At 49.8% G+C, this 279,014-nt stretch overlaps 6 protein-coding genes, 3 long non-coding RNA genes and 1 other non-coding gene across 27 annotated transcripts; 4 read left to right on the top strand and 6 right to left on the bottom strand.

The window, feature by feature from the left end:
* Positions 1-11,277: 11,277 nt before the first annotated feature.
* Positions 11,278-20,576, bottom strand: Srsf3 (serine and arginine rich splicing factor 3). Its single transcript, XM_006983093.4, has 6 exons — positions 20,410-20,576; positions 16,613-16,820; positions 15,280-15,414; positions 13,105-13,143; positions 12,806-12,892; positions 11,278-12,703 (listed from the first exon to the last, which is right to left on the bottom strand). The coding sequence occupies exons 2-6, from the start codon at positions 16,816-16,818 to the stop codon at positions 12,676-12,678; spliced, it is 495 nt and encodes a 164-aa protein (XP_006983155.1). The 5' UTR covers positions 16,819-16,820; positions 20,410-20,576; the 3' UTR covers positions 11,278-12,675.
* A 24,174-nt stretch (positions 20,577-44,750) lies between these two features.
* Stk38 (serine/threonine kinase 38) lies at positions 44,751-78,626 on the top strand. 4 transcript variants are annotated; one of them, XM_016001656.3, is made up of 14 exons: positions 44,751-45,004; positions 50,204-50,336; positions 55,684-55,735; positions 57,086-57,208; positions 58,601-58,684; positions 63,247-63,370; positions 65,748-65,902; positions 66,353-66,455; positions 68,737-68,798; positions 72,279-72,396; positions 73,473-73,596; positions 73,758-73,853; positions 75,970-76,064; positions 76,750-78,626. In XM_016001656.3, the coding sequence occupies exons 2-14, from the start codon at positions 50,206-50,208 to the stop codon at positions 76,878-76,880; spliced, it is 1,398 nt and encodes a 465-aa protein (XP_015857142.1). In that variant the 5' UTR covers positions 44,751-45,004; positions 50,204-50,205; the 3' UTR covers positions 76,881-78,626. The 4 variants fall into 4 exon arrangements, with proteins under 4 accessions (XP_015857142.1, XP_015857143.1, XP_076414512.1 ...); XM_016001657.3 differs by having other exon boundaries at positions 44,771-45,004; positions 50,201-50,336; XM_076558397.1 differs by lacking the exon at positions 44,751-45,004 and adding an exon at positions 46,006-46,237 and having other exon boundaries at positions 50,201-50,336.
* A 6,602-nt stretch (positions 78,627-85,228) lies between these two features.
* Positions 85,229-105,977, bottom strand: Kctd20 (potassium channel tetramerization domain containing 20). 6 transcript variants are annotated; one of them, XM_076558398.1, is made up of 9 exons: positions 105,846-105,976; positions 104,914-104,987; positions 98,347-98,525; positions 94,516-94,789; positions 93,240-93,342; positions 92,789-92,909; positions 91,907-92,104; positions 89,596-89,706; positions 85,229-88,223 (listed from the first exon to the last, which is right to left on the bottom strand). In XM_076558398.1, the coding sequence occupies exons 3-9, from the start codon at positions 98,504-98,506 to the stop codon at positions 87,931-87,933; spliced, it is 1,260 nt and encodes a 419-aa protein (XP_076414513.1). In that variant the 5' UTR covers positions 98,507-98,525; positions 104,914-104,987; positions 105,846-105,976; the 3' UTR covers positions 85,229-87,930. The 6 variants fall into 6 exon arrangements, with proteins under 6 accessions (XP_076414513.1, XP_076414514.1, XP_076414518.1 ...); XM_076558399.1 differs by lacking the exon at positions 104,914-104,987 and having other exon boundaries at positions 105,846-105,977; XM_076558403.1 differs by lacking the exon at positions 98,347-98,525 and having other exon boundaries at positions 105,846-105,969.
* A 12,365-nt stretch (positions 105,978-118,342) lies between these two features.
* On the top strand, positions 118,343-123,084 carry LOC107401968 (peroxisomal testis enriched protein 1). Its single transcript, XR_006066763.2, has 3 exons — positions 118,343-118,357; positions 118,978-119,102; positions 121,882-123,084. It is a non-coding gene; the product is annotated as a peroxisomal testis enriched protein 1 (transcript).
* A 31,792-nt stretch (positions 123,085-154,876) lies between these two features.
* On the top strand, positions 154,877-169,724 carry Bnip5 (BCL2 interacting protein 5). 4 transcript variants are annotated; one of them, XM_042265746.2, is made up of 12 exons: positions 154,877-155,216; positions 160,434-161,044; positions 161,805-161,924; positions 162,479-162,543; positions 162,740-162,983; positions 164,479-164,613; positions 165,209-165,270; positions 165,457-165,706; positions 166,299-166,424; positions 166,977-167,041; positions 168,474-168,797; positions 169,596-169,724. In XM_042265746.2, exons 1-12 carry the CDS (start codon positions 155,152-155,154, stop codon positions 169,629-169,631), a joined length of 2,103 nt encoding a protein of 700 aa, XP_042121680.2. In that variant the 5' UTR covers positions 154,877-155,151; the 3' UTR covers positions 169,632-169,724. The 4 variants fall into 4 exon arrangements, with proteins under 4 accessions (XP_042121680.2, XP_042121679.2, XP_042121678.2 ...); XM_042265745.2 differs by lacking the exon at positions 154,877-155,216 and adding an exon at positions 160,119-160,272 and having other exon boundaries at positions 162,479-162,591; XM_042265744.2 differs by lacking the exon at positions 154,877-155,216 and adding an exon at positions 160,119-160,323.
* Positions 164,161-165,298, bottom strand: LOC143270026 (uncharacterized). Its single transcript, XR_013046877.1, has 2 exons — positions 165,146-165,298; positions 164,161-164,837 (listed from the first exon to the last, which is right to left on the bottom strand). It is a non-coding gene; the product is annotated as an uncharacterized LOC143270026 (long non-coding RNA).
* On the bottom strand, positions 167,960-169,786 carry LOC143270025 (uncharacterized). The gene is made up of 3 exons (XR_013046876.1): positions 169,660-169,786; positions 168,398-168,548; positions 167,960-168,123 (listed from the first exon to the last, which is right to left on the bottom strand). It is a non-coding gene; the product is annotated as an uncharacterized LOC143270025 (long non-coding RNA).
* A 5,389-nt stretch (positions 169,787-175,175) lies between these two features.
* On the bottom strand, positions 175,176-213,217 carry Pnpla1 (patatin like domain 1, omega-hydroxyceramide transacylase). The gene is made up of 10 exons (XM_042265747.2): positions 212,695-213,217; positions 189,622-189,854; positions 187,335-187,400; positions 186,205-186,414; positions 185,325-185,385; positions 182,017-182,697; positions 180,101-180,182; positions 178,290-178,412; positions 176,812-176,917; positions 175,176-175,653 (listed from the first exon to the last, which is right to left on the bottom strand). Exons 1-10 carry the CDS (start codon positions 212,897-212,899, stop codon positions 175,630-175,632), a joined length of 1,791 nt encoding a protein of 596 aa, XP_042121681.2. The 5' UTR covers positions 212,900-213,217; the 3' UTR covers positions 175,176-175,629.
* A 15,209-nt stretch (positions 213,218-228,426) lies between these two features.
* Positions 228,427-273,865, bottom strand: Brpf3 (bromodomain and PHD finger containing 3). Of its 7 annotated transcripts, none has more exons than XM_076558392.1 (13): positions 273,638-273,865; positions 260,151-261,618; positions 257,084-257,240; positions 253,932-254,063; positions 251,402-251,530; positions 250,819-251,131; positions 249,928-250,218; positions 247,097-247,603; positions 244,608-244,701; positions 240,038-240,135; positions 237,064-237,161; positions 231,302-231,456; positions 228,427-230,514 (listed from the first exon to the last, which is right to left on the bottom strand). In XM_076558392.1, the coding sequence occupies exons 1-13, from the start codon at positions 273,810-273,812 to the stop codon at positions 230,331-230,333; spliced, it is 3,801 nt and encodes a 1,266-aa protein (XP_076414507.1). In that variant the 5' UTR covers positions 273,813-273,865; the 3' UTR covers positions 228,427-230,330. The 7 variants fall into 7 exon arrangements, with proteins under 7 accessions (XP_076414507.1, XP_076414509.1, XP_076414510.1 ...); XM_076558394.1 differs by lacking the exon at positions 273,638-273,865 and adding an exon at positions 267,158-267,390; XM_076558395.1 differs by lacking the exon at positions 273,638-273,865 and adding an exon at positions 265,906-266,143.
* LOC121824858 (uncharacterized) lies at positions 269,074-277,092 on the top strand. The gene is made up of 3 exons (XR_006066848.2): positions 269,074-271,362; positions 271,446-271,616; positions 274,633-277,092. It is a non-coding gene; the product is annotated as an uncharacterized LOC121824858 (long non-coding RNA).
* The last annotated feature ends 1,922 nt before the right edge of the window (positions 277,093-279,014 follow it).

The following is a 279,014-nucleotide window of genomic DNA, read 5'->3' as shown; positions in this document are numbered from 1 at the left end:
GTGCACCACCACCACCACCACCACCACCACCACCACCACCACCAGGCTCAAGATTTTCTGGTTATGTGTGTGTATGCCACATGTGTGGGTGCCCTCAAAGGCCGTAAGAAGGTGTCAGCTCCCCTGCAGCTGGAGTTACAGGCAGTTGTGAACCTTCTGACATGGACACTGGGAACGGAACTCAGGTCCCTTGCAAGTGGAAGAAGCATTCTTAACCGCTGAGCCATCTCCCTAAGCCTTTCTTGTTCTTTATTCTGTTCGCTTTTCTTAAACCTTGAACTTCTGATCCTCCTGCCTCTACCTCCCAAGTACTGGGATTACAAGTGTGTGCCATGCTGCCTGGTTTTAAGTGGTGCTAGTGGTGAACCTAAGGCCTCATGCATGCTCAGCTAGCTCTCTGCCAACCGAGCCACATCCCCAGCACTTGCTGCCATTTTGGAAGCACGTTGAGTGGTAAGGAGTTGGGGACCAGGTCACCGCATGCAGTCTCGAGGGTGTTGGCGGAGAGTTCATTGAGTGTTAATGATGTTGCGGTGACTTCATTTTGTGGCTCAGCTGTATTCCCTAGAACATACACTCGAGGCTGTGGACTGCAGGCATCCTGAGTTGGTGTGGCTGCTGGACCGACCGGTGCGTCCTCAGCTCACCTTCACAGGCTTAGCAGGGGTACCAAGTCTTTCACCTCCTGAGCCATGTGCCCTAAGAAAAGGCTGAAGGGAAGCCTTCTCGGAGCCCTCCTACCTCAAACTGCCCCTGACACTCAAGGCCATCTTCTCACGTGGGCAAGGCAGCATGGGCCCTGCAACCTCAGCACCTGGGAGGCTCAGCTGGAAGGATTTTGAGTTCAAAGCCTGCCTGGGCTACAGTAATGAGATCCTGTCTCAAAGAGAAGAGTGAAATAAATAAATATAAACAGCCAGACATGACGGCTCATGCTTAGACTCTAGCAGTCAGGGGGCAGAGGCAGAAGGATCTCTGCCAAGTTCAAGGCCAGCCCAGTTTACATAGAAAGTTCAGGCTAGGGCCTGGAGAGAGGGCTCAGCGGTTAAAAGCTCTGACTGCTCTTCCAGAGAACTTGCCAGCTCACAACTGTCTGTAACTCCAGGATCCAACACCCTCACAGAGACATACATGCCGGCAAAATACCAATGCACATAAAACAAAAACAGCCAGGCAGTGGTGGTGCATACCTTTAATCCCAGCACTTGGAAGGCAGAGGCAGGTGGATCTCTGTGAGTTCGAGGACAGCCTGGGCTACAGAGTGAGTTCCAGGAAAGTCAGGGCTACACAGAGAAACCCTGTATTGGAAAAAAAAAAAGAAAAGAAAAAACTTCTGTGTATCTAGCTAGGTAGTGGTAGTGCACCCCTTTAATTCCAGCACTTGGGAGACAGAGGTAGGAGGGTCTCTGTGAGTTTGAGGCCAGCCTGATCTACAGAGTGAAAGCCAGGACAGTTAGAGCTACATAGAGAGACCCTGTCTCAAACAAATGAAGGAAGGAAGGTGTGTGTGTGTGTGTGTGTGTGTGTGTGTGTGTGTGTGTGCGCGCACACGCATACAGAGAGGTCAGAGAATTTTTGATATAACATTCAAACCATTTTTTGTTCTTTCAAAACATGGTTATTTACTCATTGAAAAATGATCATTTCTGGAGCTGGAGAGATGGCTCAGAGGTTAAGAGCACTGGATGCTCTTACAGAGGTCCTGAGTTCAATTCCCAGCAACCACATGGTGGCTCCCAACCATCAATAGTGGGTTCTGGTGCCCTCTTCTGACACACAGGCATACTGTATACATAATAGATAGATAGATAGATAGATAGATAGATAGATAGATAGATAGATAGATAGATAGATCTTTAAAAAAAAGAAAAATGATAATTTCTTAACAAATTCTACATAGTAAATTCTAGGCCAACTTGGGTGACAAGGACTCCTTTCTCAATACGTGAATGGGTCTCAGGGAACTCGGGCTACCAGATGTGACACCAGATCTTTACCAACTGAGCCATCATCCACCTGGCCCCAGTTTAAGAGAATATCCCAAGCTTGACCAAATACTAACTAGTATGTTCCAAATCTCTTGAGGAACCAACGCCTACCATGTAGCCTGACACAGCCTGTGAATCATCACATGGGACACTTCCCTGTCCCCAGAACTGCCCCTCACAAAGCATCATTCTCCCCCTGGAAACCCTGAACCTTAGGAACGGCTGGTTGGGGAAGAAACTTCACAGCCCAAGATATCTCCTTATCAAGTCCACATCTGGCCTGAAGCGCCAGCCAAGACCGACACATCACCATCTGCTCCAGGGCAGCATGGAGAAGGAACAGGTGTGATATCTCACACAGGTGCGTGCCACCTCAGCCTGACTGTCCCTGCCCACAGGACCCTCAGGACCAGCAGATCTGACCATACCCTGGCACAGGAGGTAAGGTGAGGATGCCACTTGTGTGGGCCCCTGAAGGGACCACATCAAAGGGATGACATGGCTGTCACGGTGCCAGGGTTGGCTGAATGTGACTTTTTTGCATTTTGCAGGATGTAGATCTGGGGACACAGCTTGTCCACGGTTCACTGACTATGTACAATTTTAACGTGGGGTTATATTTAGTACCAGAAAAATGTGTGTTGCAGAAAACAATGGCGGTACCTGCTGGGAACCCCAAAACAGTCAGTCAAAAACAGGAAAAGCAAAGACCAGAAAACAAAGGAAAAACAAAACACCCTTGAAAGTGAGAGGAAATACCCAGAATGCTAGTTCTTCGGTTCTGGCAGGTGGAAGGACAGTCCCAACCCAGAATTCCCAGGGAAGCCAAAGCGAGGGGGCTGAGACCCCACCTCCCCAGAGGGCTGCACAGCCTCCCTATTTCCAGGACTTAGGACAGGACAATGAAGCAGGGTGTTGGTTGTCAGTGGGATGACCAAGGACCCCACAGGGAATATGTTGTCATGAGCTTTCAGGGTGTGTAGAGACCCCCAAGGTATGCCTCGAGGCTCCTCTGTCCCTGACTCCAGAACACTGGGCCTGGACTCAGAAGCTGTTTCAAATGACCTAGAGAAGGCACCCCCTCTTTCGGGAATGCACTTTCCCCATTTGAAAACTGAAGATGTGATGTCACCAGACACCCTTTAAACACACAGGGAGAAACGTCCCAGAATAAATTACACAGAGTGAATGAAACCCACAGGAAAAATGGATGAGCCCAGCTCCCGGGCACGTTGTTGTCCATACTGATTTTCCTTTTATGGCCAGGTGGGTGACCTTGGAACGAAAAGTAATTAATGAGGGTGCGGTACAGTGGGCAAAGGGGAACGCCGAGCTTGCCAACTGCTGGGCTTCCTCCGTGCCCGGTGCCTCCCTTGTCGCCTCGTGGCTTTGTCCCAACAAGCCTGGGAGAGCTGTGGCTCCACTTCACAGCTGGGGGGTGGGGGTTGAGCAAGAGAACCCACAAATGCGCAACACAAACATGGTGGCCCACACCCGGAATCCTAGCACCTGGGAGGCAGAGATAGGAGGGTTGCTTTGAGATGGGGGCCGGCCTGGGCCACATAGTAAATTCTAGGCCAGCCTGGGCTACAGTCTTTCTCTTTCAAAAAAACAACAAAAAATGTTTTGCATGTTGTAGTCTTCTTTCTCCTATTCAGTAGCTAGAGAGTCATTTCCTTCCTTCTTTTTTTTTTTTTTTTTTTTTGGTTTTTCAAGACAGGGTTTCCCTCTGTTGCCCTGGCTGTCCTGGATCTTTCTCTGTAGACCAGGCTGGCCTGGAACTCAGAGATCCGCCTGCCTCTGCCTCCTTGAGTGCTGGGATTAAAGGTGTGCGCCACCACTGCAGGGCTTCTAAAGTCATTTTCTAAGAGGAAGAAAGGAAGGAGGAGGAGGGAGGAACAGCCAAGTGTGGCAGCACACATCTTTTTTAAAAATTCCTTTTATGTGCACTGGTGTTTTGCCTACATGTACATCTGTGGGAGGGTACCAGAACTGGAGTCACAAACAGGAGTGAGCCAACGTGTGGGTGCTGGGAATTGAACCCGGCTCCTCTGAAAGAGCAGTCAGGATTACAGTGAGTCACTGCCTCAGAGGGCATAGGCTGGAGAGACGGCTCAGTGGTTAAGAGCACTGGCTGTTCTCCCGGAGGACCTGGGTTTGATTTCCAGCACCCATATGGTGGCTCACAACAGTAACTCCAGCTCTAGGGGACACAACACCCTCTTTTGGCCTCTGTGGGCACTGGTCACCCACATGGTACAAAGGCATACATGCAGGCAAAATACCCATTCACATAAAATCATAAAAATAATAAATCTATTTTTATGTAATATGCTGTCTTAGTTATTGCTGTGAAGGGACACCATGACCATGGCAACTCTTAGAAAGAAAACATTTAATTGTGGCGGCAGCTTACAGTTTCAGAGGTTCAGTCCATTATCCTGGCAGGGAGCATGCAGGCAGACATGGTACTGGAGCTGAGTGTGCTAGGCAACAGGAAGTCAACTGATTCACTGGGCAGTATCCTGAGTATGTGAAACTTTAAAGCCCACCCCCATAGTGGCACACTTCCTCCAACAAGGCCACACCTCCTAATAGTGCCACTCCCTGTGAGATTATGGGGGCCAAATACGTTCAAACTACCACATATGCTTAAAAAAAAAACAACCCAGGTGTTGGTGGCACACACCTTTAACTCCAGCACTTGGGAGGCAGAGGCAGGTGGATCTCTGAGTTTGAGGCCAGCCTGGTCTATAGGGCAAGTTCCAGGACAGCAGGGGCTACACTGAGAAACCCTGTCTCAGGAAACCAAAGACAATTTCTAGGAGTCCTGCGGTCTGCACACGGAGGGTCTCTTTCAAAGAACAGATGCAGACGGGGAGTGACATTTGTGAGATGCTAGGGGTGGCCAGCCCACCTGTTCCACTGCGCCTCAGCGGCAACACCTGTTGGCCAGGAGTCGCTGCCAACAAGGGCCAGGCCTGGCAATGCTGCAGCAGCCCTGTGGCGGGCTCCACCCTGACGCTAACTCCCATGATGGGGTAAGGCTGTGTGGGCCCGCCCTGGGGAATGGGCAGACAGGTCTGTGGTGGTCTGAACCTCTGCAGGAGTCTCACCTGTGACAGGAGTCCCAACCTAGCCACGGGAGCAGGAGTGGTAAAAGCAGAGGGTGAGAAAGCAGCCTTGGGGCTGGCACAGGCACAGAGCGCGGGCTCAATCAGACCTGTGTTGACTCCTGGAGAGAGCATTGTTTACCATCCGTCTGAAGCTTTATCGGCCAGGGTGGCTGGCAGGCCGCCAGCTCCCTCTCACCGGGAAGGGTTGGTTGGCTAGGAAACTGTCCAAGCAGAGAGAGGGGGCCCCAACTGGGCTGCACACACACATAAATAACCTTTTTATTTCTATTGTTTACTTTTTTTTTTTTTTTTTTTTTGGTTTTTCGAGACAGGGTTTCTCTGTGTAGCTTTGCGCCTTTCCTGGGACTCACTTGGTAGTCCAGGCTGGCCTTGAACTCACAGAGATCCGCCTGACTCTGCCTCCCGACTGCTGGGATGAAAGGCGTGCGCCACCACCACCCGGCTATTCATTTATTCTTTATTTTTATCTGTTTTTCTTGAGACAGGGTTTCTCTGTGTAGCCCTGGCTGCCCTGGAACTCACTCTGTAGCCCAGGCTGGCCTCGAACTCACAGAGATCCACCTGCCTCTGCCTCTGCCTCCTGAGGGCTGAGGTGAAGGGAGAGCACCACCCCACCCAGCTTGTCTCTCTACTTTGGAAGTTGGAAAATCAAGGTCTCTATCCATCCCTAAGGTCTCTTCACTCACTATACCCTGAGCAAAGCCACGGGGCTGTGAATCCGTCGGTTTCCACCAAGCACTTCTGTGTGCTTCTGAACTCGGCTTTTTTTTTAGGTTCTGGAGCAGAGACACGGAGGTCACACTCTTCCACACACAGAGTCTCAGCCCTGAGCCTTAGGGTCAGCATCTGACATGGACCCACCTCAGTCCGTCAGGGAGGCTCCAGAATCCTGATGGGAACAACGGTAAAATGCTGGATCCCAAGGAATGCCCACTCCACTGACTCCTGCCAACGCCATTGCTGTCAATGTTGACTCAGCTCTGCGCCACAGATGCACGGCCTCAGGCAAAGGATTTGGCCCCAGGATTCTCGGCAGGGCAGTACTGCCTCCTAGTGGGCAGCTGGGCACTGACTCTTCAGCGGTTTGTGAACCTGTCAATAGGTTCTGGGGCAGAGCTAGCTTTGGGGAAAGGGTGCCCATGTTAACTGCCCGCCATGGTGGGAATGATTGCCCTCCGTGGCACTGAATCCATTGAGCATGAAATATTAAGGCTTGGAAAAGCTTGGACGGGATCACAGCTATCCCGTCAGGGGAGGAGCAGGTGGGCGGGCCACCCTGTTGCATGTTCTAGTATGGGACTTATTTGCATGTTAGCTGTGAGGACCTGTGTGTGCCCCTGAAAACACTGGCTGTACCATCTTACAGTGCAGCACGTGTGCCCTGCCATGTCTTACTTCCTGGAGCTCCGGTCCCCTCCCTAGCCACAATTAACACCAGTCTGTGCATCTCCACTGCAACTTCCCTGTATGGAATGCTTTGAGCATCTATGCCCTCTCATCATTAATTTTATAAACTGATTATTTATTAAGTTAAGGCTTCACATACTGATTCTCGTGCCCCTCCCTCCCAAGTGCTGAGGATCAAACCTAGCGAGGCTCTAGAGCATGCTAGACAAAATGCTGTCGCTGAGCTACACACACACCTACATTTCACACTCACAGTTCAGTGCTGGGTGTACAAACACCTGGGGCTAGTGTAAGAGCTCCAAGTGAGTATGGCTAGGCACTCAAGGCCCTGGACTGGTGCCCTTTCAGTAATGTAGTGGTTTATGTTACCCTCACAAGGCCCTTGGGTTCCAATTCCAAACATGACTTTTACCACAGAACAGTGAAGGATTGATATTTACAAAAAAAAAAAAAAAAAAAAAAAAGTATAGACATGCAAAGTACTCTATCAATTGAAGTCCAGCCTCATCCCCTTGGACTTTTTTTTTTTTTTTTTTTTTTGTAAATATCAATTCTTTACTACTTTGTCATAGTCATTTCTGTAGCCAGTTTAGGCCAATCTGGAATACATGACACTCTTTAAAAAAATTAGTAAACTGGGGTGGGGGAGTGAATCTTATAGCGGATACCCTTTACTCTGTTTTCCAAGTAGCTTGCACTAACCCTCCTCCCCGCAAGGTTCTTTATGAGAAAAAGCACACACAGGATCTATCTCAGCATTTCAGTTTCCTGCCCTTCTGGCTGTTGGCCATTTCTCCTGGAAACCCTGCCAGGGGTCCCCAGCACCAGCAAGGGAACTACCGAGTGTGGAAGGCATGAGAGCCTTTTCTATTGACTGCTAGAACCCTTGGGAGTCACACACGAGCTCTAGAAAAACCACCAGGGAAAGGTCCAGGAGCAACAAAGAGCTGGGTACCATGGTTACAGGTTCACACCCATAACCCAGCAGTGACGTTCACACAGGACTGTCCAGGCCAGGCCAGCATGGGCTACAGTGACACCCTCAGAAATACAGGGGCTGACAAACGGCACCTGCTGCTCCACCAGATCACAGATGCCTGTAATTCTGCTCTAAGGAGTCAGGTGCCCCCTTCTGGCCTCGATGGGCACCTGCACTCATACATGAAAACACCCATTCAAGATACTATAGAAAGGATGAAGTGTGCCCTGTCCCTGGCACAAATCCAAGCTGCAGCCCTTTGGATTCCTGGTAGCTTCATTTGATAGCCAACTGCCCCCCACAAGTGATGGAAGGGGAGGGCTCAGGCTTGCTACCACTGGCTACATTTGCTAGGCCCCCCAAATCCATTTCAAAGAGCCAGCTAACTGTCCTTCACGTGTATTTCCCAACTGCCAATCTCTGCAACTTGGGAAGATCCTCTTAAAAACCTAACATTCGCCGGGCGTTGGTGGCGCACGCCTTTAATCCCAGCACTCGGGAGGCAGAGGCAGGCGGATCTCTGTGAGTTCGAGGCCAGCCTGGGCTACCAAGTGAGTTCCAGGAAAGGCGCAAAGCTACACAGAGAAACCCTGTCTCGAAAAACAAAACAAAAAAAAAAAAAAAAAAACCTAACATTCTCTCAGGCCAAAAATAATCTCTCCTGACCTTGAACTGATTTGATTCTGGGCAACCTTGTGCACCTCCTACATAACTAGGATTCTGATGCCCTGACAGCCAGCTTCACAAGAGCACTTAGCACACACAAGCAACTGTGTACTAAGCAAGTGTCAGTCTATGTGGTGTGCTAACTTCCACTGTGGAGGTCCAAGTAGGGTGCTGGTACGGTAAGATTTTATTTGCAGCTTGGTGGTGGTGGTGCAGCTAATCTCAAGAGGCCAGCCTGGTCTACAAAGTGAGTTCCAGGACAGCCAGGGCTACACAGAGAACCCCTGTCTCAAAAAAAAGAAAAGCAAAAAACAAAAAAAAAAGTTTTTATTTGCAAGACTCAACTCAAGTTCAGGGATGGCCTGGTTTCTCTTCATACAATTAAGTGTAAAAAATGAAAATCTGCGGGCAGTGGTGGCGCATGCCTTTAAGCCCAGCACTCAGGAGGCAGAGGCAGGCGACTCTCTGTGAGTTCAAGGCCAGCCTGGTCTACAAAGAGTTCCAGGAAAGGTGCAAAGCTACACAGAGAAACCCTGTCTCAAAAAAAAAAAAACTTAAAAAAAAAATGAAAATCTGCTAGGAGGGGGTGGAACACGCCCTAAATCCCAGGACTTGGGAGGCAGAGATAAACTTTCCAAAAAACAAACAAAAAACCCAAACCCAAGATACTTGATCATATCCACAAAACTGTTAACCACCTGCCATGTGCATGGCACGCAGCACCCATGGGGAACACTGGATCCTCTGCAGCTGGAAATGTGGGTGCTGGGAAGGCACTACTCTTCCGCCTAAGCCATCTCTCCAGCCCTTCTATTAACTAAAAGGATGATATTACTTAAGAACACAGATACTTCTTTTCCTGACATGTGTTACTTCACAAAAAAGACTTGTCCAAACTACTAAGATGTAGTGGAATGGCTTTGTAACCAGGGCTGCCAAGGTTCAGGACTTCTCCCTCCTGACAGTTACCACCAGAGATCCATCCAATCTGCCAGGAAGCTGCTCCAAGCTTGCAGCCAGTGTTCACCTATTACAAATGACATCCTATGGAGTGATTTCATTATTTCTAGCCCATTTCAATCAAATGCCAGCTTAGTTAAGTGATGCTTCCAACTTGGGCAACACTTCACAGTATATTCACCTTCCTGGCTTTCCCAGGAAAGCCGGACAAAAAAACCATTATTGTCACTCGAGACTGTTGCCAAGGATGCCAGCAAGACCCAAACCAAATGTTCTGGAGACTAGGGATGTCTCTGTATGCTCCATTCTACCCAACACTGGTCATCAAAAACCCACCCAACTCAGCTCCAGTTCCTGGACGTTAAAAATATTTGCAGAAGTGTTTGCTTCCTCCCACATATGTGTGCACCTTGTTCATGTCTGGTAAAGAACAGGGAATCCGATCCCTTGAAATGGATAGCAAGGAGCTGTCGGTGCTAGAAATCAAGCTTCAGTCCAGTGTGAGAGCAGCCAATGCTTTTCCTTCAACTTCCTGAGCATGAATTGGTGTTTCGCTTGCACGTGTCTCTGAGGGAATCAGATCCCCTGGAACTGGCATTACTAGTTGTAAACTGCCATGTGGGTGCTAGGAATTGAACCTGGGTCCTCTAGGAACACAGCCACTGTTAATAACCACTAAGCCATCTATCTCTCCGTTCAGTCTTGGGTCTGTGCTCTTCTTCCTCCCTCCCACCAGTGTTGAGGTTCTGGGGCCCCACAACTTGTTTGTACAGTGCTGTAGATGGAGCCGGGCTCTGTGTACACTAGAAAAGAAATCTTACCAACCTGTATTTCCACACAAAGAAATATGAAGTCTTGGTCTCCAAGTTGAAGGCCACATCAAAACAACCTCCCAATCACATTCCTCTTGAGTTACAAGCCTTTTGGGGAGCCAATGAGAAGGCTTACTCAATGGGTGCATGGTTAAGCAGCACAGTACCTGTCTCTACCTGTGTGAATCCTGGGTTCAGCACCCAGCCTCCTTTTAGTAAAGGTATGGGCTTAGAAGCAGGATGGCTCACCTGCAATGGGCCTTTGCTGATATTAAATGATAAACCTAAACACTACGTACTTAGAATTCAACCAAGGAAATACTGCATATACAAAACCCAAGTAGACTATCCCAGCATGGTTCAAGAGCCCCTTCTCAGGATCAAGGTCACAGTGTATCAGGTATGCAATAAACACTGTATAAGACAGGGCAAGTACTGGTGTAATAATGTAAAATAAGATTCAATGTTAACCGGACTGTTAAAATAAAAATATACTCCAACCCAGTTTTTTGTCAGTGTCTTTAATCATAAAAAAATCTTTATGCCCCTTCCCCAAAGAAAAACCAGGAGGCAACAGTCTGGCAGTATAAAAATAGACAACTGGAAGAGATCCAACAACTAAATCCCACCTGGGATTCTGAAAAGAAAAGCATTTAGACAAGGCACTAAACCCGTGATTTGTAGAGAACTCTGATGTTTATTACCTGTAACTCTTCCATTAACAGTGCTAGGCCACTCTAGAAAATCGGGTACCAAAATGGTACACCAAGGTCACCTACATCACACTTAAGTATGTACATCGGAGGTAACCCACAATGAAGTGAGAAACCCACAAGTCCCAATTCTCACTAAGTACTAATAATAAACTCTAGTGACCACCTATAGCCATAACTTAGTATTACACTGAGTGTGATCAAGATTGGCTAACGTGACCTACTTTTACAGAACTTACAAGAGCATTTCCAAATAGCCACAATGTAAATGTCAGTTCAATTTTAAATCTCCACATTCTGTATTTTCTATAAGCCAAACTTGTGCCAGGGCTTCCAGTTCAGTGATCTAATTAATGATCAATAACCAGTTAGGCTAATGCCAATGAGGAGTAAACTACTCATTCTACCATGAAGGACAAAGGGTCCAATTTCCTAACATGTTAACAGAAGTCTGAATTTAAAAGTATCTTCTTTGAACATGGACACTTCTTTCAAAGGCTCATATTGGAACTTTCTGGACACAATTCTCTCGTTTCTTACTAAGATTTATTGTTGAAAGCTAACAGTTTTTTGTTTTTGTGGTTTTTTTGAGGGAGGACTTAGAGATAAAAACAAAGTCAGTACAGTAAATCCAAAAACTATCTCAAAAGAGCACATTTAAGAGAACTTAAGCCACAAGACTGTTGCATTATGATTTAATCTAATTGCACACACAAAAAAAATCTGAAACCACAACTCCTCCAGATTTCTAAGAGAAAGGGGATACATGCCTCCATATTCAACTGTGCATCGTTACATTGAACCATATGGTGGATTTTACATCATGATGGATCAGTTTGGAATCCCATGCAAGACCTCAAGTTATAAAATGAAATCCACGTTTTAAACTTTGTTGAAATGTTTTCATGCTGAAGATCAAAGCCACTTTTTACGGGCAACTTAAAGAGTTACAACACACCACACTGGTGCTATTTTAAAATGTCAGTCAGTGTCATGATCCTGAACTGGCTTCAACTCCTAAAGAATGTCTAACTCTTAGGTAACAACCAAAGGGAAAAAATTTTTTATTCACTAATCCAGTGCCTCTCAGTTAAGTTTCTTACAAAGAAAGAACTGGGTAACCAAACTGCTTTCCCAGGGATAAGAACAATGTTAACAGTGGGTTCAACTGACCACTACACAATTATGCTAGTATTTTATTAATCCAAAAGCACTTTACAAGAAAATATAAGTATGGCTTCCAATAGGAATGTTATACTTGGACTTGATACCAAGCTCACAGATCTGAGTGTGCAAGGAAAAACAGGCTTTCAAGTTAAACAACAATTTGTAACCAAAACTTTAATCCCAAGGATTCTCACAAACATATTACAAATGACAGCATGAAAAAGATATCCTGCACAGTAACTCAAAAGTTCAGCTCTACAATGTACCCTTAAACTGGTAGGACACTGCTAACTTAAAGCCTTCCATTTCAAATAAAATGTTACAAACAGCTTTTTGTCCATCTATAGCAATCGGTAAGGAACCTCTTTGCAAACCTTTAGAGTGCAGTTCCCACCCTTTACCTGTTGGCTTGTGTTCACAGCAGCTTTTAAAGACTGCCTATCATTCCCCCACAGCTCCACTCATATCCCAGCTACTAGAGAAACTACAGCTTTTTCCATTTCTGCCAGCTCTTTCTATATCATTAGCACATCACACTTTAACTGGGCATTGTCTAAGTTTATTTCAGTCTATGAAAAACTAAAGTTCAAAGCAAATTCAATCTTGCTTAAGGGAACATTGTAAAGTAACACTTTTTGATATTACATGCCTCCTAGGATCCATTTGGAACCACAGAGAATTACATCGTGTGTGTCACCGTTCCAAGAGACAAAACAAATTTGAACAGCTAAAACATCTTAAAAATGCACCAAGCTTATGAAGTCTCAAACAAACTTGAATTTCCTGTACATACTCCTGTCAAATGAAGTTCTTTCCTGTACATCACTTCTTTTGCAAACTGGTCTTCTACTTCCTTTCATTTGACCTAGATCGGCTAAAAAATAGAAATGCAAAATTTTAAACATTAATATCTTGTTAGTTCATAGTACAAAAAAGATCATATATGCTTATCTTCAATAGCCATTAGTGAACTTACCTACGAGACCTAGAGAAGGATCGAGACGGCTTATGATTTCTCTCACGAGACAGAGACCTTTCTCTTCTCCTATCTCTAGAAAGTGACCTAAAGCCAACAGAAAGCACAATAGCCAATGATGTTAGACATTTGCCTTATAAAAGAAAGGTCGGCTCATTCTAACTTAACATTGACTATATAAGCTACCCAAAACACTGCTGTTATTAAAAAGTTATCTAAATCTCATTAAACAAGTACTTTGGGAAACAACTTAGAGGTATCAGAAGCTGCGGTTTCTGAGAACGAGGCACGACATTTACCTGCTCCGGCTTCGAGAGAAGCTTCTCCTTCTTGGAGATCTAAAAGCAGAAACAGCAAAATTAGGCTAATTGTCAATCAGTATATATGGCGTGAGGCATTTCCCAACTTTTCAATCTCACTGTTGGGCCCAGTGAATGTGCCGAAGAACTGGCACTCATCGTCCAAAAATAAAAAAAGAAAAGAAAAAAAAGGCATAGAAGGATTAAGGAACAAAAAGCAAGTGAAAGCAGGTATTCCAACCATGGATTTAACAAAGAATGCTTCACAGCAGATCTGTCCAATGCAAAACTTCATGTCAAACTAACTCACTACCCAAACACCACACCAAATGTAGTCCCACAAGTAGTTCCAAAAAATAGTACCGTAAACCAGTATTTGGAACCCATGCAAACCTTTAAGTCCATAACAAGACTTAAGTACCAGGTGGATAGTGTCATTTTTGTGAAAACGCGGTAGGTGTAACATCGATGCCATTTAGTGCTACATTAGAACTGCATTTGTGACGTCACATTTAAGAGTGTGTTTAGGCTCATCAAAATTACCATAGCTTGGCCCACACTTCACCCCCAAAATTTTTAAATTTTGAAAACTGTTAGTAAAACCATTTAAAGGTGATAGGATTTAACAAATTTTTGCTAGGAAGAAAAGCTAAAATCTGTTAGAGATATTAAAATTTTAGTTTGGCATCTCACACATGCACATAAGTTCACTTGAAGGTCTAGTCACATTATGAGTTCCCTATCACCCTTAAAAGTTGTTTCAAGCAATATATTGTACGTTACCATTCAATTATGCACAGCCAGCCTTTGATCCAGAAAAAAGAATTACTTTAAGCCGCTTACTCCTTATTTTTAACCAGCAGTAAACTGTATAAGCAGGAAAAACTTACTAGTTTTGGGTTTCAACAAGCTAGAAATGGTGAGGTGAGGCTGCCGGACTGACGGCCAGGAAGAATTTGCTGAAAAGGTTTTGCCAGATGTTGCGTTGGATTTAGTTGGTTGGCGAAGGGGGTGTTGTGGATTTTTCCTGCTTTTTTGTTAGCCGAAGGCTGCTGCTGTAGTTGTTGTGAAGACATTTGGTAAATAAACAGCTGAGCTGATTGGCCAGGAATGTGTGGGCGGTCGAGGTGGCTGCTGCCGATTTGGTTAAGGTTGGAGAGAAGGCTGAGAGAAAACAGCATGCTCGGGAACCAAAGGGCGGTGCAACCTGACGACTGGCCAGCCTGGGTCATGTGAAACGACACCAGCCAAGCTGAATGGGGCGCGCTGGTCACATGACGCTGAAAGGGCTAGTTGACTGGCTAATGCAGATTCAGAGGGTGGTGAGAAGAGACATGATGGTGACTCTGTAACGGGGTTCATTTTTATTAATAGATGGACCAAAAAGCACAAAAAAAATGAAAAACAAGCCATCAGTACAACCATCTATTAGCTAACAAATACTCTTTATTATGATGGGCAACAGTGTGTTGTTTTTCAAAACAGCAAAAGGGGCAAGATTTTGCACTCCTATCTCCTAGGACCTCACTCACCTGTGAGAGGTAAATTCAGTCCTACAGAAACTATTTTGGAGGCTTGATTTGAGGAGATGAGGAGTTTGCATCCAGGCAATACTGCCTGGTCCAAGAATGATGCCATTTCAATCATTTAAAAAAAAAAACTGAATTCTCTCCTATTGGGGATTCAAGAACGGATGACTGGGAATACTTTTTAGCCCCCTTTATTGGTTAGTGACTTAAGTTTGTTTCAGAAAGATTTCTACTTTACCAGTTGTAACATTAAAACAGCTGCCTGTTTTGATAAATATTACAATTGTGCTAGTAGAAAACACATTTGTGAAGAGCTAGTTGAATGTAATGTTGATCAATATGGAGTCAAGAAATGGAAAAAGGCCTAAATTGAAGTAAAGGGAAGACTTGGAAAAAGATGCAACTAGAAGATGAACTAGAAGACAGATCCAAGATAGAAGTTACTAACTACCAACATGAATATACACCTACAGACAAAAGCCAACACTCAGCACAACTCACATACCCCGAGCTACACCCAGCAATTGTTTCGTAGAAACCTCGATGTTCACAGTTAAAACCCACCAACAAACTTAGGCAGAAATACCTGCTCCTACTAGCTACTCCATTACACCAATGCCTCTCTAAAACGTGCTCTCTCAAGTACCTTCGCCGAGGTGGAGGACTCCTCCTGCGGTAATCATCTCGAGGGCGACGACCCCAGGAGGGAGGTGGGCCACGATTCCGACTTCTTTTTTCACCATTCGAAAGTTCCACTCTTACACGGCAGCCACATAGTGTTCTAAGGAGAGAAGGGTCACCAATCACAAAACTGCTCATGGCAGGCAGTGGTCCAGGGAGTCCATCTCGACCACTCCCCATTTCACCCAAACCACTGAAGTCCAATGGAACCTAATTTGACACTTTCATGAGTTCCCTGGCCCTGTTTGGTCTAAGTTCTTAAATTTTCTAAAAAATAATTTACCAAATGGAATTTTTTAAAAGCAAGAAAACAATTTTGTTACTTATGAATTAGTCTGGCTGGGTATGTAGGCATATATAGACATCTTTAATTCCAGCACCAGGGAGGTGGATCTCTGTGAGCCTAGATAACAAAATGAGACCTTGGTCTTAAATTATAAATCTTTTAAAAATTATACTAAGCTATGGAACCCTGTTTCACAAAATATAAGGGCCTGCACCACCCCTATGCCTGGTGCCCAAGGAGGTCGGAAGACATCGGATACACAGAAACTGGAGTTACAAACGGTTACGAACTATCACATGACTGCTGGAAACTGAGCCCAGGTCCTCTGCTCCTAACCACTGGGCTATCTCTAGCTACAGTCCCTGAACCACTCTTGATTGAGCTCAGTAATAACTGTTAGCTGTAACTATGTATTTCTCGTGTATTTCTACTGTGACTTGTTCCCTTGAATTTTTCATTTTCCCATACACTTCTCTACAGGCTTTAAGATAAGCTACAATTATTTTGGCTGCTTCATATTACCCCCTCTATTATTACAAACAACTGGCATACAAGAAATTCCACCTAATAACAGAAAAAAGCCAAATATGGTTGATTACCTTTCCCTTCATTTGTCCAGAGCCATCACAAGGAATGAAGCCAACGTGACCCCACCAAACTTTCACTGTACTTGTAGGAACAAACAATCTATAACTTCATTCAGAGCTACCGTGAGTCCCTTTGTCCCTTTTTCCCAGGCCCTGGGCCTATCAAGACAGAAAAGTATCCTTGCCTTCACTTGCTATGTAAGCAAGTGAAGCTTTGAGCTCCTAACTGCCAAGTGCTGGGATCACTTTTGGGTATAATAAGCCACATCTGGCTCAAAGCAGGAATGTTGGGGCACAACCGTTTGACAGCCAGCTAGCAGGGCTGCAATTACCAGCGAACAGCTGCATCTAAAACACAAAACAGCCCCACGTCCTAGGAAACTGAAACACTAAAAACCAGGTGAACTAATTGTCATGAACATTACCTTCCATCAAGCTCTCGGACAGCATCAGCGGCATCTCGGGGATCCTCAAATTCAACGAACGCAAAGCCAGGAGGGTTTCGAGCAACCCACACACTTCGGAGTGGTCCATAATAGCCAAAAGCACGTTCTAATTCAGTCTTGTTCCCATTGTTTCCAAGATTACCTACATACACCTTACAATCTAATGGACAGGAATCACGATGCATTTCTGTAACAACAGAATAATACCAATAATATTAATTTATCCAAGCAATGTAGTTAAAAACAAATCCTAGGTAATTTAAAAAGAGCCTCAAAGTATAGATTATTGGTATTTTGTCTAGCTTGTTCAAGCTTCTGGGTTCTAGTCTAGCACATATAACTTTTACTTAAAAAAAATAAAATAAAAAAGCACGGGGGGGGGGGGGGGGGGGCGAGGCAGGGGCAGCCTACATATAAATCCCAAACCAATCCATGTGTGGCGACATGCTTTTAATCCCAATACTCAAGCAGAGTGTAGTGTAGGTGGATCTAAGCTTGAGGTTAACCTGGTCTACACATGGGAGGGTCAAGCCAGACAGGGCTACATAATAAATATATATTCTAGTCCTAGGAAGGAAGGTGGATCTGAATCAGATATTAGCCTTTTTTTTAAAGGCCACCTTGGAACTGAGAAAACACCGAAGGATCAATTAACACAATACGGACTGTGAATTGGGAACTAACAACTGTTAATTCTACAACTGTTAGTTTTTAAAGACAGGGTATCTATCTCTCTCAACCCAGGCTGGCCTTGAACTCCTGTGCCAGACTCCATCAGCCCTGCATATAATATACAGAATGAGGGAGGCCTGATTAACTTCAAATTAAATTCAACAACCAGTAGAATATGGGGTGACAGTGCTCACAGATGGAGCTAGGCATTCAAGATCAGCTTCCACTCTGACACAGAAAACCATTTTAAAACATTAAAAAAAAAATGGTGTCTGTCTTTAGTCAGGCCATCTGTGAGCTTGAGGCCAAGCATCCTCTACAGAGTCCCAGGACATCCAGGGCTACAGAGAGAAACCTTGTCTCAAAAAATAAAACATAATCCACACATGTCAGATTTCAGTCTCTCCCCTCTAAAGCAAGGCAACCATCTTAGCCATTTTCCATTGTTTCCTCTCGTCATCACACAATGAATGGTTAACCAGGAAGAAATTACAGCAGAAAATAGAGAGATGGATATACCTCATTATTCAACCGCAGCCATTCCATTAAGTTTAGATAAACTACCACATCTGGACTAAGTTGAGCTACAGGACACTGTGGGAAAACTGGGAAATCATCTTTCTGACCTTCACTGTGGTACATATATACTACCTCCAAACACAAAATAGACAGGGTTTCTCTGTTTAACAGCCCTTGCTGCCCTGGAACTGGCTTTGTAGACCATGCTGGCCTCCAACTCAGAGATCCAACTGTCTGCTTTCCTGTACTGGGATAAAAGATGTGTGCCATCAATGTCCAGCACTAAAATGTTTTTTATTTTTATTTTAAAAAAAAAGATTTATTTATTTATTTGTGCTTGCAGTGTTCTGCCAGCATATATGCCTGCAGGCCAGAAGAGGGCGCCAGATCTCATTATAGATGGTTGTGAGCCACCATGTGGATGCTGGGAATTGAACTCAGGACCTCTGAAAGAGCAGCCAGTGCTCTTAACCTCTTAGCCATCTCTCCAGCCCTAAAATGTTTTTTAAAAGGCTTCCTTTACATGGTACTTGTAATCCTAGTCTTAAAAGGTAGTCATTAAGATCACCAGTTTTGAGGTTAGGCAGGGCTACAGCTGAAGATCCGGTCACAACCAAAAGCTTCCAAGATATATTGCCACAAAACCTCCTTTACTACCAGAACAAGACTATTATCACCTCAAAAGACTCTGGCCTGGAACTCAGATCCGCCTGTCTGCCTCCTGAGTGCTGGGATTAAAGACGTGCGCCACCTCGCTAGACTTTTAACTCTTTTAACTCGAGGATTTAAAGGTGTGCACCACCACACCTGGCTCCGTGTGGTTCCCACCCCGCCCCCAAACATCCCAAGTCTGGACATATTTAGGGAGCCTAGAATGCATCTAAAACTTAACCCCTAGCACCACACACACAGCCTGTACAGCTCACTGCTGCACTAGTCACAATAGTGAAAGTTGTGCCAATCTAAAGTTACCAGAAATAGACACGTAAAATATAATACAGCAGTCAGAAATACTGACAAATACTATTAAGTGTAAAAAATCTTGAAAATATTCTAAAACCGGAAAAGGACATTACAATTCTCAGAATGTGAAACACCCCAAGTGGAAAATCCAGATTAGTGAGTGACTGCCAGGAAGCTAGTTGTTGAAACTGAAAAATAGTATTTTATAGTTTAAGTGCATCAAGACATTTAAGTGTTGAGAGACAAGTGTAGTTTGAGCTCATGCATGTCCAACAATAAGGCTGAGGACTCCCGAGAGACTGGGAGAATTCCAGGACAGTCGGAGCCACATAAAAAAGAAAACCAGGAGCTGAAGCATACAGAGCCTGGGCTGCATGAGACCCTGTCTCCAAAAAAAAAAAAAAAAAAAAAAGGCAAAATTATCCGGGCGGTGGTGTCGCACGCCTTTAATCCCAGCACTCAGGAGGAGGCAGAAGAGGCAAAGGGTTTGAGTTCCAGGACAGCCAGGGCTACAGAGAATTGTCTTAGGGAAAAACAAAACATACAAGCAAAACATCTTGGAACCAGACAAAGATACCACAAGGCCGTGAATGTTTTAAAAGCTACCACAGCCAGGCGCGCATACCTGTGACTCACTAGGCCAGGAGAATGAGTTATGAGGTCAGGCTGGTAGAGAGACCCATCTTTATAGAAAAAGAGAAGCCACGTTCAAAAATAAATCTTGAGGTCCGCGAGGATAACACACCTGCCGGGTGCTTGCTTATCAGCACACACAATGCCCCAAGAACAATCCCCGGCATACCCCCAAAATTGTGTCTTAAAAAAAAAAAAAAACCCGAAAAAGACACTGATTATACAAGAATGCACAGCAAACCTTAGGACACGCTTCCAGTAAGCCTTCAATTTCACTTCCGAAATTAATTCATTTCCAACGTCTCGCCTACTATAAAGGTGACGATTATCTAACTAAAAATTCCAGTCCAGGCACATCCTATTTTGTCGTGACCCCACCCTGCGCCCAAGACTCAGTTGAGAGGCCGAGCCATTCTGCGAAAATTAAGAAAGGTTTTCACACCTGTTAGCAGCCAAAGCAGGTCCAAGAACAAAAGCCAACTCAACTTGAACGGGGACTTCCATTAGGGAAGAAATAAGATCTAACCACATCCAAGTTTTACAGCGAAAAACTAAATCATCACTAAGTAAATGAGACTGAAGAGGGCTTCAGTACCTAAAGGCCTGGTCTTGATGCGTGACTTAGAAAATTAAAAATAAAAAATCTGAGACCCCATCCCAAGAAAACCAGGAGCAAAAAAAAAAGGCGCCATCAGGCTCGAGGCCGCGACGTGCACAATGTGGCCCGAGACCCCTCGCGTCGGGACCCCAGCCCGGAGGGACCGCTCTCCTCGGCTCCCCGCCCTGGAAATGAGAAAGCTGCGGGACTCAGAGGCCTGGGAGCCCCTCCGACCCGGCCGGTGTCCCCGCCGCCGCCGCCCGGGACCGAACGTCACAAAATGGCGGCGGCGCCCCTTTGTCTCAACCTGGCGCCGCCATTGCGCCCGGCCCCACCTCGGCTCCGTGACAAACTCCCGCTCCCCCCTTCCTTCCGGTCGCCGGCCTCTTACCGAGATCCCGGGTTCACGCAGCCGAAGCTCAAATCCCAACACTCCGACAGGCCCACCCGCGCCCTTCGGGAACCTGCTTCCGCAGATGCGCTCCGTCCCCTGGCGTCCACGAAATGGCGGACCACCGCCTTCCCCTCGACCCTATTTATAGCGCCCGTCTGCGGCACGTGACCCGGCCCTCCCGCCCAATCAGAGGCGGCGGAGGCCGTGACGCAAGGCGGCGAGAAACCGCGGTTACTGGGGGCGCGCGCCGGCCCGTGCCGCCGGGTGGGCGGAGCCGCGCGGTGGCGCGGGCTCGTCGCCGCCGCCGCCGCCGCCGCCGCGTGCCCGCCGGTCCCCGGAGGTGCCGCGCTCGGCCTCGGCCATTCTTCCCCGCCCCCTCCCGTCCCCCAAACCCCCCAACTCTACCCCCAGACCCTTCCTTCCTCCCTTCCTCACTTCCGCCTAGGCTGCGGCTGGATTAGAAACAGCCTGGGCACCGCCGCCATTATTCCCAAGCGACGGCGTTTGCAGCTTGCAGGCGCGGGTCAGGGTCAAGTGTGCATGCTTGGCCCCTCCTCGTTGATGCATTGACTTAAGGAGCCTTGAGAGTAACGTTCTCAAGGTCACCGAGCGGTGGGCGACCTACCTGGTACCCCACGGTGGCCGCACCCGGCCCCTACACAGGCACCAGTCTGCAAAGTTTGCCCAACTCTTTGTTTTCCCGCCTCGCCCAAACCGCGCGCGGCAAATGAGACTTGGGGAGGCCGCCTGGAAGGGTGAGGGGGGAGGAGAGAGCAACGGTCACCAGGATCACTTTCACACGTGGAAAGGAAAGATGGTGGTATAAGGTGACTTGAAGCTCTGAGCACACTGCTCCTGCCATGCTGATGCCCGCCGGGGCGCCTGCAGCCTTTGGGACGGCTTTGCTGTCGCGGGCAGGCCCCCTGCATCTCCCTGGGCCTCTGCACACTGCCCCAGGAATAGCTCCTGAATTACCATCCATCACCTGCCTTGACCAGCCGCAGAGTCTGTCTCCAGCCCCCAAACGGATCCTCGGCCCAGCTCCGCTCAGGAATAGTCTGGTTTATTGCAGAAATTTAGTTATTTCTGCTTCCCCAAAAAATAAAAATTCCAGACACATAGCTCTCCTCCTCAGTTCCCTGCACTGGTAAAGAGGTGGAGTCATATACACCACAAGGAAGGCGGTGTGGTGCGGTGCCGTGCGGGATACAAGTTGTTAAACGCGTTTGTGTCGGGACCTTTAGCTGTAGAGCTACAAAGGGTTTCTCTGTGTAGCTTTGCGCCTCTCCTGGAACTCACTTGGTAGCCCAGGCTGGCCTCGAACTCACAGAGATCCACCTGGCTCTGCCTCCCGAGTGCTGGGATTAAAGGCGTGCGCCACCACCGCCCGGCCAAACATTTTTATTCATAAACCAAGCGAGGTAGGTAATGGCCACCTCTAATGCAGCCCCAGCTCCCAACAGACTAGCTTTTTTTTTTTTTTTTTAAACCATCTGCGACATCTCCCTGGTCCAAATATTGGTTTTGTTGTTGTTTTGAGGTTTTTTTTGGTTTTTGTATTGGTTTTGGGGGGATTTTTTTTTTTTTTTTTGGTATTTTGAGAAAGAGTTTTCCCATGCTATCCTGGAACTCACTATGTGGATCAGTCTGGCCTCAAACCTGGAGATCCACCTGCCTCTCAAGTGCTGGGATTAAAGGTGTGCCCACCATGCCCAGCAAGCACTTATTGTTCTCTTTGTGTCTGAGACAGGGTCTCTCTGAAGCGCACCCTGGCCCAGCACTCACTCTATCCAAGGTGTCAAATGTGTTGGAACTGTCCCATGACTTTACAAATGTGCTGGATGGCATTCATAGCTCTCCTAGACCCATGCAGACTTTGGGATGCAGGTTTGACACACCTGACTACAGTCCAGGATCAAGTTCAAGGCAAAACTGTGCTTCCCGCAGGGATTCGGGACAGGAGCCAGCTCAGCTCCACCTTGACCCTATCTCATCCACTCCTAAAAAAAAAAAAAAGCCAGTGCTGGGGATGTCATTCAGTAGCAGGGGCTTGACTCTAGCATGTGCAGGGTGCTGGATTCTATCTCCAGCATTGCCAAAAGTAAGATAAGCCCCAAGAATGATGGCCAGGCGCTAGTTATTATACACAGATTTAATTTATTGTTTTTTTTTCAAGACAGGGTTTCTCTGTGTATCCCTGGCTGTCGTGGAACTTGCCCTGTAGACCAGACTGGCCTCCAACTCAGGGATTCACCTGCCTTTTCCTCCCAAACGCGGAGATTAAAGTCAGGTGCCACCATGCCCAACAAGATTTAAGTTTTGTTTTGTTTGTTTTTTCGAGACAGATTCTCTGTGTAGCTTTGGATCCTGTCCTGGGACTCGCTCTGTAGCCCAGGCTGGCCCCGAACTCACAGAGATCCGCCTGGCTCTGCCTCCCATGTGCTAGGATTAAAGGCGTGCGCCACCACCGCCCCGGCTAAGATTTAATATTTTAAAATTGTGATTGACTTTAAGTTTCAGTAAAGCAAAACCTAATAGTTCACTTTATGAACCATACTACTGCTTCCTTGGCTACTTGATTCAGAGTATCTACCCTGAGGGTTAGCTCTAGAAGGAACTATTTACAAAAGTGTAGGGCCGAGTTAAGGGAACTAAGGACCGACCAGCAGGGCACCCCCAGAGACAGCTCTGGGCCCTCTGGCACAAAGGCAGCAGCAGGGCTACCCAGAGGAACCAGAAGAGGGACTCACTGGCAGCCCGGGTTTCTGCGTAGAGGAACCAGACTGCATTCTTTCTGCAGTGCTCACACCCAAGCGAGGCCCAGGGCTCTCCCCGTGAACTCCGTGCCCAGCTCTTCCCAGTCCCATCTACATGGAGACTTCTTCTCACTACACCATGGAAGCCTGAGGGCGTGAGAGCTGGGTGATGCAATCAAGCCTAAAGTCAGCCTCCCAGGACAAAAAACACAGGGGAGCAGACTGGGGAATTGATCTAGGGCTGTACTGTCTTATGCAATAGCCATTAAGCACCTGTAGCTGATAGCTGTTTGGTCTCCATTGAGGTGTGCTGTAAATGTAAAGAGAAAGGGGGTGGGGGGGAGACAGCATTGGATTTTTGAAGGCAGGAAGAATAAAAAAAGAATGCAAGATGTCTTAATAATTACATTGACTCCTCATTTGAGTAAAAGGGTTGGGGGGGTGTTTTGTTGTTACTGTTGTGGTTTGAGGGGTTTCAATTTAATTTTACTTATTTATTTTTCCCCCTGAACAGGGTTTCACTATGTAGCTCAGGCTGTCTTAGAACTCACTGTGTAGACCAGGCTGATCTCAAAGGCACAAAGATCCACCTGCCTCTGCCTCCAGTACTGGGATTAAAAGGTGTGTGCCCCTATGCCTGGGTTTGGTTTGGTTTTATTTCTTGTTTTTGGAAATAGGTTCTTTTCATATAGCCTGTCTGGGCTACGTGACACCCACCTTCTGGGTCTTTCTTTGTCCTCTCCACGAGTTCTCCATGGAGTGGGTTCACAGAGCAGGAGAGCCTATGCTAAGGACATGGATTCACCCTCTCCCTAGCTTCCAAGATATCTTGACATCCTCCTGAGGATCTTTCCACACCAGCGGCAGCGGGCAGTCCAGTGACAGAGGCTCTCACATGACCCTACATGGACAACAGAAGCCTGAACAACAGCTCCCAGCCAGCCAGCCACCAGCTTGCAATTTCCTGCATTTGTTGGAACTGCTTTTTTTTTTTTTTTTAATGAATTTGCTTTTTATGTGTGGATGTTTTGCTTATATGTCTGTGCAACACACATGTGCTTGACGCCTGTTGAAGCCAGAAGAAGGAACTGGAGCTCCTGGAAGGTACAGCTGCCTTCTGGGTGCTGGAAGTTGAACTTGAGAGCAGCCAGTGCTCTTAACCCCTGAGCCATCTCTCCAGCACCTGATCTTTTTTTCTCTTCCATATCTTTGCGGGAGGATTTAGATGAGGTCCTGCTGCACAGCCAGGCTGGCTAGAACTTGAAACAACCCTCTTGCCTCAGCCCAGAAAGGCCAAGGTTACAGACGTGAACCACCACACACAGCTCAGTCGTTTTCTTTTTCTTCAGCATTGAAGTTTTTATTCATGTGAATCATTAAAAATGGGCATCTATACCAGTGTCAAACGAGGGTGGGAGAGGAAGGCAGGGTAGACAAGGAGAAGGAATTCCTGTCTGTTGGTAATAAAGCTCCAGGTTCATCCCATCATGGATTTCATAATCTCCCAGAGACACGTGGTCCTTAAAAATCGTGTACCACTTTTTAAGAACGATCTTATTCCAGCGGGTGCCAGTTGGGCCGCTCTCAGTTTCTTCAAGTCCCAGAGGGTGTCATCCGTGTTGCACTTGACGCGGACTTTCTTTCCTAGACGGTCGTTGCAAACCACCTCAATCGTTGTGGCTGGAGCTCTAATCCCCTTGAATTTATCAACAACAACACAACTTGTAGCTCAAATGTGAGCCCTGGACCAATTTAAGGCTAGAAACAGGAAACAGACATGATATAACGGAAACACCCGCCCTTAGGTGCTTCCAGGTTCCGGGCTAGCTAGCCTTTTTCATTTGTATTTTTTAAATTACTTTTTAATTTCCAATCTTTATTTTACGTGCAAAGGTGTTTTGCCTACATTTATGGCTGTGCACCAGGTGTGGGCCTGGTGCCTGCTGAGGCCAGGAGTCATCAGGTCCCCTGGAACTGGGGTTACAGAAAGCTGTGAACCACCACCTGGGTACTTGGAACTGAACCCAGGTCCTCTATAAAAGCAGCCAGTGCTCTTAACTACTGAGCCATCTTTCCGGCCCTTTCTTTGTAGTGTGTGTGTGTGTGTGTGTGTGTGTGTGTGTGTGTGTGTGTGAAAAGTTGAAATTTATTAAAATACTTAAGTGTGGATTAGGCATTGGTGAGAAAGAAGTGATCAGGTGAAAAAAACAATATACACTCAAAAGCGTGGTGAGAGTTTCTCAGCTAAGATTCAATCTTATTTAAAAACATATATTCTTTTCACTGGGAGGTAGGTGATTGCATACACTTTTGATCCTAGCACCTGGGAGGCAGAGACAGGCAGATCTCTGAGTTTAAAGCCAGCCTGGTCTACAGAGCAAGTTCCAGGACAGCCAGGACTATACAAGAAAAAAGGGTTTTTTTTTTTTTTTTTTGGCAGGCATGGTGGTACACGTCTTTGATCCCATCAAGGGCAGGAAGATATCTGTGAGTCTGAGGTCAGCCTGGTCTAACATTGCAAGGTCCAGGGTTGCCATCAAGCACATGTGTGTGACACAGACATATAAGCAAAACATCCAACAGGAAAAAACAAATTCATTTAAAAAAAAAAATCAGGGCTGGAGAGATGGCTCAGAGGTTAAGAGCACTGGCTGTTCTTCCAGAGGTCCTGAGTTCAATTCCCAGCATCCACATGGAGGTTCACAACCATCTGCAATGAGATCTGGCGCCCTCTTCTGTATACATAATAAATAAATAAATCTTAAAAAAAAAAAAAAAAAGTTTAAGCTCCTGCTGTCCATGCAGGAGTCTGAGATGGTCATGTGAGAGCCTGTCTCATAGGAGACCCTGTCTCGAAACAAACAAAAACCCAACCAAACCACAAGTCTACCCATCACTACAGTCCACCTTCAGGACATTTCATCTCGTGGAACTAAAACTCCATGAGCATTAGGCAGCCGCTCCCGCCCCTCCCCCCACTCCCCCCCCCCCCCCCCCCCCCCCGCCCTGCAGTCCTAGACAAGCGGTCTCTATGATTTTGACTACGTAAAGTACCTCATATTTGTGGAGTCCTTCAATGTCTGTCTTTATGTGACCACCTCATTTAGTGTAGTATAGAGTCTGATAGTCCATCTATGCTGTAGCACACACACTGTATACATTTTTTGTTGTTTTGTTTGTTTCTCAAGACAGGGTTTCTCTGTGTTGTTTTGGTGCCTGTCCTGGATCTCTCTCTGTAGACCAGGCTGGCCTTGGACTCACAGAGATTCACTCACAGAGATCCACTCACAGAGATCCACCTGGCTCTGCCTCCCGAGTGCTGGGATTAAACGCTTGGGCCACCACTGCCCAGCTACATGGTTTTCTTTTTCTTTTTTGGTTTTTCGAGACAGGGTTTCTCTGTGTAACTTTGTGCCTTTCCTGGAACTCACTCTGTAGCCCAGGCTGGCCTCGAACTCACAGAGATCCGCCTGGCTCTGCCTCCTGAGTGCCGGGATTAAAGGCATGCACCACCACTGAGTTTTCTTAAGCAGTGGTTTTGGAACCAATTTACAGACTGGACAATCATTGATTGAGGATGTATTTATTAGGTACTTTCTCCAGACACTGAGATGGGTTGGGGGAATAAGATGTAAGTCAAAACATCTTATTCCCTCAGCGTTGGGGCCCTACTCACAGAGAGGGAGAAAGGAAAGGGTCATATGGCTCAAGGGGGTTGGAAACCACGCCTTAGAGAACAGAGAGGAAGCTAGGCTAGCGACACACCTGTAATCTCAGCACTTGGGGAAGTGAGGCCAGAGGACCAGGAGGGCAAGGCCAGCATCAGCTACAAACTAACTTTCAGGACAGCCTGGGCTACATGAGACCCTACCTCAAAATCAAACCAGTAAACAAACAGTGTTGGTGGGCTGGAGAGATGACTCAGTGGACCTGAATTTGGTTCCCAGCACCCACATCAGGTGGCTCACAATCACCTGTAACTCTAAGGCCTGGGCATCCAATGTCCTTTCTGGCTTCTCTGGGCACATGGGGCAGACCCATACATGTAGCACGAATTCTAAGTGATCGTAATAGTAAAAACCCAGAGCCAGATATCCAGGTAAATGCTAAAAGAACAGAGACAAAGGATCAAGCCACAGCCACCTCTCACCTCACCAACTCCTCAGCCAAGAAGGCTGATCTCCTGTCTCAACCTTCCTAGTCCTGGGATTCAAGGTGTGTGATCCCTAGTACTGGGATTAAAGGCATGAGATCCCAAATGCTGGGATTAAAGGTGTGTGCCACCACTGCCTGGCCTCTATGGCTAACTAGTGACTGGCTCTGCCCTGTGATCTTCAGGCAAGCTTTGTTTGTTAGATCATACACAAAATATCACCACACTCACACAAGAATAAAAATACAAAGTTTGGTGGGTTTTTGTTTTGTTTTATTTTGTTTTTTTGAGATGGTCTCAGTACATAGCCCTCCCTGGCTGTCCTGGAACCCACTATCCGGACCAGGCTGGCCTGGAACTCACAGAGATCTGCCTGTCTCTGCCTCCAGAGTACTGGGATTCAAGGCGTGCGCCACCACACTCAACCATAAATTAAAAGTATTCTTTAGGGGCTGGAGAGATGGCTCAGTGGTTAAAAGCATTGGCTATTCTTCCAGAGGTCCTGAGTTCAATTCCCAGCAACCACATGGTGGCTCACAATCATCTGTAATGAGGTCTGGCGCCCTCTTCTGGCCTGCAGGCAGAATGCTGTATACATAACAAGTGAATCTTTGGGGGGGGAAGTATTTTTTAAAGTGTTGGGCCCTTGACACTTTAAAAGAAAAGTAACATGTGGAGGGAATTTGTTTTTGTTTTTTGAGAGAAGAGTTCTAACCTGGGCCACATAGTGAGACATGACTTTAAAAAAGGAAGGAAGGGAGGGGGGTAGGGAGGGGAGAAAGAAGGAGAGAGGGGAAGAGGAAGAAACTTAAGAACATGAGGGCCAAGCACAACGTCCACTGAGTGGTCGTTCAATACACGATTGCTGTGGTTAATGATCTTTGTAAAAAGTCATGTCCCCCCTCCCCATTACAATCCAGTTTTTAAATTAAGGCGTTATAATTAGACGTTGATACGAGGCCAGCAGCAGTGGCACACGCCTTGAATCCCAGCACTCGGGAAGCAGAGGCAGATGGATCTCTGTGAGTTCGAGGCCAGCCTGGTCTACATAGTGAGTTCCAGGGCAGCCAGGGCTATGTAGAGAGACCCTGTCTTGAAAGACAGAGAAGAGGAAGTCAGTATGTAGAAAAGGTTTTTCGTCAGTTTGTTTATGACATCCCTCAGCAGCTCTCCCTAGAGTCCAATTATTTTGGTTTCCCTGAAGCTCTCTCTCCAGAGAGCAGATGTGTAAGAATAAGCAAGAATAAGCGGAGACCCAAGGCAGCAGCTGGAAGGTGCAGCAGCTGGAAGGTGCAGCGCTGGAGAGCGCCCTCCGCAGGGACCTCCAGAGCCAGCTCTGCGATGCCGGCCGGCGCAGTCCGGAGAAGGCGGTTAACCACTCGGAAGTCTTCCAGGCCGCTTTCTCAAGACAAGGACAGGCAGGTTTCCAAGGCGCTCCACCCTGGCAGGGTCAAGTTCTCTGTCGTCCCTCTGGTTCTCCTTGTTCTGCCTGGTCCTGAGGGCTGGTGTGAAAGCCGCAGGCCACTGGGAGGCAGCAGCATCTGCAGCAGGAAGCACTTCTCTCTTCAGCTCTCACACCCGCTCACCTCCTCCTGGGGATTGAGACTCTGAAAAGGGAGGTAGCATTTTAAACAAAAAACAAGGGCCTAAGTATCCCAGGTTGGCCTCAAACTCAGTAGGTAGCTGAGAACAACCTTGAACTTGTCATCCTCCTGCCTCAGTCTCCTGAGTGCTGGGCTACAGGCCTGCGTCACCAATCCATCCAGCAAGGAGGTGTCCCTTCCTTCCTTCCTTCCTTCCTTCCTTCCTTCCTTCCTTCCTTCCTTCCTTCCTTCCTTCCTTCCTTCCTTCCTTCCTTCTTTCCTTCTTTCTTTCTCTCTTTCTTCTTTTAGAGAAGGTGTCTCACTGTGTATCCCTGGCTGTCCTGAACTCACAGAGAACCACCTGCCTCTGCCTTTGTGCTGAAATTAAAGGAGTGAGCCTTAATTAAGAAGTATCCTTAATTTACAATTGAACAAGGTAATCTTTCTCAAACCTGTGACTTCCTCCCTCCCAGTTATCCGTGGGCTTTTGCTGGGGAAGATTTTTGCTGCTTTATTTACACAGGAAATAAGAAATGGGAATCTGAGGGATGAGAAAGGTTGGAAGACAAGACAGCAGGAGGTAATTAGGCTAATTAGTTCAGGGGCCCGAGTGGGCGGTTTTCCATGGGTTGCTAGCCACATCTAGGCAGAAGTGTGTGTCTTATTTTGTTAATATGGCAGGCGACTCACATGCTTCCCACTCCAATAGAATGTCCATGTTTCACTCCGACATTGCTCTTTGTAAGGCTGAAGAGGACACGGGCCTCTGCTTCTGCCTTCTGGCAAAAGGAAAATTACTTTTTTTTTCTATTACCCCTATTTGTCTGCCTCCTCGGGGCAACCGTGTAGTTTTAGGTTTTTCTGTTGTCGCCAAACCCACTTTCCCAAGCTTCTTGGTGTCCCTGGAGCAGGAGGATCACAGGCTGGCTGAATTCAGGCCCTAGGATCAGGGAGAGACCCTGCCTCAGGAACAGGCAGAGATGGAGGAGGACACCCAATGCTCTCTTCTGGCTCCACTGACACACACAGGAGACACATACGCACACACAGATAAATATATCTTAGTTGTTTTTCAGATTTAGGCCTGCAGTTTTAATTGTGTGGATGATATATCTGTGGATAGATATGTTGTGCACGTGAGTGCATGTACCTGAAGAGGCCAGAGGAGTTGGTTCTCCCAGGAGCTGGAGTTACTGGTGGTTGTGAGGTACCTGACGTCGGCGCTGGGAATTGAACCGGCGTCCTCTGGAGGAGCAGCACATGCTCTTAACCGCTGAGCCACCTCTCCAGCCCCCATACATAAAGATCTTAAAACCAGGGTCAGGAAAATGGCTCAGTGGTGGAGTGTTTGCCTATCATGTACGAGTCCCCAGGTTCAATCTCCAGTAGAGGGGGCTGGACACTCGGAAACGGCTGCCTATTTTTGGAGGCCCTGGTGTGTGGGATCCGACCCAGGGCCTCAGTCACCTGCAGCGGAGGTCTTGCTGCATCTGTCATTTCCAAAGACGACATCTGGCAGCATCTGGAAGGCTATCCAGAAAATGATGACCCACGATGGAACGGAAGGGAGCATTCTGGGTCCCTCTGACATTTGCATCCCAGGAGCTCTCAGCACACTGCAGCCTGACCTGCAGAGCAGGTGACATTCTGGAGCAGAAAGCCACCTCCCCCGTGTCTTGCCACCATAGACGTCCCAAGGCATGTGGTACAACCCAGGGGATAGCCTGGAGGTATAGAATGACCCCATCGCAGCTAATTGCAATCTGTGATAATTGCTACCTGGGCAAGCAGAGGCCTCTGGCCTGTGCAGACTGATCTGCTGGGTGGAGAAGGGTAAATTAAAGATAACTAGGTGTTTGTCAGGTAGGAAGAAAATCCAGTCCCTGGGCTAGCAATTACCAGCTGAGCCATCCAGAGCCTTTTACAAAACATGGTCACAAGGACGATGAGGAAACAAAGTACTTGAAGGGCAAGGGGTCAGTCAGTGACCACACACACTCACCTGGGCGAGCAAATAGAAGAGGACTCCATTAGCTAACAAGGAGGTTCTGACTCTGTCTAGAACAGCTGGAGGCTGGGACATTGGGAAGGGATTAAAAGCGGGGTGTGGCCGCACCTACTTTTGATCCCAGCACTGGGGAGGCAGAGGCAGGCAGATCTGTGAGTTCAAGGGCAGCCTGGTCTACAGAGAGATTCCCAGGCCAGCCAGAGAGATCTTGTCTGAAGAAACTAAGAAGAAAAAGGGAGAGCTGTAGGACTAAAGACGGGAAGGGGCTGTGACCAGAGGAGAAAGGGTGGGGCGGCAGCTGGGGAAAGAGTCTCTTAAGCCTGGAGCCCCTGAAGGGTCATAAACACTGACACAAGAAAGGAGGGACTGTGGGAAATCCAGAGAGGACGGAGCCTCTGAAGACCCGGGAGACCAGAAACCGAAGCCGAAGCGGGGGATGGGAAGTTGGCCTCCGTGGGGGAGGGACGCGTAAGTGGATGCAGGCTGGCGTCTGCACACAGATGGCGGGAGGTGAGGGGATGCTCTCTGGCTCCGACTGTACTCAGTGGGAGGTGAGAGGATAACTATTGGGTAAGATGCAGAGGAGCTGGATGGGTAAGGAAGGCTGGCGAAAACCGAAGAAGGTAAACTGAGGCGCAGTCCCGAGAGTGGCTCCAAGTGACAGGTTCCAGGAGGACATTTGTCCATCGGGTGTTTCATCGCAGCCAGTTCATGAAGAGTGACTGATGGGGGCAGGGTCTAGAGTGCAGAGGAGATGCTGGCTGAACAACAATTTGGGAAAACGACCCCATGATGGAGAGGTGCAAGGTAGGAAGCAGAGCAGGAGAACATTATATCAAGGATGGAGAGCTGGCCAGGGCCGACGCCTGACGCCTGTAATCCCAGCACTCGGAAGGTGAAGGCTGGGAACAGAAGTTAGAGGTTATCCTTAAGTACACAGTGTATTGACACCAGCCTGGACCCCATGAGAACCTATCTAAAAATTTTTTTGAAAGTGTGTGTGTGTGTGTGTGTGTGTGTGTGTGTGTGTGTGTGTGTGTGTGTAAGTGTGTGTGTGTAAGTGTGTGTGTGTGTGTGAGTGTGTGTGCTTGCTCTTGCAGAGAACCTGGGTTCAGTTTCCAGCATCCGTATGGTGGCTCCCAATTGCCTGTAACTCCAGTTCAAGGATCTGGCGCCCTCATCTGGTCACTGAGGGCACTGCATGCACTTGGTACACGGACATAAATGCAGACAAAACAGCCATATGCATCAAGTAAAATAAAGGTTAACTATATATATGCAAGAGCATCCACCTTGATCCCCAGCCACAGAGCCTTTCTCCCGTGAGTCTCTTCTATCACTGGTTCCTTGTGCGTCTTTTCTTTTGCATATGCCAACAAACCCAACAACAATCTCCTGTTGAAAACAGCACCTCAAAAGTTAAAAAGAAAAAGACCAGCTGACCACTCAGCCCCCATTTGGGAGGCTGAAGCAGAATTTCCAAGGGTGAGGTCAGCCTGAGCTACATAATGAGGTCCAGAACAGAATAAGAACACATCAAGACCTCGCTCCAAAAACAGAGGGGGAGGGGAGGGAGAGAGAAAGTGTGAGCTCTGGAAGGGGGGCCAGTGCTTCTGACCAATGAGCCATCCCTACACACACACACGCACACGCACACGCACACTCACATTCACACACTAGTTTAAAATGTTACAGTTATTTATAAATTTTGTGTATGTGTGTGTTTGTACAGGTACACACAGAGTTGAAGACCAACTTGCAGGAGCCCTTCAAGAAAACTTGCAGTTTTCTCCTTCACCGTGTGAAACCCAGGGATTGAACTCAGGTCACTGAGTTTCACAACAAGCACCCATATCCACTGAGCCATTTCACCAGCCCTATTTTAGCTTTTTAAATTGTGTGTGTGTGTGTGTGTGTGTGTGTGCGCGCGCGTGCTCGCTCGCATGCCTGTCTGTGGAGGCCAAAGGGGCTCAGGTCTCTCATTTTACTATGTGGGTCCCAGAGATTGAGTTTAGGTCCTCAGGCTTGGATGCAGACACCTTTACAGGCTGAATCATCTTGCCAACCTTTTTTTTTTTTTTTAAATAGGGTCCCATGGAGCCCAGGCTGGCCTTAAACTATCCAAGGATGACCTTGAACTCCTAATCTTCCTCTCAAGAGCTGGAGTTACAGTCTTGTACCAGCATGTCTGCCTAGGGTACTCCTAAACACTTGCATTGTTTACTATTTTGAATTTTGTACCGCATCAAAGTGCTATTTAATAAATAAACCCCCCAGCAGAGGCAAAGCATCAGCCATGAGTTCCAGACCAACACGGGCTTTAGAGTGGATTAAAAAAAAAAAAAAAAAAAAAAAAACAAACATGTTGCCTGTGTGTAAATACATTTTTTAAAAGCTTTAAATGAATCATTTTGCAAGGTTCATTTGTAATGCAAGCAGCCACTCCCTCGTTTGCTTTGGAAATGTTGACATTTGCGTCCTGGATTTGCTTAAACCCTGAAAGACCAACAGCTGCAAACCACACCCTGAACGTTTAAGTTTGTCACTGACAAAACCAGCCAAGCGAGTGTGATGTTATAAAATAAAACCACAAAGGTAGTCCAGAGAGGCTGAGCCGCCCGGCGGGTGTGTGTGTGTGTGTGTGTGTGTGTGTGTGTGTGTGTGTGTCACCAGGCGCCCCTACCTGCAGGGAAGGGACCGTGGAGAATGCATTATCTCCTTTCTTCATAAACCAGGAACCTAGCACCCAAAACTGGACCGTCCCTAAGAAAAGATTATGCCATTTTTTTAAAGGGGGAGATTAGGGGCTGGAGACTTGACTCAGGGGTTCGGAGTGCTTACTGTGTGAAGAGGACCCCAATCAATACCCTGAACCCACATCAGGTGGTTCACAAACCCGTTACTCCAGTTCCAGGGGATCCAGTGCTCTCTGGCCTCCTCCCCAGGCGCCTGCACGAACAGGAAACACATAAACTATTGCAAGTACACACGACTACATATAAAAATCAATTTAAAAAAGGACATAAGTCTCTTTATCCAGTTTTGCTTCCGTTTGAATACAGATGCACAAAGTACTAATCCAATTGCTAACCCCATGGAAGGGGAGGCAAGGGGTGAGGTATGAGCCTGGGCTTGGTCACACACTTCTTACCCCAGCACCTAGGCAGTGAAGGCAGGACCATCAGGAGTCCAAAGCCAACCTCCATACATAGTGAGCTGGAGGCCATCCCGGGCTACATGAAGTCGGGCTACTGAAATAAAACAAAATAAAAACGAACAACAAAATAGTGTGGTGGGGGCACATTGGGCAAAAGAAGTAGGAGTATTGATTTTACTTTGAAACTTTAATAATCATTGATCTATTATTTAAACAGAACAAAAGCTTTAAGAGGAGAGATGGGGGCTAGCCTGGGGTTCAGCTGTTCAGTTCCTGCCTGACATGGGCAATGGATCTGTGTCCTAGCCTAGCACTGAAGAGAGACAGAAACAGAGATGAGCAGAGAGAGAGAGAGAGAGAGAGAGAGAGAGAGAGAGAGAGAGAGAGAGAGAGAGAGAGCGCCCAAAGGCCATCTATATGATTTATAATTTTTTTCTTTTGTTTTTCGAGACAGGGTTTCTCTGTGTAGCCTTGTCTACTCTGGAACTCACTCTGTAGACCAGGCTGGTCTCAAACTCACAGATCTGTCTACTTCTGCCTCCCTAGTGCTGAGATTAAAGGAGTGCACCACCATTGGCCAGCAGTGTAGCACTTGTCTTTAACCCCAGAATTGAGAGGCGGAGACGGGTGGATCTCTGTGAGTTCTAGGCCAGCTAGTGCTATATGCCTAGTGAGGCCCCCATCTAAAGGAATAAATATACAAACAGAATGGAAGGTGATTCTTCAGTTCATTTTTCAAATTCAGGAGATGATGATGTGCAGACGGGCTTTTTCTTGTTCACCTTGTGAGAAACAGACCTTCACTCTGCAATAACAAGTTCAATTTTTAAAAAAAGGCAAAAATAGTTGGCATGGCATTTTGGTGCAAGCTTTATTATTTTTATTTATTTACTTTTATGTATAGGAGTGTCTCCAAAGGTATTTATGTGCACCACATGTGTGCAGTTCCTGCAGAGGCCAGCAGGTGGTGTTGGATCCCTTGAAACTGGCAGCAGATGGCTGTGAACTGCCCAGGTAGTGCTGGGAATGGAATGGAGAGTCTCTGCAAGAGCAGTATGTGCTCCTACCTGTTAGCCATCCCTCCTGCCTCAAGAAGGTGGTTTTAAAAGTCCTCAGTGGTAAGAAATTTCTCTTTCCCCATAGGCTGGTACCACAGAGGGCTCCAATTTTTGCACTTTTTAGCATAACCTCCCACCTCCAATTACATATATTGGTTCAGGACCCAGAGCTTCATTTATGGAATATCTCAGGGCTTGAGATCCCCTCCTTTTCTGACTATGAGCTCAGTCCCATAGCCGACTACCTGCGACTTTCCAACTTTGAGAGCTCTGAGATGAGCAGGCGTCAGCTGCCAACTGGGGGAGAGAGAGGCCTAGATCCTCCAGCTTACGGTGACTCTCTGGCTCATTTCAGTGTGAGGTGCACTTACAGTTCCTCAAAGATCGGGCTCTTGAAGCCACACGAGGTCGAGCAGCTGACCTATTGGCCCTGATCTGTCTCCACAGCCCACATCCTGACCATGGTCATGCTTGCTGGAGCACACATTTAGGGACATTTTTAAAAATAACTTGTTTTATTTTTTTTTTTTTTTTTTTTTTTTTTTTTTGGTTTTTCGAGACAGGGTTTCTCTGTGTAGCTTTGCGCCTTTCCTGGAGCTCACTTGGTAGCCCAGGCTGGCCTCGAACTCACAGAGATCCGCCTGGCTCTGCCTCCCGAGTGCTGGGATTAAAGGCGTGCGCCACCAACGCCCGGCTAACTTGTTTTATTTTTAAATTATGTGTTTAAGTGTGTTTGTCTATGTGTAGGTATGGACACACAAGTGCAGGTGCCCACAGAGGCCAGAAGATGGCGTTGGATGCCCTGGAGTCGAAGTTACAGACGGTGGTAAGCTGCTGCAATGTGGATGCTGGGAACCAAACTTGGGTCCTCTGTCAGAGCAGTACTTGCTCTTACCCACTGGGCTCCCTCTTTCAGGAAAGTGTTAACTGGTGCTCCACACACCCTCTCAAATGAATTTTGGAAAGTCCTGTGCACTATGTGAACCCTGATGGACAGTCATAGGACCATTATCGGTTCTGAGGTGTCCTGTGATAATGAAACTCACATGACTTTCCTCAGCCCACGGCTTTGCTTCACTTATAGATGTGGATTGCATGGGCCCAAACAACTCCGTTTATAGGGAATGTACGAATTATTTGTCAGTTGGCAGTTAAAATAGTTCTTGGGTCTCTAAAAATCTGGGAAGATTTAGAAGTAACCCCCACGGAGCTGGAGAGGTTCATGATTCACACAGCTCTCCACCCTGCTCCATTTGAAAGTCTCTGCCCCCTCCTTGTCTCCCTGGGAGGTTCACAACCAAACAGTGAGGTCAGTGGACATCCTACCCCTTTTGTTTCTGGCTTCCAGACTTTTTCTTTTTTTCTTTTTCTTTTCTTTTTTTTTCTTTTTTTCTTTTTTTTTTTTTTTTTTTTTTTTTTTTTTTTGTTGTTGTTCCTGGGAACATGTTTTCTCCCTCTTTTTTGTTCAGAAACTAGAGTTCTTTTTCTCTCTTCACTCTGAGCCTTGCAGGCTACCTATGCTGGCATAGTTCCGCCTTCCTGACTATTTATTTATTTATTTATTTATTTATTTATTTATTTATTTATTTGGTTTTTTTAAAGACAGACTTTCTCTGTGTAGTCCTGGAACTTGCTATACAGACTAGAATGGCCTTGAACTCAGAGATCCACCTGCCTCTGCCTCCTGAGTGCTGGGATAAAAGGCGTGTACCGGGTTGGGGATGTAGCTCAGTGGTAGGGCGCTTGCTAAAGTGCAAGGCCCTGGGTTCATCCTCAGCTCCAGTTTAAAAAAAAAAAAATCGTGTACCACCACCACTCAGCAAATTTATTTATTTTAGAGACAAGGTTTCACTGTGCAGCCCTGGTTAGCCTGGAACTCACTGTGTAGACCAGCCTGGCTTTGAACTCACAGAGATCCACCCACCTCTGTGTCTGGGTGCTGGGATTAAAGGGTATATCCGTCTGGTGTGCCACCCCACCTGGGCCTGGTATCTTGATTTACAACGGCTGGACTGGGATAGCAGATGTCACCTGGGTGGTGATGTCCCTTGGACCAGCCGCACTTATGTTACTTTCTGACATTCTCACCCTCGGTCCCCAGGGAAACACTGACTCATTGTCAAGAGTGGTCACCTGGAAATAATTACTTTAAGAACTGTACCTCTTAAGATTTTTCCAGTTCTCCTCACCTCATCATTAGTCACGCAGCTTAAAGAAGAGAAAATCTCAGCCGGGTGGTGGTGGTAGCGCACGCCTTTAATTCCAGCACTCAGGAGGCAGACAGGTCTCTGTGAGGTCAAGGCCAGCCTGGTCTACAGAGTGAGTTCCAGGAAAGGCGCAAAGCTACACAGAGAAACCCCGTCTTGAAAAAACCAAAAATAAATAAATAGATAGATAGATCAAATCTCTGAGCAGGAAGGAACGCAGGAGCCGAGGAAGCTGTCTTTGCAGCAGAGCTATAAGTCTGAAACCAAGAAATAACGTAAAAAGCTATTTTTGTCTTTCTTATTCTCTTTGTCTCTTTGCTTTGAGGTTTTTCAAGTTTCGAGTTTTGTTAGCAGTGAGGGGACAGAGGCACAGCTCCATGTCACCCTCAGTCTTTTGAGGATTTCCTTGAAATATATATATATATATATATATATATATATATATATATACATTTATACACACACACACACACACACACACACACACACGTACACATACACGTGCATGGGTGTTTTGCTTGAATGTATGTTTGTGCACAACAAGTGTGCATTGCCCTCTAAAGTCAGAGGCCAGGCCGGGCAATGGTGGTGCACACCTTTAATCCCAGTACTCGGGAGGCAGAGGCAGGCGGATCTCTGTGAGTTCAAGGCCAGCCTGGTCTACAGAGTGAGTTCCAGGACAGCCAGGACTGTTACAAAGAGAAACCCTGTCTCAAAAAATAAAAAATAAAAAAAGAAAAGAAAAATAAAGTCAGAGGCCAGAATCCCCTGGAACTGGAGTTACAGATGGCTGTGAGCCTCGGTGTGGGTGCTGGGAACTGAACCCAGGACGTCTGGAGAAGTCAGTGCTCTTAACTGCTGAGACATCTCTCCAGCACTCTCCCTCCCTTATTTTGAGATGTAGCCCTGGCTGGCTAGATCTCACTGGGCAGGCTTCATCAGGCCTGGGGAGTAGTTTAGAAACCTGGCAGTCTACTTGGTTTGGTCTATGTACATCACTCTTACCACTCTTTGAAAAACTCACCCAGCAGCCTAAGAGCTTCACCTGTGCATCACACACACACACACACACACACACACACACACACACACACACACACCCCAGATCCCCACCTGCATCAGGCTGCAGTACACCCCTCTTTGAACAGTGGGATAAGCTTTCCCTCCTTTTCATGACTGTCAAATTCAGTTTCTATTCAAATGTATTCCCAACACATCCTGGTTCAGGGTGTGTGTATGTAATCCAGTCGGAACTGGTTTTGGATTCATGCCCAGTAAGGCAAAATTATCTCATCAAGTGACTATAGGGAGAACTCTCTATTTACCTTGTAATGTCTAACACACTGGGGGGCATAGGATCCCAATGAGCTGCATTATGGGAAGGGGCTTGTGCAATAGAAAGATGATTATATGACCAAAGTTATCAGTCAAAACAGAGACCCGCCCTCACTACACCCCCATAATCAGGCTCTGCTTCAGTGAACCTCACAAAAGAGAAGCCTGACAGTAACTGTGGCCCCTGCTGCTGTAGTGTGGATGGTCTGTTCTGTCCCTTTGCTTTAAGGGGCTCCCTTCTTGCCGCACTAGCAAATCCATGTACGACACCAAGAACTTGGAAACCCTCAATTCTGACCTCAACTACCAGTGACACGACCATACTGGCCCTGAACTAACTCTACGTCCTCAGTTCTGGGGTTCTAGGCAGGAGCCACCATGTCTGGTTTCGTGTTCCCTTAGCCTTTTGGGGACCTCAATTCAGGAAAATCCAGGATTCATGGCTTTGACATTGAAAAGAATTTCAGGGCTAGATTGTATAGAGCAGTTGACGTTTAATAATAGAAAAAGTGCCAGGCGGTGGTGGTGCACGCCTTTAATCTCAGTCCTCCAGAGGCTGAGGCAGGTAGATCTCTGTGAGTTCAAGGCTAGCCTGGTGGTCTACACAGTGAGTTCTGTCAGAAGATCTGAGTTCGATTTCCAGCACCCATGTCTGGTGGCTCACAGATGCCTGGACTCCTGCTCCAGTAGATCTAATGCCCTCTGTTATCCTACATGGGCACCTGCACACAGGTGGTATACACATGTGCACTCACAGAGACACATATATACACATAGATCAAAATAAATATAAAATAGAAACTCAACAAAGTACACCTGAAAGCATGGATGTGTTGGTTTCTCAAGAAGACTTGCAATTCACATTATTTATTTATTTAATTTAGTTTTTTGAGACAGGGTCTCTCTCTCTCTGTGTAGCCTTGGCTGTCCTGAAACTCACTCTGTGGACCATGCTGGCCTAGAACTCACAGAGATCCTCCTGCCTCTGTCTCCCAAGTGCTGAGATTAAGGGCACATGCACCACCACCGCCTGGCACCCTTGAAAAACACTTTTAATAGAATTTAAGCGTGAGGGTTAAGAGAAAAAGAGACACTGGAGGAAAGTGTGAGACAAGCCCTCATGCGGGCGTGGGCTCCTCGAGGTGGGGGAGGGGTGTCGACGTGGCTGGTCTCAGTGTTAGCCATACATGTCATTCAAGCCGAATCGAGTGCAGGCACTGACATTAGTGTACCAGGCGCGGCAGTGGCGGGAGCGTTGTGTGGAAGTTGTCACGTAAGTTACGTTACGACCTTTCCATAGGCCTAAGCACCCCCTTCTGTTCCCCTCCCCCTAATAAACTCTTATAGTGGGCTTGTTGTAACCAGTGGCTTTTCCCGTATGGTAAACAGTGCCTCTTAATGAATAACACTGGCTCCAAAAAAAACAAAAACAAAGAACAAAACAATAACAAAAAAGAAAAGCAATGCTACCCCCCATAAGGGGTTAAAAACAACCAAAGTGTTGAGATGCTGCGTCTGTCTGCAGTGGCGCAGGTGGAAGGGGCGGGGCAGGGAACGGCTGTTACTATTACAGTTCTTCTAGGTCACACGGTCTCTTTTGCAAGACTGTACATGTAGTATTTGCTAAGAATAAAAACTAAATGAAAATGTTATACGGGCCTGGGGTAGTTTGAATGCAATTGGCCCCCCCAAGCTCATGGGGAGTGGCACTTTTAGGAGGTGTGGCTTTGTTGGCGTGGGTGTGGCCTTGTTAGAGGAAGCGTGTCACTGTGGGGGCGGGCTTTGAGGTTTCCTATGCTCCGGATCCTGCCCAGTGTGTCAGTCGACTTCCTGTTGCCTGCAAGATGTAGCACTCTCAGCTCTGGCGCCACGTCTGCCTGCACGCCGCCATGCTCCCCATGGACGATAATGGACTGACCCTCTATAAGCGAGCCCCAGTTAAATGTTTCCTTTATGAGCTGCTGAGGTCATGGTGTCTCTTCATAGCAACAAAAACCCCTAAGCCCCTGTGCACGCATGAGAACCTGAGTTCAAATCCCCAGTACCCACATAAAAGCCAGGCATGCTAGCACAAGTCTGCAAGCCCAGCACTGGTGGAGACAGACAAATGGCTGCAGGCTGCTGGCCAGCCAGCCTAGCCCATCAGTGAGCTCCAGGTAGTGAAGAGACCTGGCTCAAAAACTTAGGTGGAGAGTGACAGAGGAAGACATGCCTGCCATCACCATCTGTTCTCTCCTCTCACGAGGGAAAGAGCAGGGGGGTGTGGGATCATACATATGTACACGTACATGCACATACACACACACACACATACATGCATCATACCCACATATGCACCTCCTTAACTGTGGCCTTGGTAGAGGACTAGGGTCGCTAACCCTTCTTGCTGCTCCAAGGTGAGGCTTGCATCAGCATGGTCAGCATCTTCCAGGGACTCTGAGAAAGGCAGGACCTGGGTTCTACCAGACCCTGGAACTGGCAAACAAACCCATGCTGGTCAAGCAGTCTACCTCTGAACTACATAACCCAAGGCCTAGAATGTGCTTCTTTCTTTTTTTTAGAAAAAAATTATTTTATCTTTAATAATTATGTACACATATATGTGGTGTGTGTGTGTGTGTGTGTGTGTGTGTGTGAGATAGGGTATGTGCATGTGAATGTAGGTGCCTGTGGACGATCTGCTGAGGTTACAGGCAGTTATGAGATATCCAATATAGATGCTGGGGACCAAAGTTGGGTCTCTTGCACAAGCAATGTGTACTCTTAACCACTAAGCTCTTATCCAGCTGTTTTGTTTTTTATTTTTTGCACACTTATTTTAATTTATGTGTACAGGTGTTCTGCTTGTGCACTACGTATGTGCAGTGCCAGAGGAGGCAAAAGGAGAACACTGGATCAGATCTCCTGCAGACTGGAGTTACAGATGGTTGGGAGCCATCATGTGTGTGCTAGGAACTGAACTTGGGTCCTCTTGCAAGAGCAGGGTATGCTCTTAACTGCTGAGCCCTCTCTCCAGCCCCGTCTGCGTTCTTGAACCAGTCTTAGGGAATTATTTGCATTCACACTAGAGTCAGAGACACTAGACCATCCCACACCTAGCTCCGTTCCTGGTCTGTTATGGGAAGGACATTCAGAGTCAGCTGATCGAGTTGCCTCTGTGGGCGGGGCCCCAGGGCCAGGGGCTATGGAGTCTGTCCTTATGAGTGGGTGAGGCAATCATATGTCAGTCTGACAAGGAAGCAGGGGATGGTTGCAGGACAAAGAATGACTTAGGACAACATTGAAAGATGACAAGAAAGCAGGCCACGGGGTTAGAAACTGAGGGGAGGAAAAGTGGTACCCAAGAACCCCGAGGCCCATGGGCATGAGGAGTGAGTTCCTTCTTAGGGGATGAGGAGTGTGTTCCTGCTTAGGGGATGAGGAGTGTGTTCCTTCTTAGGGGATGAGGAGTGTGTTCCTTCTTAGGGGATGAGGAGTGTGTTCCTGCTTAGGGGATGAGGAGTGAGTTCCTACTCTAAGGGATGAGGAGTGAGTTCCTACTCTAAGGGATGAGGAGTGAGTTCCTTCATTAGGGGTGAGGAATGATGGAAATAAAAGCCTGCACCACCTCTCCCTGCTTTGGAAATTCATTTTCAAAAGATCTAAACGAGTCATTTGTGGTAACCCACACCAGTAATCTCAGGACTTGGCAGGCTGAGGCAGGAGGATTTCAAGAGTTCAAGGTTCATCCTCAGCATCACACTGAGTTTGGTGTTTGCCTGAGCTATATAAGACTGTCTCAAAAAAAAAAAAATTAAGAGGCCAAAAAATGAAGTAGGAAGATAAGTAATATTTCAATACAATTTAAAAAATCAAAAAGGGAGCTGGAAAGATCACTCAGCTGTTAAAAGTGCAGAGGACCCTGGTCCAGTCCCCAGCACCCACATGGCAGCTAATGAACTTTCTGTAACTCCATTTCCAGAGGATCGGACACCCTCTTGCCCTCTGACGGCACTGCGTGTGTGTGGTGTACACATAGACGGTCATACAGGCAAAACACCCACACTCATAAAATGAAAACCACTGGGTCGGCACTGCATGTGTGTGGTATACACATAGACAGTCATACAGGCAAAACACCCACACTCATAAAATGAAAACCACCGGAGCTGCAACAACACGTTAGCCATTGTCCCAGGTTTCTTTGGGACCTGAAACACATACCTGCAAGTCAGGGGACAAGTCGCAGAGTTGGCTTTCCTGTTTCACCATGTGGGTTATGGGGATCGTGTTGCAGAATATTTGTTTACACTGTGAAGGTGTGTCTTTGCCAAGGTGTCTTCTGATTGGTTTAATAAAGAGCTGAACGACCAATAGCTAGTCAGGAAGAGGTTAGGTGGACCTTCCAGGGGACAGAGAGGATTCTGGGAAGAAGAAAGGCAAAGACTCAAGGAGACAGAACAAGCAGGATGTGCAGGAGAGCTAACAGCCACGAGCCATGTGGCAGCACGTAGATGAATAGAAATGAGTTAATGTAACGTATAAGAGCTAGTTAGAAACAAGCCTAACCTATAGGCTGAGCTTTCATAATTAGTAAGAAGTCTCCGTCTCTGTGTTATTATTTTGGAATTGACAGGACAGAGAAAGATTCCTTACAGGATTGAGTTTTGGGCATCTTGCTTGGCACCAGGCAACTTATTTATTTGTTTAGCCATCTTGCAGGCCCTTGTTTTATTATTATTATTATTATTTTGGTTTTTCAAGACAGGATTTCTATGTGTGACCTTGGCTGTCCTGGAACTTGCTCTGTAGACCAGGCTGGCCTCATTATTATTATTATTATTATTATTATTATTATTATTATTATTTTGAAGCAAGGTCTTACTATGTAGCCCAGGCTGGCCAAACCCACAGAGATCCACCTGTCTCTGCCTCCAAAGCATGGTTATTAAAGAGGTGCACTGCCATGCCAATGGTTCTATTTATTTATGTGTGTGGGTGTTTTGCCGGCATGTATGTCTAGGAGTCACGTGTGTGCCTGGTGCCCTCAGAGGCCAGAAGAGGGCCATAGGTCCCCTGGGACTGAAGTTATGGAAGTCACAGATCATTGTGAGCTGCTACATGGGTTCTAGGTCCCTGGAAGAGCTGCCAGTGCTCTTGCTCATGGAGCCATCCATCTCTTCTCTCCTGACCTGTTTTTGTTTTCAGACTAATGGAAACTTGGCTTTGAAGATGACACAGTCAAGCCTTTTTCAGACCATGAAGGAAACAAAGTCTGGGATTTCATGCTTGAAGAAAACCAAATCCTATGGTCTCACCAGTTAGGAAAGGGTGAAGAGGAACACTTAGCACAAAAACGTTCAGGGAATGAGTAACACAAGGAACATTCTTCTCTTGCTCCCAGAGGACCCCTTTGCCGGGAGGCTGGGACCTTGGGTCAGTCATTGTTTCCAGGAGTTTAAAAGTTTCCAATCAAGGGCGTCGTGCTCAGTTCTCTGGGAATGAACTAGCGCCTTTAAGGTAAGTTCTGTGCACAACGGAGAGGTCTAACGTGTGAGAGCTCATCTGACCCCAGGCAAAGCACGTTAATCCTTTACAATAATGAAAAATAGGTAAGGCCAAGGGTTCCAACAGACCATGGCTACAATGATCGGAAGTCAGGGAGGGTGGGGAAAACTCTGATTAAATTTCAGAGAACTACAGACACCCTCACGGGAGTGCATGCCAAACGTTAAATCCCAGTCACGCTAGTTGATTGCATTGGTTTAGTTGATAAAGGGCCAAAGTCAATTTCCGGGTGTTGAGACGGGTGTCTTATGTAAGACGTAGAGGGAAGCTGGGTGGGGGCTGGCCTTTACGGAACTTTAGTGTTTTCATTTGGTAACTTCTGGTGAGTCTATAATTATTTCAAAAGAAAAAGTAAGAAACAAAACAAAGGCGAACTAGCCCAGCCCAAGCCACCTCGGAGCACGCCCCACATTGCACTCATCAGGTCTCCCTAAGCCTCCTCGGCTGGGCGCAGCCGGGTGGGGTAGGGGGTGAAGATGTGGGCGGGGCGCCGCCGCGCACGCGCAGTCCCGCCGCCCGGGGAGCGCCACGGGCGGGTGGCGCATGCGCAGTCCCGGCCGCGGCGGCCCCTGGCCACAGACTGAGGGGTACCGGGGAGCCTTGGCCCCTCCGCGCCGCCGTCTTTTCCGGCAGTTGGGCTTCTTCCTGTTGTCCTCTCCCGTCGCGGCTCGGCGGCCGCGCTCCCTCGGAGTCCCCGGCGCGTCGCCGTCGCTCTCGGGGCCGCCTGCACGTCGCGTCTGCGCCGTCGCCGCCGCCGCCGGCCCCGCGCCCCGCTCCTCCCGGGTCGGGTGAGTGTCTCGCGGCGGGCGCCCCCCGTCTCCCTCCGCGGCGCGCCGCCCGGGCCGTCCGCTTCGGTGCGCTCCGGGGCTCCCCTTCCCGCCGCCGCGTCCTCCCGGCCTCCTCAGCCTCGGGGCGGCGGCGTTCTCTCTGCTGTCCCCGGAGCCCCCACCCCTCGTCCGTCCCCTCTTCGGTCCCCACTCGGCGTGCAGCCCGGACCGGCAGCCGCTTCCCCGCTCCCTCCCTCCCTCGTCGCCAGCCTTGTGGGCCGGCTGCCCCCCGGCCCGTCCCCTCTGGGACCTCGGTCAGCACCGCTCTTCACCTTGGCCTCCCCGCTGGGATGCCAGGACCCGAGGGTGTCTGAAGTTGGAGAGCGCCCCTGGGTAGTAGGTGGGTGTGGGACCTCGGAGGCTGCCCCCCCCGAGTTCGCGGTCAGTACTGGGGGTGCCGGGCTTCCCCGTCACCCTGAGATCACCGCCGATGGCCTGAGGGCTGTTGAGAAGGGCCGTGGAGAGGAACGGAGCTGGAGGACAGGAAAAGGTGGCCGAGGAGCCGGAGGAAAAGAGTGCCGGGAAGCGCCAAGCTAACGGCGGCCAGCGGGCGCCCTGCAAAGGACCCCAGGACACAGAAGACTCTTGGTCTTTTTCAGAAGGGATAGGAAGGTCAGGGTGAGGTAGACCTCTGCTTCCTCTTCCCTCAGCTCACCTTGGCTGGGACTTAGCCAGGACATGCGGTTTCCCTAAACAAAAAACCACCATCGCTGCAAGAGCCGCTCTCGGGGCCCCACCCCAAACATCAGACACCAGCTTCCTCCTAACAGGACAGCTCTGCCCTCCGAGCCTGCCTGCCACATCTGCCCCATCCAGCGCTCCATCACCAGGAGTGGACTCCACAGACGGAGGCCTTTGTTTGTTTGGAGACAGGGTCGCTCTGGCTGGCTTGGAGTTTGCTGTGTCGACCAAGGTGGACCCGAATTCATAGAGATCCACCTGGCTCTCGTCCTGAGAGCTGGGATTAAAGGCGTGCGCCACCACACCCTGCTCCCCAGGCAAACTCCGAAGGTTCTAGGTGCACAGTTGCACAGTTTGAGGGACAGAGTAAAACTCGTATGCCTGGTGTTTGCTTTCGTATCGTTCAGAAGAGATTCCATTTTGTGACTCTTAAGGAGCAGTCTTGGCGCCTGCTTGGATCTCCAGTGAAAGATAGATCTTCCAGTCACAAAGAAAGACAATGTCGCTGAAATGGTATTTGTAGAGATGGCAGTACCGTTGTAGAGTCAACTAGGCGGGCATAACTAACTCCATAGTTCATAATAAAAGAGTGGTTCTCATTTGACCTCATTGAGTTCACAGTCCTGAGTCCTGAGTTTTATGGGGAGTGTGTGCTCTGTTAATTAGAAAACAATAACCTTCTCAGACTCCTTGCCCACCTTTCCCTAACTTTGCAGAGTTGAAGAAGAATGGAGTAAACAGGACAGGGACCGCAGTGGCTTGTGGGTCAGGGCAGAAGGCTAGAATTACGGCAAGCAGGAGGGGAAGGCCCGGCCTCCTAAGAAGCACTTGGCTGACCAGTAAACCCGTGAACTGATAGTGAGCGATATTAATCATATCTTTTGATTAAAGGTTATTAGAACTAGGCTAAACCTTTTCTAAGTGGAGGAAGAGAAGGGTTTGAGCAAAGGTCCAAAGGGCCAGGTGTGGTGGGTGCATCACTGGGGAGAAAGGCTGATCTCTGAGCTCGAGGCCACCTTGGTCTACATAGTGAGCTCAAAGGGGAGGGGAGGGTAGTCCTTAGCATTGCATTAGATACTGGGTGGAAAATAAAAAGGTTTTTGTTGGCCTAATACATTTGTCGTCTTTGAGTGCACATAATACCCAATTGACTCGTTCTCCCTTTTCCCCCCTTTTTTGGAATAGGGTTTCACTATGTAGCTCTGATATCATGGAACTCACTATGTAGACCAGGCTGGCCTAGAACTCACAGAAATCTGCCTGCCTTGGCCCCCCAAGTGCTGGGATTAAAGGCTTGTGTGATTACACTCAGCTTCCTGTGGAGCATTTTATTTATTTGTTTTTTGTTTTTTTTGAGACAGGGTTTCTCTGTGTAGCTCTGACTGTCCTGGAACTCACTCTGTAGACCAGGCTGCCATCGAGCTCAGAGATCCACCTGGCTCTGCCTTTCCCGATTGCTGGGATTAAAGGCTTGCACCACCACTGCCTGTTGCCCCGTTTTTATATACCAATCTGTAAATGTTCTCTTCCTGCAACTGTGTTGACAACTAAAAATCATTAGGTTGCTCAACTTAGACTTACTAATTACTCATTGTGTGGAAGGCATTGTCTGCCTGCAAGTCTGTCTGCTTTCTTTTCTAACATTCAGCTGTATTTTAGTTGTTAAAATGTAACTGCCTGAGGGCTCAGAGGTAGTGGTCCATGCCTATAATCCCAGCACTTGGGAGGCAGAGGCAGGCTGATCTCTGTGAGTTCTGGTCTACACGGAGAGTTCCAGGACAGCCAGGACTAACACAGAGAGACCCTGTCTGGAAAAAACAAAAACAAAACAAGAAAAATGTAACTGCCTGTAGAGCTGAGTGTGGTAGTTCATGCTTGGAATTCTAGCACTTGAGAAACTGAAGTAGGAGGATTGCCATGAGTTCAAGGCCAGCCTGGTTTACCAAATGTAACTCTCTCCTTCCTGTATGTGCGCATACACACACACACACACACACACCCCACATACCCAGTAACTGTCTATGTAGACTCTCTAGAAAACTTTAGACAACTCTCACCTTATTTTTAAATTTTATTTATTTTGTGTATATGTGGGGTGGGGTGGATAGAGACTTGAGGTGGTTTCCTGTGGCAAGTGTGTGGAGGTCAGAGGACAACTTGTGGGAGTTGGTTCTCTGTGGCAACCATGTGGATCGAGGCATTAAACTCATATCTTCATACTTGGTAGCAAGCACTTTTACCTGATGCCATTCTACTACCCTGTTTTTTGTTTTTTGTTTAAATGTCTGGTTTTAAGTATTGTCTCCAAACATACTTCGGGAGTGCATGTGGTTTTCATTGAGGGTGGAGAGTGTACAAGCTGACAAATAAGAAACCACACCCAAGCTTCAGAAACCAGAGGGTTCTGTTTTTTTTTTTTTTTCCCTTTGAGACGGGTTTTCTCTGTGTTACTCTGGCTGTCCTGGAACTCACTTGGTAGCCCAGGTTGGCCTCCAATTCACAGAGATCTTCCAGCCTCTGCCTCCTGAGTGCTGGGATTAAATGTATGCACTACTACTGTCCCGCCAGGGGCTTTTCATACTTTCAGTCAGTTCTTTTTTTTTTTTTTTTTTTTTTTGGTTTTTCGAGACAGGGTTTCTCTGTGTAGCTTTGCGCCTTTCCTGGAACTCACTTGGTTGCCCAGGCTGGCCTCGAACTCACAAAGATCCGCCTGCCTCTGCCTCCCGAGTGCTGGGATTAAAGGCGTGCGCCACCAACGCCCGGCCAGTCAGTTCTATTATATATTTATTCTTGGTATTTCTAGTTTTCTTTTGTTATTAAAATGTTTCATTGGCTAGGTGGTGGCGGCTCTTATATGCCTTTAATCCCAGCACTTGGGAGGCAGAAGCAGGTGGATCTCTGAGTTTGAGGCCAGCCTGTTCCAGGACAGCCAGAGGTACACAGAGAAACCCTGTCTTAAAAAACAAAACAAAAGTTTTATTGAAGCTGGGTATTGATGGCACATGCCTTTAGTCCCAGCACTTGGGAGGCAGAGGTAGGTTGAAGCCAGCCTGGTCTACAGAGTGAGTACTAGGAGAGCTAGGGCTCCACACAGAGAGCCCTGTCTAAGAAAAAAAATTCATTGAACCAACTTATGTAGGAATCTTTTGTCTTCTTTTTCTAAGATGTATGAATCTTTATGAATTATTTTAATATAGTTTCCTAGTTGGCAAAGAATGGAACCTTGTATAATTGTGTGTGTGTGTGTGTGTGTGTGTGTGTGTGTGTGTGTGTGTGTGTACACGTATTTACACTCTTCATTTGCTTTGAGATAGAATGTCTGTTAGTTTGTTTTGTTTTGTTTTGATACAAGCAAAAATCATCTAAGAAGAGGGAACTTGAGTTGAGAAAATGCTCCTATTAAGAGTGGTCTATGGGCAAACCAGTGGGACATTCTTGAATGATGATTGATGTGGAAAGGTCCAGTTCACTGTAGGCAGTGCCATCCCTGGGCAGTAGTTCTGGGGTTTATAAGAAAGCAGCCTAAGTAAGTCAGTAAGTAAGAGAGCAAGCCAGTAAGCAGCATTCATTCATGGCTTCTGCTTCAGTTCTTGCTTCCAAGTTCCGCCTTGAGTTCTTGCCATAGCTTCACTCAATGGACTGTGACCTGGACTATGTAAGCCAAACAAACCCTCTGTTCTCCAAGTTGCTTTTGTTCATGGTCTTTATCAGAGCAATAGAGATAACTTAAGACAGGGTGTTGTGCCAGTGCCTCCTGAGTACTGGGTTACAGGAATATCACACCATACCTGGTGACTTAGTTTTGTTTCCGGCTACTGTGATAGAACACCCTGACAGGAACAACTTGAGGAGAAAGGGTTTGTTTGGCTCACAGTTCAGGGTTACAGTCCTTCATTGTGGAAGTCTGGGAAGCAGCTGTTCACGTCACACCCACAGTCAAGGCCGGAGAGCAGTGAACTAATGCTGTCTGCTAGTGCTCAGCTCCTTTGTCAATCTTAAAAAATGAGGTGTTTGTATGTGGAGTGGACGGACATGTGTACATGTACCCGGGTATAGACCTGAAGAGGGGGTTAGAGTCCCTAGAGCTGGAGTAACAGGTGGTTCTGAGCTGTCTGACATGAGTCAGGCTGGGAACTGAACTCTGGTCCTCTGTGTGAACCAGTTCTCCAGCTGCTGAGTTCTCCAGCTGTCTGCTGCCGCTCACCGTGGGGAGTTGGTTCCACATCAGCACAATCAAGAAAATTCCCACAGACATGTTCTTAGGCCAGCCTAATCTAGACAGTCTCACTGAGATTCCCTCTCCAGGTGACTCTGTGTTAGGTATTAACCACGCCTGATTGTTTGCCTGACTTGTTTCATATTATGTTTGTTCTCCAGAAAGATTATACCAGTTTATATTTTGACCAGGGACAGGGGAGTGCTTCATCGCTGGATTCTAACTGGAAGATGCATAGTAATACCTCTCTTTTCTTCTAGCAGCCATGGCAATGACAGGTTCAACACCTTGCTCATCCATGAGTAATCATACGAAGGAAAGGGTGACAATGACCAAAGTGACACTGGAGAATTTTTATAGCAACCTGATTGCTCAACATGAAGAACGAGAAATGAGGTAAAGAATTCTGTTGGAAAACATGGTATTTGGGGCTGTGGATGTTTCTCAGTGGTAGAGTGCCTACCTGTTGTATACAAGGCAAAAACAAAACAAAGATGAAGAACTGGTGGTTACATGTTATAGCATGTGTTGTACACAAAAGGAGGTCAGGGTAGCAGCAGCCATGTTATATTGCCCATCTACTGCAGTGGAGTGGCAGTGTGACAGATTTCCAGATCCTTTCTAGAGATGGCTCAGAGGTTAACATTGACTTCTCTTCCAGAGGTCCTGAGTTCAATTCCCAGCATCCACATGGTGGCTCACAACCATCTATAATGAGATCTAGTGCCCTTTTCTGGCATGCAGGCATACATGCAGGCAGAATACTATGTACATAATCAATCAGTCAATCAATCAATCAGTCAGGCTTAAAAAAATAAAGCTGTATCTACTGGTCAATAACTCAGAAGTCTGTTGCATTATAAAAAGAAATAATTTGGTCATATCACTTAGATTCATCATTAAAGCAGGGTGATTTAGTAAACTCCTTGGGAGTTGAATCCTGCCTTAGGAGTAGCAGCTGTATAAGGCTGGAACTAGTTTCTAAGGTCTTTCTGCTTGACAGCTCACTCACTAGCAAGGTGGGGATGATGCTGTTTGTCTTGAAGGATTAGTCTAACATGTGAGCACTTGCCATTCTAAAGACTTAGTTAATAGTGATGGTGATAGCTGTTTTGTTTTATTGTAAAAAACAAATACCCCAAAACCTATTAGGTGTTACTATGTAGCCCTGGCTATCCTGGAACTTACTATGTAGACTAGGTTGGGCTCAAACTCACAGAGATCCACCTGCCTCTGCTTCTGCCTCCTGAGTGCTGGGATTAAAGGCGTACACCACCACCCTCAGCTTTGCCTCCCAATTTAAAATATTGTCTTGACTTCAGAAGTTCATTTTAATTTAATTTAATTTTTTGAGACAGGGTTTCTCTGAGTAGCCCTAGCTTTCCTGGAACTCACTCTGTAGACCAGGCTGACCTCGAACTCAGAGATCCACCTGCCTTCTGAGTGCTGGGAGTAAAGGTGTGCGCCTTCACTGCCTGGAGCCTGTTTTTGAGTCATACAGACATTCTCTGTTCTGGGACTTTTGTAGGCTTAGCCTCTCCGATTTAGTTCCGTGACCCATAAGAAATGAATGTGTGACTAGGGGTTTGTACATGCTGTGGCCTGTGGTGGAAATCAAAGGACAGCTTTCGGGACTCAGTGCTTTCTTTTCATCTTCACATGGACTCTGGGCTCAAGTTCAGGTTGTCCATCTTTTACAGCAGACACCCTACCCACTGAGCCATCTTGTCCTCCCCTCAGAGTGCTTTTTGTTAGGTGAAATGTGAGGTGTCACTTTTTTCTTTTGGATTTACAGTTATTTCCTCTATAAGATTGTTTTGGACACTGTAAGTTCTTCACAGTTTCTTATAAATGTAGTCAGCTTGTCAGCCTATCTAGAAAATGCAGTGGCTATAATTGGAATTATATTGAATCTGTAGGTCAGTTTGGGATGATTAACGTTGTAACAATGCTGAAACTTCCGGTATACTGACATCACATGTTTCTTCACTTTATAAGTCTCCTTTAGAGGCTAGGCAGATGGCTAAGGGTTCAAGAGCACTTGTTGCTCTTGCAGAGGACCGGTGTGCAGTTCTCAGCACCAATATGGGGGCTAACCATCTAAAACTTCAGTTTCAAAGGGTCCAGCTCCCTTTTCAGGTCTTCATGGGCACTGCATGCACACAGTGCACAGACGTTTGTGCAGGCAAAACACCCATGAACATCACATAAAATAAATCTTACTTATTTATCTATCTATCTATCTATCTATCTATCTATCTATCTATCTATCCATCCATCCATTTATTCGTTCATTCATTCATTCATTCATTCATTCATTCATTCATTCATTCATTCATTTTAAGACAAGCTCTCTATGTAGTCCTGGCTGTCCTGGAACTCTCTCTGTAGACCAGGCTGGTCTTGAACTCACAATTCACCTACCTCTGCCTCCTAAGTGCTGGGATTAAAGGTTTGCACCAGTACCTGGTTTATTTTATTTTTTTTAGCCTTGGCTTGCCTCTTGCCAACCCTGTCTCAGCTTCCAGAGTGCTGATATTATAGGCATGAGCTATCACATCCGGCTAAGGTTTTACTTTAAACAAAAGACTTACTGCAGGGAGAGATATGTCGAAACTCTGGAGATAAAAGAACAAAAAAACTCATTTGGGAATTGCTTCTTGTATACAAGTAAAATAGGAGAAATTTGAGCCAATTCATGGAAATACTATGGCAAGGTAGCTTGAGAACAGTTCATTTTCTGGGCATAGTGGCCACTTGGGAGATTGAGGTAAGAGGATCAGGAACTCAAGGACAGCCTCGCCTAAATGCTGAGGCTGTCTGGGCTGTACGCCACCCTGTCTTAAGATACCAACAACGCAAGAGCTAGCCCTCAAGTGTAGTGTGTCACACCGTGCTCCAGTGTGCTTCCTAGTTTCCTGGGTGCCCCGGCAGACCGAGCGCGTTCTGTAGACCCTGTAGGGTGTTTGCCTTCTTTAGCCCTTAGCCTCTAGTCTGCGTCTCTAGAACAGTGGCCTCTCCGGTGTACACCCAGAGTACTCAGTAAGTATTGATAATTACCTAGTCATGAAAAAGAATGGTTTGGGTAATTTATAGCCGTCAAATTAAAACCAAGGAAACAGACATTTCCTCTGACAAAATATTGTGTATTTTTTTCTTCCTGAAGACTGTTGTGGATTAACTAAAACCACAGACCTAATTTATTGCATAATAATGGTTGTCCTTGCCCTGAAGTGAAGGTGTGTACTTCACTAAGAGTGCACACATCCCACGATGACTTTCACAGGTCGTCTCACCCAGGACCTGGCAGTGTAGGTCAGTGGTTCAGCACTTGTTCAGTGTGTGCAAGGCTTGCAGTTCAACCCCAGGACTGAAAGAGAAGAGGAGGAAGAACAAAAGGAAGAGGAAAAGTGGAGAGAAGAGCAGCAACTGTTTTTTTGTTTTGTCTCAAAAGACAGGGTTTCTCTGTGTAGCCTTGGTTGTCCTGGAACTTGCATGTAGACCTCTGCCTTCCGAGTGCTGGAGTTAAAGGCGTGTGCCACCACTGCCTGGCTTCTCTTAGGTTTTCTTAACTCTGCAGTGTTTGTGTGATCGGAAATTCGGTAGAATATGGATGATGATTAGTGACCCAGGGTCAGTTTTATTTAAATCCCAGGATGGGGAGTCCAGCCCTTCTAATGGTCTCCACTGACTACGTGTCAGTCAAACTAGAGTAGAGGACCAAAGGACTAATAGGGTGAATTTTTCAACAATGTGTACTATTAACTTTTAGGGTTTTTCTTAGGCATTTCTCATTGATGATCACAGAGATATAATTGTGTTATTTTTGTATTATTTGTCTTGTTTTTATCTGTCTCAACAGAAATCTCAAATGTATTTGTTCAGCTCTTGTAGAGTTAACCAGCCCTCTTGTATCTCAAGAGGATTACCTTTGAATTTGAATTGTATTACCTTTGAATGGGGCTATGCCAGGAAGAGAGCCTAGTTAGGTATAAAGGGAGCAAGTTACAAGTAGTCGTCATGAATGTATCCGCACACTGTTGTGTGTTTGAGCTCTTTAAGAAGTACCGGAAAGGTGTTGGAGAGTTAAGTGGTTAAGAGCACTGACTGCTCTTATAGAGGACCTGGGTGTGGTTCCTAGCATCCACACAGTGGTTCATAACCATCTGTTATCTTCCAGGGACCTGGCATTTTCTTTTGATCTCTGTGGGCACCAGGCACGTATGTGGTGCACAAACATACATGCAGGCCAAACACTTAACACTCATACACATAAAATAAATCTAAAAATTTTCATAATACCTTAAAGAGATTATCTGTGTATAAAGCACTATTTATATTGGAGATATGTGCTCCCTCCCTTCAAGAAGTGTGCAGTCTCCTACAGGAGTGAGCACACGTGAATACCTGGAGTGCATGGGCGACGTGTCTGGGATGTAGTTGAGCTGGTCTCTGCCCGGGAAAGTGGTCTGGTCTCTTCCGGAGTTCTGGCTGGAACACTGCGCTTGAGGGAAGAATGACTCACATGAAGGGTGAGGAAACTCACTAACCTGGCACTGCCACGTGTTAGTCCTTTGCCTATAACCTCTCTGAACTCGCAGTTGTCTTCAGAAAAACATCTAGTCTTCATGTAATGTCTGAAGTGCTGCATCAGCTACTGTAGACTGTATGCTCTTACGTACATTTAAAAAAAAATAAATTGAATGCAGATGGCTGTTTTGTTTGCATGCATGTCTGTGTACCACTTGCCATTGGATGTCTGGTGCCTGCAAGGTCAGAGGAGGACGTCATATCCCCGGGAACTGGACTGACAGACAGTTGTGAACTGCAGTGCTGGGAACTGAACCTGGGTCTTGTATAAGAGCAGTCAGTGATCTTAACCGCTGAGCCCTACTCCAGCCCTGCTCTCTGCTTCTGTTCTGTGCACGTCACCTGCTTGTCTGAATTACTGGGGAGGTGGAGGGTCCAGCCTGTGTACTTTCCTTTCTCTCGCTGATGAATGGGGGCTCTGTAGAGTTGGTTATAGGGAAATTTTACTTGACTAGTTCAGTTTTATCAACTCACTATGAGGCTGTAGTTGAAAAAAATCTTTGGGTGGATCCTGGGGTAGAACAAGATGTCCTGACCTCTTGATACCTAAAAGAAGAAGAAAATAATTCTTAATTCTTAGATGCATATTCTCTCTCTGTCTCTGTCTGTGTGTGTGTGTGTGTGTGTGTGTGTGTGTGTGTGTGTGTGTGTTTCTTAAATTTGAGATAACAGTCTTTAAGCTCAGGCTGGTCTTGAACTTACTGTGAGCTGCGGCTGGCTCTGAACTCCTGATCTTCCTGCTCTCACCTCCTAAGTGCTGGTGTTACATGTGGGTGCTACCCTGCCTGACTTCTTTAGTATCTTATATAGTCTTTTTTAAAAATGTAGATTGCAGGGCAGTGGTGGCGCACGCCTTTAATCCCAGCACTCAGAAGGCAGACGCAGGTGGATCTCTGTGAGTTCAAGGCCAGCCTGGGCTACAGAGTGAGATCCAGGACAGCCAGGGCTACACAGAGAAACCTTCTCTCAAAAAACCAAACCAATCCAAAACAAAACAAAAAAAAGGAAAATTGTATTTCATGACCTTTTTACCTAAATGAATACTTTCTTTTTCTTTTCCTAAATGAATACTTGCAAGTGGCTAACAATCATGTTCATACAGGCTTGTCAGAATAAAATAGTAGTTTATATATATATATATTGTTTCTTTCAGACAAAAGAAGTTAGAAAAAGTGATGGAAGAAGAAGGGCTAAAGGATGAAGAGGTAATTTACATGGGAGTTCTGTCTTGGGCCCCAGTGTGAAAGGTTGTGCTTTCTCCATCCAGTTAGCTTTGGTGCCAGAGAAGCGTTTGGCTCAGTGACAGGAATTTGAGAGATGGCATGCTTTTGGACTTAGTTATTATGTATGCAGAGGAAGAAGTTAATTACTCAGGGGAGGGAGGTATCTCTACTCACAGTTACGATAATTAATTAGCCTTAGAATTCTAAGAAAAGATGAAATTAGCAAAACTAAATTAAAATTTAAAAGAACAAGGTGAGCATTCTTACAAAGTTCATGTCTGTAATCCCAGAACTTGGAAATTGAGGCAGGAGGATCACTGAAAGACAGGCCAACCTGCACTAAGTTCCGTAAATGAATGAGTGAATGAATGAATGAATTTACTGAAAAGGCTCCATAGCAGTAAAGTCCATTTCTGATGTCATTATCAAAGCAACATATTATCTCAAATCAGCCTGTCTGTACACTGCCCACATACATGAGGCAAAAATACACCCAATAAGGCATGATGAGGGGCTGGGGAGATGGCTCAGAGGTTAAGAGCACCGACTGCTCTTCCAGAGGGCCTGAGTTCAATTCCCAGCACCCACATGGTGGCTCACAACCATCTATAATGAGATCTGGCACCCTCTTCTGTATACATAATAAATAAATAAATAAATCTTAAAAAAAAAAAAAAAAGAGCACTGACTGTTCTTCCAGGTCCTGAGTTCAATTCCCAGTAACTACTTCGTGGCTCGCCACCATCTGTAATGAGGTCTGGCGCCCTCTTCTGGCCTGCAGGCAGACATGCAGGCAGAACACTGTATACATAATAAATTAAAAAACAAAAAAGAACCTTAAAACAAAACAAAACAAACAAACAAACAAAACAAAACAAAACAAAAAAACAGGGATGTTGTAGGTAACCAAACAGCACTGGAAATGCCTTCAGAGATCCGAGTGACACAATCCAGAACAGTGATAGCAAATGCCCAACACATGCAGGAAAAGCAGATGACGAACAGTGGTGTGCACAGGTCCCTGAGGAGCCAGAAAACACATTTAACCTAAGAAAGGGCCCAAGGAAAGTAAGTTGTCTCTCTTCATTAGAACTACAACAGTGGACTGCTGAATGGTGGAGTCGAAGTTCTCAGACCCCCTTCAGTGTGGCTTGTGTCTGATGGCCAGTGAAGGGAGGAGGACCCGTGAAGGAGGCGTGTGTGATGGGGTCGTGTGTGAGAAGATTATGCATAGACGAGTGTGGCCCTGCTCCCAGCTGCAGAAGGCAGATAGGATTTGGTTTCAGAGTTCCAGAATTTCAATTTCCTTCCTTTCCTTTGTTTAAACATTAGAAACGACTCAGGAGATCAGCACATGCTCGGAAGGAAACAGAGTTTCTTCGATTAAAGAGAACAAGGCTTGGATTGGAAGATTTTGAGTCTTTAAAAGTCATAGGCCGAGGAGCATTTGGTGAGGTAAAAAAAATCCCAGAGCATCACAGCTGCCGACTTCGTAGGAGCTCCCACTTGTGGACACAGCTTGAAATACACAAATATGTGGGGTTCAGTGTGCAGGTGTGCAGGGCACCGCCCCCACCCCCCATTCATTGTCTCAGACCACTTCTCTGTCTTGTCAGAGATGACATTGGCTCTTTGGTTTTTTATTTTTAGATTTTTTTTTTGAGGCAGGGTTTCTGTCCTGGAACTCACTCTGTAGACTAGGCTGGCCTGGAACTCACAGAGATCTGCCTGGCTTTGCTTCTCGAGAAGGCATGTGCCACCAACACCTAGCTGGTACTTTATTTTCTTTTTTTGAACTGAGTCACAGTATGTAGCCAAAGTTAGCATCAACTATATGATCCCCCTGCCTTGGGCCCCAGAGTATTGGGGTTACAGGCATGTACCACTGTGCTTAGTTAGATCCTGATGTTAGGATCCTTGAAGAATACCAGTATATCAACAATTCTCCTGTAATCATGACAGTAGCCATTTTATAGATGGTGTCTGTAAATGAAGACCCTGAACAAACTCACTGTCACGTGGCTGTTGAGCACTGAGACAGGCTGAGCAGAGCCTGATGCTTTAAAGCTGTTGCTTTCCCACTACCACAGTGCTGCTGCTGCAGAGAGACCCTGTCTCTCTCTCTCTCTCTCTCTCTCTCTCTCTCTCTTTTTTCCCTGAGACAGGGTTTCCCTGTGTAGCCCTGGCTGTCCTGGAGCTCACTTTGTAGACCAGGCTGGCCTCGAACTCATAGAGATCCTCCTGCCTCTGCCTCCTGAGTGCTGACGTTAAAGACGTGTGCTACCACCACCTGGCTATTGTTCTTGTTTGTTTTTTAACTTTTAGACATTTTCTCCATAAATAAGCTTTTACTTTCATGGTTTGTTGTTGTTTTGTTTTTTGACAAAGGGTCACACCATCGTCCAGACTACCTGCAAACTGATGGCAGCCCTGTCTCAGCCTCTTGAGCACTAAGATTACTGTACTCAAGTACAAGTAGACCTGATGTGTTATTTTCATTTTAAATGTTATGATTATTACTTAGACTTTCCAAGACAACCGGCTGATTTTTGTCATGGGTATAACTAGGCCTTCAATTTAAAACTGAAGGCTTTTAAATTAGTTTGGTCAACTAGGAGCCAAAGCATTCAGTTGCAGAGGTCTTTCCAGCATTGGCATCATTTATAACATTAAAAGTATTGTCTGGTTTTTTTGCTAGTTATTGGACATTGCTTAAATTCAAATTATAATGTTTTTCTAGTGTAAATAGTAGTTGTGAAGTCCCGGGTCAGATCCCCAGTGCTGGAAATACAAATCCTCAGCTTGGTAGTGTGAACTCGACCTAGCAGTACTTTTGTGACCTTCCAGGTGCGGCTCGTTCAGAAGAAAGACACTGGGCATGTGTATGCGATGAAAATCCTTCGAAAAGCAGACATGCTCGAGAAGGAGCAGGTAATGTTCAGCGGGAGCTGCCATCGGTCAGCTTGCGGATTTGTTGCCCAAGTTATTCTTTTTGCTTAGTTCTGTTTACTTTATTATAGTTTTCTCTAGTTAGTTCTCTTATGTATATTAGACATGTGATCCTACTTTTTCTCCCCAAAAGATGCACTTACACATTTAAAAATACAAATAATGCCCATGAGCAGTGAATAGTACTCTACAGTGGAGGCTGTAGAGGAAGCTTTGGCGCTCCCAGCTGTCACAGCTGCACTCTTTTGAGGTCACACTTTGTATGATGGGCGTTTCTTACCAATTCTGAGAAATAACAAGATTTTTGTGCTCGTTGGGTGGAGAGGTAGAACTCAGATGTGTCAGAATTTGCTGTGCTCTTTATACCTAAACTGAAGATGGGCCTTCTGTGTGGCTCCCCAGTGCTAAGAGAGGCCACCTTGCCAGTTTCTGAATTAATTTGGGAAATATAAATGGCAGAGCAATGGAAAGTTTCCTTTAATGGTTAGGAACACTCTCTTGGACCCTGTAGTGAAGCTTAGTGGTGAGTGCTTGCCTGTGGTGTGCACGGCCCTGGGTTCCCTCCCTACTAACATACCACCCTACCAAATAAGAACTGGAGCTCACATTGAAAATAAAATAGATGTGAGATACATACTTAATGCAATAAGTAAGGTTGAATATTCCATAAGATTTAAATATTTGATAGCTTATCCTTTTAAAAGTAAGAGTGTAGACCTTCTGTGGATCTGGTATAGCTTAGCTGGCTGCCCAGAAACAGGTAGCAGTGGGTGATGCTGTAGAATTCCAGTGTAAGGTCAGAGGTCTTGTGCCAGGCCAAACTCTCCGTTTGGAGCCCAGCAGCAAGGACAGAGACTGGCCCTCATCTAGTCTGTCTGCCACTGAAGCAGTAGAATCATAGAGTCTTTCCTGCCTATATTCCAGTGCCACCTCAAAATTGAGGAGTTTGGGGGCTGGAGAGATGGTTCAGTGGTTAAAAGCGCTGGCTGCTTTTCCGAGGATCTAGATTCAATTCCTAATACCCTCATGGGTTGCTCACAAGTCTATAATTCTAGTCTCGGGGAGTCGGACACCTTTTGGGGCACTGCATGCACATGGTACTCAGACTATCCATGTAGACCATTCAGCCATACACATAATGATTAGTTAGTCATTTTATTTTCTTTTTCACATTCTCCTCGGAAGCCGTGGAATCTTGATTCCAGTTGAAAGCAGGTCTTTAGTGGCTCTTCAGATATTATTGCAGTTTAAGCAAACACCAACTTCATGAAAGTCCATTAGACCCCTGTTTCCACGTTACCTAGAGGACAGTGCAGGTACTGACGGGAGGGAGCACCAGTTAATCTCAGTGACGGAAACAGTTAACTGTTAATTAGTCAGGACCTCTGTAACCATGAGTAACTTCTACAGTGTGTATTTCCTGGAGCTGTAGCCAGCACTCAAAGCTGTGTCAGTTGGTCAGCAGTCAACGAGTCACAGTGGGGCTGGGGAGAGGTGCGGAGTGGGGGTGCTTGCTGATAACTAAGCCTGTGACCCGACAGTTGTCAGGTAGGATCCACAGAGTGGGGACGAGAACTGATTCATCGACACTGTCCTCTGACCTCCACTCATACACAAGACACACATGGATACAAAACAAAATACTTGATTAACAATTAGGAAAAGGAGCATGGTGGCGCACCCCTTTAGTTCCAGCACTCGGGAGGCAGAGGCAGGAGGATCTCTATGAGTTCGAGGCCAGCCTGGGCTACATGATGGGTTCTAGGACAGCCAGAGCTATGTAGAGAGACCTTGTCTTCAAAAAAATAAAACCAGTTAGAAAAAGGGAACGTTATTAAGTACATACATCATGACTGGAAGCTCCACATAGCAGGTGATCTAAACAGAAGTTATAAAATCTTTTCTCAAATATTACCTTTTCTTCAAGGTTAATATCTATAATTTTCTTAATGAAAGTAAATATTAATTAGAATTTTAAAATAATGCATTAATTGGAACATTAACTTAATTATTCAGGTCACCTTAGTTGATGGACTCAGTTCTGTCCTTTGATCTCAGTGTGTGGCCAGCTAAGTCCTGAAAGCACTCAGTGCTTATGCTAGGTAAGTGTGAGAGGTAGGCCAGCACAGCTCTGTCCTCATTTTTGGGTAGCGCTGATACTGTTTTCGACTGAGAATCTAAGTTGTCATGTTGTAGGTACTGTTGGTTTCCATTTCTGAACTGAGCAGGGTTGATCACTACCTGTTGAGCTCAGGTTATTATTCTGCCCCACACAGGGGATGCTTCTGTTACCTGGGAACATTTAGAAAGAGAAGACAGGAGCATTAGCTAGGCTCGTCAGGTCCCTTCAGTGCGGTCGATGCGGTTGCACTGCTGTGGAAGGACAAGGCTGGCTGGCATGTCAGCTTCTTTAGTGCCTCAGCTGTTACGGCCAGGAGAGAACCTTCGAGTGTGAGCTGCACCTCTGCCTCTGTGTTCAGCTGACTCCATTTCTAGAGCTCATGGCTTCTGGTTCATGTCAGCCTCAGGAAAGAGGGATAAGGGGACTCCCAGTGGTTAGGTTTCCTCTTAACAAACAGGAGACGTCAATCATCATTCTGTCCTCCAAGGTGAGCGACAAGTGCTAATACTTAATGCCTTCTGTTTTCCTTGAATCTTTGTAGTAGGTAGGGACCCAAGAGAGCAGAGGTCACGCTCTGCTGGCCTCAGAGTGACAAGGCCATTATTGGTAGAGTGAAGGTCAGCAGGCAGCAGTAAACTTTCACAAGCTTTTCCTGTTTCAGCAAGGCAAGGTAGAGGTCGGGCTGGTTTTGTGGTTTCATAGCACTGTTCTTCCTTCCATGTGCCAGAAATAACACTTAACACAAACCTAAGGATTTTCACACATTGAAGCTAGAGTTCCCCAAAGAGCCATGTTCCTGTAGACTAGAAACTCAGATATGCCAATTATTATGCCCTCAAGCCCCACGGGGCTTGGGAGAATAGGCAGATTAGAGAAAAGTCAGGAGATGATAGATTGTGTCTCCCAGTGAGAAATGGAAGAGCATGTGGTCCTACTGAAGATATCCTACCAAAACGAGCAGTGTGTAAGCATTGTATTAGATAGAACCACAGAACTGCCAGTTCGTGAATCTTCAGGCATCTTTGACTTTGGAACATATTGTAAAAACTTAAGATCAAACTTTTATCACAGGCTTGGACTGACTGTGATGAACTTAGATTTGATTCAGCCCATCTTTGGATCTTGTGACACTTAAAAGAGAAAGGAGGAATGAATTTGAGAATATGTAATAATGGTTTTTGTTACTCTTACATATTTTAAATAATATAAATTTGATATAGTCATCATCATTTTGGAGACAGGGTTTCATGTAGTCGTGGCTGGCCTCAAATTTGTTATGTAGTGGAGGAGGATGGTCACTTGAACTCCTGATCCTCCTCCTCTGTCTCTCAAGTGCTGGATTTATAGCATATACACCTCCTCCCCAGCTTCACATGGTGCTGGGATCAAACCCAGGGCTTCATGCATGCTAGACAAGCCATTTACCAGCTGAGCCACACCCCTGCTCAGAAAGCATTGCATTTGAACAGAATGATGTTACCAGTTTCCCGAAACTGCCTGTAGCTCAGTCTCTTTTTAGCTAGATGTGCAGCAAATGTAGGAAACTAGAAATGCCATGATTTTGAATCTATAACCCAGTAAAAACTTTATTTTTTTTCATGTTGCAGTATAGTGCACAGAGTGGGCTTAAGTGCTGTGGCACCATGGTATCCTCGAATTGTCACTCAGGGCTCTGTTACTTTGATATCACTGTGAGGGGCACGTAGCTGAGTACTTAGGGAACATGAACACTTGTGTAGAGTGCTTTTGTAGCATGGGCAAGGTCCTGGGTTCCATCTCAGGCAGAATGAAACCAGACCCAGACAAAAACAAGTTCACCTGGGTAATGTCGACTGAGGTGGGGCTATTTATCCTATGGGATTATTAGAACTGGGGGCTGGGGATGCTGAGGGAGGGCTTGTTTATCCCTGGTTCAGTGTTCTCACTACACAAACCAATGTGGCAGTACATGCCTATAATCTTCAGTTGTGGAGATGAAGGCAGGAGGATCTGAGTCCAAGGTAAACCTTGGCTGCATAGTGAGTTCAAAGCCAACATGGAAGACGTGAGACTCTGCCTTAAAAAAAAGAAATGATTATTAGGATAAATTATATATATATTATGTATATAGCTATATATATATAATATATATTACATATATGAATGATAATTTTAACTAATCAGAGGTTTACTTCCTGACATTGCTACAATTGCTTTGCATTGAAACCGTTCATTCATGTTGGCAGTTTTAAAAGCCTTTCTTACCAGGTTTCTATTACTGAATTCCTTCAAGTCAAATGTCAGTTTCAAGTTGGTCAGTTTGTGATAGCAGAACTTTTGCTCATCACAACTAAATACTCAGAACAGTATTTAAATTGTTTAAACAGATATACAGTTTACAGCAGAGCAAGGCTTGTCATTAATCAAATGCATATACCTCCAGGTTGGCCACATTCGTGCGGAGCGTGACATTCTAGTGGAGGCAGACAGTTTGTGGGTTGTGAAAATGTTCTATAGTTTTCAGGATAAGCTAAACCTCTACCTAATCATGGAGTTCCTGCCTGGAGGTAATTACTTGACAATGAAAGGTCGATTTCCCTTTTGTTCTGTGGTTTTTCTCTCCCATCAACAATTAACCCTTTCTCTACTTGTAACTGCTCACAGAGTCTGTGTCTAGTCTAGGTCTGTGAAGGAGGTCAGTGCCCGCCTGTGCTGGTGACTCTGAGGTCTTAGCCTTCCTTCACTCCCCATTTCAGAGGGATAAGTCTTCCTGTTTCTTTTTCCTCTAAACATGTGCAGACAAAGTAGGGCGCTGTCTGCTTTCCTGCTGACGGCACCCTGCATGCTGTCAGCCAATCACACTGAGGCCAGAGACTCTTGCTTCAGCCGTTTGCTTTCTTTCTCTGTGATTTATTAGTAAAGAGTGATTTTCTCTTCACCTATATTAATGTCTAGAGTCCACTTCTCCTTCCTGAGATTTCAAGCTTAGACAGCTACAGAGTAAGCCAGAGCAGAGCATACCATCTATTTTGGAGACAGTCTCTCCTGGCGGACCAGTGAACTCTAAACAAACAGAAAACAAGTGTTTTTTTTTTCTCTCTCTCTTTTTTTTACATTTATTTATTTATTTATTTATTTATTTATTTATTTATTTATTTATTTATTTATTTATTTATGTGTTTGTTTGTTTTTACATCCCAACCTCAGTTTCCCCTCCCTCCTCTCCTCCCAGTCCCTGTACCTCTGTTTGGTTTTTAACAAAGCAAATGTAATTTATTGGGACAAACTGTATTAATCTTGTGACACCCCATAGTTTATTCCCAGGGTCACCAGTAGTTTTTCCTGACAGCAGATCAAGATTACAATAGAGTCGGCTGGTGGAGTGCCCCTCCCCCTTTGTCTTAGGCATTTGTGTGCCGGCTCCTAGGTAGTAAGACAGCCTGGCCACCAGCTCCTTACCATGTGTCTCCCTAGCTACTACTGCACTAATTCCTTAGCTTTTCATGTCCCTTGGACCCTGCCCTTTGAACTTGGTGATGCTGGCCTGCACAGCCTGAGCTGGCCTGAGCTCTCCCACCATCTGGGCAAACTCACACAAGTCAGGTCATCAGCTTCCTGCTCTGCTTGGTAGTGAGTGACAGTGCATGGTGGCCTTAGGGTGGATTCAGCCACTGTTCCTGGTCTCAGAGTGTTCCCAGGAATGCTGAGGACTCACAGTTTTCAAGTCTTGGGCCTTTGTTTAATTTTTGTCCAAGGGAAAAATTCTTGCCAAGAATACAAGAAAAAAAAAAAAGAATTATGAATGAAATGCCCCTCAGAAGGCAGCATGAGACTCTGAGGTCGGAGGTCTCTTTTCCTTGTTCCCTGCTGTAAGTAGCTCTACATGAGGTAGACACTGAACCTTCCTGTCTCTCTTAGCTTTTTAGCTACTTGACATACTTTCTTTGCTTTTGTTTAATTGCTGGATTTTAGGGTATGAATCTTTTTTCTCTTGCTTTTACCTTGCAGGAAACTAAGGAGCTTATCATTAAATTAACAGTTCTGTAATGGATAGTGGCGTCCATTTAAGTACTCTAATAAGATGTTAGGAGAAGGCCCTGGTGGTCTTGAGAACAGCCAGTGTGCTCACCTGTCAGGCAGTTAGTCTCCAGTGGAGTGGAGTGGGTTCAGCATTTGCTGACTGATGCTCAGCTGCCCACAGGCCCCTTCCTCTTAGTTTGCCTCTCTGTGTTAGTGGAAAACCTTGTTTTCAGTCTCCCTAAAGATTTATATTTTATTTGGCATTTCAATCTAATGACAGCAGTTCAGCCTGTGTGGAATTGCCATTGCCTCTAGATACAGACAACTTTACAGATACTGGAGCAAACATAAAAGTAAAGTAGGTCACTCACTGGGCGGTGGTGGGCACGTCTTTAGTCCCAGCACTCAGGAAGCAGAGACAGGTGGATCTCTGTGAGTTCGAGGCCAGCCTGGGCTACAGAGTGAGTTCTAGGACAGCCAGGGCTACACAGAGAAACCCTGTCTTGAAAAAAAAAACAAAAAAGAAAAAGTAAAGTAGGATTTTCCCTCAAGTCCAAAATACTGTTGTAAGCAAATGCACTGTTAATCATGGGAGAAATTCTCACTTCTCTGAAGAGGAAAATTAAATCATAGCATAGTAGTCATCATTATCGAGCTTAGGTACAAGATGGTATTTTTCTCTGTGACTGTGATTTTTACCCTTAAGTATTAGAAACCTCTTGCTGTTTCTTCCCATGTCAGCACTGCGGGTCAGTCTCTGGGACACAGCACAGTTGGGTTTAGTTGTCTTGTATCTGAAATTGGTTCTTACTCACATTTTATGGTGTGTGTGTGTGTGTGTGTGTGTGTGTGTGTGTGTGTGTGTGTGTGTGTGTACATGCATTGTGTGTGTATGCTGGTGGCTTTGTATCTTTCTGCTTCCAGGCGACATGATGACCTTATTGATGAAAAAGGATACTCTGACGGAAGAGGAGACTCAGTTTTACATAGCAGAAACAGTATTAGCCATAGACTCCATTCACCAGCTGGGGTTCATCCATCGAGACATCAAACCAGACAACCTTCTCTTGGACAGCAAGGTATGTGGGGGCCTAGCACCCTGACCAGTGTGTCTGCTGAGCTCGGCAGCCTGGCTGCAGTGTCTGTGTACATGCAGTGCTGATAGGGGACAGCGATTGATCCACCTTATGTGGTTTTTCTCCTTTTTACAGGACGGCCGGGGGAGGGGGGGGGGGAGACAGAGTTTCTTCCTGTAGCCCTGGCCATATTGGAATTTGCTCTGTTGACCAGGCTGGCCTCAGACTTAGAGATCCACCTGCTCTGCCTCCCAGATGCTGGGATTAAAGACATGCGCCACCACACCCAGCTGTTTGAGCAGTTTGTTGTTCTGTGTTTTTCATTGTAGTAAGATGGGTGGGGAGCAGTATGTTGACTAGAGGTGTAATGGATGCAGGAAGGACCAGAAGATAATTTTCTCCCTATCCAAGAGTGTTTGCCCATCCATCACCGTGTTTCTTCTTTCCTCACAGGGCCATGTGAAACTTTCTGACTTTGGCCTTTGCACAGGCCTGAAGAAAGCACATAGGACAGAATTTTATAGGAACCTGAACCACAGCCTCCCCAGTGACTTCAGTAAGTGCCCTGTTCCTTAACCCAGTGTGTAAGAGTGATTGCCCTGGTAACTAAACTGTGCAGGGAACATGGAAGATCCTCTAGAACACCATGAGTTCTAGAGAAGAAATGTAGACCTTTCTATATTTTCTCTGCTGCCTGACTAGGCGAGATGAGTGCTTCCAGTTGTGCTACGGCAGATGTTGGAAGGACTTCTGGAGAACTCTGCTAGGAAGGTGCTGGTGTGACCTCGGCACAGCCAGGAGTGATGGCATGAGAGCTCTCAGGACAGCTGCAGACTGGGATTATTGCAGGAGTCTAGTGAGGAGACACCAGGGCCACGGCAACTCTTGTAAAGGAAAACATTCACTGAGGGGTGGCTTACAGTGCAGAGGTGTAGTCCATTATCATTATTGTTGAAGGGATTTGTTCTTCTTTACTCTTTTGGGGGGCCCGTCACCCAGCTCCCAAATAAATCACACACAGAGGCTTATTATTTATGAATGCCCAGCCTTAGCTTGGTTTAGTTTCTAGCCAGCTTTCCTTATCTTAAATTATCCCGACTACCTTTTACCTCTGGGCTTTTCCCGTTCTCTGACTTGTGTAAATCTCACTCTTTGTGGCTTGCTATGTAGCTAGGTAGCTGGCCCCTGGAATCCTCCTCCTCTGGCTCCTAGATCTTCGATCGCTCCTCCCAGATTTCTCCTTCTATATATCCTCTCTGCCTGCCAGCCTCGCCTATCCTTTCTCCTGCCTTGCTGTTGGCCATTCCGTTCTTTATTAGACCATCAGGTGTTTTAGACAGGCACAGTAACACGGCTTCACAGAGTTAAACTAATGCAACATACACAAAAGCAACACACCTTAAAATAACATTCTCCAACAGTCATCACGGTGGGGAGCATGGAGCCATGCAGGCAGACATGGTGCTGGAGAAGGAGCTGCTGCATGTTGATATGCAGGCAACAGGAAGTTGACTGCCTCAGTGGACATGGCTTGAGCATATATGCGACCTCAAAGCCTGTCCCACAGAGACACACTTCCTCCAACAAGACCTCACCTACTCTAACAAAGCCACACCTCCTAATAGTGCCACTCCTTTTTGGGGGCCATTTTCTTTCAAACCCCCACACAGGTGTTCTTTTCCACCTGAGCAGCAGCAGGGCATGGAAGGAAGAGTGTGTAGTAAAATTACAGTTGAGGCTTGGGGAGAAGGCTCTGGGGGTGTAGTGCTTGCCCTGCGTCCAGGAAGACCCAAGTTTGACTCCTAAAATGCTTAAAAAAAGCTAAACGCAAAGGTACCTGGCTGTAACTCAGCTCTGAGGGGTGGGGACAGGAGGACTCCCTGGGGCCAGTGAGAGACCCTGCCTCAGAAACAGAAGTAAGAGAAAAAAAGTAAAAGAAGAAAAGAAAGGTGGATGGCATCTAAGGAATGATACCTGTGTTCCTCGGGCCTCAAACATAGATGGGTGCGGGGACACACCTGCACATGCACCTGCACAGACTCGAACACACAAATCCTAGTTCATCCTAGAAAACGCAGAGTGCACCCTAGCCCCAGGAGTCTACTTGCTGCTCTTGCAACTTTGATTGTAAGTTTTAGAAATTGTGAGTGTTGGAGGTCAGCGTGCATGGGTCAAGCCCATCTGCAGATTCAGAGTGAGTTGATGTGGATTTTCTGGAATGCTACAAACCAGGTCTGAATAAGTGTGAAAACTGAACATATAGAGCTGTGAGAGATGAGGAGAATCATCTGAGTGTATTTCGTGTATATGGGAGGGGACCACAAAACAAAGTGAGTGGAGAGAGCGTTGTTGTGACTCAGTAGTACACTGCTTGCCTGGCATGCAGACAGCCTGCATTCCTTCAACAGTACCACCACCAAACCCCCCAGACAGACAAAGAAGCGCATACATCACAGTGGGTACACACTTGAGTTTCTTTCTCTGCAGTTCTGTGAAGGCCTGGCTCTTCTCTCTGGCCACGTGAGTCACATGAAACTGTTGACAACTCCCACTCTGACTCTGGGAGTGCTGTGTCTAGAGCTTTGTATTTGGGGTGTAGAAATGAAGAACTCACCAGAGTTGAATTGGTTTTGTTTGTTTCCCTTATTTTGGTGCTTTGAGATGGGGGTCTCTATGTATCCCAGGCTGGCCTGGAACTCACAGAGATCTGCCTCCCATTGCCGCGCCTGACTTCACCAGGGAGTTTAGTGAGTGTGTTGTATGACTAGTACCAGACTCCCAAAGTACTAAGCATTCTTTTCTGAATTTTGATTAGGACTTGATTTTTCTACTTTTAGCTTTCCAGAACATGAATTCCAAAAGGAAAGCAGAGACCTGGAAAAGAAACAGACGCCAGCTAGTAAGTAATATTGGAGGCTTCTAAAAATATGACAAACCAGTCTGACTAATTCTGACAGTGAATACAAATGGGCTGGAGATGTAGCTCAGTAACAGTGCTTGCCTGGCGTGCACAAGGCCCTGGGTCCTGTCCCAGTACCAGCTATCACCAGGTGAACAAAAACAAAACCAGAAGGCACGTCTGTGTCCAGTTACTAAACGTCTGAGCATCTCCTTGTGTGGACTCCTTCAGCAGCGGCACTGTCACTGGCCTGGTGGCCTCCAGAGGAGTTCTGTGAGGGGCAGGTAACATTAGGCTGCAGTTAGTGAGTTTTCGGGAGGGGACTTCATCCCAGCCTTCCAATAGGTACAGTTCCTTTCTTCCTGTCCTCCCTTCTAAGGTAGAAAGGGTTCAGTTAAGCTGGGGACCTCAAGGTAAGGCTAAGTGTAAATCTCTGCTTTGAGTATTTAAGGCATTGTCTATTTATTAATTTATTTTGATATAAAGTCTCCTATAGTCTAGGCTGGCTTAGGACTCATTATTTAGCTAAGGCTGGCCCCGCCCCCCCCCTCAGTCCTCTTGATTCCACCAACATAGTAGGATTATGGATGTATTTTCAGGAAGTATCTCTCAAACTTGTTAAGATGATGATCCTGTTAGGCAAGTGAGCACTCCTGTTCATCTGCCTTACCTTTTCTTACATTGTGGTAATCAGAATTAGAGAGTTTTTAATTTTATAAGTGTTTGAGTAGGTCCACATTTAAAATTGTGCCCCATTGGAGCTGAGAAATGGCTCAGTGGTTAAGAGCACTGGCTGTTCTTTCAGAGGTTCTAAGTTCAGTTCCCAGTATCCACAAGGCTGTGCACAAACATTTATAATGGGATCTGATGCCCTCTTCTGGTGTGCAGACATGCATACAAACAAAGCCCTAAATACATACATAAATAAAATTGTGCCCCATAAGCTTCAAAGTAAATAAGTCATTTTACTGCATTTACCTTGATAGTATGTTGAAAGCAATTTAAATAGTATGCATTCACCACTGAAATATTACTGTCTAGGAAAACTTCAGTCTTACTTTGTGTGTGCATGAAGGCCTCTGTGTATGTAGGTCAGAGGACAACTTGTAGGGATCTTATTCCACTGTGTGGGTCCTGGGACTCAAACTCAGTTCATCAGTCTTGGTGGCAAGTGCTTTTACCAATTGAGCCATCTTGCTAACCAAAACTTGTGTGTGTGTGTTTTAACCTTTCATTTTTATTTTATGTGTGTGGTTGTTTTGCCTGTATGTATGTCTGCATACCATGTGTGTGCCTGGTATCCTCAGAGGCCTGAAGAGATCATAGGATCCCCTTGAAGAAGTTACAGATGGTTGTGATTCCACTGTGTGGGTTTTAGAATTTAAAACCAGCTCCTTTGCAAGAGCAGCAGTACCCTTAACCACTGGGCCATCCTCCAGTCACACCAACATTTATTCTTTTTGTTGCTGTTTTTTTTTTTTGTTTGTTTGTTTGTTTTTTGTTTTGGTTTTGGTTTTTTGAGACAGGGTTTCTGTATAGTTTTGGTGCCTGTCCTGGATCTCACTCTGTAGACCAGGCTGGCCTCGAACTCAAAGAGATCCGCCTCTCTCTGCCTCTCGAGTGCTGGGATTAAAGGCATGCGCCACCACCACCCGGCTGATTTTGTTTTTCAAGGCAGGGTTTCTCTGTGTACCTTTGGCTGGCCTGGAACTCACTCTGTAGACCAAGGTGGCCTAGAACTCACAGAGATCCATCTCTGCCTCCTAAGTGCTAGAATTAAAGACACGTGACACCATCACTTGTCCCCCCAACATTTATTCCTGGTGGATGATTTCTTGATTTGTTTATATCTGAAAACTAAACAGGTGCAGTACTTTGCAGCAGCAGTGGTCACGTGTGCATGTGTAGAAAGAGTGGCGCTGTGATGGTGCACACGTGCAGTGATAACTTGGCAGACCTCTGCAGTGCTGGCGCTGTGATGGTGCACACGTGCAGTGATAACTTGGCAGATCTCTGGAGTGCTGGCTTAGGCTTTCTTGCTGTCCTTTTACTGACTTGCCTCAAGAGGAAGCAGGTGACAGGTCGCCAGTGGGACAGCGCGCTCAAAGGGACAGAGCTGCACTCACTGAACTTTGGACAAAGGAGGAAAAACATGCATTGGGGAAAGTAGCCTGGGGCTGGAGAGATGGCTCAGCGGTTAAGGGCTCTGCTACTCTTCCAGAGGACACGGGTTCCATTCCCAGCACCCACATGGTGGCTCACAACTGTCTGTAACTACAATTCCAGGGGACCTGATATCCTTACATAGGCATACACACAGACAAAACACCAATGCACATAAAAATAAGTATTTATTTAAAGTCTGTTCAACAGGTGATGTAGAATTTTTACCTGCAGTACTGTACTGTACTTTGAAATGATATTAGATTCTTACCTTTTGCCTTGTACAAAAATCATTTCAAAATGGATCAAAGGCCTTTATTTAAAACCTGAAACAAGGGTGGGTATGTTTCAAAATGCCTTTAATTCCAGCACTCAGGAGGCAGAGGCAGGTAGATCTCTGAGTTCAAGGCTAGGTGCTCTACATAGCAAGTTCTGGGATAGCCAGGGATACATGGAGAAATCTTTCTCAAACAACAACAAAAACCCCTTGAAACTTCTAGAAGAAAATACAGGGGATGCTCTTTAAGATACTGGGGTAGGCTGGACCTTTTTGAATAGAGCTTCCGTAGCACAGGAACTAATCCACATGTCAACAGATGGGACCACTTGACAATAAAAAGTCTCTACAGCAAAGGAAAGTCATCAGTGCAGACAGCCCAGAGTGGAGAAGAGCTTTACCAGATACATTTCAGACAAGTGACTAATATGTAGAACTTGCAAAGAAGTGCAGAAATTAAATACCAAGGGAGTAAAACTGTCAGTCAACAAATGAGCAAGTGACCAGAATAGTTTTCAAAAAAGAAACACAGGTGGTCAATAATTCTTTTTAGAAGTGTTCAGCTGGGCTTGCTAGTGCACCCTTTTAATTCCAGCCCTTGGGGGACAGAGAAAGAGAATCTGTGAGTTCGAAGCCAGCCTGATCTACATTGTGAGACCTGGGCTAGGCAGGGCTGTATTGTGAGACCCCAAAACAAATGTCCAGTAGACCTTGCCATCAGGGGAATGCAAATACTTTGAGGTAACACCTCAGCCCAGTCCTAATGGCGACCATCAGCAGATCTGACAAGGACTCTTGGAGAGGGTGTGGAGAGGAGGTGCCTGTACTCGTCGTTGGTGTGGTGAAGATCACACAGCCACTGTGGAAATGAGCTGCCTGCTGAGCCACTCCCACCCATGTCTGTAGTAGTCCTGGGCTGTCCTACTTACGTAGTTTGGGGTGCCCCTGGTGGAGCTCAAGGCCTTTGGTCTCTGGAATGACATTCGGAGCTTAGGTACACCCTCCTGGCCAGGCCTGCCTAATGTGTGTCCGTATTGTAGGCCTTCTCTACGGTGGGCACTCCTGATTACATCGCTCCTGAGGTGTTCATGCAGACCGGCTACAACAAGCTCTGCGATTGGTGGTCCCTCGGGGTGATCATGTATGAGATGCTCATCGGTAAGTTGCAGCGTGCTTCCTGAGGGGTTTCTGTGCGCCCAGGAAAGACTTCCACCTTACTCTGGGTCACATGGAGGCCAGCTAGGTACTGTGCTTACTGGCCTTCAGAGTGAGGTTTCCTTGACGGCCAGCTCTTTCAGACGAGTCCCACTGTCGTCACAGGTTCCCTGACCTCGGGTCGCCTGTGCTGGTCCTGCATTACTTACATGTCCTCTGTCCTTCCCTGTCCCCATCTGGCCCCTCACCACTCTCACTTACCTAGCACCATTGTGGACAGAGCTTCACCAAGGCTGTGCCTCTCTCTTGGTTTGTCAATTGTGACTTGCTTCTTCTCTCGAAGCCTTTACAGCATGGAACCTTGGTTCTCCCTTGATTGGATGGAGTGTCACATTGACGGCATGCCTATGTGCCGTGGAGCACTGACGGATGAGTCTGGATAACAGGGTGGGAACGCTGGATATGGATGAACTCCATGTGGAGGACAGGCTGGCGATAGGGAGTGCAAGTCTATCCTCTTGCTTGGACTTCCAGAAAACAACAACCAAGAGGCCCTGATGGTCTTTCTGGAACCTGCACTTTCCCTCCTCCGCTGCTTGACACTGTGCCGTGTGAGGAGTTCCCGGGAAAGGGTCGTTCACGGTGTCTGTCTGTCTGTCTGTCTTCTGCTGGCAGCCGATGCCCACACTGTGACTCTGCTTGTCCTTTCCTTTCTCAGCGTCAGCTGTTAGCTGGCTTTCCAGTTGGCTTCCTAGGGTATCAGAGGTACAACTCTTCACTTTGAGTTGGCAGAAATGAAAAATGGTGGTAGATAGCTGGGCAGTGGTGGCCACACCTTTAATCCCAGCACTCGGGAGGCAAAGGCAGGCGGATCTCTGTGAGTTCGAGGCCAGCCTGGTCTACAGAGTGAGTTCCAGGCCAGCCAGGGCTACACAGAGAAACCCTGTCTCAAAAACAAAACAAAAAAAGAGGTTTTAGATATTTTCTGGGGAGAATGAAAATCCTGCCAGTGTGGTGGAGAAATGAACGTGCGGAGTCCGGGTCCTGGGCAGTGAAGCTCACACTTCTGCTCATTACAGGCTACCCACCCTTCTGCTCCGAGACCCCACAAGAGACATATAAGAAGGTGATGAACTGGAAGGAAACTTTGACCTTTCCCCCAGAAGTTCCTGTCTCCGAGAAAGCCAAGGGCCTGATTCTGAGGTAGCAGAGCATGTTTCATGCTCAGCCTTGTGACAGGACTGAATCCTGGGTGCTCCTGCTTCCTCCAGGGGTGGGGCTTGGGGGAAGAGCACGCAGGAGCCTGGCTATTCATTTTTCTGAAGAAACTGTTGGAGTGTGTTGAAAAGCCTGTTTTTTTCCAGGTTCTGCTGTGAATGGGAACATAGAATCGGAGCCTCTGGAGTTGAGGAAATAAAATGTAATCCTTTTTTTGAAGGTGTTGACTGGGAACATATCAGGTATGCACCATGTTACATTATCCAGGATTTAACGTAACTTCGTATTGGAGGGGGAGGTGTTCATCCCCCAGTGCTTGAGTGAAGTTCACTCTTCCCTTTAACCTTGGCATTGGCTCTGGGATCAAATAGGTCAGCAGGTTTGCGGAGCAAGCACTGTAGGTATGTAACAGAAGATGATTGTGAACTCTTGATTCTCCTGCCTCTCTTCCTCCCAAGTGCTTGGATACAGGAATGTGCCGCCATCCACGGATTGTGTTTCCTTAGTCTAGTTTGGGAGAATCATGCTTGGCAAGCTCCATAAAGGAAGAGAGCCCTTTAGACATTTAGAGTCTTTCGTTTGCGGTGAAAATGGAGTCAGGCTTGTCCGCTGTGTGCCACAGGATGCAGTAGACCCAGCAGTGACTGACAGAATAAAGTGAAGGGTGTCTAGGAAGCGTGCTGTCTTTCTCACACCCATCCTCCATGGTTGAGGGCCTTCAGCAGAGGCTGTTGATGCACACCACGTAGAGGCTGTTTCTGGGAGATAGAAGACCAGTGAGAAGAAGGTGAGGGGGTCAGTACAGAGGGCAGGAGAGAGGGGAGGAAAGCGCCTTTTGAGAGGTGTGTCCTGGACTCCTGGACTCCCCGCTGAAGCAAGCACCTGCTGTCCTTAGCACTCAAGGATTACTGAGCAGACAGGGTCTGCCATTTTATATTATAATTGTGTTTTGATTTAGATCCTCGAATTTTGTTGGTTGGTTGGTTTTTGAGACAGGGTTTCTCTGTGTAACAGCTCTGGCTGTCCTAGAACTTCATTTTTTCCCCCCATTTCTATGTATTTATTTTTCTATTGTCAGCTTGATACAGTATAAATTCTTATCCTAATAGTGATAGTGAAATGTTTCATTGAGGCTTGCCCAGTAATTGAGTAAAACCAAAACTTATAAGCCACAGTCATCCTAGGATCCCCCCTGCCATATAGCCTCCCTGTTTCTATGGGTTGCAGTCTGATTGTCCTTTGCTTTATATCTCGTATCCACTTATGAGTGAGTACATACTATGTTTGTCCTTCTGGATTTGGGTTACCTCACTCAGGATGATTTTTTCTAGTTCCATCCATTTGCCTGCAAATTTCATGCTGTCATTGTTTTTCTCTGCTGAGTAGTACTCCATTGTGTATATGTACTACATTTTCTTAATCCATTCTTCAGTTGATGGGCATCTAGGTTGTTTCCGGGTTCTGGCTATTACAAATAATGCTGCTATGAACATAGTTGAGCATGTATCTTTGTAGTATGGTTGAGCATTCCTTGGGTATATGCCCAAGAGTGGTATGGCTGGGTCTTGAGGTAGATCGATTCCCAATTTTCTGAGAAACCACCAGACTGATTTCCATAGTGGTTGTACAAGTTTGCATTCCCACTAACAGTGGATGAGTGGATTTGTAAAGCTAGCTTGGGACTCACAGTCTGCTTTTCTTGGCTCCACTGTGGCCAGCATCCCCGTGATTTTATCTTTCCAGTGGAATCAGGGAAAAGCCCAATGCAGGCCGCTTAAAGGCTCTATTCGCCTGTCTTTCTGATGGAATGCTTTTTTTCTTTGCTTGGTTTTGCTGTTTTTTTTGAGACAGCATCTCTCAGCCAGGCGGTGGTGGCACACCCCTTTAAACCCAGCACTTGGGAGGCAGAGGCATGGGGATCTCTGAATTTGATACCAGCCTGGTCTACAGATCAAATTCCAGGACAGCCAGGGCTACACAGAGAAACTCTGTCTCAAAAAACCAACCAACCAAACACCACCACCAACAACAACAAAGAGACGAGGTCTCTATGTAGCCCTGGTTGTCCTGAAACTCACTAGGTATAGTAGGCTGGCCTTGAACTCACAAGAGATCCACCTGCCTTTGCTTTCTGAGTGTTGTGATTAAAGGTGTGCACTATCACACCTGGCTGAATTACCAGTTTTTAATGATAATTTTGTTCAGATGCCGTCAGTTGGCTTATTTAGCATTTAGAGAAAAAATGCTGCCTACCAGTGAATAGTCCTTCAATGTCAGACAGGGTTCTTCTGAGAAAGACTTGGTCAGCGTCCTCCATGTGAATATTGACTGGTGATCTGGTGTGTCTGTTCTTGGCAGGGAGAGACCAGCTGCCATATCTATTGAAATCAAGAGCATCGATGATACCTCAAACTTCGATGAATTTCCAGAGTCTGATATTCTTAAACCTACAGGTAATCCCACTGGCTGACACTGAGGCCTCAGAGTTGCATCATCCCCTGTGGTTTTGGGGTGATGCTTACAGATTCTCCTCAGAATGAGGAGGGGAACTTCTGACCCTGTGTAAGTAGTTAGTACTGTTGGGTAGCAGTGAGACCACTGAATAGGATGTGAGTATGTGTCAACTCTGCGCTGGCCGAGCTGGTCACAGCACTCTGTCTTATGTTACTCACTGGGTTAAAGGTTAGGGGAACGGAAGTGACTGGAGCAGGAAAATAAAGCTTTGGTGTTCAAGATTTATTTATGCGTATGGCTGCTCTGTCTGCATGTATGCCTGCAGGCCAGAAGAGGGCATCAGATCCCACTAGAGATGGTTGTGAGTCACCATGTGGGTGGTGGGAATTGAACTCAGGACCTCTGGAAGAGCAGCCAGTGCTCTTAACCACTGAGCCATCTCTCCAGCCCAAAGTAAAATAAAATCCAAATATAATTTATCCAAAATAAAACTTTTAAATATTTATGCAGAAATGGGAAGTTCAGGGAACATAGGTGAGCAAAATAGAAAATTTGCACAGTGAAAAATAATGCTTTCCAAATGGGAGCTGTGCTGTGTTCTTGAGGGTGTCATGTCTCTGGGACTGAGCTGTCGGTGAGGTAGGGCAGTGAGTGACTCAGTCTCTTCCATGTCTTTGATCACAGTGACCACAAGTAATCACCCCGAGACTGACTACAAGAACAAAGACTGGGTCTTCATCAACTACACATACAAGCGCTTTGAGGGCCTGACAGCCAGGGGGGCCATACCTTCCTACATGAAGGCACCCAAGTAAGGCCTGTGCTGGGAACCCTAGACTGGCCAGAGTTCTTCGTACAACATCGTGGTTTGCCTCTCACGCTCTTGAAAGAACTTCCAAGAAGTTTTTAGACCCCATTAACACGTCATAGTCAAGTCTCTGAAATGTGATTGTAAGTGGCTGTTCCCCCACAGTGCCCCAGGGAACGGATAGGACGAAGACAAGCATTTCTCCAGCAGCCACAAGCAGCTGTCTTGCTTCTCTAGAAGCTCTGTGAGCCAGTTTGCTAGGTGTTTCAAAGAGAATTTGAATTTCCCAAGTTCATCAGAATGAAGGGGAAAAAGAGCCATCATCCACCATTACTGAGATTATAGACACTGAGTACCAGCCAATGCCTGTGTTGTGGTGATACGCCACCTGCCAAGCCCACCAAGTATTTCTTTTCTCTTTATAGCTGAAAATCCTACAGTTAAAGAAATAACGCAATAATGAAAATCTGTGTGAACAGCCAACAGTGTGGCTGAAGGAACGATCTCTGTCCTGTGGGTGTGGGTGTTTCTCCCCATACCTCGGCCTGGGCGAGGAGCTTTCCCTAGCCTTCATTCATGGTGCACTTTACTTATGGTACTAGGGCAAAGACCCGGATCCACTGACCTAACTCCCATCCAAAAGACTCGTGCTGCTCTTCTGAGTGTTGATGGGGAGGCACTAGTGTGATCCTTTGTGGCTGTTGGCCCACAAGCCACTGGACACTGCCAAGGAGTTCTGGACCATGTTCAACCCTCACTTTCTCTTCACGGCTATTTGAGAAGATCTGGAGACACGTGCTGCCTGCCAGCAATACCCGGAAGTGCTCCCAGGTCGGCTTGTTCCTGAGAACACAGCAGAGGACCCGGTGGAGGCTCCGGTGCTGCCATGCGAGATCTCACAGCCTCCTTGGAAGCCAAGGCCAACGCAGCCCAGAGGAGTCCTCGGGCTCATTCCTCAACTCATGGTGCAACTGTGTTTGTCTTGGTGTTTCCCTATCCCAGCTTCAAGTAGCCATTTTGCCTTGGAATCATGATTACAAATTTTTCCTTTGCAGATGCCTTCCTGGGGGATACTTGCCCCTGCACCCACAAGGGTTGCCTGCAGCTTGGGCTGACCTGGCCCCTCCGCTGTGGCGTTCTCTCATGAGAAACACTGAATTTAGCACAAAGTGCCTTCTCTGTCACAGCTGCTGCCACCTTGGAAGACTTTGCTGCGTCAGAAAAATGTGGAGGTTCATATGAATGCATTATTAGTTTGGTTTCAAGTGCTGACAACTGTTAAGGCATTAGTTGCTCCTGTGTGGTGACTTGCAGTGTCCTGGCCAGGCTACAGCTGGGATGCGCTCTCTGCCAGGCTTGACGTTGTGAAGGTCAGCTCTGTCCTAGCTCAGCCTTTCAGAGAGTAGAATAGAAGACTTAAAGTTGTAAGCAAAACTGCTTTGTTTCCATGTCTTAGATGAAGAAAAAGGAATGTTAGGGAAGTCTTCACTCTGGGGAAGGGTGCTGGATGTCTTAGCTCCTTCATCTTTCATGCAGAGCCTGCCGGGACAAAGGAGACAGAAGGGCCTGTGCGGCTCTGAGCTCTCCACTACCAAACAGTTGGGGTCCTGATCCTGTGTGTTTGCAGGAGTGTGTGAGCATGGGTGAAGAGGAATATAGAGTAGTGTGGAGCCTGTGTGGTGGGAATGCTTTGTTCTGGGGAAATGCCCACATTTTAACTACTCAACCTTTGAATAAACTGTGAAAACAGTAATGGGACTTGGTGGTTTTATTCATTTATTTATTTATTTATTTATTTATTTATTTATTTATTTATTTATTTATTTATTTATTTATTTAGGATTTATTTATTATGTAGACAGAATTTTGCCTGCATTATGTCTACAGGCCAGAAGAGGGCACCAGATCTCATTACAGATGGTTGTAAGCCACCATGTGGTTGCTGGGAATTGAACTCAGGACCTCTGGAAGAGCAGCCAGTGCTCTTAACCTCTGAGCCATCTCTCCAGCCCCTGGTGGTTTTATTTAATGTGATGTATTTAAAGTATCTGTGGTTTGAACTACAATCAAGTGGCTCCTTTCAGTCTTTGTCCAGAGATACTGGATCACTGCACTGTTCTCTTGATACAAAATGCTGTCTCGGAGCTGGTCTTCTGAATTGGTATTCATAGAGACTATTGAGGCCCCTCCTACTCTGTCTCAGTGGGGACAAAACTCTTGCTAGACAGGTGTTGTCACTGGGTCATACAGGAGCCTAAGGGCTTACAGTGTGGGACGTCCCAGTCACTCTCATATACGTGTATATGTATATGTAAATTCATTACATTTTATGTATTGTGTGTCACATCTTGTGTGTGTGTGTGTGGTGGTCACAGGACAACTTGGAGCGGTCAGTTCTGTCAGCTCTAAGGGCCCAGGGGATCAACTTAGGTCCTCAGACTTGCTCCTGGCTGTGCATCTCATCAAAACTCTACTTTAAAAAAGATTTTCATGTTTATCAGTTTTGTTTGCATGTATGTGTGCACCATGTGCACACAATGCTCAAGGAGCCTGGAAGGACATCAGATCCCTGAAACTGGAGTTCACACAGTTATGTCCTGCGGTGTTGGGTGCTGAGACCTGAACCCAGGTCCTCTGCAAAAGCAGCCAGTGCTCAGTGCTGAGCCCTCTTCAGCCTCAGGTTACTAGTTTTAGCTGCACCTGTGTGATACATTAGGTGACCTCTGCCTTTGCTCACCAAGGGTTCTTCTCAGAATCACCTCCCTGGAAAGCACATCTTCCAGATCCCCTTGTCCATGTCCCTCCCGTGGACTTATGTGTAACCTATGTGGTAGTTTCAGTTGAGCTCAATTCTGCTGGTGGCACTTTAATTCCCATTTAGCATGTTTCCCTAATATGTCCAACTATGAAAACTAATGCCAGCTGAAAGCAGGCTCCCCAGTGCTTTTTCACTCGGTTTTCAGAGAACACTTGCCCACAGCATTGAAGCATCCCTCCTACAGAGGTCCGTGCTGCATGCTCAGGAGCCTAGATCATTGCAGGCTAGGATACAGTCATGCCAGCGCACATAGAGCAGGCCAAGCCACAGGCCAGTAGCCTGCCTGCAGGAGCTCTATAAAGGGTTTTCTTTGTACCTCCAGCTCCCAAATAATGACACAGAAACTTATTATGAAAGCCTGGGCTTAGCTTAGGCTTGTTCCCAACTAGCTTTTAAAAAACTTACCCTATTTACATCAGTCTGCATCCTGCCTGTGGCTTGTTACCCAATACCGTACCCTAACCCTGACTCCCCCCACATCAGGCTGGTGAAGTCGCCCATCTCTCAGATTCATGCCTAGAGTTCCTGTCTCTTCCCCTGGAAGTACTGCCTAGCTGTTGGCTGTCCATCTCTTTATTAAGCCAATCAGAAGGCACCTTAGGCAGGTGAGGAAGGACAGAGACACATCTTCACACAGTGTACACAAAGATCATCCCAACAGCTCCTTAAGTAGTGACTTAGAACTGAGTATGTATGCTGTACTGAATCCCTCCTGTCCACTTCAGACTCACTCCAGTCTGTTATCCCACATAGAAACCATACTAATGTTTTGATTTTTCAAAATGGACTCCTGTAAGCCCAGGCTAGCTTTGAAATTGTTGTTGCAGGCTGCAGGAATATCATAAGAACTCATCTGGTTAAGGCAAAGTCACTACCTGGAGGAATCAGGGAATTCCTCCAGAGGAAGCCAAATCCCAAGGAGCTTTTGGTGTTACTTGGCTTGTTATATATCAGCTGTATTCTGTTATGAAAATCATGTGTGCCTTCATAGTTTTTCCAGTTGACTTTTCCCTAAGAAAGGCTAACAGTGTGGACTGATCACTCTCTGGACATATACATTGCAGGTATTTGGAGAACAGCCTCAGGAAAGGCTTTCTCTGGAATCAGATTCTCCCTTGGCCACTTTCAATGACTAGCAGTAGTAACAGTCCACATGCAAGTCTCTTGATTTAAGGTAAATTCCACAAGGAGACACCGCCTAGGTCAGGTGGACGTTAAGTAATAGCTTTACACAGTTTAGCCCGGACCCTCCTTTCTTACAGCCTTACTAACTCTACAGACCGCTAACTCCTTACCTAACAACTTCTAGGAATATTTAGCTAACTTTCTGTGCTAGCTATGCTCAGCCAGAACCCCAGTTCAAGCCTCCCTGTAATTATCATCATTGGCAGCATCCGGCCAGGTCCATCCCCAGATGGAGGAAAGTACTTTATCAGAGATACCTCTGTATTCTCTAAGAACAGACTTAAGCATCCAGGCTACCTGTTTGAGAAGGCCTGGCGGATGTGCCAATTAAGCTTTACTTCCTCCTTTCCCAAACCTTACCTCCAGTTCCAGATCTCCCTTTAACTATCACCAGAGGCATCTAGCTGTACACAGGTTGCCTAGTGACGGAGCACACTTTCCCCCACCCTGCAGAAAAACGGCAGATAGCTTGGACAGATAGGAGCCACAGGAAAAAAGAAGACAGTTTTATTTTCTCCATTAACCTAGCAACTTACAGATTCTTAACATTTTCTACTAATCACGTTTAAGATTATAGTTGAGCACATAAGAGCCCTCTTCTTAGATATTACCTGAATTTAGCCTTTAGTTAATTCATTTCCCCATTGGTCACTTCCCTTTGGGGTTGCAAATGATAATTAACGGTTATTGCCTCTCAGTGTGATTCTTATCACCCCTCCATTTGACCCTGGAAGCCTAGCTTTATATATCAGGACTTCCAGGGCACGGAGAGTCAGAGAAGAAAAAAGAGTATGGGAGAACTAGACGAGTAAGAACTTGAGAGGAACAAACTGAGATGGGGAAGAACTAGATTGAAGGGCTAGAAGAAAGTACTAGAGGAACGAGATGGAAGATGAGGTAGAGCCAGATGGGGAAGTACTAGCTGGGTAAGAACAAGCTGAAAAGGACCTAGATGAGGCAGAATTAAGATAGAACTTAGAGGGAACAATAGATAAGTATAGAGAGAAATCAGGCAAGAAAGGAGCTAGACATGAGAACAGAACTGAAGCTGTGTATAAAGGATGTTATGCCAGAGGAATTAAAGCAAGTGGACTATAGAGCTCAGTGTGCTGAGATTCTATTTCCTGAAAATAGTCCTCGTCGTTAGTAGTTCTCTCTCCTGAGCCCCTGGGATGTATAATATTAAGGCTGGTCCCTCTAATATTAGACAAGAACTTGTAACCTTCCTGCCTCTGCTGAGATTGTAAGGACATTCTGCTGTGCCTAGCTATCAATATTAAATTTTATGGTCATTCTTGGTGTCACCACCATTTGTGTCCATTTGGTCAGCCTCCCTTGGCACTGCTGAGCTTTGCCTCCCTTCTCGGCTCATCCTCTGCCCCCAACCTAACTGTTGGTGCAACACCTGTCTTTCCCTTGCCGAGGCTTCAGCTATCACTTCTGCATCAAAGTTCTAAGTCCCTTGACTCAACTGAAGCTAGAACTCAGAGCCAGCCTGTGCTGCCGGAAATCTGGAAGGGCTTCATCAGTGCTGACGGAAGCGGACTACGATTCTACCAGTGCCTGCCTCTTAATTCCTCGGGCCACTGTGGGGATTTTGGACAACCTTACTGTGTCTTGTCCTTCCCTTTTTGAGCTCGTCTCCCTTGCTGCCAAATTCCAAGTCTGCTCCACTGTTTTGCATAAGATCCAGTGATACAGTCCAGACACCCTGGAACTCTCAAGTCCTAACCCCTGCCCCATCCATCGCCTCCTCTTCCCTGCTGACAGTCACTTTTACTGTGGCCCATAGATTGGAGTTTGCTAGAACAGCTCCTCCTCGCATGAAGTCGTTCCTGATCGGCTCTACAGGACTTTTTGTTTTGTTATTTTTGAGACAGGGTTTCTCTGTGTAGCTTTGGTGCCTGTCCTGTATCTCGCTCTGTAGCCCAGGCTGGCCTGGAACTCACAGAGATCCGCCTGACTCTGCCTCCCGAGTGCTGGGATTAAAGGCGTGTGCCAACGCCCGGCTCCATAGGACTTATAAAAGCTTTTGGAGGGAAGGACCAGTCCTAAGGAGCAATAGCTGAGGGCAAGCAATGCCTGGGAAAAAATACCACCCACCAGGCCATCTGTCCTCAGGGTGTCAGCCCTGGACACCTATGGGGTCCTTATTACTAACAGAGAAGTTACTAACAAGAAGCCAAGGAGAAACTTGATTGGAACGGGGCCCAGACAGGAGTGAGAGCCAGAGCCCTGCAGACCCTGCCATTGTTTCTCACCTGATCTGAACTAACACTAACACAGAGGTCTGTGATCTAAGCTTTTGAGCTTACATTTGGTTGAGGGTCAGGGTTAGTTGGATTGGAGTGTAGGGTCTCCAGTGGTAACTGTGAACTCAAGACGACAGCCTAGGACAGTAGAGAGGAAGAGAACAGGCAAACCTGTGTCCTACGGAAAGGAACTTGTAGCTCGAGTTTTCCTGCCTGGCCCATGGTCAGGGCAAATCTCTGTCACTCGCCAGTCCCACAGCCGCTCAGACCCAACCAAGCAAACACAGATGCTTATATTATTTACAAACTGTATGGCCGTGGCAGGCTTCTTGCTAACTGTTCTTATAGCTTAAATTAATCCATTTCCATAAATTTATACCTTGCCACGTGGCTCGTGCCTTACCACCATCTTCACATGCTGCTTGTCATGGCGGAAGCTGGCAGTGTCTCTCCTTGCCTTCCTGTTCCAATTCTGTTATCCCCGCCTATACTTCCTGCCTGGTCACTGGCCAATCAGTGTTTTATTTATTGACCAATCAGAGCAATTTAACATACAGACCATCCCACAGTAGGAACTCACTGTCCTGGCCAGTAGGCACCACCCTTTAAATCTGTTAGAGGTTTGTTTTGTGATTTTCTTTTCTGTTACGACTTTTTTGGCTTTAGTGTTTTCTTTGACTGACGAATCTATTTTCTCTATTGTGTCTTCAGTGTCAGAGTTTCTCTGTTCCATCTCTTGCATTCTGTTGGTTATGCTTGTTTCTGTAGTTTAGTCAGGATTTCTATTTCCAGCATTCCCTCAGTTTGTGTCTTCTTTATTGTCTCGGTTTCAATTTTCAAGTCTTGAACTGTTTCCTTCTTCTGTTTAATTTCTTTTTCTTGGCTTTCTTTGATTTCCAATTTTTTGTATTTTTCTTCCATTTCTTTAAGGGAATTTTTTATTTCCTCTTTAAGGGAGTTTTTCATTTCCTCTTTAAGGGCCTCTATCATCTTCTTAAAGTCATTTTTAGGATTGATTTCTTCTGTTTCTTCTGTCTTGGTATGTTCAGGTCTTCCAGGTGTAGAATCACTAGGTTCTGATGGTGTCATATAGGTCTTTATGTTGTTGCCTGTATTTTTGCACTGGCGTCTACTCATCTCTTCCTCTGCTCAGTGCAGGTGGTGTCTGTGTCTGAAGGTGCCTCTCTTGTTCTAATAAGTCTTGATCCAATAGGAGTTCTTGGTCAAATCGGTGCTGTTGGGCTCTGTTTCTCCGGGGGCAGCTTAGTCCAATCAGTGTTAGTGGGTTCTGTCTCAGGGAGCAGCTGTTCCCAACTGGTGCAGGGTGGGCTTATGGCTCCAGTGGTTGTTGGGTCTGCAGGGGCTGGCATTTTTGTTTTTTGTTTTTTTGGTGAGGCAGCAGAGAAAGCTGTCTGGTCCCTGGGGCACCGATGGCTGGGGCCTAGAGACCCGGTCTGCCAGTCCGGAAATGGTGCCTAACTTGTTCCCAGTCGGTGTAGGGTGGGTTTATGATTGTGGTGATCTGGTTCGGTGGCTGGACAGCTCCTTCTCTTGCGTCCTCAGGTCGCGTTTTGCTCACTTGTCAACTCCTCAGCTGATCTTGTTTCCTCAGACTGCAGGCTGTAGGATTCTGAAACTTCTCCCGAATGGGTCTCAGCTGAGCAGGTTGATCAGTAGGGCAATCTCACCAACTCCTCCAAGCTGTTGGACTTCGCAGGATTGGCAGCTGGGCCCCGGGCTGGCCTCAGGCAGAATGTTCGGTCTGTTCTGGTCGCGTCCCAGTACTGGGATTAAAGTCGTCCCTGCTCCTGATCTCTCAGATTTTGAAGGTAGCCTTATCTACATAGTGACTTTCAGGCCACCAAGACTCTTTCAACAACAACAAAAGGACCATCAAGATGGTACTATGGGTTAAAGTGCTCATACACATACACAAATAATACATGGAATAAGAGTGATTTTATCCTGGGAAGTGGGTGCAGACATGCCTCAGCACTGTGTGGAGGTCAGAGGACCTGTGGAGCCAGAGAAGCGAACCCAGGGGTCAGGCTTGGCGGAAAGTGCGTTCTGTGACTGTCTGTTCCATTAAACACCAACGGACACAAATACAAATACTTTATTATAGAAAAAGCATCCCGTACCCAGGATCCGTAAACACTGGTGGGTGGACAAGTGCAACAACATCCAAGTCAATACAGAGTGAGAGGCAAAACCTCAGGCAGTTTGCCGCTAGGAGAAAACGTAAGTTTCCAGAACTGATCCCATCCACACCAACGTGGCTCTGCCTCCTGGGAAGGTGGCATGTCCTGCTGTGCCCCCTGCACCCGCCTCGGAAGCCGTCGGTGGCAGCGAGTGGCAGCGAGTACGGCACTAAACTCAGAAACCACCCTGAAGCACAGAGTTTGGGTTGAAGCCTGTGCTCTGGACTCTTCTCCCTAAGACACATCCTGACACACGCGCTCCTGCCCTCTCCTGAGGGGCAGGTCAAGCGACTCCGGCGACCGCACCCAATCCCTTCAGTCTCTTTGACATCTGCCGTCACCTTTCCCACCAGGGAGAGCCATGTCACTTTTGACATTCTAACACTGTGTCTGTCTGTCCCTCTTCTCCAACTCCTCACTGGCAGGTGTTTCTCGTCAACTACACAGGCTACAAGGCCATGCTGAACAGTCAAGCCTCAAGTTCGGGTTATCTTTTATCTTGCTAAGATGCTCGGAGTCTCCGCTAAAGTCACTTTTCTCATGTGACTTTCTGTGCACAGCCCAGCTTACTTACTCAGGCACTTACAAAAGACACACGAGCCCCCAATCCATCCTTTTCTTAGAGAAGTCCTCTCACTCAGCCAGCAACCAACTCCAGAGACAATGACGACTGCGCCCCAGCCCTTGATCCTGCAAGGACCACTCAAGAATGTCCCCTCTGGGAAGAGCAGGGGACACTGGGGGAGGCACCCAACTACAGTGACAGAGGAATTCAGGCAAGGGGGTGGGTGGGGGGCTGAGGATGTAAAGAAGTCTCCTCTCCACAAGCCTGAGTCCCAGCCTTTAGTCACTGTCATCCAGTCCCTATCGGCCTAGACCTGCCCCCTACTCACACCCCAGGGCCTGGAGCCATAGCACATTAACTTATTTGGGGTGCAGGGTAAGACCTAGTCCATCAAAGGCCGAAGGCAGTGACCAACTCCAAAGGACAAGGACTGTGTTCACACCTCAACACTGCACACATCACACACACACACAATCACACTCCAGTGGCCACTGATTAGCACAGAGGAAGCACCACGGAACCAGTGCCTGGGCCAGTCAGCTGCTAGCGGGCAACCATGTAGTACCAACAGAGTCAAGGCTGAACCTGACCTCCAACACGAGGCAATCAACTTCCCAGAAGTAACTTCTGGACGCAGACATCCTTAACCCATATTCTGGATGCTGCCTTCAGCCTCCCCGAGACACCAAGGATCCCCAAAGACTGGGGCTGCTTAGTTACCCTTCAGTTCCTTTCTGAGCAAGGAAGATCTCTCACCACCTCCCACTGTGGTGCGCACGACACAGAAAAGACCTCTGAAGAACATTCTTGCTCTTCGGTCCTGGAGAGGCCTCCCGTGCCTGACGTTACTGCCATCGAGTAGTCTAGTCTACGGTTCCTAATGGGAGCGACTTCAACAACCAACCGTGTTCTTTAAGGACCTTGAAGGAGACAGCTCCATGCACCACCTATGATGGGAAAATGTCCAGGGCAAGGACAGACTCAAAGGTCAACTTCTACCAGGAAGTAAGATAATCCCAGACACTGCTGTCTGGCTCTTGACTCTGCAAACAGCCATGGAAATGTCAGAGGAAGGGGCTGAGGACTGATCTGGATTGCCATCTACCACACATGTAAGAGTGAACAGATCAAACCAAATAACAAGGCCTAGACCTGACCCTGGGGAGAACAGTAGTATCACTTTCTTACCATGTTCGAGCAGCTTATGTGCTACTTTAAAAAGAAAAGCAAAAATGTGAATGTATGGGTGTGAGAACTCTGGGGCAGCACCTGCCCAGGTGACGATTCCCGTCCAGCTCACCACAAGCCTCCTCCCTGGAGCTCACAGGAAGGTACCAGGTTTCCCACCACACCCACAGCACCTCGCTGTCCCAGGGTACAGGTCCCGCTGGCCTGATCTGGAGTCTTTCTGCCACCTCATTTCCAAGTTTTCTTCCACCTGAAGCGTCAGTTTGGGCTCTGAATCCTGAGGCCAGGGTCACTGCTCTCTCTTCCCGCTGCAGCCCGTCTCAGGTGTCGGATTGTTCCCGTGCTCTCGGGGGTTCCTTAAAGCCATTCTATGCAGATGACATCTGGGTGCAGCACCCAGGAACTGCCTTTCATCCACCTGGCACACCTCCTCAGCGGGGCGCACCTGCCCCGGCACACAGACCGTTTGCTTTCACATTTGGTCCTTTTGCTATTATTAAGCAATTTGTCTGATGCAAAACCCACCCGCCAGCCGTAAAGGGTGTGGGCCACTGCGCCAACCATGAGGCGACAGGAGTCCACTTCCTCTCCTCAGTTGTACAAGACTCCACCAACAGCACCAGACTCAATGGTTGATTACCAGGGCTGGCTAAGCTGGTCACCTATTTACCAGAGAGCTTCTCCACCCGGCCAGAGGCAGACTCAGAAAAGGGCAGGGTAATAACTGAGAGGGATGGAAAGAGGAGGAAGCATCTCCGTGGGGTGAGGACCCACAGGAGGACAGGGAAGCCAGGTTGGGGGTACCCACATAGAGAAGAGCTCTGACGAAGGGCAGATCCCTTTTGTCCTTAATCTTGGAAGTCATTAGGAGCCATCTGAGAGAGTGGAGCGTTTAAGCGGTCAAGTTCGTCCACTTGTGGTGGGTGGTGCATTATTATCTCCTGGTCTTCCAAGACGTCCTCTCCAGCAGCCACCAAGTTAGTGAGGGATTTGCTGCGAACACACTGGAAATCCACATGGCGACTCTTCCCCTCCTCCTTTTCCCAGGACATCTGGATAAAGGGGCGCTGCACGTAATTGTAGATCACTTCAGACCTCCCGCCAGGTCTCCTCTTGATCTTTTCTTTACAGGTGGGGTAGCCTGCAACGGGAAAACACCGCTCACAATCCCGGCAGACTGCTCGCTCTGGCATCTACTTCCAAATCCACAGGCAGCAAGAAAAGCTCTGTGGCAGGTGGCGAGCGCCTACCCAAGGCCCCTCTGCTCCTAGAAGGGAGCAGTCTGTGGGGGTTGAAAGGGAAGGGAAAAGAAAGCACTTACTAACTTCAAGCGCCTTCAGCTGTGGGAAGCAATCCCTCAGGACAAGCCCCCACCAGGGCACCCCGCCGTCTTATGCTCTTGTGCGGAAAGCACGGGTAAGGGGAAGGAAGAGTGTGGATGTTCACGCTGGCAGGGACCCAGGGGCTCTGGAGACCCAGGGGCTCCACCTAGCAGGAGAGGCGGGGTGGAGTGGGGGGGGGGCACCAGTTTGGAGTGCTTCTACTACAATGGTTTGGCAGACACCCAGGGAGAAGGGAAGTTCCTGTCCCAGTCCCCAGTCTTCTCAGACGCCAGGCAGGCAATGTGAAAGAAGAGGCTAATGAACTCTAAAATCCTGAGGAGACGAATGAATGCGGCGAGGAGCTCTGGGGGCAGAGTAAGACAGGGAGGCTAACAGGGTACAGGGGCCAGGCCGCAGCCACACCAGCTCAAGACATGGCAGCCGCCTACACATCCCGCGAGGGAAAACAGAACCGCAATTTCTATCTGGTTGTTTCTCGGGGGTTTTTTTTTTTTGGTTTTTTGAGACAGGGTTTCTCTGTGTAGATTTGGTGCCTGTCCTGGATCTTACTCTGTAGCCCAGGCTGGCCTCGAACTCACCGAGTTCACCTGCCTCTGCCTCCTGAGTGCTGGGATTAAAGGCGTGCACCACTACCACCCGGCTCAATTTTTATCTTATTTAAGAAAAGACCAAGTCTTACTGTATAGCCTTGGCTGGCTTGAAAATGGCTATGCAGACCAGGCTGGCCTAAAGCTCACAGAAATCCTCCTGCCTCTGCCTCCTGAGTGCTAGGATTGTACCACCACAGCTGGCAAGTCTGAAGTTCTTAAGCTGTTTTTTCAAAAGGATAATTGTAGATCCCAGAAACACGCTCTTGCTCAGGTGCGCCAGGCCCTTCTGACTTCACCCCAGGGTCCTAGTGTCCGAGGGGCACTCAGGATTAGACCCCACTGCTTCAACTGGAGGAGAGGCAAGTGCGAGCCTCAGGAGGAACAGCAATGGAGCAGGACCCTTCAGTGCGTGGAGTGGATGTACGTGTTCCAAGCTCCTGTGCGCCAAGTCAAAGGCACAAGCATCGCCCAAGGACCCACCCCATCCCGGGCTGAGACTCTGGTTTTCTCCGTGTAGAAAGTGTGTAGGTGAGCCCCACCTGGCTCTGCCCCTTGACGCCCCCCACTGACTCTGTGATACCTTCAATGCCGATGCGGATGTTCTTCAGGCCCCGCCCCTTTAACACTGCTTTAGCGACATCTCGGTTCTCGATGTACTTGAAGAACCTGTAGAGCTTGGAGCTGTAAAGAACTGGAACAAAACAAAGCCCCCCAAACCTGGAGTTAGTCACAGAGGCGGAGGAGTGAGGTGACAACCATGATGACATCGACCTGTCACCCCCTCCCCAGCCCCTGCATCCCTAACACAGGACCCCGGCTTTGCAGGAAACCTGCTGGTGAGCTTTAGCGCCCTGCTTCCGAGAGGCGGGGAGTAGCCGCCTGCTCACACAAGCCTTGTTTTGTTTTTCCAGACGGAGTTTCACCATGGATCCCTGACTGTCCTGGAACGCACTTCACAGACCAGGCTGGCCTCAAACTCACAGAGATCTGCTTGCCTCTGCCTCCCAAATGCTGGGGTTAAAGGCAAACACCACCACCACCACCACCACCACCGGGCTAAAAACATGCCCTATATTTTTGGGGGTGGGGGGCAGGGTCTCATGTAGCCAAGCTGGTCTGAAACACACCATGATAGCCAAGGTTGATTCTTCTGTTCCACTTCCTAAATGTTGAGACTACAGGTCTGTCTACCACACTAGGCTCTATCATACTATCATACTGTTTTATGAGTGCAAATTGGTGTAACCTTTAGAAAGGATAATTTGGCAACATGTCAAAATTATAAAAGCACCAAGCTTTTGACATTCCATGTTTAGGAATATCCTACAGTGATGCATGTGCATAAATACTGCTTCAAAGTGACCATGCAGCCGGGCGGTGGTGGCGCACGCCTTTAGTCCCAGCACTGGAGGCAGAGGCAGGTGGATCTCTGTGAGTTCAAGGCCAGCCTGGGCTACAGAGTGAGATCCAGGACAGGCTCCAAAACTACACAGAGAGACCCTGTCTTGGGGGGGGGGGAGTGATCATGCATCATTTATGTATATAGATAGCGTCAATGTCCTACAAGGTAAGTGAATTATGGCACATTCATGACTGGACTATTAAGTAGCCCTAAGAAGAATGTAAAGCTTTTTACATAAAGAGAATACAAGCAAAAGGACACTGAGGTGGAGCAGGGTTAAAAAAGCTCTAAAAAAAATCATCCTGAGTGAGGTAACCCAAACCCAGAAAGACAGTCATGGTTATGTACTCACTCATAAGTAGATTCTAGATATAAAATAAGGAACAATCAGACCACAACCCATAGAACCATGGAGGCTATATATATAGCATGGAGGTCTCTAGGATGACTGTGGCTTATAATAAATTTCGGTTTTACTCAATTATTGAAAAAAAAAATAGCCAAATGAATGGAAACACATGAACTATGAACCAAAGACTGAGGGGCCCCCAGCTGGATCAGGCCCTCTGAATAGGTGAGACAGTTGATTGGCTTGATCAGTTTGGGAGGCAACTAGGCAGTGGGACCAAGTCCTGTGCTCATTGCATGAGTTGGCTGTTTGAAACCTGGAGCTTATGCAGGGACGCTTGGCTCAGTCTGGGAGGAAGGGACTGGACCTGCCTGGACTGAGTCTACCAGGTTGATCGAAGTCCTCGGGGGAGGATTTGCCCTGGAGGAGGTGGGAATGGGGGGTGAGCTGGGGGTAAGGGGAGGGGGTGGGAGGGGGGAGAATAGGGGAACCCATGGCTGATATGTAGAACTGAATGGTATTGTAAAATAAAATAAATTAAATTAAAAAAAAAAATTTAGGAGGTCCACCAAAAAAAAAAAAAAAAAGCTCTAAGTGCACATCCTTCCACAAAGGGTGTGTGCGTGCATGATGCAGGGGTCAGTGCATCTGCGTCTGCACGTGTGTGGAGGCCAGAGGATCCCCTGGGCGTCAGCCTTTGCCCGCCACCTTGTTTGAGGCAGGGTCTCTGCTTTGCTCTTCACTGCTGCGCACTCCAGGGCGAGCTGGCCCAGGAGGTTCCAGGGATTCTGTCTCTCCCCGCATCTCACTAGAGCTCTGGGACTGCAGACAGATGCTACCACATCCAGCTTTTCTGTGGCTCTTGGGATCTGAACTTGGGTCCTCACAATTGCATACCAAGTGCATTTCTCATTAAGTCAATTCTCATCCCACTTTTTACCTTGTGAATGATTACCAAGTCCACGAGATTTAAATGAAAGGAGAAGTGAACCCCCAACTTCAGTATCTGACAATGCCATCCTCAGGGGAGACCCCAGCAGAGGTTAGGCTGGACCCCGTCACTGATATCGGTGGGACCTGAATGGGCTCTAGGGTCTGTTTCTCTAGCTGAGGACATCCACACCCTGCAGGGCCTCCTACTTTGGGAATACTCTTCTCCCATGGGTGGGGGGTGGTCTTCATCCCAGTCCACAGAATCCTCATCCGTCAGCACAACAATGTGGCACTCTCGCTCCCCTTTCTTGGCACAGCCCACCATGATGGGCAGAATCAGTTCCTCGAGGTAGTGATCAAACTGCTTGTGGGCACCATCATTAGACAGTTCGTGAAGTAAAGCACCTGGGGAGAGAAAGGCGGAAGAATCCGTTTCCTGTCCACACACATGCTGCTGAGGGGAGGGAGACCAAGCCTGCCGCCATCACAGAGGACAGAGAGGCATTACAAGGTGATAAGCAGCTTTATTCTTACACTCTTTGGCTTTACCATGACCTTTGCTCACAGACACTCAGCACTCCTGCTTGTCAGAGCTGACGCCATGGTCCCACCCGAGAGGGAAGCAGCATCCCAGTGACTAGTTGGCCAAATTAGATTCCTTTGATTTCCGGCCTCCACTTCCCGAACAGTGGAATCACAGGCACGTCTCACCATGCCTGGTTTACGTGGTGCTGAGAATGGAGCCCTGGTCTCATAATGCTAGGGGAGCATTCCATCAAGTGAGCGCGACATCTCCAGCCTGCTCTTTTGAGACAGAGTCACTCTGTAGCCTGTGTTGGCCCTGACCTTATGGTCATCGTCTTGCCTCAGGCTTCTGAGTGCTGGAATGATGGCTGTGAGCCACACCCCCCAGCGGCTTCCTTTCCTCTTCTCCACTTCCCACAATCCCTTCATGCAGGAGAAGCAGGGGATAGACAGTTAGAGGATGTCTACCTCTGTGGTGGTCCTCAACCTCCACCCCACACTCCTTCCCTTCCCAGCACGGTCAAAGTACACAGGCTGAGTGGCCGACAGCGGCTCCATACTCACTCAGGTCTTGACAGCGGACAGTGTTGAAGTCAAAGTTAATGCAGAGGTAGTCGCACGTGTCCCTCAGGTCTGGGATAGAGATGCCGTCGGGACAGTTGATGATGCCAGTTTTGTAATAGTCCTGTGAACAGATCGCGAAGGAGAAATGTAGGAAAGAAATGCATGGAGCTGATTCCTCTAACCCGAGGCGCTCCTGACTCCTGAGGTGGAGGGGCCTTGGAGTCAGCTGCTCGGTGCATTAGACAACAAAGTGGCTCCCGTCTACCATGTTTAACCAGAGCTTGACGGAGCTCACGTAAGGAAGAATTGAGAAGTTACAGGCAGGAAAAATAAAGAAGGAACCGCACCAGCCGGACACCCGCGACCCGAGAGTCAGTCCTACAGCCGTGGAGCACCCGAGGGTGCAGCATGTAGGCACGCCTGCCAGGGCGGTGGGCAGGAAACTACGTACCAGCACTGTGCGGAACACGGTGGCACTGATGCCCTCTGCAATCTCATACTCGCCCTTCTCATTGGGCCTTGTGAAGTTGTACTCTCTTCCCGGTCCAAACATTCTGAAAGACAGCAGCAACAGCATCACCTTCTCCAGCAGCACCCGCAGAGGCCGCTTCCCCCACCCCTCCCCGAACATTACCGACTCTCCTGCAGCATAATTAACAGCCCAGCCCTGGCACCTGATGCCCCTCAGGTGAACGCATGCCTCAGGGAACTCCTCAGACAAAAGAAGGGAAGGAAGGAAGCATCGGTCCGTGGCAGCAGGCACAGTCCAGTGGCAACTGCAGGGGCCTCTGCGGTGTGCAGCGGTGCCCTGCATGCCCTCCCTACTGCCCAGGAACTGCCTGTGTAAACCCGCTCTGCCGGCTGCCTGGGCCTCTCCCTCCTCCTTCCCCATTCATCTGCGAGGTGATCTGCAGAGGAAGGAGCAGCTTCCCTCCTGGCTCGTCTTCACTTCTGGAATGACCCACTCCAACAGGCGGCTCCAGCCGTGGATTTCAGACAGCTGTGAGGCTCTCCTGTACCTTGACGTGTTTCCGTGAGGAGGCCTGCTCCCACTATGAACTCAGGATTCAGGTTTGATTCCCAGCACCCACACAGCAGCTCACAACCATCTGTACCTCTGTCCCAGGGACCGACACCTCTCCTGGCCCTTGCAGGCACTGAATATCCCAGCACAAACACACCAGCAGGCAAAACCCCCACGTGTTAAGAGATAATAAACTGGCAATAGCCAGGGCTTTAGCTCAGGAAAGTGCTCATCTCCCATGCCAGACAGCCTAGGTTCCTAGTTCAATCTCCAGTACTGCTAGCCCCCACCCTACCCCGAAAAGAAAAACCAGACCCCAGCTGGAAATGGGTGACAGGCCACTGTTTTTCTAGAATGGCATCCCTTTCTTGTGCCATGTGATCATTTCTAATACTGTTTCTTGCAGAAGGAAAACAACATGGCTTTGAATCAGCATCTCTGACTGTGCACCTGAGTGTGAGGCAGTGTGGGGGGGGCGCGACCTGCAGCAGCTCTTCCGGCTCCTGAGTGGATTCTCCTCATCTGGCTGTACAAATGCAACCCTCCCAGCATCAAGGCTCCCATCCACTCTCCTCGCCTTCCCCACAGAAGCGTGAAGGGAAGAAGGCCGCCACGGACTGAGTTCGGTGCAGCTTCGCATCCACTGCAAGGCCACCCCCTTCTGCTCACAGAAAAAAGAGCGCACAAAGAAAACTCTCATTACCTTCCCAGCATGGTGTCCGGATGAGCAGTGAAAATCTGAGGATTCACCACAAAACGTGTGCCATCTACAAGAAGAGTCACCTTCTCTGGGGCCTGGGGGTGGGAGCCACCTCCAAAGCCTAGGCCGCTGTTTCCAAATCTCTCTGACACGGTGAAGGGCTCGTGGCTCCGCTTGCTTCCACTCTGGAAGCAGGAGCCCTTGCTGTCTTCAGGGAGTGGCATTATGTGAGGACACTGGAGGCTTGCTGGCTGAGGGGCATAGTCAAATGCAAAGTCTGAAAGACCAGATAAACAACCAAGTAACTGAGGAGCAAACGTCTAGAGAAAACTGAAGCCATGTCTGTACTAAAACAATAAACAAAACCCGAAAGCCACAGGTGTTCACAGCTAACGTGCTAGCCTAGGGAAAATTAAAAACAAAACTAGACACTCTAAAGTCAGACCCAGGCAGATCTCTGAGTTCAAGGCCAGCCTGGTCTACAGAGTGAGTTCCAGGACAGCCAGGGCTACAGAGAAACCCTCTCTTGAAAAACCAAAACCAAAACCAAAACCAAAACTAACCAACCCCTCACGAAACTGGAGCCTCACACTGGATCGGGGAAACTCCTTCCCGTGTGATATGGGGCTGGCAGGGATTAAAGGCTGAAGCGCCCACACTCTGAAGTGATTGCAATTCTAGAGTCAGCAAAGTGTGGTGAGTGTGAGACCCCACCAAAGAGCAGGGCTCGCGTGTGTGGTGGCCTGGCAGTGTCCTGCCGGTCCCCAAAGCTGGTGTCCAGAGCAATCAATTCCCACTTCTGCTGTGGAGGATTACTTTAACGAGGCAAAGATGTGTTTCAACTGTTTGGGCTGCATTGGTTCAACTATGTAAAGATGTGTTGGTGTTTCGCCTGGCCTGCCTAAGGCACCTGATTGGTCTGATCAAAAGCTGAAGAGCCAGTAGTTAGGCAGGAGAGGGACAGGCAGGGCTGGTAGCAGAGAGCAGAGAAGAGAGAAGAGAACCAGGGAAAAACAGAAGGACATGCCCAGGGCCAGAAGGCCGGCAGCTGCTGGCAGCCAGATCTGAGAAGCAGTGAAGGATTCACAGAGGGAAAGGTTTACACACAGATAAACACATTCAAGTTCGAGCTAAAACAAGGCCTCGAGCATTCCTAACTAACATTAAGTCTCGGCGTCTTGACTAGGAAGCTCGTTGGTGGCCCCCAAGGCCTGGTGCGTATTTCCATGTCATTTCCACATCTAAGTAACACTTCCATCCCCTTTTTATGTTTGTGGACTGTGAGTGTGAATGTGTGCAAGGGCCCAAGGAGGCCAGAAGAGGAAGTCAGATCCCCCACTGGAGACACCAGCGAGAGAGCTGGGACCTCAACTCCAGCCTCGGGAAGAGCAGGAGGCTTTCTTAGCTGAGAATTCTCTCTAGCCCCATACTTCACTGTTTCTGAAACAGGATCTCCGTCTGAGCTAGCCTTAAACTCTCTGTGTAGCCGAGGGTAGCCTGATTTCTAGTCTTCCTCCGCACCCGCCGAGTGCCCTCACTCGGTCACACAGGCCTCCTGCCTGCCAGGCTCCATGCTGCCTCTATCTTAGGAACTTACTACTACTGTGGGCTAAAACTCAATGTTCAGTCTTCAAAGCTGCTTTTTGTTTTTGTTTTTTAATTTGCCAGAAAGAATGGAAGTCTTTACCTCAAACCCACTACTCTTCCCAGAAATTCCCGGAACACTCACTCACTTGGTGCTGGAGCCCCGACGGTGCCCACCCACATCAGCTTCTGAGCTCCCAGGCCTGGCTCAGCAGCAAAGTCCCAGTGCAAAAGGCCTTAGGATTTCCTCTTGGGATCTCATTTTTTGTCTTATTACCAAAAGGCTATCTTCTTTAAATATGTATTTAAAAACCCTCCTCCGCTTAGACAGGATCTCGTGTAGCCTTGAACTAAAGCTGTAAGCCGAAGATGACATTGAACTTCTGATCCTTGTCTCCCCTTCCCAGGGCTGGGATGACAGCAGGTGACTTGGCATGAGGTTTCCACGGTACCGAGGACCAGCACATCAAATATCAAGAGCACAGTGACAGAGCAGGACAGGTCATCTCTGTGGGCCCCCTAACGATACATCACTGTTAGACAGACAGGGCATCCACCTCCTCAGTATGTACATTTGCTTTTTATCTTTAATAAATGTAGACTAAAGACTTGCTTTAAAATAAATTTATTTAATATCCCCCCCCAGCTGAGGACCGAACCCAGGGCCTTGTGCTTGCTAGGCAAGCGCTCTACCACTGAGCTAAATCCCCAACCCCTTAAATTTTTTAGGAAGTGCATGTATGGGAAGCCACTGAGGTGCCAGTGAGTAAAGTGCTCGTCACACACACCTGACCACCTCAGTCTCAGTCCCAGAATCCTGTAAGGTGGGAGGAGGGAACTAACTCCATAAAGCTGCCCTCTGATGGCCTGTGCAGGCCACAGCACACATAAAACTTTATTAACAAGGAGCTGTTGCTCACTCAGCCGAGTATTTGCTCAGCAGGCTTAAATCCCTGTGTTTGACCCCAGCCCCACTTCAGCATGGGAACTGGAGGCAGGAGAATCTGAAGTTCAAGGTCAGCGACGTAGAAAGTGAGGCCAGCCTGGGCTACATGAGACCCTGTCTCAAAAAACAAAAGCACAACAGCACCACCCCCAACAAAAAGAGAACCCTAAAATCCTAACAAAAACGGGCTGTAGAGATGACTCCAGTGGTTAAGAGCACTGCCTACTCTTCCAGAGGACCTGGGTTCAATTCCCAGCACCCACGTGGTGGTTCCCAACCACCTGAAATTTCAGTTCTAAGGGACCTCATGCCCTTTTCTGGCCTCCATGGGCACCTGACATGCATCCAAGCAAAAGCACTCATACATACAAAAAATTAAAATATATGTAAAAATTTTTACACATCTATATTCAATAAAGGCTGGTTACCTTTTTAAACTTATAGACTAAAAAATATGATAAAAAGTCCAGCCAGTTAAGAATTAGCCAAGTGAGCCAGGCGGCGGTGGTGGTGCAGGCCTTTAATTCCAGCACTCAGGATGCAGAGACAGGCGGATCTCTGTGTGAGTTCAAGGCCAGCCTGGTCCACATAGCGAGTTCCAGGATAGCCAGGGCTACACAGAAAAAAAAAAACCCTGTCTAGAAAAAAAAACAAACAAAAACAAAAACAAACCAAAACCCTTTCACATCCAAACAAACACACACACACACACACACAAAAAGAAAAAAAAGAAAAAAAAAAACAACCAACAAAACAAATAAACTGAGTTTCAGTTTAAAAGACAAAAAGTTAATTGAGGTACTGAGAGTGAGGTATGACAGCTCATGCCTGTCACTGAAGTCCTCAGGAGGCAGAGGCAAGCAGAGCCTGGTCGGCAGTGAACACAGGCTAGCTAGCCACAGTTAGGACTCCATGTAAGCCTGCCCCAGAGCTCATCAGGAACTGCCCCACCATTCACACTGGTCCAGCCGCCCTTGGAGGAAGGGCGACCATGAACAATTCTCTTCACTCTATTTACAAGCAGAAAACTCAGGGAGTGAGCGTCTCACCACATTACAGCTGACAGAGACCACAGCAAGGTCAAGTGTCTCGTGACTCCAAGCTGTAGCTGTTTGTCTTGCACTCTTCCGCCAGGTGGATGGGCCAGGCTGAATGGAGGTTTTCTATGGAGGTCGGCTGCATACACGGTGAACGTATGTTTGCTAAGGCAATAACTGACTATATGCTCAGCTTAGGAATCTGCCTTCCTCGGGAAGGGGGCAGAAGATGTCTGGGTGTGAGACAGCCCCCCGCCACTGCTGTACCTTCATTCCTGGTAGCTAGGGGGTAAGTGAGAATGTGAGGTCCAGAGGACACCACGCTGATGCTTTCTTTCTCGGAAGTGGCAGCTAAGGTCTCATCTCCTAGGCAGCTGAGCTCTGGCTGCAATAACCTGTCGCCATCACTGCCCTGGTGAACATTCATTCTTAGTCAGAGAGGAAGCCTGGAAGACAAGGAATGTGTATGATTTAGAAATCCAAAAACTGGTTCCCAAGGACTTCCACGGTTGGCAGTGGTTGGTAAAAGATCGGTAACATCAGAGGATCCAGATGGCTTTTACCAACACTACGAATTAGTGCAGTTGTTACAGGGAACACTTTTGGTTCTGTTTTGAGACAAGGTCTCTCTTTCTAGCCCTGGCTGTCCTCGAACCCAGAGATCTGCCTCCTGAGTGCTGAGATTAAAATCCTGTGCCACCATGCCATGCTACGCACTATGATTTCTACTTATTACGTGGGAGGACATAATCTGGTGTCACTCAGGCCACAGATCAAGGGGGGGGGGGTTGTTCAAGAGCTCAGTCTACCTATGGCTTCTGTTTGTGGATGGGGTTTCTGTGTATGTATCCTGAAACTCACCTGGCTTCAAACCCCAAGACCTGCCTGCCTCTGCCTCCCAAGTGCTGGGATTAAAGGCATTTGTCACCACTGCCCAGCTCCGCCAATGTATTTTTAAAAATGGCATATGCATGTCTCCAGCTAGTGAGCATCCAAAAATCACAACCATAAAGCCATACTGAAGTGAGTGGTGGCTAGCACAGATGCTCGGTCGGAACTGCTCAAAGCACTAAGAAGAGGCAAGGTCAAGTGCTGGACCCTAGAGACACCTCTACATCAACCTCCACCCTAAGGAAGAGTGGAGAGAACGTAAGAGCTGGAGCTGAGGGTCACTGTGAGACACACATGTCCTCAGCAGACATGACTGCGGTAACACCTGAACTCACAGCAGCTATGGTTACCTGCATAAGATCAAGCCAGTTACAAATTCCAGCATGGAGCAGGAGGTGGCCCATGCCCCCAGTGGATGATCCCATATGCCCACCATGCACCATGGGTCAGCACTCTAAGCTCAAAGGCATGAAGTTGGGAGCGAGATGTGTTGGGGAGGAGCTGGGGGGAGTTGGAGGGAAAGAATGGGAGGATTATGACCAAGGTACACTGTACACACAGCTGAATGTTTCAAAGACCATATAAAAATAACAGCACAAAAGGAGCCGGACAGATAGGTGCAGTCAGGAATGCATACGACCCCTGCAGAGGACCTGAGTGTGGTCTGCGGCACCCACACTGAGTGGCTCACTTGTTAACTCCAGCTCCGCGGATCCAGTGCCCTCTTCAGAGGCTCCTGCACTTACATGCACATAGCCACACACAAACAACAAGGACACATAAGTTAATAAAACAACCACATTTTGACTTGTGCTGCTTAAGGTCTCCCTTTTACCTTCTTTTTTTTTTCAGATTTATTTATTTATTATTTACTTAACTGCACTGGTGTCTTGTCTGTATATACTTTGTGTGAGGGTGTCGTATCCTCTGGAACTGGGGTTACAGACAGGTGTGAGCTGCCATGTGGTTGCTGGGAATTGAACTCAGGACCTCTGGAAGAGCAGCCAGTGCTCTTAACCTCTGAGCCATCTCTCCAGCCCTCCACCTTCTAATTTTTATGCCCACCCTTAAATCAATCACACTGGCTCCATATCACTTCTCCCCATAAGCTCACAATCCCCCCACCTCCCACCCCCGTCCTCTAGACTGATGAGGAAAACTAAAGCAAGCCTGATTCCCACCACTTTCCTCTCCCAGAGAGCAGGCAGACACTCTAGAGACAAGTATTTTATAGGGTCCGTTTTAAGCAGGGTAAGAATCCCAACAGGAATGGTAAGCTCGTCTGGTAAGGAGGAGACAGTAAACATTCTAGGTTTCACAGGCCACACTACTCCAGTGCAAAAGCAGCCACCAGCAATTCACAATTGAGTAAACACGGCTGTGTTCCAGAAAGCTGCTTATAAACATGGACACACGTGAGCTCTGGATAGAGAAGATCTGAATAACGTGATCCACGGATCTGACCTAACTGACCCCAAGACTGCAGAGCACCGTTTTCACGCATTCTTGGACACTTGGTTAGAGCTGAACATAGCCAGGCAACACAGCCTCCTACATTTCAACAGACCGACACTCTGTAGCTGTGCTGGGGCCAGCATGACAGTGACCAGCGACAAAAACAAATGTCTGCAAGTGTTGAAAAATCAAGCAGCATCCTTCAGATAATCTGGGTAAAAGAAAAAAGGAAATCACAATAAGATGCAGGAAATTTTCTCAGAGTGGTGGTGCACTCCTTTAATCCCAGCATTTGGGAGGCAGAGGCAGGTGGATGGATCTCTGAGTTCCAGGTCAGCCTGGTCTACAGAGGGAGCTACAGGACAGCCGGGGCCACACAGAGAAACCCTGTCCTGAAAAACAATAAAAAAAAAAAAAAAAGAGGAACTATTTTCAACTGAATGACAAAATACAGTTAAGAATGCATTCCACTCCTGCAGAGGATGTGGGCGACACAGACACAACACAGACAAGCTTAAGTAAGGATAAGATCGACAGCTTTAACATACACACTGGAAAAAAGCCAAAAAAGCCAAAATCGCCTTCTCAACAAATACCTTCTCAATCTCCCAAAATATATAAGAAAAGCAGTAAGGCTAGACATTAGAGAAAAGAAAACGTGCCGGGGTGCTATCCCACCCCAGCAACCGCAGCAACTGCAGCACTGTGGAGCAGCAGCAGCCTGTGCGTGCTCCAGGCAAGCCTGGGACACAGCGAGAACGAAACCTGGCAGGTGGGATGGGGCCGTGCTGTGGTGGTAAGAGTGGACTTAACATCGGAGGCCTAGAGTGCTTCCTGTGCCAACTGGTAAATGACTAAATCATGGGGCACACGCAGCAGGTGAAGGCACTTCCCAGCTAACAGCTGAGTTTGACCCCAGAACCAGGGAGGAAGGAAAGACTGACCCTGCAAGTTGTCTCTGACCACATGCAGACTACGGCACAGGCATGCACACGTCCCACACAGTAATGTAATAAACAACTTCACTAAGAACAAGATAGTGAGGGGCTGGAGAGATGGCTCAGAGGTTAAGAGCACCGACTGCTCTTCCAGAGGTCCTGAGTTCAATCCCCAGTAACCACATGGTGGCTCACAGCCATCTGTAATGAGATCTGGTGCCCTCTTCTGGTCTGCAGGCCCAACACTATACATAATAAATAAATCTTTAAAAAAAAAATTTTTAAAAAAAGAACAAGATAGTGAAAGCAGAAGTTAGCTTTTAAAAGAAGATGAACATCTATAAGCTCTCTGAAACTCAAGAAAAACAGTGGCAATGGTTACACAATCTGTGATTACTTAGTAGCAAACACAAAACTGTACTCCTTAAGGATGAGGGACGACATGGAAATTACCTCGGCGAAAAATTTCCTAAAGGCTCATCAGAAAAGCGCTAGTCTTTCAAGCATGAGGGCTTGAGTTTGATTCCCAGACCCCACGCTAAGAAAGCGGGCACATGCTGGGCAGTGATGCTGCACTCCCTTCATCCCCGTACTAGGCAGAGGCAGGCAGATCTCTGAGTTCAAGGCCAGCCTGGTCTACATAATGAGTTCTGGGACAGCCATCAACCTTGTCTCCAAAAACAAAAACAAAAGAAGAAAGAGGGGGGGCCCTGTCAGCGTGTGCCTGTAACCCCAGTGCGGTGGCAAGGCAGGCAGACCACGGGGCTCAATGGACAGCCATTCTACACATGCAGATGTACACACAGGACAACACAGAACGGAACAAGGGGTCACTTGGTCAACACCCAAGGCTGTCATGTGGCCTCCCCATGCATGTGTACACATGAACACACACCTGTGCCTGCACATACACAGACACAGATAAAAATGAAAGTACATAATAAAATTACATGTCTGAAATTGGTAAATTCTAAAACTCTGAAATCTGAAATGCTTCAAAATCCCCAAATTTTCATTTTAGATATGAGGCCAAAGTGAAAATCCCACACTATAAAATTTTGTTTCACACACACACAGAAGTATTAAAAATATCACATACAGTACCTTCAGACCATGTGTCTATAAACACAAATGAATTTCATGACTTAAGTCCTACCCCCAATGTGCAAATACTTCCAAATCCAAAGACCTCTGAACTCTACTGCACGGCATGTTGAGTGTGTTGTGTGTGCACAGGTGTACACGTCCACGTGTGTTTGTGGGGCCAGAGGTTGGCATCTGGTGTCACCTTACACTGGAGACTGCCTCTCACTAACGGAGCTCACCGACTGACTGGCCTGGCTGGTTAATGTGCCCCGGTCTTGCCGTCTCCACCTCTCGGTGCTGGACTACAGGCTGGCACATGGTGCCAGGGGTCGAACTCAGGTCCTCAGGCTTGTACAGCAGGCACAGTACTGAGCCTGTGTCGGGAACGTGAATATGACTAGTATCACAAAGCCTGAAGATGAGTGGTTATGGCAAAAATTAAGTTTTTGGGAGAGATAGCTCAGCGGTTAAGAGCACTGTTCTTCCAGAGGTCCTGAGTTCAATTCCTAGCAACCGCATGGTGGCTCACAACCATCTGTAATGAGATCCGGTGCCCTCTTCTGGCCTGTAGGCAGACATACAGGCAGAACACTGTATACCCAATAAATAAATAAATAAATAAATAAGTAAATCTTTAAAAAAAAAATTTAAGTTTTTAGATGAACCTACAATTCAAAATAAGAACAAAAAATAGTCTTATAAGTCCTAGGGACTTTATTGTTGTTGTTGTTGTTGTTGTTTTGAGACAGGGTTTCTCTGTGTGACCCTGCCTCTGCCTCCCAAGTGCTTAGGATTAAAGGTACCATGCTCGGCTTGGGTCCTAGTAACTTAATCACGACTATCACAAAGAAAATCCCAACGAATGTATGATTGGCAGAATTCTCCATCCTTTTTTTTTGTTTTTTAGTTTCTCTGTGTAACTGCTGTGGCTGTCCTGAATCTCGCTCTATAGACCAGGCTGGCCTCGAACTCACAGAGATGCACCTGTCTCTGCCTCCCAAGAGCTGGGATTAAAGGCGTGCACCACCACCAGTCTCCAGTCTCCATCCTTTTTTTAAAGCTAGTGTGAGCTACCTAAGAGTATCTCAGATAACAAAAAGGGCTGAAGATCGTTGTCTCGGTGGCCAAGAGGCTCTTGCAGACCTGGGTTCCGTTCCCAGCACCCACATGGCAGCTCCAGTCCTAAAGGATCTGACAACCTAATCTCAAGGCCATAGCATGCGTGTGGTCAAGGCCTTTAACGCCACACCTGGTAGACATACATGCCGGCAAAACATCAACACCTCCCCCCAAACCCCAACCTAGGACCTAATAAACCTGGTCAGGACAAGAGTTGCTCAAGGCCGATGCAAACGTCTGGACACTGCACATACATGTAACTGCTAAAAACCAGTCTTCATGGACTCTTTTCTCAAGTCAATCTTTTAAAGAGTGAGCTTATAACCACTCTTGGGTTTTGTAAGACAGCCCTCTTGCTCACTTATCCGTTTCCTCCTTACACCAAGCTCCTGACCGAGACTTAGTCTAGTACTTTCCTTCTTCATGATTTATGTTTAGAACACATTTTCCGCCAATGTTCCAGATAGCACTGGCTTTGTGGTCACAGGAAAGTTTCTCACGCGCGCGCCAAGTAGGCACTCTACCTCTGAGCTGCATCCCTAGCCTATCTCGGATTCTTCACCTGAAAGACGAGATGCCTGTACTAGGTAAATTTATAATAGGGTCCCTCACTCCTTTAAGTTTCATATTTCAATGACTGAGTTTCCCATCCAACAGTTCCCTTCAATTTCTCACTCCAATTAGCTGTGGAAGCTTGGGGAGGTCAGATGTGGGGCAGGTGGAAGGCACAAAAAACAAAAAACAAAACAGAACAAAAAATCAAGAACCTCAAGACTACAGAAAGAAAGGCACAACATTTTGTAAATCATCAACAAACCATCAATAAGGGAAGCCAGACATCTAAAGACACCAAAGCCAAGAAAACTGTCAAAAACTGATGGGTAAGTCTAAGGTCACCTGTGGAGTCTATTTGAAGAGACTGAAGAAGAAAACACCTTCGGCGCATGTGGAGGTCATCCGACCCTCATTTCTGCTAGAGAGCAAGGGATTTCTGGGCCATATTTGGGATACTGCTTATAAAATGACTTCAGTGCGCTGCATAAGATAGGCATGACTCAGATATTCGGTTAGTGACGATGCCCAGAACGAAAAGCCCAGATAAATACTGATGCTGGTACATCCCAGGGAACCCGAGACCTCCAGGCTATGGGAATTTTAGGGCACTGGCTGACACTTTGGGGAGGAAGACAGCGAGCTGGGGAGGGAGGTTTCACCTAATGGCCCAGCTTGAGCTCTGACGCTCCTAGCAGCAGGCTCCGGAGAGAAATGGGGTAAGTCAGCCAGACACAAGCGATCTTTCTTCTACCAAGGCAATAACAGGATATGTATGAAAGCCATTTCCTACCCTGATGTCAGGGTTCCAGAAAACACTATCCTTGCTCACACTGCCTTCCGGAGTCGGGACTTCTTGATTCCTGTCTGGTTATGAACGGAGAGGAATAAGTCAACAAAAAGAGAAAGGCATTGGACAGTTTTTTTTTTACTATTCTCAAGCCAAGCTAATTAGGGTTTCCCAAGGTCTGGTCCCCGGCTGACTGCGGCCCGAGTGACGGGGTGGGTGCCTGCTCACACTGCCCACTCGGGGGACCACCCCAGCCCAAATGTCTACAATCGATTTCTGGGAGCCGTGCTAGGGTCCCCCAACCTATTAAAGAGGCAGGCACGTTTGAGAACTGCTGGTTAGGACTTTGTTTTTGTTCTCTAGGAGTGGGGTTGACATTCTAATTCAAGATTCACAGCTAATATTATTCCAACACTTGGGGAGACCACTGGAAAAATAAAAACATGTATCAAACTTCCAAGTAAATAATGGCTTATCAGCAAACGGACACCGTAGAAAAGGGTGCTTTTTAGAAACGCATCTTCGTTAAGAGTGCCTTGTTCGTTGGCTGAATTCTCATCTGAAAGTTCAAAAATTTCACTTCAAAACAGGAAATCGGCCCGGGCGAGGAATGCTCAGGAGAACGACAAATCCCCACGGAGGGGAGCTCTTCGGACGGCGCCAGCCCGAGACGCGGTCAGCTAGAAAGTTCTCCTTTGCAGGGGAACGGCCGGTTCTGCCCCAGCCCCGGGAGGACGACGGAGGGGCGGCAGGCCCGGACGGAGGATTCCAGAGTCTCGTAGGGAGCGCGGCCAACCTTCCCCGATCGCCCGCCCGCCCGGGTTCTTTCTCCCAGGCCGGGGAGGAGCCCGCGCAGGGCCCCGAGGCCGCCGCTCCGCGCCCGCCGCCATCATCAGCCCGCGCCGCCCGCCCATCGAGCCCGGCCCGCCACTCACCGGCCGCCGCCGCCGCCGAGCTCTCGGCCCCGGAGCCCCCGAAGCCGCCGGAAAGCGAGCGAGCGAGCGAACCGCCGCCGCCGCCGCCGCCGGGACCCGCTGAGCTCCGGCCACCGCGCGTCCCCGCCCCCCGCCCCGGCCACGCGGCTGAGTCACCCGGCCCTTCAAGATAAGAGTCCCCCCTTCGCGCGGGGCACGCCGGGAAGGCCGCGGGGACGCCCCGCCCCCTACCCCGCCCCCGCCGCCGCCGCCGCGTCCAAGGCTGTAAGCCCCGGCCTCGCCTGCTGCGTCTGCCCGGTGCCCCGGCCCTCTGCCCCGGCCGCCCCGGAGTGCGCGCCAGCGACGCCGGCGTGCCTTTATTGAAGGGCTAAGGCGGAAAAGCGAGACGCCCCAGGCGGTGAGAGAAGCTGGGCTGCCCCCCCACCCCACCCCGGACGGACGGCTGATGCTCATTTCAGGGAGATGATGAGCCTCTTCTCCCCGAACGTCGGTGGGGCGGATGGAGATGACTTGCAGACCGAGGGAAGGAAAACAACGGAGAGAACAAAACAAAAGATGCATGAGAAGGAAGACCAATTTTTTTGCTCAACCCTTGGGTGTTGCCCTAGCAAGCCAAGTTCTGTAGGTCTCAGGGTACCCGGGAGCGAAGTATTAGAAAGTTGGTTATGTGTCAAACTCGTCAGCCCTGGGGAAAACCTGAAAGTGGCCTCGTCTCTCACTGTCACGGGATCTGGTGGCGTTTGTACTTCAGAAAGTTATCAGACCGGCTGATTACGCAATCACAAGGATTGCACAAAGTTCATTTAAAAAAAAAATAGGGGTTGGGGATTTAGCTCAGTGGTAGAGCGCTTGCCTAAGCGCAAGGCCCTGGGTTCGGCCCTCAGCTGGGGGTGGGGGTGGGGAGGGGGAGCCAAAAGAAGGACAACAAAATACCCCCCAGTTGTACACGCAGCCACTCTGATGGAGGCAATGCCTCAACTGAGGGACCTCTTCCAAGGTGACTCTGGTTTGTGTCCAGTTGACAAAAAACAACCAGCACAGCTATAGAAGAAGTCTGAGGCCAGCTTGGGCTACTTGAGACCCTAGCTCACACAACAGAAGACGTAATGACAGATTCATGACCCCAAAAAATGAGCTTCAAATGAGCTGAAAAACTCCCACCTCAGCATTCTGATAAAAACACCTGCTGGGCGGTGGTGGCCCACGTCTTTAATCCCAGCACTCGGGAGGCAGAGGCAGGTGGATCTCTGAGTTCCAGGCCAGCCTGGTCTACAGAGCAAGTTCCAGGACAGCCAGGGCTACACAGAGAGACCCGGTCTCCAAAACACAAACAACAAACAAAAAAGCCACCTGCCTACCAAGAAATCTGCCATAGTAATGTGAACATCCGTCGGTGTCACTGGGCCGGGGGAACTACAGGAACAACCCACAGATAAAACTTTCCTCCCAAAGTTCCCTCTTCTCCCCCTGAGCCCCAGGGCAGTCTCCACATGGAGAGACTGCTGCCTTCCTTGTTCAAGGACAGTTGGCTTCATCTTTCTCTTATTTCCGGATCAGTCCTGAGCTAACACTTAATACCTGTTACCTAGAGAGGACATTCGATAACATACATTTTAATTAATAGTTAAGATCAAAAGGGTTCCTTCTTTATTAAATATTAAATTCAGCATATTGGACATGGCACTGATAGACATCAAATTATAAGTGGCATGTTAGAAACGTATATGTTGGTTTTTATAACTTTTTAATTTAGTGTATCCCCAAATATCAAGCCTCTGAGCTATATTTATCACCCGAAACTGTAACTCACAGAAAGCCAAATTGGCAGGGCTGGAACTTTCATTGTTCATAATGGCTGATTCCAAAGGTAATATAGGTTCATTCAACTAATGAGTTTATTACATTTCCTAAATACATTGCATCTGCTGTCAGTAAATCCTATAGAACCTTCTTCATGATGTTTTACAACCCTTAAAACTTCTAAACAGCCGGGCAGTGGTGACGCCTGCCTTTAATCCCAGCACTTGGGAGGCAGAGGCGGGCGGATCTTTGTGAGTTCGAGGCCAGCCTGGTCTACAGAGTGAGCTCCAGGACAGGAACCAAAAACTACACAGAAACCCTGTCTTGAAAAAAAACAACAAAACAAACAAACAAAGAGTCCTAAACAACCAAGGGAGGGAAGTTTTATCATCCAGATTTTCATAAGAAAAATAAGACATCATCAACAAGTAGTGTTCAAGGTTATTAACTGCGGAGTGTTTATAGGATGATAACCCAGGTCAGCGGACCCCACTCACTCCTCCATCGCCACACGAGGAGACAGTTCCACCTCGTTGCTTCCTGTCCCCAGGAAGCACTCCTCCACACTCCTGAAGATACTTTACTTTTCTTGTTATTTATGTATGTATGTAGAGGCAGAGTCTCACGCTATAACCCAGGCTAGCCTGGAACTCACTCTGTAGCTCGGGCTGGACTCATACTTGTGGCAATCCTCCTGCCTCAAACCTCTCTGCCTACTAAAATTACAGATATTTACCACCATCCTCAGCTGGGAAGAGCTGTCTGCGCCAGCATGAGGACCTGAGGGTGGATCTGGAAAAAGCCAGGTCCAGCATACAGCGGCAGCCTGTACTTGTATCCCAGCTCCAGAGACGGAAAGAAGATCCCTGGGGTTTGTGGGCCAGACCGTCTAGTAGGTTACTTAAAGAGAAAAATGAATGCATTAAGAAAAAACAAGCTGGGGTGCGGCCGGAAAGGGGCCGCCCCCTTGCACTTCACGTTAACTTCACATGGAACCTGGCTGTGGAACCTGGTACTAAACCATTTGTAGACGACCTGCTTCTGGGTCTCACACCAGAACTGCTCCCTGGCTGCCATCTATTGAAAGCAAAAAACAAGTTAAGGCCAGTGAGATGCCTCAGCTGGCAAAGGCACTTGCTACTGAGCCTGAGACCCAGAGTTCAATCCTCGGAACCCACACGATGGAAGGAGAGACTCAGGGCTGGAGAACCCTGCCTTCTGCACAATGGAGAGCTGTCCTTGGCCTCCACACAATAAACACACTCACACGCAATAAACAAAGTAAATAATAAAGAAATGTAGGAGCTGGAGAGATGGCTCAGAGGTTAAGAGCACTGATTGCTCTTCCAGAGGTCCTGAGTTCAATTCCCAGCAACCACATGGTGGCTCACAGCTGTCTGTAATGAGATCTGGTGCCCTCTTCTGGTGTGCAGGCAGAATACTGTATACATAATAAATAAAGTTAAAAAAAAAAAAAAAGAAATGTAACTTCTTCCCCCATTTTTATTTATTTATTTATTTGTTTGTCTGTTTGTTTGTTTGTTTATTTTTCTATTGTCAGCCTGAAACAGTATAAATTCTTATCCTAATAGTAAAATGTTTCACTGAAGCTTGCCCAGTAATTGAGTAAAAAAAACTAAAACTTATTATAAGCCACAGTCATCCTAGGGTCCCCCTGCTAGGTAGCCTCCCTGGTTCTGTGGGTTGCAGTCTGATTGTCTTTTGCTTTATATCTCGAATCCACTTACGAGTGAGTACATACCATGTTTGTCCTTCTGGGTTTGGGTTACCTCACTCAGGATGATATTTTCTAGTTCCATCCATTTGCCTGCAAATTTCATGCTGTCATTGTTTTTCTCTACTGAGTAGTACTCCATTGTGTATATGTACTACATTTTCTTAATCCATTCTTCAGTTGATGGGCATCTAGGTTGTTTCCAGGTTCTGGCTATTACAAATAATGCTGTTATGAACATAGTTGAGCATGTATCTTTGTAGTATGATTGAGCATTCCTTGGGTATACGCCCAAGAGTGGTATGGCTGGGTCTTGAGGTAGATCGATTCCCAATTTTCTGAGAAGCCACCATACTGATTTCCACAGTGGTTGTACAAGTTTACATTCCCACCAACAGTGGAGGAGTGTTCCCTTTGCTCCACATCCTCTCCAACATTAACTGTCATTGGTGTTTTTGATCATAGCCATTTGACAGGTATAAGGTAGTATCTCAGAGTCGTTTTGATTTGCATTTCTCTGATGATTAAGGATGTTGAGCATTTCTTTAAAAGTCTTTCCGCCATTTGTGATTCTTCTTTTGAGAATTCTGTTTAGTTCTTTAGCCCATTTTTTAATTGGATTGTTCAGCATTTTGATGTCTAGTTTCTTGAGTTCTTTATATACTTTGGAGATCAATCCTCTGTCAGATGTGGGGTTGGTGAAGTTCTTTTCCCATTCTGTAGGCTGTCTTTTTGTCTTATTGGCCATGTCTTTTGCCCTGCAAAAGCTTCTCAGTTTCAAGAGGTCCCATTTATTAATTGTTGTGCTCAGTGTCTGTGCTGCTGGTGTTTTATTTAGGAAGTGATCTCTGGTGCCAGTGCGTTCAAGAGTACTTCCTACTAAGAAATGTCACTTTAAAAATTGAAAGAAAAATACTTCATTCAAAAGATACTACATAATGCCGTACAAATTTTAAAAACTTAATACTTGCCGGGTGGTGGCGGCGTAAGGTTGTAATCCCAGCACTTGGGAGGCAGAGGCAGAAGGATCTTTGAGTTCAAGGCCAGCCTGGTCTACAGAGCAAGTTCCAAGACAGCCACAGCAGGTGCAAAGAGAAACCTTGTCTGGAGAAACTTTAAAAAAAAAAAAAAAAGTGTAAAAAAACCTTAGGGCTGGAGAGATGGCTCAGTGGTTAAGAGCACTGGTTGCTCTTCCAGAGGTCTTAAGTTCAATCCCCAGCAACCACATGGTGGCTCACAACCATCTATAATGAGATCTGGTGCCCTCTTCTGGCCTGCAGGCACACATGCAGGCAGAACACTGATACATAATAAATAATAAATCTTAAAAAAAAAAAAAAAGAAAACAAAGAAAGTGCTTTAAAAAAAACTTAATACTTTATTCATTATTACCACATGCGGGTGTATTGTGTATGATGGGGGACGATACGCGTCACGGCTTGGCTGTGGTGTCAGGTGACAACTTGGAGTATTTGGTTCTTTCCTTCCTCCGCGGGCTGCAAGGATCAACTCACATCATCGGGCTTGCTCAGGGAGCGCTTTTACCCACTGAACCATCCCACTGGCCCTGGCTGCGAACTTTGATATTTTATTTGGATATTCTGTCCTTTTAGAAGAGTGCATGGACACTTACGTTTACTTTGCGTATTAGGTGACAGGGAGGATGGAATGGCCAGGTATAGTCAGATTGGTGTCACCTGTAGTCCCGGCATGCAACAGGCTAAGGCAGGAATGATCACCAGGCCAGGGCCAGCCTGGCCTACATAGCGAAATTCTGTCTGAAAAGGTAAAGCCAGATGTGGTAGCATATAACTTTAATCCCATCACTCAGGGATCAGAGGCAGGCAGATCTCTATGAATTCAAGGCCAGCGTGGTCTATATGGCAAGTTCATGGCTACACAGTGAGACCCTGTCCCCCCTCAAAAAAAAATGGTGCTGGAGAGATGGTTCAGTAGTCATGAGCACTGGCTGCTCTTGCAGAAGACCCAGGTTCAAGTCCCAGCATCACATGGCTGCTCACTTGTTGCTCTAGTTCCAGGGGGTCTGGTGGCTATTCTGACCCTCATGGGATCCTGAATAGACACAGGCCAAACACACATGTAAAATTAAACAAATGAATATAAACATATAAATAAAAGATGAGTCACCAGTGATGAACAGTAGCCCAGAGCGCAATCTATAAACACTGCAAGTTATACCTCAGAAGAGGGCAGGCGCTCATCTCAGGGTGTTGACTGTTGGAAACCCACAGAGTGCTCAGTTGGAGCATCCAGAAGCAAGGTCAACTCTGCAAGCCGAAGTCCTTCGGGGCGTTGAAAGGGGAACCAGGACGTGTGGAATGGGTTACCCCAGGCTTCAGTGTCGGCTGTAAGATGGTAAGTGTTTATCTCGCCTTACTCTGGTTACTAGTTCACAAACACACTTGTGTCCCAGGCCACGAGCCAGCCATGATGGCTCATGTTTGTGAATAAACAGTTTTTATTCTCAAACCCAAAATTGGATACTGGGAAGGTTTTTGTTTATATAAGGGCTTCTTTTTAAATGTATCCCAGTCAATTGTATTTTTATATGATTTTTAAAAGATTGATTTATTTAAAATTTATTTTGACTTTTAAAAGATTTATTTAATTTATTTTATTTTATGTGTATGGGTGTTTTGCCTACTACCTGCAGTGCCTGTAGAGGCCAGAAGAGGGCGTTGGATCCCCTGGAGCTGGCGTTACAGACAGTTGTGAATCAAGTGGATACTGTGCATTGGACTCAGGTCCTCTGGAAGAGCAGCACGTGCTCTTAACTGCTGAGCCATCTCTCCAGCTCCTGCCTTACATGAGTTTTAAACAGACTTCATTTGAAAAGAAAAGCGAATTTGCAAGCCTTAAGCTAGGATTTGTCATTTGTCAAACTAGGATTAGAAGCAGTGAACTTCAGGCTCTCTGTGATTTCGAAACTGCTGTAGGAAGCCGTAAAATTCTTGGTTGGTTACAGACTGAGCTTGAGGTCACCACGGGATACACAAGACCCTGACCCTAAATAAATAAGTCTCAGGACTGGAACAACAAAATGACCATCAGACAGTCGTGGAGTCTTGAGCAGTCTCAAATGGAAGCTAGAAGTGAGCCCAAGGAGGCTGCAGCTCAGTCTTGGCAATGTGCCCCTCTGCAGTTAAGCATCCTTGAGGCTGTAGGTCAGCTGCTCCACTCTGTCAAAAACTCAGGTGCTAAGACATTTCCCCCACATCTGCACTACAGGAAGGATCTGCATCCTAAGAGACCTCGGCTTCCCTGTGGTCCATTTTCATTGTGGCTTTAAAGCCCTCCCCTTGCCGCTCTAGAGGATCATGGAAAAAATACACAAAAGGAGATCTGGTCTACCATGATACAGAAGAGACGTTTACTAAATGTTAGATATTTCAAAAGCTAGGCATGTAGGCCCATACCATAACAGCAGTACCAAGGGGTTCGATGCCTCTGGCTTCCTCAAGCACCCATACTTACCCTCACACACACAGTTAAAAATAATATAAATCTTAATGCTTTTGAAGTTGAGAATATAGGCATAAAAGGACTAGAGGGGCTGAGGATGCGCTCAGTTGGTAGCGAGTCAGCTGACACTTTTTTTCTCCAGATGTTTCCCCACTGGTGCAGGAAGCTGGATCAAGTCAAACTACAGGCTTATTGAAAACAAAGCAACTCCCCGGTGGGTTCACTGGACTCAGAAAACAGGCCAGAGAAGTCATGCCCTGGAGCTAAGGCAGGGAGGTTTTATAGATCTTGGGGGAGGGGTGATGACATGCCAGCCAGGAGCTGGGACTGTCTCCAACTATGGCCAAAGGCTAAGCCCAGGGCAGGCACTTGGGTGGGCTGGTCATGTCAGGAAGGTGGGTTGCACTGGCTGCCAGAAATGAGGAACCAGGCTTTGGGTGCCATTCCTGTTCAGAGACTTTTAGTGCAGGCGGGGCTGGGGGAAGTAGGGCAGATGGGGTTTCCCAGCTTGTGCAGGGGCAAGCTGGACTCACCAATCGAACACTAGCTAGCACACAGGAATCCTGGGTTTTCCCTGGTACTGCATACACTAGGTGTGATGGTCCATGCCTATAATCCCAGCACTTGGGAGGTGGAGGTGGCTACACCTGTAATCCCAGGACTGAGGAGGTAGAGGGCAGGTGAATCAGGAGTTCAAGACCAGATCCTAAAACACAGCAAGTTCAAGACCAGTCTAGGCTACTTGAGACCCTGTCTCAAAAAAAATCCACCACCACCACCAAACGCAATTTTTCCATTGCTAAGCCTGCCTACTTTTTTTTTTTTTTTTTAAACTCAGAAGAGTAACTTTCCCAGGCCAGCCTTTAATCCCAGCATTTGGAAGGTGAAGGCAGGTGGATCTCTGTGAGTTCCAAGCCATCCTGGTCTACAGAGTGAGTTCCAGGACAGCCAGAGCAGCATGGTGAGACCTTGTGGAAGGGGAGCAGGGAGGAGAGGAGGATGGAGAGGAGGATGGAGGGGAGGATGGAGATGAGGATGGAGGAGGGGAGAGGGAGGAGGAGGATGGAGAGGAGGATGGAGAGGAGGATGGAGGAGGGGAGAGGGAGGAGGAGAATGGAGAGGAGGATGGAGAGGAGGATGGAGGGGAGGATGGAGAGGAGGATGGAGAGGAGGATGGAGGAGGGGAGAGCGAGGATGGAGAGGAGGATGGAGGAGGGGAGAGGGAGGAGGAGAATGGAGAGGAGGATGGAGAGGAGGATGGAGGGGAGGATGGAGAGGAGGATGGAGAGGAGGATGGAGGTGGGGAGAGGGAGGATGGAGAGGAGGATGGAGGAGGGGAGAGGGAGGAGGAGGATGGAGGGGAGGATGGAGGGGAGAGGGAGGAGGAGGAGGGTAACTTTTCTCTCCCATTTCCGGCCCTGACACTCCGGGCTACCTGACTGGTTTGGTGAAGAGCTCTGCTCCCTTCCTTTCCACAGCTGCCTCTAGACCTCCATTGCTGACCCTAACTCCAAAGCCACGGTGATTTCCTTCCCCGCGGTTATTAAGAGTCATAGATTGCCTGCCCTGTTATTTTTCTCTCCAACGCTAACAAGACGGTCCTGGAGCCACTTTCTGGAGACCTAAGAACTCGCAAAAGGAAAACCTAAGAATTCCCAACAAGGTGCTCACTCCCACTCAGTTCTGCAGAAAGCCACCCAGGGCCACGGTGTTCTCTGCTGCACACCCACAGCGCTAGAAAGTCCCCGGAGAGAAACAGACACTGCCATTCTAAGGTCTGCCCAGCTGCTCTCAGCCGCCTTGGCCTTGACCAAGCCCTTGTCCCAGCCCTACATCCTGCGGTGTCCCGGTGTTCGGGCGCCACCACTTACCTGCAGGGCCACCCGAAGGAAGCCCCGCTTCATAGACCTGGGTGGCGCACTGATCATGAGCGGTGGAGCTGCGGATGCCCTGGGTGGCTCACAGCCAGCAGGGGCTGATCCTCTGCGATGTCGCCCTACAGACGGCGCCTCCTCCCTGTTTACAAGCATTCCACCTCCAGGGACCGAGATGATACCTCCCTGACCCAGGACCTGTGCACCTGGGCCATTGCCGGCAAGGTGCATTGGCTCACCCTGCCCAAGTGGGAGGGGGCTGGCATTGCCAAGGCGTGCAGGGCCTTCTCGCCGGGAAGTGGCTTTTCAAGAGGAGACGCTGGCTGCAGTGTGCAGATCGCCCCAAAGTGTGACCCCACACCCCAGACCGGGAGCAGAAGTCATCCTGAGGTGCTAGGCCCTGGGTTTCTACCCCTCGGAGATCACTGTGACCTGAGGGATGGGGAGGACCGAACTCAGGACGTGGGAGCTTGTGGAGACCAAGCCTGCCGGGGGTGGAGCCTTCCAGAAGCGGGCAGCTGTGGCGATGCCGTCTGGAGAACAGCAGATATAGACATGTCATTTGAAGCACAGGGTCTGTCTGAGCACCTCAGCCTGAGGTGGAAGCCCACGCTCCGGCTCCCATCCCCGTCCTGGGCATCACTGTTGGCCTGGTTCTCTTGGGAGTTTGAGTGGCTGGAGCTGCGGCTGCTGTCATGATGAGCAAGAGGAACACGGAGTCTCTCACGTGACCTCCCAGGCCCGGCTATATAATCCTGAGGGTTAAAGCTTTGTTACCACGCTGGACTCTCCCTGGAGCCTGCGTGTGTCTGTAAGGACATCCCACCAAGTGGGAAGGAAGACCTACCTTGAATTGGGTGGAACCGTCCATAGAATGGGGGACCCAGGCTGAATTAGGGGGAAAAGCCTGAAGCATTCCAGTATTCCTTTTTCTTTTTTCTTTTCTTTTCTTTTTTTTTTTTTTTTGTGGTTTTTCAAGACAGGGTTTTTCTGTGTAGTTTTGGTGCCTGCCTGGCTCTGCCTCCCGGGCTCCCGGGTGCTGGGATTAAAGGCATGTGCCACCACCACCCTGCTAGTTCTAGCATTCTTATTTTGTTTTGTTTTGTTGTTTTTTATTTTGTTTTGTTTTTATTTTTTTTTCTTTACCCCCTGCATCTGGACCCGAGAGCTTCGAAAGTCCCACCGTGTGCTCTTTCTGCTATGGACTCCACCAGGTCCTCTGTGCCCTCTGAAGTCACAAATCAAAATACATTCCCTTTAAGAAAAAAAGGAGGGGCCGGAGAGATGGCTCAGCTGTTAAGAGCACTGGCTGCTCTTCCAGAGGACCCTGGTTCAATTCCCAGAACCCACATGGAGGTTCACAACTGTCCGTAACTCCAGTTCCAGGAGACCTGACATCCTCACACAGGCATCTATGTAGGCAAAACACCAATGCACATAAAATAAGAATAATTTTTTTTTTTTAAAGGAGCCGAGCAGTGGTGGCGCATCCCTTCAATTCCAGCACTTGGGAGGCAGAGACAGGCAGATCGCTGTGAGTTCGAGGACAGCCTGGTGTACAGAGTGAGTTCCAGGACAGCCAAGGCTACACACACAGAGAGCCCTGTCTCAAAAAACAAAACCAAAGCAAAACAACAACAACAAACCCCACAGAAAACAAACAAAAACCACTTTAAGGGGCTGGAGAGACCGCTCAGCAGTTAAGAACACCGGCTGCTCTCACAGAGGACCCGGGTTTGGATCCTAGCACCTACAGGGCAGCTCACAAAGGTCTGTAATTCCAATCCTAGGGGAGGTCACTGAATGCGTGTGGTGCGCCTCATACACACGTGGGCAAAGCATCCACATGCACAAAATTTAAGAGAAAAGAATAACATCTAAGAGTACCCTCTCCCACTTCCCACCCACGAACAGGACCCCTATGTTTGTGGAAAAGTTATTCATATTAAAACATTACTGTTCGTTTAACACACCAAAATACTGGGAACACTGTCTGAGGATTTTTTTTTTTTTTCCTTCAAGACAGGGTTTCTCTGTGTAGTCCTGACTGTCCTGGATCTTACTCTGTAGACAAGGCTGGCCTCGAACTCATAGAGATCTGCCTGCGGGGATTAAAGGCATGTATCTCACCACCACTGCCCGGCTCAAGGATGTATTTTTCAACAGGAAAACAGCAACAAACCCCATACGATAGCATTGTTTACCAACCTAAAGAACTTCTGAATCCACTGTCAAAGTAACCAATTGTTACCAATCACCAATGGGAAAACACACTCCTCCTGAGAAGTACATGACCCAGCTCGGCGGCGGCCGCCAGTTCAGCTATGCCGAGGAACACAGGTAAGCGGTTAGCCTCAGGCTAAGAGAAATAGTTCACTTAGTGTGTGCTGTTTCTCCTGTTGGGAACATAAACTTGGACATTCAATGTATTGTTTAAAAATTCAGGTGCTAGCCGGGCGGTGGTGGCGCACGCCTTTAATCCCAGCACTCGGGAGGCAGAGCCAGGTGGATCTCTGTGAGTTCGAGGCCAGCCTGGGCTACCAAGTGAGTTCCAGGAAAGGCACAAAGCTACACAGAGAAACCCATCTCGAAAAACCAAAAAAAAAAAAAAAAAAAAAAAAAAACCCTAAAAATTCAGGCGCTGGCGCGGTGGCTCGGTGGGAAAGAACACCTCTGCTCTGGCAGAGGATCTGGGTTTGATCCCCGCACCCACATGGGGGCTCTCAGTTGTCTGTGCTCCAGGCACCCTTTCATCTGACCTCCGAGGGCACTCCCACCCCCCTCCCCACATATATAAAACACAAATTCCTTTTTTTTTTTTTTTTTTTTTTGGTTTTTCGAGACTGGGTTTCTCTGTGTAGTTTTGGTGCCTGTCCTGGAACTCGCTCTGTAGACCAGGCTGGCCTGGAACTCACAAAAATCCACCTGTCTCTGCCTCCCAAGTGCTGGGATTAAAGGTGTGCATAAGATGACAGGCCACATTCATCTCTCCTTAAAACTTCGACTTCAAGGAGACCTGAGAGATGGCTCAGTGGTTAGGACTGGAGATGGTGCCCAGCATCCAACCGGGTGACTCACAACCACCTGTAACTCACACGCATATCTTGCAAAGAAAATAAATTTTTAAAAAAAGAAAGAGGGGGGCCTGGAAGGATGGCTCAGCAGTTAAGAGCACTGGCTGCTCTTCCAGAGGTCCTGAGTTCAATTCCCAGCAACAACCATCTATAATTCGATCTGGTCCCCACTTCTGGCAAGTAGGCAGAATACTGTATACATAATAAATAAATCGAGAGAGAGAGAGAGAGAGAGAGAGAGAGAGAGAGAGAGAGAGAGAGAGAGAAGAGAAAGTTAAAAAATGAGAAGAAAAAGTGGAAGACTGAAAAATTAAGAATAAAAGGATGGGAGGGAGGATGGGGAGGGGAGAGGATGGGAGGGAGGATGGAGAGGGGAGAGGATGGGAGGGATGGGGAGGGGAGGAACTGCCTGTTATCCCGGAGCTCCACCTCGGCGCTTCCCATTGGTTGGGGGAGGGCACATGACCTCTGCCAACAGCTTGTTGGAGCGCATGCTTCTGAGCAGTTAGGGCTGGAGCCCCGGGCTGCAGCGAGGCCAAGGCCAAGGTGAGGAGGCGTTGAGCGCCCCGCTGAGCGGTGTCAAATCCCAAGTTGCTTCTCAGAGGAGCTCTGGCCTTGGGCGCCTGGGGCCGAGGCTCCCTCCAGCCAATAGCCGTTTTTAAAACAAAACTTTGCTGCATGTCTGTCTGTCTGTGCACCTACTATGTGTACCTGGTGCCTGTGGAGGCCAGAAGATGATGTCGGATCCCCTGGAACCGGAGTTATAGATGGCTGTGAGCTGCATCTGGGTGCTGGGAATTGAACCTGGATCTTCTGAAAGAGCAGTCGGTTCTCTTAACCGCTGAGACATCCCTCCAGCCTCTACAGCCACAATTTATATCCCGTTTCCCTATTCCTGAAGCGTTTGGGAGTTCTTTATCGACATTGATTCTTTACAAGGTCCCCAAAGTACCCATGAATGGTTGACATGCTGTGTTGCTTAAAAGCAATCTAGACACTTACATGGCTTGACCTATATATATCCTATTTCATAGGAAGGGAAGAGGAAAAAAACAGTTGCATCACACACACACACACACACACACACACACACACACACACACACACACGGCATGGAGACGCCTTTACAAAGTCCATGGCTCCCTGAAACACTTCTGTTCTCACAGGTCACAGTCGGCTTTCCCGGCCCGAGGAGAACAACACTGACCAGAACCAGCCAGAAGAAATCCAGCCAGTGACCATGCAGCTGAGACAAATTGGGGACAGTGTCCATCGCAGGATGATTCAAGAGGTGAGACCACAGTCTACCCAGCGGGGGCGGGGAGGGTGTGTCAGGGTGGAGGGGGAGAGGGAGAGACAGAACAATGGCTGCCAGGCAGCCAGGGTGCCCAGGAATGATCCGAACTCATGGATTAATGATGTGTGGGTCACCAAACACTATACCTACGAGCTATGACCCTGGGGCAAAGCCAGCCTGTGGTCTCATACCTGTACCTCCCACTGTGGTCCATGACCCTGGGCAAAGCCAGCCTGTGGTCTCATACCTGTACCTCCCACTGTGGTCCATGACCCTGGGCAAAGCCAGCCTGTGGTCTCATACCTGTACCTCCCACTGTGGTCCGTGACCCTGGGCAAAGCCAGCCTGTGGTCTCATGTCTGCACCTCCCACTGTGGTCTGAGGACAGTTGGCACAGCATCTCCTGGCAGCTGATGTGCCATGACTCAGACCACAGCCGGCACTGGCAACGGATGCGTCTCTTCATGTATTCTGGGGGGAGTCTGTGAGGCTCCCTCTTCTCCAGTGACTCCAGCCTGTGTCAGGGAGAGATGCTAAGGGACACTAGGGTGGACTGACGGGTACTGTTTGGAACTTTGGGGGTGACCAAGCGTAGTGTTCTTCTAGAAGCTCCTGCAGAGTGTTGGGCTCCACTGTTCTCTAGCTGCCTAGTCTTTTTGAACATCAATTTCTTTTTTTTTTTTTAAATCCCCCCCCCCCTTGTGTTTTAAGACAGGGTTTCTCTATGTAACAGCCCGGGCTGTCTTGGAACTCACTCTGTAGCCCAGGCTGGCCTCAAACTCACAGAGATCTGCCTGCCTCTGCCTCCCGAGTGCTGGGATTAAAGGCGTGCACCACCACTGCCCGGCCTGTTTTGTGCTTCTTAAAATATTTTTGATTTTGCCATTATGTTCTACCTGTTTATTTTATATAGTTATATAGTTCTTGTTACTCTGTCCCTCCCACCCCCAAGTTTAGGCCATGTAATTTATCCATATACAGTTTTAAGATGCCACACTTGGGGGCAGTGGTGGTGCACGCCTTTATCCCAGCACTCAGAAGGCAGAGGCAGGCAGATCTCTGTGAGTTTGAGGCCAGCCTGGGCTACAGAGTGAGATCCAGGAAAGACACAAAGCTACACAGAGAAACCCTGTCTCAAAAAACCAAAAAGAATGAAAAAAAAAAAAAAAATGCCACACTTGGAAGCCAGGTGTGGTGGCTCAGACCTGCCAGCCCAGCCCTCGGAGGCAGAGGCAGGAAGATCTGAAATCTAAGGCCATCCTCAGCTACACACGGAGTTTGAGGCTAGCCTGGGCTACTTAAGATCCTGTCTCAAACAAAACAAAACAACCCCAGTAGCAGCACACTTCCACTTCTTAACTTAATGGGGATCTTTGGACCTCTGTAGGTCCTTCCTGGGTGCTGGAAACTGTCCCTCTGGGAACACGGGCTCTTTATTTAACCAAATTAGCCTGATTGGGACATTGCATTGTTCCCTGCTCTTCCAGAGGACCCCGGGGTTCCATTCCCAGCACCCACGATCAGCTCACCTGTGCAGTTAGTTTCAGGCGATCTGCCGCCCTCTTCTGGCCTCCGTGGGAATTGCATGCAAGTGCTGCGCAGAGGTCCATGTGGACAGAATACCCTCAAGAGCAGGCAAAACACTCACACAGGCTCTGGAGAGCGCGCGATTAAGAGAGCGTACTGCTCTTCCAGAGGACCTGAATTCAATACTCAGAACCTACACGAGGTGCTCACAACCACCTGTAACTTCAGCTCCAGGGGCATTCAATACCCTTTGGCCTCTGTGGTACCTGCAATCACATTCACACCCCCTCACACATAGACATAGTAACAATAACAAATATAACCATGCATACAAATAAAACCATGCATACACATATAAGCAATAGATAAATAAATAGATAGATAGATAGATAGATAGATAGATAGATATGTGTATATATGGGTGGGTATACACACACACACACACACACATATACTTATTTATTTTGAGACCTGGCCTTCATGGCTGACACTTGCTCTGTAGACCAGGCTGGCCTCGAACTCACAGAGATCCGCCTGCCTCTGCCTCCCAAGTACTGGGGTTAAAGGCGTGCGCCACCACCGCCTGGCTAAAAAATAGATCTTAAAAAGAAAGAGCAAGGCTTCGAGAAGAATGCAGGGCAGATTCACTGCTAAGCTGTAAGACTTTCCAAGAGTTTAGGGTGGGGGCTGTGCAGGCCACTGAGCCCCTGAGGCTGGTGGTGTACACAGACAGCCACAGCCCTCGGGAGGCAGGGGCAGGGAGATCACATGATCTAGTGGAGATTGAGCTACAAGGTAGCCATGGAGACATAGCGAGACCCTGTCTCAAAAGCCAACCTCAAATAAAAGCATGTGGCCAGAGAGAGGTGAGTGACAGCAGATCATAAGGGTCCTTGATGTCACCTGAAGGGCTTGTCCCCTCCCCAATACACACTGGGGATCGAACCCAGGGTCTCACAAATGCCAGGCAGGTGCTCTATGACCAGGCTATATTCCTAGCTCTTTTCTTTTATTTGCTTTCTTTCTTTTTTCTTTTCTTTTTGGTCTTTCAAGACAGGGTTTCTCTGTGTGTAGCACTGGCTGTCCTGGACCTATGCCGCGGGAGGGTGGGGGAGTGGGGGTGGAGGGCTGGGAGGGGGTCATTAGGCTGATGGCAAGTGCCTTTACTTGCCGAGACATCTCGCCAGCCCCGAACTAGCAACACTAAACGCGACACAACCGTCTGTTTACACAGCATCTTCCACAGGAAGCCGCGGATGCCCTGGGTCCTTTTGTGGCGCTGATGTTCCTGAGAGGTCAGGCGCTGCTGCGATTTTTCTGGAACAACCATTTGCTGTGAAGGACAGACAGACAGACAAGCCCCCGCCCTCGGGCTGCTTCCCAAGGGGCAGGAGTCCTGCTGCCGTATCAAGCTCTCTCTCCAGCTCGCCTTCCCCACTGCTGAGGGTCAGCGTCTGTGATACTTTTGCTCAAGGGCAGGTCTGTTGATGTCTAGAGCGGACAGATGGCGGCCTCCCGGGCCTCCGAGAAGTCAGGAGCCTGGGAGGCCTGACCACACAGAGAACATCACCAGTGACCCCCTGCGAACCTTCCCACAGACCTCTGGGGCCTCTCCCTGGGTCATGCCCTCTGACCCTCTGACCCTGCAATTGTCACCCGTATCGAGAGCTTCAGGACCGACCCCCCCTGGTCCCCCCGGGCCCCCCCTCCGATGTTCCGTGCAAAGCAGGAAGAATTCGGGTCTCCAATACTCAGAACTGAGCCCTGGCCCAGCCGCGCTCTCCTCCATGCCAGACCCCATCACCTGTTCGAAGCCTATCTCCTGCTCCGACCTGGCCAGGTCTCCTGCTTTCTCAGGTATATGGAGCCCCTCTTGCCTCTGAGGTTCCCCCAGGCCTTTCCTGCCCCCATCCCTCATCCCTGCCTCCCACAGACATCTCTCCAGCCCCATCCCCTCCTGTGTGCCCAGCAAGTCCCCCTTCTAGGGAGCTGGGGGCCCAGTCGGTTAGGGTGGAGGCCCCACCTTACTGCTGTGTCTTGTTGCCCGTGGTCAGCCTGTTGCATTTGTTTTCCTCATTCTCTGGTCTCTTTCATCCTCTTTTGATCTTTGGAGGTTTAGTCTGTCTCAGGGCCCCTCCCACCCCCTAAAACAATGTCCAGTCCTAAGAAAGTTCGTTAGTAGTTATAAGTTCTGGGTGTGCACATTTTGAGTTCTTAGTAGGTGTTACTTTAAAAAAAAAAAAAAAAAAAAAAAAAAGCGAGTGCTGGAGAGACAGCTCAGAGGTTAAGAGCACCCACTGCTCTCCAGAGATCCTGAGTTCAATTCCCAGCACCCATGTGGTGACTCACAACCATCTGTAATGAGATCTGACGCCCTCTTCTGTGTACATGATAAATAAATAGATCTTTTTAAAAAAGTGAAATAAACATGATTTTATTGAGCACAGAACCTCTGTGTGTCTCCTTTGCAGAGGAGAGATTCCACGTGTTTCCACTTGTAACGGTAGACATCTGTATCAGAGCTGTTGGGGTCCAGCCCCAGATAACCCTTTCCCAGGGTCCGGGCAAGAATCTACAACCAGCTGAGGATCTAATCTCAGGAATATCGAATGAATGTACGCCCACTGAGCTCTTTCAGTCCATTCACTTTATTCTTGATTGATTTTTTTTTTTGGGGGGGGGGTGTTTCGAGACAGGGTTTCTCTGTGTAGCTTTGGAACCTGTCCTGGACTAGCTCTGTAGACCAGGCTGGCCTCGAACTCACAGAGATCCACCTGCCTCTGCCTCCCGAGTGCTGGGATTACAGGCATGCGCCACCACCGCCCGGCCACTTTATTCTTCTAAGTCAGTTCCACAAGTGGCGTGGGGGTGCTGGTTACATGTACTTACCAGCAGTAATTCTTCGGCAATGCAGCGCGAGGTTTGAAGTTTTCAGGGTCATAGAGAGAGGTGATAAGATCCACACAAAGAGCAGTGGTTGTCAGCTTTCATTTACAACCCCAAAGGGGGGTGACTAATGGAAGTTCTCTGGTCGGGTCAACTAAGGGCTAAAATCGATGAGGGGATTTAAAGAGGGATTTATGTGCTCAGACTGTACTCTTAGAAGTGGCTAGGTAAAAGGCTAGGAGTCTGTATGTCGCTGTAAGTCACAAGCAAAATAAAACTGCCTGCTTTGCCTTCAGCGCCACCTTTGGCTCCGCTTATCCCCGCAGCGCCACTTTCTGGCGGGGCAGGGGAAGGGTTCTCGGTTGCTAGGCAACCTGTGCTACAACATGTAGCATCTGGTTCGTAAAAGCACTTTTGTTCTGAGTTAATTGCTAAAGGGAGGACTCTTTAGAACTAAGGGTAACACCTGGGCTATGGATGAAAGAGGAGGACTTAAGCTTAATTTGCACAAGAATCGAAGCTTGGCGCCGATCCTCCTCATTGGGTCAGTGGGAATGTTTACCTTGTCTCAGTAACTAGCAGATGGCTGTCCTGAGAATAGCAAGTCATAAATCTCTTACATTAGGGTCTTGTGTTAATAAACCAGGGTGAAGGTGAAGAGTTAAGGATTTAAGGTTAGTGAGGTTGGCTTCTATCAGTAGGCAAGATGAGCTCAGGGCACGCTAATGCTTATCTATCTGCGGTCTGTCCTCGGATATCTGAGAAGTGTCTCAGATGAAATACTTTTGTCCAGAGAGGGCCCTGGCCAGAAGTCTACTAATGGAGATAATTACAGAAAGGCAGACTCTAAGTCTACACTGAAGCAAACGGAACAAAGGCCTGAGTGTGGGAAAAGAGTGTTTGTGTGACTGTTTTCACACATACATAGTCAAAGGAATGTCATCCATAGGTCCCAAACTTATAGGGGAAATTACATTCAATAAACGATCAACCGCACTGTTAGAAGTTCTTGGGAAAGGGCTGGAGAGATGGCTCAGTGGTTAAGAGTATTGGCTGCTGTTCCAGAGGACCTGCGTTCAATTCCCAGCATCCACATGGTGGCTCCCAACCATCTGTTATGGTATCTGATTCCCTCTTCCAGTGTGCATGAAGACAGATCACTCATATACATAAAATAAATAAATATTTAAAAAAAATAAGTTCTTGGGAAAAGAATCAGATGGGAAATCTACAATAGCACACAGGAAATTCCCTGCAGGAGACAGCTGATACATTCAAAAGCTGACATCACCCAACCTCCTTGAGTTTTGGTTTCCCTCTGGCAGATCCCTTGGCTGTGCCAGGTTTCCAGCCTTGTAGTGCCAGCTGAATTCCCACTTCGTGTTTCTGCGGCTTGCCGCACATATACTCATCTCTGTCCTTCCAAAGGGAAATGTTCCCCAGCTTTGTTAATCTTTGGGGTTAACTATATGGCTTAGCCAGTAACGGGGCTTGCCAACAAGTCTGATGGCCTGAGTTCAATCCCAGGGACCCACATGAGAAGGAGGGGCCTGCTGTGGATATCACTCTATATAAATAAAACACTGATGGCCAGTGACCAGGCAGGAAGTATAGGCAGGACAAAGAGAGAGGAGAATTGGGGAAACAGGAAGAAGGAGGAGAGACACTGCAGTCACCGCCAGGACAAGCAGCATGTAAAGATGCCGGTACCACCAGCCATGTGGCAAGGTATAGATTTATAGAAATTGGTTAATTTAAGATATAAGAACAGTTAGCAAGAAGCCTGCCATGGCCATACAGTTTATAAGTGATATAAGTGTCTGAGTGATTATTTTATATGTGGATTATGGGACTGTGGGGTTTGGTGGAACCTGGAGAGAAGCCCTCCAGCAACAGGGGCCTGACTCCAGAAAGTTGTCCTATGTGCACACACACATAGGCACACAGAATAAAATACAGTTAATAAACATATTTTGAAATCCTTTGAGTAGATATTCCTGTGATTTCAAAATCAAAGCAATAGGAAAAGAATTAAAATGAAAATCCTTCTTATGCCCTTGTGTGGCCCCTAATTATACAAAGAAATATATATACATACTATATACACATATATGTATATACACACACTATACTGAACACCATGTATTCCTACAGTGGTAGCTGAGAGGAATTGGCTGTTTTAATGCCCTTCTCAAATCCATAATGCTCCTCTCAAAAAAAAAAAGAGAGAGAGAGAGAGAGAGAGAGAGAGAGAGAGAGAGCCAGGTGGTGGTGGCGCACACCTTTAATCCCAGCACACAGGAGGCAGAAGAAGCAGGCTGATTTCTGTGAATTTGAGGCCAGCCTGGGCTATAGAGTGATTTCCAGGATAGGCTCCAAAGCTACACAGAGAAACCCTGTCTTGAAAACAAAACAAAAATATGTATTAAAAAAACAAAACAAAACAAAATCAAGAATTAGTTACATAGAACGTCTGGGTCCTCCTGTATACTTTAAAAGTCTCTGGATTACTTAAATACCTATTACAACATAAGTGCTGTGCCACTAAGCTGTTATATTATGTGGTTTAGGGAATAATGGCAGGGCAATTCACTACACAAGCAATTTCTTTCTCTGAAGTTTCCTTTTGTTTTGTTTTTGTTGTTGTTTGTTTGTTTGTTTGTTTGTTTTTTGAGACAGGGTTTCTCTGTGTAGCTTTGCACCTTTCCTGGAACTCACTTTGTAGCCCAGGCTGGCCTCAAACTCACAGAGATCCACCTGCCTCTACCTCCCGAGTGCTGAGATTAAAGGCATGAGCCACCACCGCCCAGTTCCTTTTGGTTTTTAGTGGGTTTTTTTTGTTTGTTTGTGCGTAGGTGTGTGTGTGTGTGTGTGTGTGTGTGTGTGTGTGTGTGTGTGTGTGTGTTGGCTCCTCTTGCTTACCAAAAGGTAGAGGAGTTAGACTGCCACAAGTCCCAGGCCTTAGGCCCTTCTTCAACAAGACAAGCCTCCCTCAGGTCTGGTGGCCTTGGAATAGCACCCACCTGCACCCCACCCCAGGGGGAGCCAGCTCAAGGTGTTGAGTCCCCAGCACAGCAGCCATGGCTTGTGGAGTTTGCTCTGCTGACTCAGGCCCCCAAGACGCTGCTCTCAGGGATGCGGAGTGAAAGCCTGGCCCTGGCTGGAACCAACTGCTGTGATGGTTCCTTTCCTTCCGGAAGCAGGCAGGGCTGTCAAGAGCCCAGAGGTCTCTGCTCTGTGTCTTGTCTCTTGTCCTTTTCACTCATTCTGATTCGGACCAAGCAAACCACCCAGGGCAGAGCTGGATGTGAAGTCAAGACACAGACTTCCCTCAGCAAGACTTCTGGTTTTTTTTTTTCCTTTTTCTCTTTTTTTAAAAAAAAAAAAAAAAAAAAAAAAAAAAAAAAGTCTGCTTGTTTGTTTACATGTTTTTAAAATTCATTTCATTCATTTTGTACCTGAGTGTATATCTGTGCATCGAGTGTGTGCAGGTGTCAAGGAGGCCAGACCAGGGCATTGGATCCTCTGGAACTGGAGTTACAGACAGTTATGAGCTGTCATGTGGGTGCTGGGAATTGAACCTGGGTCCTCTGGAAGAGTAGCCCAAAAGAGTATTGGCTCGGGACCCCCAAAGCAAAGTTCACACCATAAAGGAGATTTATTTTCACAGAGGGACAGAGGGCAGAAATAAGGGACAAAGACAGGAGATAGAGGACGAGGGAGAAGGGAAGGGAGCGAGGAAAGGGGCAGGGTATTTGTCCCAGAGGACAGAGGACGGCCTCTGGATAGAGAGGAGACAGACATGGTCCATAGGCAAATGGCGGTTTATGAAGGTACAAGGGGAAACCCCATGTTAGGATGAGCGCTTCATTTTAATTGGGCATGTTAATTAGGGGAGCCAAATTAAGTTAGGGGCTTTTGCTGTTGGACTTCAATACTTTTTGACAGCTGGACCTTGGTAGTCAGCCTCGGGAGGAGGAAGTGGCCAAATAAGGGACTAGACCTTGGTGACTAGCTTTAGGAGCGTAATCTAACGGTTTTCATCAAGGCCGAGGGAATGGGGGAGAAGGGCGAGGCCTGCCAGAGCCACGTGCTCCAGTGGGATGGAGTCTCCCTTCTCAGCCTCTGCTCCTTACCTCCGAGTCATCTCTTGAGCCCAAATTACCTTTTTTTGGGCAAAGTTTGATATAGCCCAGCGTGGCAATGAACTGACAGTGTGGTTCACTGTGTGCTCTTTGAGCTGCTGACAAGAATGTGAGGTGTGACCTGGAGGTGGTGGCGGCGGTGGCAGTGCACGCTTTTAATCCCAGCAGTTGGGAGGCAGAGGCAGGTGGATCTCTGTGAGTTTGAGGCCAGCCTGGGCTACAGAGCAAGTTCCAGGACAGGCACCAAAGCTACACAGAGAAACCCTGTCTCAAAAATAACAAAAACAAACAAAAAGAATGAGAGGCGTGACTAACAGGCCTTGGGGAGCCCCCGCCACCCCCACAGGCCCGAGCTGTTCTGCTTGCCTCTGCTGACCGAGGGACAGAAAGGCATCTTTCCACAGTTGGGGGGAGGCGGGGTGGCTATAGCAGCCTTGTGTAACAGGCTTTCTCTTGGGCCACCAACCAGCTCTCAAATAGTTATGAGTGCTTCGGCCTTACCTTAGGCTTGTCCCACTCGCTCTTATAGCTGAGTTTAACGTGTTTCTCTTCATCCATGTTTTGCATCGGGGCTTTTTACCTTTCTGTCATTCTGCATGTCCTATTCCGTGTCTGGCCGGCTGGTGGCCGACAGGCCCCAGGCGTCTCCCTTTCTCCCTCACTCTCTTCTCTCTGTCCTCCACCCCTGCCTCGCTATCCGCCATTCAGCTGTTTGTTAGACCAGTCAGGAGCCTTAGGCAGGCAGGGGGAACAGCAACACATCTTTACATAGTTGAACAAATGCAGCACATCTTTACATAGCTCTAGTAATATTCCACAGCAGCCTTGCTTGGAGCAGGCTCAGGGGGAGGGCTAGCCTGGAGAGACGCAGCAGGAAAGGAAGCTGCAGTGGCCGCAGGGGACAGGGACTTCACAGCCACCCTCTGTTGCTTGCCGGTTCCATTGACTAAGTCCTAGGAGGTCCGCACTGGTGGGGGCACCGAACGTCATCTCTGGTGACCCTTGTATTCCAAAAAAGAAATCCAAGTTTTTGCCTAAGGCATACTCACTCCAGTCCTGTTCTTTCTGGAGAGAAGGCGGCACAGGGGGCCGCGTGAGGGTGTAGAATGAATGATTAGTTGCCTTGGTAAATGCAAACACACAGCCTTCTGGTGCTTTGAAGTTCAAGAGCTTGTCTTGGGACCGGCTCTGTGCTATTGGGGTGGGGGTGGGAGGTGAGTGTAGTCTGTTTCTAGGCAGGGCTGGGGCAGGGCTGGGGCAGGGCTGGGGCAGGGCTGGGGCAGGGCTGGGGAAGATTGTAGAAGTTGCTAACTACCCCCTCCACCATGATCTCCCTTCCAGATGCCCTCAGTAAAGACCTCCGAAATGCTCGATTTTTCTGAACCTTGGTTAAAATAACACCCTGGGCATGGTGGCACACACCTTTAGTCCTAGCACTTGAGAGGCAGAGGCAGGTGGATATCTGTGAGTTCGAGGCCAGCCTGGGCTACAGGTCAGCCAGAGCTATGTAGTATGTCAAAACAACAGAAATCCAATAACAACAACAAATCATGATTTTATTTTTATTTTTATTTATTTATTTATTTATTTATTTATTTATTTATTTATTTATTTATTTATTGAGATAGGATCTCTCTGTGTATCCCTGGCTGTCCTGCAATTCACTCTGTTAACCAGGCTGGCCTCGAGCTCAGAGAGATCCACCTGCCTCTGCCTCCACAGTGCTGGAATTAAAGGCATACACAACTACCACCCAGCTACAAATCTTGATTATTAACTAAAGACATAAGGATCCAATTTTTTTCTTAAGATTCTATGTTTGGGCCAGAAAGATGGCTCAATGGTTAAGAGCACTGGCTGCTCTTCCAGAGGTCCTGAGTTCAATTCCTGGCAACCACATGGTGGCTCACAGCCATCCATAATGAGATCTGGCGCCCTCTTCTGGTGTGCAGGCGCACCTGCAGACAGAACACTATACATAATAATAAATAAATAAATCTTTTTTAAAAAAAGATTCTACTTGTATTTTTAATTGTGTGTCTGTGTATGTATGTTCATGTGCATGTGTGATTTCAGTGCCCATTGGATGTCCTGGAGCTGTGAGCCACCTGACAGAGTCCTGGGAGCTGACCCGGGGCCCTCTGCAAGAACAGCAAGCGCTCATAACACTGAGCCCCATAGAAAACTTAATATGACATCTAAGAATAATATAGTCGAATTCGGCCGGGCGGTGGTGGCGCACGCCTTTAATCCCAGCACTCGGGAGGCAGAGGCAGGTGGATCTTTTTGAGTTTGAGGCCAGCCTGGTCTACAAAGTGAGATCCAGGAAAGGCACAAAGCTACACAGAGAAACCCTGTCTCGAAAAAACAAAACAAAACAAAAAAAGTCAAATTCAAGTTCAAGACCTTTATGTCTCCCAGGAGCCCAGGACACCATGTTTCTGTAAGACCAAACTTCCCAGGCTTAGAGGCACAATCGTCATGGTTGGAAAAAATGAATGTGTAGCCTGGGGTTTCCTGGAGTTCACCAGAAGCAGCGAGCCCTTGAGAGAGGATCACCAGGCCTCTTGCGTCTCTCTGGAGACATGGATTTCTTCTCTTGGGTGGCCTGGGATGGATGTCCTAGAAGCAGGCCTGGAATCACCACTGAGGCTGGAGAAGGAAGGTGGAGCCCCGGGGGCAGTCGGGAAAATGTTCTCAGGCCATCAGGGACTGGGCCACCGATGTTCAAACTCTGTGTGGACAGTGGAGGGCACACCCTGGGCGACGCTCTGTCAGAGCACGGTCCAGGAATGGAGCGGCGTGAAGAGAATTCCGAGGGCTTGTGAGAACATGCTGAGAAAAGAGCCTTGTGACTTTAGTTTCTTTAAAACCTGGAATTGTTCTTGGAATGTTTCTGTGTCGTCCCCCACCCCCAGGTGTAGTGGGTAGGAGGGAATCTACTTCAGATCACCCATTTCTGCATGCTGCTGTTAATCGGTTAATCGTTTAAACTATCCTTTATACGTCTCCATGGAAAGACAGGTGTTTGCCGAGTGTGGCTTGTTCTTGTGATTGTATGCAGCTTGCACTCATGTGACCTTTATTCCTGTGACTCCTCTTAACCCTCAGAGTGTGAAATGTCTGAGGCTCTGAACATGGCTCCTACAGGAGACTTTAGTCCACCTCACTTAGTGGCTCCGTTTTCCCAGGTCTGACAACACTCCTTGGGGCTGTACATACTCATGGGCCATCCCTGCACGGTTGTGTCCAAGGGTGTGTGTGTGTGTGTGTGTCCTTGTCACCTCGTGCACAGGGTGGAAGGAGCTACTGTAGCTGAAACTGAGCCTCGCAGCTAGAGCCCAGTCTGTAGGTGGGGCTTCAGTTAGAGCTGAACCTGGCCTCCGAGTCTGTGACTCATGTTTATTGAAACTTCTGAGAACACTCAGGCCACACTTGTGACCCTTCAGTAACATGTAACCGTTTTAGAAACTCGGTCACACTGACTGACTCACTCTCATTCACATCTAAACAAGCAAACGGCTGGCTCAACAGAGGCTGGACATTCTGTGGATGGCCGGGGCAGTACCGTCAGCTCTCTGTGTATCCCTGGCTGTCCTGGATCTCGCTCTGTAGACCGGGCTGGCTTCAAACTCACAAGATCCGCCTGGCTCTGCCTCCTGAGTGCTGGGATTACAGGCGTGCGCCACCACCGCCCGCCCGGCTGACTCCCCACACTTCTGCCCACCCTATCCTCTCCTGCATCCCCAGCTTCCATTGTGTGGGTTTGTAAATGTGGGTGCAGGAGCAGGCAGGGGCCAGAAGAGGGCGTCTGGTCCCTGGAGCTGGAGCTGCAGCTGCCCAGGGTGGGTGCTGGGAACCGAATTCATCCTCTGTAAGAGCGGTATGGGCTCCTAAGCTGAGCCCTCTCTCTGGTGCCCGGTCCAAGAATTCCTATACTCGTGTGTCGTCCTTGGCATCTTGGGAACAGAAATATTCATAATAGTAAAATATGGCGCTAGAGTCCATCCTTCCAGACTGACAAAGGATTGAAGTGTCTGTCATTGAACCAGTGTGTCTAAGTAATATTTTTTTTTTAGATTGATTTATTTATTATGTATACAGAAGAGGGCGCCAGATCTCATTACAGATGGTTGTGAGCCACCATGTGGTTGCTGGGAATTGAACTCAGGACCTCTGGAAGAGCAGTCGGTGCTCTTAACCTCTGAGCCATCTCTCCAGCCCGTGTCTAAGTAATATTAATAACAGCTAATATTTTATGGAATATATATGTTTAGTGTGTGTGTGTGTGTGTGTGTGTGTGTGTGTGTGTGTGTGTGTTCCAAACCTCTCCCTGGAGCACCATCCTCAGAGAAGCACCATGGACACCCCACTTCCCACACAGGGGACATGTTTGTGGATGTCGGTAGGCTAAATATGACTGACAGGCAGAGGACCATCACGGAAGCCCCGGGGACCGGCCATCAGGGTCTCAGGTCACAGAGACACACAAGACACTAAGGATTGTGGTAACTGGAAACAAGGGTCACCGGAGCCAGGGACAGAGAAGCCGCTGAGGGACATCGCAGAGAAGAGGGAGGTAGCCCCTCATCCAGCGCTGCTCAGGGGGCTAGGCACAGGGGACTCCTGGGGGACAGCCCTGAGCTCCCCAGCTCTTCTGATTTCACTGGGTCTGGCCTCTGCCCAGATGCCTCTCAAGAGCTGGAAGCCGGCCACCTGGAAATCCCCAGCTAGCAGGCCACCGGGAATCTCTGGGACATGGCAAAGCGGGGGAAGCCTGGGCATGTAGCTCAGGTGGTAGAGCGCTTGTCTGGAGGTGGGGTGAGTTCAAGATCACCCGGAGCTACAGAGCATCCCCAGGGCTCTCCAGGGGCGGGGTGAGTCCATCTCTCGAGCAGCATGTGATCCACTTGGAGTGTAAACAGAGGCAGAATGACTCAGCACCTGGGCAGACTGTAAACACCACCACCTGCCTGGAGCCACCCACCGGGAGCAGACTGATAACTTAATTCTAAAAATAGAAAGGGTCCCACCCTATAAATTTATCAAAGCAAATCGGGACTGTGGAAACATGGGTGTGTCACAGTCATATCAGAGAAACCAGTTCTGGAGACTGCCTCTGAACGCCGTGGGGGAGGGCAGCTAACACTGTACACCGGTGTGTGTGGGTCAGGGGACCCCAACAGACAGAGAATTCCCCAGGGTCCCAGGGGCTTGGGCTGGTTATCTCGCTCCCCACTGCCGGTCTGGGAAGCTTGTTCTGGCCCTGCCTCTCACTTCTCCGATCCTCCCTCCCCTGACACTTCTGTTTAGAGTGAGCACACTTCCTTCTGCGTTTGTGTCTGTGTGAGTGTGCGCCTTGTGTGTGCAGGTGTTTGTGGGGTTAGAAGAGGGCACTGGATGCCCCGGAGCTGGCGATTGTGAGCCACCCTACAGTGCTGGGAACCGAACTCAGGTCCTCTGTAAGAGCAGTAAGTACTGCTCAGCAGCTCTCCAGCCCTCGCATCTGTCAGTCTGTCAGCTTCTGCTTCTCAAAGATGGTGTCCCTGCTGCGGCCTTCTTAACCCTTTGTAGCCCGTCTGTAACCCACATATACACATCCATATGTTCTGTAAGGTGGTAATGTGTGGTCTGAGAGTTCATATTAGTTGGTGAGATCAGAGTAAGGGTTGGGTGTGGTGGCACATGAACTTAGGAGGCAGAGGCAGTTAGATCTTTGTGAGTTCAAGGCCAGCCTGGTCTACATAGTAGTTCTAGGCCAGTCAGGGCTACATTACATGGTGAGTTCTAGCACTATCTTTAAAAAAAAAGTAATAAGGGCTCTGGGGTAACGGCTCTGGGGTAAGGGTGCTTGTCCTCGTCCTCAAAGCTGAAGACCTGAGTTCAATCCCAGGAACCCACAGGGCAGAGGAGAGAGAGGACTCACATAACATCTCCTTTTGACCTCCAGACACTGTGACACACACACACACACACACACACACACACACACACACACACACACACACCTAAACAACTGTAAAGGCAATTTTAAGGTCAGAATGAAAGAACCCGTGTTTGTTTTGGCCCAGGCCATTGAGGAAAGCGGGATTACCTGGCAAATAGATGCTGACAGACTGCTAACCTTGTAGATTTGTTGTTTCCAGTCGATTCTGAGTGAAAGACACAATGGTGTTTGCTCATCTGTGTTTCAGACATATGCTCTTGGCAGCAAGTTCAAGGCTAACCTGGGCTACAGGAGATCCAGCTTCTAAAAGAAAAAAGGGGACTGGAGAGATGGCTCAGTAGTGGAATGCATGTGTTACTCTAGAGGACCTGAGTTTCCAGCGCTGACACTGGGGGGCTCAAACTGCCTATGACGCCGGCTGTGGGGGTCCCTCCTCTCTGCCTTCAAAGGCTCCTGCACTCATGTGCACTCACACACATGTACATGCACACATAAATTAAAATGGTAAAAATTTATATATATATATATTGTTTTTTGAGACACAGTTTCTCTGTGTGGCTCTGGCTGTCCTGGAACTCGCTCTGTAGCCCAGGCTGGCCTCGAACTCAGACATCTTCGCCTCTGCTTCCTGAGTCCTGGGATTAAAGGTGTGAGCCACCACCTGGCATAAAAAATATCTTTAGAAATAGAAAGGTGAAAAAGTAACGTGAAGGGATGGAAATACAGCGGAGAAGAGGTCTGTCACCGGGCCAGTGTCGGGGGAACCCTGGGGAGTTTCTAACTATGGGTCAGGGGAGCCCGTGTTTGGCTCCTGCTGTGGCTAAGTCGGGAGGTTCTGGGGCGTAGACGCCTGCCATGGCGCTGGCCACGGTTGGCTGCGTCCTTCCTGCACTGGGCCCATGCCAGGCATTTACAAGCATCGTCTAGTCTGTTAATCTCAGAAAGTACCTTGATGCCGGCCACGGATCTTTAAATTGATGGTGTCACCGCAGCTCGTGACAACCCTGTATGACCTCGATACGTGGTTGTCGTTATCATCCTCATTTTACAGATGAGGCAATCAAGAGACAATTAGTTCATATCACTGACAGCTGACCAGGAACGTTCCTACCCACTGTGTTTCATGTTTTAACTTTTCTTTTTGTTTTGTATTATTTTTATATTTTTAAAATTTGTGTGTGTGTGTGTGTGTGTGTGTGTAGTGACACAGGAAAAGACACGAGAACTTCCTGGGTTCTGGAAATTTCCACAGTGGTCCCTGAAGAGGGGTGACTCCACAGATGTACATAGAGCTGCGCACCGGCCTGAGCTCAAACTATGCCTTAACAGTGGCTAAAAGAGGAGCTGGTGATGGCTCCTCAGGCCTGTAATCCCAGCATCCAGGAAACTGAGGCAGGAGGATTGCAGTCCAAGGCTAGCCCGGATTACAAAGCAAGAATTTACTATTAAAAAAAAAAAAGGTGGTGGGGTGGGGGCCGACAAGATGGCTCGGAGAGCAAAGGCACTTGCCCACAAGCCCGGCAACCTGAGTTCCATCCTCGGGACCCACAAGACCCACCAACTCCTGCAAGTTGTCAGCGATTTCCAGCCAGATAGAAGAGAGAAACTTTCTCCCATGGCCTTAGCCTTCCAAACACAACAGAGCTATCACCAACTTTATTTTTATTTTTTATTTTTTGGTTTGGTTTTTCGAGACAGGGTTTCTCTGTGTAGCTTTGGAGCCTGTCCTGGATCTTGCTCTGTAGCCCAGGCTGGCCTCGAACTCACAGAGATCCACCTGGCTCTGCCTCCTGAGTGCTGGGATTAAAGGCGTGCGCCGCCGCCGCCGCCGCCGCCGCCGCCGCCGCCGCCGCCGCCGCCGCCGCCGCCGCCGCCGCCGCAGCCGCAGCCGCCACCCGGCTTATTTTTATTTTTTTTAAGATTTATTTATTTATTATGTATAGGGTTCCGCCTGCATGTGTCCCTGGGTGACCTGGAAGATGTAAACCAAATAAACCCTTTCCTCCCCAAGTTACTTCTAGTCATGGTCTTTATCATAGCAACAGAAAGCAGGCCAGAACATCCCACTCCAACACTGCACCTAGCAACCCCTTAGCAATCAACCCAGGACCCCCCTGAGCTTCATGCACACCCTCTCCGAGCAGTGGAGAAGTTTCTCCTTCCTTCCACGTAACGGCCATTGACGTTAGACAGATGACATACTCCCATTTGTGACCGGCTACATAAGGTTCAGGCTGCTGCAGCCTGAACTCATTTTTGGATACATGCACAATATGACAAACTGGGTCCTCAAACTGAACTTTTGGGGGGAAATCCCATATGTACCTTCATATTCCTATGCATAACAGAGTGTATTGGCTGGTTTTATGTCAACTTGACACAAGCTAGAGTCATCTGAAAGGAGGGAACCTCAACTAAGAAAATGCCCCCATAAGATCCAGATGTAGGGCATTTTCTCAAGTAGTGATCAATAGGGAGGGCCCAGCCCACTGTGGGTGGTGCCATCCCTGGGCTGGTGGTCCTGGGTTCTATAAGAAAGCAGGCTGAGCAAGTCATGAGGATCGAGCCAGTAAGCAGCTGCCCTCCATGGCCTCTGCACCAGCTCCTGCCTCCAGGATCCTATCTTGTTTGAGTTCCTGTCCTGACTTCCTGCAATGATGGACTAGAATGTGGAAGTATCAGCCAGATAAACCCTTTCCTCCCCAACCTGCTTTGGTCACGGTGTTTCATCACAGCAATAGAAACCGTCACCGAGACCCTGGGTGTGCGTGTGAAAACGGCGTGCACCGGGGAGAGATGTGAGCAGCAGAGAAATGATCACGTAACCTGACCTGTCAATCAAAACGGAGGGCCACCCAAACTCCTCCCCTAGTGACGGACTCTGCCTCCCGCTCCCCCTAAAAGGGGGCCTCGAACAGTCCTTTCTCTTGGACTCTTGTGGCCGCTGTCTCTCTTGGCAGCATTATTTCTGGGTTGTGCTGTCACTTTGAATGTTTCCTTACTGCCTTGCGGTCTTGTGTGATTGGATGAGAGACTTTGAATGAGATGCTGGAACCCGGCAACGCCCGGCCTGGAGAGAAGCAGAAACACACCAAACCTGGGGGGCGGGGGGGATGGGAGGGGACTTTCCTCTCAAGTACAAGTGTCCGGTTCCCTCTCTCCTGGCTCACTCACTCGGGGGGATCTTGGGGGGCAGTGGGGAGGGGACCCAAATTTAGATGTGGGGTGAGGTGGTGGTTCAAAGTGTGTCCTGAAATCAAAGTATTGGCGATTTAAGAAACATCGTTTAGATTTAATTATTTATTCGTGTGTGTGTGTGTGTGTGTGTGTGTGTGTGTGTGTATACTCATGCATGTGTGTTCACTTATGCAGGTGCCCCATGAATCCCAAAGAAAGCTTTGGATCCTCTGGAGCTAGAGTTAGAGGCAGAGGATGCTGGGAACTGAACTGCACTGCAAGAGTAATTGCAAGTGCTCTTAACTGCCGGGGGTCTCTCCAGGCCTTAAGAAATGTTTCACTGGACCTGCCTGGACTGAGTCTACCAGGTTGATCGCAGTCCTCAGGGAGGATTTGCCCTGGAGGAGGTGGGAATGGGGGGTGAGCTGAGGGTAAGGGGATGGCGTGGGAGGGGGGAGAATAGGGGAACCCGTGGCTGATATATAGAACTGAATGGTATTGTAAAATAAAATAAAATAAAAAAAGAAATGTTTCAATCATGATCTTTTTTTTAAAAAAAAAAAAAAGATTTGTTTATTGTGTATATGGTAGTCTGCCTGCATGTATGTCTGCAGGCCAAAAGAGGGCACCAGATCTCATTACAGATGGTTGTGAGCCACCATGTGGTTGCTGGGAATTGAACTCAGGACCTCTGGAAGAGCAGCCGGTGCTCTTAACCTCTGAGCCATCTCTCCAGCCCTTTAATCATGATCTTTGTGTTTTAAATTTCCTGAGTGTACAAGTTAATTGCTCGTACATCGGGGTGCATATGGGAGCGATGGCTAGCGTACAATGGCCGGCACCCTGGCTTGGAGAGCATCACGAAAGTCGGAAAAACAGTGCAGCTGTCGTGGGCCCAGGGACGGTCCAGGGCTCACTGACACGGGAACGACCAGGTGGGGCAGGAGGTACAAGGGCAGTGTCATTAGGGAGGTGGCATTAGGAGAGTCATAGGACTCCAGTGGGGGGTGGGGGTGGCAGGAGGATGCCGGCAAATGGGATTCTGGGGACGCTCAAGGTCCCAAGCGTCTCAAGGAAAGACCTGCAGTTCAAAGCCATCTCCACCAGGAGGCGCAAAGCCGCTTTTGTGCTGGTATGGCGTCCTGCAGTTCCCTTCTGTGGACCGAGCAGAACTCTTCAATCCAGGCATGCGCTGTAGGACTTCCAGACCTTGGAGGGACCTCAGAGGATAAGGTGAGAGAGACACGTGCATGTCAGAAACTTCTCTGCCCTCTGTCCGCAGGCACCAGGAGGACCCAGTCTTCCCTTACTGTGGGAGTGGCTGTGGTGAAGCCTGCCTTCCGTCCTGGGTGTAGGGAGTGAATGTACCCTCTGGCCAGCTGCCATGTGAAGGGGAAGAGAAACTTCAAGAGAAACGATGTGACGATGTGTTGATGATGATGTAATGAATGTTTCTTGTGCACCTGTTGTCTACTAGGCATGGTTCTAGACAATGAGGACACAGTAGGTATGGCAAAATATACCTGTGATCCCAGAACCGGGAGGCTGAGGATCAAAAGTTTCAGGCCAGCCTGGGCTACACGTGGAGTCCCTAAAACAACATCAGCAACCAAACAATAGCACAGAAAGAAAAAGAAAGAGAAAAGAGAAAGCGTGGGCCATAGAAGCAACCAAGAAAGAACAGTCAACTTCAGATTGCAATGTGAGCCACAGTGGGAGCTGAGAAGGAAATGCCAGGGTGCTTACTTCGTCCTGGAGCTAGCACACGCCCTCAGAGGCACGAAGCTCTGTAAAAGCAGCCGTGGGTTTCCGCCAGCACCGGACTCTTCCTGCAGCCTCTGTCTCCGACCACGTGGCCTGTAGCTCCCCAACAAGTGACGGACGCCGCTGTTCATCTCCATAGCAAGCAGTCAAATGTGGTCCTACTGAGTGAGCACTGGGGTCAGAGAGGCGAGGAGCAGGGAGACCGTCGTCCACAGCCATGTCTCCCCTCCCCTTCCCAGTGTGAAATCACAAGTCAAGGCGTAGAGATCACAAGTGTCTTCTTGAGCAGTCCTGCAGATCTGGACCTATAAAAATGGCAGTTGAGAGGCTGAGGCAGGTGTCGTGGGAATTCATTCCATCAGCTGAAGCTGAGAGAGAATTGGCTTTGGTAGAAAAGAAATTACAGGTTGCACATGTGGATCATATGGATCCAGAGCTTAACTGCATTTTGGTTATATTACCCTCTATGGATTCCCCTACATTTTAATACATTCCCCTACATGGATTTTAATACAGAGGGAAGATATTATATTAGAATGGATATTTTTTATTTATTTGTTTGTTTATTTATTATACATACAGTGTTTTGTTTACATGTATGCCTGCATGCCAGAAGGGCACCAGATCTCATTACAGGTGGTTGTGAGCCACCATGTAGTTGCTGGGGATTGAACCCAGGACCTCTGGAAAAGCAGCTAGTGCTCTTAACCACTGAGCCATCTCTCCAGCCCCTGGAATGGATATTTCTACCACATAAACAGAATAAGAAATTAAAAACATATATGGAAGAGATTTCTGATTTGATTTTAAAAGGAAAATTAAGACTTCGTCAATTGACAGGAATGGACCCAGCAGAAATTGTAGTGCCTTTAACTAGTGAGGAAATTTCCTCTTTATGGGCAGAAATGAATATTGGCAAAGAGCTTGCAGCAACTTTTTGGGAGAGATGAACAACAATTATCCCAAAAGCAACAGACTTAAATTTGCAAAACGAACCAGTTGGGTTCTTCCTCACATCGCACAGGGAACCAATCTCCGGAGTCCCTGTGTTCTATACTGATGCAAATAAATCAGGAAACTTAAGCAAAGTGGTTCGAAGCCCTTATGATTCTGTGCAAAAGTCAGAATTGTATGCCATTCTCATGGTCCTAATGGACTTTACAGAACCTCTCAATATAGTTATTGACTTTAAATATGCAGAAACAATTGTTTTACATATTGAAACCATTGAAATTATTCCTAATGAAACAGAATTAACTTCATTATTTATACAATTACAGGAAATAGTCAGGAATAGGAATCATTATATATATATATATATATATATATATATATATATATATATATATATATAACACATCAGATCTCATACAGGTCTGCCAGGTCCTCTAGCACAAGGTAATGATTAAATTGATCAGTTATCAATAGGAAATATGCTGGATGCCTCAAAATTTCATAAAAAGCACCATGTTAAAAGCAAAAGCTTGGAAAGGATTTTTCCATCACTTGGCAACAAGCCAAGGAGATTATTAAAAAAATGCTCTACTTGTTCCTTCTATAACCAAACTCCATTACCTGCAGGAAGTAACCCTAATGATATACAAAGAAATGAAATTTGACAAACAAATACGTTTCATTTTGCAAAATTTGGAAAATTAAAATATGTACACCATACAGTAGATGCATTTTCAGGATTTCAATGGGCAACTGTGTTGAGTTCTGAAAAGTCTCTGTGGTTACACACCTGTTAGGAGTTAGGGCCATCATGGGAAAACCTGTATAAATTAAGACTGACAGTGCAGGCTGGGTGGTGGTGGTGCACACCTTTAATCCCAGCACTCGGGAGGCAGAGGCAGGTGGATCTCTGTGAGTTCGAGACCAGCCTGGTCTCCAAAGCGAGTTCCAGGAAAGGCACCAAAACTACACAGAGAAACCCTGTCTTGAAAAAACTAAAAAAGAAAAAAAAAAAAAAAAGACTAACAATGCTCCAGCATGTGCCTCCAGTAAAATGAAACAGTATTTTGTGTATTATAATATAAAGCATATTACAGGTATGCCGCACAATCCTACAGGACAAGCAGTTGTAGAAAGATCCAATCATACTGGGTGTGGTGGTGCACGCCTTTAATCACAGCACTCGGGAGGCAGAGCCAGGTGGATCTCTGTGAGTTCGAGGACAGCCTGATCTAAAAAGTGAGTTTCAGGAAAGGTTCAAAGCTACACAGAGAAACCCTGTCTCAAAAAGCAAAAACAAAAAACAAAACAACAATAATAATAATAAAAGAGAGAGATCTAGCTCCAACTCCCAAAAGTTTTCCTCTGACTTCTACACACAAGCTGTGACACACACAGGCTGTGACACACACTCAGGCTGTGATACACATGCCAACACACATATACAAATAAATAACTAAATGAAAGATCCAATCACACTTTAAAAGAAATGCTTAATAAACAGGAAGAGGGAACTAAGACCCCCCAAGGATAGATTGCATAAAGCCTTATTTACCCTGAATTTTCTTAATGCTAATGAGAAAGGAACACCAGCTGCAGAGAGACATTGGACTATAGATAAAACAACTGAATTAAACCAGCCTGTGTACTTTAAAGTTGTGTTGACCTCAGAATGGAAACCACGATATGTGTTACGTTGGGGAAGGGGTTTCAATTTTGTTTACACAGGAGAAGAAAAGCTATGGATACCATCAAAATTGATAAAGATTCATTTTGAACAGGAGAAACCTCTTAATAAGGAGAAAGGATGCTCATCCACTGATGTGACAATTCTACAAGTCAAAAGGAAAACTCACCAAATGAGTGTCAGGGCAGAGTTCTGTCTTTACAGTAAAATAACAATACCCATCTTCAAGAAGGCAAAAGACCTTGGACATCTAGACATCTAAAGAAGAAAGGAGGGCTTGAGAGATGGCTCAGAGGTTAAGAGCACTGACTGTTCTTCCAGAGGTCCTGAATTCAATTCCCAGCAACCACATAGTGGCTCACAACCATCAATAATGAGATCCGCTGCCCTCTTCTGGCTTGCAGGCAGAGCACTGTATACATAATAAATAGATCAATCTTTAAAAAAAAAAGAAAAAAGAAAAAAAGAAAGGAAAACTATCTAAAAAAATTACCAAGCAAAGAAAAATCGGACCTAATGGTACCAATATTCTATTTGGGGTAAAATCTCACTACCTAAACATCAATATTTCTTTACTTCTCAAAAAAGTTGAAGTCCCAACTCAATTGAAAATTAAAGCTGACTTTGGAGTTGGAGTGTGGCTCCCTCCTTCTCTAAATCCAAGCATGCTGTTAAAAGAAAAATTCAGAGTTTCTGTCTCCTATCAGAAGAGCCACCTGGTATGGGACAGAAGAAAACCAAAATCCAGGGACTAACTGTTGTCATAAATTTCTTTCACCTCTTACTTATTTTTTATTCTTTAGAACCTTTCTTTATATTTATATAACTATCTTAAAATTTAAACTTTCTGTTTTGATATTAATAGTGTTTAAGTTTTCTACAATGAACAATAAATTTTCCTAACAGCAATCTCTAAAGTCTCCGGAAGGTTGATGGGGCCCCACAACAATGATTCTGCCACATTCATAATAAAGCTGTTGAGTCCATAAATAACACTCAAAGATCGGCTTTGGACTACAAACTGCTCAAGACAATTCCAAGGTGGCTAGCTGGGATGGTCCACTGTAGCTGAATTTTTCCTGTGTCCAACCTGGTCATCAGCAGCTCAGACCCAAGTAAACACACAGAGGCTTATATTAATTAAAACTGCTTGGCCATTAGCTCAGGCTTATTACTGACTAGCTCTTACACTTAAACTCAGCCCATTTCTGTTAATCTATATGTCACCACGTGTTCCGTGGCTTTACCTGTGTGCCATTACATGCTCCTCCCTGGACAGTGGACTGGTGTCTGCTTACTCATCCTTCCTCTTCCCAGAATTCTCTTTGTCTGTTTATCCCACCTATACTTCCTGCCTGGCTACTGGCCAATCAGCTTTTTATTTATCAACCAATCAGAGCAACACATTCACAGTATCCAGAACATCCCACAGCAGTCCACCAACTCACACTGCTCTAGCCAGAACATCAGATGTGCTTTACGCATTACTCTGAGACTGGCTATAAATGTCACAACTAGTCCTCATGAGACTTAACCATTATTTTAGTTTTTTACTGGATCCCACAGAGATACCGTTACCCCCTCGACAGCAGGAAGCAATTCTAAGAAAACAATGCCCCCTCTCCCAACAAGTCTTTGTTTTCTCAGGGTTTCAGGTAATTGTCATCTGTAGGGGTTGGTTATAAATTATTATAGGACTGGGCATAGAACAATGAAGTCTAGACTCAGGAATCTCTTTTGGAATAGAAAAAAGGGGCATGGATAAGATAGGATAGTAAGGCAAGTTATTGTATCTACTTGTAAACTAAAATAGAAGCTATCAGTTTTAGATAATTTGTATTGGTATGGATTCTTATATACTGATACAAATTCAAAATTATATTTGTCATATTGTATATATGTTCCTACTTATGTTTAAAATATTTTTGTATATTGATATAGACATAAAGTTATTATTGCCATACTGAATGTATGTTCTACTTCTGTTTAGGTTATTTTGTATATTGATGCAAATTAAGGATATTTTTGTCATATTGCTCTATACATTTCTACCTCTGATTATGATATTTTTGTATATTGTCACAACTTCAAGGTCATTGTCCTTAAGCTGTACATCTGTTTAGAGATTGTTTATTTATAGTGTGAAGCTTTAGACTTTAAGCTTTATACGTTGATAAGTATTACAGGTCAATAGTCACCCATGTTTGTCAAACTTATAGTCATGTTAGTTAGGTTTTCTAGGTAAACCAAGATATATTTTAGATGGATAGGTAATCTTCAAACACTTCAAAGACCCAGAGAATATGGCATTTAAATGTTTTAATAACTTAGAATTCTGTTGACATGAGACACAATTGCTCCTGGTAGCACCAATCTATTCCCGAGAAGATGTTGGGCTTAGAAGACATTCCATATGGAGTTCATCTTCTTGGCAAAAGTGACCTGTTGAGCACATCAGGTACGAGATTCAGATTCTTCAGGCTAGGACAGCTATTGGAGTAATCTCTGTAATATTAAAATCTCTGGGTATTTAGTATGTGTTTCTTGCTTGTTCTTGTTGGTTGTAGTTCCATTTTTGTTTATGTTATTACCTTTTCTTCTGGACAATACTTGGCAATTATTCTTATTGTATATAGTTTTGTGTTAGTATTAGAGCCCTTTTATTTAGACAGAAAAGGAGAAGTGCTGTAGAATTTATTCCATTCAGCCAATGGCTTTGAGGTAGAAAGCCCTAGGGCACGGCCTTGCCTGCACATGTGACCACTTAAAAGCAGAGGCATAGGGGTCATGCTCTCTGTTTGGGGGCTCAAGCGGCATGGAGCAGCTTGTGGTTGGTCCCCATCTTCCTTGGATAGGACAGTGGCAGCTGGGCCAGCAGGATCAGCACCGACATCTCCTTGCTCTGTATTAGTAGTCTGTATTTCCCTGCACCCTTAATAAATTATTAAATAGATTTCTGTGGGCTCACACTTCAGGCAGGTGGATTGTAAATTTGAAGCCAGCCTGGGCTGCATACAGAATCACTTTCGAAAAAACCATGGGCAGGGGGTGTAGCTCACAGAGCCTTGTGGTGGTATTGTGTTCCCCAAAATATTGTGTACCCTAATAAACTTATCTGGGGTCAGAGGACAGAAAAGTCACTAGATACTTAGGATAGGCAGTGGTAGCACACCGCCTTTAATCCTAGCATTCCAGAGACAGAAATCCTTGTGTTCAAGGATACAGCCAAGCATGGTGACTCACGCCATTAATCCCAGAAAGCCAGCCTTTAATCCCAGGGAGTGGTGGTAGAAAGCAGAAAGGTATATAAGGAGTGAGGAGCAGAAACTAGGAGCATTTGGCTGGTTAAGCTTCAGGCTTTCTAGCAGCACAGTTCAGCTGAGAGCCATTCGGATATGAGGACACAGAGGCTTCCAGTCTGAGGAAACAGGACCAGCTGAGACGTTGGCCAGGTGAGGTTAGCTGTGGCTTGTTCTGCTTCTCTGATCTTCCAGTGTTCACCTCAATAACTGGCCTCAGATTTGATTTAATTAATAAGACCTTTTAAAATTCCTGCTACAGAGCCTCGCTCTGTCTCCTGCACAGGAGATGAGTGGATGAGTAAACAAAGCCAGTTTCCATAAGTTGATTGACATCCCAATTAAGGAAATACAGAGCCTGGGGAAGGGAGCACCTGGAAAGTCCCCCGCTACTGTTGTGACCCTTGAAATCCCAGCAGTTCTGAGCAAGACGCCATTCCCCTCAGTCACGGGTTACATGCCCTAAGGCCAAGTTCAGGTTCCCAGCTCGGGGCTGGGATGGGGATGCCCGTCAGAGCTCTGGGGTGGAGGGTTGCAGATGCCCGAGGCATGTGAATCACCAGAGGGCCTCTGAGGCACCTGACTAACTCATCGATCCCCCAGCATCAGGGACTCCCCAGGGAGAACAAAGATCAGAGACACCACTGGAGCTCCAGGGTCCATCATCCTGCCGTCACCCAGGACGCTTGCAAACTTCAGAACAGCCCACCTTACCCTAGTTGAACTTGAGAGTGATTTGCGGTAAAGGCTGTGTTTTCTTGACAGATGGTGACTCACCAACTCAGGCCTTATCAGTCCCAAAGGAGAGAGAGGACTTTGACATCAAGTCCGACCTGAGCCAGGGGCAGAAGGTCGCCAGCGAAATGGAGACACAGGGCTGGATATGTGGCCCAGTTGGTAGAGATCTCATCCATCACTCAGGAGGCCCTGGGTTCAGTCCTTATAAACCAAGTGTTGAGGCATAAATCTGTCAGCCCAGCACTCGAGAGTTGGAGGTAGAAGGTCAAGGTCATCCTCAGTTACAAGGCAAGTTTTAGGCTAGCCTGGGCTGCTGTGCCTTTCTTTTGAGCAGAGGGGGTATCTCTGACATCCTCATTCATCCATCCCACTCTGCAGGCAGGGAGACACGCCCACGCCAAAACCCCGCTTCCACACTGTCACCTGTCACCTGATGGTCATGTTGGCGGGAGTCAGGCAGCCTGCTTGTTTCTCAGCCACGTAAAGCTCATTCAGGGCCGCCAGGAGCCAGCAGGTGGAGAGGAGAACCTGTGAGGACGGGGAGGCTTGAGGGGGCTCCATCATATCTACCTGTGTTTGTGGCCAGAATTCGGCACGCGACACACCACATACCTTCCTTCCCAGTGGACTTGCTGCCTCTATGGAGACCACCTCTGCCATTCCTCATCCTGTTTGGTGGTCTTCCGGGGAGGAATGTCTTAAGTGCCCTCTGGCTTCTGGTGGGTTCTGATAGGCACTACCCTGGCCAAAGTGTCCATTGCCCCCGGTTTCTCCTCAATGGCTCCCACGGGTTGGCCACATTCCTCTCATTAAGACTCAGTTTCTCCTGTCCACTGCCCCATCCACACAACCTGTCCAAGTTTCTCCTGTCCTGGACCATTTAGGGGATGTGACAACTCCCGATGTCGCAGCCCTAAGGGCCAGCAACATCACTGGCCACTTCTGCACACCCACACCCACCTCCTCGTACGTGCATTTGTTAGTGGAGTCTCTCAATGGCCTTCATGAAGGGCCACCCCTTTCCTGCCGTGACCCGCACAGAGGGGTCGGGAATTCAGGCCGGGCCTGAGCAGCCCCTGCCACACGGAGGCCATAGACTCTGGTGGCAGTTGATGTCACTGTCCGCCTGCCTTTTGCTTTACTGGTCTTTCTGCATGGGTTGCTCGTGTGAATCTGAGCCATGGTTTCCAGCTGTTTCCGGGTCCCACGTGTGGTATGATGAGTCTGCACACTGGGGATCTCTCTAATTGACTCAGAGGCAAACAGTGTCTCTGCTTCCCTGAGATTTCTGTCTGTCTGGGGGCTCAAAAGCAGACTTCTTCCTTCAGGCCCAGGAAAGAGCTGATCTGTAGTCTGCAGCCTGATACACATTTCTCAATTTCCCATCCAACTGTCTTCATCCTGGGCTCTGCCCTTTGAGACTTCTCTGTAATAAATTAGCCTAATATGGTGTTTTGATGGGTGGCAATGAACCAGTTCCCCCAAATTTCCCCAAGTACAGCAAGCTCTCTAAACCTTGAGCCGTCTCTTAGCCGGGTGGTGGTGGTGGTGGCGGCGGCGGCGGCGGCGGCGGCGGCGGCGGCGGCGCACACCTTTAACCCCAGCACTCAGGAGGCAGAGGCAGGAGGATCTCTGGGGTTGAGGCCAGCCTGGGCTACAGAGCGAGTTCCAGAACTGCCAGGGCTTCCCCAGCCGCAGTCCTGGGGGGTTTTTCTAAGAGGAGCTGATGGTGGCTGTCTTCTGCAGGGACAGGAGGGACAGTATGATGGGGTCTGGTCTCCTTTTCCAGGCTGTGAGCCAATCCCATGGCACTTCCTGCAATTCCAGCTGATGCATCTTCTCATGTAAGCTGGCTGGAGCTGGCGTTCCTCTCCTACAGGATGGGGAGGGCCAAGTAACATGCTTAGTCCCGTTATTGTTTGGTGCCCTTCAAGTCCCCTCCCAGGCCGTTTCTCCCTGTCAGTCCTGTGACTAGAAGTTCCCAGAAGGAGAGAGGCGCCCTTTGCCTGGGATGAGACAGGGGGTTTGCTGCCCTGAAGCCCAGGTTTAACTGGGAGGAGTCAGGTCACCCAGGGAACAATTGCAGTTTCTTCCTGGCTGAGGTTAAAGGCCTGGCATTTGAATGAGGATCTAGTTTCAGCTCTGATCCACAGATCAAGAGTTTAAGAGGTGGGTGTGATGGCTCATCCCTGGAATCCCAGCACTCCAGAGGCTGAGGCAGGGGGATTGCTGCCAGTTTGACACCCTGTTTCAAAACAGCAAGAGTCTGTGGGTATGCGTGTACCATGGCACCATTGGAAAACAAAGCGCTCCCTGCCTCACTAGACAAAGGGAGAGCCCTTTTAATTCATTCTCTTTCTTTTGTAAGCTTGTCTGGGTCAGCGCATGCCACAAGCGGACAGTCGCTACCACAATGGAAGGGGCAGACGACTCCCTCTGCACTCATCAGGCCAGGGGCTGCTGTGACTCGGTTGGCTTAGCACGCAGGAAGCCCTGGGCTCCATCCAAAGCACAGAATGCCATCGGGTGCAGCAGTGCCGATCTCTAACCCAGTGCTCAGAAGGTGGATGCAGGCTGAAGAAACGGCCAGCATGATACAACGAAGGTTTGGGCCGTGGACAGGAGAGAGAGGACAGCCGGAGGGAGGCATCTGGAAGAGCCCAGAGCAGAGAGAGAAGCAGCAGACTGAACATGGCTGGCGGACTGGACCTGGCCAGGGCTAGGAGAGCGGGAGAGCGGGAGAGAATAGCGGAGATGGCGAGACAGAAGGAGCTAGAGAATGGGACATCCATCGTGAGGGAGCGTGGGAGAATAAGAGAATAGCACAGGACTAGGTACTGAAGTGAGTTATTTGGAGGGGAGGGGAGCTAAGGGGGGAGGGCCGGAGACTGGGGGAGGGGGCTTTGAAATGTGTAACAAGTACTTGGGAACAGGGACTGCGGGAGCCTAGAGGCGGCATGGGCTCTGACCTACAGCCACATGTTCCATCCATGGAGAGTCACCTTCCCTTCTGCCAAAGCGCAGGGAAATCTCCCGCAGATGGGAACAGCTTTCACAAGTTCCGGAGGAATGCTGGCTTTTATCTAATCACCAGAACCCCTTCCTTCCGTCGTCCAGACCGAGCTTATTTCTGGATGTTTGGACAGCCTGAGACCCCACAATCAGAAGTTCAAGGCCATCTTCTGCTATACTCTGAGTTTGAGGCCAACCTGGGCTTTTAGAGACGTGTTTCAAAAAAAAAAAACAAAAGGTGAGCCTCACGTCAGCCAGGCCCCCGGTGAGCCCCGCTTTCTGCTCCGGAAGACGCAGCATGGCTTTCGGGGCGCCCAGGTGTACTCTGTGTACTTTCCAGAGAAGGGGCGCCTGATTCGCATATTATTAGGAAATTCATAACAAGCTGAGTCATGCCTGGCTTGCCCTGGCTTTCACTTATCTCAGGAGATAAGTGACCTCGGTGGCCCGGAATCAGCGGGCTTCAGTTGCTGGAAGTGGACTGGGTTCCCACTAATCCCACCGGGAGGAGCCGGGCTGACAAAGTCACGGGGTGAATTAGAGAAGGAGGTTTCAGACAGGGCTCCAGGGTGAGGCAGAGCGGCTCACCACAGCTGTGAGGCAGACAGTGGGGTGCCACTGGGGCCCGTGACTGAGAATAGAGGGCTCCTCCTTAACTGCGCCCGCTCCAGCAGGGAAATGCTCCCTAAAAGACAGGGCTGGGGGGACCCCTGCCAGGTCCCAAGCCACACCTGCAACTCCAGCTCCTCGGACCCTCTGGTGGAGAAAAGAAGCTCCCCGGAGGCAGGGTGGGCGTGAGGGAGGTGACAGCTGAGGTGGTAGAGTACTTAGCGCTCACAGAGCCCTGGGTTCCAGGACCAGCATCCTGTCAACTGAGCAGAGTGTGCTCACCGGTAACCCCAGCAGTCCACATGTGAAAGGCAGGGGGATCGGGAACACAAGGTCATCCTCAGCAGGGTAGTGAGTACAGAGCAAGCCCGGGCTACTGGGGACCCTGTCCAAGCAATAAAACAAACAAACAAAAATTCACTTTCGACAGCATTCTTATAAGCCTGGTTTATGACTTGTGCTAGTTAAACCTGTCATTCACTCCTTGCCTGAGGCACCAAGTGCTCTACCCACTGAGCCATCTCCCCCCCCCCACTCCCCCCCCCCACCCCGCCCCAGCCAAGTGCAGAGAGGAAAGAGCATACAGCTGGAAATGATATCTTAGGCATGGCAATACACTCAGCTGATTACCAAAATATGAAAGTATCGTGTTGTTAATCACGGGGCTTCAACCTCTTACTTCGTAACCATGTGTTTGCTGCTGGCCAGGGCACAGTGTGAACAAGACGCGCCTGGCTGGATAGAATTTGGTTTGTACTATTATAACGAGACGGGGTAAAGGTCAATGACATCGAGGGAGTGGGAAAGAAGAAGAAAAACTGAAGTGAACAAATGTTAATGATCTTGGAAAATGATTATAAAGAGAAATAACTTGAAACTGCTCATGCTTGATGCATTAGAACTCGTATAAATAAAGTCGGCCTGGGCTAGTCGGGGCCGTCAGTTTGAAAGGCAACCAGTGATCAGACTCTTCATTCTTCGCTGAATTGAGGCACAGCACCCCGCTGGAGCTGGACCCTGGCAGCCACCTGGCAGGCAGTGAGGTCATCCTATCTAGGATTGGCTTACGCGAGCGACAATCAAATTAGTTCATTCCTGATTGGTTAGGGCTAGCAGGGGTGGGCTAAGGCTATAGTTTTCCCCCTTTCGGGCAAGTTTGAATAAGTCCCAGGCTCTGTTCTGGTTACCGCCTGAGATACCGTGGGGGCTGGCTCAGGCCTGGCACGGCCAGTTCCCCTCATCCTCGATGTCAGGGGCATCGATGATTTTTCACCCTCTGTTCATGGCATCCTCAGAGACTGTGGTCCAGTTTCAAGAGGCAGGAACGGAGGCCTAGTTTTTAACTGAGTTATTCGGAGCCTGTCATGGAATTTGCCTGGCCTTCCTTCTCACTGAGGATTCTAGGAAGAGGATGTGGTCCTGGGAGGAGGTCATGCTGCCCGTTAGCTCTTCTTTCCTCTGAGGTCATGGAGGGGCCAAGCCTCATTTCTCTATGCAAAGTCCATGGTCGTCCTTATTTCTATATGCAAATTCCTCTGCCAGGGCAGGGACAGACTTCTGGCCAGCAGCGATCCACACTCACAGCACTAGAGGGGAAAATTTTCTTCGCTTTGTTCCTCAAAACTGCTCCCAAGACAGGCACCTCTTCATTTCACTCCAGACCAAGTTGATTGGGTGCCCACGCCCAGGGTCGGTCGCACAGCCAGGCCACACAGGAGGGTCACGTGTCCACAGGGAAAAAGGAAGTCTCTTTATTTGTGAATACACTGTCACTTATTTCCTGACTGGATATTTCAATAATTCCAAGATTTGGAGTTTTTGGTTATTACAAATTGTGCTGGTGACACATTCTTTTTAAAGATTTATTTATTTATTGTGTATACAGTATTCTGTCTGCATGTCTGCCTGCACACCAGAAGAGGGCGCCAGATCTCATTGGGTGGTTGTGAGCCACCCTGTGGGTGCTGGGAATTGAACTCAGGACCTCCGGAAGAGCAGTCAGTGCTCTTAACCACTGGGCCATCTCTCCAGCCCCCCACCCCGCCCGATGACACATTCTCGTGGGTGTTGCTTGAGGCCCCTCTGCTGGCTGGCGCTGGTACCCAGCAGAGGACCCGCGGCATCACAGCGCTGGTGGACCGCACTAGCATTCAAGGACACCCGGTTTTCGGAGTTGGCACGGTTTCTGCTCCCCCGCAGTGTCGGCGTCAGGCAGCGCTGTGTAAATCCCCGGGACTGGTCCCCATCTGCGTCCACATTGGTGTGGCGGGCCTCAGGGTGAGAGGTCAGGGCTGTAGTTCACAGAGTGAGAAGAGCCGGACAAAAAGAAACCACCCAGGCACCCACGTCCTGTTTATACCAAGCTTAGGAACGGCCAGGACCACCTACGCTGCTGTAGCCATGTGGGGAGCAGGGAAAGGGTTCTGGGGGCTTTGCCTCCTCTGTTCCTCTCCCCCCCCTCCCCCACTTCCCTCCCTCCCTTTCTCCGTTCTTCCCTCTCCACTTCCTTCCGGTCAGGTCCAATTTCTGCCTGTCAGATAAAAGCCAGCGTTTCTCAGGAACTTGTGAAGCGGGTTCCCCTCTACCAAAGGAGCCAGTTCCCTTATCACCGCAGAAGGGACAAATGGCTGTGGTCCTATTGGCTCAACAAAGTGCACGCTGGCCTCCAGGACCACTCTGTGTCACCAGTGCCTGCTACACATTACAGAGTCCATGCTGACATCCTGGTTCTTCTTACCTCCTCCCTTACTCTAGATTCCCCGCCCCCCCCAGGAGCTCTCTACCCCAGCTACTCATTCTCCTTATAACCCTGCTATTTCAACCATGCATGGTCCTCCGTCTCCTTCCTTAGTCCCCTCTGTGCCCTGTCTTGTTCCTCACTGGTGGTCCTCTCTTTGTCTTCCTCTCTCACTCTTACCCTCTCTCTCCTCTCATGGTCAGGTCCAGTCTACCAGCCATGTTCAGTCTACTGCTTTCTCTCTCTGCTCTGGACTCTTCCAGATGCCTCTGGCTGTTCTCTTCCTCATATCTACGATTAAAAACCTTCCGCTTAACCACATCTTGGGTCAGTTATGTCGTCAGTTTATACACTTCCTACTTCTTTCTCTGTTGTTCGGCGTGGAGTTTGTATTGTTGTTTGTTTGTTTGTTTGTTTGTGACAGGATCTCATTGTGTAGCCCTGGCTGGCCTGTGTCTCACTGTGTAGCCCTGGCTGGCCTGTGTCTCACTGTGTAGCCCTGGCTGGCCTGGGTCTCACTGGGTAGCCCTGGCTGGCCTGTGTCTCACTGGGTAGCCCTGGCTGGCCTGGGTCTCACTGTGTAGCCCTGGCTGGCCTGGGTCTCACAGACACCTGGACCTCTGAATTAAAGTCACGTACCACCCACTCCGATCCTGCTGTTGGACTGAGACAAGTTCTCACTACCACACCACAGGTTAGTCTTGAACTCTTCTTGATCCTGTATTAACCTCTTAAATATGGGATTATAGGAGTATACCACTTGGCCTATTCTAGTCTGTACACAAGTTAGCGATCTGTATTCTTATTATTTGTGCACTTTAGATTTTTTTCTGGATTTACGTGTATAAATGTTTGCTTGCATGTATATCTGTGTATCACATGCATGTTTGGCGTTCGTGAAGGTCAGAAGGGGGAGTCAGATCCCCTGGAGTCTGAGTTACAGATGCTTGTGAGCCACTATGTGGTGGGTGTTGGGAACTGACCCTGGGTCCTGGAAGAGCAGCTAGTGCTACAGACCTCTGAGCCGTCTCCCCAGCCCCCTGTGCACTTTCCCCACACTCACATCTGCTTGTTTTTTACAACTGGGCCTGGAATCCAGGTCCTTGTACACACTAGCAAGTGTTCTACCCCGAGCCTTTCCCCTACATGGTCTCCTATATCTTATATTAAACAAAAATGTCACGGAAGAGTCTCAATCTCCCCCTTTCCCACCTCTGCCTTCTCTCTTCACAGCATTAGTTGAGAACTGTCCCTGGCCGAGTCTCCTTCGGCAGGCTGGCCTGCACAGGTGTTAGGACCTGACCTGGAAAGGGCCTCAGCTTGGTGTAGGCTCAGCTCCGCCTTTTTCAAAAAACCTTTTCATTTTTGAAACAGGGTCTCATGTAACTCTAGCTAGCCTCGAACTTACCATGTACCAGAGGCTGACCTTGAACTCCTGATCCTTCTGTCCATACCTCTGGCATGCTAGCACTGACGATGAGCACACCCTGATGTCTTAATACGTTTTGAACAAGGGGTGGTCATTTGGACTCATTTTACAATGTGCTCCAGACACACCCGCTGTGGCCGGCCCTGCTCCTCAGACCCCGACTCTGTCTCTCGGGCTCTAAAGGAAGACTTGGTCTTGGAGGGGCACTGGACTCTGATGGGGGAGGTGCAGGCTGCCTCAGCAGCCCCCTCCTGTGAACTCTGAAGAGCAGGCCTGTCTGTGGCAGGGTCAGGGTCGGCAGGGTCGCTGAGAATCAGGAAGATCCCGGCCCTGCCCCTCCACGGGTTTCTTTTTGATGTGACAAAACCCACACCAGGGGCTGGAGAAGATGGCTCAGAGGTTAAGAGCACTGGCTGCTCTTCCAGAGGTCCTGAGTTCAATTCCCAGCAACCTCATGGTTTCTCATAACCATCAATAATGAGATCTGGTGCCCTCTTCTGGCCTGCAGGTGTACACAAAAAAAGTCTTCCCATTTAAACACACACACACACACACACACACACACACACACACACCCCAGAAAGTTTATCGTTGAGGCCATTTCTAGTTTTTGTGTTTTGGTTTTTTGAGACAGGGTTTCTCTGTGTATCCCTGGCTGCCCTAGAACTCACTCTGTAGACCAGGCTGGCTTTGCATGCAGAACATCCACCTGCCCCTGCCTCCTGAGTGCTAGGATTAAAGGTGTGTACCATTAAATATGGCCAAAGATTGTGTGTGTGTGTATTTTAAAAGTTTGTTTATGTGGAGAAGTGTTTTGTTTCCATGTATATGCATGGTGCTGATGAGGTCCGAAGGAGCATTAGACCCCTTGAACTGGAATTATGGATGATTTGTAAGCACCTTGTGGGTGCTGGGAACTGAACCCAGGTCCTCTGGAAGAGCAGCCAGTGCTTGTAATCACTGAGCCATCTCTCCAGTGCCGAGAGCTAGGTTTTGCTTTGTTTTTTAATTTTTAAGGCAGGATAGAATGACAGGAAAGGCCAGGTATGGTCCAGGCCAGGCAGGCCTTCATCTCAAAACAAAAACAAAAACAAAAGCCGGGTGGTGGTGGCACATACCTTTAATCCCAGCACTCAGGAGGCAGAGCCAGGTGGATCTCTGTGAGTTTGAGGCCAGCCTGGTCTATAGAGCGAGATCCAGGACAGGCACCAAAACTATGTGGAGAAACCCTGTCTCGAAAAACCTAAATAAATAAATAATTAAAAATAAAAACCAAACAAACGACAACAAATCCCTACTGAGGAACTATTGGGAATTAACTGATGGCTGCCAGGGTAGGGGGAGTCATTTTTCTGGGGGTAGGGCCGGTAGATTGCCCTTGGACAGGAAGGCAGCACTTTTAACTGGACTCGTAGTGGGAGGGGGGCACGTGTTGGTGGGGTCTGGAGGGAGTGGAAGGGAAATTTGGGCATGAATATGATCAAGATACATTGTGCATGTGTGGGAAATGGTCGAAGAATTAAATACAACTATTCAAAACAAAAACAAACGGAAAAATCCGGGGTGCCCCCACTGTCTTAGAAGGGACGGGGACACACAGCCTCCACCATCAGGTCAGGTTGTCTTGAGGCCTGTTCTTCTAGCCCCTTCCATCTCCGGTGATCTTAGCCATGACCAAGCGGGGCTGTGGAGGTGACGCAGACACCCCCCTTGTCCCTGTCCCCTCCCCCCCCCCCCAGTGTCTCCCACTAGGCTTCGCTTTCGGTTCCGTACCACGGCCAGATGTAAAGCTGCTGTTCTGAGCGCTGGTTTCGTTATGGGATTCAGGTATAATAAGGAAGTTGTCGACTGAAACTGCGTCTGTTTTTCCTCCTCCCTCTCCTGGGTAGTTATACCAAGCTTCCTATCTCTGGACAGCCCGGAGGAGGGGGAAGCAGCCCGGGCGGGCAGCACAGGTGGAGCAGTTGGGCCGGCGCTGCCCTCTGGTTGGCTACCTGTGAGCTCAGCCCCGGGAGACAGTGATATATACAGCCCAGGAGTCCTGAGCCCCTGTGAATATTGTCACAACAGCAGCAGCTTCTTCCCAGAGGCACAGGAACCGACCCACACAGGACTTCTACTGAACAGGGGCCATGCCCCGCTCCAGGAATCCCAGCCCAGGGATGTCCCGGGACAGCAGCGACTTCTGTGGTCTCAGGTGGGTTGAATCCTTTCCTTGTGTGTGAACCCGGGTATTTCAGGGCCCCAAAAGGAAGCTAGACATACTATTAATAGACCCCAAGTCCAGACTTGGTTCTGCTTCTGGCTTGCTGAGCCTCCTAGGACCTTTTTCCTTATTTTTATTTTTATTTATTTATTTATTTTTTTTTTCGAAACGGGTTTCTCCGTGTAGTTTTGGTGCGCGTCCTGAATCTCGCTCTGTAGACCAGGCTGGCCTCGAACTCAGAGATCCACCTGGCTCTGCCTCCTGAGTGCTGGGATTAAAGGTGTGCGCCACCACTGCCCAGCCTTCTTATTTTCAAAAAGACAGAACAGGGGCCAGCAGGATGGCTCAGCAGGTAGAGGTTGCCTGACATCCAAGCCTGACAACCTGAGTTCAGTCCCTGGAACCACATAGAGGAAGCATGTAAGAATGACTCCTCTGCCCTCCACATGTGTGTCGAGGTACATACAACCCCACATACCTGCATACCCCTAGCCCACACATACACACACCACACACAACTCCCCACATCACACCCCTGCACACACACACACACACACACACACACACACACACACACACACACACACACTCACATACTTATACATGGACGAAGAGAACCCCGGTCAGTCTAGCTGACCCACCACAGTGCTCTGTGGCTGCTGAGGGGTCTCCTGGGACCTGCAGCTGTGTTCAGGAAGGCACTGGGCTGATCCCTCTGGGACTGCAGAGGTTGGGACTCTGGCAGGAGCCTCTGCCCACCCGCATCTGCCCCTGGCCTCCACAATTAAGTTTAAGTGTACAAGGACCAGCTGGGAGCGTCCGAGAAGGGTGCTCAGGTGTGAGGGAGCCAGGGATCACCAACAGACCTGGGGTAACTGGGGTGACAGGCTGGAACAGTGCGGGCCTGGTGGCTTTCTTTCTATTGTGTAAAGGAAGGATACCACAGACTTCCGTTGAGCCCAAGGTGATCTCTCTTCAGACCCTGCCTCTGAGCAGGAAGGGGTCCTCAGAGGTTTCAGGAACACCAGTCAGGACGGGTCTGGAGGATCCCCACACTGCAGGGGGTGTGCTGGGCACTTTGTAGGAACGCAAGAAAGACCCCACTTCTAAAAAAGATGGAGGCCCTGAATCGTCACCACTGAACAAGTGGGGCCAGGGGTGGCACAGGACAGGCCCAGAGTTTTGGGAAAGCAAGACCACCGTGTCTCCCATTCCAGGCATGCCAGTGGAGGCCCAGGGGTCTCCGAGGAGCACCTCACTACCCAGCAGGTGGGAAGGCAAGAGCTGTGGAAGTGTGGGTACCATCGCAGGAGTCCAGAATGATGCATTTGCAGTTAGCTTCTCCTGGCCCTTGCTGGGAAGCTTCATGGCCTGACGGATAGCTGTGGGAGGCATGGGCCCATGAGAGAGCACATGAGCTCAGCAGAGTCATTGGCCATGGGGCTGTGAGGCCCACTCTGGGTCCATAATCTTGTGTGGGGGCTGCGCGTGCATTGTGTTAAGAAGAGGTTGCTTGGTGCGGGAGTGAGAAGACAGGATTTGGAACGGGACGGGCAGAAGAATACCCAGGCCCAGCTCTTTGTTCCCAGCTCTGGGACTCTGACCGTGTGCCAGTGACTTACGACCTCGGTTCCCCATCCCAGACAGTCTGATTCTCGGGGCCCTGTCAGAGTGATGAGATCATAGAGGTGAAAGGACTCACAGTGTGTTTGTGTATAATTATTTATTTGTTCCATAAATACTCAGGGCCTGCCTGGCCAGCGGTGGGAACAGCAGGGAAGCCGCTGGCCAGGCATCCCTTGTGGGTCCTAGATATGAGGCAGCAGCAAGCTTGGCCATGCGATTTTAGCCTCTTACACTCGAAACAGAGGCAGTATTGGACATTCTGAGCTAGGGCAGGCTGGCAGTGTACAGGATGTGTTCCTGAAGGCCTTCCATGGTATCTGTGAGGCGACGTGTGTGTCAGATGCCTACAGGGGTGGAGGAGGGCGTGCTTTGTGGCACGTGAGGCCAGGCCAGTGTACTGATGAGGTCAGAGTGCAGTTTAGAAAATATGCCAAACACAGCCTCGTGCTGGGGAAAACCGTGCCAGCTTGGTGTGACTTCTTTGGTCCTTTGTGGCTATGAAATGAGTCGCCGGAGCCATTTTCCTATCTTAAGCCCTGTGATCCACGCATCACCCAGGCATTTCTGGCTAGGGTGGACTTTGTTCTCAAAGCTCTCAGCCATGCAATAAATGTGTTTACACCAGTGGCTGGGTTGCTATGGGCTCCTGGTCTGGGCCAGGGCAGGATTCCCCGGCAGCGACCAAACGTGTGAACAAAACAGAGAAGAGGAAGGAGAGAGTCCACGATGACTCCTAAATGGGCAAACGTTCACACTGAGAACCTAGAAAGATCAGTGACAGTGTAACATGGGGAAGTAGATCGCTGTCTTCTCAGGAAAAACAGACTATCCAACAGAGAAGGTCTCTTTGGGGTAACAGGCTCACCCACTCTGGCCAGCCCCTGACCTGGATCTGGAACAGTGTTTCTAGAACATTCCAGAGAAGGAGCAGGCAGAGGGGGTGGGGGAGCGTAGAGATGAGTTCAGAGGGTTGAGGCCATCTGGAAAGAGTTGCCAGGAGGTGGTCATGGGATTGAAGACCAGGACATCTTGGGCAGGAGGCTGGCGAATAAGAAGTCATGGGCTTGAGGTCAGGAGGTCGTGAGGACCCTGGGGTGGTCCTTCACTGGGGAACTTCACTGGGAAGCGTTGTGGCACTGTGCACTGTGTGGGTGTGGTGAAGTAGCAAAGCAGCAGGAAGAGGCAGAGCTCATCTCCACGCCGGGGGAAACTGTTTCCATAGCAACTGCCCCCTTTTAAAGGTGGCTGCTCCTTTCTTTCAGCTGGGTGGGAGTGTTCCTACTTGGGGTGGACCCCTGAGCCAAGCCATCTCAGGGAAGAAGAGGGGCCTGAGCTGACGATTGTGTCCTATGATTGACGGCTTCCATAATTTACGGCTTCCAGGATTTGATCCAACTGCTGTCCTGGCTAACAGAAGCCCCAACCCCTGTGGGTCAATATTTCTGGCTCAACTTCCTTTGAGCTAATTAGTATAGTCAGGTAGTAGTTCATTGGTCTAGATCTGCCTTCTCTTAAGCCCTCGTGCCCTCTGAGCCCCAGATTTATCAGTTTAAACACCAGAACGTTCTGTTTTAGATGTACATGGCATCTTACTCATGACTGCATCCCAGAGGCATCACTATTGAGTGTGGGCAAAGTCAAACATTTTCCTCCATTTTTTTCTCCTTCTTATCCCACCCAGAGCTGTATTTTGGAAACACAAAAGGGAGGCATCTTACTCTGGGGCTCTCAGGGACAGGAGCCAGTTTCTACGTGAGGTGCAGGCAGTATTACCTACCCGGCCCGTATGTTCCCGCTAAGGACCATCAGCCAGCGCTGCTTTCCAAACTGCCCACCTCCTCCCCTGGCCCAAGGACATCCTCACTTCCTTCAGAATGGTCCATGTGTGACACCAGCAGTGCTGTGGGTCTTGATGGCCCGGGATGATGGGGATGATGGTGACCTGCTGTGGGGTCCAGGTCTCCCACCCCAGAGGCTTGAGGGAGAGAAGGTGTCACCTGGTGTCACCTTCAAATCTCCCTGTGCTCACCACAGCAGTTTTCCACTGTTTGCTATCCTTTCATGCCCTTTGCACAGATCCCACACATAGGGAATTGTAAATCTAGATGTTTTATTTTCAATGTATAGCATTTTAATTAATTGTGTGCGTGTGTGTGTGTGTGTGTGTGTGTGTGTGTGTGTGTGATCTGCCATACATGTGACTGTGGATATGTGTATATCTGCCATGTGGGGGTGTCTATGGAGGCAGAAGAGGACATCAGATCCTCTTGGAGCTGGAGTTACAGACAGTTGTGAGCCGTCTGAGGTGGGTGCTAGGAACAGAATTTGGGTCCTTTGGAAGAGCAGCACAGTCTTTCAACTGCTGAGCGATCTTGCCAGCTCATGGCATTATATATATTATGTCATACATATACATACACACACACACACACACACACACACACACACACACACACACACATTCCAGGCACCCACATCAGACAACTCACAACAGCCTGTAACTCCAGCTCCAGGGGGTTCAACACCCTTTTCTGGACTCTGGACACATGTACTCACATGCACAGACAGACACATATACCCAAATTTTCTGGGCATGGTAACCTACCCTTAGTTCTAGCACTTGGGAGGATCTCTGTGAGTCTGAGGCCAGCCTGGTCTACACATTGAGTTCCAAGACATCCAGGGCTACACAGAGGCCCTTGTCTTGAAAAAAATAAACAAAATAAAGATAGAAGGGGGCGGCGGGAAAGAAGCGTACAGGAGACCACGCAGGGGCGTAGCCCATGTTCAAGGCGTGTTCAAGGACCTGGGTTCCAGTCCCAGTGTTGAAAACAGAAATGCCACATATGGGAAAGGGCACAGATCGTAACACAGCTTGCCTGCCCTGAGAATGAAACGGGCCAGGTCAGGCATGACCGTACACCTCGGGAGACTGAGGCATGACCCAGAGATCGAGGCCAGCCTGGGCTACGGTTATGAGAACTCGTCTCTAAAGCAACAATGAAGTAAAGGAAGAAAAGAGGGAGGGAGGGAGGAAATAGCACCCAGACACCCCCCCTCCACCCCCCACCCCCGCTCCTTGCTCCCTCACGGCTGTAGCAGCTTAGGTGGTCCCGGCTGTTCCTGAGCCTTCCACGTAGAGACTTGGGTGCCCAGGGCCTGTGTTTGGGTTTTCTCTGTGAGCTGCCATCCCGGCCTTTGATTTCGCAAGGAGGAGTGTGAGGGTCCTGTTTCTATAGGGACAAAGGTCTCCTGACAAACCCCAAATCACCTGGGGAGAGGGGAGATGATGACAGGTCTGTGTCCCTCTGGCCACTCTGGCGGTGCCGCAGACCGGCTGGAGAATCTGATTCCATTTCCTTCTCTGGAAAATGGGGGTCGGGACCCCCTTCCCTGTGGGGTTGTGGAGGACTTTAAACAGGTCGGCAGCTTTGGAAAGCAGCACCAGGAGAGGGTGGCGTCATGGCGACAGGTGTGTGTGTGTGTGTGTGTGTGTGTGTGTGTGTGTGTGTGTATGTGTGTGTGCGCGCGCAGGGGGCATGGGTGACTCTTCAACTGAAGGAGCTGCTGTTTTGGTTGTAGCCCAGCGGAGACCCCGAGGGTCCCAAGGAAGCCTCCCGCAGATAAGAGAGCCCAATCCTTGGACCGGCAGGTTCCCAAGAAGGACCCTGAGTCCTCCAACTCCAAGCCCCCCTCCGGGCCCACTTACAGGAAGGCGCTTCGTCGGGTGGCCAGCGATGGGACCAGAGCTTCTGGGAGCCCATGTCACTTTGCAGAGGCCCAGGGAGCTGTGGCCCCAGCCCTCCCTCTGGGAGAGGAGAGTGAACTTCTCCCCAGTGAGCCGGGACCCCCAGAAGACACCAAGAAAGAGAAGCCCCCGAAGCAAGCCCAGCAGAGCTGGATGAGTGTGCTGCTGAACATCTTACTCCTGAGGGTTGGCCTGGAGGAGCCCAGGGAAAAAGCCAGCAGGAAGTCCAAGGGGAAAGGGGAGGCCAGCAAGCTCCCCGAGGCAGCCGAGGAGCCGGGCCTCAGGAAGAAATCTCAGGAGAAGAAGAGCGGTCGCAAGAAACACAGTCACCGGAAGCCTGAGCCCACAGGACCCCGGAACTCAGAGGCAGAAGGCCAAGAGGACACACTGCCCAGCTTGGCTCCCTCACACACCGAGGAGGTGGACCTGGGGCTGATCCGCAGGGGTGAGCAGAGTAGGGTAACCCCACTGTCCCACCCCAAGGACCAGGGTGCCCTAAGTTTATCTCCTAAATGTCCTCAACTGAGATCAGATGCAGACAGTGGGGGACATTTCTATGAGGTTAAACAGCTGAGCACTTGGGATCCCATCGGGGGGCCACCGTTCTACATGCTGTGTGGCCTGGGGCCAGGGACTCCCCTCTGGGTCTTAATGTGCCCCCTCCCCGCCCCATCTACAACAATAGATAAAATCGTCCCTGCCGCATGGGTTCCCACAGCTCACACAAACGAGTGCCTGGTGTGGGCGCACACTAGCTGGTATAAGGCCATGAGGTTTGGGGAGAATGGAAGGAGCTGATCTCCCACCCCGCGGGCCTATGGGCGCCGGCCAGGTGCTCCGATGGTTTCTGCAGTGTCTGTGCCTGGAGCCTTCACCCCTCCGTGATGAAAGGAGGGAGCAGGCCTCCAGGCGTCCCACAGCCGGGGATGTGGAGCGAAGTCCCCTTCGCTCCCCCGGAGGCCTCGGCGGTATGCTGGAGGCTTTGGTGCCACCACACTGTGACTCCCATGAGAGCGGGAGCTGGTGGGAGGGGAGCCCGCCCTGAGACACGCCCCCTTTGCACCGGGAAATCCTGGCCAGTTTCTGATTTGGGGAAGGCTTGGGGGTGGCTGCTGCCTGGCCCATCGCTCTGTGGCATCCACTCTGTGGGTTAACAAGGTCAGTGGGGTGTCACTAACCCTGGCGTCTACGCATCTGACTTCCAGGGAGCCCAGATTCTGAATTCCCCCCGGCTCTGCCCGCTGAGGGAGGCTGTGCTGAATCCTCAGAGAATTCTGCCCAAGCTGCAGGTCCCCCGTCAGAAGAGGAGCCCCCAAAGCCTGACCGTGAGTCCAGATGGCTAAGGTCCTTCTCTCCTTGCGGGTGGGAGGCTGCCGCAAACTAGAGGGACCACTCGGGGTGACTACTGAGCCCTAGCAGGGAGAGTCTCGGACCACGCCCAACTTTCTTGCCTATTCCGCTGCTCCTGGCACTGTGTGCTGATTTTAGAGTCTAGCCGGAGGGAAGCAGAGGCACTAGAAAGGCTGCTTAGCAATGCCCCTGCCTCCGCGCCAATGGGCACGCGACTTTGCTTTCGATCTCTTCACATGTATTTAAAAAGACAGAGAAGAGGGGCCGGGCTGGGGTGTGGTTCAGTTGGTAGAATGCTTGCCTGGCATACACCAAGCTGGCAGTGGATCCCCAGCATCCCATAAATGGGGTGTGGCGGTGCACACCTGTAATCCTAGCCCTGGGGAGGAGGGGGCTTCTCCCTTCGAAAGCCTCTACCGAGCTGTTGCGGATCTCCGAGGGAACCAGACTGGCCATGTTCACACTGGGAGTCCAGATCCGAACACTGCCTGTGTACTTAGGCGTGGTGGTACACCCCGCTCTCTTGCAGAGGATGAACTCATCTGGAAGATAGTGGAACTGCTCAAGGAAGCAGGAGACCGTTTGGAGGAAGAGGTGAGGCGCCAGCACCAGAGATCACCTGCTGGGCTGCTGCAGCTCCGGGTTCGTGCCCCACCCGCCCTTCCCAGTTAGCCCTTACTCCCTAATTCCTGAGGCCGCCACCCACTCTGGGCTGCCCCTGTCCCGGGGCTACCTTTACCCTCTCCTCACGGCCAGGGGCCTGACTCACATTCTCTCCCCTCCCCCACAGCAAGCGCAAGTCCCTCAGCCGGAAGTGGCTCCACGAAAGCCAACGCCGCCGCCGCCCCCCAGGAAGAAATCCCAGGAAAAGAAGTCCAGTCTGAAGAGAGCCTTGTCCCTCAAGAGGCTTGCCCCCGAGGAACCCAAGCGAGCGGGTGCAGCCACTGCCCTTGGCCCAGAAACCCGTCCCAAGAGGCCCAGCTTCCTACCCCTGTGTATTAGCAGCCAGCGACCTTCCACCTCCAGCATCCATGGTGAGCGGGCTCCGGCAGTTGCCATAGCAACCGCAGCTTCCCTCCGGCTCTGGGATCTTCTCAGGGCTGGGATTGGCCAGCCTTGTTCTGATGCCCACACTTAGGCCTCCAGCAGTGTGGAGAGGGGTGGGGGTGGAGATGGAGAAGGGACAGGAGCTGGTCACCTCCACATGGCCTCATCTGGGTGCAGGCAGCCCACCTGGGCCCTTGAAGGGACTGTATGCAGAGTCCTCAGCCACCCACATCTCTGCAGCTGCCCTGAGGAGGTTTTCATGACAGAGCTGGAGACAGGGGCCCTGGTTCTCAGCTACAATTTTTTTTTCTTTTACTATGTGTGTGTGTTTTTGCCTACATGCATGTCTTGTTACCATGCACATGTCTGGTATCTGTGGAGGCCAGAGGTGGGCATCCGATTCCCTGGAGCTAGAGTTCCAGATACTTGTGAGCCACCTTGTGGGTGCTGGGAGTCAAAGCTGCATCCTCTGGAAGAGCAGTGGGTGCTTAACCAGTTAGAACTTAGAACCCTTTACACACACACACACACACACACACACACACACACACACACACACACATTTTGTTGTTTTGATTTTTTGGTGGTGTTTTTTTGCTGTTACTGCTTTTTTGTTTTGTTTTGTTTTGTTTTTGTTTTCTGTCTGTTTGGAGACAGAGTTTCACGCAGTCCAGGCTGGTCTCAAACTCCCGGGTATAGCCAAAAATGTCCTTGAACTTCTGGTGCTCCTGCCCACTTCCTAAACGCTAGGGTTATACAGGCTCATGCACCTCCTCCCGGTTTCTGAGGTACTAGGAGCTGAACCCAGAGCCTTGGGCCTGCCAGGCAGACAGTCTACCAGCTGAGTGCCCCAGGCCCTCCCCGTTTCTCTCTCTGTCATCTCGTCTCGGTGTCCCAGACTGCTCTCTGTGTCCTATTGTCTGTCCGTATCTCGGTTTGTCTCAGGGGAGAGGAAGCTGAGATGAAGGGTGAAGAGATGAGGTCATAGTCACGTGGCCCATCAAAGCTGGAGCCAGAGTTATAGGGAGCAGGGCTGGTCACATCGGTTCTTCCTGAGCATCAGGGTGGACGGGAGCCGGCCTCGAGGGACACTGTAGCCAGAAGAGTTTCTGCCTTAGAGAGCATGGGTTTGGGTTCTTAAGAGGATGGTTTTTTCCTGCAAGATGGTTTAGGCCATGGACATTTATTCATGTCACGGAGCCAGGCATCTTCTGTCCCCCAGTGGACCAACCAAAATGGTGGCTAGGTAGGGAACCCATGGAAAGAGGGAGGAAAGGGCAGAGAAGCAGAGAAAAAGGTTTCTCTGGAGGCTGCAGAAGCTTGATCTGGGCCTCCAAACAGAGCCCCAGACCTGGCACAGCCCAGAAGCTCACTGAGCCCAGCGGAGCCTGAGGTCAGGGTGCACTGGTACCCGCCTGGGCTCAGAGCCAGCTGCTGGGTGTGGCCGACACAGCACACTTACTGTGCCTTTCTGCTCCCCAGACTCAGAGGAGCCCGGATTCCAGGAGGTCCTGTCTGTAGACGGTGGGGGCGCACATCCCTCTGAACTTCACACCCCAGTGGACGGTCATGGACCCGCGGCGGAGAAGCCATCGAGGGACAGAGCCTGGGAATCCAGTTAGTACCTTGCCCCTCAGAGACCCCCTCAAAGAACCTGTCTTGACTCTGCCATTTGAAGAAGAGAAACTGAGGCAGAGAGAGGGATGCCGAGGCCTGTTTCAGCCTCCCTTTGGGAAGCCACAGGCCGTGGAGACAGAGCACACTTTACCTGCTAGCCTCTGTTTCCTCCTTTTGCAAGGCTGGTCCTTGCGAGTTGCTGAAGGTCCTAACTGAATCTTGGCCTGTGAAGTAGAGGGGGCGGACAGGGCCTGGCAGCTCCTGTGTGCTGTTATTATGTTAGGTGACCAGCTTGAGAACTGGGCGATGATGGGAAGGGGCTGAGAAGGGACCCATTGTTGACACTTTAGTGTTGGCGGAGCCGGGTCTGGGTGTGAAATACTGTCAGGTCTGCACATCTGGAGACATCTGGGGGCAGGGGGAGCTGGGGAGGTAGTAGTCAGTATTAGCGCCTCCTAAGCATGGGGCCCCAGTCTGCACTCCAGAACATGAAAACAGGAAAGAGAAAGGACTGAAGGGACAGTGTACAGACCTGGCCCTCGGACGCCAGCGCCGGCCACAGAGGCTTTTGTAAGAAACCCTGTTCTTTCCTCAGGAGAATTCAGGCGGAAGATCCTGGCCCTACTCAAAAATGCAGAGGAACAGAAGGGAGAGCAGGTGAGGACTCCCTCCCCCACCCCCTGCTCTTTGGGGGACCCCCGCCCCGTTGCTCCATCCTAAGCTCCCGACTGGCCTCCCCCAGACCATCACCCTCCTGCTGGGTTACACTATCCAGGCTACAGTTCACCTTGGACCTTCTCGAGGTCAGGGGCCCTGCCTCAGTTTCTCTCTTCTTCCCCACAGCAAGCTCAAGTCCAGGAGGCAGAGGAGGCTGGAGAAAACCCCGCCCCAGCCTGCAAGGTGAAGTCACATGGGAAGAAGTCCAACCTCCGACGGGCCTTTTCCCTCAGGAAACACGGTTCCAAGGATTCCAAGAGGACAGAGGCCTCGGGGTCTCCGGGTGCTGCCAGCCCGGAGGCCCGGCCACCCAAACGGCACAGCTTCCTGCCTATGTGTGTCAGCGGCCACAGAGCTTCCATCTCCAGCGGCCCAGGTGAGCAGGCCTGGTGTTACCATGGCAACTTCAAGTCTGCTGTGGGCTCTCTGCTGTGGGAAGAGCGGGGAGGCGAGAGGGCCAGTTTTCAGCAGGACACCCCCCAGAAAACTCAGGGTTCGCTCTTAAAAACGAAGGCATTGCTAGATCTGGGATTGTCGGTTAGATGTCCCCTGGGAACGCTAACAGAAACAGACCAGGGGACTGAAGGGGACCTCACTAAAGCATGAGGACCATTGATGTGCCGTGATAACCTGGTACTTGCCCAGTGCCTGCTGTATATACCGCCAACACAGTACTATCTCATTTCACACGGGAGGTCTGTCTTATGATTCCCATCTGATAATGGGGGAATGTGAAGATCAGACTGGCCGGGCTGAGCCTTGCACATTTAAAGGGAAGATGATTTTTGCTGGGTGGGGGCCATGGGCATGTCCATGTGCTTTTTCAACTGCAGACTGTGAGGAAGCAGAGGGCAGAGAGAGAACACTTGAAATCCCCTCAGAAGCAGGGCCGGGCCGGGACCTCCCCGAGGAATGAGGCAGATGCCTAACTCATTTTTCTAACTCCATTTTTCTGCAATCCTGTGCAGAAGACCTGGAGTTCCAGAAGCAGGAGGCTGCAGGAGGAGAACCAGCTGGGTCCCCAGAAGTACCTGTCCAGGCCAGAAGCCACACGCCAGATGAGCAGCCTCTACCAGAGGGAGCCTGGGAATCTAGTTAGTATATCCTGCGCCCACAGGGATAGCTTCCACCAGCTCCTCTCCCAGGATGCCCCAGGCTGAGTAGGGGATGCTCCTAAGAGTGGAGAAGGCAGCTGAACCGCCCCGAGACCCCCCCCAGTGGGTCCAGGGACCATTGGTGTGCTCTTTAAACTGGGGCTGCTGTGCCGGTCCAGACGAGGCTTTTGGGGTGTTAGTCCATTTCATGGGTGTAGATGGTCCCACCTCGGTCCGACTCAAGCTGCCAACAGTTGGTAATGACCTCTCTGTGAGTTTCCTGACACTAATGCAGCTGAGTGCCCCTCCTCTTGTGGTTGGCCACTCCGAGGGCAAGTCTCCATTCCTGACATTAGGAGTCCTCGGTTTCCCCGGGTGTCAGGTGGAGCCGAGTGAGGTCACAGTCTTTATTTGAACAGCCATGCTGCTGTGGCAGTCTGTCTGTCATGGGTGCTGTGGCAGTCTGTCTGTCATGGGTGCTGTGGCAGTCTGTCTGTCATGGGTGCCGGGCGCCACTGGGGACACCTTCTCATCCTTCCTTTCTTCCCTCAGAGGAGTCCGTCATCCATAAGTTGGTGGAAGGTCTCCAAGAGGTGGACAGCGAGCTAGGGAGGCAGGTGAGTACCCCTCAAACTCTCCAGCCAGACACAGGGACTCGTGCACCCTCCTCTGAGACCTGGGTTCCAGCCCTCCTTCTGAGTGCCGGTGGTCACGTCCCTTAGTCTCTCTAAGCTTCAGTTCCCTCTATCGTAAAACAGGGATAATTCCTGCTTCACCAGACAGTGCCCATGTAGCGCGCACCTGACCCACGGCAAGCGAAGAGAATGTTAGTTTAAAATAATGGGATGCAGGCAGGCTAGGGCGACGGCTCAGCAGGCAAGAGATCCCGAGTTCAAATCCCGAGCACACGTATCAGGAAGCCAGGCATGGCCTCATGCATCTGTAAGCCCAGAACTGTGTCGGGGGAGACTGAAGGGTTGCTGGGGTTCAGTGGCTGCCAGCCTACCTCCAGGGTCAGTGAGGAACCCTGTCTCAAGGGAAGAAGGCAGAGCCCTAGAGTAGGACATCCAATATCCTCTGGCCTCTATATGTACATGTGTGTATACATCACACACACACACACACACACACACACACACACACACACACACACACCAGAATGTTCAAAGGCTGCCCAAACCAAATCCTCAGAACCCAGAGACCTTGCGCCCTCCAGCCCTTCAGATCCTGCTTGCAAGGACCCTTTCTGCTGTGGCCGCCATGCCGGTGAGCAGTTTAGCTGGATCCGGTTCTTTCAAGCTTGTAGCTGATCTGTCCCCACACAGGCTCCTGACCTCCACCATCAGTCTCCCCTAGAGAGACAGGCAGGTCCCATGTGAGGGTGTGAAGGTGCCTCAGCTTTCCTCCTCCCAAGCCCAGCCCCAGGACATCTGCATCTCACCACCCAGCGACCCAGAGCTCCCCGCCCCGTCCCTCCCCCCCCCCGTGGCCCTCCCCCCGCTCCCCGTCCCCCACCACCATGTACAGTAGGGAAAATCAACACTGTGCACTTCCCGAGAGCATCCTCCACCATGGCTGCCTGGGCCGCCTCGTCCCAGATCCTCATTCCCCATCCGTGTGTCCAGGATCTACGATACACCACATGAGACCCAAGTCTTTGTCTTTGGGGCCAGCCCCCAGGAGACCCCAGCTGCCATGTCTAGATAGGAAGAGAAGAAAACTGACCGGAAGAACCTTAACGTGGCGCTAAGAAGCCATTAGGTTCTGCGTGAACTGTCTTGCTTCTGCCCCTAACCGTTTTGGAGAGGAGATCTGGTCTCCCCCATTTTTATAGCCAAACTTAGAGGCTCCGAGTGACATGTTCTGTGCAGGGCTGTGCGTGCATGCGCTTTCTTTCTTTTTGCTGTGATCATGCCTTGTAGAAATGATGGGGGGGCAGCGGGGGGGGGGGACCTTAACGGAGGGGTGCTCACACAGATACCAGGGAGCGGGCTGGGGTGGGAGGCTCTCTGCCTGCAGCACTGACGACGACCTCCACTTTTGTTCCAGATCCGGCAGTACCCCAGCTTCAGGAATTTTTTAAATGAGTTCTCGGATGCCTCCCTCAGGAAGCTGGTGGCCACCCTAGACAGACAGAAGGCCCATGAGTCCTCGCATGCCTCCTTCAGGAAGCTGGTGGTCACCGCAGACAGACAGAAGGCCCGCCTCTCGGAGGAGGACAGGAGCCTGGCCAGCAGACCCCCACCGTGCGCCTTTGGCTCACTCAACAAGTTTGCCGCCAACCACAGCTGTGCCATCTGCACCCTCATGCAATCCAGAGGCCAGTACCGGGGGCACAGCTATGCCCACTTCCTGTCCAGGAAGGCCCAGCAGGTGAGCGCCCGAGGGGAGGGCCGGGCAGCAGCAGAGGGTCCCAAGGGGGGATGGCAAACAGGATCTTCCGACTCTGCTGACGTGCTCACTCAGACTTCTAAGAACTCATGTGCATTGGTGTGAGGGTGTCAGATCCCCTGAAACTAGAATTACAGACAGTTGTGAGCTGCCATGTGGGTGCTGGGAATTGAACCCGGGTCCTCTGGAAGAGCAGCCAGTGCTCTTAACCGCTAGGCTATCTCTCCAGCCCCAGCAACTTTCATCTAAAATGACATCCATTTATTGCGTGTGGGCACACCCGCCACGTGTGTGAGTGCCGCGGCACGCACGTGGAGGTCAGAGGACAGCTTGTGGGAGCCGTGGGTGCGGGCTTAGTGGCCAGTGCCAGTGCCTGCCGAGCCCTCTCTCAGGCCCATCAGTCAGAAGTTTTAGGCTTCGGTTCCAATGCCACCTCCTTGTGCAGACTTCTGGGACAATTCTAAACCACGACGACAGGATTAAGCGGTAGTCAGATGTCAAAGGACTGGCGGCCGAGGCAGGGGGAGCCAGTGGTCCCCGGTGGCCGCCAAGAGGATGGCGGATGCAATTTGGACGATCAAACTTTGGAGTCTATAGTTGAGGTGGGAGGGCTGGGGACCACTGTTCACGGTGCGGGAACAGCTGCACAGGCCAGTGGACGCAGCGTGGGTGTGGATGCAGCGTGGGTGTGGACGGGGGCGTGGACGGGGCCGGGGCTGGGAAGCGTGCTGCGTGCAGAGTGGGACCCGCTGACGCGGCTGCGGCCTTTCCCCCTCCCAGAGCATCACGAGTCCGGCTGGTCAGAGTCCGGACTGAAGGCTGCCGCTGCCGCCGCATCTCATACCCAAGTTCTGCCCGACTAGCCGGCGGCCAGCAGCAGCTTTGGTACGGAGACCCCGAAGACACGCAGGACGGCCTGGTCTGTGCTTCCCCAACACGCCTGGAGACGAGCGGGGGACACTGACGCCCTGCGCAGTCGGCGCTGTCTGGGGATGCTTTTCTTCCTGGAAGCTGGACCAGAGGCCAACTGGGGGTGGGGACTGGGTTGGGGTTAGGAGAGCCGGCTCCACCCACAGAACCTGAGGAGAGGTCTCACCTCTGCATCTCTCCATCCCACTGTCATGACGGCTGACACCCGCCAGATCCGGCTTTCAATGAGTATTATCTAGGGTGTGTGTGTGTGTGTGTGTGTGTGTGTGTGTGTGTGTGTGTCTTTGGGGGTGGGGGCTGTGTGGGTATAGGTCAACCTCAGTGGAACCTCCTCCAGTTCTAACTACCTTGTTTTTTGAGAGAGGGTCTGTCACTGGCCTGGGACTCCCAAGTGGGTTTATGTAATGTTGAGAGTCCAGGGATCCACCTGTTTCTGCCTCTCCATTGCTGACATCACAAACCACCACACCCCACCATAAATGAGTCTTTGTTTTGAAAAATAGTTTTTTTTTCAATTCGGTCTCCAACTCAAAAAAAATGCACATGCATTCAACAGCTGAGTCTCAGACCCACGTCACTTACTCAGTTGACCAAATAGTGTTTAATGCTAGTGGATTCATGAGACCCCTGGGAACTCTGCAGACCCTGACAGAAACCTGGGGTGACCCATGGATTGGGGGAACCCCTGACCTCCCAGAATCCTATTAGCCTTGTGAAGATTCTGAAAGTTATCTAGTGTTATGTCTATAATTATTTTTATTGTATTGAGACATGGTCTCAATATGTAGCTCAGGCTAGCTTCTCGAGTACTGTGAGGACAGATGCGTGCTATACCTGGGCTACTTTATCATGGTCTCATCGGAAGTCGACGGAGGGCTTCCGGCTGGGCTGCCCCCGATGGCGGCACAGGTGTGCGCTGCTCCAGAGCCTCAGGCCTAGGACACCACGCAGTCTTTGTCCCGCCCTTCTGCACACTGTGGACGTGATAGCATGCTCCCCGCTGATGGCTCCCTCTTGTGGGTGTGTCTATTTGCACAACTGTGAGGTGTGGGTGCCAAAGGCCCTGCCTCCCACCCAGCTGGCCAGTGACTCAGATGGGCAGTTTCTCACATGTCCGTACTCACACTTAGGTGATAAGGCCACTGACTCCCTGGGCCGTTGGCAGGAAGGCGGGGACCGTGGGGGAGGGTATTAGAGCCTAGATGCCAGATGAGTCTCCTTAGCCTTGGAGACTATCGGTGATCACGGTGATCACGTGGTGGTCACGTCAGGCTCATGGCAGGGTCTATGGGTGAGAGATAGAATGAGGGTCGGGAGGCCTGGGCTCTCAAGTGGGACCAGCCTCGAGCCTGAGGCATCCTTTCAGGAAGTTCAACTAAAATCGTCTTTTTTTTTTTTTAATTGCTTCAAGGTGTTTTTATTGGCACTTGGTGACCTCCTTTTATAGGTTTATTTTAGGCAGTATTCAGGGATGCGTCGCTGACGTGCAAGAATTAAGTTTTGAGATGAGGGTCAGGAACCTTTTGTACATAATTTATAATTTATTTTTTTCTTTATTATTTTATCAGTAAGACAATCAGTGTCATACATAGTCCAGGCTGGCCTTGAACTTGAGGCAGTCCTGCTCTGCCTAGCAATAGCTAGGATTACGGGAATATGCCACTACATCCAACTGTACCATTTCTTTTATTTAAAGATTTTGTTTTCATTTTAAATTATGTGTGTGTGGGTTCGTGTACATGAGTGCAGTGCCCACAGCGGCCAGAAGAGGGCACTGTATCTCATGGAGCGGGAGTTGCGGTGGCTGTGAGCAGCTCACATTTAAACAGAGTCATTTCCAAACCTTGGACGTAGTTTCTTATCAGTGAGGACCTTCCGGGTGGTAGAGTATTAGGTATGAGTTCCAGATGCTGGCATCCAAGTCTCGTTTTTTTGTACTGTGTTGTTTGAACCAATAAAGATGCTGACTTTCTCGGAGTGTGATCTGGATCTTTCTAGAGAAGCTAGATGACCACCCCCTTGCCCTATCCAGTGGAGACAAAATGGCTGCCCCCGTCCCATCCAGTAGATGAAGGATGACCACCACTCTGCCCCATCTAGGACAATCGGAGCCTGCTGGATAGGGGGGCCCAGCCTCCCTGTCCCCTGCCCTGGGTTCTCTCTGGATATTTCTCATGTGGTCCATCCTTGGGGTGACACCATGATGTCACAGTGACAGAGGGGTCATAGGTTGGGTGGTCAGGAGCCCCAGGCTTCCCATTCTGCAATGTCGGGAACGAGGCATTGCCCTCGGGACTTCCACAACCCTGCGAATGTCAAGGTGAGAGGCACAGAGACCGGGTCGGCCATCTTTCTTTTTTAATAGTCCATGAAGCTGAATGTGACTGTGCGTGGACGTCGATGGGGCAAGAGGCCCTTCTATGCTACAGGTCTGAATGAAAAAATGAGGACATGGCTGACGAGAGGGAAGGCTGACTATAGACATGAGGGAGAGAACAGCCTGAGGCATGTGGAAGAGCCCAGACTGAGCATGCCCAGCAGGCTGAACCGGGGCATGAGCAGGAGCTGGGGTTGGGGGGCTGTGTAGGTGTTGAGAGAGGAAGAGATGGGGAGCAGGGGGGACGTCGGACCAAAAGAGGAGCCACGGACTAAGAGACCAAGAGAGCGCATGGACCAAGAGGAGACAGCCAAAATGGCTGGGTTATATAGGAGTCAGAGAAGCTGGGGGTTAGGGGGTAATGATCAGGGACTGGAGAGGGTGGGGGGCAGGGTGTGCCGGCCAGGAAGACTCTGTAACGGGTACTTGTGAGGAAAGACTAAGGGAGACTGGCCGGAGTCCACTTGGATATGTCAGATAGGCACCTCTGTTAGCTCTTTGTCCCGGGTTTCTTTGAGACCCAACAATATCCAGTTCAGCTTGGGCTACATAAGACCTGGTCTACAAACAGAAATCGGTCCCTGAGTATGTTGATAGAAAGAGGAAAGGCCAGATGTGGTGGCCCAGGCCTTTAATCCCAGCACTCTGGAGACAAAGGCAGGTGGATCTCTGTGAGTTCAAGGCCAGCCTGGGCTACCTAGTAAGTTCCAGGCCAGTTAAGACTGCAAAATAAAACCCTGTGCTTAAAGAAAACAAAGACATAAATAAGGGGAAGAAGAGATTAAAGGGACTAATTAAAGTTACCAGAGTTAGCAAATGAAAATGCAGTCTGTCCAGCAAATTTCAATTTCAGGTAAATGACTATAATTTTGGGCACATACCGCCATGAAAAGAATTGTTCCGTGTTTACCTGAGAGTTTCACTCACAAGCTGTCCTGTGTTTCATCTGCCAATCCTGGAACTAGAACAAAGATCTCTCTCCATTACCTCAAAACAGGAGAAATGAACACAAGCCAAGAGAGTCTGCAAGGGGCCCAGGATCCTTGGGATAATGGTGACGTTGGAAGCGTCTGGGCTTGACTACTCGCTCTGAGGGAAGACAGTCGTTAATGGCTGCTGAGTACCCTGTGCCAGGGAACTATTATTTCTGGGTTGAGAAGGACTCTCCTATAGATGAAGGTCCTCACACTCAGATGAAAGTTATGTCTTGGGGACCTGCGGCCACATGCCAAACTCCAGCTCCCGCACCTCATGGCTTATACCACTGGATCAGCCAGAGCATCCCTGCCAGACATCAGGGGTCTCGATTTTATGTTGGCAGTGGGTGGGTGGTACGGAGGCTATCACATTTGAGACAGAGTCTTATGTAGCCCAAGCTAGTCCCTAACTCACTAGGTAGCCTAGGATGACCTTGAACTCCCGTTCCTTTAGAGTTGAGCCCCCAGGTCCCTCTCTGAACCTTGATTCTTTGCTTGCTTTTCAAAAGCCTGTTTGGTCCCCTGAAACGACTGTTACATTTAGGCCCCTCCAAGGCCTCCTTGTCACAGGGTCCCCCTTTCTCTGCTTACGTTTACCCCTGGGTCCTCAGTGGCCAAGTCCAACTTACAGCTGAGCATCAGCGTTGGTTCTGGGTTTTACATTTGAGTATTTGTTAAACAAATACTGCTGGAGCCTGCGGGCAGCCTGGGCCTCCTTGCCAGGGCAGTTTCCTTTCTAGGGAGCCGTGGGGGCACGGCCTGAAAATGTTGAGGTTTGTAGTGAGGCCCGTCCTCCGAACCCTAGCCAGAGCGACTCCACCTGGCAGCAAGCTTCAGGAGAGTCTTTCTTCACAGCAGACTTAGGCAAACCAAGCCATCCTTCCCACAGCCAGTGTCTGTAGAGACAGGCATGGGGTGCGGGCAAGCATGCAACCCCAATCTGCTCAGGGTTTGATGTATCTGTGCTTCGTGTCAGCTAAGCCTGTGGTCATCTGGACTGCTTCAACCTGAGATAGTGCTTGGTAGGCCTCAAACCCGGGACAAAGGGCTGAGATGCCTACTAATGTATCCAAGCAGATGCTGGCTGCCAGGGTCTCCCAGCATCCCTCAGTCCCTACCTGTTACAGGGCACTCCTGGCTGGCATACCCTGCCCTCTACCCTGAATTCTCCAATCCAGGGGCTGGGATACCTTTCCCCCAGCTGCTCTTTCCCTATATAATCCAGACATTTGGGCCACGGGGTCCTTTTGGCCTCTTGGCTCCTGGTTCTCTCCCCCACCCCATCTCCTCACGGCTTGGATCAAGGCCATGTTCACTCTGGACTCTTCCCGATGCCTCTGGCTGTTTTCTCCTGTATATCTACTATAAACCTTCTCCCCTACCACAGCTGGGAGCAGTCACGTCCTCCTTTTTATCTCTCTCTCTCTCTCTCTTCCATTCAGTGCTCTCACAGGATCTGCATCAGTTCTGCTGGAGACCTGGAGTGTGAGGGCTAAAGTTAAGTTTTAGTTTAAATTACTATGCTTCAGAGAGCTATAAAACACAAATGTCTCTAACCTGTGAGCCCCACCGGCCCAAGGACAGATGACTTCCTGAGGTGCTGGGGGCTGCTGTTCATGTAAGGTAACAGGCCATGTGTTTCCACTTCTGTAAACAAGGTTGGTTGCCCCAACTGCACAGGACGTGCGTGATCACATGAGGCGTGTGTGTGTGTGTGTGTGTGTGTGTGTGTGTGTGTGTGTGTATGTATGCTTGCCCCTGATTGGACGAAGGTGGGGAGTCTGTAGCCTTGGGTGTTTTACACTGAACTAAGGTAATTCATGGACATTCTCTGGAAATCCCAGATATGGACCTGGCCAATACCCATTGTCCTGGCCTGTTTTTTATAAAGCTTGCTTCAAATTTAGCTCAGAAATTGTGGCAGTGGTCTTATTCTTGCCCAGTGGGATTAACAAGAGCCACAGGGGCTTGGCTGGTGACCTCAGGAACGCAGCTCTCCAGGGAACTGCTTTTCTTATCTTTACCCCTCACGATGAACTTGAACAAACCATTTTGGGGCTGCTGTACCAGGCCAGCTTGAGTGCAGATGTTTAGTTTCACATGTCCCCCAAAGCATCACCCAACGAGGCTGAGGATGTCTTCCTTGTGGGTCACGGTGACAACCGCGTGAAAGACACTCTGCCCTCACTGGTGCTGGGGGAGGGGACATTTGGTCCTTGACATTTTCCACTGCTACTCCAAGACTCAGAAAGTCCGTGGCTGAGCCACATAATTCCAGGGGGAGGGAGCTGAAAACACCCTAAAGCCCAGAATGCTAGTCAGGTCCCTCCCTCGGGGGATCCCAGAGAACAGCTTGGGGAGGGGGTTCCAGGGATTATAAATGGAGACTTCAGTGGGCTGGAGACTCTTCAAACAAAGAAACACACTGCGGTGCTGGGTGGCTCAGGGCGTCCCCTGGTCCCAAGACCGGCTGCCTTGGGTGGGAGGCTGGACCTGGGCTCCAGGTCACTGGGGTCTCTCCTGCTTCAGCCTAGGACTTCTGTCCACCTAGTCCCTAAGAAAAGACAAAGAGTCATCATTTCGAGCGCCCCCAACTAGGACATCCTGGCTTTAGTTCCACCGTGACCTCCTTTCCAGCGTCCCTCTGTGGTTCTTGATCAAAACCTGGAATCAGCCGGACGGTGGTGGCACACGCCTTTAATCCCAGCACTTGGGAGGCAGAGCCAGGTGGATCTCTGTGAGTTCGAGGCCAGCCTGGGCTACCAAGTGAGTTCCAGGAAAGGCACAAAGCTACACAGAGAAACCCTGTCTTGAAAAACCAAAAAAAAAAAAAAAAAAACCTGGACCATGCCAAAAGCTAGTTTAGGGGTTCACTTTATTATCCCAGACCCTTAGCTGCTCGGCAAAGGGGGTTCCCCATGAGGAGGTGATTTTAAAGGTGTTTGAAATGTTATTCAGTTTATAAAAGGTTAATTGGTACTTGCTTTCCAGGAGGTGGGGGTGGAGTCCCTCTCAGTTCAGCTGTGTGGCTGGTGTACTCTGCCAGGCATGGATGCAGGTGGATCACAGACATCTGGGTGCTCTTTGGAGGTTATCTGTGTGCTTCTGTTCAGCTCTCTTCCTTTTATTTTGTTTTGTTTTGTTTTTCTGAGATAGAATCTTGCTATGCAGCCCTGGCTGTCTTGGAACTTGATACGTAGACCAGGCTGACCTCATAGAGATCCACCTGCCTCTGCCTCCTGAGTGCTGGGATTGAAGGTGTGCGCCTTCACCTCCTCCAGCATCCCATCTTGCTCCTCTCTCTCTCTCTCTCTCTCTCTCTCTCTCTCTCTCTCTCTCTCTCTCTCTCTCTCTCTTTCTTTGGTTTTGAGATAGGGTCTCACTGTGTAGTATTGACTGGCCTTGGACTCATTTTATAGACCAGGCTGGCCTTGAACTCACAAAGATCACCTGTGTCTACTTCCCAAACGCTGGGATTAAAGGCGTGTGCCACCACCACCACCACCACCACCACCACCACCACCACCACCACCACCACCACCCGGCCCCAGCTGTCCTCTTCACACACAATTCACTAGAGCTGACAATGGCTGTGCCAGGAAGGGAGGGAAGGGCAGAAATGAGGTCAGAGGACATGCTCCGGGTTGACACAGCCCTCCAGGACAGGAGAGGCAAGGTCACCCTTGGGGGGACACCCAGAGGGAATCCATACCTCAGGGCAGCTGTATTCTTGGATCCTGTTGGGATGAGGCTTGTAGGTGACCCAAACTGTCTTAGAAGTGGAGAGTACAGGGAAGTCCAGTGGGCAAGGAGCAGACCTGGATTCCAGAAGCCAAGGACGAATTCGTGAAGGGAAACAGGAAGAGCAATTAGAGTTCCAAGCCATTTCACCTGCTGTGGGACCCCAAGGTAGCTGCTTGCCCTCTCTGGGAAATTACAAGTGGTAAGTTTGGTGTAGATTTGCATCTTCATGGATAGGTTTTGTTGTTGTTTTAATTTAAAAGTTACATTTATTTATTTACGTGGTGACCACAGTTCCTTATTCAGAGGGTCCCAACTGGACCCAAAGCTGGGGTCCCACCAGCTCCTGGGTAACATTGCTGGGGATGCAGCAATCACGAGGGAGCCTTGAACGCTGGCCCTCTGAACAGGCAGATGCCTAACTCATCCAGTCTATGACACCCTCTCTGCAGCCAGTTCTGAGTCGACGGGTCCAGCAACCACACGAGAAGAGGAACTACTTGACAGCTGAATAAAATACAAGTCCGTGAACCCAAGAGGGATGTGGAAGGAAAGTATGGGGTCAGCAAGATGGCTCAGTGGTTAGAGGCATGTGTTTCCAAGCCTGCCACCCCGCATTCAATCTTGGGGACCCGCAGAAGAGAAGGTCAGAGCCGACGCCAGAGCGATGTTCTTTGACCTCTGTGGCACGTACTCATGTGTGCACAAGTGCAAACAATAAATAAATAAATAAATAAATAAATAAATAAATAAATAAATAAATAAATGTCAAATAGAAGTTTCTACTGAATGGACTGGAGAGTGCTTATAGGCAAACAAGTAAGGTGTCTGCTGTCAGAAGAAGGTTGACAGGCCGGACAGGGTGCCTCATGCTCATAATTCCAGGACCGGAGAGCTGGAAGCAGGAGGAGATCGAGAGTTCAAAGTCAGCCCTAGCTGCACAGTGAGTTTAAGGCCACCCTGGTCTACATGGTGAGTTCTAGGGCAGTCAGGGAAACTCTGCTCAAAAAATAAATAAGCCGGGTGGCACATGCCTTTAATCCCAGCACTCAGGAAGCAGAGCCAGGAGATCTCTGTGAGTTTGAGGCCAGCCTGGTCTACATAGTGAGTTCCAGGACAGCCACCAAAACTACACAGAGAAACCCTGTCTCGAAAAATTAAAAAATAAATAAATTTAAAAAAAAAAAACCAATCTGGAAAACACAGAAGCTTCCCATAGCTGCAGGTGTCCTGGACCCATGGTGCCCTTCCCCATGCTGCTTCCTGAATGGCTTCCCATTCACAGGGTGGCCTGCACTGTCCCCTCTCAGGCTTATGAGCCAGGTCACCCCTGCTCTGCAGGTCAGGAAATGGAGAGTCAGAGAGCCTCGAGGTCCTAACCGTAAGCTCTGAGCTTGCCCGGCCCAGCAGGGACTTTCTGTCCATTAATCACAATTGTTAGGCACTTACTGGACTTTACTAGCTGGCTTCTTGGACCGAGGAGTTCTCTGAAAGCACTCTCTGGTGGCATTTGTCTTCTGTTTCTTCTTGAACATCTTTTTTGTCCTGTTTGAATCCACAGCAGGACTGTCCCTGGGCAGAGAACCAAGGAGGTGGTTTGTTATGGCCTGAATAGCGTCTGCCATCATCAGGGTCCTGCCTCAGCTCAGGAGACTGTGGCACTGGCCAAGGCTGGAGTTCCCAGCAAACATTTCTGGTTAACATTAACTGATTATCTGGGCAATAACAGGCAGAGGAGGCAAACAGAGCTCAAACTTGTACCTACTAAACGTGGATGCAAAGAGGTTAAAGTCACACAAATATAACACATACTGTCAAAGACTTTTTAAGCCGGGCGGTGGTGGCGCACGCCTTTAATCCCAGTACTCGGGAGGCAGAGCCAGGTGGATCTCTGTGAGTTCAAGGCCAGCCTGGGCTACCAAGTGAGCTCCAGGAAAGGCGCAAAGCTACACAGAGAAACCCTGTCTCGAAAAACCAAAAAAAAAAAAAAAAAAAAAAAGATTTATTTTTGTATGTATGTCTATATGTAAGTATGCATTCATGGAGACCAAAAGAGGGCATCAGATTCCCAGGAGTTGGAGCTACAGGCTGCTGTGAGCTGCCCAATGTGGGTGCCGGAAACTGAACTCCGGTTAGGTCCTATTCAAGAGCAGTTTGTATTCTTAACCACTGAGCCATCTCTCCAGCCACACACACACACACAACACACACCCGTTGTAGAGATGTAGAGATAAAATTATACGTAATGGGGGTACAGGTACATCTTAAGTTTGATGTGAAATAACATACAAATGTCTAAGGAAGAATGCCCGAGAGCATGATAGCACACACCTGTCCCGGGACTCGGGAGACAGAGGCTGGGTTCCCAGCTCACTGCTAGCCTGGGCTATGGAGTGAGACCCAGACCCAACAATAGAACAAAAGAACAGAATATTTCAACCCTGCTTCTCTAAAAGACAAAATTGAAGAGGGGCAGGGTTGTCTTCCACTGGCCAATCCAACTGTTACCCAAACAGCAAGGGATCCTGGGAAATGTAGTTCCCAGGGATCTTCAAAAGCTACAGCTCTCCAGGCCTATCACGCCTGCAGAGATGATGGATAGTGTGCGCTGCACAACCCCAACAACTGAGGCGTTCTCTCCCAGTGGGGCTCCTGCCACTGTGGTAAACACCCTGACAAAGGCAACCTAGGGCAGAAAGGGTTTATTTGGCTTACTCTTCCAGGTTATAGTCCACCACTGAGAGGAAGTGAGGGCAGCCTGGTCTCATCACATCCACAGTCAAGAGCAGCGAGCAATGAACGCACGCACACACGCCCGTGCTCAGCCCTCTCAATCCTTGTCATCCACCACAAGGTTACAGTGCTGGGGTTCGAGCCATGCACCACCATGCCAGCTTCCAAAGGGAGATTCGCGAGTCCATCACACCATCGGGGCTACTGAGGCCAGGATGGTGTGCCTGTTAGGCCTTTCCAGCTGTGGCGTCACCCAAAAACGAGATCCCGGACCAGGAGTGCACACACTCCCATTGCCCTAGAGCAGGGAGCATCCAGTGTGTGTGTGCAGGAGGGAGGCATCACCCCATCAATAGGCATGTGGCGCCTCACTGGGGGAGAGAGGAGAGGGTGGGAAGGGCAGCCTGTTGCCCCCCAGACTGGGAGAGCTGGGTGCTGCGTAGGCAGCCATAAGGCGGAAACCTCACTCTGCTGGGCCCCTCCCCTGGGCAAGGGCAAGAACATGTCCTGAGGAAGGAAGAACTTACAGCAGAGGCTTCGGCGGCGCTTGCTTCCTGGTGCCGGGTGCTTCTGAGTCGGTCAGTGGTGAAGAGGCGGGAGGCCCTGCGGCTGGAGTGAACACACGGAGGTGTGAGTGGGATGGCAGGTAGGGGGTACCGGGTCCTTTTGTAAGTAACAAGTGACAGAAAAGACGCCAGATGTGGCACAGCACCACTTTAATCCCAGCACGCGGGAGGCAGAGCCGGGCAGATCTCTGTGAGTTAGAGGCCAGCTTGGTCTACAGCCAGAGACACAATAGTGAGATGTCAAGAAAAACAATTTTTATAATTTCTTTTTTTCTTTTTTGTTTTTTTGAGACGGGGTTTCTCTATGTAGCCCTGGCCGTCCTGGAACTCACTCTGTACACCAGGGTAGCTTTGAACTCACAGATCCTTCTGCCTCTGCCTTCCAAGTGCTAAGATTAAAGACGTGGGCCACTACACCCAGCAAACATAGTATTTTTTAACTATTTTTTTAAAATTTTATGTGTGTGTGTGTGTTTTGCCTACATGCGTGTCTGTTGTGGAATATCTGACTATGTGAAGGTGTGTTACACTCGTTTATGCTGCATTTGTTTAACAACATAAAGATGTGTGTTTACTTTTGTACAGATGTGTTACACTTCGTTTCGCTTTGTCTACCTAAGGCTCCTGATTGGTCTAATAAAAAGCTGAAGGGCCAATAGCTAGGCAGGAGAGGGACAGGTGGGGCTGGCTGGCAGAGAGAATAAATAGAGAGGGGGAAAAAAGAAGAAGAGGAGGAGGAGAAAGGAGAGGAGGACGTCCAGGGCCAGAAGCCAGGCGGCCGCCAGCCGGCAGACAGGAGAAGCAGTGAAGGTAAGATGTGCAGAAGGAGAGAAAAGTAAACAGCCCTGAGGCAAAGCGTGGATGAAGAGAAAACAGGTTAACTTAAGAGCTAGCCAGGAACAAGCCTAAGCTAGGCCGAGCATTCATCACTAATAAGAAGTCTCGGCTGGAGAGATGGATGGCTCAGAGGTTAAGAGCACTGACTGCTCTTCCAGAGGTCCTGAGTTCAATTCCCAGCAACCACATGGTGGCTCACAACCATCTACAATGAGATCTGGTGCCCTCTTCTGGCCTGCAGGGACACATGCATGCAGAATACTGTATACATAATAAATAAATAAATCTTTAAAAAAAAAAAAAAGGAGTCTCCATATCACGACTTGGGAGCTGGCTGGTGGCCTAAAAGAAAAGGCCTGGTATATATGTCTGTGTACATATGTGTGCAGTGAACTCTGAGGCCAGAGGCCATGTGGGTGCTAGGTTAAGCCAGTGCTCTTAACCGCTGAGCCATCTTTCCAGCCCCTTAATTATATTTTTCAGAGAGAATGTCTCACTGATCTGCCTAGGTTCACCAGCCAGTGAGTTCCAGGGATCTGACTGCCTTCAAGGCCCCAGTGCTAGCGTGTACAGACATGAGCTGCTGTACCCAGGTTTTATGTGGGTTCTGAAGATCAAATTTGGGGCCTCATTTTTATTTTGTCAGTTAAACATTTGTAAACTTGTAAATTGTGTGGGTTCCAAATATAGATGGCTTATTATAGTAAAATCTTTAATATCAATATTAAATTATTTACTTATTTTTATTTGCTTGTTTGTTTGCTTTTTTCAAGACAGGGTTTCTCTGTATAACCTTGGCTGTCCTAGAACTCGCTCTGTAGACCAGGCTGGCCTCGAACTCAGAGATTTGCCTGCTACTGCCTCCTGAATGCTGGGATTAAAGGTGTACACCACCACCGACTGCTTTATTTTATTTTTTTTAAGACTTATTTGATTTTAGCCAGTCAATGGTGGTGCATGACTTTAATCCAACCAACTGGTGTTTCTCGGTCCCACATCGTTAATTGCTTGCCTAAGGGCCAGGGCAGGTGGAGTCGCACCTGTGGGCTGCTCTGGGCCCAGCTCCTCCACAGGTGCCAGGGCAGGTGGTGGTGAAGGACTGGAGGGCAGAAGTCCAGGGGCTGCGGTGGCTGCGGTGGCTGCCGTGGCTGCCGTGGCTGCCCTGGCTGCGTGGGAGTGTCTGAGCAGCAGTCCAGAATGACCAAGGGATTCAGGCGCTGTAGCAGGCATTGGTGATCCAGCCTTTGAGCTGTGTGTGTCCGCGGCTGAGGTTGAGGTGAGCAACACCGGCAGGTTTTTTGTGCCTTGGCCATGGTCGGTGGCCAAGTCCAGTTCATGGCCACCCTTCACTCCTTGCTTCAGGTTTGGAGGTCGAAGATTCATTGGGCAAACGTCACTGGGGTCGGTGGGCGGCCCCGGCCTCATTACTGGGCATGGCTGGGGTGGGGCTGGGGTGGGCCGGGGTGACTCCACAACCCCCCTGGCCCCGGATTCCGGTGTCTGCACTGGTGGAGAAGCTGGAGAATGGCCACCCTTTCTGTCCTCTTTGGGAGCCCCCTGTACATGGGGTTGTGAGGGGTCTTCATGGCGGCCCCTCTGGGCTGGGAGGCTTGGCTGATTTTGAGCTGGGGGCTCATGGCCGAGGGCGACCTCTATCTGGCAGTACACTTCCACCCTCGGGAAAATCACCCTCTTGCTGGGAGAGTCAAGGTACACAGCGTCTAGGAAAAACCACAGCACATCAGATTCGATATTTGAGACGCTCATAGTCTATTTTGGGATGTGTGCAGAATCTACATAAATCCGTTACGTGACCAGCTGTGGTGGTGCAGTGGCAAGAGACTGTAGGGACAGAGGACAGATTAAGAGGGATTTGGCAATAAGGAAGTGAAGAAAGGTGGGGGATCATAAAAGGGCTCCAGGAAACTTTTGTTTTCTTGTTTGAGACAAGGTCTCGTGTAGCTCAGGCTGGCCTGGCCTCAAACTTAGTATACAGCCAAGGATGACCTTGAGCTTCTGGTCCCCCTGCTCCTGTCTCCCCAGTTCTGCGATTACCTCATGTACCACACTGCCAGATTTATAAAGTACTGGAAATGAAATCTAGGTTTTCATGCGTGCTAGGCCAGCACTCTAAGCCTCAGCACCAGCCTCTCCAGAAAACCTTGGGGGTGAGGGGTGGTGCATGGGTAGGAGGACCGTGTGTGTGTGTGTGTGTGTGTGTGTGTGTGTGTGTGTGTGTGTGGCTGCTGGCCACAGCTGGGTGCAGATTGGCATCCTTCAGCTCCCTCCTGGTTTTTCATGCCAGGGGGGTGCTGGCCCCCCAACTGCGGGAATAACTGCGTGGATGAGAGAGCTTTTGTAAGGGAGGGCGGGGAGAAAGGGGGTGGGGGTCCAGGGTGTGATGACTGCCTCCCCCGCAATAATAAGCAAGCTGAGTGCTTCCAAGTGGCGGGCGGGTGGGGACTCATAGTGAGGCTCTGGGTACCAGCGGGAATTTCCCAGCAGCCCCTGATCACATCCGGTGCCAGCAGAAAAATCCAAGAGGCCCCGCGTGCGGGAGGAAGGGACTCGTGCGTGTGCGCTGGCGCCACCTGGTGGGAGGTGTGCAGATCACAAGGAGCCTGGGAAGAACCCGGACTTCCTTGGCAGGGGGACAGGCACCTGCGGAGGTAGTTGAGCTGTGACCCAGGTGCAGAGGGGTGTGCCCTGGGCTGGGGAAACGGAGTCACCTCCCAAATCTAAGCATCAAATCATAGGATCTTCCTGACCTCAAGTCCCCGACAAACACCATCACCCAGGAGAGAGTGGAGGGCTCCCCAGCTGGTGGCCAAAGGATACTGGCCAACCCCCTCATCCTCCAGGCTCTGGGAGAAAAAAACGGGTGCATGACTCTGATGTGAAACCACCATCGATGTGCCTTTCGTATCCACAGTAAAACTCGTATCCACAGTAGTCACTACCATTGCCACCCCCACACCTTTACAGATGGGGAAACTGAGGCCCCAGGAGATTCATTACTGAACGCTCCATAGCATGAAGGTGTCAGGAGCTGGGGTACAAGCCCTTCTTTACAAAACTAGCAACGAGACTCAGAGGGCAGAAGTGATTTTTCCCAGACACACAGCTTCGGGGTGAGGCTGGGAAGGACTTGTTTCCAAAACACCCTTGGTGTGCGCTCTCTCTCTCTCTCTCTCCCTCCCTCCCTCCCTCCCTCCCTCCCTCCCTCTCTCCTTCCCTCCCTCCCTCCCTCCCTCCCTCCCTCCCTCTCTCCTTCCCTCCCTCCCTCCCATCATTCTGTTTTCTCAAGTCCCTGGATGCACCACCCCTGTCTTACACAATGCTGGGGATTGAACCCAGGGCTTTGGGCATGCCAGGCAAACTCTGTGCCAACTGACCTGCTTTGTTTTGAATTTCATAAATATGTGTTTAGAAATAGCCTGAGCACTGACCCACATGTCAGCCCAGGACCCAGGAGAAAGTAAGGAAGAGGTAAAGGAGCTGGAGAAGGCAGGAAGCCAATATGAAGAAAGAATGTATTTCTGGTGTATGTTACAGTATATATTATAGAAAATATCATGCAAACCCGAGTTTCACCCCAAAATATTTCTTTTCCCAAGGTATCTTTTTTTAAGTCACAGAGATGTGTAGGCTTCTCAGAATAAGGAATGCTTGGAACTCAAAGGCACGACACCATGTTTGACAGACTTTGATAGAAAATTGTGCAGTTACCCTGAGATCACAGGAGAAAGGCTGGGCCAGTGTTAGGTAAGCGCCCTTTGCCCTGGACTCCCTCCACCTGGAACCAGATTCTGAGGAGGTAACCCTGGTGCAGACGCTTGCCACACCTTCCCGGAGCTTGAGCGTTTCCCCTCTGTACTTTTTCTATTATCTGATGGAGACTAGAGGAGACCTGGGTTGGGTCCAAACCAGCAAAGGACAATGGCTCTTCCCTTTGATTCACTGGTTACAAAGTCACTCAAATGTAACTAGTCACATCCCGGCTGGCCTGGAAGAAGCCATAGCCAAGGATGACCTTGAACTTCTGATCCTCTAGTCTTCTCGTGAGTGCCAGCATCCACTCACACACCACCCCTTGTCTTACACAATGCTGGGGATTGAACCCAGGGCTTTGGGCATGCCAGGCAAACTCTCTGCCAACCGACCTGCTTTGTTTTGAATTTCATAAATAGGTGTTTAGAAATAGCCTGAGCACTGACCCACATGTCAGCCCACAGCCACAGCGGCCCAGCTTTCTTGGCTATACCTAAGGAACAGTCCTCTACCCAGAATTCCATTCCCACCCCTGCCACACTCCTTGCCCTCCCTTCCCCAGGCCCTGGCTACTCACTCAGCCTCCGCAGGTATGAAACGGCATCGTCATAGCCCCGATAGTAGTAATCCTGCAGGGTCTGGGCGTGACACAGGAAAAGGAACAAGATTGCGGTCACTGTCCCTGCTCATCGCCATGCTCTGCATGCTGACACCCCCCTCCTACCCAAGGCCATGTCCACAGCCCTGGGCTGCACTGCCCAGGAGAGCGGGGAAGCGGTTGCTGACATGGTGGGCATGGCAGCATGTCAGTCTCCCACTGCCAGAGTGTCACCAACCTCCCTGCAGGAGAGGGTGGAGTGTTTCTGGGGAACCAGAGACCGCACATCTGGGTCACAGGAAGGATAGTGTTTGGGGTCTGGGTTCAAGTCCCAGCGCTACCCTTCACTGGCTGTGTGGTTGTAACCACTCACAGTCTCAGTTTCTCCACCTGTCAAATGGGTATAATGGTGGTATCTTGGCAGAGGATGTTGGGAGGGGTGTGTGAGATGTTCCCTCCACAAAGCTTTTTCGGAGGAGGGCTGATTTGGAAACACTTTGGTCTTTGCCAATTCAGATTCTGTCACAGGACTTAGTTTGTTTTGAGTCAGGTTGGCATGTAGCTCAGGCTAACCTCAAACTCCCTGTGCATCTAAGGATGACTTTAAATTTCCACCTGTGCCTACATCCCCAGCTGGGATTACAGATGTGCATCACTGTGCTCAGTTTATGCAGTTCTGGGGCTCAAACCCAGGGCTTCCAGCATGCTAGGCCAGCACTCTGCCAACTGAGTCCTGTTCGCTTTTTAGCAATCTTTTAAACGTGGAAAAACCCTGGACCCTTTGAGGGGAGAGCCACAGCACCGGGGTCCCCTCTGATCCGGGTTCCCCCCACCCCACCCCGACCCTTCTGTCTCTCACCACCAGGTCTGGGGGGAACAACGCATGTGTCATGCGGGTGATGTTCTCCAAGGAGAACTGGAAGGAGAAGTTGAACATCCGGAAGTCGTGGAAGATGGCAGGGCAATCTCTCGGACAGATATCTTGCTGGCTGCTGAAGGTGGAGATGGTGATGGAGTCCGTCCAGAAAGCACAGGGCTGCATGCTCGTGAAGCCACCATCAATGTACCTCTGCGGGGAAGACAGACGACACTCAACCAGAGAGGACGCGGAGGACCTGGGGCCATGGGACCACAAGACCTTTGGGACCAACCTTGAGGCTGAGGTCACTTGCTGTGTCTACAGTAGCCTCAGGACTCCTAACCTACCGCTTTGACCCTGGGCTGTCCTCCCTCTGCCATCCTGGTGATACCGGCCTCCATGTGGTGTCCATGGAGACCACGCCCCTCCCACGGCCTCACAGTGTACCCACCTCCAGCTCCTTTCTTTTGGGGGGGGCTTCTGTCGGTTTCCTCTCCTATGAACTGAACAAGAGGTGACCACTACGGAGGCTCTGTGCCTGTGGGAGCCTGAGAAAGGCTTGCTGACAGAGCATGATGTCTGGACCGGGGGTTACATCCCCAAGACTCAGACTGTAGCCAGGAGACGGGTCAATGGTCACCGTGAGGCCAGCCAGAGGTGCAGAATCCTGGCCTGCCCAGATCTACCAAAGCAGGTTGTTTTAGGACTCCTCAGAGTTAATCATGGGCACATGGAAGCCTGTGACCACTGGCCCAGACGGCCCCGAAGGTCTCCTCAGGCAGGGTCTCAGGTCCCTGCGCCCTGTCTTCTGGGAGAACGCGACAAGCCTTGGAACCCTGACTTGCTGAGTCCTCTACAGAGTGGGTAGGTCTAGAGAGGGCCCTGAACCAGCTGGAGGAGGCTCCCCTTAAAAACCCAGGCATCCGGGGTTGGGGATTTAGCTCAGTGGTGGAGTGCTTGCCTAGCAAGCGCAAGGCCCTGGGTTCGGTCCTCAGCTCTGGGAAAAAAAAAAAAAAAAAAAAAAAGACAAAAGACCAAAAACCCAGGCACCCGTCAACATGAGGAATTCTGGGTGGAAAATGTTCCTCCCCTTAGGACGCCCCGGGGTCTCAGCTCACCCAGTCACTCACCTCACCCCGATAGGTCGGGGGGATGAAGCCGCAGTAGACAGGAACAAAGCAGCTGCAGTACAGGGCCTGTGGAGAGACGGGCTGAGATGCCATAGGCCCTCGAGTAGGTGGCAAGACGCCCAGGTGCCTCTGACCCCTGACCTCTGACCCCTACTGGTCCCCAGCTCCCTAAAGTACTGGCCTGGGACACAGAGTCTTTCATTCAGTTCCCAGGCCTTAGGTAGTCTACTGGGTTAGTCAGACCCAACATCCTAAGGAGGGGGTGGCCTTGCTGTATCCAGAGGCTCTGCTGACCGCCAGCTTTCCATGAACCTGCGGCTGTCCTGGACCAGGCCCTGGCCTTAAAGGAGGCTGAGAAGCCATCCTTGGGAGTGTGCAGGAGCGGGGAGGTGAAGGAGGAGAGACAAGGCAGGGCGGGATGAAGGGACGGGAATATGGTAAGCCGCAGAGGCTGGACCGGAAGCGAGGAGGAATAGCTTGAAGCAGATGTGGCCTGGTTTGGGTGTGGTGAGCTGTGATGTCATGGTAAGAGTGGGAGCTGGGAGAGGCTGGGAGGGAGACGGCAGCCATGGCAGCCATGGGCGTGAGGGGGTGTCCCTCACAGAGTGGAGAACGAGTCACCTTAGGGTTCTGCTGCTTGTTCACCCCAACCTCAGGACTGGGCCAGACTTGGGGAGAGGAGGCTGAGAGCTGGCATAGGCTTGGGGGGTGGAGGAGAGTGGAGACAGACAGTCTCATGAAGGAAAGCTGAGCAAAGCCAGGTCTGGTCAGTGGTCACAGCTGGTCACTAGAGTCTGTCTCCGAGAGCTCAGCACAGTGCCATCCACGTCAGGGTGGGTGTGAACTTATCTATGCGGGAAACTGTGGAGGGAAAAGTCAACCATTTTTTGTTTATTGACTTTTTTTTTTTTTTTGGAGACAGGGTTTCTCTGTGTAGTTTTGGTGCCTGCCCTGGATCTCACTCTGTAGACCAGGCTGGCCTCAAACTCATAGAGATCCACCTGTCTCTAACTCCTGAGTGCTGAGATTAAAGGCGTGCACCATCACAGCCTGGCTTTTTATTTTTTATTTTTAAAGATTTATTTTATGTGTATGAATGTTTCACTAACATTTATATCTGGGCACAACTTGTATGCCTGGTGCTTGTGGGGGTCAGAAGTGGGGGGTCAGAGCCCCTGGAAATGTAGTTATAGATGCTTGTGAGCCACCATGTGGGTGTTGGGAACTGAACCCAGGTCCTCTGGAGGAGCAGCCAGTGCTCTTAACCTCTGAGCCATCTCTTCAGCCCCATTAATCCTTTTTAAAAATATTTATGCCATGTGGTGGGGGTGCACACCTTTAATCCCAGCAATGAGGAGTCAGAGGCAGGAGGATCTCTGAGTTTGAGGCCATCCTGGTCTGCAGAATGAGTTCCAGGATAGCTAAGGCTACACAGAGCAACTCTGTCTCAAAAAAAATTATTTTTATCTATGTGTATGTATATGTGTGCGTGCGTGCGTGCGTGCGCGCCCTTTGTATGAGTGCCCAAGAAGCCAGAAAAGGGCATTGGATCCCTTGGATCCCCTGGAGCTGGAGTTACAGACTGTGGTGAGCCACTCAATGTGGATTTGGTGACTAAACTTGGATCCTTGAAACAACAGGTGCTCTTAAAGTGGCCCCCACCTTTCTAGACAGGGTCTCTTGTAGCTCAGGCTGGTCTCAGCCTTGCTGTGTGTGGATGGCCTTGAACTTCTGATCACCTCTGCTTATATGTGCGTGGCACCCAGGGCCTCCTGCGGGGTAGGCAGGCACTACCAACTGAGCTACAGCCCGAGCCAGATAATTCAATCTGTCAGGGCTCATGAGGACCGAGCGGGAGCATGGGTACTGTTCCTTATCCTTTCTAAAGCTGGGGGTACGCTGAGACCCAGGTCTGGAGGTATCTGGACTTGGGGGGCCACCACTAGGCTTCTGAAGCCCCAGATGCAGTCCAGAGGCCCTGCAGGGGGAAGGCAGAGGAAGGGAACTTTGTGTGGAAGGGCTGGTGGCGGACTCTGGCTGGTGGTGGGCCTCTCTCTGTCACCTCCTGTGAAACTGCTCCTGGCGGAGATGCAGGCAGGAAGGAAGCAAAGAGCCAGGCAAGCAGGGAGGGGAGGAAAGAAGGAGGCTGGGATGGAGATGCACCGGGTTGGGGCTGGGACCGTGCTGCGCGTAGCTGGGACCGAGCTGCACGGGGCTGCGCGGGGCTGGGACGGAGCTGCACGGGGCTGCCCGGGGTCCCCCAGGGGCGGCACAGTCAGGGCCTTGCCTCGATGAGCTCCTCCTTGGACCTGTACTCTGAGACCACCACGTTCTCTCCGTCCGTGACTCTGGTGAGGCTCACGTGCAGCTTCCCGGTGGCGAACTTGTAGGAGTCTTCGGGCAGCACGTTGTACAAAAACTGTCGCATCATCTGAACCATCTTGCAGGATGGGGACAGAGGTCCCAGGAAGTACTTCTTCACCTCGGCCAGGCCGGCGTTGAGCACTCTGAGGTACTCCTCTGTGGAGGGAAACAGAGGGGAGGTGCGCCATCAGCCAGCAGTGCAGGACTAATGGGGGGCGGGTGCTGGGGTCCACAGCGGTCTCCTAGTGAGATCTGAGCTTGCTTTACACAGCAGGGCTGCATAAGGGGATGGACTGACCACGGATGTGGTTACAGGTGTTTGGAAGGATCTGCACTTGGCTACGCTAGGGGGAGGTCTTTTGCTCCACCCCTTAGCATTCCTTTAAAAGCCCTTTAGAAGAGACAGAAGGGGCTGATGGGTTTTGACCCAGGCCCTCCCGAGACTATCCTGTGTTTCTATCTGTCTCTCTCCTCTATATTTCTATCTAAATATTTCTCACTTCCCCCTGGGGTAAAAAGTGGGAGCAGGTCCCCCATGGGGTCTCCATGGGGTCATCCCCTCAGTGATATCACCACTTTACACCAGAGCTCATAGGGACGAGGCCTGGGATCCACAAGCCTGGGGTACTCAGGAACAGGCCCGAGGACGGCACAGAGCCATGAAGGAGGAAGTCCCAGGTCTCCCACAGCTAGGGACCCGGGTGTCCTGCTTCTGACTGTGTATGACCACACAACAGAAACGTTCAGTGGCTAAAGGGTATTTTCTCCCTGCAAACAGCTCCCCCGCCGCCTGTGCCCACGTGTGCCCACGCCTGAGGTCCGCTACCAGGCTGGCCTCGAACTCACAGAGATCCGCCTGGCTCTGCCTCCCAAGTGATGGGACTAAAGGAGTGTGCCACCACCGCTAGCCGTATGAGATTCTTATGCTTAGAGGCCACATACCCTGGACAGGCCTCAGCCTCACTGAGTAGCAGAGGATGACCTTGAACTCCTGATCCTTCTGTACCCGCAATAGTGCTGGGATTACAGTCCGTGCCATGCTTGGTTTATGCTGAGCCGGGGAGAACCCAGGGCTTCGTGCATGCCGGGCACGAACTCTGACAACTTAGCTCTAGTCCCTTTCTGACAGGCAGGTTGTATCAAATTCATTTTTATTCATGTGTAAGTATGTGCGTACGTGCGTGCGTGCGTGCGTGCGTGCGTGCGTGTGTGTGTGTGTGTGTGTGTGTGTGTATGTGTATGTGTATGTGTGCCCGCCCACAGAAGCTAGAAGAGGGTGTAGGATCCCCGCAGCTGGGAGCCGCCGACATGACTGCTGGGAACTGAACTTCTGTCCTCTGCAAGAGCAGCAAGTGCTCTTTTTTTTTTTCTAACTTGAACTTTTTATAAAAAAAAAAAAAAATGGAACGGTTCACGAATTTGTGCTCTTAACCAATGAGTCGTCTCTCCAGTCCCACAAACATCGTTTTTTTCTTGGTGCCCAGGATAGAACTCAGGGCTTTGCACAAGTTAAGCCTGTCCTTGACCACTGAACCACACCACCAGTCCTTCCACAAATGCCTCCTATGGAAAATTTTGCTGTAAGTTCCTGTCATGAATATGCAACAGGGACGTGTGCGGTCCTGAGCTCGCTCTCCGCCGTGGGAGGCAGCCAAGTGGAGGCTGCATGTGCTGCGCTGTCAGAGAGCTTATCAGCGAGATCCGAGTGTGGGCGGGAAGGGCCCAGTCTTTCCAGCTCGGAGAGTCTGGCGTTCCGAGTGCCTGGCAATCGGTCCACAGCAGACACACAGAGGAGGTAACTGATTTGCCCAAGGTCACACACGACAATTTGGACACAATGAAAGGACAGTTTATTCCTGTCACATTTTATAGTTCACAGATTGTACGCCACTGGTCTAACCTTGGAGACCACTCTACTAATGCTGGAGTACCATTGTACAGACCTGGAAACTGAGGCAGGGTAAGTGTCTTGCCTGAAGTCACCCAGGCAGGAAATGTTAGTTTAATGTTGTTGTTTTTCTGACTCCGAACCATCACCCACGCCCAGACGATATCTGCATTAATAGTAGGGACCCCATACTTTGCTGTGAGTCCATTGCACAGCTCCTGCCTGGGAGCCGGAAGCCTGGCAATCTCGGCAACTTCAACCTGACCACGCATAGGCATGAGCAAACAGCATCTCCCCTCTAGGAGGGTGGTGGCCAGCGGGGGAGTGTTCCTGGCAAATGGCTACAAGGTTTCAGGTCACTGAACTGGTCTCACCCAGAAGGCAAGTTAGAATGGAGACATGTGCTTTTGGGAATTGGTTTCAGGTAGCCCAGGCTGGCCTCAGACTCACTCACTATATGGCCAAGAGTGACCCTGAACTCCCGATCCCCCTTCACCCGACTTCCCAGCATGCTCCACCATCAGATGAACTGTTTAAAACTGTTTATTATTTAGGAATGCATATCCCTGTGCCAGTTACGTGCACCATGAGTTTACACGTTCCCTCAGAGGTCAGAGGGCGATAGGTCCCCTGGAACGGGAGTTACAGGTGGTTGTGAGCTGCCAAGTGGGCACTGGGACTCGAACCCAGGACCACTGGCAGAGCAGCCGGTGCTCTTAACTGCTGACTCATCTCTCCAGCCCTGTTTTTGAGTTCTTCACAGGAGGTCAGTGGCCTCCTCCTCTCCAGCCCTGCTTCAGCTTGTTCTACGGGTAGTGGCGGTGCCTGGGATGATGCAAAGACCCGTGCTTCTGTCACAGGAAGCACGCCTACTCATGTGGGGACACACCAGACAGGTCAGATGCAGGCAGGCAGGCATGCAGCCACAAGTCTGCTGCGGTCCCAGCATTCGGGAGGTAGAGGCAGGCAGGCAGATCTGGAGTTTGAGGATAGCCTGGGCTACACGACCCTGCCTCAAACAAACAAACAAACAAACAAAAACAACAACAACAAGCCCAAACCTAAACAAGACAGAAATGCAGAGAAACAGAAAGAAAAAGAAAGCCCCAGAATTCCTCCACCCGGAAATGAATGTTTGGCCTGTGTCCTTAGGTCATCTATATTGTTTTCACTGCCACAGGGAGCTGTGCTATGTATTATTGTACACACTTGTAACTTACTTTTTAAACCTACTATATGATGTATATATTTATTTGCCAATAAATACCTACATATTTATTGTTTACTTGCTTCGGAGTGTGTGTGTGTGTGTGTGTGTGTGTGTGTGTGTGTGTGTGTGGTAGATGCACCTCCCTTTGCATGTACACATAGAGGCCGTGATCTCTCACTGACCCTGGAGCTCACAGTCCCCACCTGACCAGCTGGCCATCCAGCCCCTGGATCCTCTTCTCTGTGCCCCACCCCCACCCCAGTGCTGGGTTACAAGGTCACAACTCCACACTCAGCTGTTAATGTTGGTCCTGGGCACCTGAACTGGGGCCCTCATGCCTACAGCAAGCTCTTTACCCCTGGACCATTCCTCTGGCCCCGTTTTTAGTGTGTGTGTGTGTGTGTGTGGTGTGTGTGTGTGTCTGTGTGTGTGTGTGTGTGTGTGTGTGTGTGTGTGTGTGTGTGTGTGTGTGTGTACAGGTGCTACAGGATGGTTGTGGCGGTCAGAGGACAACTTCCTGGAGTCAGTTTCCCCTTTCACCAGGTCTGTTCCAGGAACTGAACTCACTGTCAGGCTCTGAGGCAAGCAAGACCTTTTTACCTATGGACCCTCCTGTTGGCCCCTATATGTAGCCCAGGCTGGCCTTGAACTCACTACTGCAGTGGATGATGACCTTGAACTCTAGATGCACCTGCCTCCACCTCTTCAGTGCTGGAATTACAGACCTGTGTCACCATGCCTGTCGAAACACAAGTTTATAATGTCTTTTAACAAAATAGCCTATAACCAGGTGGTGGTGCACGCCTTTAATCCCAGCACTCGGGAGGCAGAGGCAGGCGGATCTCTGTGAGTTCGAGGCCAGCCTGGGTTGCAGTGAGTTCCAGGACAGCCAGGGATACACAGAGAAACCTCATCTTGAAAAACAAAAACAAAAAAATAAATAAATAAACAACAAACTAACAAAAAAAGGGAGGGAGGGAGGGATGAAAGAAAAGGAAGGGAGGGAGGGAAGAAAAGGAAGGGCTAGCCTGTGAGATGGCTCCGTGGGTAAAGTCTCTTGCTGCCAAGCCTGGCACCCTGAGTTCCACGACCCACAAGGGAGAAGGAGAGGGCTGACTCCTCCAAGCTGTGCTCTGACGCCCACAGGTGCCTGCACACCCACCAGCGAACACGCTGTACTGGCTACTGTTTCTGCCGCTGCGAGAAAACGCTACGACCAAGACAACACAAGGAAGGAAGGTTGGCTTGGGCTCAGGGCAGAGGGGAAGAGTCTGTCATGACATGGGAACGTGGCAGCAAGCAGCGGAAATGGCAGCCGGAGCGGAAGCTGAGGGCTCACCATTGGAACCACAAGCCAAGGGCAGAGAGAGAGCGCTAACTGGGAATGGCTCAGGCTCTTGAGCTCACAGCCCACCCCCAGGGAAACACCTCTTCCAGCAAGGCTGCGTTATACCTCCTGAACCTACCGGAACAGTTCACACAACCTGGGACCAAGCATTCAGACATCAGATCCTATGGGGGACATTCTCATTCAAACCCCCACCCCCACCCCCCACTGCACACAGTTTTAGAGGTTAGCCTGCCACAGGACTGGAAAGATGGCTCAGTGGTTAAGAGCACTGGCTGCTCTCTCAGAGGACCCAGGCTCAACACCCAACACCCACCTAGGACTCACAACCATCGGTAACTCCAGTTCCAGGACATCCAACGCCCCCTTCTGGCCTCTGTGGGCATTGCATGCACGTGGTGCCCAGACATGCATGCACTCATAAACATAAAACACAAATAGATGAATTATAATATATAAATATACCAGGAGGAACAATCCATGCTAAATTCTCTGCCCATGCCCTGCATTCTTCTCTTTAGGACAAATTCTTAGACGTGGGAGTGCGGGGTCAAAGGTCTACATGTCTAAAGTGCTTATTTTAATTGTGTCTCTAGAACTAGAACAGGATTCACTCTGAGCCAATGCTCACCCACCCAGCAGGGAGGGTGTGACAGGGATGAGCAGCGGCAGAGAGAGAGAAAATAGTGTTGACATTTCCAGGGTCCTTACATCTGAAAACGGTTCGCTCTGGGAATCAACTGTGTACCGCCTAGACACGCACAGCCAGGGAGGGAGCGGGCGGCTGTCTGGCTCCTCTCCGCCTGGCATTTGCTTTCAAATTCTCAATGCAGGCACACACCCAAAGGTCCCCATCTCTCTGCGTCTTCTTGTCTCTCTCCTGGTTTCTGTGTCTGTCCTCGGGGACAGATGGTCTCTCTTGCTCCTCTCTCTTTCTTTTTTGGTGATGGGAAGAGAGAGGGATAACTAAGCAAATTAAACAAGTCTCCTGGGGTGGAGAATCAAGGACCAGTAGGTGTGATGGCTCCTGCCTGTCACCCCTGAGCTCAAGATGTCGAGGCAGGAGGATTGCTTCAAGGTCAAAGCGAATCTGGTCTACATAGTTTTCCAGCCATGTTCACATGGTGAGACCCTGTCTCAGACAGTGAGAGAAGCAGGGGAGAGAGGAGAGAGGAGAGAGGAGAGAGGAGAGAGGAGAGAGGAGAGAGAGAGAGAGAGAGAGAGAGAGAGAGAGAGAGAGAGAGAGAGAGAGAGAAGAGAGAAGAGAGAAGAGAGAGAGAGAGAGAGCAGAGAGTGGATTAAGCCCCACCCGCCCGCTGCTGGGTTTGGAGTCTTCTTTATGCACCCTTGATTTCCCAGCACTTTCCCCACCCTCTGGGATGGTTACTGTCATCAACTAGAAAGGACCTAGAGTCACCTAGGAGACAAACTCCTGGCCATGTGTGTCAGAGACATTCTAGATTGAGTGCATTGAGGAGGCAAGACCTGCTCTGAATGGGGCAGTGCCACTGAGGGCTGGGGTCCTGGGCTGCCTAAGGAGAAAGGGGCTGAGCGGCAGCGTCCAGCTCCCTCTGCTTCCCGAGCAGCCGCCTGGAGCTCCTGCCAGTCACGACGACGGATGGCACCGCGCTGGGAGCCCTACAAAACCCCTTCCTTCCTTAAGTTAGTGTTTTTGTCAGGTGTTTGTGTCGCCGTAAGTAGCGGCAATCTCCAGGCTGCCAGGCTCCTTCGGTCATGGTTTCTACACTAACCACAGCCACACCGGGTGTGAATGTAGCGTCTTGGGCTCCGTGTGCTCTGCTCAGCAGCTCCAGGTTAGCTGCCCACACCCAGTCCCCACTAGCCGCATCTACTTCTGTTCTGAGGAGGTGGTTCTCCCCTCTCGTCAGGATGCCGAATCTGCAGAGACCCTCCAGGAGCCTCTCAGATAGCCTGGAAATCCTCCAGGGCCACCATTCCGCCACCCAGCCAGTCTCCAGGACGGTGGTGGACGCTCGTGTTTGTTCAGCAGTGAGATCGTTGAGAGAGAAGAAACTGTTGCTTGACTCCATAGCAAAAACCCGGCAGTGAGGTCACGCAAGCAGACAGGCAGCAGAATCGATTATGATATACGATCTCATATACCCCAGGCTGGCCTCCAACTTACTATATTGCCAAGAATGACCTTCAACCCTGATCCTCCTCCCTGCATCTCCCAAGGGATGAGATTACAGGAGAGGGTACTGTTCCCCGAGAATCAATTGTGTTGACTAGTGTGGTCATCTCAGGCTTCATAAGCGCAAGAAGCTTCAACAGGATGTGAAGGCACTATGATGCTGCAGTGGGGAGTCTGGGGATGCAGTGAGGAGCCGCAGCACCGAGTTTCAGCTGCTGGGGGGGGGGGTCTTGAACATCTTCTACAACACATGTGTATACCACAAAGCCAAGCAGCTTTGGCTCAAATCCCAGGGTCACACAAGCCATCTGGGGCATCACTGGTTAGTTAAGTACCTTTATGCGACCTCAATTTCACTGTCTATCAAATAAGGGGAAAGGGTCCAGCGAGATGGTTCTGCAGGCAAAGGCACTTGCCACTTAGCTTGAGGTCTCTCCCTGGGACCCATAGAGGAGAGAATTAATTCGTGGAAATTGTCTGCTGACCTCCGCAAAGCACACGTCCATGTGTTCTCCCATGATCATGCATGAACACGTGTGCGCACACACACACACATAATTTAAAAAAAAATAGAAAGTTGGTTATGAAGGGACACTAGCCCACTCGAGCATGTGGCTCTGGCAGACCTTGCCTCCCCCCCCCCCATTCCCTCGGCCTTGGTTAAAAACTGTTAGATTACATTCCTAAAGCTAGTCACCAAGGTCTAGTCCCTTATTTGGCCTCTTCCTCCTCCTGAGGCTGACGACCAAGGTCCAGCTGTCAAAGTATTGAAGTCCAGCATCAAAAGCCCCCTTTGGCTCCCCTAATTAACATTAAACACCTCATTCTAATGCGTGGTTTCCCCCTTTACCTTTATAAACCGCCATTTGCCTGTGTGCCACGTCTGTCTCCTCTCTGTCCTCTCTCTACTTTATTGAGTCCTAAGATAGTCTGAAAGCTCCCTGCATACAGACAGTATTGGGTATGCCGGAATAATTGCCCACATGGCTTCCACTGAACAAGGTCATTCTGGTCCAGATGTGACAAACAGGGGTTAGAGAGATGCCTCAGTGCTTAAGAGCATAGTGCTTAACAACATTGGTTGTTCTTTCAGAGGACCCAGATTCAATACCCAGCACCCACATGGTGACTTGGTACCACCTGGAACTCCAGTTCCAGGGGATCTGAGGCCCTCTTGTGGTCTCCATGAGTACTTCACACATGTGGTACACAGACACATATGCAGACATTTTAAACACCCAAACGCATGAAAATAAAACCATTTAAAATAAAATTAAAAAAAAAAAAAACCAAACAGATGGACATAGTAAAGCATAGCTGATAGGCTGTTCCCATGGTCTGCGGAGGCACAGGGCCAATCCGGCAACAGGCCTCTTTTATGGAGGAGGGCTAGAGGCTTAGTTAGAAAAAAAATGGGGGCCTAGAAAAATCACTGAAGGGGAAGAAAAGAAGTATTTGATACAGTGTCTGAAATCCAGGTAGACACTTAATTAATTGAATGCATACATAAATAATGAATAAATTAGTGAACTCAAGAAATCAAAAAGGGGCAGCAGGGTGATGGTGGCGCACACCTTTAATCCCAGCACTCAGGAGACAGAGCCAGGTGGATCTCTATGAGTTCGAGGCCAGCCTGGGCTGCCAAGTGAGTTCCAGGACAGGCACCAAAACTACGCAGAGAAACCCTGTCTCGAAAAACCAAAAAAAAAAAAAAAAGAAAGAAAAAAATCAAAAAGGGATATTGAGGCCCAAAAGACAAACAGCTGTTCAGGATGACTCCAGAGTTAAAACACAGGCCTGTCTCCCTTCCCCCATACAGACGGAAAGGGCACTGGAGGCAGGCCCTTTAAGTGGCTGGATCCCGTTCCTGGGTGTGCAAGAATCAGGCCTGCTGTGTGGGATGGACCTAGGATGGAGGATGGGGTTGCGCACACATGCACACGCCACCCAGTCTCAGTGGACTGGTAACCTAGCAACAGCCTCCATCTTAGCCAATCACAGTTGGCCAGTCAGCTCTCCCTTGCATGGAGATGACTGCTCAGGGGAAGATGAGGTGAGGTGGTCTCTGGGGAGGCACGGGTGAGCAAATTCCCAGGGAAGCCCTGGCAAGGCTCAGAGTCCCTGCACAGAGAACGTGCAAGCCTGAGACTCCTGTCTGGCTCCCAATTGCAGGCAGAAATCCCAGCTGTGTTTTCCCAGGGGTCTGTCTCGACTACCTAACCACATTCTAATAATAACTGTATTATCATCTTAATGGAAGGAGCTCACCCAAACAGGCTTTCCCATCTTCGTCTGTTTTTCTTCATAGTGACAGTCAGACCCTAGGGCCGGTGACCCTGGTTCATGTGCCACACACCACAGAGCATCTAGCTTTAAAGCGACACTGTTACTGGTGGGAAGCCTGTGGGGACCCTCTGGTACTGCCAATTTTCAGCCAGAGGAGGCTTTGTGCCAGGCATCTCTAAAATGGAAACTGAGTAATATCAAACAACGAATACATGGCTGGTAAGGGTTGAAGCCGGATTGGTCTTGAACCCTGTGAGACTGCCCGGTCCCATCTAAGGTAAGGGAACCCCACAACATTCCTGGAAATGGGCAGTTCTAAGATCCTAGGTCAAAAGTACTAGATGCAGGGAGAATGGATCAGGGCTAAAATGTTTGCCGGGAAGGCATGAGAGCCCAGGTTTGGTCCCCAGAACTGGTATAAAAGCTGGGTATACTGGTGTGCACCGTAACCCCAGTGCTGGGGTGGGAGGGTTGGCTGGACCCCTGAGGCTCACTAGCCAGTCAGTCTAGCCTGACCGGAGAGCCCCAGTTCCCTGTGTGAGGGACTTAAAAAGACAGGCGGACGGCTCTCGAGGAAAGACACGTGAGGTTGACTTCTGACCCCCCCCCACACACACACACATGCACAGGTGCACACAAATGCTTGTGTACCTGCACACATATGCACTGACAGGCAGCCCCTCATACACAAACACCAGCCCAGACCCCATTTGTCTCTTTTTACAGGGAGGAAGTCCAGCCCAGGAGAAGGTTGAAGCTGAGTGGATGGGTAGACGGATGGATGGCTAAGTGAGCTGGTGGGTAAGGTTGTGTGTGGGGAGACGGATGGATGGGTGGGTGGGTAAGTGGGTGGACACCCACTCTGAGCCACGCATCGTATGTTAGCAGAATTAGACCTTACAGGAAAACTCACACTCCACCTGGACATACTCAGCCAAGAGCAAACGCTCTGACCTGTGTAGTGCTCATGACAAAGCAGGACAAGAGCTGGGCTTCCCCGGTGGTGACAGTCCACCATGCAGACCCTTTCCTAACCTCACTGTTCTAGAAAATGGAGTTCAAAAGCTTAGATCGGGGCCAGCAAGACGGCTTAACAGGTAGACCCCTGCCACTAAGCCTGGGGACGTGAGTGGGATCCCCAGGACCCATATGGTGAAGGAGAGAAGGGACACTCACAAGTTGACCTCTGATACATGCATGCAGACACACACACACACACACACACACACACACACACACACACACACACACACACACACAAATGTAATTTTTAAAAACCCTGCTTAGTAGGATTGTTTTAAAAAGCTACACTAAGCCGGGCAGTGGTGGCGCACGCCTTTAATCCCAGCACTCGGGAGGCAGAGCCAGGCGGATCTCTGTGAGTTCGAGGCCAGCCTGGGCTACCGAGTGAGCTCCAGGAAAGGCGCAAAGCTACACAGAGAAACCCTGTCTCGAAAAACCAAAAAAAAAAAAAAAACAAAAAACAAAAAAAAAAAACCAAAAATAAAAAGCTACACTAAAGCATGGCATGGTGGTTCACACCTGTAACCCTACTCAAGAAACTGATGCAGCAGGATTACTATGAGTTTGAAGCCAGCCTGGGCTATCCAGTGAATCTGAGGCCAGCCTAGGCTACTGTCTCAGTTAGGGTTTCTATTGCTGTGAAGAGACACCATGACCATGACAACTCTTATAAAGGAAACATTTAACTGAGGCTGGCTCACAGTTTCAGAGGTTCAGTCCATTATCATCATAGTTATAAGACATGGCGGCGTGCAGGCAGACACGGTGCTGGAGGGGTAGCTGAGAGTCCTACATCTTGACTCATAGGCAACAGGAAGTGGTCTGTCTCACTGGGCATGGCTTGAGCATATATGAGACCTCAAAGCCCACCTCCTCAGTGACACACTTCCTCCAACAAGGCCACACCTCCCATTGGTGCCGCTCCCTTTGGGGGCCATTTTCTTTCAAACCACCACAGCTACACAGCGAGATTCAGTCTCAAAAACAACCAAATGGAACTCAGATGGTCAGTTGCTGTGGGGAACAGGCTCATAACCTGGATTTCCAGCCACGCGTCCACACACCTCTTTCCTTGCCTTTGCACACGAGTTTGAGGTATGCCCCACCCCTGTGCACCTCTTCCGGAGAATCCAGGCACACTCTCCAGGCATTCATCCTGTGGAAGAGTCTTACAGCTCATCCTGTATTAACACAGAGAAGGAGTAAATATGTCTAGAAAGTTCTCTGGAAACGCATTCAATGCCTCAGGGCCATCACCCCCCCTGATTCTCTCTGTCATCTTTGAAGTTTGTGTTCTCAAGGTAGAACTCCACCCTGGTCCCATCCATAACCCTCCTGCCTGACTGGGGGACCCTAGATGAAACCAGAACACCTTACCCCAGGTGATGTGGGGCTGTGTGTGTGGTAGGGTGCCTCCCACACCCCTTCAGCTGGGAATCTCTCTAGTCAGGCACCTCCTCAGAGCAAGGCCAGGCCTCCTGCCCGTCATGGCCTCACCCTCACTTTCGGCCATGATATGAGTCAGTTCTGCTACTGGCAGGAGCGCCTGGCTGTCCGAGGCTCCCACAGTCAGGCCTCCTTCCATCCGTTTCAATAAGCCCCTCTCAGGCCGATTGCCTCAGCGGGGTCCTGCCCTACCCCTGTGTGATCGCCTCTGCGGGGTCCTGTCCTACCCCTGTGTGATCGCCTCTGCGGGGTCCTGCCCTACCCCTGTGTGATCGCCTCGGCAGGGGTACCCTTCGTGGAGCCTCTTCCGTGCCTGCCGCTGAGCTGGGCTCTGAGTTCAAGTCCTCGCCACGCTGCTTTCATGGGAGCAGCAGAGCTGTCTCCTCTACAGAACAGACTGAGGCTCACCTGGTAATGTACCCCGGGGCACGCAGGTGGCAGACAGAGGAGCTGGCCTCCCAGCCCTGAGGGCCCACAGCGCAGGTTTATTCAGTCACAGCTGGCCGCCTCTGTCAAGGAGATGCCCTCCATCTCAGCACTGTTCCCCCATTTCCCCCCACCCTGTTCCCTGTGTGTGGCAGGAGGACCCTGTACCCCTTCACAGGCTCTTGGGGATCTGCCTTCCTGGAGTTCATTGACCAGCACCCATGGGCTCAGACAGCCCTGGGGAGAGGAAGTCTTAGAGGGCCAGACCCAAGTTATATCTTCAGGGAAGGCTCCCAGGCCCACAGCCCCCTTCCCAGGCCAGGCCAGTCTCTTCTCCAAATCATTAGACACTGTGGAAAACCCTGCCTTTCACACACACACACACACACACACACACACACACACACACACACACACAGAGCCAATTAAGAGCACACTGGGGTTCTTACAAAGGCCCTGAGTTCAGCTCCCAGCATCCACATCAGGAGACACACAGCTGGCTGTAACTCTGATTTCAGGGGACCTGGACTTCTCTTCTAGCCTCTGAGGCATCTGCACACACGTGGAACACAGACATACATGTGGGCACACACACACACAGAATAAAATAAATAAAGAAATCTTAAAAGAAGACATTGTAGAAAGGCCTCCTGGTCCCTTATGAGTTAACAAGAGCAGCTGTGCCAGATGGAGCCACACACACACACACACACACACACACACACACGAGTGCCTCTTCGCTGGGACTCCTGGGTGCTGTGGGACGGTCTGTATGTCAAATTGCTCTGATTGGTCAAAGGGGAAGTGCTGTGGGACGGTCTGTATGTCAAATTGCTCTGATTGGTCAATAAATAAAACACTGATTGGCCAGTGGCCAGGCAGGAAGTAGGTGGGACAAGGAGAGAGGAGAATTGTGGGAAGCAGAAGGCTGAGGCAGAGAGACACTGCCAGCTGCCGCCATGACCAGCAGCATGTGAAGTCGCCGGTAAGCCACCAGCCACGTGGCAAGGTATAGATTTATGGAAATGGATTAATTTGAGCTATAAGAACAGTTAGCAAGAAGCCTGCCATGGCCATACAGTTTGTATGCAATATAAGTCTCTGTGTTTACTTGGTTGGGTCTGAGCGGCTGTGGGACTGGCGGGTGACAAAGATTTGTCCTGACTGTGGGCAAGGCCGGAAAACTTAAGCTACAAATGGCGCCCAACGTGTTGGCAAGAGTTTCCACCTAAAACCTGAGAAAAAAGATTCTAAAACGGAGCTAAAAAACAGTTCCTAATAGTCTCTCTCAAATGAGCAGCAGCTGCCGGTTTGAGTTACTGGCGGGTTCCTGGTGTGTGCGCTTGATCTGCAGTATGGCGGGAATGAGGCCTCTGCAAGTGGCACATTAAGCTGCATGGTGGATTTAGCCTTTGCTAGTACAAAACAAAAAGAGGTTTCTGGGCTACACGCTGCTTGGATAAAAGCATAGACCCAGGATGGCTCCCAGAGCTGGCGGAAAAGGTACCACCGCCATGTTGGGAAGCTGAATTGGGCGGAGCCAGCCGCCACAGCGCCGTTTCAGGCTTAAAAGGCTGCAGTTTAAAGCAATAGGCTCAAGGTAATATAAAAAATAAGCCACGTAAAGATGGCTACCACACAGAGAATCTGGATTATGTTCTCTTTGATATTTGGAACTGAAGAAAAACATTTGATTGCAAAAGCTGTTGAGTTATGCCAAAATGTGTATTTTAAAGGTACCTTGACTTCAAAATTTGGATATAAGGATATGTTGCTTTGGAAAAGAGGCTCTGGTTTTGTTTCCACAGAAAGCCAGAGGCTATGGATTTGTTCCAGATTAAGATATATCAGGTTTGACCAGCCAAGACCACCTGAAAGGTCTCCGATGACACCATGGCTCAGATGATCCAACATCCAGAATCGTTTCAAGGCAACTGGCTCAGACGATACGGTCTCACGGACTACTCCATGATCCTAAAATTTTCTTTGTGCCCCCATAAGATACAGCGCCCCCCTCCAGCAGGAAGTAGTAAGAGAAGCTACGCCCAAATTCCCGAATATACCAAGCTGACACTGGAGATGTGTAAAAGTTAAAACCTTCCTTTTAAAAAAAAGAAAGGGGAAGTGCTGTGGGACGGTCTGTATGTCAAATTGCTCTGATTGGTCAATAAATAAAACACTGATTGGCCAGTGGCCAGGCAGGAAGTAGGTGGGACAAGGAGAGAGGAGAATTGTGGGAAGCAGAAGGCTGAGGCAGAGAGACACTGCCAGCTGCCGCCATGACCAGCAGCATGTGAAGTCGCCGGTAAGCCACCAGCCACGTGGCAAGGTATAGATTTATGGAAATGGATTAATTTGAGCTATAAGAACAGTTAGCAAGAAGCCTGCCATGGCCATACAGTTTGTATGCAATATAAGTCTCTGTGTTTACTTGGTTGGGTCTGAGCGGCTGTGGGACTGGCGGGTGACAAAGATTTGTCCTGACTGTGGGCAAGGCCGGAAAACTTAAGCTACACCTGGGAACCAGTTTGGAAACCCAGGTATGTTCTACCTCTAACCCGGCCCCCCCCCCCGGCCCCCCCCCCCCCCCCCCCCCCCCCCCCCGTCTAAACACAATCCCACGTAAAATGAGGGTGGCGCTCGGTGACTTCCACAGCATCCTGTGCGGTAGAGCCTACACCTCACACTTAGAACTGACGAGGTAAATCCTCAAATAGAAAAGACATTCACACGTCACCCCCCAACAGCCAACAGTCAAGTAGCCCTGTTTGGGAAAGCCGGGGGAGCCCCAAGATCTAAGATTGTTCAGAGATTGATGACATAAGACAGGAATCTGAATGAATTAGGGTAGCACCAGAGCAGGGGTGAGGGCAGTGGGCAGATGGGAGAGGGGAGCAGAGGGGGAGCTGGGAAGGAGGGCGTCTGTGCCTCAGGAGAACAGAGCAGGTGAGCCTAGACATGGGGCTCGCTGCAGGCCCCGCCCAGACCCCTGCAAGCCCAGGACACCACAGACGTCCCTCCCCAGCCAACAGAGCCTTGTGACATGGTGGCTCTCTAGCCCCAGCCTTGGTCTCAGGCAGGGCGCAGTTTCCCTGTTCTTTTCCTTTGTGGTGGTGCCGGGGTCGGACTGGGGGCCTCCTGCACTCTAGACAAGCACCCTGTCATTTTATGTCACCCAGTAACAGTTGTTGCCAGAGACGACTCTCTATCCTCTCCTCTTGACTCTGCCTCTGGCTCTCCGTTCCTTGCCTACATGTGGCGTCTCCTGAGAGCAAGCCTGCATTTCCCAGTCTCCTTTGCTCCTAGGCAAGGCTGTGTGACTGAGTTCTGATCCACAGAGGAGGGCTAATAAGATGTGTGTCACCTCCAAGTCCCACCCCGGAGGAAAGGGGTGTGTCTGCCTCCTCTTCTGACCAGATGTGGACATGGCCATGGGGTGGTGCGGGGGCTGGGGGTGGGGGGGAGAGCACCTGTGTGCACCTTGATGGTGTTTTCAGACTCTTGGGGCCTATTGCGAATGCCACCCAGACCTTAGGGGACTAGAACACACGATGTAGGGCAGCCCTCTTCTGCAACAGCCTCCTGGGGTTTCAGAAGGCTCCAGAGCTCTGACTCCAAGAGGGCGCTGTGCCAACGGGGAGCCGATGTCTCTTCCACTGTGCGGCAGGTCCAGGAAAGTCACACACTGGCCAGATGATATCTGGGACCAGAGTGGAGGGGGATGGGGAGAGTGTGGATCAGACTAGCTTTGGCCTGAAGCCTTTTCCCTTCTTGCGAAATTCCACCCAGAAAGGCCACATGGAAGCGAGCCCTGGAGTGGGTCACCGGACTGCACAGACATCGGCAGCTCCTGTCTCAGGGTTGACAAAGCTGTGACCCTGATTCGCACTCCTCACTGGGAGATTCTCTGCTCTGCCGCTGCCTACCTGAGAGCAGGCTAAGAGCCCCAAGAACTGAGGGCAGGGTTTATGTGGTGCTGGAGATCAAACCCACCTCCTGCCTGCTAGGCAGCAGTCTACGGACGGACGGAGTCACATCTCCAGCCCTAAGTTATTTTTTAAAGCCTTCTACAGCAACAACGCAAGGTTAGGGCTGGGGTGGCGTGCCCTTGGTCAATGCTGCAATCAAATAGGACTCCAGGGTTTGTAACATCATCCTGTATCACGTGCTCAATTTTTTCCGTGTTAAAACAATTTTTTAAACGGACAGGAATGTTCACAGAAGCACTATTCATAATAGCTCAAAGTAAAAACAACCCAGATGTCTGTCATCAAATGAATGGATAAACACATATGCTGTATCTACCCAGTAGAATATTATTCAACCAAAAAAAAAAAAAAAAAAAAACTGGTCATGCGACATCCTGGTGAACCTGGATAACATCATGCTGAGGGAAAGAAGCCAGATGCAAATTGGTACACGCATTGCATGTCTCCTTTTATGTTAACTGTGAAGGATCATGTCGTGTTAAACATGCTCATCTGAAGAGACTGAAAAGTGGATCCGTGACTTCTGGGGACTTGGGGGAACAGGAAATTGGAGGCAACAGCTAAAGAGTAGGAGGCTCCTTTGTGGGTGATAAAAGTGTTCTGAAATTGACTGGAGGGCTTGTTGCGTCACTGACAAGCTCTAAGAGGGGTGACCTGCATGGTAGGTAAACCATGCGTCCATAAAGCGAAAGCCTCTGGTTTGTGTTTGGCCAGCCTTTCCCACCCGCAAAGCCCTTGTGAACTGAAAACCCCCTCTCTGAAGCTGTGACATTGGGTGGCCTGTGCCGTCCATATTCTGGACACACAGGTTTCCCCGCTTTGTCACTCTGTCCTCCCACGTCTGTCATTTCATCATCCTCACCCTGCAAGCACTGGCTGCTCCCTCAGGCCGTCCTGACTGCAGGGCCCGGCCTCACTGTCTGTCTAGGACCCGGGCGGTACTTCCTCTCATGTTAGAACTACAAAGAGGAAAGCCAGGCATGGGGAGACGCAGACATTGGGAGGCACAGACAGGGGGAACATGAGTTCAAAGCCAGACTTGGCTACATAGAGGCCAGCCTGGTCTACGTGAGACGCTGTCTCAAGAAGAGTGAGAAAGACAGGGAAGGAAACAGGGACAGCAGGAGGGAAGGCTTGCCATAACGTCTTTTTGGGGGAGGGGTTCTTTCTGTAGTAGCGGCTGAAAGGGGTGGGGCTGCCAGACCACTAAATCTTTATCCTTTGATAAGAAAAAGAAATTATTTTTTTGAGGGGTTTGGGGTGGGGCTGGAGAGATGGCTCAGTGGTTAAGAGCATTGCCTGCTCTTCCAGAGGACCTGGGTTCAATTCCCAGCACCCACATGGCAGCTTATAACTGTCTGTAACTCCAGTTCCAGGGGATTCAACACCTTCACACAGACATTCATGCAGGCAAAATACAGATGTTTATAAAATACAAATAAATACATTATGAAAAGATAAGAAATTATTTTGGGGTTGGGAGATGGGGTTCCATGTGTAAAGGCGCTTGGTGCTAAACCTGAAGTCCTGAGTTTGGTCCCTGGAACCAGCGTGGTGGAAAGAGAACAGACCGCTAAAAGTCGTCCTCTGACCTCCACAGGTACGCCATGGTGCACCCACACCCACACACTGGAAGAATGAGTGCATGGAATTTAAGATACCCTCTAAGAAATTATTTTCAAAACACAGAAATTTCGGCTCTGTGAGAATGTGTCCCACTTCTGGCCACATGGGAAATTCTGGAACCCCGCTGGTTGTCATGGAGACTGCCTCTCCTCAAATAAATTGAAGCGGGAATGGTGATGTCATCTCCAGTGACAACGGGGCCGGGTGTGAAGTGCTTTTGCTCCGTCCTCATACAGAGTGAGGTAGACCCCATCCGTGGACGGCCCCTGCAGTCTCCACTTCCCGGGGAAGAAGCAGTCTCCGGTCACAGAAGCCCCAAACCGGAGCAGCTTTGAGGGAAGAAGTGAGGCTGAGCTTAAGAATTTACTTAAAAAAAAAAAAAAGACGGCACCACTGGGATGGATTAGCGGGTAAGGGTGCTTGCTGCCAAGCCTGATGGCCGGAGTTTGATACCCAGGACTGTGGGGAGCAGAGGAAGCACTAAGTTAGTAAGGCTGAGTCAATGTGTGCTGTGGACATTAGCACTGCCATGCCCAGGACCCAGTGCCTCAACCTTATGGGCGTGGCAAAATTTCTCTAGTCTGCAGGTGGGTGTCGCTAGTGTGTGCAGAAAATGTCCACCATTGCTTTCTCCCCCTGGTATTTCCAGCCTGCAGACTGCCTCCCTGCAGAGATCCCTCCCACCGGGATTGACTAATCCTGCCTCCTCGTCCAGCTGTATAATCACCTGCCTCCTGGTTTACCTGTACGCAATACCCTGCCTCTGTGTTCAACTGCGTATAACAAACACACTGATCCTCCACGGAGCTGTGGTTTCCCCATCAGAAAGGCCCGCCCACACCATCATAGCTTATCCTGTCTGTGCGTGTCTGTCATTTCTCCATTCCCTTGATGCCCCTAGTCAGGGTTTGAGGATCCAAGTTGTGCAAGGACATGGCATAGGCCCTACATGGTAGAGGGAGAGAGCCAACTCCTGAAACTGCCCTCTGGCCACATGTTCACTGTGGCCCTTGTGCGCCTGCACACGAACACACACTCTCTCATGCACGCACGTATATGCACAATACATAAATGTAATAAAAGTAATTTCAAAAAGCGACAAATCTAGCCCGGCGGTGGTGGCACATGCCTTTAATCCCAGCACTCGGGAGACAGGGCCAGGCAGATCTCTGTGAGTTCGAGGCTAACTTGGTCTACAGAGCGAGATCCAGGACAGGCACCAGAACTACACAGAGAAACCCTGTCTCGAAAAACAAAAAACACAACAAAACAAAAAGCCACAGATCTCCAGTTCTATACACAGTGACCACACATAAACTATGAGGTAATGAACGCACTTTTACAGCTACTCAGATATGAGCCAAATGCCCGAGAACAAGAGCAGTGGGGGGGGGGGGGACGACGACACCCTCAGACCCGGCTACAATGCTGAGCCACCAGGAAATGCCGTGGGAAAGGAAATCCCCTCCCAGCAGTAAAAACCACAAGAGCCTTAGAAATAAATCTATCCCAGGAGGCTGAGGCAGGAGAATCACCATGAGTTCCAGGCTAGCCTGGTCTATAGAGTGAGTCCAAAACAAAACAAAACAAAAGCTCCTAAATCGATAAACCCGTAAACGACACACAGTGTCTTTATTAAAGGACATAATGAGCAGAGAGGTGGGTTATGTTTATCATGGGAAGGTATAGTTTCAGATAAAATCTCAGCTTTCGTGTTGGAGCGGGGAAAGGGGCCGAGAACAACTGAGGCACGGTTTGAGGAGGAGGGAAGGAGCAGGCGGGGAGGAGGGAAGAGGGAGAGGAGGGAGGAGGGGGAAGAGGAAAGCAGACCTGTGGGCACCAGACAGGCACATGGTGCACAGACATACACGCAGGCCAACTTCCATACACATAAACATAAAAGATGATGCACCGTTTCTTTATAGATGTCTTGAAAGTGCATACCCATGTGTGCATGGATATGCTTGAAATTCTGTACTGGAGACGCAGAGGCAGGAGGATTCCTGGTGCCCCCTGGCCAGGCATTCTAGCCTAATTGGTGAGTTCCAGGCCACTGAGAGACTGACTCAGTGGAGGCAGACCATGTTCCCGAGTGTGACACCTGAGGCTGTCCTCTGGCCTCCACATAGGAGCACACACACACACACACACACACACACACACACACACACACACACACGCATACACACACACACACACATGCACACGCACACGCACACGCACACACACTCCTGTGTGTCTCTGGGGATTAAACTGTACAGTCGCTTCCAAGAATCCTCTAGCACGATGTAGAAGAGCCCACGACAGACTCCCTTGGAGTCTAGAAGGGCTTGTGTTCATTATGGGCTAGTGTGCATTACGGGCGTGCCAGCACAGCCAGCCTGCTCACTGCAGTACTCTTTACAATCCCAGGACTCGGGGTGTGCACCCACAAAGCAATGTTCAGGGGTCTGGTGTTGATGGCACATGGAGACCTGGGTCCGGACCCCAGTGAGCTCCCGATAACGGACGGGTCAGCACCCTGATCACTTGTTTTGGCTACATAAAATGCTCTTCCCAAGGTGTTCTCTTTAAATTTTTTTTAACAAAATTTTCTTTGGTTTTGGTGTTTTGTTATATTTTGAGACACAGTCTCTCTACACAGCCCTGGCTGTCCTAGAACTCTCTACTAGACCAGGCTAGCCTCAAACTGAGAGATCTGCCTGTCTTTGGCTCCCATGTGCTAGGATTAAAGGTGTGCACCACTAGGCCCAGGTCCAAGACATGTTGCAGCCTACCCTCTCACTGCATCAGGCCTGGTAAAAGCTCTCCTTCCCACATAGCTAACCCTGCAGCCACAAAGACAGTATCCCACGGGAGCAGCGTCCCACGGGAGCGGCGTCCCACGGGAGCAGCGTCCCACGGGAGCGGCGTCCCACGGGAGTTCGCTCTACTCAGCAGCGACATGACTATCTTGAAGTGTCCACTCTGGCCAGACTAGGTTCAGGTTGCATCTTCCCAAGCACTGTTTGTATCACTTCAAGCAAGTTGTATAAGTACCCTGTGACTCAGTTTCCTCCTTTGTGTCACGGGAGATAATAATAGTTTTCACCTCAGGTGTTGTGAGGTCTGGGTGACTTAATATGGTAAAAACTCAGATTGGGGGTCTGATACAAAGGACATGCCGCTTATCAGGAAATCACTGGGCAGGCAGTAAAATGGCTGAGCTGGATTGGTCCTCACACCTCACCCCTGCTTACATCCTTCCATGCTCATGAGCCATGCTGGGTCTAGGCCTTGATCCCTCACAGAGGCCTCTTCATGACTTCTTCCTTCCATTCCCCGAGTTCCATGGCGGCCTCAGGCTGACTAAGCAGGTTTCTTATTTCTCCAACGGAATAAACTGAATTGATTCTAAAGTCTTGCCATAAACTCACTGGGATGGTATATTTTTAAGAACTCGATATAAAGGCAGCAGGGACTGAGGCCGGGGTAGAGTGCTTCCCTAGCATGTGCAAAGCCCTGGGTTCAATTCCCAGCACCACAAAAATGGGCATGGTAATGCACACCTGTAACCCCTGGAAGGAAGAGGCAGGAGGATCAGTAGAAGTTAAGGTCAGCCTCGGCTACATAAAGAGTTCGAGGCCAGCCTGTGTTACACGAGACCCTGCCTAAAATAAAACAAAAGGGCCGGGCGTTGGTGGCGCACGCCTTTAATCCCAGCACTCGGGAGGCAGAGGCAGGCGGATCTTTGTGAGTTCGAGGCCAGCCTGGGCTACCAATTGAGTTCCAGGAAAGGAGCAAAGCTACACAGAGAAACCCTGTCTCGAAAAACCAAAAAAAAAAAAAAAAAAAAAAAAAAAAAAAAAAATAAAACAAAAGGGAGGGTGGAGTGATGCGAGGACGATGACATCAGTTAAGGCCAGGGCCGCCTCCTCCAGGGAGCACTGTCTCCAGGGCAGTGAGTCTGCATTCTCAGGAGGGACCAACTCTTACCCCGGGCCCCTCTCTGCAGGCCTGGCATCCTCCCACTGGACGGAAGGGCATTGAGAGACTACCCGAGGACCCTGTGCCTAAGAAAGATCCGGAAAGATCTTCTGGCCCTTTCTTGGCCCAGTCTTGGAGAGTGGACTAGGGCCCGCAGGATGGGTAGAAACTTTAACTCTGTTTCCCCATCGTTTCTTACACTGTTAGAAAGAAAAGGCACCTTGCATGGACGTGGTACTTAGTGAGCATTCGACTGCCATGCTCTCAGATAAAGACACCCCCCCCCCCAGCAGAGGTCCAGGCAGCAGGGTACCAGGTGCCGCCTCCTCAGAGACATCTCACAGCTGACACTTCAGTTGGTCTCATCAGCTCTACCTTCTAGCACATTCTAAACCCAATCTCCCATCCTTATACCATCCACACGGCACATCCAACTCCTACCTGGTGTCTACCTCCAACCCAAGCTGCCCAGCAGTCGGGGGTCCTTAAAACCGTCAAACTAGATAGTTGGCGGTTTCCAGCACTTCCCAGTCACCAAGCAGTTCACTCCTGTCAACACGGTTCCTCCTTCAGCCCCAGGTCAGGGCATCACGGGGATTGCCCTGTGGAGGAAACTGAGCCCAGCAAGTTCAGCAACTGGCCTCTGTTTCTACAGCCTGGAATGCCAGGACCAGGACTCAGGGACACACTCTTGGCGGCCCACCGCTGTCAGCACCAGGTAGGAGCTGGCGGCTGTAGTCTCAGGTCACCTGACCCCTCAATCGTCACCTCCGACCTCCCCTCACCCCGCATCCCCCTCAGGTCCATCACCCCGGGCTCCGGAAAGGCCCTTCCTCTGCACCCCACTTTATGCAACATCCACTTGGACGCCACCTCCTCAGCATGGCCCTCCCTGAACATCTTTCGAACGCGGTGCCCCTTTCTCCCTTCATCCCGGGCCAGCTTCAGTTTCTGCACAGACCCCTGTCCCTTCCCATCATGACAGGGGAGACATCCCTATTTAAATTTATCTCTTTTCTTTCTGAAACATTCTAGAACTTCAGTTCCACAAGGGCCTGCATCACGGCCTGGCACTGAGCAGGCAGGGGTGGTGGTCAGGCCTGTGCTCTACACTGCCGGACAGGGAGACTGTTGCTCATAGCCCCGGGTCAGCACTGTGGCCCGTGACCCACCAGGACAGAGACGAAGCTCCTACGCTGTGCCCCACTCTGTTCCTGCCTCTCCTCAGACCTCAGACTTGCAGCTTTCCGGTGGGAATCCCCTCCACACAAGGAGGACGAGAATCACTGCTTTTCCCTGGGTGTTTGCATTTTAGAGGAAGCCTCACCCAGCCTCACTCATGATAGGACCGAGGGAGGAGTGTGTGTGTGTCTGTCTGTCTGTCTGTCTGTGGGTCAGGAGGGACTGTGCTTCCTTCCTTCTGGCTTGGGCACAGGGCAGCCCACAGCTAAGGGCGCCGTGGAAGGCACTCTGGCACACCTCGAGGCCGACCACGATCCTACTGACCGTCTCATTTCCTAGCTGCTAGCTCTGGCTTTGTCCCCAAAGCACTTCCAAAGCGGTTAAGGTCCTGCTCAGAGGAGCCCCTCCAGCAGCCCCCGCCCCGGAGACCCCAGAATAAAGGTCTTCTTACCCATTTCAATCCCACAGATGACCAGGGCTGCGATCACCGCTCCAGCTGACGTCCCTGCAAAGCGGTGCGCCGTGTCCAGCATCCTCGGGGCCAGGTCTCGCAGAGCGTCCACGGCCCCAGCTTGGTAGTAGGAAAGGAACCCGCTCCCCGAGAAGGAGATGGAATGAGGGGTGTCCGGGTCCCCCTTGAACACCTGTTCCTCCATCTTCGGGGCCCCTGGCCTCCCGGTGGAGGAGGAGGAACCTGTCTGCCTTGGCTCAATGTCTCCTGCCCTGCCAGCCAAGAGCCTGGAATGTGGCGACTCTACTGTTCCAGCCAGGCACCCATGGGTGGTTCACCCAGCCACTTCCTGGGCCTGCTGAGCTTTGCTAAGAGGCACCCCGAAAGACTGATAAGGGACCCCAGGGCCTGGATGAAAGGCAGATGGCCCCCAGAGTCACGGGCAGGGCCCTACAGAAACCCTGCTGGCTTCATGGCCTAAGTAGACTCACGCCCGGCACAGGTTCCTGACACAGCCCTCTCCACCCATCCCAAGTACACCGAGGAGCGGGGCATTCCCTGCTCCGGAGGCGGGGCCTCTCAGCCCTGGCAGCCAGTTGCAAAATCTCTGCCAGTGCCTCGCCCTGTGGCCCTGTGCCTGTGCCTCCCTCACTGACAGGCTGCCGCAGGGACAGAGTGACAAGCCGCCCTCCCCAGGTGTCCCCCTGACTTCCAGCCGTGCCCCTCCCCCACCCCTCCCCAAACTGGAAATGTTCTTACATAAGCGCCTCTCCTCATTTATTCTTACGTTAGGATTGGCTCTGGGCAAAACTGTAACAGGGTTGAAGTGTGGCCTGGGGGTCTGGCCTGGTTTGCTTTCTATGGCTGTGATAACACCATGGCCAAAAGCAACTGGGGGAGGTATTTCAGCTTACAGCCTACCGTCCGTCATGAAGGAAAGTCAGGGAAGCAAGAACTGAGGCAGAGGGCATGGAGAAATGCTGCTCACTGATTGCTTTCTTATGTAACCCAGGACCACCTGCCCAGGCGTGGGACGCTCCACAGTGGGCGGGGTGGGGCCATACATCAATCGTTAATCAAGGACTTGCTCACAGGCCAATCTGATGGAGGCAAACCCTCAGACAGGCTCCCTCTTCACAGTGTGTCAAGCTGACTTCTACCCATCTCTCATGCCCTCTCCTTTTCTCTGGCCTGGTCGACGGCTCACCTGCCTCCAATCCCTGTGCTGGCTCGCCATGTTATTTTAGTTGCCTGCAGAGGCCAGAAGAGGACATCGGATCCCCTGGAGTCACAGGCAGTTGTGAGCTGCCTGATGTCGGTGCTGGGAGCTGAATCCAGGGCCTCTGGGAAAGCATCAAGCACTGACCCATGTCTGCAGCCAATGTGCAGCCTTAAGTGTATAGGAGGAAAGCTGTCACTCCAGGATGATCACACAGATAAACAGATGGTGGGCGGGAGGGGCGGTCATGGGCTTGGGGACTAGGGTTAGTTTTAGGGACTAGGCTTAGTTCTAGGGCTCCCCTCCTGGGGAGGAGTGATTTTCCTCACAGCCCAAAAATGTCACTGCAGATCACTAAGGCTGTAAAAGCTTCCCTGCTCCCCCTCCCTCCCCTCATCTCCCCTCTCCTCCCTCTCCTCCCTCTCCTCCTCTCCCCCCTCCTCCCTCCCTCATCTCCCTCCCCTCCCTCTTCTCCTCCCCTTCCTCCTCCATCGGCACAGCAATCACCATCACTATCACCGCACAGCATCAGGACCAGAATTAGAACTGAGACACCAAGTTGTCCCCCTCCAAGTCTCAATCGACCCCGGCCTCTCTGTAGGTGGTGACATCAATATCTTTCCTGGTCCCAGGAGCTCCCATCAACTCAGATGGTTTTGTTGATCCAAACTGGAAGCACATAGAAAGGGCAATGTCCAGTAACCACTGAGGAGGGAGTGATCCAGGGTTCCATCCTATGTAGATAGCTTCAGACATCTAAACGTCAGGTTTGGAAGGCAGTTTTTGATTAGGTGTGTGTGTGTGTGAGTGTGTGCATGTGTGTGTGAGTGTGCAACTGTGTGAATATGCTAAGGAGGCAGAGGCGGGGGTGTGGCAGGAAGGAGCCAATGGCTTTTGGCAATGGGAACAAGGAGAAGTGCCCGCCGGGGCCGCCGCCGCCCCCACCAACTTCCCCAAACCAGATACTAACAGGTTTCCTGGGAGTCTGGCAGGCAAATGTGAACTAACCAGAGACCCATCCAAGTCACTCTGTAATTAACTACTAAATTGTGCAAGGCTGGATTGCCTCGGGAGGAGTTAAGAGGGAGGGGGAGCACTGTGAGCTGGAACATCAGAGAAGCTGGGGACTAGAGACTGGGTATGATGTGGGGAGACCGGGAGGGGGCAGGGCAGGGGAGGTGGCGGAGGCCTGATGGGTTCAGAGGCTCAGGAGGAGGTCTTGGGACCAGACAGACAGGTTGACTCCTCAGCTCTGCTATTTTGCAGTATGACCCACACAATGCACTTGCTATTTTCCCCGTTTGCGAAGCAGGCAGTAATTCCCAAGCTGAACAGGAGTTATAAAGACTGCAGCAGAGTGCCTGGCAGGCGGCATGCCTGTCATTATCAGAAGGCAATAAAGCCCAAGGCTTCCGGAGCAGATGGAGTCTGCGGCAGAGAAAGGCAAGGTCAGAAGGGAACCACCACAGGGCGTGAAGTGCACTCCAGCTGGAGCGCTGTGGAAGGGAGTTGAGGTCAGGGCTGGTGAGCCAGGCAGACAGGGTGGCCAGGCTGAGTGAGGACTAGTCAGCAAAGCTATTGCCACAGAGTCCTGGATGTGGGACTGGTTGGGTGAGCGACATGATTCACAGGCAGATAATGCTTGGTTTTCAGCTTGAGGGTAGGGAGAGGCAGGGTACCTTTGGCAGACCAAGAAACTGGGACACAGCCTAGGAAACTGGATGGAGGAAGATTTTATTGTCTATTTTAACATCTGGGGGCTAGAAAGACAGCTCAGCAGCTAAAAAGTCACTGGCTTCTCTTGAAGAGGACCCGGGTTTGAATTCCAGCACCAATGTGGGGACTTAAAGCACCTGTAACTCCAGTTTCTAGGGGCCTGGTGCCCTCTGCTGTCCTCTAGGGGTACTGCATGCACATAGTACACAAGCCATACATGTGGGCAAAACAGCTGTGTACTCATAAAATAAAAATGAATTTCAAATAAAATATTTTTAGCTGGGTGGTAGTGGCACATGCCTTTAATCCAAGCACTTGGGAGGCAGAGGCAGGTAGATCTCTGAGTTCGAGGCCAGCTTGGTCTACAGAGCAAGTTCCAGGACAGCCAGGGCCGCACAGAGAAGAAACCCTGTATTGGAAAAAAAAATTTTTTTTTTTAAAAAACTAGGCGTGGTAGTACAATGCCTTCAATACCAACATTCAGGAGGCAGAAGCAGGCAGATCCCTAGGAGTTCGAGATCAGGCTGGTCTACACAGTGAGTTCCAGGCCAGGCAATGCTACACAGCCAGATCTTGTCTCAATATAAATAATTGTGTGTGTGTGTGTGTGTGTGTGTGAGAGAGAGAGAGAGAGAGAGAGAGAGAGAGAGAGAGAGAGAGAGAGAGAGCGCTGTGGTGCACATGTGCAGACCAGAGGATGACTTTCTGAAGTAGACTCTTGTTATAGTTAGCTTCAGCTGTCAACTTGACTTGCCTGGGAAGAGGAAACCTCAATTAAGGAATTACCCCCATCATAGCGGCCTGTGGGCATTTCCTCAATCGCTAACTGATGCAGTTGGGCCCAGCCCACTGTACAGTGTGGTCCCTAGGCAGGCGGCCTGGGGTATAAGAACGGAAGCTGGACATGAGTGTGGGAACAAGCCAGCAGAAAGTCCTGCCTCTAGGTTCCTGCCTAGGCTTCCTCCACGAAGGACTGTGACGGCGGACCAATTAACCCTTTCCTCTCCAAGCTGCTTTTGGTCATGGTGCTACCATGCAACAGAAAAGCAGAGGGCTGGAGGGATGGCTCAGAGGTTAAGAGCACCGACTGCTCTTCCAGAGGTCCTGAGTTCAATTCCCAGCAACCAAATGGTGGCTCACAGCCATCTATAACGAGATCTGGTGCCCCCTTCTGGCCTGCAGTCATACATGCTGTATACATAATAAATAAATAAATCTTTAAAAAAAAAAAAAAAAAGGCAAACCAGAACAGCCCCCTCTTTCCACCACGTGGGACCCAGGAATTGAACTCAGGTCCTGGGATTTGGCAGCAAGCGCCTTTACCCACAAAGCCATCTCACTGGCTCACACGTTATCTAATATTATTGTACCTAGCTTAAACCTAACCAAGGAGAAAAGGGTATTGTCATGGTACATGGGAAGTCCTGTATCAGTGACTTCTCACGTCGCTGTGACAACCTACTTAAGGAAAGGAACTTAGGAAGGGTGTTCAGGTGTTTAGGCAGGGTTGGGGGTGTGGCCCATCCCGACCAGGCACTGGGCAGGACTGGAAGGTGGCTTGCCACACCGTACATGCACTCAGGAAGCAGGGAGGTGAATGCTAGGGCTCAACTCGCTTTCTCCTTTGCACTCACTTGGGGACCCTGGCCCATGGGGGTGGTGCCACCCACATTCCACTTGGGTCGCCCCTGCTCAGTTAACTCCCTGTGGAAATGTCCTCACAGACAGGTCCAGGGGTGCATCTCCCAGGCAACTCCAGATCTAGTCAAACCCAAGAGAAGATGAACAGCACAGGGCTTCCGGGGGGTTGACGCTGTTATTCTTGATGTGCTGTGCTCGGTACACGGGTGTGGATTTGATTCACGAAGAAGGAGGTTCGGCAGGGTGTGGTGGTGTACGTCTGCGATCTGAGCACTAGGGAGGCTGAGGCATGACGACCATGAGTTTCGGACAACCAGCCTGAGTTGCCTGCATACATTTTGTCTTAAAAATAAAAGCAAAAACACAACCCCCCCAACCTCTTCTCCCTCACCCTGCACCCGGCCCAAATTGTACTCCGAGGTCCCCAGGATGGCAGCGCCTCCCTGGCTTCCCCTGCTGGTCTTTAAGCCTCTCAGGGAAGGTGTCTGGGCACAGCAGATCCCAATTCATAAACATCTGCCCAGTGGGTAGAGGCTCTCAGCAGTGTTCTGTGAATCAGTGCGACGTTGGCGACGGCTGGCCATTCGGCTACGGAGACCTAGCCTGGAATTGTGCTCCGGCCACCTCAGAAAACCACAGCCTGAAAATTCGGATGGAAGAGAGCCCATAGAGAGACAGACATGCTCATGAGCTCAGGGAACAAAAGCAAGCACGATGGTGGGGTGGTGGGACCTGGATCTCTATGATGTTTTAAGTGAAGCTTAAACGCAAGCTTCAGGGGAAGGGGTGTGGCGTGCTGCGGTCTGTCAGGAGGCCAGCGGAGCATGTGAGGCCAGCAGAGAATGAGAGGGTTCTTCTGTCACTGAAGTGGAAACCTCGGAACACACAAGTGCCCACAGACATGGCCAGCCTCCAGAGAAGGGTCAGACCTCCTCAATGCTCACCCATTTGAATAGAGTTTTGATTCAAAAATTAGGTAATTTTTAAAATGTGCTACATTGATTGACTTATTCTGTGTAGGGTGGGGACACACACATGCCACCTTGCCTGCAAAGGTCAGAGGACACCTGGAAGGAGCTGGTCCTCTCCTTCCATCGTGTGGGTTCCAGGAACTGAATTCAGGTCCCCAGGCTCGGTGGCAGGCATGTTTACCCCCTGAGTCATCTCCACGGCTCTCAAAAAGTAAATAATTTAAAGCTGGGTATAATGGCGCACGCCTTTGATCCCGGCACTCAGGAGGCCGAGGCAACCGGATCTCTATGAGTTCCAGGCTAACCTCATCTACAGAGCGCATGCCAGGCAAGTCAAGGCTACACAACGAAACCCTGTCTCAAAAAAAAAAAAAATTCTAAATAATTTTAAACAGTTTTTCATTGTATTTTAGATTTTGAAATGTTTGTGTGTATGAGCATCTCAGCTGAGTGTAGTGTGTGCACTACATGTGTGTCTGCTGCCCGCAGAGGTGGGAAAAGCGTGTCGGACCCCCAGAACTGGAGTTACAGATGGTTGTGTGCCACCACATGGGTGCTGGAAACTGAACATGGGTCCTCTGAAAGAACAGCAAGTGCTCTTAACCCATGAGCCATCTCTCCAGTCCCCAGTGTTGTGATTTAAAACAAATATACCTGCCTCTTGGAATGTGTAAGGCCCTGGGTTTGATATGCAACACCACACACGGGCACCAGATGTATTTTCTCTCTACTACAGTCCATGATGCTAAGGCAAATGTCCCATCCTTCTAAGACGGCTCGGCTGAAGACATCTTCAATACCACAGTTCAGGTTCACATTTGGGAAGAGTCTCATATTATAAGAAGAACCACATGGGGGTCAGGGCGCTGAAGAGACAGCTTGGGGTTTAAAAGCACTTGATCTTGCGGAGAACTTGGGTTTGGCTCCCGGCGCCCACACGGCAGCTCCCAGGCATCTGTGACTCCAGTTCCAAGGGATCTGATGCCCTCTTCTGGCCTCCCTGAGCACCAGGCCCAAACATGGTACACAGACATCCCCACAGACAAAACACCCTCACACAAAATAAAAATAAAAGCAGCCCCACAAGGGAAGAGAGCCGCCGTCATGAGGAGTGGAGGATCGTTACAACGATGAAATGTTGGGAGGGTCTTCAGTTTTCCACCGGCCTCAGAGCTGCCACCAGAGGCACTGAGCTGGCAAGGGGCGGCTGGCTTTTATGAGTGAGGACCTTCTGTCATCTCTGAAGCATTCAACTGGACAGTCCTGCCTGTCAGGAGAGCCCGTGGCGGCTGATGAGCCACAGACGGCCACAGGCACCGCGTGGAGTCGAGGGAGGCGGCTCAGCCTTGCTACTCACAGCCCGCTGCACACTGGGGACAGGGTGGCCTGCCTGCTCTGCTTCTGAGAAACAGATGAGCTGGGGGCGGGGGGGGAGGCGGCCCCAGACTCTGGCCTCCGTGTTCTCAACTTTCTGGTCTGTGCAGGCAAACCACCCTTAGCATGCCCGTGTGTGGAATTACCCTTCCTTGTCGAGTTGCCTGGAAGCCGCCACTGGGAGGCAGTGTGGTCACAGGTGCTGAGACAAGGGCATGGAGCATGGAGTCAGAGGTCCTGGGTTTAAGAGGCTTAAGAGGCTGAGGACAAACATGGCCAAGAGCAAACCAGAACATGCCAAGCCTTCACGGCTCACCTTGGCAGTGGGGGTGAGCTCTCTATGCCCCTGGCAAGGTTTTGAGGGCATCTTCAAGAAGCGTCTCATGTGTTTTCCCTCAAACAAGGTTTCATCTACACCAGTCTGGCCTCAAACTTGCTACGCCGCAAAGGCTGACTTTGAACTTCTGATCCTCCGGCCTCCACCTCCCCAGTGGCGGGATTAGGGGCCTGTACCACTCACTGCACAGGGGTTTCCTGTGGTGCTGAGGAGGGAGACCAGGGCCACATGCACGCCAGGCAAAGACAGCCAGCCAAACTGCATCCCGAGCGCCCTCAGGAAGGGAGGATAAGGTGCAGGAAAGAGCGTGCCCGGCTCACCCTGGCTGAGTGCTTCTGCCCTGCCGTGTGCCGACCACAGAGGGCACTGCCACATGCCCTTCCCCCAAAAAAGCATCCAGAGGCTGGACCTGAGTGGACAGCCAGAGTGTGAGGGAGGGAGCACTGGAGGAGGAGCCTGAGGGGTGAGGACACAGGATGGAGTGCTTTAGTCCCCCTTTTCAGGGGTCACAGAACGCTTATTAAGGTGGAAAAAGAGACAGACAAACAGTGAAAACTGTGGACCATGGGGCTCTAGAACCAGACTGAGAAACCCCAGCTCTGCCACTGTGGAGCCGAGTGACCTTGACAAAGTCGCTCACCCTCTCTGAGGCTGTGCAGGTGTGAAAGAGGCAGATGGTGCAACCTGACCTGCCTGGCAGTGAGAAAAAGAAAGACAATGGAGGAAAAAAAACTGATCTTGTCCACTCCAGGCCTCAGAGAAGCAAGCATCAGTTACTGTCTTCAAAGAGGAAGAAGCCGTCCCTCAGGACATCAGAGAACATGGGTATGTCTCAGTTAGGCGTCTATTGCTGTGAAGAGACACCATGATCATCACCGCAATTCTTATAAAGGAAAGCATTCATTTGGGGTGGCTTACATTTTCAGAGATTTAGTCCATTATCACCAAGGTGGGACATGGCGGCATGCAGGCAGACGTGGTGCTGGAGAGGCAGATGTAGTGCTGGAGAGGCAGCCCACGGCTTGACTCACAGGCAACAGGAAGTGGTCTGCCTCACTGGGCGTGGCTTGAGCATATATGAGTCCTCAAAGCCCGCCTCCACAGTGACACACTTCCTCCAAAATGACCACACCTACTCCAACAAGGCCACACCTCCTAATAGTGCCGCTCCCTTTGGGGGCCATTTTCTTTGAAACCACCACAAGGTAGCACAGGGCTAGAGAGGGGACAAACCGGCTCCCATTTCCACATCCCAGAGGTACCTGTGCACCCCCTTCGAACTGCCTGCTGTCCGCAGCGGCATTTGCTGGCTGCCCAAGGCAGCTTGCTGCAGAACTGACCATAAGTACTGCTGCCAACATGTGGCCCATCGCTCAACAGCTGGTGAGTGTCGACTGTCACGGGGCGGATCCTTCTCTAGCCAGGGTGGGGAGGACCTACCGAATCAAGTCAACATCTTATCTAGATGAGTCTGGAAAACACAGACATTGACCCACGGCAACTCCTGGCAGGTAAGGGAATGGTTACAACCACTTTGGGCAAGCAGTGCGTTCCCCAGGGCTCTACCTGCGCCCTAGGGAAACCCTTACCCAGACTCCACGGACACCCCGGAGAAACAATTACAGCACTCACCACGGCTGAGCTGTTCCTGCACCAGATGCTCTCAGTCTACAGCGAGGAAGCAATCACGATGCCTCCCTAGGGTGGGACACGGGAGTGGATGGCACTCACCAGACAGACAGACAGACAGACTGACTCAAGATCATTACCGCGGGCACAATAAAAGCAAGCTGTGGCTAGACATGGTGGTGCCTGCTTGTAATCTCAGAGGTGGAGGCAGGAGGATCAGGAGTTCAAAGCTAGCCTTGGCAAATTTGAGTCCAGCCTGGACCACATGAGACCCAGTCTCAAAAAAAAAAAAAAAAAAGAGGGAGATGAGGTTTGGGTGTGGGGTTGGCAGAAGGCTGAGTGAATAAATCATTTGGTGCAGGTGTGAGGTCCTGAGTTCCAATCCCAGAAGCTACAAAGGGCAGGTGCAGTGCACACCACTGTAATTCCGATGCTTCTGAAGTGAGATGGGAGGTTAGAACGGGAGAACAGAGAGACTTCCCTGGACCTGGAGTTCTGAATCACATGATCGCAAATTTGAAGTCTTAAAGGCTAAGGAGGGGAGACGGAGGAGAGAGGGTGGTAAGGGGAAGAGATGAGCAGTTGAAGGTGTGAGGGGTTGAGGGGTGGACCCAGGAGAGCGAGGACCCACAGCCAATCCCTGAGCACACCACAGGGGTGTCAGTCCAAAACCGAATTCCCCAGCAAACACCCCGGATTCCTTAGGAACCATGCAAAGTGGCTCCTGTCTGCTGCCAGGAGAAGCCCTGATTTTCTTATCCGCTCCTACATCCCCCAGTCCGGAGAGAGCTTCTTGTTCTCTGGTAACCCAAACAAGCCTCCAGCAGATCAGAGCCCCACACTGCTTCCCACGCGGGTCCAGCTAACGTGCCCTGCCCCGCTCCCGCCGCCGCCGCAGCAGAACCCCTTAGAACTGGCAGGACTCTGCGGCCGCTTCTGCTGTCCTGCGCCCACGGCCCAGCCATTGCCGGTCTTCTCTCTCCATGCTGTTTCTCTCTGCTCCATTCCCCATTCCCTGAGATAGCCACAGCAGACTCCCCCAGATGCCTCTGGCTGTTCTCTCTCTCTTCTCTCCCATTATAACCACAGAGGGCCCATTATTTTCAGTGGTATCTATTCTGCACAACACACATACAAGAGGCCTGGGCAGGGGCCCAAGTGTGGCCAACCCAGGACAGCCCGCGTGCTGCCCCTCCTTAGGCCACACCTCAGCCCTAGTCCCAGCAGGGTCTCCAATCTTGTTTCCAGACCTTGGCTCCCACACAAAGCTTCTACTCAGAGTCTATCTCCCCGACCTTCTTATCTCTGACAACACCCAGCCCAGAGCTGACTTTGAAGTCACTTCAGCGTCTTCCTGAGCCTGGGTGTAGGAGATGTGCCTCTGTGGACCAAGGCCAGCCAACAGTGAGTGGGCCCCTCCAGTCCCTTTTAATCCTGAAGCCTTTGCTCTGTTGTTCCATCAGAACCTGCTCTGTTGGATTGAAAGGGAAATGAGGGACAGGATGTAGCGGTTCAGTGGCAGAGTACATGCCTGGCTTATACAAGCCCCAGGTTTCACCCCAGCACTGCAGTAAACAAACAAAAAAACAAACAAGAATATGGCATTTAAAATGTTTTGTTAACTTAGGGCTTTTGACGTCAATGAGACACATCTGCTCCTGATTGTACCCATTTACTTCAGAGATGATGGCATTGAAGAATCTCCTTATGGAGTTTGCTTTCATTGTGGCAAGGTTGGCCACTGGGCCAAGGAACTGCTCTTGCCTTTGACTGCCGACAATGTGCTGTGCGGACTGGACATGCAGGACACAGGAAATAGACTGTTGAACTTGGCCAAAACAAGGCAGGACATGCCTTTCAGAATTCCTGTTTCACTGAAAAGTCTGACAGATATTCTGGACCTGTAGGCTGAAGATGGATGCTCCAATGTTCCAGAGGAACTTTGGGTGACTGTCCAGGCAACCAAATGTCTCTGTTGTTAGATAATATTACATCCTTCTGGGTCTTTGATGGAGTTGAAGACTAGATAGTTATAGTTGCAGTTTTCCTTAGTTATGATAGAAAGTAAGTTAGGTGTAAAATTTTGGATTTGCCAAGATAGCATAGATAATGCAATTTTTTCTCTGAATATGCTAACTACAAATAGGCAGAATATTGTGAATGTAATCCTTACTTGGTAACTGTTATTGTATATAGTCTTACTATGTTTAAGTTAAAAACCATTCATTTTTATTTAGACAAAAAGGGGAAATGTAGTAGAATATTATTTTAAGGTGTGTTTCTCTTGTTCATGTTGCATTTGTTTAGCTCTGTGAAGCTGTGTTACTGTGCCTGTCTAAAACACCTGATGCTCTAATAAAGAGCTGAATGGCCAATAGCAAGGCAGGAGAAAGGATAGGAGGGGCTGGCAGGCAGAGAGGATAAACAGAAGGAGAAATCTGGGAGGAGAGAGCTAGGAGCTTGAGAAGGTGAAAGATGCCAGGGTCCAGCCACCCAGCCACACAACCAGCCAGCCACGGAGTAAGAGTCAGATTTACAGAAGTAGGAGAACGGGAAAAGCCCAGAGGCAAAGGTAGATAAGTTAAGAAAAGCTGGCTAGAAACTGAGCCAAGCTAAGGCCAGGAATTCATAATTAAGAATAAGCCTCCCTGTGTGTGACTTTTTTGGGAGCTGGGTGGTGGGTCCCCCCAAAAAAGACTAAAAACCCCCCAACAACAGAGTTTGAATGAGAATGGCCCCCATGACATTTGACTTGGTCACCAGCTAGTTGAACTGTTGGGGAAGAATTGGGAACTGTAGCCTTGTTGGAGACATGTCATTGTGTCACTGGGAGCGGGCTTTGAGGTTTCCAAAGTCCACATCTGACCAGTCTCTGCCTGTTTCCTACGGATCAGGATGTGAAGCTCTGAGCTGCTGCCTGTCTGCTTCCTGCCATGATCATGGACTAATTCTCTGAAACTGTAAGCAAGCCCCCTGATTAAATGCTTTCTTATAAGAGTTGCCTTGCCTGGGCGTGGTGGTGCACGCCCTTCATCCCTGCACTCAGAGGCAGAGACAGGTAGATTCCGGAATTCCAGACCAGCCTGGTCTACAGAGTGAGTGCCAGGACCGCCAGGACTATGGTAAGGGCTACACAGAGAAAACCTATCTCAAAAAGCAAAACAAAAACAACAAACAAACAAAAAAGGGCTGGAGAGATGGCTCAGCCGTCAAAAGCTAGGCTCACAACCCAGACTCTGAGCTGCCGAGGTCAGGGTGTCTCTTCACAGCAACCTAACAGTAAATAGGGCATCTGCCAATGGAAGGACTTCAGGCATCAGCCTCTGGCCAAGGAAAGATCTGGACATAAGGCTAAGGGGGTGCTATCTCTCTTGTTTGTCACCAGGAGGCCCAAGGACAGAGGTGCTGGAGGCTGGTGTCCTCCAGAGCCCAGTGGCACAGAGGAGATGTAGACAAGGGGTACTGTACTACTCTGAACTCCTAGTGTGACCTAGTTTACAAAAAACTGGTGTGGGGATCTGAGTGGTATTTCAGTCATGCAAGATACTCCTCTCACAACCAGGTGTGCACATACCTGGCCTTTAGACTGAACCTGCAGGAACCCACCTCCAGGGCAGCTCCCCTCCCCTCCTACCCCTCCTCTTCCCCTCCACTCCCCTCCCCTCCCCTCCCCTCCCTAGTCAGGGATCCCAGGTGACAATCATTCTTCCGGCAACTATGAGCTTTTTGAAAGAAAGCAGCTAGCAAGCAGGTCTGTGGTGTCACAGCGCGAGTGTTGGTATGGGTGGACAGCGACCAGGCCGGGAGCTGCTGTGGACTCACACCACCTCGGGAGCACACACTGGATGACTCCAGGGATGATGGCAAAATCTATTAAAGTCAAACTGTATCTAGCCCATGATGGAGCAGGTCACCCCTGGGGTCACAGCAAAGGGAAATGACCACTGTGCCCATCAAATAACATGTGTCACGGCCAGTTATGTCAGCACACGCCCTAATCCTAGCACCTGGGAGGCAGAGACAGGCAGATCTCAGGCAGCCAGGGCCACAGAGTGAGGCTGTGCCTTAAAAAGACAATAATAATAATCACACGTGAAAGTGGGGGCAGGCTATGGGAAAAGTAAAAGCATTCCTAGCAGAGTTATTTCCAGTGCCCAAACTGGAAACGCCCCTGTCCATCAGCAGAATGGACAAACACACAGTGTTCATATAATGAAATGCCACTCAGCAGTGAGAGAGCAAATGGCTATATGAGCCACAGGACCGACTCAGAAACACAAAGCTGAATGAGAAGCCAGATGCGGAAATGCACGTGGCACACGATTCCATGCACATGGAATTCCCCAAAAGACAGTCCCCGTGAAGCAGAGTAGGGACCAGGAAGGCAATGGAAATGTTCTGCATTTTGACCCGGGTGGAGGTTTTCACGGCTGGATCCGCTAATAAAATTTACAGAGACTCAGGCTGCAGCCGGTCTATCTTAGGTACTCCTTGTAAAGCTGCGTCTGAAACAATTCCAGACTTAGCCTCAAAAGTGATACGTCCATCTAAGGTGAGTGACCTCTTGTCCTTGACGCAGGCAGTTCTACCCAAAAGCAGAGACAGGAACTTTCCATACCAGCAAAGAATTATATGGCCATTTGTTGACTCATTCCTTGACATTTGCATGTGGAATGGACTCTGGTCTGCGGCCCATGTCGTAGTTTCAGTGTGAAATGTCCCCAGCAGTCTATGTGTTTCAACATTTGTTCTCAGGCTCGACGATGTCAGGTCCAAAGGAAACTCCATTTCTCCAAATTCCAAAAGGCAGAAGGTACACATAGTTGCCCACAGTGTCTATTAGCACACCAAAGTGCACGCTGGCTCCCTCAGAATCACAGGTACCTGTTACACATCCTTCTCACCTTACCCCCTACCTAAACTGTCCAGCGCCTGGGCTTCCCTCCCTGCAGCTAGTCATTCTCCTTATAACCCTACTGGGCTTCTGACCCCCCTCTCTCTCTGCTCCTTCTCCTCATGGCCAAGTCCAGTCTGCTGGCCACGCCCAGTCTACTTTTCTCTCTCTACTCTGGACTCTTCCAGACGTCTCTGCCTGTTCTCCACCTCATCTACAATTGAAAACCTTCTCCTTAACCATACCATGGAGCCATCAGGGAACCGTTAGGAGGTGGAGTCTCACCAGAGGAAAGCTTTATGGACTGAAATCACTTCCTGGTCAGCACTCTGCCTGAGTGTGGATGCAACATGATGAGACGCCTTCTGACCCTGCCACCACATCTTGCCACAGTGGATGGTATCCCTCTGAAGCGGTGAGCCGAAATAAGGCCTTGCTTTTGCCAGAGTATTTTATCACTGCAATATGAAAGTAAGGAACACTGCCTCTGTCTGTGAAAAGGTACCACGTAGTCTAGTTGCTGGAAGTAGATCTTGTTAACATTTAGGCATCTGTACTGGCCTGCCCTTAGGGTCCTGACAGGATAGACCTCTCTCTCTCTCTCTCTCTCTCTTCCCCTCCCCCCGACCCTATCTACGCCTTTCTTTTTGGTAGGCCTAGACACCTCCACCCTTTCCCTTCCCTAATAAAAACTCTTACAGTGGGTTCCACTGTACCTCGTGTCTTCTCGCACCCGGTAAATAACACAGACAAATAACATTGGTGCATGACAGGCCTTCCTGGCAGAGGACCCTGAACCGAGGCTGGTTCGTCTGCAACTGCCCACTTTCCATCTGCCCGGCCGGCAGCCGGATCGCTTCGCACCACACTGGCTACTTTGGTGAGTTTTCCCTGTACCAGTCAGCGTAAACAGTTCCCTGGACCCGTGGGAATGACTGCTGATTGTCCAGCGTCCCTCTGGTGTCCTCGGAACTGGGGGTGCCCTGTCCACGGTCTTTAACGGCTAGGGTCGGCCCTCATCGCTATCACCCGCCACTCCCCATGACTGCGGTCTGAGGCCTCCTTTTCATTCACTTCTCGTCTCTGGGACCCTCGTCCTCAGGCTACCGCCCCAGACCTCGGTCTTTGCTTGATGGAACACTGAGCGATTTGGGCCATTATTGATCCTCGCTTAATCTCTGGGACGCCTGAGACATTTATCCCCGTATCTCCTCTGGGATGCCTTTTGGAAACCCTCAAACCTCTCAGCTTAATGCCCTACTTACAGATCTCTAAGCTTATCTGCCTCTGCAACTAAAAATTGGCATAAATATCCCTTAGATAACAATAAAAATGGCTGGCTGGACCCCGATATTTTATGGGAGTTATCTAACTTCTGTCTGGGCAAATAGGAAAAGGCCTGGATACAAGGTAACTCTTTCCATCTCGGCTCCAAACCCTCTCCTCGATTCCCATTCCTGCCCACGTGTCCTAGCTGAACCAGAGGAACCTCTCACTGCTCCTGCAGACCCTGCCAATGAGCCCCCGCCTTCCCGCCCTCCCACTCCACCTCCCACCCTCCCCCTCCAGCGACTGTCCCTTCGGCTCGTCCAGCCCCTTCCTCCTCTCCGGTACCAGGTACCAGTCTCCGTGCCCCAGTTGCTCAGCTACAGAAGGGACGGCAAAGGCGGCTTGGTCTTTCTGGTCTCCAGTCTGGTGAGCGTGCTGAAGGGGTGCCAGGATGCCAATGGAGCCTCTTCTCCAGCACAAAAAACACAAAGAGAAGGTAACGGGAGGCGTGGCAACCTCAGGACCATCCTCAGCTCCCGGTCCCAGCTGGCCCTCATACTCACCCGTGGGATCCAAAGGACCCACAAGGCCGTTCTCACTGACCCTGCCTTCAGAGGAGTAGGCGGAGTCAGGATAGGAGGCCCCACCCACCAAGGAAACCAAACACAGCACAGCAAACCACTGCCCATTAGAACATTTATTTCTCAGAGAGAAAATAAGAGGTCATATTATAGTAGGTAAAATTAACTCTCGTATTCTTTACAGGCATAGACTTTTCTGTTTATTACCTCTCTTATAACCATCTGTTATAAACAATTCTAGAAGGCAAATAAAGTCACTTTCTACAATAAATAGAGCATCGTGTGCTTCACAGCAGACGCGACAGAGGCGCGAGGCCTCATGCCACAGCAGGATCTGAGCCGCACCCTGTTCTCAAAGACCAGTTCTCAGATGGGACTCAGAGACTGAAAAATAGAAGATAAAGTGTTGGGGGGAGGGGGGGAGAGAGGGGGAGAAAGCCCCGAGATCGTTACAACACAGGTTTAGACAAGGGTCACAGAGTCCACGGCTGACCAACTACCTAGGGAGAGGGGGACGCGTCGGCTCCTTTAACTAGACCACACTGCGTGGCTGCACAATGGAGGATCCCGATATGGAGAGTATAGGCCTGGATAACTTACGACAGTATCTTACAGTTATGTACACCCGTCCCGCCCCAGCTGTTGCCGCGCTGTTTACTGGACGGAATCCCGCCCTCTCTGTGAGCTTTGTTGGTTCCCTTTTAAACTCTGGCTCATGTCCCAAATGTGTAACAAGTTGGTGGTTGGTTGTATTTTAAAAAGTTTGAGTATGTAAAAATGGCAGTGATCTCCTAGGGACTTTTTTTTTTTTTTGCCCAAAACTCCCCTATGAAAAATTTAAAACAATTAAAAATAACATCAAGGTAGAAATCAACATGGCAATCAGCGGTCCGCAAACCCGCCTGCGGCTTTGGTGCTTAAGAGGTGAAAAGAAATGTCAAGAGCAGAAGCCTCTCAAAGTTGCGTTGCTTAGTCAGTCAGCATTCCTCATTCACAGTTTGTCTTCCTTCCTTTCGGAGGGGAGGGAGGAGGCGAGGAGGGGAGGGGAGGAGGGGGCTGAAGGCAGGGCATGAAAGAAAAAGCAGGAGCAGCAGAGCCAGGGGAGAGAGGGTGCTGGCGGGCAGCCCATGCCCCCTGAGGTGACGGGATGCAATAAGGCTTATGTCTGCTGCAGGAAGAGAGAAAGAAGCCCACGAGAAGGGCATGTGCCGCTTTCAATGCCCATCCGGCCGTGTGCACGGGCAGGGTCCCACCCTCAGCACGCCTCAGCAAGGCGGAGGGAGGGCAGGAAGCCCACTCCCTCCACAGACGGGCATGCGGCTGGGCTAGGCATGTCCGCAGTACAAGTGGACGTCTGTGGGGGTGGGAGGAGGGGTCCTTTCGAGTGGGATAGCGTCTACCTGGGGCTCAGGCGCCTGTAGACACCTATCTAACACAGCAGCTGGCCAGGAAGGGCATGGGCAAAGAAAAAGATCAATTTGGTGATGTTGCTGTCAGTTTGGCACGAGGGAGAAAGGAGAGCAATGTGGGAAGGAGAGCCTGGGCTGGGGGAGGATGGGGGTGGGGGGAGGGGAGCTCAGTGGGTTCCCGAGGGACCCTGGCACATCTCTGGGATCAGTGTCAGAACCTTGCCTGCCCTGAGGTATGGTTAGCTGGGAGAGGCATGGAGGAGCAGTTGGCCCCAGAAAAGCAGCCGAGGACCTCCTGCCTGTGGGCCAGGTCCACCTCCCTGGCTGGCCAAGACTCTCAGCTGTTTCTGCTTCTCAGTGGTTCTTCGGGGGAATATCCCCAGGGACCTCGGGTGGGAGTTTTTGGCACACAGCGGCCCTCCAGGGGAACCACATGATTGGTCGATACTGGGCCTTGCCCTTAGAGACCCAGTCCAGTCAGGGCCTGCCAGGAGAAAGAAGCTGCCGGCCAGACACTTGGCAAGGGCAGAAGAGGCTTCTCGTGCCTCAGGGGCAGAGGAGAGGCGAAGCAGGCAGACCCAGGCCCGGCTCCACTCTTACAGGTAGCTGGAAGTGACGAAGGAGTGGGGTCCACGTACTCGGCTCAGGTGGATCATCGCACGGTCATAGGCCACCTGCACAGACTTGCGGATGCTGGTCTTGCGGCCTTCCAACATCTTGAGTTTGTCCACGGTGTCCTCCACACCCAGAGGCAGGACTTTGTCCCTCGGAAGCCACTGCCTGAAACACAAGCAGAGCTGAGCTGCGGCTGCAGGAGACGCCACCGGGCTCCTCGGGGCCCAGCTACCAGGTCGAGCAAGATCAAGGGGAAGACAGGGAGCCCCAACTGTTTTCCAGCAGACAGGCTTAGTAACCCCGCAGGCCTGAGCCTTGCCTGGGCATTTCTGTGACCAGCAATTCTGCCTCCTTTTTACACAGAGCCAGGGGGACAGCACTCGTCAGCCACTGGCCACCAAGCCCCTCGTGGAGGACACCACACTGCCCAGACTTCCTCAGGACCGGGACACACTTTCCCTCAGCTGTCGAGGACTGTGTTCAGCGTTCAGTTTAGCCCGGTTCCAGTAACTGGCTACCCTGAGAGCTGCCTACCCAAGGTCACGCCTGTCCTAGGGAACAGGTGGCATTTAGTGACTGTTGGCTTAAGGGTGCCGAGATCCTCAATTCCCAACACCTCTCCCGAGCTCTACGGAGAAAAGCTGGGGCCTCTGCTCAAAGTGTGCTGAAGCTGGACTTTTCCCACGGCCGTGGCCTCTCTCCTGTGGCTTTCTGGGCTACCTGGTGAAAGGCTCCTCTGGAGGAGCTCCCCAGGGAGGCCCACACCACCCTGACTCTAAGCACCGTTAGCTAGCTGGTGTCATTAGGAACAGCTCGCATGGGCCAGCGGCAAGGGCCAGCGGCAAGGGCCAACGGCATGGGCCAGCGGCATGGGCCAGCTGAAGCCTCCTCCTGCCCACACAGGGTGGGGCCTGCACCCTGGTAAGGGTCCTGCGGCAGTGGCGCCACTTACCAGGTGCGCTTGTTGTCAAAGAAGAGGACAAGGAAGAGCTTCTCTCCAGCCTCTGCCTGCCTCTGCTCGCCCAGCTTCAGCACGTCCAGGGGAGGGACAGGGATGGGGACGCCATTGTGCAGGAGGCCCTCCCGGGGCATCTTGGGATCGATGATCTGGAGGCAGAAAAGGAGACAGGCTCTGAGCAGGGGAGGGTGGGAGAGCTACAGGACCAGCCAGCAAGGCACTGAAAACCTAAGCACCCAAGGGTTCAGTTCTACAGACCACCAGGTGGAGGAGGGGCAGGCACGTGATCCTCTGCACCTCAAAATACAAATCTCGACTGTTCCCCCAGTCCACTGTCCTACCCTCTCCCCAGCCTCGTTCAAACAGTCCTCTGGATGAAAGAACTTGATCGATAGACTGAGTAGGACTGAGCAGGCAATTCAGAGGCCCAAGCCAGAGAGGCAAGCCCTCTCCTTAGAGTGTCTTAGAAAATGACGACAGACCGGGCGGTGGTGGTGCACGCCTTTAATCCCAGAACTCGGGAGGCAGAGGCAGCTGGATCTCTGTGAGTTCAAGGCCAGCCTGGGCTACAGAGTGAGATCCAGGACAGGCTCCAAAGCTACACAGAGAAACCCTGTTTTGAAAAACCAAAAAAAAAAAAAAAAAAAAAGAAAGAAAGAAAGAAAGAAAGAAAAAAAAAAGAAAGAAAGAAAGAAAAAAAGAAAAAGAAAGAAAATGACTACAGGCTGCTATCATGTTGGTCTATCACCTTTGCAGTTCACCTCCAGTACTCAAGGCCTTGCCCCATCGGGAACCTAGGCTCTCACTATGCAGAAAGCTCAGCCTGACAAGAGGAGCAACTTTTGATTCTGCGTAACAGCCTCTGGCTACGCACATTCCCAACAGGCGTGGGGCCAGATAACCCTGCGGTAAGATTGGAGAAGAGACAAAAAGACAGCTGAAAGGCTCGGGTTTAAGGGAAAAACAAAGCACTAATCTTCTAGGCAGCAAGCTCCAGAAGGGCGAACTCATTTTATCCTGAGAGGAGAGTATCACAGCAGCTCTCCAGTGAGCAGGAGAACATCACAGCACAGCAGCTCTCCAGTGAGCAGGAGAGCATCACATCACAGCTCTCCAGTGAGCAGGAGAACATCACATCACAGCAGCTCTCCAGTGAGCAGGAGAGCATCACATCACAGCACAGCTCTCCAGTGAGCAGGAGAACATCACATCACAGCAGCTCTCCAGTGAGCAGGAGAGCATCACATCACAGCAGCTCTCCAGTGAGCAGGAGAGCATCACATCACAGCACAGCTCTCCAGTGGGCAGGAGAACATCACATCACAGCAGCTCTCCAGTGAGCAGGAGAACATCACAGCACAGCTCTCCAGTGAGCAGGAGAGCATCACATCACAGCAGCTCTCCAGTGAGCAGGAGAGCATCACATCACAGCAGCTCTCCAGTGGGCAGGAGAACATCACATCACAGCAGCTCTCCAGTGGGCAGGAGAACATCACATCACAGCACAGCTCTCCAGTGGGCAGGAGAACATCACATCACAGCAGCTCTCCAGTGAGCAGGAGAACATCACATCACAGCAGCTCTCCAGTGAGCAGGAGAACATCACAGCACAGCACAGCTCTCCAGTGAGCAGGAGAGCATCACATCACAGCACAGCTCTCCAGTGAGCAGGAGAACATCACATCACAGCAGCTCTCCAGTGAGCAGGAGAACATCACATCACAGCACAGCTCTCCAGTGAGCAGGAGAGCATCACATCACAGCACAGCTCTCCAGTGGGCAGGAGAACATCACATCACAGTAGCTCTCCAGTGAGCAGGAGAACATCACAGCAGCTCTCCAGTGAGCAGGAGAACATCACAGCAGCTCTCCAGTGGGCAGGAGAGCATCACATCACAGCACAGTTCTCCAGTGGGCAGGAAAACATCACATCACAGCACAGCTCTCCAGTGAGCAGGAGAGCATCACAGCAGCTCTCCAGTGAGCAGGAGAGCATCACATCACAGCACAGCTCTCCAGTGGGCAGGAGAACATCACATCACAGCAGCTCTCCAGTGGGCAGGAGAACATCACATCACAGCAGCTCTCCAGTGGGCAGGAGAGCATCACAGCACAGCTCTCCAGTGAGCAGGAGAACATCACATCACAGCAGCTCTCCAGTGAGCAGGAGAGCATCACATCACAGCACAGCTCTCCAGTGGGCAGGAGAACATCACATCACAGTAGCTCTCCAGTGAGCAGGAGAGCATCACATCACAGCAGCTCTCCAGTGAGCAGGAGAGCATCACATCACAGCACAGCTCTCCAGTGAGCAGGAGAACATCACAGCAGCCCACCCACCAGCTACGTAGCGGTCAAAACCACCTCCAGCATGTCACTCTTCCTGGAACTGAAGAGAACAGCACAGCACAGCAGCTCTCCAGTGAGCAGGAGAACATCACAGCAGCTCTCCAGGTCTGTGGAACACTTTCTGTTCCCAGGGCTCCTAACTATCCACACACCATCTCATTTCAATCTCTGACAGGTGGCAGCAGACAGAGGGAAGCACCAGCACAAGAGGATAGCACTACACCTCGACTCACAAAGACTATTAGTCCTGTGCTCCAGGCAGCCTCCAACACAGCCCCCACATCCAGAGCAGCTGGCTCATAACTTCTCTCTGTGCACAAAGGCCAGAGAGACTTGGAAACTGACAGAGGAAGCAGCCCTCTAGAGACAGAGCAATCTTGATTCCTATGCCCTGTCCCAGGGGACCTCCTCTCATAACAAACTGCTCTCACACTCTTGGGCATCTGCCAGCACCCCATGTCCCCCAAGACAAACAGCTGAATGCAGGTGGTCTGGTTAAGAGTTCACTCTAAGGCACCAAGAGACAGCTCAGCAGTAGGAGCACTGGCTGCTCTTCCAGAGGACCCAAGCTCGGCTCCTGGTACCCACAGGGTGGCTCACAACCATCTGGAACTCGAGTTCCAGGAGACTCTGACACTTTCTGACCTCCCTGGGCACCAGACATGTACATGGTGCACATACATACGTACATACATACAAGCAAAATACTCCTATACATACACATGAATAAATCTAAAATAAAAAATGTAAAGACTCTAAGAACAACCAACCTCTAGCCCACCCACCAGCTACGTAGCGGTCAAAACCACCTCCAGCCTGTCACTCTTCCTGGAACTGAAGATGTAAAGGGAACACAGACCCAGCCCTAAGCTTCCTCAACTACCCAAGAAACAGTGGGGTTACTCTGTTCCACTTGCACATGCTGGTTATCAAGAATGGATTGTTAAGACCTGCTGGGGGCAAGAACAGGGAGGATGAGTGGACACCTGAAGACGGCTTTCACACCCCAAGACGATAACAGTCCATTCACTCAGTGAACAGGAGGCAGGTTTACAGAGCACAGACATGAAGCTCGTGGGAAGGCTCAGTATACCATACAGTCAGAGTGCACATACCATACAGTCAGAGTGCACATACCATCACAGCTGTAGTACATGAACAGTGATAAAGGGAACAATACAAATATTTAGTCAACATGCTAGAATGGGGTGGTTTGCATTGTTTTCTTCTTTTCTGTTTTTCCAAAACACCCCCCCCCCACATTTATTTTAAAAAGATTTAAATACAGCATAACGTGCAAAATCTACATGCACAGGAAAAGAGCCACAGGGCATGCGCCAAAAGAAAAACACAGGTTGTGTTCAGGTGGTGACTGAATTTCTTCTTCGTCGTCTTTCTTTTTTTGTTTGTTTGTTTCCTTTTTCGGGGGGGAGGCATGGTTTCACTCTGTAACCCTAGCTGACCTGGAACTCTGTAGACTGGCCTCAAACTCAATGAAATCTACCTACCTATGCTGGGATTAATGGCATGTGCCACCAGGTCCCAGTGTTTTGTTTGTTTATATTCTAAAGACTCGTTTTGGATGTCACTGTTGCATTGTGAAGTTTAAAAACAACAGCAATAGGGCTGGAGAGATGGCTCAGAGGTTAAGAGCACTGACTGCTCTTCCAGAGGACCTGAGTTCAATTCCCAGCACCCACATGGTGGCTCACAGCCATCTGTAATGAGATCTGGCGCCCTCTTCTGTGTTCATAATCAATCAATCAATCAATCAATCAATCAATCAATCAATAAAAAAACAACAGCAATAAAAAACCAAAACAACAGCCAGGCAGCGGTGGCGCACGCCTTTAATCCCAGCACTCAGGAGGCAGAGGCAGAGGCAGGCGGATCTCTGTGAGTTCGAGGCCAGCTTGGTCTACAGAGTGAGATCCAGGACAGGCTCCAAAGCTACACAGAGAAACCCTGTCTCGAAAAACAAATAAACAAAAACAAAAAACAAAAAAAAAAACCCAAAAACAAAACCACTCCAAACCTGCCAGCATTAATCACTTCCTTAATGACTAAGCTGTGGTCTCATTTTTATAGGCCTTTCAGTTCAGTGTCTCCAGCTACTGGATCAGTGTGGATTTTCCACACCTGCCGTAGTGAGGGGAGACAAAGTAGGTAAACGAACCGATATGGCTCCGGAAGTGGTATGACGTGACTGAGACAGGGTCCAGCCTTGTCTCAGGAGGCTGCTGTTGGGCTCAAGAGTCACAGAGAGGCAGGGCCGGGGAAAGCCCAGAGCTGTGCATGTGAGACGGTGGTTCCCACCGGGGCTACAGACCCGAAGGAATGTCTGAGGACGATGGTGTCTCAGTCCAGTCTCTGGAAGGCTCATCTGGTGTTCTCGGGTGGAGCTGACTTTGTGTACCCTAAAATCTCCCAGATGATTCTTAGAAGACCCAAAGGTCCCCAGGGGGTACTGTCTTCAGAGCCTGTAGCTCCCAGTCTGGGACAGTCTTAGGAGACTGCAGCCACGGTGGTAAACAGTGGTTAGCCACGACTAGTGGGAGTATTAGCCAGAACTAATTTCCGGGCAATCTGGCAACCTGTGCCAGAATTCTGTACAGACGTTGGCCCTAGTGGGTGCTCCTAAGAAACAATCACAATTGTGAGCCAAGAAAGAGCTAAGCTGGTCACTGAAAACAGTGAAAAGGTACGTCTAAACGGGGAACTAGGGAATGGTCCAAACGTGGTGCGTGAGATCAACTGAGGGATGACGTCATCATTAACGAGGACATTGTGTGAGACGGACATGTCCGTAGTACGCTGTGGCGTGGGAAGGGTAAAGGTGGTACTGCCTCGCGTGCACACTGACGCACGGGGAGGGGCCGAGCGCAGTCCCGAGAGGACAGGTCAGGTGGCTCAAAACAAGGGCTTCACCTCCCATTTTGAGCTCTGGAATCCAATTCCGACCCTGCTGCTAACATTAGCTGGCTGACAGTGGCTGACAGACCCTGCTCTCCTCCCCACAAAACAAGATCAACCACTCTGCCCCTGGCATTCCAAGGATTTAGTATGGCAGATGTTTACTAACACAGCTAAGCATTATTAGCAGCATTTTAAAACTCCACTAGGCAATGTTCCTCCTCCACAGCAGCAAATGAACAATGCTAAGGAAGCCCTGAGAACCTGGTTTCTGAACACCTGGAGCCTTTGTCTGTGTGGAGGGGGAGGGGAGACTTGCTGGTTTGCCCCGGGAAAGCTACGGTAATGCCCCCAGCCCTCTGCAGCTAAAGGTGCCCTGACTCCCATCACACTCTGCCAGCTCGAGCCAATCGGATAGTCCCCCAAGGCAAGGCAGGGGCCAGAGCCACCGGGGGAAAGAGGGGACAGAAGGGTGTCGTCTGGGGCAGACTCACCAAGGCAGGGTAGGAGGGGTAGCCTCGGCACTTGGCCCACACCAGCTCCAGGGGCTCCAGGTCTCCGCGGTCTTCAAAGGGCATCAGGAGGCTTCTGCCTGGGGGTGGGGGAGGGGAGGAGACAGAGCCCAGAGGGGACTTGGCATGATGCCCCAAAGTCTGCCTGTGGCTTCCATCTAACGGGGGCAGCCCAGGACTGGGCCAGCACCACCACGCCACCCTTCCTTTTCCTCGCCCTTTCCTTAGGAGTTCTTGACTGGGTCAGGTGTCAGCAAACTAACCCCCTAAGTGGCCAGAGTAAACGTTTCATCCTTTTAGGAGCCACGTGGTCTCTGCAGCTGTAGCAGGGAAACAGAGTCCGAATGAATGAGTATCTCTACTCACCAATAAAACTAGTGTTTCTGACACTGAAATTTGAATTTCATACAACTTTCATGTTATAAAATACCATCCTTTTCATAACTTAAGATGTAAAACCATTCTTAGCTCATGGGCCACATAAAAGCAGGCACCTATAGTTTGCCAACCTCTGAACCTGAGTTCTGGAACTGCTTCCCTGACAAAACACAGGGCTTCCTCTCCAGGGCCTCTCAGGAGAAGGCCCAGACCCCAGCTTGAGCAGACGCGATGCTGTCTGCACCCGAGCGGGGAGCCGTTCTCGTGGAGGCTTCAGAGGGTAAGAGTGCCAAGAAGAACCTCCCAGCAGAAGCATCTGCTCAACATCTTCCTGACCAGGCCACAGCGGGCCATCCAAGCACCTGGCTGCACCACAAACCAACAAAGCCAGCCAAGCAGGTTGGCAGGGCTTTGGTGACCCTAGGTGACCGTACACCTGGCTAAGGAAAGGGGTCAAACCTGAGAGGAGCGATGTATAATTCCTAACTAAGATAAAGAAGAAAGGTGCTGCTATGACAGCAGTGAGTGAAGAACATTAACAGTGAACAGAGAAAACCTAACACCGAGGAAGGTGAGGAGAAACCAGTGCAGCCACGCACCAGAGAAACCGCAGACCAGTCCAGCCCTTTTGGGATGCAATTATGTGCAATGTGCCAGGAGCATTAAAATAAATGTATGAACCATCTGCTCCAGTAAACTTCCTCTTTGGCAATTTATTATAAGAAAGGTAACAAAAGGGGCTGGAGAGATGGCTCAGCCGTTAAAGGCTAGGCTCACAACCAAAAATATAAGAAAGGTAACAAAAGGATTTTGGGCAAAAATGTGCATTTATTATATTGTGTATGTTGAAAGCTGGAGTTAATCCAATGTCCACTAGAACACACAAGCCAATCGCAAAGCACTGGTTGTTAAGATAGATGGTTCCAGTAACTCAACAGCACAGAAAGATCATGAGCCAGCAAGGAAAAAAGTATCCGAGCAAAACCTGGTGAGCACAGCAGTGTGCGTATCGGATCTGCACGTGTTAAAATGTGCCTAAGAGAAACGGAAGCAACACAGGGAGGGAGACAGCTGTGTTCCGATGGCGAAGCCATGCGAGTGCAAGTCTTTTTAAATATCCTTTGGCATCGTTTCTAGTATGGGGGTTTAAAAAGTAAGAAAAAAATGTCACCACCAGAAGCACAAAGTGTGTCAGATCCACTTCCTAGCTTCAAGCTTAGATGTACAAATTCATCTGGACACAGACCGGTCATCTGAGTGCAAACAGTCACAAAGTAACGAACTTAAAGGCATGCACCCGTCAACACACACTGGGAAAGGGGCGACACTATGGCAGAAGGGAGCGGCTGGACCAGGGGAACAGTCCTGCGCGCCAGAGGGAAACTTCAGAGACAGGCCATCCAGGGCGCATGTGACCGACAACCACGTTCAGAAGCAGGCTGCTCTGGACCCGCTCCATCTGGGAACCACCCCCAGCCTCACCCCGTTACCCCTGCCTGGTCCTCATTTCAATTAGGCTAAACAGGCACGATCTACAGGCTAGAGGCTTGAGTGACACATGTTCTCTAGAGATCACAGCCAGGTAGCGCCAACCGAAACTATAAATACAGCCTCCCTCCAACCTCACAGTTCCAAGGATGAAGCACACGTAGGCTGCTCATCGCAGCCCTGACGATGAAGACACTTTAAATGTCTGTCTGTCTTTGGAGGGCTGCAGTGAAGCCAATGGACAGTCTTCCCATACAACGGGCCACTGGGGAGCGGAGAAAGCCAAGGGTTCCCAGGGTACACTAGGAACTACAAAGAAGGAATGGTGGGCCCTCGACACCTCTCTCCAACACACACACAGGTTTTGGCTTGGACACACGTTAAATCGCTCTGAAAACAACCACAACGAAAGCTAGAGCTGACGTTCCAGAGAGGAATGCTTGCTTCCCTAAGAGAGCCTTCTGGATTTCTGTTACCATGGGCACGTGTTAACTACTCAAATTGTGCTGGCTAGTTTGGTTTTGTTTTGAGGTTTTTGTTTTTGTTCATCTTAGACACAGGCTAGGGTCATCTGGGAAGAGGGAATCTCAACTGAGAAAATGCTTCTATTACACTGGCCCGTGGGCAAGGTTGGTGGCACATTTTCTTGATCAGAGATTGATATGGGAAGATGCAGCCCACCGTGGCTGATGCCACCCCTGGGCATGTGGTCTGGGGCTGTGTAAGAAAGTGGGCTAACAAATCTTGGAGAGCAAGCCAGTACCCGAGTTCCTCAATGGCCTCTGCTTCAGGTCTGGCCGATTGCCCTTCGGGATGGACCACAAGCTGTACGGAGACGAAAGCCTTCCTCTCAAGTTGCTTTTGGTCACGGTCATCATCACAACAATATAAACTCAAAATACAACACAAACTGAAGGTAGTTTAAAGAAAGTGCTGCTGGCCCAGGAGTGCAGGCCAGCTCTCTGGCCAGTGCCTGTGTGGGGGCCCCTCACAGACTGACAGCCGGCGTGTGGGCCCGGCAGTGCAGCAGCCTGTCCACTGCTCGCTCCTCAGAGCGTTGCCCCAGCTCTGCCTCCACAGTCCTCCTCACCTGAGCCACTGTGGTCCGAGTCTCCATTCACGCCGTCCAGGAAGGGCACTCGCGACAGGGCTGGCTTCCCACGGCTGCGTTTGGGAGGCGTCAGACCGCTGCACACACAAGAGGGTTGACGTGAGCAGTTAGTTAGAAACAAGCCCACTCCTGCTTTCCCATCTCTAAAGGCGTGGCGCTACCAAGGGAAAGTCAGTGGCTGCGTCTCCTCGACGTGTGACCAGAAACCCAGTCCATCCTCGAGGAGACGGCCTCCCCTACACAGGGGAGCATTTCATTCAGACAGAAGGCCGTGGGGCTGGGAATGGTGGCACACGCCTTTAATCCCAGAGGCAGAAGCAGGTGGATCTCTGTGAGTTCCAGGCCAGCCTGGTCTACACTGTGAGACCCTGTCTCAAAAACCCCAAACCGTAAGAACACCACGCAGAGAGAAGGCCGTCATCACCCAGTCTCAACTCAGCCTCTCAGGGATAGTCCGGCCACAAGGAGGCCCCCTCACCTGTCCAAATCTGCACTCTGTGTTCCACACGCTTCATCTTCAGAAACCAATTTATTTCTGAGGTCCAAAAACTCGCCTCTTTTCTAACTGTGCTATAACAGGCACCTCTTCTCTCCAGAATTAGCAGAGACATTTTTAAATTGAAAAAGAGAAAGAAACCCACTTCTCACTTCAAATGGTTTGTGTGTGAAAGTCTTTCTTGGGTAGGATTTTTTTTTCTTTTTACCAACTAAAAAGGAGAGCAATTTCTTTCTTTAAACAAGGCTACAGCGGAGAGGTGAAGTCTGGTGGGTGAGACAGGTTAGTGGGGTTGAGTCCCCAGGCCCACATGGTGGAAGGGCACCAAGCAACCTCTACAGCTGTCCTCTGACCTCTACAGACATAGCAGCACACGTAAACACACACATAAAGGCAATGAAATACTTTCGGGGTTCCTTTCGTCTGTTTGGTTTTCGAGACCGGGTCTCTCTGTGTAGCTTTGGTGCCTGGCCTGGAACTCATTCTGTAGACTGGGCTGGCCTTGAACTCAGAGATCCACCTGCCTCTGCCTCCCCAGTGTTGGGATTAAAGGCAAGCGCCATGACCACCGCCACGGCCACCACCACCGCCACCACCACCGCCACCACCGCCACCGCCGCCACCACCCTATAATAAAATACTTTTTAATGCTCAATCTAGAGCTGAGAGCTTCTGGGCAAGAATTATGTGGCAGGGAACCCCCACCTCCATCAAACTTTAAAAAACCTTACTGCTGGGGTCTGGTGGCACATACTTTTAATCCCAGTACTAGGGAGGCGGAAGATGGAGCGCTGTGATTTTTGAGGCTACAGAGTGAGTTTCAAAGTAGATGAGCTACATAGTAAGACTCGGTCTCAAAAATACATAAAAATATTGCTGTTCTATAATTTTTCAACTAGAAAAATGGTTAAAAGACGAGTCAAGTTTCACAAAAAAGCCCAAATACTTAGAAGACCCTGGGATAAAATGCAGGAAGGGGTGGGAGCGGCTTTAGTGTGTTACTCAGTTTCACTGGGTCAGAGCTGAGTTGATGCTAAGGAAACTCAGCTTAACCAAAACCGTGACTCATTCCCGCAGTAAACGAAGCTGGCACCTGTTTGGGAAACAATACCAGCAATACCCAATTCGTGTGGAGGATCCAGTGCACTCACCCTGCAAAACTTGCCTACGGACCCGAGAGGCTGACGTGTAGATGGAAACGCTGGTGATGTCACTACAAGTCTCTCTAAGTTCACACCCTGAACCTGGAGATCTCTTAGGACACAGGAGAAAAAGCAGGGCAAGGCAGCTAAGAGATGAGGAAAGGCAAGGCCGGCTTGTCTCATCACCTCTGTGACGCTGACCAGTGACTGCCCAAGTGGTGCTGTGGAAAATCCACAAGTACACACACACACACACACACACACACACACACATACACACACACACAATGTACTCTGGGAATGGCTTTGTGTTTTCAGGTCTAGTATCACAGACCACGACTGTCATACCACAGAATGCCAGTACGGCAGGGAAGGCCTGGGAAACTAGGCTGCTGCAGCCGCACTGAGGCTTGCTTTGCAGACCCAGGCCAATGCGGTACAGCCAGTCTACAGTGACGTACGTATAATTTCCACCTACCTCCTCTACAAGATAAACTCTAGGGACTGACATGTACCTCAACAACATGACTCACACCATAGGTGTTGGATTACCAGCACTTGGAGGAATGACCCACAGAGGAGGAGCAGCTGGACTTGGTGGGGCCCGAATGTCATTCTAGCACTCAGGAGGTGGAGCGAGGGGGGTGAGGAGTCCAAGGGCCAGCCTCAGTCACGGTGCACTCCCAGTCTGAGTACATGAGACTGTCATGGAGTGCAAGAATGAATGGAAAGGTGCTCAGAAGACCACGGGAAAAGAGCAACCGTGGATGGAGCAAATGGGCAAGATGGGCTGCGGGTGGGTGGGTGACCAGTGCACGCCTTTAATCCCAGCCCTCGGGAGGCGGAGGCAGGCGGATCTCTGTGAGTCCCAGGACAGGCAGAGCTAAGATGAGAGACCCTGTCTCCAACAACAGACCAGAATAAGAAAAAGGTAACATGCCACCAGACCCCAGCAGTAAGGTTTTTTAAAGTTTGATGGAGGTGGGGGTTCCCTGCCACATAATTCTTGCCCAGAAGCTCTCAGCTCTAGATTGAGCATTAAAACTGCATGAAGAGCTATTTTAAAATCCCAGTGCCTCGGTGGCCTTGGTTCAGCTTTGGTTATCACTTCTTTTCCTTGTCTCATGAGACTGGAGAGGAGGGGAACTGGGATGGAGAGAACACTGGAGTCAGAACCCTTGGATCTCCAATTTTACTTACTTTCATTTTTTTTTAAAGGTGTGTGGGTGGGGGGGGTGCTGGCACGCACCCATGTGTGGGGAGGCCAGAGGGCAGCCTGTGTGGCTGGCTCTCTATTTCTACTGTGTGATCCTGGGGACTGAACTCACATCACAAAGGCAAGCATCACCTGAACCAGCAGGCTAGCCTGGCCTACTTCTTGTGACTCACAGTTGGGTAGCGTGCCTTTTGTGAGGGAGAACAGTACCCTTTCCACCTCAGCCAAGGACTGGAAGGGAAGCGACGGCTGACCTCACTCCTACCACCTCCAGGAAACTCAACTTCCAAGCACTACATATTTGCTTAGCTTTAGTGTTTTTTTTTGTTTGTTTGTTTGTTTTTTTAAGCAGGACTTTGCTATACAGCCCCGGCTGGTCTTGAGCTCATGATTCTCTTATCTCAGTTGCCTAAGGGTCAGGGTTACAGGTATGGGCCACCAGGCCTGGCTTAAGTATCTATCTTTGAAGGAAGCCAGGAACTCCAACCTGAGAGCAAGTAAGAAGCATTTTCTAACATCTTGAAATCTGTCTTCTCTAGCCCTGGTAAACTGTCTCTCTATTCCCATCAACTCTCTCTGTCTTTGGAGTCTTTGACAGACGGGGAGCGAGCATGGGCAATTTTGAGGTTTCATGGGGAGGAAACTCGAAGGAATTAAGGCAGGAAGCCAGTGTAACTGGAGGCCCACACAACTCCACCTGGGAGCTCAGCAGGTAAGCAAGTGTCGAGAGCACACATGCCAGTAAAGACTGCTCGGAAGCCTTCAGACACAGACCAGCCTTTAAGGGCTTTCCTAAACCAAGGATTCTCTCAGCAATCACCTCTCCCTGTGGCACCAAGGTCCTCTCATCCAAGCACCCCACTCTACCCAAAGTCTTGGAGAGCAGAAAACACAGGGCCATGAGCTCAGAAAACTCTTAGACTTAGGAGAAAGGTTCTGGGCTGAGAACTCCTTCCTTCGGGTTAAAAACAACAGAAGCCCATCCCATCTCAACAATGACGGGCAACCTGGAGCCTCCGAAAAAGGGGCCTTTAAAATTTCATGCTCGGTCATCCCTACACAATATCCCTGCAGAGGCACGGGTGTAGGTTGAGGGCTGGAAGCCACCTCGAGCTGTTTAGTTTGATCCTATTTCAAAAAAACCAAGGGTGAAATCCAGACAATGATATATGCCCACAATCTCAGCACCTAGGAGACCGAGGCAATAGAACTACACAGCAAGATCCCACATCAAGAGACAAAACCAGACCGAAAGAGGCTTGGGCTGTAACTTACTGGTAGCATGCCTGCCTTGCATGTGTGAGGTCCTGGGTTCAACCCTCAGCACCGCAGAACAGAAGCCAAAACAAACCAGAGGCCAACCCTATGAAACCCTAAGAGGCTTAGTCAAAACCACCTCGGCAAGGAGCAGAGTTATCCAGGGGTGTGTGTACCCGGGCATGTGAGTCTCCAACGGTAACTTCACTGAGCCCCAGGAGGTTGAGTCCCACTAACCTATCAACACTACTCTCTCTTAGAGCAGATCTAGACTCAAGGGTCAGCCCCTTTTCCTCAGGGCTCCCGGTTCCAAACTAGAGCCTGAGGAAACGGTAGCGGTCTCGAGAACCAAGTAAGAAGCCCCACCTGTCACTGCATGGGGAGGTAAGGAAAAGGTGGTCTCGGGGCTGCCCGAGCTTTGTGGGTAAGCATCCTTACCTGCCAGCTTCCAACGCCAGTCCTCCACTGAGACCCAAACTACATTCCGAGTCAGACCCGCTTTCGGTGTGTTTTCCGAAGCCGTTAGTCACGCCTGCCAAGGACACACAGAGTGAGCCCTGAGTGCAGAAGCCCCTTCCCTGACACATGCCTCAGAGGACTGGAGTGGGTGGGAGGCTGTGCCGCCCCTGGAAGGAATGCATCTTCGGTGGCAGTGAGCAGACTGTATTACCTGAGCAGCACACACCTGACTACTGAGGAAAAACCTAAGACTTGCCCACCCAGGCAAGCTCACAAGTCCCTGGATCTGCTCTAGTGTTGAACCTCAATTATCAGGGAGTTCCTGTGCCCCACGGAGCCACCGGCTCTGCTGATAAGCACTCCCAAGCCCTCCCCATCCCGGCTGGCAGCAGGAGCTTCCTTCTTCGGGTGTGACGGCAGAAACTAAGGCAGGATAAGGGCTCCGTGTCCACCACACCCGGAGATTATCTCAGAGCTGAGGAGAGCCGAAGAGAGTTGAAAGGCCAGGGCAGCCCAGATCACCGCAGAATGGAGCATCAGGGCCATGACTCCAGGCTGAGCGTGGCCCTTGCCTCTTGTGTAGCAGAGGATGCTGTTGGTATGACTCCTTTTGCAGCAAGGTGCCTCGGGTAGAGAGGGCTTTTTCATCATCCCAGGATCACCTAAGCATGAAGGCTTCCTTTTTTTTTTTTTTGACCTGTTGAGTCCTAACTCCAGAGTTCTACGCCTCTGACCATTGAACAGAGACTGAAAATGGATCGGCCCGATTTGGCAGCTGTGACAGACACCTCGGCTAGAAAATTGTGAGGCCAGCCACACTTGTGAGAGCAGGTGCCTGAGCCAAGATGTGGTTCTCCTAACCCGGCCCTCCCTCTAGTATGACGACCTCAATGTGTGTCACAGAACCCCACTGTGCCTGGCCTGTAAAGGTTCAGAGCCTGCTTTCTGAGCTCCAACTACGGTTGTGTACAGAAGTGTTCCTGAGTGCCAGCATGTGGGGGCTAGGAAGGGAAAGCTGATTTATCGTATCCCCAAGCAGTGGGGCTCCGGGTTGATGGGCCTGATGTAGGGACTAGCAGAGGCTTTCATTTTTAGTGCACTGTTCTCCGTGCCGTCTGGCTGAGACACAGAGCCGGAAGGATGACAAAAATGGCTCCTGTAGGCTGCTATCTGCTGCGTTCCAAATCTGCTCCAACCTTAGCCGGCGGGGAGGGACCACCAGTCCCACATCAGTAAGCCACAAACAGGCTCTGAGGGAACTTCCCTCCAGGCCACAGAGCCAATAGGAAGTCAGGGCCCGAACTTCAAGCTCCTGCCCTAATAGCCTAAACGTCTAGCCTACTACGGAGAAGCGTGGCCGACAGGAAGGGAAGAGAGGAAAAGCAAGTGCTGGCCCACAGTCCAAAGATACCACACAAAGGATGAGTGACAGGAGGAGTCAAAGTGAAGAGCGGCTGTCCCACCCCGCCAGGACCCAACTCACCCGCCTGGCACTTAAGGCCCGCCCCTGCGCCTTGGTTCCCGAGGCTGCAGTGAACACCCACTGAACTGTCCTAGAGAGAATGTCTTCCTCCTTGTCACATGCTCTGAAGGCAGGCCCTGGGCCCTTCCCACCAGCTACCCTCACCCTCAGGGCCGGCTCGGGTGCCCCCTGAAGACAAATCTCAACCCCAGGTCAAGTTCTCTGGATAGCTCTGGCAGTGTTACTCCACGCCCGACCCCTCGCTTTGGGCTCTGATCTCTCAGTGACTCAGAGGACCTCTCTACTTTCTCCTGGACCGGGACTCTCGCGGAGCTGAACTGGCCCTGCCGTATGACCCTCTCCCACCGGGGACCAGCTCGCCCGCGCTGGGCACGCGGTCAGGACTCCAGTGACTATGACCCGCTCTGCCACCTCCTCTCCCACCCACCTCTGCTGCAGCTGGCTCCTTTGCTGCTCTGGACACGCACGTGTGTTCCCACCCTCCAAGACATTTCATCTGTCCTCAGAACAGTCTGCCCCTCTTCACTCCTTCAAATCGTTTCCAAATGTCCCCTTCCCTGGCTGCTTGTCTCGTGCCCCTAGCACTCTCTGCCCTCTCCTCTGATGGATTGATGTGTGTTTTTTACCAAGTCTCTAATACAAGAAGAGCTCTCATTCGCCTTTAGTCTATTTCTTCTGGAAGAGATTTTCATGTTTTGTTCACTAATTTCCCTCCAGTGCCTAAGACAGTGTCTGATATAAATACCCCAAGAGCACACTGAAGTGAAGGTAAAAACCATTTTACCACGTGAAATCTTACATTCCCCTAAGGCCGGTGATCGTCCCATAGACAATCTGGCCCTCTGAAAACAACTGCTCTAAGCCTGTTTTCTCACAGAGGCCACCGGGGATGGCGGACGGGAAGAGGAGGAGGAGGAGGAGGAGGAGCCCCCCGGCGGGGCGGAGCAGGGAAGCGGGTGGGAAAAGAAGTCACAGGCAGGATCACCTGGCTCTTCCTCCTGCTGAGGGGACCTGGCCCCTTCACTGTCACTACAGCCCCTGCTCCTTGGCCGCTTTCTGGAACAGTGCTCGTCTTCCGTGCTGGCTGGAGAAGCAGGAGAGCCCACTGCACTGTGGTCCTCGCCATTCTCCAGGGTCCCGTCTGGACTCCTCGGCAGCTTAACCCCATTCTTGGCCTTCTTGAAGAGGACTGATGTTCGGCGGCCCACCCCACTGAGAGGGGTACCAGGAGGGCTGTCAGGGTTCACGGGAGACAGTCTGTCAATGCCATTGTCACTGAGCAAGCATCGCAAGGGCTCGCTCCCCAGCTGCAGGGCTGGTTTCTCCAAGAGCTCATCATCTTCCACCTTCCGGGACTTTAGGGACCGGCTTGAAGGCTTGCTGTCACTGATAGGTTTCAGGGTGGGGGGGTCTGGGGGGGATTCCTGTTCAGACAAGGATGGTGCAGGCCCGGTAGGCTCCAGGGTTGGTGGAGCAGGTAATTTGGAATCATCTGTTAGAGAAAAAGAGAACCTGCTTGAACATTCTAGCAACAGTCTGCTCCTACAAGCCAGATACTGACTCTGATGAGCAAGGACCAAAAGCATGAACTATTCCATGGCTTTGACACCTTTTAGACCTTAGATCAAAGCAAAAGTTAAAGGAGGGGTAAGCTCTGTTCACACTTAAAAGTTCTCAATCCTCGCTGTGTGTTAGAATCAACTGGAGAGATGGCTCAGTGGTTAAGAGCACTGGCTGTTCTTCCAGAGGACCCGGGTTCAATTCCCAGCACCCACATGGCAGCTCACAAACTACCTCCAGGAGACCCAATACCCTCATGCAGACATAGATGCACACAAAACATCAATGCACATAAAAATAAAAATCATTAAAAAGTAAAAGAAAGAAAGAAAGGAAAGAAGGAAGAATTTTAAGCCCAAGTTACACTCCAGACCAAACGAAGGCCAACCACAAAGGGAGGACGGACGTCCTATGAAGAGCTGACAAAGTGAGCCTAATCGTGTGTGCGGCAAACGCCATGCATGCGGCAAATGCCATGCATGCTTGAGAAAGCTGCCTCAGTCAATAGTTAGGGGACTGGAGGATCACACTTCTCACCTGACGTCAGCACTTTCTCACCTGTCCTCGGCTCTGCCTTGGGAGGGCACACAGCAGGCAGAAAAGGGGTTTGCAGACGTAGGGAACTCAGACCAAGTGCATTAACTCTGGGGTTCCCAGACAAGTCCGCCCTACTGGAACTTCGCTCCTAACCATAGCCCAGATCTCCCCATATGAACCTCTGTGACTTTCTCTTGAACCCTCTGGGGGACGCTCTGTCACTGTCACGAGTCAAGGAGTGGAATTCAGATGACATTCGGACTGCCATATGAAAGTTACAAGGAGTCACAATGGTCACGTAGCCTTCTGATGTCCCATGTGGCTTCTCCATCATGTCCCCAACCCACAATAAAACACGCCAATCTCTTCACTTTGAGCCTTCCCAAGTAAAGGTAACTCCATGTTTAGACTATGTGAGTGGCAGGCCTCTCCAGACCCTGGGCTCAGGGCAACGGCAGGCACCAGTAAGATAATTCTGTCCTCCCAAAGGGAAGGCACGGGAAACAGCTCAGTTCGTAAACAGCTCCAAATCACTAAGGTAGGGGACAGTTTAGAAAGCTTACCAGGTGACTCTAATACGTTGGTTGCAAATGTCATTTACACTTGAGAAAGCCACCTGCTTAAATCAATTAGACTTTTTTTTTTTTTTTTTGAGACAGGGTTTCTCTGTGTAGTTTTTGTGCCTGTCCTGGATCTCACTCTGTAGACCAGGCTGGCCTCGAACTCACAGAGATCCACCTGGTTCTGCCTCCCGAGTGCTGGGATTAAAGGCGTGCACCGCCACCGCCACCGCCACCGCCACCGCCACCGCCACCCATCTTCAATTAGGCTTTTTATAGTCTGAAACCTCTGCCTGGGATGGCCTACAGTCATGGCCACCTGGGATCAAAACCAAGAGTTAAGCTGGGCAGTGGTGGCCTTTAATCCCTGCACTCAGAGACAGAGGCAGGCAGATATCTGTGAGCTCAAGGACAGCCTACAGAGAGAAACCAACTAATCAACCAGCCGAACAGGCAAACAAAAACCCCAAGAGTCCAGGCCAGAAGAAGGGCCTTTACTTCCTTCTCACACCCTAGTCTAACCGTTCTCGGAGCTTCTCCAGAGTGGCAGAGTAAGCTGTACCATGCAGTGCCACTCTGTGAGGTGCAAAATTGCCTCATACTTAAATACTATGAAACTGCTGGGCTCCAGCACCCTATTCTCTATGACTCTCTGACAGCCCTGTCCCTAACCCTTCCAGAACCTCTGGGTCCCCTGGGAGCCCAGACCAATACAAGAGCCAACATCTACTCTGACAAATGAATTTTGTTCTCTATTGATTGCTAAGTATTTGGTTGTTGTTTTTTTTTTTTTTTAAGATTTATTTATTTATTATGCATAGTGTTCTGTCTGCATATACACCTGCAGGTCAGAAGAGGGTACCAGATCTCATTATGGATGGTTGTGAGCCACCATGGGGTTGCTGGGAATTGAACTCAGGACCTCTGGAAGAGCAGCCAGTGCTCTTTAACCTCTGAGCCATCTCTCCAGCCCCGATTGCTAAGTATTTGTAATAGCATCCCAAACGTGTTGTGAAGGGAGACCCCTTCCAAGGGCTTTGTTTACCTGCAGGGTCGCCCTATACTCGGAAGAGAATACTCTCAAGAAATGTTAGCCTTTTCCTCCTCCTGACCACCCTCCCACCCCAAAGCCTGCCCCCTGCCTGTGACCCACTCTCACCTCTGTCCCCATCGTCTTCTGGCTCTTCCGGCTGCTCCAGCACAGCTGCGTCCCCCCGAGGCCCTGCTGCCAGCTCCCCATTGGACACCGTCTTGGTCACTGACTGTGGTGGCGCTGGCTGTGCGAGCTTTTGCCGAAGGGCATTGATCTCCCTGCGGAGCATGCGGACCCGACGGGTGCGGGCCCCGCTGGACCGCATAGCGCTCACCAGGTCAAGTTTCTCCAGCAGCTCCTTCAGCTGTGCCTCTGGCGACAGGTGGGCCCGGTTCTCTGGGATGAGGATGTTATCCACTGCCAGGGAAAAGAGAGGACAGGGGAGGCTGAAGGATGTGCCCAGCGCAGAGCAAGAGAAATCTTCTGGATGGAAAACAAGGCCCTGGAGTGCCCAGGCCAGCGACTTCCAGCACCGACAGCGTGGGCCTTGGCCCCACAACACCACTGTCTAGGAACGATAGGTCGGTGGGGGGAACAACTACAGGAAGCAATTCAGTTTCGGCTGTGGCCAGACAGCAGACATGCAGCGGTGTAGCAATCCCCGGCCTGAGCGATTATGCAGCAAGCAGGGGCAGGCCAAGTGGTGTGGTGCTCACATCACAGGCACCCTACTTTCCGGCCCCCACCCCATGCACCAGTGCACACTCAGGGTGCAGGGGAGACTCCAGAGAGGCCTTGGCTTTGCAGCCAGCCAGCTATGCCTTTCCGACCTCTCAATAGGCACTCAGTGCACCGTTTAGGCCGCAGAATTATTCTATCCACACACTGAGCACACCCATGGGCTCCCAAGCACAGCTCTGCACCCCCCAAGGCCCACCCTGATCCTGGGCTTTCTGGGCCCCGTCCTCCTGCTGCTCTTCCTGGTCCTCCTCCTCCCTACCCGTCCAAGCTTCTCACCATCCTCCCAGGAGAATCGGTAAAAGTCTTCCAATTTGGGTGACTCGGGCAAGTGGGTGCCCCTCTCGGGATCATAGCCGATGTTCTCTGCCTGCCGACGGGCATGCCGCAGGATGGCCCCTCCCAGGTCCCGCAGGCGGACAGCTGCTCGGTGGAAAATTGTGTCTTTAGCATTATACTTCATGCAGTTGGTAACTATAAGGTTAAAGTCCTCCTCAAACTCCTCCAAGGTGTGGTACAGGTGAGATTCCAGCTTCCGCCTCATAGTAGAAAAATCCATTGGCTTGGATATGAATTCCAGGTAATCTGGAACCTAAACATATAAAACCTGTACAATTACAACAACTATTTACGAGCCACGCAGGCGCACCCTCACTGCTGCTCCTGACCTCCCAACTCTATTGTCGCCGTGTTACCCTCACCAAGAGCCGCGGGGCACGGTCCACCCAGACAACGGGCAAGTCTGCTAGCCTGCCAAGACACCACCCACCCTCAGTTCTGGATGCCCTGTGGCCCAACCTCTTCCTTGGCCTACTCAGAGGCGATTTCCAGAGCAGGCTTGCTGCTTGGAGGGGTGACTTGCCTCACTCAGGCTGACAGGTTCAGCAAAGATGTGTGCAGGGTCCTTCTCCTGCAGCAGGTCCAGAGTTGTCCTCAGCAGAACTGTGAATGGCATCAGCTCCAGCTCCATGGCAGCCTGCTGCACCCTGACCTGTAGTGAAATAAGGAATAACCAGAATACCTCAACAAAGACTCACTGAATCTTTAACCTGATTGTCAATCACGTGCCCCAAATCTCCACAAGGTATGAAGCTGCCCACCCCCATCCCCAGGATAAGACACCAACAGTGCTATGACTTGAATGTCTCCCAGAAGTTCACATGTCAGAATCTTAACTCCCAGTGCCTGAGGGTGGAGAGGTGCTGGCATCACGTGGGCTTCACCCTCAGGATGGATTCGGAATCCTGGGAGAGGGCTGTCTTAGGAGTAACGGTTGTATAGGCACACTCTCCCACGTGTGCTCTCCACCAAAACATGCTGTGGCATGGAGCCCTCTCACCAGCCTGTCACCATCCCCATACTTCCCAGCCTCCAGAATTAGGAGCTAAATCAACTTTTCTTTGTAAATGACCCAGTCTATGATAATCTATTATAGTGGCAGAGAATAGATTAGAACAAACAGCTACTTTATAAATGTTTTCTATGTATCAAGACCATACCAAAACTTACAGAAGTAATAACAATTGATTATAATAATTAACACTTTTATAATTCATGTTAGGTCCCAAGTAATGGCCTAAGCATTTTTAAAAGATTTATTTTTAGTTATGTGTATACGTCCTATGGGATGTATGTGTGCGGGGGGGGGGGGGGGGGGACACGGGGACGGGGGGGACGGGGACGACAGTCTGAGCACTTTATGTAACACTGAGTGTGCCAGGTAGGTACAGACAGACATTTCACAAAGAAGTGGAGACAGAGAGACCTGGCTCCAGGTCGTACAGCTAATGGGGCAAAGTTAGCATGGAGCTCCCTCCACTCAGCTTCTAGAGTGCTCCAGACCATTACGGCACACTGCTCTTCTCCCTGTACTACCTCAGTTAACGACACAGTAACTGTAGCAGAAATTAATACCCCCACTTTATAATTACTATGGTTGAATTACCATGAGTTACCTGGTTGGAAAGTAACAGAAAGCATCTGAGCCTGGGCCTTAGTCCAAGCACACTGATAAAACTCAATGTGAGCACATGTGTATCTCACAAGCACTGAGAGCTCTCGCCGAGAACACCTGTGTGGGCCCAGGTGACCAGGGAGCCCAGGCTTACCGCTCACGCAGCACCTGCAGTGGTACCCTGTACGATGATATTTTACATGTACGCCCTAACATGAAACACTACAAGGCCACAGCTGAGACTGACAAGCTCCTTCCTGCCTCTTGTCTACATCAACATAATCCTGCCTGCCTACCCAGAGCCAGGGCCGCCGCCGCCTCCTCCTCCTCCTCCTCCTCCTCCTCCTCCTCCTCCTCCTCCTCCTCCTCTCATTTTTTCTGAACCAGAGGCAGGAAGATAATCTCAGCTATAGGACCAAGCCTGGATACAAATTATAGTTTGACCTGTGGAGACCTTGAGGGAATCTCCCTGGCCACTCATGCTAAACACAGAGGGAGATGCCCAGGATGCAGAGTGGAACTCAAGCTGTTGGCCTAGGAAAGAAGGGCTTGTGCTTGAACTGAGTGGAAGGAGGAGGAGCAATTTTAACCCAGGCCTTGAAAGCACTCGAGTAACAGCTGCTATTCTTGGACTAGAGAGAACAGTTTGGGCTTGTCGTCCATTCAATTAATAATATTTGCTCTGTGCCATGTGCGGAGCACTCCAGCAGACACTCCAGCAGGGCAGAGTATCAGTACTACCATTAATAATAACAGCATACCACCTTGCCAGCCCTGATGATGCACCAGGCACTATTTTCAACTGTTTACATATATGAATTCATCTCTTTACGCTGTCGGCTCCGCCGTTATCTCTCTACTGAAGTCGAGGAAACAGAAGTATTCAGAGATGAAGCAGTTTGTTTACTGCTACAGAAATGGAAAGTAACAGAGCCAGGTTTAGACTCAGTCAGCCAACACACTCCTGCTCCTAAACCGCACGCTATACCACCGACCTTATCATTCCCTGTGGTCAGGGACTTATAGAACGTTCTTGAACTGAGGCTGGAAATTTTAAATGACTCCGAGTCCATAAATGCTTAAGGCCCAGGGAGAACCTCAGGCTGGAGGCTGTCATCTTGCAATGTCATGCAATGGCTCCAGAAGCTTTTCAAAACATCCAGGTCAATCTCCCTCCAAAAACTCCTAAATGAGAAACTCTAGTCATGGGCTCAGGTGTGAAGGACAAAGCTTAGGCTCCAGCCCAAATGAGTGGAACCACGAAATACAGAAGCCACCAGAAGCATCCCACCCAATACCAAGTGGGCAGACCACAGAGCCCACAGTGCTCAGCACGAGAGGGAAGACTGAATGCTGGCACCAGAGAGGTGGCCCCGAGTCCTCTGGGGCCACAGAGAGAAAGGGACTCCAGCGAGAGCCCGGCCAGGCCTCTGCTCACCTGCTCCCGCTTCAGCTTCTCCCGTTTGCGGATGAGCTCGATCAGCAGCCGGGCCCGCTCCAGATCGTGCCGGAGTTTCTGCCAGTACTTCAGCTCTTCCTTCACCGCGCTCGTCTTCTCGTCCTGCTCCCGCTGAGCAAGGCAAGAAGAAGGTGGGCGGTGGCCTCCTTCCTTCCCACAGTCCCCGCTTCAACATTCAGGACTCCTGACTCTTCCCAGACCAAGGGTGCTGAGAGTCCTTTCCCAACACCACCCGGGGCCTTTCCTCCGAGCTTCCCGGGGCTGGGATGCTTCCTGGGTGCTGAGCAAGAGCAAACAGTGAAGAGTAACCTGGGGTTGCTTCCCCAGCCCCAGAGACATGGCTGCTCAGCTATGGCCCTCAGAGCTGGAAAGAATTTCAGGAGAAAACTAGCAAGCAGGGGTTGAAAGAATCTCACTCTAGAGCTTTGCCTTGGCTAGAGAACAAAGTGAAGTTCTCACTAGTAGCTTGTGGTTTGAAAATACTTTGGGGGCTGGAGAGATGGCTCAGTGGTTAAGAGCATTAATTGCTCTTCCAGAGGTCCTGAGTTCAATTCCCAGCAACCACATGGTGGCTCACAGCCATCTATAAAGGGATCCGATGCCCTCTTTTGGCCTGCAGAAATACATGCAGGCAGAACACTGTATACATAATAAATAAATAAATAAATAAATAAATAAATAAGAAAATACTTTTGTAAAACAGCAAACATCAGTGAATACAGGGCTGGAAAGATGGCTCGGTGGTTAGGACCTGCAGAGGACCCATCTTAGATCAACCTGTAACTCTAGTTCCAGGGGAGTCTGCCTCTAGCCTCTACAGGCACCTGCACTATCACACAAATTCATGAGCACGTAAATGCACATGCACACACTTAAAAAGTAAAAAAATTAATCTTAAAAAAAAAACCCACAAAAATCAGTGACTCCCATCCTGGAAGAGGTCACTATTGCTGAGGGAAGGAGGAAGCTCCGCATTTGAAACATAACAATGTAACGGCTTAACGCAAACAAAAACTGGTAACAAACGGGAATCTGTGGACACATTGATCCATAATGTCAAATGTAATACAATGGTTGGGGTGAGACTCAGAACAAGACTTGTTGGGAGGAGTTTGCTAATGCTACAGAGACTTCCAGAACCCAAAGTTCAGAAGGAACCAGATAGCTGGTGGAGGTGGTCACGGTGGTGGTGGTGGTGGTGGTGGTGGCGACTTTAATCCCAGCACTCGGGAGGCAGAGGCAGGTGGATCTCTGAGTTTGAGGTCAGCCTGGTCTACAGGGAGAGCTCCAGGACAGCCAGGGCTACACAGTGAAACCCTGTCTCAAAAAAAAAAAAAAAAAAAAAAAAAAAAGAGTGGGGGGGGGACGACCAGAAGAGAAGCTAGTGATCCAGGAGTTTAGATATGACATGCATACAGGATGCCCAAGGCACAGGTCATGTGGAGTCTTGTGCTACTCTGCAGCAGAGGCCAAGGAGAGATGGAATGGAGCAGCTGAGGCAGGAATGCCCAATGATGTGAATGTGGGAAGGGAACCAGGAGCCGACAGCACTTAGCGTGCAGGGACTGCTGGTGTGAAATGGCCGCCACAGCTGGCCAGGCCACAGACTATTTACCATGACATGTTTGGGGGCGAAGGGCACCTGCTCTTCCTTTACATAGTGGGCCCACACTGGCTCTCACTCAGCCTACCTCTTCTGTGACGTCTGGAGGGTTCGACCTATGCATTTGTGACACTGGGCTCTTCACACTGCCCTGGAGTTTGTCCTTAAGTCAAGCCTTGTAGTGATACATTTTTTAACAAAAATATCTCTTGGCCTCAAAGAAATTGAACTTTTGGCAGACTCTACAGCCAAGTTAATAATATGCCTTGAGATCATTTAAGACTCTGTACTTGGGAGGCAGAGGCAGGCAGATCTGAGTTCAAGGCCAGCCTGGTCTAGAGTTCCAGGGCAGCCAGTGCTACATAGTGTTTAAAAAGAAAAAAAGACTATGTAATCAGTCTGCTGTCCTACTGTGTACTTAGCCTGTTTAACCTGCCTTTAAGAGACAATGTAATCAACCTTACTGGCCTTGGATTTCCTGTGCAATCAGTTTTTACAATCTAAGCATAGCTTTCATCTTGTTATGTTCTTTCCCATGTCTCTGACCGAGACTAGAATGTGGGTGAGTGTGTGTGTGTGTGTGTGTGTGTGTGTACACTCGCCTGAGAGTACATGAGTGTTGTGATAATTGTTTGCTAAAAGCAGTCAACAGATTAGAAGCAACCTTAAAACAAATATCCACCATAAATTTTGGGAACAACATGTGAATATAGCTTTTAAGGTTTCTTTGCAGTATTGTGTGTTTCTGGGTCAGCTGGGGTAAAATGACTTCTTCCTTGTAAAACTGTCAAAACTTTGTGTTAAGGAATTTGGGCTGGAGAGATGGTGCAGCCGTTATGAGGACTGGCTGCTCTTGCAGAGGAACAGGGTTCAGTTCCCAACATGCACATGGGGGCTAACAACCCTCTGTAACTTCAGTTCCAGGTCATCCAAAACCCTCTACTGGTCTTTGTGGACAACAGATACCCACATGGTACACAGACACCCATGCAGGCAAAACACCCATGCACATAAAATAAATGTAAAACAAACAAACAAAATCCCTCATTGGTTCCCATGCCATGTTTTCTGTGCTGTTCAATTAATACAGAGGAAAGCCCTTCATTAGGTACAGGTGCAGGCACGACAGACATCATACACATACAGGTACAACTCAGAGGCACGACAGACACACACACACACACACACACACACACACACACACACACACTAGGCAACAGACAAACTACAGGTAGGCCAGACAGATGTAAGACACAGGGAGGGAGAAGTAGAGAATTGAACTTTGGTCAAATTAATCCGAGAGGAATGGCTTCTCGGAAGTTCTTTAGTACACGAAGCAACGCAAAGCATCTCCCTTCAGAAGAGGCCACTGTCGGGTCTGAGGCTCTCTGGGTGCTGCAGACTGTTCCTGGACAGATCACTCTGAGGTGATTGCCTACAGGCCACGGCTGCTGGGAAGGCTCAGGGAGGAGGAGGAGTGCCCTCCCTCCACTGCATCCCTCCTGCAGCAGCCTCCACCCTCACCCACCTGCTCAGCGTTCCTCTGGGACTGTAAGTGGGAGTGCAGACGCCGGATGAGGGGCACACCGTTGCGGGCCTGCCGTTTCAACAGCCAGTAGTTGTGAAGCCGCTGCATGAACTGGTTTTTCCTCTGAAAGGACAGACCACTACAGATCTTGTTCAACCTTGAGTAGAGGCACAGGGGGGGAGAGACAGGTCAGTGGAAGCTCGGGCTACACACAGCTGCGCATCCCATCCAGATCTCAGTTCTCTTCTGATCTTACAGAGGAAGACAGAATAGAGTGACCAAATGCCTCACCTCAGGGGAGAGCTGAGAAAAGACAGCAGAGTTAAGCAGCTCGCACCGAGCAAGGCACGTGTCACCTGCTTCCCCGCCTTGCCTTGCAGGCCTGCTCCCCCCACGGAGCCCTGTCCTGTCCCAGAAGCCCTGCCGCCTGCTGCTGTCACATGCTTTCAGTCCTGAGCAAGGCCTGTGCTCCTCGACCCGCAGCCGCCTCTCGATGGAAGCAGCAGAAAGAAAACAGGAATTGGAGTAAGCTGCGTGCTGTGTGGCCAGTTTCCTGCCCTCTGTGGCCCAGGATCTCACCAGACCCTGGGGCAGCCCACAACCAAGCTCAAAGAAAGTCTGCCAGGTTACTGCTTTCTGCACCCAATGTAACCTCTTAGAGTCACCTGACCTCTGGGGGGGGTTTGTGTGTGTACATGTGTGAGAGATGGGGTCTCACTAGACCACCCAGGCTGGCCTGGTACTTACGATCCTCCTGCCTCAGTCTCCCAAGTAACTGGGGTTATAGGCATGTACCCAGCTGACCTTTGATTTTTCATTTGAAAACTCTTAGCATCCTAAAAATGCCTAATTTTTAACCAAATGGAAAAAGGAGAAAAACAACAAACATCGAAACCTAAGAGGACAGAAGGCTCTAAAACTGCAGCCAGCCAAGTCTCAAGAGCTGGGTTTAAACTAGTACCACTCGTGGGGCTGGGGCAGGGAAGGAGCCAGTGAAGGAGCCGCTTCAAGAGCAGCAGCACCGTCCCGACATCACAGGGGACGGGCAGGCACCTGAGGACCACGCTGGTGGCCCTTGGCGGGACCTGAACCCGTGACCCCTTCTCTACTACAGCACACGCCACGGTAAGCAAGGCCCCGTGCTCTTGTGCTTCCCTCGGCTCTAGCTCTCCGCCCCACTCCTCAGAAAGAGAACCAAGTGTAGCTAATCGAGGTGAAACTTCCAGATGGGCGTGTTGGGCGGGCACTGCCCTCAATGCCTTCTCCATCTCCGGTCAGATGTTCTGGCCCCAAAGCCAAGCTTACCTAGGCCTTTCCCCAAAGGACGGACCCCCACCGACACCCATGCCAAGCACACCTGCCCACCTGCAGGCCAGCCCCCTTCCCCTGCCTCTTGGCCACGGTGGGGTCCACGGCATTTGTGCGGGCGGGCGGGCGGGGGAGGAGTAACAGAAACAAAGCAGCAGCAGCAGCAGCCACCGTTTATTGAGCGCCTACTATCTGCCAGGTACTGTGCTAAGTGTCTGACTCACATTGCCTCATTTGTTCCTCACAAGTCTGTCGGGGGAGCTTGCTTGGAGCAATTAAGCAACTTGCCAAAGGTCACACAGAGTATTAAATGGTGTGTTTGTTCTTAGCCAGTAGAGCGGCTCCTCAAACAGCAGCTATGACAACCAACAGCTAGCCCCAGGGTACAGACACCCCGCATATGGGGACTGACTAAGCACGGACCCAGTTACCGCAAGAAAGAGATGGCCAAGGCCAGCTCTGGGTCTAGAAGACGCGAGAGTTGCTGAAGTTCCCGGTGTAGCCTCCCTGTCTGTCCTCACCTTGTTCTGGTATCCTCCCAGGGCAGCAGCAAGCCTGGCCGCCTGTTCCCTCGCACGGCTGATGTTTTACAACCCGCCAGTCCTCCTTTATCCCCAACCTTCTCGTCAAGGCTCGGGCAGGAGACAGCCCAGAATCTGCCCCTCTCCATCTAGCCCCACCCCTTAGAACAGGATGTGGCATGTAGTAAGTGCTCAATAAACACCTCATCGAATGAACAAAGGAGCGAACAACTTTACCTCCCGTGGCTGTGGTTTCTTCATCTAGGAATGTGGGAGAAGGTGCAAGGACCACATTAGATGAATAGTCTCCAAGACTCCTTCCTTCTCTAATGCTACAGACTTTTCTTTCTTTCCTTTTTTTTTTTTTTTTTTTTTTTTGGACAGGGTCTCACTGTGAAGCCCTTGCTGGCCTAGAACTCCCAGAAATTCACTTGAGGCTGCTTCCCAAGTGCTGGGATGAAAGGTGTGTACCACCACATCCGGCTACCACTGTACACTTTTTAGAGGAATCACCCTGAAGTGGCCTCTGCTGGGAAATCTGCCCTAAGCTCCTGACCCTCCCGCACCCCCAGCTACCGCACAGCTATGCACTGCCGGGTTGATTCAGGCACAGTGATCTCTCTGCAGACTCAGGGAGGTCCGGGTGGCTTGGTTTACAGAGCTGAACTTTCCCCTGAATATAAAGCTTCTCAAGGAGGACTGCCCCGCCCACATCCCTCGTAAATAAAAAGTCCCCATCTTTCCCAGGACAGAGCTTTTTGGAAGGCAAGTGTTGAATCCTTAACACAGTAGCTCCCTGTTTAGAACAGTTCTGTCTTCACATGGGTTTGGGGGAGCCTGTGTGAGATCCCTTGGGGCTGTCACACAGATGAGGCGATGTGAAGGACACAGCCTGCATTAACAAAGACCAAAGACGACAACCACCTAGAAATCCAGGGAATAGTTAACAGCGGAGAATTACACTGTTCACAATACCATTTCGTGTCACTGTGAAAACTATCATCCTTAGTTGATCCACTGTTACCCGAGTTTCTAAGCAACATAAGTGATTTATGTCACTCCGAGCCAGAGGAAACACATTACTTGGAGGGCACGACAAAACTACAAAAGAGGCCCCGGTTCCAAAGAACAAGCTTGAATATGGGAGCCCAGAGGAGGTCAGATATCCATCAACCATATTTGGAGAAGACCTGGCCTAGGGTGAAGACCAAACCAAGAGCCCTTCTGATGAGGCTCACCTGTAAGAGGGTATCTGTGGGACAGTGACCATGGGGACGGTGGTGGAGGGTGTCTCCCGGCCAGCTTCCTCTGGCTCCTTCATCTTCTGCTTTGAACTCATCTTATTCTTCTTGGACACCACCTTGAGGGGGCTGCCCACCCCACCTTGGCCTTCCTGATCTTCCTCCTCTGCTTCTTCCTCGTCCTCCTCCCTGCCACCCTCTTTCAGCCCGTCCTCATCCCCCGCCTCACTGAGGCTTCTGGGGGAGCCACCCTTTCTCCTGGCAGTGGCAGCACACGGAGAGTGGGCCTCACAGTACGCGGTCTTTCGCACGGTAAAGATGGTGCCGTTGAGGCTGGTTTCTCTCATGGGCTCAATCTTCATGAAGAGTCCAGCCCGTTGTGCGCATGTCACATGGAAGGCGGTGTAGCAGTTGACCTTATGGCACTGGATGGCTGCACCCAGCCCCTTCTGCTTGCAGATATAGCAGGTCAGTTTCCAGCGAGCAGGTGGAATGTTGTCAATGCCCTCAATGGGCTCCAGAAACACGGTGTTGGCAAAGCAGACTTCAGGGATCCAGATGGCGCAGACTACGTGGGCCCAGTGACCGTCACTGGTCTGTTTGAAGGCCCCACCTTTATTGGGGCAAAGGACACAATCTACTGGCCGGGCGGGAGACTGCAGGCAGCAGCGGCATAACCACTGGCCCTCGGGGATATAGGGGACGCCATAGCACTCCTGGTGCACAGCTAAGTTGCAGATGTCGCAGAACAGGATGACGTTGCTGTTGTGGCATTCATCATCCAGGCACACACAGCAGAAGGCGTCTTCGTCAATGAGTGACTGCTGAGCCCCGCTGCTGCGACTTTCCAAGTATGACTCTTTCTCCAGCCGGTCCACCAGCAGCTCGAAGGTATCTGGTGACACCAGACTGTGCCCATCTACACGCCGCTTCTCGTTGACCATGTCTAGCCAGGCAAGGTCCTCCTCATCCATGTCATATTCTACCTCTGCATCCAGGTCTTCAGGAGGCTTCTCAATGTAGCGGTAATAGGCAGCAGGCAATGGGGGTGCTTCCGGCTGGCTACCTGTGTCTACCACGCGAAAGCTGGGCTGTGGGAGGTGGAAGGAGGTGCCAGACGCGTGCTTGGAACAGGACTCCTTCTTCTTGCCTTTAGATGAGGGCTTCTTGGACTTGGCAGGGAACTGAGGCTGCTCACTGTTTTCCTTGTTACTGTTGCACTCAGTGATATCCTGAGCAGTTAGCTCATCTTCAGTGATGATCTTGAGTGGGTCATAAATGCTGATACGATGTAGGCGGCCATCGATGTCGACCTCGACAATCCTCTGGGCTTGGGCATATGTCAAAGTCTCTCGTGTGGGTGAGCACTTAAGACTGTATGGGGATGGGGATCTCCGGCCCTCGGCATTCTGCCGTGACTTTCGTCGAGGCTTCCTCATGGCAACTAGAAACCGCAAGGACAAGCCTAAGGAGAGAAGGCCACAGGAGTGTGAACTGGATACTCGTTGCTACATGCACTCATTCACCCTTCCAACATCAAGTGGACCAAGAGACCCGGCCGTTTCCTCCACACAACAGCCCTCTAAAGCATCCGAGAGGCATCACCTTCTTTAAGTCTTTTTACAAACATCACTTATCTGTGAAACTTTTTTTCCCAATTTCTTTAAAATTGCAAATCCCAGCCAGGTGGTGGTGGTGGCAGCGCTCACCTTTGATCTCAGCACTTGGGAGGCAGAGAGGGGCAGATCTCTGTGGGTTCCAGGCCAGCCTGATCTACACATTGGCGGTCCGGGACAGCCAGGGTTACAAAAGAAACTGTTCATTCTGTTTTTATTTTCTTTTTGGTAACACCATCTTCTACGCCACATAATTTACCTATTTACTGTGTTTATTATTTTCTACTTCTTTTAGCTAGAATGTGGACTCCATGGAGGAAAGAATTGCCTAACTTTCTCATTCACTGCTGTATCCTCAGTGTCTGGAAGGATACCTAGATAGGTGCTAGGTGACTGAAACTAGATACTTCTGTGTTTGTGTGTGTGTGGTGTGGGTATGGACACGTGTGCATGTGTACCTGCCCACTCAGGCACATGTGGAAGCCAGAGACTGAAGTCAGGTGTCTTCCTCAATCATGCTCCACGAATTGTTTGAGATGAAACCTCTCACTGAATCTGGAGTTTGTGGGTTCAGTTAGAGTGGCTGGTCAATGAGCACCTGGGATCTGCCTGTTTCTGTCCCCCAGTACTGGAAGAGGTGTAGACCTACTCTGCATTTGACTTTTAGGTGCGTGCGAGGGAGCAAACTCAGGTTTTCATGCGTACTCAGTAAGCCCTCCACCCACTGGGCCGTTTCCCCAGCCTTGAAATTAAACACTATGATGCCGGTTCTCACGGAGCCCTATATCCAACTAAAGGGACAGAACACAGACAGATCCTTATAAAACACAGGACGAGATCTAATATTGTAATGACACCTGCAATGCCAAGAGACATTGGTTATGGGAAAAGATGATGGTTAAGGATTCCGAAAACAACATACTAAATCAGAAGGATTGCTTTAGCCAGGAGCTCAAAGTCAGCAACAATGAAAGACAATGTCTAGCTTGTTTGTTTGAGGGAAGATTTCTCTACCTAGCCCTGGTTGTCCTGAAAATCAGTATGTAGGCTGCTATGCCCAGCTAAGGTCATGTTTGTTTGTGTTTTGTTTTGTTTTTAAAAGGGAAGGCAAAGACTATAGTGGTGACAATAAGACTATTATCTACTTTCTAACAAAAAAGAAGCAAGACACAAGAAAAGGCCGGGCAGTGGTGGTGCACCACGCCCTTAATCCCAGCACTCAGGAGACAGAGGCAGGTGGATCTGAGTTCAAGGTCTACAAAATGAGTTCCAGGACAGTCAGGGCTGTATAGTGAGACCCTGTCTCTAAATAAATAAACATATAAAATGAAACCACAGGTCTAAGGCCTCTCCCAAGACATTTACCATGGTTAGAAACCCTATCTCTTGGCCCTGTCAAGAGTAAAACCATCTAAAATGCTTCAAACTGTAGTACCCAGGGTACTTCCTGCAGAAGACAGCACCTAAAATAACTGCTTAGGACATTGCCAAGCACAAACCTTACAAGCTCTGGGAATGCCTCTAAGAAATCTTTTAAATTTTAAGTAGCCTGTCTGAGCTCTTCATTGGACTCAAGGACAAGTTGATTGGGGGTAGAATCTGAGGTGAATTCTCAATGTACTATTACCTCAGAAATCTCGATCCCATGACACTTATATCTAATCTACCCTTGGGTACCAGAGAAAGCCCTATGCTTCCCACAGCATTCTCTGATGGAGGGAACCATGCCAAGGCCCTAAGGAGCAGTGACAGGCAGTTGCTATCATTACCAGGAAGACTTCTGAGATATGATAATAGTTCAGCATACTTGAACAAACTACAATGGCCTTTTCTTTTTACTGTTTCTCACAACTACCTCGGGAGGTTGTGAAGACATTGTTATCTCCATTTCAGTCATGAAGAAACAGAAGCTTGGAAAACTGTGACTCAGCCGAAGCTGATGTGCCTCCAGATCTCCTGTTCAAGCCGGGAGGTTAAGAACACCAGTGAGAGACGGGCGGCAGTGGTGTACGCCTTCTTCAATTCCAGCACTCGGGAGGCAGAGCCAGGAGGATCTCTGTGAGTTCAAGGCCAGCCTGGTCTACAGAGCGAGATCCAGGACAGGCACCAAAACTACACAGAGTACACAGAGAAACCCTGTCTCAAAAAACAAAAACCAAAACAAACGAACAAAAAAAGAACACCAGTGAAATGTTCTCCACCAATCTAGGTTCTAATCTTCGGCCTACGTGACCTGGACAAAGCTTTTTTAATTTCTCTGTGCCTTCATATTTCATCCATAAAACAAGGGCAGTGCTGGGTGTAGAGGCATACTTTTTTAATCCCAGCATTTGGAAGGGAGAAGCAAGCCTACCTGCGGAATTTGTGGCCAGCCACATCTACGGTTTTTTCAGACCAGCCATAGCACACAATGAGATTCTTCCTTAAAAAACAAATATACGAGGGCAGGAAAGAGTTCAGCAGTTAAGAGGACCTAGGTTCGATTCCCAGCACCCACACTGTGGATCACAACCGTCTGTAACTCCAGTTCCAGGGCATTGGCATCTGGACTCCCAGGGGAACCAGGGATACATCAGGCAAGATCCCCAAATACATAAAAATAAAAACAAAACAATTAAAATCAAATAAAGGCAAGAAAAAAGTATCTTTTTGTTCTGTTTGTTGTTTGAAACAGGGTCTCTGTGTGTAACAGCCCTGGCTGTCCTGGAACTCACTCTGCAGCCCAGGCTGGCCTCGAACTCACAGAGATCCGCCGGCCTCTGCCTCTCCAGTGCTGGGATTACAAAGCCTTCAACCACCACAGCCCGGCGAATATAAACTTCTGAAGGACGATCCATCAATCGCCATTGACAACCATAGTGATAAGGCCTTTAAATGCCAAGGTGTGACTTCACCCAGCCCGGCTGAGGCGGACGGACAGACACCACCCTTTGGAGCCAAAGGACACAGAACCGGGACCGCAGCTCTGTCCGGGTTCCTGGAGCCCCCGGGGCTCACAAATGTCAAGGTCTCGGGAGCAGCCCCAGCCGCCCTCCCGGGGCGAGGAGGCTCTGGCGAGGGAGCACGTACCTCAGAGCCGACCTGGGGGAGCCCAGCGCCCCTCTCTCCCCATCTCCAGCCCCGGTCCCCTCTCTCGGGGCTCGCCCCGTCACCAGGGGCCAGCAGCGGGCGGGGCTGCGGCTTGAGGAGAGCGGGGAAGGAGTTTCGCCCACACGGAGCTCACCTCTAGCCCGGGTGATTTTTGGCGGGAGTTTCCTCCCGTCCACAACTCTCGCCACACACGGGCTCCCTAAGTGTCCCCGACACCTCCCTTCCCGGCGGCCCCGGAGCCCCGCCTCGCCCACCTCACCCCGGCCCACCGAAAGAGGGGTTCCGACACACGGGACCGAAAGCCGCCCTGCACGCCTCACTGGAGACTCGGGAGACCCGGTGAGGACCCCCCCTCTCCCCGCCCCCGCCGACCAGGTCCCCGCCCCTTTAAAGGGGCGCCTCTTCCAGGACGATCTCCCCGGCGCCGACCCCCGAAGGGGAGAAGGAGAGAAACATCTCCCCCCGCCCGTCCCGGGATCAGAGAGAGAGGGCGAGCGCACCACAGACTGACGCGGAGTCCGGCCCTCACAGAGAAAGCGAGCGCCAGCGGACGAGGGACGGAGGGGACGGAGGGGACGGGGCGGGGGGAGAGGAGGGGGGAGGGGGAAGGGGCCGAGATGCGAGCACTTATTGGCCGCCCGGCCTGCCTGTCAAAGGGGAACCCGGGCGCCCGGCGCGGCCCCCCGAGGGCGGGACTCTCGTCCAGCCTGGCCAATGGGCGAGCACGGGGAGGGCGGGGCTTAGGCGCCGGGCTGCCAGGACCGGGGAGGGACAAGATGGCGGGTGCGGGAGGGGGTCCTCGCTCTGCGGCTCCCCCGCGCGCGCCTTCCCCGGCGGCAGCGCCGCCGTCGCCGCTGCCGCCCTGGCTCCAGGGGGAGCGGGGGGCTCGCGCGTAACCCCCGCACCCCACCGGGGCGCCCCCCCGTGCGCCCTGGCTGCACCCCCTCCCCGCGCGCGCGCGGTGATCGGTCCCCGTCGGCCCCCGCCGCCGCCGCCCCCGCTCGCTTGCTCGCTCTGGCCCCGCCGCCGCCGCCCCCAATTTTTACCTCAGTCGCCGGCCGGGCCCCTGGCTTCGAGGGGCCCCCTGGGCGCGGGCGGGCGGGCGAGCGGACGGGCGGGCGGGCCGGGCCCCCCGAGCAGGGTCGGCTCGCGGCCCGGCGGAGGGAGCGCGGCCTCCTCCCGCGCCGGCCCCTGCGCTCCGTCTCCCCCCGGCCCGGCCGCCGCTCCCGGGGGAGGAGGAGGAGGGGGAATGGAGCCGCCGCCACCGCTGCCGCCGCCGCCACGGAGCCCGGCCGAGGGGAGGGAGGGATCAGCCCCCAGGCAGGATCCGCCCCTCGGCCTCCCCCCCGCCACCTCCACCCCTTCCCTCGCTCCCTCCCCGGCTCGAGCCGCCGCACGCGGAGCGGGAGCGCGAAAGCGCGGGGAGGACCGGAGCGGACGCCCCCGCCCGAGCCCGAGCCCGGCGCGGTAGCAGCGGCGGCGGCAGCGGCGGCGCCACCACCGCCAACCGGGCACCGTCCCCGGCTCGGCCTCACGGTGGCGCGGCGGACGCGGCGGCGGGGGCCGAGCGCACTCCCCGGGCCTGCCCCGGAGCTGATGATCTAGTCGGGGTACCCACTCGGGATTCAGGGAGCCGTGGCCTTGCTCCCACCCGCCGCGTCCCCGATCCCGGCTAGAGGGTGGTGGCGTCACCCGGCGCCCCCGAAGGCAGCCCCCCGCCGTGACCCCTACAAAGGTGGCGCCAGGGCGACCCCCGAGGTCCGTGCCGGCGGTGTGTGGTTTCCTCCCCCGGTGGCGCAGGTGGCCGCGCGGTGCCCCGAGAATCGTCCCCCCCCCGGGGTCCCCGGGACAAAGGTCTAGCGATGTCCACCCCTGTCCTCCCCTCCCTTCCCCACCCCAGGGAGGACAGCCCGGGGAAGACCCACGGCTGTTGGGTGCCCAGGTGAGCCTCTTGTTCCACACAAGGCTGCAACAGACCTGACTTTTTCATCTGTGTGCGCGCGCGCGTGTGGATTTTTTTTTTTAAGTAAACATAAAAGTTTGACAGCCCGAGTGAGCGTGTCTCGTAATTCCGGTTGTCACTCTAGGCATGGGAAATACTTTTCTCCTTGAATCTGATTTGTCCAGGAGTCGGTTAATTTAACGCACTCCGCGGCTGTCTAAAAGATGCCTGCCTGACTAGTTAGCAACTCCAGACTTGGAGGTGGACTCAAACTGGCGTTTGTTGTAATAAAAGTAAAATAAATAAGAGAAAAGGCTCCTTGCCACCCCCTTGTCCCTATAAATTTGAAAGCTTACCTCTCATGACTGAAGTCTTAAGCACCAGTACTTAATGATGCTTATAAAGGATATATGGATAAGCTGCCATCGAATATGAAGATGAATGACATATTTTGAAAGCGTTTCCTCTGCCCGGCAAGGCTGATGAGACTTTCACAATTGCTTGCTTGGCTCTGATACCCAGGACGGGGTGCTACCGTTGGAAGGATAGAGAATAAACTCTTAGGGTCCAAACATCAAAGTGTAGGTGTTTGGCACCCCTAAGTAAATAATTCAGAATTTACCAGGTCAGTAAAGCAAGGAAGTTAGTTGTCGTTACAGGGGTGTTTTCTCGATAGGTGGGAATAACGTTCTGCAAAAATTACCAATTTTTAAGAAGGGAAGGGCGTGGCTTGTGGAGCTGAGCAAGAGCAGGGCAGTGTTTTGAAAGCTTTGAAGCTGAAATGCTGTGAATTAGTCAAGTGTTCTAAAGCTTGGGGGAATAATGGGGCGGGGGTGGGGGTGGGGGTGGTGGTGGAAAGATTAATTGTGGACGGGAAAGCCCTGGAGAAAGAGAATACTGCAATTACTTTTAGTTAAAAAACAAAACAAAAACAAAAAACCTTGAGGAGCAGCAATAGGAATTTCATGTCTTGTTCTTTTACAATATGAAATATAAACATTTATATATGACGTGTTTCTTATCTTTTACTCTTCGGCAGTTTCATGCACGTGTACGTCACACACTCGATTCTTGAACGCTGTTCTTGAAGTTTATTTAGCATGACCTCGTTTGCATGATTGGGAGGGATCGTTTCCCACTAAAATGAACAAATACTTTGAGAAGATATCCCAGTGTGCACGCACAGTGACTTAAGTGCTGTTGAAAACACACCTAATCATGCACACTCACCTTCCCTTGTTCGTTTTCACGAGACTTCACTCGTGTGTCTTCCCCACCCCCACCCCCACGTTTAAATTGGTAGCATTACAGCCACCCTTATTTGCTGTTTTGACATGGGAAATTGGTTTCCTGTAGCATAACCTCACACATAACCACTTCCCTGGGATGTAATCTCAGATGTAACATGCAACAATTATGTCATTAAAAACAAATTTGGATCAGACATCCCAGAGGCACTAAATTTAATTCCCTTTAATCTTTAGCTATCTTAAAGAATTTGAATTCATCAGTCCCTAGCCTGCCCATTAAACAGTGCTACAATTAAGTTCAACAAAACAAGGCCTCTGCCTTCGAGTCCCAATATTTGTTAATTTTTCTTCTTTTTTATTTAAACTATTGTCACACACACACACCTCTACCTTTAATCCTACCACTCAGGAGGCAGATCTCTGCGTTGCAGGCCAGCCAGGGCTTCACCAAGAGAGCTTGTCTCAACTAAACAAAGCAAAAAAATGTTATTGTGAAGAACTTGTAATGAGAGATGGAGAGGTGGTTCTGCGGTTAAGAGCACTGACTGCTCTTCCAGAGGTACTGAGTTCAAGTCCCAGCAACCACATGGTGCCTCATAGCCATTTGTAATGAGATCTGGTACCCTCTTCTGGTGTACAAACAGACTGTATACATAATAAATGAATCTTTAAAAAAAAAAAAAAAAAGAACTTGTAATGAAACACATACACACACACCCCAAAATTAACCAGACCCAAAATTCACCAAGATAACGGACTTCTCTAAAGCTGGGGTAGCCATTCCGAAGCTGTGGAGCTCCATATTGGGTTTTACACTATCATTATCAAATATACATTTAATACATTTATCAGCCACAAGAAAGAGGAAAAATCCAGCAGGGTGGTGGTGGCACATGCCTTTAATCCCAGCACTCGGGAGGCAGAGCCAGGCGGATCTCTGTGAGTTCCATGCCAGCCTGGGCTACCAAGTGAGTTCCAAGAAAGGCTCCAAAGCTACACAGAGAAATCCTGTCTCGAAAAAACCAAAAAAAAGAGGAAAAATCCATGAGAAACTAGAAAATGTTGGCTGTGTATCGTCTTCATGACTCCTGTCCTTTGTCTGCATTCGGTCCTTCTCATCACCTCATGTTTCTCATTATCTTTTCTACATGTTATCCTGTTCCCTCATGTATACTTGTTTACATAGTAACATAGGATCAGAGTATTAGGAAAAACAAATGCTTTTTTCCTTTCTGAGACTGTTGAGCTCCTTTAATGTATATTCTAAGTCCTTCCATTCCTCTACAGTTTTACTTCAGGTTTTCCTTTAATTGTATTTATTTATTTAGCTCACTCATACCACAGTGGCCAGGGTGGAGGTCAGAGGGCAGCCTGTAGGAGGAGTTGGTTATCTCCTACAGTGTGACTTCAAAGGGTTTAACTCTTCAGGCCTTGGTAGCAAGTGCCTTTACTCACTGCTCCATCTCGGCACCCCACCAATACTGCTTTTTAAGAGTCAAAGCGGGCCGGGCTGTGGTGGCACATATCTTTGATCCCAGCACTGGGGAGGAAGAAGCAAGTGGATCTCTGTGAGTTCGAGGCCCACCTCATCTACAGAGAGAGCTCCAGGACAGTCACGGTTACACAGACAGAATACTGTATACATAATAAATAAATAAGTCTTAAGAAAGAAAGAAGGAAAGTTAGTTTTCAAAAAAGACAAGGCCACATGAGATTGGATATAGCAAATACATATATATCAGGAACTTGAAATGCCTCAGAATATGAGCATCTCAAGAGATGCCAGCCGACTTGGAAGGCAAGAGAGGCCATGCATCCAGCTAGGGAGGAAGACTCTGGAGAAGGGACATTTGAACTGTACCCTACAGCTTGGAAAGACCAGCTATTGAGCTAGCTGCAAGTCTGATCCAGTGAAGAGAAATGTATACCCAAGAACACATTCAGTCTCGGACTTCTCACTGGCTTTTATTAATGATTTACAAATTGTATAGCATCCAATTTGTAAATGGGGAAGGTCCTCCAGTCAGCCAGATATATAGATGATAGACAGACAGACAGATAGATATTAGATAGACAGATAGATAAAGGTAGAGAGAGAAAGAGAATGTAGCCCTAGGTGGCCTAGAATTTACAGTGTAGACCAGGCTGGCCTTGAACTCACAGAGATTCATCTGCTCCTCTCTCCTGAATGCTGGGATTAAAGGCATGCACCACCACACCAAGCTTCTAAAACAAATTCTAACCTTGAACCTGACCCTAGTAAGGGCCAGACTTTCAGCATGTGTAGGCCCTATCCTCCACCCTTTATCTCATGCTCTCAATCCACATAGGCCCTCCAGGACAAAGTTAACACAGTAGATCCTCCAGTGAAATGATCTAGCTTGGTAACTCCTTTCAGGGTACAGGAGTGTTCGCTGGCTTTTTCCACTGGACATCATAGAGCAAGACCAGAGTAAAAGCCGCATTGGCTGAGACCCCCACCCTCACCCTAATGCTGCAACCTTTCTTCTTTTTTTTTTGGTTTTTCGAGACAGGGTTTCTCTGTGTAGCTTTGGTGCCTGTCCTGGAACTCACTCTGTAGCCCAGGCTGGCCTGGAACTCACAGAGATCCGCCTGCCTCTGCCTCCCAAGTGCTGGGATTAAAGGCATGTGCCACCAACGCCCGGCACCTTCTTTCTTCTTAATGAACAAGATTAGTCAGTGTCTGTCTTCCTAGTCAACATTGGGACCTACATTTCTCCCCCTTATCATGAGGACCCAAAATTGGGACTGGAGAGAAGGCTCAGCAGTCAGCAGCAATGACTGCTCTTCCAGAGGACCAAAGTTCGGTTCCTACCACCATGTTGGATGCCTCCAAACTGGCTGAAACTCCGGTTTCTGAGAGGGGGTGGAATCACGTGCCCCTGTCTAGATACTGTGTGCGCGTGGTACCCATACCTACATACACACGTATATACAAACAAAACTACAGCCTGACGGTGGTGGTGCACAGCTTTAATCCCAGTACTCAGGAAGCAAAGGCAGGTGGATCTCTGTGAGCTGGAAGCCAGCCTGGACTACAGACCAAGTTCCAGGACAGTCAGGGCTACACAGAGAAATCCTGCCTCGAAAAACCAAAAATAGATAGATAGATAGATAGATAGATAGATAGATAGATAGATAGATAGATAGATAGATAGATAAAATTCTTAAAAAATTAAAGACTTAAAATGACCAGTGGGAAAACGCTGCTCCATCTTTTTCTAGAGGCAGTGCTCCCTGAATCCCAAGCAGGCGAGGCCCGAGCCGTGGCGATGAGAGGCTCTTATTTGGTGAGTAAGTCATGAGACTTAGTCATGAGAGGTGATGTCCGTCTCCATCCCTCTGTCTCCATCCCTATCTCTTCTAATTACAGAAGCAGCTGCAATCTCGTACTCATTGCTTTGTGACTCAGCGCACTTAATGCACCCTGGATGCCAGGCCCCCAGTCTCACGAGGTGTTGTCGCAGTCGGTCAGAGGCCCAGCTCTCCTCACTGGGGCCTTCTGCGGTGCTCTGTGGCCAGCTGATGGACCGGAATGGAGCAGGTATGAGTAACTACGACCTGTTGTGTTTTCAGGAACGGCTACAGTCTGGTAAGCAGCGTCAGTGCTGAGTGGCCCAGACAATGGGTAGAGGATAGTGTGTACTTACTCCAGTGCTTGAGTTTCCCCACGACCTAGGCACAAGGTTAGAACAGGTTTTCCTGCTGAAAATAATCACTTGTCGTAATCAGCCAGGCCGTAGCTTTGCTTCTACAGTGGGGGCCCTACTGTAATTGCGGTGAGGCCTGCCACAGACTCCATACTGAGGTCCCAGTGGCTACCCATTCAAGGATTATCACTGGACCATCAGGGCTACGCAGACCAAGGGCTCCCTGCAGGCTGCGCAAGTGTCCCTTGGCTCTATTGCCCCAACTTCATCCCGGGACCACAGGATGCTTTGGCTGCCGGAAAGATTCCACCTCAAATATCCCTAAATGACGTAAAAAGGTACAACACTGGGGCCTGGAGAGAGGACTCAGCAGTTAGGTGCACTTCCGCTCTTCCAGAGGACCTGAGCTCGGTTCCTAGTCAGTTTACAACTTCCTGTAACTCCAGTTCCAAAAGGATTTTTTTGAGACCAACCTACACTACAGTGTGAGACCTTGTCTTCTGTAGGCGAATTTTGTTTATTTATTTATTTATTTATTTATTTATTTATTTATTTATTTTAACTTTTTTTTTAAAAAAAATTGCATTCATGCCGGGCGGTGGTGGCGCACGCCTTTAATCCCAGCACTCGGGAGGCAGAGCCAGGCGGATCTCTGTGAGTTCGAGGCCAGCCAGGGCTACCAAGTGAGTTCCAGGAAAAGGCGCAAAGCTACACAGAGAAACCCTGTCTCGAAAAACCAAAAAAAAAAAAAAAAAAAAAAAAAAAATTGCATTCATGATATTCATTAATTACACTCATGATATTAATTACATGTGTGGTATTCACTGATTACATTTGCAGTATTCATTCAATAATTATATTTATGATATTCATTAATTACATTAATTGTATCTATTTATTACATTCATGATATTATGTCCTGATACTACTGTCCATTTGTGGGACTTTTCCACCACACAAAACAGAGATTCTGTACTTAGGAAATAATTGCTCTATATTCCTTTCTTCTCCATCTTGAGATAAAGTCTAATCTTCCTGTCTTCCTGTCTCTATGAATTTGTGTGTGTGTGTGTGTGTGTATATATATATATATATATTTGGTTTTTCAAGACCGGGTTTCTCTGTGTAGCTTTGGAATTTGTATATTCTATATATTTCATGTATATACAATTCTATAGTATTTGTCCTTTTTTTCCAAATGTAAAAACATTGTACGTACAACTGTAGGAGAAATAATACACAGATAGCTTGAACATAAAAGCAGGTTATAGTTCAAAAGTCCACGGTTATTTTAAACAGTAAAATATTTTCTCTGTAGAGAATAGTAAAAATGATAACATTTCCCAATAAGCCCTTTTAAGTCAAATAATAGCTGAATTGTACATATAAATATTGATTAGATTCTGGGATACAGAAGAAACCTATCTTTATCTGTTCAGAGAGCTATGTTTTACTTAAGTTGTGTAAGTGAGATTCCTATTCATCTTCCCCTTCACTGTTTGATTTATGGCAGACATTTTTCTATAGGCTAATCCATAATCTAAAAAGATTTTAGCCTCCCCTCCTGAAAGTACAGCCAGCATATCCTTTCATCAGCTTGATATGGTACAAATTCTTATCCTAATAGTGAAATGTTTCACTAAAGCTTGCCCAGTGATTGGGCAAGACAAAATTTTAAAAGTAAATGTTAAAAAAATTAATCTCCCCTGGCTGTGGTGGCGCACGCCTTTAATCCCAGCACTCCGGAGGCAGAGCCAGGGAGCTCTCTGTGAGTTCCAGGCCAGCCTCATCTACAGAGGGAGTTCCAGGAAAAGCACAAAGCTACACAGAGAAATCCTGTCTTGAAAAACAAAAACAAAAAACAAAAAAAGAGTGGTTCTTCTCTTTACGGTTCATTTACATGTATGTCACTCACGTGTGTAGGTACCCATATTGCCCAGAAGAGGGCAACTGGTTCCCCTGGAACTTGAGTTACAGGCAGTGGTGAACTGCCACATGTGTATTGGGAATCGAACCCGGGTCTTCTGCAGGAACAGCGGTGCTCTTAACAGCCGAGCTGTCTCTCCAGCTCTACCCAGGTAGTTCTTCATGTTGCTCTCCCATCTCTCTGTGGGTGGCCTTCCTCTCGGGCCCGCCTCCCTCAATCACAAAGGACTGTAACAAAGTCACTGATGAGGATGACTTCAGTCATTTAGTGTCACAGACATCCTGATGTCAACAGGTGGGTGTGAGTAGTTTTAAAGGCTGAGGTGACATCGCCTAGAAGCCTCTAGAAGAATTCCTTTGAGATCTTCCTGTCTAGAACTGGTGATGTGTTCATTCCTAAGCCAGTCACTGGCAAACACAGAAAACAATGGCTGAGTGGAGACAGTTTCTAGTCAATTTGACACACTCTGGAGGGAACCTCAGTTGAGAAATTGGCTCCATCAGATTGGCTTGTGAGCTTGTCTGTACTTAATTTTTTTTTTAACATAAAAACTTTTTTAGGTTTATTTTTATTTTATGCATATGGCTGTTTTGCCTGCATGTATGTCTGTGTACCACATGTAAGTCTGAGACTTGCAGAGGACCAGAAGAAGGCATCAGATCCTCTGGAACTGGAGTTTCAGGCAGTGGTCAGCTGCCATGTGGGTGCTGGGAACTGAACCTGGGTCCTCTAGAACAGCAGCCAGTGCTCTTAACCGCTGAGCCACCTCTCCAGCCCCACTTACTGTTTTCCTTCAGTTTTGTGTCTTTGGCTGGGCGGTGGTGGCATATGCCTTTAATCCCAGCACTCGGGAGGCAGAGGCAGGCAGATCTCTGTGAGTTCGAGGCCAGCCTGGGCTACAGAGTGAGTTCCAGGAAAGGCGCAAAGCTACACAGAGAAACCCTGTCTCAAAAAAACCAAAAAAAATTTTTTTTGTCTTCCAGATTCAAGGCCCTAAAACTCAATAACTCTGACTACAGAAAGACAACCTTTGACCATGTCCTCATAGGAAGGCTGGATCACCTCCAGTTCCTGGCCCTGGATTCGTACATCCTACCTCTCCTTAGCATGAACCCCAAGGACAGAACCCATCTGGCTGGTGGCCCTTTTCACCTAGCCAGAGCCATTGTTACCCGTACCCCAGTGAATTGGGCCCAAATCCCTGAGGAAGAAATGGTATAGGAAAAACAAGTGTCTGAGCTTAAAATCTTTTAAGAAATTAGGGTGAAATGATAAATAATGACCAGGAATGGTGGTGCCCACCTTTAATCCCAGCACTCGGGAGGCCGAGGCAGGCCAGCCTGGTTTACAGAGTGAGTTTGAGGTCAGTACAGGGACACGGTGAGAAGAAATAAGAGAGAGTCTCGCAGCTGGGTTTGGGTGTGAGATGGCCGGCTAAGAGAAGAGGAAGAGAGTGGGAGATATAACCCAGATGAACGGATCTGAGTAGACCCTGGGGGGCAGGAGAGCTCGCTCACAAGAGGCAGCCACTGCTTGACGCAGGGACTTATCCGAACTCTCTGTCCAAGAGAAGACGGAAGTCTTCAGCTGGTTGATTTTCCCAGCAGACCTGCTTTACTTTTCATTTTGAGTGCTTTCAGGGAAACAGGATTTAACCCTGGACAGATGCATCTAGATAGTAATTTATTGGAATTTGACAGATTGCACCCCCCTTTGTAGATTTATTTATGTTACTTTGACTGGAGTTACAGCTGTGAGCTGCCATGGAGGTGCTGGGAATTGAACCCAGGTCTTCTGCAAGAGCATCCAGTGCTCTTAGCCATTGAGCTATCTTCCGACCCCAGATTGCCCCCTTTTAAACTGGCCAAAGCTCACAGAATTACATTTTTTGCTATACTTTCCTGTTAGGTGTTTAAGAACATATAAATAATCACAGATTAATGTTTTTAACCTTTTAAAAATCTTTCAAATTTTACTTCAATTTTAGTTCATTTCCCGTGAATGGGCATTTTGCCTGATGTATGTCTGAGCAGCACATGTGTGCCTGGTACCTGCAGAGGCAGAGAGAGGGCATCAGATCTCCTGGAACTGGGGATACAGATGGTTGCAAACTGCCATGTGGGTGTAGGCAACTGAACCCAGATCCTCTGGGAGAGCGGTCAGCGCTCTTAACTGCTGAATCATCTCTTCAGCGCCAAGGAAGTTACATTCCAACGAGAGTCTGCTGATATTAGAGAGCTCTCAATGACCTTGAACTGTAAATTATCTTGTAAGCAAGGAGGCTGAAGCAGCCGATAAACAGAGAGCCGAGGCGCTGAGCCTCTCACTGCAGGGTTAGCGACACCCTGACTGTTCTAGCGGCCCCCCTGTGAGGGGTGAGGCTGCCCATCATCAGCCTTCAGCTCAGCCTGACCCTGATTGACTTTCTTTCTTTCTTTCTTTTTTTCTTTTTTTGGTCTTTCGAGACAGGGTTTCTCTGTGTAGCTTTGAGCCTTTCCTGGATCTCACTCTGTAGCGCAGCCTGGCCTCGAACTCACAGAGATCCGCCTGGCTCTGCCTCCCGAGTGCTGGGATTACAGGCGGGCACCACCACCACCCGGCCTGATTGACTTTCTATAACAGTGGCCGGCAGATCCTTCAGGCTAGGCCAGTTAATGCGGCTCCTCCAGAAGATGGTCTGCCCTAGCCATCCTCTCAGATTGGAATGAACGAGGTTATTAAGCATGTGCCAAGCAAAAGCAAAAGTACAAACAGTGAGTAGCAGAGGAGAAACATCATCCGAGCAGGAGTTTGCCATACCCGCAGCCATGGCTGGAGTGGTCCACGGGAGAGAGCCAACAAAGCAGACGTCACATGCGGGCTCACCAACATCCAGCAGAGGTGGGCTGGGAAGAAACAGTCACGCTGGCGGTCGCGGTTCAGAGTCTGTGAGTGAGCTTTCCCGCCACAAGTAGTTTTATACGGTGGGGTAAGCCACAGTCACCTCTTTGGGAACTAGACATACCTTTATAAAAGCTTTTTTTTTTTTTTTTCTTTAAAGATCTTATTTGGGCTGGAGATGATTCATCAGTTGCTGCTCTTACAGAGGACCTGGGTTCAGATCCCAGCACCCACATTAGGAGACTTACAACCACCTGTAACTAACTCCAGGGGGATCCAATGTCCACTTCTGGCTTTTGAGGGTACCCATTCACATGCAGCACACACAGACACAGTTTTAGAAATAAAAAAGAATCACTAAAATGTTTTATTTTTATGCATATGAGTGTTTGCCTGCACATATTTCTGTGTACAAGCGTTCCGTGTCCATGGAGACCAGAAGAAAGAATCGGTTTCCCAGAACTGGAGTTACAGACAGCTGTGAGCCTCCATGCAGGTGCTGGGAACCAAACCCTGGTCGTCTTGGAGAGCAGCCTGTGCTCCTAACTACTGAACCATCTCTCCAGCCCCTAAAACAACTTACTTTTTTTTTTTTTTAGCTGTTCTCAAGGATGCAGGTTTTTGTTTGTTCTTTGGTTTTTCGAGACAGGGTTTCTCTGTGTGGCTGTCCTGGAACTCACTCTGTAGACCAGGCTGGCCTCGAACTCACAGAGCTCCTCCTGCCTCTGCCTCCAAAGTGCTGGGATTAAAGGGGTGTGCCACTATACACAGCTTAAAAAAAAAAAAAAAAGATCTTTGTAAGTAAAAAATTTAAGTTCTGAAGTAATCACAGATTCATAGTATGTGGCAAAGCTCATATGGGAAGGTCCTGGGTCCACTTTCTCAGTCGGGAGGGACAATGGCCATATCCTGTTGGCATCACGACAGTGAGATGAAGGGAAGTCAGGAGCCTCCGGTGAGCAGCCTCAGTTGACACTCGGACCCAGCCAAGATTGAAAACAGCTGCTCACTGACCCTGCTCCAGGACCTTGACCTGGACGGAGCCTCCACAGTGACTGTGACCATGAGCTCACGGGTGGCACTGGGCCTCGGCCGCCTGCTGAGGTTCGGGGTCCCCAGCTTCTCCCTCTATTGAACCAGATGAAGACACAACCTCAAGGCTGAGACCCCACCTCAGAGCACAGGAAGGGTGGAGGGGGCGTGGCCCAGGGAACGTCACTGGACTTGGAGGACCCGGAGGCAGGCCCGGAGCGGGAAGAGAGCCCTCCTTCCCAGATGGCAGCTGCGGGGCTGCTGGGGTCCCTCTCCTGTGGTGACAGTGTGTCATTTCCTCTCGGACTTCAGCTCCGGCTCTGCACAGCGGGCATCGTGCACACTGGCTCCGCTCTCTCTACCGCAGCAGCTCCTCCGGGGTCTCATTGTAGCCCGACAGATGCAGACAGCTCCCACCCACCCGGTGCCGAGCCAGGCGAGGCCTGACCCGGGACAGCTCCGGCCCTGAGGTCCATGCGGGCAGAGGAGCTGTGACACTGTGCAAGGACACCTTTCAGAGGCATGAGAGGGAGGACGTATCCGAGTGAGGCTTGCTGGACTTCTGAGTCGTCACCCTCCACCCAGGACAAGGCTCAGCTCACCCACCAAGGTCAGGGTCACAGGGCCCGCCAACATTCATTTCACTCCCTCCAGCCAGCCAACAGGCCCCCAGTGGATGATGCCCAAGGCCACAGAGTCCTCTGTTAATCACCTCCCTGTTTCCCTGGAGAAACAGCCTTGGTTTGAGATGCTGGGGTTGGGGATTTTTATTGTTTTGTTTTGAGGGGCTGCTGTTCAGGGTTGGGGAGTTTTCTCTGGGGTACAGCTTGGTGCTGCCCCCCCTTCTGCACCTCCCCTGTCTTTCTGTGGCCCTCATTACCACAGGACTGGCTGAACAGAGACACAGTCTTTGAGATTTGGCAACATCCATAATGCCTTCATTCACTCATGCACAGGTATTCGCTCCCAGCAGGGGCTCCCAGTTGCACTGAAGAGGAGACCAAGGCACATACATTGTCTGCTTGGGGAACAGTGTGGGTCCCCTGCCCTGGGCAGAGGGCAGTGGGACAGTGTCAGGGAAAATGGGCTCCTGTGGTTAAGTATGTTTAGGAAGTTCTGGGTTAAATATAAAATAGAGCTCTTGCAGGTTGTGTGACACATGCCTTTAATTCCAGCAATCAGGGGGCAGAGGCAGGAGGATCTCTGTGAGTTCAAGGCCAGCCTGGACTACAGAGAGAGTTCCAGAACAGCCAACACTACATAGTGAAACCTTGTCTCAAAATAGATAGGTGCTTTTTTCTTCAGGACTTGTTGGAACCTCTAAGCTGATACTGTGCACAGTAAGCCTGTTATGGCTGGCTGCCCTTGCAGAAGGACTATGGAAAGCAGGGACATTGGTTAAACCTGAGAAAATGAGCGAGGTGTGAATGCCCAGGTAAGAAGACTGAGCCTC

The sequence above is a fragment of the Peromyscus maniculatus genome, chromosome 21 (genome assembly GCF_049852395.1).
Source record: "Peromyscus maniculatus bairdii isolate BWxNUB_F1_BW_parent chromosome 21, HU_Pman_BW_mat_3.1, whole genome shotgun sequence".
Classification (NCBI taxonomy): Eukaryota; Metazoa; Chordata; class Mammalia; order Rodentia; family Cricetidae; genus Peromyscus; species Peromyscus maniculatus.
The sequence above is the reverse complement of the archived record's forward strand: the minus strand, read 5'-3'. Positions and strand labels throughout refer to the sequence as shown.

Coding starts and splice junctions, on each gene's coding strand:
- Srsf3 (XM_006983093.4), bottom strand. CDS start 16,818: ATGCATCGTGATTCCTGTCCATTAGATTGTAAGGTGTATGTAGGTAAT. Junction 12,893..13,104: donor TTCTCTCGAAGCCGGAGCAG/GTAAATGTCGTG, acceptor TGTTGGCTTTAG/GTCACTTTCTAGAGATAGGA. Junction 12,704..12,805: donor TCCTTCTCTAGGTCTCGTAG/GTAAGTTCACTA, acceptor TCTATTTTTTAG/CCGATCTAGGTCAAATGAAA.
- Stk38 (XM_016001656.3), top strand. CDS start 50,206: ATGGCAATGACAGGTTCAACACCTTGCTCATCCATGAGTAATCATACG. Junction 73,597..73,757: donor GCCAAGGGCCTGATTCTGAG/GTAGCAGAGCAT, acceptor GTTTTTTTCCAG/GTTCTGCTGTGAATGGGAAC. Junction 73,854..75,969: donor GTTGACTGGGAACATATCAG/GTATGCACCATG, acceptor TGTTCTTGGCAG/GGAGAGACCAGCTGCCATAT.
- Kctd20 (XM_076558399.1), bottom strand. CDS start 98,506: ATGAATGTTCACCAGGGCAGTGATGGCGACAGGTTATTGCAGCCAGAG. Junction 89,707..91,906: donor GGGAGAAGAGTATTCCCAAA/GTAGGAGGCCCT, acceptor GTTTTGTTCCAG/TTCTTTACAGCTCCAAGCTC. Junction 88,224..89,595: donor CATCCGCATCGGCATTGAAG/GTATCACAGAGT, acceptor TTCCCGTTGCAG/GCTACCCCACCTGTAAAGAA.
- Bnip5 (XM_042265743.2), top strand. CDS start 160,223: ATGGGGGTCGGGACCCCCTTCCCTGTGGGGTTGTGGAGGACTTTAAAC. Junction 162,592..162,739: donor CTGGGCTGCTGCAGCTCCGG/GTTCGTGCCCCA, acceptor CCTCCCCCACAG/CAAGCGCAAGTCCCTCAGCC. Junction 167,042..168,473: donor ACAGCGAGCTAGGGAGGCAG/GTGAGTACCCCT, acceptor CTTTTGTTCCAG/ATCCGGCAGTACCCCAGCTT.
- Pnpla1 (XM_042265747.2), bottom strand. CDS start 212,899: ATGGAGGAACAGGTGTTCAAGGGGGACCCGGACACCCCTCATTCCATC. Junction 186,415..187,334: donor CCCCGACCTATCGGGGTGAG/GTGAGTGACTGG, acceptor TCTTCCCCGCAG/AGGTACATTGATGGTGGCTT. Junction 185,386..186,204: donor TGTTCCCCCCAGACCTGGTG/GTGAGAGACAGA, acceptor TGTCACGCCCAG/ACCCTGCAGGATTACTACTA.
- Brpf3 (XM_076558392.1), bottom strand. CDS start 273,812: ATGAAGAACTACCTGGGTAGAGCTGGAGAGACAGCTCGGCTGTTAAGA. Junction 261,619..273,637: donor CAATATGGGTACCTACACAC/GTGAGTGACATA, acceptor TTCTCTCCTTAG/GCTTGTCCTTGCGGTTTCTA. Junction 237,162..240,037: donor CTCGGACCACAGTGGCTCAG/GTGAGGAGGACT, acceptor CCCCACCCCCAG/GCAGAAGCCTCCTGATGCCC.